This window comes from Rhinoderma darwinii, chromosome 11 (assembly GCF_050947455.1).
Source record: "Rhinoderma darwinii isolate aRhiDar2 chromosome 11, aRhiDar2.hap1, whole genome shotgun sequence".
Taxonomy (NCBI): Eukaryota; Metazoa; Chordata; class Amphibia; order Anura; family Rhinodermatidae; genus Rhinoderma; species Rhinoderma darwinii.
Window position 1 is genome coordinate 19,548,915 of NC_134697.1, and position 282,403 is coordinate 19,831,317.

General features: G+C 43.3%; 4 protein-coding genes across 15 annotated transcripts; 1 reads left to right on the top strand and 3 right to left on the bottom strand.

Moving 5' to 3' along the window:
• Positions 1-6,596: 6,596 nt before the first annotated feature.
• Positions 6,597-34,009, bottom strand: MMP21 (matrix metallopeptidase 21). The gene is made up of 7 exons (XM_075842714.1): positions 33,854-34,009; positions 31,612-32,254; positions 28,678-28,817; positions 24,262-24,403; positions 10,862-11,119; positions 8,507-8,679; positions 6,597-6,896 (listed from the first exon to the last, which is right to left on the bottom strand). The coding sequence occupies exons 1-7, from the start codon at positions 34,007-34,009 to the stop codon at positions 6,597-6,599; spliced, it is 1,812 nt and encodes a 603-aa protein (XP_075698829.1).
• An 8,980-nt stretch (positions 34,010-42,989) lies between these two features.
• UROS (uroporphyrinogen III synthase) lies at positions 42,990-83,011 on the bottom strand. 8 transcript variants are annotated; one of them, XM_075843117.1, is made up of 11 exons: positions 82,390-82,466; positions 82,045-82,124; positions 79,136-79,213; positions 77,433-77,516; positions 76,133-76,223; positions 64,195-64,269; positions 55,309-55,383; positions 49,994-50,077; positions 48,512-48,594; positions 44,397-44,498; positions 42,990-43,980 (listed from the first exon to the last, which is right to left on the bottom strand). In XM_075843117.1, the coding sequence occupies exons 3-11, from the start codon at positions 79,196-79,198 to the stop codon at positions 43,855-43,857; spliced, it is 783 nt and encodes a 260-aa protein (XP_075699232.1). In that variant the 5' UTR covers positions 79,199-79,213; positions 82,045-82,124; positions 82,390-82,466; the 3' UTR covers positions 42,990-43,854. The 8 variants fall into 8 exon arrangements, with proteins under 8 accessions (XP_075699232.1, XP_075699235.1, XP_075699231.1 ...); XM_075843120.1 differs by lacking the exons at positions 82,045-82,124; positions 82,390-82,466 and adding an exon at positions 82,758-83,011; XM_075843116.1 differs by lacking the exons at positions 82,045-82,124; positions 82,390-82,466 and adding an exon at positions 82,540-82,670.
• Positions 82,756-109,879, top strand: BCCIP (BRCA2 and CDKN1A interacting protein). Of its 2 annotated transcripts, XM_075843114.1 has the most exons (7): positions 82,756-83,001; positions 83,970-84,044; positions 97,209-97,289; positions 100,615-100,710; positions 102,483-102,670; positions 106,094-106,256; positions 109,444-109,879. In XM_075843114.1, exons 1-7 carry the CDS (start codon positions 82,771-82,773, stop codon positions 109,612-109,614), a joined length of 1,005 nt encoding a protein of 334 aa, XP_075699229.1. In that variant the 5' UTR covers positions 82,756-82,770; the 3' UTR covers positions 109,615-109,879. The 2 variants fall into 2 exon arrangements, with proteins under 2 accessions (XP_075699229.1, XP_075699228.1); XM_075843113.1 differs by lacking the exons at positions 97,209-97,289; positions 100,615-100,710; positions 102,483-102,670; positions 106,094-106,256; positions 109,444-109,879 and adding exons at positions 89,492-89,856; positions 90,225-90,981.
• DHX32 (DEAH-box helicase 32 (putative)) lies at positions 109,736-180,573 on the bottom strand. Of its 4 annotated transcripts, none has more exons than XM_075843109.1 (12): positions 180,466-180,573; positions 168,691-169,104; positions 152,378-152,571; positions 145,118-145,490; positions 140,801-141,046; positions 137,700-137,799; positions 136,819-136,977; positions 118,436-118,627; positions 115,141-115,290; positions 113,239-113,426; positions 111,319-111,500; positions 109,736-110,110 (listed from the first exon to the last, which is right to left on the bottom strand). In XM_075843109.1, exons 2-12 carry the CDS (start codon positions 168,979-168,981, stop codon positions 109,918-109,920), a joined length of 2,268 nt encoding a protein of 755 aa, XP_075699224.1. In that variant the 5' UTR covers positions 168,982-169,104; positions 180,466-180,573; the 3' UTR covers positions 109,736-109,917. The 4 variants fall into 4 exon arrangements, with proteins under 4 accessions (XP_075699224.1, XP_075699227.1, XP_075699226.1 ...); XM_075843112.1 differs by lacking the exon at positions 180,466-180,573 and adding an exon at positions 180,239-180,263; XM_075843111.1 differs by lacking the exon at positions 180,466-180,573 and adding an exon at positions 172,566-172,684.
• Between the last annotated feature and the right edge of the window lie 101,830 nt (positions 180,574-282,403).

Here is a 282,403-nt window from a genome sequence, read left to right on the forward strand (position 1 = left end):
TGTGACAATGTACGATCTATGCTAACCATGTCAGACTGTAGAGACGTACACTATTCACGAGAGGAATCATAACGCCCAGTTGTCAATACATACATTTCCAGGAGGAGTAACAGAGGAACAGCACAACCCAGCATTGTTTCATGTCAGGATAGCTGCCAGGTCTTCATTATTGCACTGGTTAACTGTTGCAGGCTGCTGGTTATTCTATTCGGTTTTATTGTAAGTAAATATCTTGTCTGATCTGGGCAGGTAGAGTACATTACTGATGAATGAAACCTTCAAATCCCCGATGCTTGAGGCCTATGGAGTAGCTGAAAGCTCCGGTCCCATAAAACCAGCTTGTGCTTTTATTAGAATCCATCCCTCCGGATCGCACGAGGGCATTGTGTGGAAAAGCTGCCATTTGTAAACCAGCGAATAAACATCTTCGGAACGGCTTGCGAGCGGCTCCAGCAACATTCAGCATTTTTCCTTCTCCATAGGGTGCAGACGTGACATTTCCCTCATTTCGGGGTGGAAGTCTCTGTGTATTAATAGGGAACAGTCACGCAGGGCTGTCTTATCATTAGGTGGCTCTTAATGTGACGCCATAAAAATGGAAATAATACTCATGGCGACCTTGTATTTTCTTGATATCAGCAGGTTTAAGAGGCGGTTGGAGGTGAGCAGCTCCAGGACCGCTATGGTGTCCGCTTTATATACATGTGAACAGTATAGTCCGAGAATAGCGCTTCATCACAGACCTATTTAAAGGGGTATTTATAAACTGGTGTATTTCTAGCTTTGGGATTGGATCATAGCAGGATCCTGCTAAAAATACAGCATTCACCCAGAGCCATTAGGTGGTAGTATGAAGAACAGGCTTATGAACTAAAATAATACACTGTGCTATGCCTTAAGCAGGGGGGCGGGGCATGACACCGGTTTTCTCTTTGGTGTTCTTTGAATCTGTCATGCCCCGCCCCCTCTGAGCCAGCACGAGGCATAACACAGCCCCAAAGGGAGAGGCTCTTACCTATTATTCTATCACCCGCAGTATTATCTCATGGAGTACCAGTGCACGACTGAGAATACAGTTCAGTTTCTTACTGGATAACATAATTGAACTGGCCTTAGATATCAGTCGTGACGGCCCCATCACCACTGACTCCTCCATTAACATGAATGTTCAGGAACAAACGACCGGACAGGCAACTTCTCTACCAGGCAGGTTCAGCGGACCTAGAGCAATGGTCAATATCCGGGATTGTCTAGGATTAGAAGTGACAGGCTGAGCTGCCATGCCAGACACAACCCCCGGACAGGTGGTGCGCTTGAAAGCAAAGACTGCCGCTATGTTTTCTATTCGCCTTTTTGATGCCTCATTCCGGTGGGTGTATTGTACCTCTTTTTAACTGCTCGTAATTCAGATGTACAGTCGTGTTCAAAAAAATTAGTCAAACATCATTAACCTGATAAATCGATGATTTTGGTAGAAGTGATATTTCTATGTAGCAAATTTACTTGTAAGTGTAGTAGAAAAAAACAAAAACCGAGCCAACGATTAGGGTATGTTCACACGGCCTATTTTCGGACGTTTTTCAGGCCGTAAACAGCCCAAAAAACGGCTGAAAAATCGGAAGCAGTACACCTCCAAACATCTGCTCATTGATTTCAATGTGAAATATGGCGTTCTTCTCCGACGGGTCGTTTTTTTTACGCAGCCCTTTTTCAAAACGGACGCAAAAAAGAAATGCATGATACTTCTTGAGCCGTTTTTTATAGACTCTATAGAAAAACGGCCATAAAAAACGCAGCAAAAAAATGCGACTTTGATTAAAAGACGGTTGAAAATCAGGAGCGGTCTTCCCTTGAAAACCGCTGCGTATTTTCAGACATTTTTGAGTTTGTGTGTGAACATAGCCTTAGGACACGAAGCTGCTCATTCTGAGGAATTGAATCATTAATTGAAAGGGGCTTGTTCCAAATGTCAGTGAGGAGTTACACTGGTGACGTCCTTCATTTTGTGGAATAACCGGGGCCAATTTTGGCCCCTATGCAACATTTGCCACCCTATGTTGGTTGTAGTGCATTTCCTTCTATAATACCGGGGAACATGTAAAGTGAAATCTCATTCTTTCAGTTTATATATCACATTTTTGGGTTTTAAATAAAAATGGCGGCACTGCTGTTTTTTTTTTGAACCGCCTAATATTCCTTTTTCTTTATTTTCTATAAAGGATTATCCCAAACTGGAGAAATGTTGTTATTGTTTTGATTTGGGATTGACGGTCGTATTTCCAGTGCATTTAGGCAAATATGTTATATTGATTTTGCGCTTTATTTGCTTTGTTTTCACACTACTGTAACTCTCGGACTTCCCCACAATTTTACTGAACCAACCGCACCATAGAGATCTTTTCGATTCGGAAATGTCAGAATCGCGGCAACCTGTTAAATATGGGTACAGTATGCCCGTCTGAATGAGGCCGAATACTGGTTCTTGGCTATTCAGATTTCTCATAATAACCCTTCAATATAAGACGACTGATGGTGAACGGCAGGAAACACTCAGAGACTTTACTTATATTCTATTTATTGTGAACCTAAATTGTTATAAATACTGTCATATATTATCATGCCACGCAACAGTGACATGGCAAAACCATGGAAGTTTTCTGTCTTTTACATAAGGAATAACGTAACAGCTGTAAGATCTGTTGTGTCGTTACAAGCAAGAGAAGGCAGGAGGCTCATCCCTATTGTCATATACGAAGAATACAAAGCACAAAATAATGGACATTACATAAATAGGATCCTAAAGTCTAGGGGCAAATATGGCTGGAAACTTTTCTGGAATATATACGTCCAATGTGCACCCCAGACGTTTTTTATATATATATATTGATCGAGATCGATCGTTCCAATATAAAACATATAAATATAATCTTTATACTGGATGTATTACTGAACACTAGGGAATAAGACGTGTCACACTGTATATACTCTTTATAATAATCCACACTTCCATATCTGCTGTAGTCTGGAGATGTGATGGAATATCTAAGTGCTTGCTCCAGAAACAACGCGCTCCTGCAGAATATTACTCTATATTATTGTTAGGAACTCTACTTAACCCATCATATTTTCCAATAAGAAGCATCCATGTCTCTATCATATGCTATTATATTCTCTCCCCAGAGCATATGATAGAGACATGGGTGCTTTTTATTGGAAAATATGATGCTTTAAGTAGAGGTTAGTTACTATCTGCTGCTTTAATATCTTATTACAGATGTATGTGATGGCTGACATGTTATGTTTGTATGTCGGTTTGTTCACTGACACTCTGTGCGTTTAAATGTCCTGTGCTTGTTATTTTGAAAAGAATAAAAAATGTACTATCAGTATATTATTGTAAGGAACGATGATGACCTGTGATCACTAGATGACCAGAACTGCGGTTGTAATGTCCGTCACTTAAATACTTATATGGAGAGTCCAGTTTTATGGAAATAAAGCGTAATCCTTGTATAATAAGTTCTACAACTTTCTTAGATACTTTGCGTTACTATTCCTCGCCACCTTAAGGATCCCTGCTTACTGTCAGTGAATTAAAACATCTTGTTTACATTTAGGCTGGGTTCACACGAGCATGTTACGTCCGTAATGGACGGAATGTATTTCGGCCGCAAGTCCCGGACCGAACACAGTGCAGGGAGCCGGGCTCCTAGCATTATAGTTATGTACGACGCTAGGAGTCCCTGCCTCGCTGCCGGACAACTGTCCCGTACTGTAATCATGTTTTCAGTACGGGACAGTAGTTCCACGGAGAGGCAGGGACTCCTAGCATCGTACATAACTATAATGCTAGGAGCCCGGCTCCCTGCACTGTGTTCGGTCCGGGACTTACGGCCGAAATACGTCCATCCATTACGGACGTAACATGCTCGTGTGAATCCAGCCTTAGGGTATGTTCACACGGCAGCGTCCGTAACGGCTGAAATTACGGGGATGTTTTCAGGAGAAAACATCCCCGTAATTTCAGCCGTAACGGCATGTGCAGGCGCTTGAACGGCTCCAATTACGCACCAAGAAGCGACAGGTCACTTCTTTGACGCGGGCGTCTATTTACGCGCCGTCATTTGACAGCGGCGCGTAAATACACGCCTCGTGTGAACAGACAAACGTCAGCCCATTTCTTTCAATGGGCAGATGTTTGTCAACGCTTTCAAGCCGCATTTTTCGGACGTAATTCGGGGCAAAAACGCCCGAATTACGTCCGTAATTAGTGTGTGTGAACATACCCTTAGAGTCTGTAAAAAAATTACGGACCTAATCCTCGCTCTTGTAGCTGACCGTCTGTCAAGAGTAGAGAATCCTCGGTGAGCTAAAGACAACAGCAGCGCTGACGTAACCAGGCTCTTAGGCTGGGGCTATATTACGACTTTAAAAGGGGGTCTATCCCCAGAAATATACCTATCAAACTAGCAACACGCTAATATAGAGTAGGCTAACCTGAATCTAATGTTTTTCACACGGGTGACTCCTTTGCAGAGAAATTAGTATTCAGTATATGCAAATGAGAATTTGAGCAACAAGGATGTCACCATTCTCCAAAATGCTATATCTTCTGTCCCCAGTCCAAACCCCGCTTCCTCCATTGATTGACAGGGGCCAGGCAGTGGACCTCTTCTGCTCCGCGATGTCGGAGGTCCATCTCTTCCAGGTGTAGTCTGACGTCAGCGGCGCATGCGCAGTAGTGCTGATTAAGAAGCCGAGCCGCGCGCGTTCAGGAGGATACGGGGTCAGCCGTGAACTCGTCTGTTACTCCCAGGCCCCTGTCAATCATGGAAGAAGGGAGAAGGGGGGGTTTGGACTGGGGAAATATATAGCATTTTGGAGAACGGTGACACCCTCGTTGCTCCAAAACGCTAATTTGCATATACTGAATAAAACCATTTTCTCTGAAAAGGAAGCACCCATGTGAAAAAGGTAATTAACGTTAGATTCAGGTGAGCCTCCTATATAGTAGCCGGTTACATTTCTGGTGACAGACTCCCTTTAAGTGCACAACACCAATTGTGTAAACTTTTCGCCTGAAAACCGCTCCGTATTTTCAGACGTTTTTGCTCACTGCGTGTGAACGTACCCTCAGGAGTCTCTGCCTCTCCACCGAACTGCTGTTCTGTATCATTTTGTTCAGTTCAGGACAGCAGTTTCGGGGGGAAGCAGAGACTACCAAGCATCATAAAATGTCTATGGTTCTAGGAGTCCCGTTTACCTGTACTACGGCTGGGCCGGGAAATCCAGCCGACACTTGGACTGTTTTTCACATCCCCGATCTCTGTCGTGTGCAAGAAGTGTTCGGGTACGTTCCCACAGTGCAGATTTTGCATGTATTTTTTAACCTAAACATAATAAATATATAAAAGGAAGGTCTTATAGGTTTGTTTTCCTAAATCCAATACTGGTTTTGGCTTATAAAATGCAGGCAAAATCTGCAGCAAATCTGCACCGTGTGAACCCAGCCTTCGGGTATGGACGAACGCAGAGTAAACACTGCAGACTTTCTGCAGCGTATTCCAGTAGCAGCAGAGTGAATACGATTTGAACAAATCTCATCCGTTTATATATTGACCTGCAGTGCGTTGTTTGTTTTTTTTAGTCCGCAGCATGTCAATTTATGTTGTGGAATTGTAGCACTTTTGTTGCGTTTTCCCCATTTAATTAAATGGGGAAATAAAACCTGCAACGAATAGCAAATGTTGCGGTTTTTTTCAGCATAAAAACGTCAAAATCGCAAATCATGAAAAAAAACTTTTTGGTTGGTTTAAAAATAATAAAAAAGGTTCATCCTGACTCCTGGGCATTGTCGTAGCGACGCGTCCCCCTGACGTCATGCAGCCCGGCCTCCTGGGATGACGTTTCATACCATGTGACTGCTGCAGCCAATCACAGTCTACAGCAGTAAGATGGACTACAGCGTCATCCCAGGAGGCCGGGCTGCACGAGAACAGAGGGATGCGTCGCTATGGTAACACCTGGGGGTAAGTATTAATTTTTGTTATTTTTTTTCCAAGCACTGTTGCTGCAGCAGAGATTTCAGCCAAAAATCTGCACCACAATTTGGTGCATTTTTTGGGTGAAATTCACTGCGGGTTCCATGACTGATGTGTATTTTTACGCTGCGTTTCGGCCCGGTGTGTCTTTACCCTTAAGTTGAATAAATAGTGCAACTCCATTCATCGCTGTAGACGTCACTGCTGCACAACTCCGTTTGTGCAACAAAGTCTTAGTGTAGCCCTAGGATTAGCTACGCTGAAACATTGTAAGAAACTGCAGCTGTGTGAGCAGAATTCGGTCAGGTTTTTAAGATTCTGAATGTTTCTACTTGTTGACAGCAAGCAGAGATTTTAAAAGTGAGCATGTGAAATATAAAGCATATTAAAAAGTGTCAGAACCTTTTTCTGGTTGTCCAGGATTAGAAAAACATGGCATCTTTCTTCCAAAAACAGTGCCACACGTGTCCACAGGTTATGTGTGGTATTGCAGCCTATGCCCATGGAAGTCAATAGTGCTGCACTGCAGATGGATGTTCCAAGGTTTTGTGAGGGTCACAATTTTAACAATGATGAGTGTACATTACATATATCAAACCACTGCTCTGAGATCGCCTGCTGGGGAAACAACCCGTTGAGGGGCAGAGAAGGATTTGTCTGTCTGTCTTGGTCACTGACTACTTTCCAGAAATGCTTTCCTTTAAATAGAAAAAGGGACCTGTAGCTGTAGGAGTAATACGCGGCGTCCACATTAGTCCTGGGGTGGTTGTTTCGACCAACTGCAGGAAAAACATCCACAATTCTCTTCGGAAAATTTGGCACCACGTGGTCTCTGTTTACATCAAATGCAAAAACCTGCGGATGAGGAGGGGTCTTTATTATTTGTCAAAAAACAACTGTAAAATTCCTTTAATCCGGCATCACTAGGACCTCAGACGCTGGACTATCACATTTTCAGGATGAAACGCACTTGTAATAGAATAACAAAAATAACACTTTCATTCCAAACCTGCAGTTATCACTTTTTCAAATCAAGGAATTCCTATTGCTTCTCTCCGCTCAGTCCCCTCCTTGTATCATATTGCACAAGTGCCGAAATATCAGACCGTGGATTATTAGATGCCGGATTACAGGATTGTCACTATATATGGTGTTTTATACAATGAAAGGTCCTGTTTGCATTTTCACCTGATCTTTATCTGACTGGCTAAATTGAACGTTAAAATCACAAATACGGATGTAAATAATTTCTTTAATATTTGCTCATTTCCCATTATTAAAAAGTCAATGGGTGCGGGAAAACCATGCATGCCGCACGGAAGCACTTCCGTGCGAACTGCGTGATTCGCGCAACAGCTGTCAAAAGGATGAATGTAAACAGAAAAGCACCATGTGCTTTTCTGTTTACAAACATCCAAATGGAGTGTCATAATGATGGCGGCTGCGCGAAAAGCACGCAGCCGCGCATCATATGCTGCTGCCACATGGAGCTGTTAAGTGTTTTTTGCGCACACAAACCGCCGCGTTTGTGCGTGCGCAGAAACGCCACGCTCGTGTGAGTGAGGCCTAAGTGTAAGGAGATGCCCCACTGATCTGCCTGGATGTCACCTATTCATCTACAGTCCACCTCTTGACTTGGCTGATAGAAGAGGAAACAAAGCTATGGAAAGTCACATCGAACAGGATGGGGTTAAAAGTTTTCACAATTTGGGATTCAAATGTTGATAAGTCAGTGCCCCATACAACATCTGTGTAACTGGTCCAAGATAGGTATGACTTAAAAGTGTATCTCTAATGACAATGCAAAGTTGTCACAGCCACACCCCTGCAATAGGAAGCAATAATAATTAAAGGGAAGGTTCACCTTTAAACATTTTGCGATGTCGAACTGGTCTCTGTGCCCTGTGACAACCAACCACCGCCACCACCCATTGATATAATGAAAAGGCCGCGGTCTCTGAGCCCCGAGTCTGTTGGACTTCAGATCTTCTAGTTTGTCATTGGCAATCTACCACTCACTGCGATGGGAATGTAATTTGCATGCAGTCCTGTTGCAGTGAATGACTAAGATCTTTGAGTCACAAGACAACGGGGCACGGCGCTCAGACCGTCATCAAAAACGTCACTAAGATATATCGGATATGTCAGATGATGTTTAAAGGTGAACCTTCCCTTTAATAGGATGAGGTTTAAAAGGGGTTGTATGAGATTAAAAAAAAACAGGGTTGCAGTTTTCCAAAAACAGCACCACCCTTGTCCATAGGCTGTGTTTGGTATTGCAGCATTCAAATAAATAAGTCTGAGCTGCAATACCACTCACCACCACTGTGTGGTGTTGTTTCTGGAATAAAGCCGTATGGAAAAACAATGTATGAATAGGGTCATTGTATTTCTATAGGTTCTAGACTCGTACATTAGATGAGGTACTTTATAGCATGAAATGAGAACTGACTATTTCCTCTCACCTGGGAGTCTTTAAAGAAGTAAATTCTCTGAGTCCTCCTGTCAAAGTACGCTGCATTGATTGGGCTGGGAATTCCAGGATAACCTTGAGAAATGAGTCTGGGGTAGGACATCCCTTGAGTGTCTTCAGAGAAGGCTTTGTCATTTTCACCATCGTACCTCCAGTACACAGTCCCTGTTAATGCAGGAGAGACAATAATTGCACAGAATTCCCCAGAGCAGCGGTGACAGATCCCATAACTCCTCTGTATGATGTGTCTGCCAATAGATCTCTTCTTATCTATGTATTGGGGATTAAAATTTTCATTCACACGCATCACTGCTGTCGCTTGACGTCCCTCGCCTGCTAATGTAGATTTTAATGTAAATCATCCTTTTCTAAGGAACATTAGTCCCAGAAGATCCTCCTGGGGACAGGTGTTATCCACATAGTCATTAAAGGCTATGGACACTTTGAGGGCATTATTATTTTATTTTTTATATATAATTAGATTAGTCAGTGTGATTAGTGTAACTTTGTAATGCTTTTATTAAAAAAATAATATTTCTTTTGGAGATACAGCTGCTCTGTATTCTCTATACAGAACAGCTGAATCGTTCGTTTTACATTGAATCCGTCAGTCCCGCGAACCTGACGGGTTCAGTGTGTTTCTGACACGCAGGGTCAGTAAACTATCACATCTATGTTCATAATTTAGATGTGATAGATTACAGGTGGATCCTGTGTGTCAGACACGCAGAACTCGACACTGAACCCGTCAGGTCCGCGGGACTGACGGATTCATTGTAAGGCGAACGATACAGCTGTTCTGTATAGAGAATACAGAGCAGCTGTATCTCCAAAAGTAAAAGTAATTTTTAATAAAAAACAATTACAAAGTTACTCTAATCACACTGACTAATCTAATTATTAAAAGTACAATATATATTATCATAGATGAGGTAGAGAATGCATGTCCCTTGAATATTTGGTACTGGTGAAGGTGTGAGAATAGAGGAGACCGTTGATAAAAATCAAGTCGAACCTTCCACCTAGAGAATATTAGACCAGACTGAAGCTTCGTCTTATTTGGGACATGTTATAAGAAACTCATTGGAAAACATAATCTGTTTCGAGGAGTTGAAGGGGATAAGGAAGAAGACGGCCAGCAACAAGGTGGATGAAGGGGAATCACAGAATTTACGAACATATCATCGAGGAAGACCTGGAACATTCTGCAGAAACAATATTTGTAGCTCCACCAGGAGTCAAAACTGTCTTGGATGGAAATGAATAATCTTCAGGATAGGCCACCGGTGGGGAATGTATGTTCTCTGTTGTAAAGAAGGTAATGGAGCAGTGAATGACGAGGTGCTTTATGATTTGTGGTTTGATTGTATGTTTTGTGGCTGGTTTTGAAAGTAGGAGAGAGCCAGATGGAGGGGAGTCCTGGGAGAATGTGGAGGGGAGTTAAAAGGATTTTCTAGGTTTTAACATTGCTGTGTGATCGGTGAGGAATCTGATCCCTGGATAGTGGTACAAAATGGGTATTGTGCTCGCTGGGGCACAGAGACCCTTTCATAGCAGTATACATGTCATAGTGCAGTCCATGTGTCTGGCACTGCAACTCAAACCCATTCAATTGAATGCAGTACTAGACACCGCCACATGGAGCGCCACTCCAGCAAGCTTCATGGCCCCTTCATTCTGCTGATCATGATCATTACCAGTGATAACCCTTTCATGTTAAAAGCTGTAAATCCCCTAAAGGAGATGGTCTCATAAAGACAATCTCTATCCATATGCACTATTAGGATTTATAGACGTCGGGGTTCGGGACTCCCTCTATGAACCAGAACCTACAGAGCGGCTTATTTTCTGACGGACCCAGTGTGTCAATGAATTACATGGACGGCCATTTATCTGCAGCCATTGCAGGGGAATAAATAGGCAGACAAAGCTTCTCCCGGAAATGACCGTTCATCACGGGGGCTTAGAGAAGCCGGACACAAGGCGACCAGATGATTGGCGTCCCAGAATATTTAAAAAAAGTGGTGAGATAACTCCTTTAATCACGTGTTCACCTTCTCACCCTCCAGGTCTTCTCTTGTGCCACTCGCCACCTTTGGAACTCCCTTGAGAAATCCTTCTACTCTCCCATCTATTCATTGCAACTTAAAACTCAACTCTCCAGACCAACATACAAACAAAAATCATCGCAAGTCCACCATTACCTTCTTTACATATCTCCCGACCTCATGTTTCCCATTGTTTTGTAAGCTCTTATGGTTGATGTTCTCTCTCCTAACGGGACGTCACTAAATAGACCAGTAATAATACAAGTACATGACGTATAACTTTCTCTTGATCTCTGTACCTTTGAAAAAGTAGTAGATATCCTTGGTCCAGGTCCATACATGAACAAAGGCGTCAATGTTCTCCACAGGAATTCCTTGCCAACCAGATGAAATAGTAATGGGATCTCCATATCGTGTCCTATTATTCCTGTTCTCGTACATCCAGTACCAGCCATTCCTGAAGAAGTAGGTGTTGTACCGCACCGCCATCTCTCCATACTGGTTTCTCTCCTTTCTCACGAAATCAAATATGGTGTCAAAAGGTCCTTCACATGACCCTGTAAGATAAGAAGCACCACGGGTTAAAGAAAATGTTCCATATGGATCATTGAGTCCCTGAATAAAGCCACGGAGATCATCTGACCTGAGTTTCGGGCAACCCCTCATTTTGGCGACCATGCCAAACAGAGCAAGGCCAGTAGTGCTCAGACACAAACTGCCACATAGTACTCAAACATAATACATTGCACCCACCATAGGGAAGTAACCCCACCATGGTGCCACCTTGCAGAGTTTCAAGAAAGACAGATTCTAAGGAATTAGTAGGATACGGTCACAGTGCCCCCATATAATGTCTCCGCTGAAGAGGCAGTCAACCTGAGTGAGAATAGGTCATCGGTACAAATCATCTTGGCACAGGGGACGCTTCCCCTTTAAATGGGATTACTTTTTATAACTAAATTGCAGTCACGTCTGTGCTGCCTCATGCCATGCTCCATGTTATTCTCCAGTGAATTACAGCCCTCCAGCCGTCTCCATATCTCCGCATTTACATCATTATTACTTACCTGCAGCCAGGGATATTACCTTGCAGGTTTTATTGGCATTTTCATGCGGCTTTTATTAGATTCTTATATTTTTATTTGTATGCATGATACTTTGATTAAGGTTACTCTCCCGGAGATTATGTTTCTTTGTTATTGTGTGTATTGAACTGATTTTAAAAGAAAATGAATCTGGATGAATTTTTATATGGGAAGAAATTAACTTTGTGCCAACCGGGCTGTTCCTTCCACATTCACTTCCCCAGACTTAGATCAGAAGTGGCACCATTGTTTTATATTCATATACTCATCGATTTGTATATAGCAGTTTTTATGTAGCTTGTATTTTTTATGCTACAATCCAAGAGTGATGTTCTTATATGTTTAAGGTAAACTAGAAATGCCGTTGACAACTCTAGGAGACTCATTTGCAGATGGCGGAGCGCCCACGCCACGTAGGAGAGTTATTTAATAACTTGCAGCAAAAAAAGGTTTCTAGGAACCATAAACGGCTGTAAAGAGTTTACCAAGACTAAGGGATCCCACAATGATGTTGCCTTAGGAAATGCAAAATTTGTAGTTGCACCAAGGCCCTGTTGGCGTCCCTAAGAGAACTGTGGCATTATAAATGGGCAGTGCAGAGATGGGTCCGTAACTCCCATAGACTTTATTGGAAAGAGCGGCACATTTTCCCCATCTATGTTCTAGTCAGTCTGTCTGGATGTAGCGGTCGCGCAGAATGGGGGATAGAGGATCCGCACTCTCCACCGATCACATTTATGGCATATCCTGTAGCCACATCATAGGATCCTTAGTGTAGCAAAAATACACTGGATTGTTTATAAGCCATCTGCCTAGTGCTTTTGTTTTTTCATATGCATTTAGTCCATATGCCACCTGCTTAGAAATGAACAGGAATAAAGACACATTGTATTTCCATCAAATGATCAAAATGTCTCTAGCAGCAGGAGAGGAGTGTTCCGACTTTGTGGTAGGCAGTGACCTGACCACTCATATCATTCTGCATGTGTCAGGAGCCATGTCAAAGTGCTGAGGGGAATAGAGGAAAGAGGTGAATGAGAACAGGAGGGCAGGTTCCTTCACTTCAGCATCTGCAGCGCTCTATGGCTATTCACGGCAGGTGACGGGGAAGCTTTGTGCCGAATAATAGCGCTTTTTAGAAAGAATACAGAAACTTCAATAGCCATATTCAAAGCTGTAAAGAATAGTCTCTAAAAACCTTCAGCCCTTGCGAACAGTTTTGATATGTGTTGCTGCTGTGTTCTTCACCATTAGGCGGCTCTGTTCGTCATGCCGGGGGTCATACAGTTGAGTGTAGCTTTTTTTTTTTTTTAAACTATGGATTATCTTCTATAGAATTAACATAGCAAGCAAGCGCAGGAGGAATAGATTGTATGAGTTTGGTTTGCAAACTCCTAAATAATTTGTATGCATGTGATTAAAGGGAAACTCCAGCAAAAAAACTGGCGACTTATTGTGACTCCTAAATAATTATATGGCCATGCTGTGTTAAACCGCAACCTCAATATATGTGGGCAGACAGCACAGCAGCGCCACCTCTAGGTAGCTCAAATAGATCTCATTACCCACAATCGTTGTAAGGGCTGGCGCACATTGATGAGCTCAGTAGCAGAGAAGCAGCACGATGGCTGCTTCTCCCAGTGCTACAATATCTTACTATACAAGTTTGGTGGGATCCTTATATCACTACTGTTGTGGTAGCCTGCTATTCTGTGTCACCCGTTTTTTTTTGCCCTCCTCTATTCCCCTTTGCACTTGACACTGCCACTAACACATTCAGTCAGCCCTGTCCTAATGAACATAATGACATGAGTGGTCAGGTCACTGCCTCCCACCCGGTAAGCATACTCTTCTCCTGCTGCTGGAAACATTCTGATGGTTTAATTGGCTAAAGGTATTCCTTATTCTTGTCTATTTACAACCATGGTGCTTCCATAAGAGCCAACATTAGAGCCAATTAAACACTCACCTCCTCCACGTTCCCACGTCACTTTGTCCTCCCCAAGCATTAAGGCAGCTCACATATAAGGCTGGATTCACACGAGCACATTACGTCCGTAATGGACAGAACGTATTTCGGCCGCAAGGAAGTGTGCCCAACAAAACAAATTTGTGGTATAATTCTTCTGATGGGCCAAAAGCAGATCATCTGGAACAGTGCCGGAGAGAGAGAAAGAGAGAGAGAGAGAAAGGGAGAGAGAGAAAGGGAGAGAGAGAAAGAGAAAGAGAGAAAGAGAGAGACACAATGCGGCTGGGAGTTGTACGGGGCCCGCAGCATGAGGGGGCCCGTGCCACCCGCCGGCACGGGCCCACCCATGGCCGGAGGCTCCGCTAGCAGCCGCTATGGCTGCTACAGCGCGACGCCACTGATGGGGTTGTTCCTACAAAAGACATGCATCCCCTATCCACAGGATAGGGGATACATGTGTGATCGCTGGGACGCCCAGCGATAAGAAGAACGGCGGACCGAAAGTCCCCAGAAGTTCTCCATGACGGACCTCGGACTTCCGGGGTCTGTCTGCAGCTCCATAGAAATTAATTGTGCACCGTTCGCGCTTGTGCGCATGCGTGACCAGCGCTCCTTTCATTTTCATTGAACTGCGCAGACTCCGGAAGTCCGAGGTTTGTCATGGAGAACTTGGCGGGACTTTCGGTCCCCCGTTCTCCTTATCGCTGCCATCAATCACACATTTTTTTGGGGGGGGGCTGTATGGCGTCATCTACAGGGGGGACTCTGTATGGCGTCATCTACAGGGGGGACTCTGTATGGCGTCATCTACAGGGGGGACTCTGTATGGCGTCATCTACAGGGGGGACTCTGTATGGCGTCATCTACAGGGGGGACTCTGTATGGCGTCATCTACAGGGGGGACTCTGTATGGCGTCATCTACAGGGGGGACTCTGTATGGCGTCATCTACAGGGGGGACTCTGTATGGCGTCATCTACAGGGGGGACTCTGTATGGCGTCATCTACAGGGGGGACTCTGTATGGCGTCATCTACAGGGGGGACTCTGTATGGCGTCATCTACAGGGGGGACTCTGTATGGCGTCATCTACAGGGGGGACTCTGTATGGCGTCATCTACAGGGGGGACTCTGTATGGCGTCATCTACAGGGGGGACTCTGTATGGCGTCATCTACAGGGGGGACTCTGTATGGCGTCATCTACAGGGGGGACTCTGTATGGCGTCATCTACAGGGGGGACTCTGTATGGCGTCATCTACAGGGGGGACTCTGTATGGCGTCATCTACAGGGGGGACTCTGTATGGCGTCATCTACAGGGGGGACTCTGTATGGCGTCATCTACAGGGGGGACTCTGTATGGCGTCATCTACAGGGGGGACTCTGTATGGCGTCATCTACAGGGGGGACTCTGTATGGCGTCATCTACAGGGGGGACTCTGTATGGCGTCATCTACAGGGGGGACTCTGTATGGCGTCATCTACAGGGGGGACTCTGTATGGCGTCATCTACAGGGGGGACTCTGTATGGCGTCATCTACAGGGGGGACTCTGTATGGCGTCATCTACAGGGGGGACTCTGTATGGCGTCATCTACAGGGGGGACTCTGTATGGCGTCATCTACAGGGGGGACTCTGTATGGCGTCATCTACAGGGGGGACTCTGTATGGCGTCATCTACAGGGGGGACTCTGTATGGCGTCATCTACAGGGGGGACTCTGTATGGCGTCATCTACAGGGGGGACTCTGTATGGCGTCATCTACAGGGGGGACTCTGTATGGCGTCATCTACAGGGGGGACTCTGTATGGCGTCATCTACAGGGGGGACTCTGTATGGCGTCATCTACAGGGGGGACTCTGTATGGCGTCATCTACAGGGGGGACTCTGTATGGCGTCATCTACAGGGGGGACTCTGTATGGCGTCATCTACAGGGGGGACTCTGTATGGCGTCATCTACAGGGGGGACTCTGTATGGCGTCATCTACAGGGGGGACTCTGTATGGCGTCATCTACAGGGGGGACTCTGTATGGCGTCATCTACAGGGGGGACTCTGTATGGCGTCATCTACAGGGGGGACTCTGTATGGCGTCATCTACAGGGGGGACTCTGTATGGCGTCATCTACAGGGGGGACTCTGTATGGCGTCATCTACAGGGGGGACTCTGTATGGCGTCATCTACAGGGGGGACTCTGTATGGCGTCATCTACAGGGGGGACTCTGTATGGCGTCATCTACAGGGGGGACTCTGTATGGCGTCATCTACAGGGGGGACTCTGTATGGCGTCATCTACAGGGGGGACTCTGTATGGCGTCATCTACAGGGGGGACTCTGTATGGCGTCATCTACAGGGGGGACTCTGTATGGCGTCATCTACAGGGGGGACTCTGTATGGCGTCATCTACAGGGGGGACTCTGTATGGCGTCATCTACAGGGGGGACTCTGTATGGCGTCATCTACAGGGGGGACTCTGTATGGCGTCATCTACAGGGGGGACTCTGTATGGCGTCATCTACAGGGGGGACTCTGTATGGCGTCATCTACAGGGGGGACTCTGTATGGCGTCATCTACAGGGGGGACTCTGTATGGCGTCATCTACAGGGGGGACTCTGTATGGCGTCATCTACAGGGGGGACTCTGTATGGCGTCATCTACAGGGGGGACTCTGTATGGCGTCATCTACAGGGGGGACTCTGTATGGCGTCATCTACAGGGGGGACTCTGTATGGCGTCATCTACAGGGGGGACTCTGTATGGCGTCATCTACAGGGGGGACTCTGTATGGCGTCATCTACAGGGGGGACTCTGTATGGCGTCATCTACAGGGGGGACTCTGTATGGCGTCATCTACAGGGGGGACTCTGTATGGCGTCATCTACAGGGGGGACTCTGTATGGCGTCATCTACAGGGGGGACTCTGTATGGCGTCATCTACAGGGGGGACTCTGTATGGCGTCATCTACAGGGGGGACTCTGTATGGCGTCATCTACAGGGGGGACTCTGTATGGCGTCATCTACAGGGGGGACTCTGTATGGCGTCATCTACAGGGGGGACTCTGTATGGCGTCATCTACAGGGGGGACTCTGTATGGCGTCATCTACAGGGGGGACTCTGTATGGCGTCATCTACAGGGGGGACTCTGTATGGCGTCATCTACAGGGGGGACTCTGTATGGCGTCATCTACAGGGGGGACTCTGTATGGCGTCATCTACAGGGGGGACTCTGTATGGCGTCATCTACAGGGGGGACTCTGTATGGCGTCATCTACAGGGGGGACTCTGTATGGCGTCATCTACAGGGGGGACTCTGTATGGCGTCATCTACAGGGGGGACTCTGTATGGCGTCATCTACAGGGGGGACTCTGTATGGCGTCATCTACAGGGGGGACTCTGTATGGCGTCATCTACAGGGGGGACTCTGTATGGCGTCATCTACAGGGGGGACTCTGTATGGCGTCATCTACAGGGGGGACTCTGTATGGCGTCATCTACAGGGGGGACTCTGTATGGCGTCATCTACAGGGGGGACTCTGTATGGCGTCATCTACAGGGGGGACTCTGTATGGCGTCATCTACAGGGGGGACTCTGTATGGCGTCATCTACAGGGGGGACTCTGTATGGCGTCATCTACAGGGGGGACTCTGTATGGCGTCATCTACAGGGGGGACTCTGTATGGCGTCATCTACAGGGGGGACTCTGTATGGCGTCATCTACAGGGGGGACTCTGTATGGCGTCATCTACAGGGGGGACTCTGTATGGCGTCATCTACAGGGGGGACTCTGTATGGCGTCATCTACAGGGGGGACTCTGTATGGCGTCATCTACAGGGGGGACTCTGTATGCCGTCATCTACAGGGGGGACTCTGTATGCCGTCATCTACAGGGGGGACTCTGTATGCCGTCATCTACAGGGGGGACTCTGTATGCCGTCATCTACAGGGGGGACTCTGTATGCCGTCATCTACAGGGGGGACTCTGTATGGCGTCATCTACAGGGGGGACTCTGTATGGCGTCATCTACAGGGGGGACTCTGTATGGCGTCATCTACAGGGGGGACTCTGTATGGCGTCATCTACAGGGGGGACTCTGTATGCCGTCATCTACAGGGGGGACTCTGTATGCCGTCATCTACAGGGGGGACTCTGTATGCCGTCATCTACAGGGGGGACTCTGTATGCCGTCATCTACAGGGGGGACTCTGTATGGCGTCATCTACAGGGGGGACTCTGTATGGCGTCATCTACAGGGGGGACTCTGTATGGCGTCATCTACAGGGGGGACTCTGTATGCCGTCATCTACAGGGGGACTCTGTATGCCGTCATCTACAGGGGGGTCTGTATGGCCTTATCTAGAGGGGGGACTCTGTATGGCCTTATCTAGAGGGGGGACTCTGTATGGCCTTATCTACAGGGGGGTCTGTATGGCGTTATCTACAGGGGGGACTCCGTATGGCATTATCTACAGGGGGGATTGGGGCTGTAAGACGTTATCTACAGGGGGCTGTGTATGGTGCTATCTATAGGGAGACACTATCTACAGGGGGGGGGGGTTGTATGATACCCAGCGGAGGGGGGGCCCCAGTCAAAAGTTTGCTATGGGGCCCAGTCTTTCCTAGTTACGCCCCTGCACTGAGATAAATAGATCGTAGAACGATAGGTACAAGAGAGATAGATAGATGGAGAGATAGATAGATGGAGAGATAGATAGATGGAGAGATAGATAGATGGAGAGATAGATAGATGGAGAGATAGATAGATAGATAGATAGATAGATAGATAGATATGAATAAAGGAAATCAGAGCAGTGCCAAATATTAATAGTCAATATTGGGTGCTGAGCCCACGACTTGTAGCCTGCAAGCCTTAGGTATACAATAGTAAGAAAATAGGAAGCGCTACAAAAAAAAAAAAAAAAAAAATTAAGTTTCAACTTTATTAGCCTACTTGCAACATTTCAGCCATTGGGTCCAGGACCCTTCTCAAGCCTTGAGAAAAGGCCCTGAACACAAGGACTGAAACGTTGCACGTAGGCTAATAAAGTTCAAACTTATTTTTTACTTATTTTTGGAGAGAACGATAGATATGATAGATACAGTGAAGGAAACAAGTATTTGATCCCTTGCTGATTTTGTAAGTTTGCCCACTGTCAAAGACATGAACAGTCTAGAATTTTTAGGCTAGGTTAATTTTACCAGTGAGAGATAGATTGTATAAAAAAAAAAAAAACTGAAAATCAGATTGTCAAAATTATATATATTTATTTGCATTGTGCACAGAGAAATAAGTATTTGATCCCTTTGGCAAACAAGACTTAATACTTGGTGGCAAAATCCTTGTTGGAAAGCACAGCAGTCAGACGTTTTTTGTAGTTGATGATGAGGTTTGCACACATGTTAGATGGAATTTTGGCCCACTCCTCTTTGCAGATCATCTGTAAATCATTAAGATTTCGAGGCTGTCGCTTGGCAACTCAGATCTTCAGCTCCCTCCATAAGTTTTCGATGGGATTAAGGTCTGGAGACTGGCTAGGCCACTCCATGACCTTAATGTGCTTCTTTTTGAGCCACTCCTTTGTTGCCTTGGCTGTATGTTTCGGGTCATTGTCGTGCTAGAAGACCCAGCCACAAGCTATTTTTAATGTCCTGGTGGAGGGAAGGAGGTTGTCACTCAGGATTTGACGGTACATGGCTCCATCCATTCTCCCATTGATGCGGTGAAGTAGTCCTGTGCCCTTAGCAGAGAAACACCCCCAAAACATAATGTTTCCACCTCCATGCTTGACAGTGGGGACGGTGTTCTTTTGGTCATAGGCAGCATTTCTCTTCCTCCAAACACGGCAAGTTGAGTTAATGTCAAAGAGCTCAATTTTAGTCTCATCTGACCACAGCACCTTCTCCCAATCACTCTCAGAATCATCCAGATGTTCATTTGCAAACTTCAGACGGGCCTGTACATGTGCCTTCTTGAGCAGGGGGGACTTGCGGGCACTGCAGGATTTTAATCCATTACGGCGTAATGTGTTACCAATGGTTTTCTTGGTGACTGTGGTCCCAGCTGCCTTGAGATCATTAACAAGTTCCCCCCGTGTAGTTTTCGGCTGAGCTCTCACCTTCCTCAGGATCAAGGAGCCCCAGATCGATGTCGATTGACAGTCATTTTGTATGTCTTCCATTTTCTTACTATTGCACCAACAGTTGTCTCCTTCTCACCCAGCGTCTTACTTATGGTTTTGTAGCCCATTCCAGCCTTGTGCAGGTCTATGATCTTGTCCCTGACATCCTTAGAAAGCTCTTTGGTCTTGCCCATGTTGTAGGGGTTAGAGTCAAACTGATTCATTGAGTCTGTGGACAGGAGTCTTTTATACAGGTGACCATGTAAGAGCTGTCTATAATGCAGGCACCAAGTTGATTTGGAGCGTGTAACTGGTCTGGAGGAGGCTGAACTCTTAATGGTTGGTAGGGGATCAAATACTTATTTCTCTGTGCACAATGCAAATAAATATATATAATTTTGACAATGTGATTTTCTGTTTTGTTTTTTTATATAATCTATCTCTCACTGGTAAAATTAACCTAGCCTAAAAATTCTAGACTGTTCATGTCATTGACAGTGGGCAAACTTACAAAATCAGCAAGGGATCAAATACTTATTTCCTTCACTGTAGATAGATAGATAGATAGATAGATAGATAGATAGATAGATAGATAGATAGATAGATAGATAGATAGATAGATAGATAGATAGATATGAGATAGATAGATATAAGATAGATAGACAGATAGATGATAGATAGAAAGATAGATAGATAGATAGATAGATAGATAGATAGATAGATAGATAGATAGATAGATAGATAGATAGATAGATAGATAGATAGATAGATAGATAGATAGCTCTATGAAAAAGCTATTACCTAGAGATAGTAGGAAGTTGAGACGAGTCCTGCAGCAGGGACATTATCAGCGCTGTTCACATGGTAGTTTGGCACGGAGACAGTGGGATTTCTCACTCTCTGGGTTAAGAGATATTTAAAAAAGATTTCATTGCTCCGGAGGCTAGAAATGAAAATGTCACACGTAGACGATAGAACATCCTAGACACAAAGTGTCCTAATTTACTGGTGCACAGTTCACGGCTCTCGTCTCAACACGCAGCCACCCGTTAGGCCGCCTGACAGAAGTGCTTAACAATCAATTTTAGTAAACAATATAGTGGAGGAAACATGCCAGCAAGAAAGAGACGTTCAAAATCCTCCGGATGAAAATTTTATAGGGGCATTCCAAAGCTAATTCAATCAGTGGCCTCCGTGGTCCCGCGCCATACATAACCAACTAAGGCCACTGATTGGCTGCAGTAATGACGTGGGTATACGGGCATGTTATCACTCCAGTCATGTGGCGGAACACTGGAATGCCTCTTTTGTTTTTGTTATATCCCATCCCCCCTTGGCCAAATTTTTTTACAAAGTCTGAAAACCCCTTTACGGAGTAAGCCACTCCCACTTTTCCAAACTGTATGGCGCAAATGGTTAATAAATATCACAAAGATGATGAGACGCTATTTTGTAGTAAAATGCGCCCATACATCGATAAATGTAAGCCTTTGTGTATTATTACTTCTCCATGTTTTTTAAGATCTCTGTTTGCGGTCATTGAATAGGAACCTTCAAAACCGGCCCTGGTCATGTAATAATTACACAGGTGCGCAGCTCGTTACAAGACACAGCTCTGATAACTGGACTGTAACGAGCCATACACCTGTGTGATCATCACATGACCTGGACAAAATTTTCCCTGAGTGGAGTAAAGTCCAGCGAAGACGTCTTATTGGAGCAGCATTTTGTGCTCCAGAGCTGCTGTTCCATTTTATCTCGGTCACCCCGTCACACATCTGCATATATGTATACATTACATTTCCTGTACTCTCTGCCACTCTCCATGTCGATCAATCTTGTTTGTGAAAAAAAATATGAATCACTACTTGAGAATAAATAACCGGAAATACGTGTTAATATCGCTACTGAGAGTACGTAAAGGGAAAGGTAGTAAGTAAGCAAAGCTATATAAGGAAAAAAGCAAGCTGGCCACCCTCCAGCCATCATGTTTATATCAATGGGCCAGATATTAAAGAAATAATGAGGCTATAGGAGGTCCCTAAGGGGCTGATGGCCACAAAAATGGGCGCGAATAATGGTCTTTGAATTTCTCATGCTACAAATATAAGAGATTGCTGCAGTCCACATGTAATTACAGCCATTTGTTGAGGAAAATTTGCACCCTGCGTCTGGTATTGATGCTGCACTATGTTCCCTGCCATATAATACGGAGGATGGTAACTTGCTACTCCTCTTAGTTCATTGGACTTGATATAACACAGTGGACCAACACCAGCAGATGACACGGCCCCCAAACCATCACTGACTGGAAACTTCACACTGGACCGCAAGACACTTGGAATGACGCCTCTCCACTCTACCTCCAGACTCTGGGACCGAGATTTCCAAATGAAAAGCTAAATTTACTTTCATCTGAAAACAGGACTGTGGACACTGAGCAGCAGTGTTGGTCCACTGTGTTATATCAAGTTCAGAGTCAGCGCAGCGTCTAGCAGGACATTTCCCAACACTTCATGGTTCCCTCTGCTGACAGTTTTATGGAGATGCGGATTTAATTTTCCAGCAGGACTTGGCACCTGCCCACACTGCCAAAAGTACCAATACCTGTTGTAATAACCACAGTATCACTGCGCTTGATTGGCCAGCAAACGCGACCGACCTAAACCTCATAGGGAATCTATAGGGTATTGTCAAGAGGAAAATGAGACACCAGACCCAACAATGCAGACGAGATGAAGGCCGATATCAAAGCAACCTGGGCTTCCATAACACCTCAGCAGTGCCACAGGCTGATCACCTCCATGCCACGCCATATTGATAACACCTCAGCAGTGCCACAGGCTGATCTCCATGCCACGCCGCATTGATAACACCTCAGCAGCGCCACAAGCTGATCGCCTCCATGCCACGCCGCATTGATAACACCTCAGCAGTGCCACAGGCTGATCGCCTCCATGCCAAGCCGCATTGATAACACCTCAGCAGTGTTACCGGCTGATCGCCTCCATGCCACGCTGCATTGATAACACCTCAGCAGTGCCACAGGCTGATCGCCTCCATGCCACGCCGCATTGAAAACACCTCAGCAGTGCCACAGGCTGATCGCCTCCATGCCACGCTGCATTGATAACACCTCAGCAGCGCCACAAGCTGATCACCCCCATGCCACGCCGCATTGATAACACCTCAGCAGTGCCACAGGCTGATCGCCTCCATGCCACGCCACATTGATAACACCTCAGCAGTGCCACAGGCTGATCGCCTCCATGCCACGCCACATTGATAACACCTCAGCAGTGCCACAGGCTGATCGCCTCCATGCCAAGCCGCATTGATAACACCTCAGCAGTGCCACCGGCTGATCGCCTCCATGCCACGCCGCATTGATAACATCTCAGCAGTGCCACAGGCTGATCACCTCCATGCCACGCCGCATTGATAACACCTCAGCAGTGCCACAAGCTGATCCCCTCCATGCCACGCCGCATTGATAACACCTCAGCAGTGCCACAGGCTGATCGCCTCCATGCCACGCCGCATTGATAACACCTCAGCAGTGCCACAGGCTGATCGCCTCCATGCCACGCCGCATTGATGCAGTAATTCATGCAGAGTCGGAGCCCCGACCAAGTATTGAGGGCAGATACTGGACATACTTTTCAGTAGGCCAATATTCCGGTATTAAAAATCTTTTTTGAAATTGGGCTTATATAATATTCTCATTTTCTGAGACACTAAATTTGGGTTTTCATTAACTGTTACCATAATCCTCAACATTAAGAGAAAAAAATGCTGGAAATAGATCACTCTGTGCTCGGTGTATAATGAATGTATAGAATATATGAGTTTCACTTTTTGAATTGAATTACTGAAATAAATTAAATTTTTTTGATGATATTCTAATTCATTGAGGACTAGTATATATATATATTTATTTTTTTAATTTAAATTAAATTTGTTTTATTTCTTTTTTCCCAGGTGTATTTCCTCTACAATCCCAAATTTGCCAGTATATAATTCCCTGGTTCGTTCCCCTTCTGTCAAGTTAGTAAAAAAAAAAATCTAACAAGCTGTTTCTAGGGAAACTGATCAACATCCAATATCACCGCCAACACAGCTCCAGCAAAGCACCGCCACCCAGCTTCCACAATCCTCCACTCCATACTACCAACCCCCGCCCCCCCCCCCCCGGATATGGGACGATACAGAATCAATAGATGTAGAACTAGTCACATATCCCATTCTGGAGTCTAGAAAATCTGAATGACAACCCCTATGGGAGCTGTAATGTCTAACTATAATGCTTTTCACCCAGCTTTCCCAGAAACAGATGCGCAGCCAGTTTGACTTTGTGTCACTTCCATGTTCCTGTCTAATCGGATTATCCCCACCAGCGTCCCTGCCTTTTGCTGGAGGAGAAGGCTGAGGTTTCTGGGAAAAGTTCCAAGCACAGTGGGGTCTGGACGAGCTTCAGCCACCGCAAATGTGTGAGAAATAATCAGCGTCCGCCAACTCTTACCGTACAGGTTCTGTATTGCTTTCCTGTCAGACCAGTCCAATTCAAAACCTGATTCCTGGGGGATGTAATTGGGCTGCATTATCGATCCAGTCCTGTGGATATGAGATAGTCCAAGAACATGGCCGATTTCATGAACGGCAACCTATTAATTGGAAGAAGGAAGCAATCAGCGCGGTTTCCTTGTTAAGGTGGATACGAGGGCAGGTTTAATTAGTGTATTGATACATGTGACGGACTCCGGGCAGCAGATTCTACTCCGCGCTGTCTCGTTTCTTATCGCGTCTCTGGACACGTAGAAAATTAAAATAAAAATAATCGTCCTGAGAGCGTCATCTGGTTAACGGAAATCTAAATTACATCTTTAGGCCGGGTTCACGTGTAGTGTAAATAATGCAGATTTTACGTCTTTTTAATCCGCAGCATGTTAATTTATGTTGTGTAATCGCTGCTTTTCAGTTACGGGTTTTCCCCATTGAATTTGATGGGGAGGTAAAACTTGCGACAAATAGCAGATGTTGCGATTTTTACGGCAGAAAAGTTGCGATTCCACCACAAAGATCGCAAGGCATAAAAAAAAAATCTCATACTTACCCAGATCTCTCTGCTCCTACGTCTGGCCCAGCCTCCAGGGATGACGTTTCATCCCATGTGACTGCTGCAGCCAATCACAGGCTGCAGCGGTCACATGGGATAAAACGCCATCCCAGGAGGCAGGACTGCGGGAGGTCAGAGGGATGCGTCGCCATGGCTACGGGTAAGAATAGATTAGCAGACATAGCGGACATTCCAGCCGAAAAACCACCACAATTTGCCTTACTGCGGATGTGTTTCAATGCCAAGTCAAAAACTTCATCTGGCAAAGGGGTGCAGATACATTCGGTGAGCACGATAGCATAAAAGAGAGAAGAGGATTTGGTGCAGAATGCAAAACGACACGATGATATAACTAGTTCAATCTTTCATTTTGTCTGCTGCAATGCGTTTTAAAAGGGTTGTCCAGTTTCAGCAATTTAATGTCCTTTGTTTAATAGTTATACAATTTTTAATATAGTTTCTGTATTAATTTCCCACGGTTTTCAAGATCTCTGCTTATTGTTCTTCAGTAGGAACATTCAGTGTTTACTTACAGTGGATAAAATTCTGTCCACGGTCATGTGATGGACATACAGGTGCAGGGCTCGTTACATGGTCATGTGATGGATACAGGTGCAAGGCTCGTTACATGGTCATGTGATGGACACACAGGTGCACGGATCGTTACACAGGTGCAGGGCTCATTACATGGTCATGTGATGGACACACAGGTGCTGGGATCATTACATGGTCATGTGATGGACACACAGGTGCTGGGATCGTTACATGGTCATGTGATGGACACACAGGTGCTGGGACCGTTACATGGTCATGTGATGGACACAGGTGCTGGGATCGTTACATGGTCATGTGATGGACACAGGTGCTGGGATCGTTAGGGCGGGTTCACACGTGGCGGAATTTCACTGAAATTCCGCTGCGGACACTCCGCAGCGTTAATCCGCAGCGGTGCCGTTTGTCCATTGACTTACACTTTAATTTAGCAGTGTTCGTTTAGACTAGGCGTAAAATTCCGCTGCGGAGCATAGGCTGCGGAGCGGAATTTGGTGTCCGCAGCATGCTCTGTCTGTTGCGGAGCAGTGGCGGACTCATGGCGGAATTTCTCCATTGACTTCAATGGAGAGTCAAAATTCCGCAATGAAGTCCGCAGATCTTATGTGTGCTGCGGAGCGTATTCGTTTTACTACCATGACATTTCTTCATTCTGGCTGGACCTATGTATTTCTAGGTCTACAGCCAGACTGAGGAAGTCAATGGGGCTCCCGTAATGACGGGAGCGTTGCTAGGAGACGTCTGTAAATAGTCACTGTCCAGGGTGCTGAAAGAGTTAAGCGATCGGCAGTAACTGTTTCTGCACCCGGGACAGTGACTACCGATCTCAATATACATGTATCTGTAAAAAAATAGATAAGTTCATACTTACCGAGAACTCCCTGCGTCTGTCTCCAGTCCGGCCTCCCAGGATGACGTTTCAGTCTAAGTGACGGCTGCAGCCAATCACAGGCCAAGCACAGGCTGCAGCGGTCACATGGACTGGCGCGTCATCCAGGGAGGTCGGGCTGGATGCCGAAAGAGGGACGCGTCACCAAGACAACGGCCGGTAAGTATGAAAATCGTTTACTTTCACTAGGGAAAGTGCTGTCCCTTCTCTCTATCCTGCACTGATAGGGAGAAGGGAAGCACTTTTCCCGCAGTCCGCAGCAGCTAGTCCGCATCAATGTACTGCACATTTTGTGCAGATCCGCAGCAGAATCTGCAACGCAGATTCTGTGCGGCATTGATGCGGACAGTTGCGGAGGAAATCCGCCACGTGTGGTCATGCCCTAACATGGTCATGTGATGGACACAGGTGCTGGGATCGTTACATGGTCATGTGATGGACACAGGTTCTGGGATCGTTACATGGTCATGTGATGGAAAAAGATAGAAAAAAAACAACAAAGCGCACAATAGTGCATGACACTGTGATTTGCACGTGTGAACAAGGTGCTAGTGGTGCTCACCTGGTGCGGTTATGCTGGGAGCATAACATCCAGTATAGCAGAATCCAAATAGGTAGCCTCCACGGTATATTGGTAGCAGGATCGGGTTGCAGCACAGGACCCGGTTTGAGAACTTAGGCTGAGAAGTCTCAATGTGGATATGAAGGAATAAAAGCAAAAAACGGGTGTCTTCCATGCGCTACCGATCGGGGTGATCATCCATAATACGTACAATCCAATTTCCTCAAGGATAAAGATGTAATTGGTGGTGGATGGGTGGGGTGTCGGTTAAATAACCGAATGAAAGGTCAGTTTAGGGCAAGAAAATTTAATTAATATATGCAAATATATGCAAGTCGATTATAATATATGCAAGTCAATTAAGTTTTAATGTTTTAATTAATACATATATATATATATTTTTTTATTCCATTTTAATCGTTTGTAACTATCTGTATAATTATATGTTTGATACGTAATTCTAGTTTTTTTTAACCTGTGTACCTGACCCGGTAGTTCTTGCCCTAAACTGACCTTTCATTCGGTTATTTGACCGACACCCCACCCATCCACTCAATTGTATGCTACCTGAGGAAGAAACCGGTCCGGTTTCGAAACAGTTCGCTGCTAAACAGTCTACTGTAGTGTTTTATATTCATACCATTAAATCCTTTTTACCACCAATTACATCTTTATCCTTGAGGAAATTGGATTGTACGTATTATGGATGATCACCCCGATCGGTAGCGCATGGAAGACACCCGTTTTTTGCTTTTATTCCTTCATAGTCATGTGATGGACACAGGTGCTGGGATCGTTACACAGGTGCAGGGCTCATTACATGGTCATGTGATGGACACAGGTGCTGGGATCATTACATGGTCATGTGATAGACACACAGGTGCTGGGATCATTACAAGAAAAGTTGTAATAGACAAACTGTAACGAGTCACAAACGTGACAATTTGCGTTAAAAACATTGACTTTTGTGCCATTTCTGCAGTTTTCTGAAAAGTGGGCGAAGCTTAGAGGAAGTAGGCGACAGACTGGCGTAAAGTCTGGCATAGATTCTACTTTCTGGTGCATGGACAGCCAGAGATGCACCTAATTTATTAGAAGGTGTGCGCCTCTTAATAAATCAGGCACATTTTATTCCAACTTTCTTTATATTATGACTAAAGTATAAAACGCCAATCTTAACAATTCCTTCCTAATTCTTCAGGAAGGTAACGGACAAGGTGTAATGCTTAATTTCTCCTGTGGTGGCGCTATAGAAAAATTTATCCCATACTGCCTGGTTTCCCGAAGATTACAGCTGATCGCTGGGCGTCTCAGCAGCGGAACACTATCCAGTGACACTTCCAACAAGTAGGGATTGACCAAAGCGGAGTACCCCTTTAATTAATGGGATATAAATTCGAAACACTACATTTGATTTTTTGAATTGTACCTGATGAAGACTCCAGTTCATCATTGAAACGCATTGTACCAGACAAAATAAAAAATTTAACTAGTTTTATAACCGGGTCATTTTGCATTTTGCACCTCCAGGATCAGCGCTATTTGAAGTTTCCAATCCTCTTCTCTCTCTTGATGTTCCACCACTCAGCTCAGATGTGGGGGTCGGAGAATAGCAGCAGTAGCAGTGGATCTAAGTTTGATTAAAAGCCTACTCAATATTTAATTTAGTCATACATTTCCAGGAGGAGTAACAGAGGAATGTCGAGTTCTAAGAAAAGACTCTTCATAATTATTATTTCCTGGAGAATACAAGTATTTACTAAAACAGATCTGTCAGGAGAGCTCCTCTTTAAGGTGAATTCTTGAAGACATCACTTACTTTCAGTAGACTGATCCCATTATCACTGCTCGGGGCGGTAAAATGTTCGTCATCATCAAAATGTATGTCTCCCAAAAACCAAGCATGTGCAAACTCCTGACCCGACCCGTCAAATGCTCTGGAACATCCTAAGTGCCGCCCTGTGGATGAGAAAAGTAGTTAAAAGGTGGTATCTGAGGTTTCTACACCATAAGTGAAATATATACACACACACACACACACATATTTAGATATTTATTTTCACAGTATATATATAAATACATACACACACACACACACACACACACACACACACATTTATTTTCACAGTATATATACAAATATATATATTTACACACACACACACACACACACACACACACACACACACACACACACACACACACATATACATATATTTATTTTCACAGTATATATTCTCCCACACTCCAAAATTACATACTGAAATGGGTCTTTTTGTATATCGAAGAAAGATTGCGAGCTCCAATGGGGACGGGGACTAATGTAAATGGTGACAATCTCTGTACCGCGCTGCGGGATATGTCAGCGCTAAATGAGCAACAGGATAAAAAGGTAAATAATACTCTACATGATTCCACCTTTGTTAGTAAGGTAGCAACAAATGCATTCTACAGAAGACAAAAGGAAATCGTTTGTGACTAAAAGAGCCCTTAGACATCATTTTTTTCACTGATCCGACTGTAAATCCCAATCATTAAGAAAGGTGCAGTTCGATTTTGCCAATCCCTTTTTTTTTTTTTTAAGAAGGGTGCCCCAAAAATAAGCTGATCGCATGATCTCCAGTGCCTGGGACTCTCAGCAATCCGCTGTGATCTGGGTTGCAAGTGTTCAATTTCCCTGCAGCGCCCCCGCAGGAAAGATGAAGCAGGTTTCTCATCGTTTGCATTGGGAAAAAGAGCTACCGTTTTCACTGACTAATGTTCATTATATCCATAATAAATCATAGCAAAACTATAATTACGAAACATTTGCATATTAAACAATTTGATAATTTTGCCCTGTCTCGGTAGCATCAACTCTCAGTAGTTAAGATTTGAAACAAATAAAGAATTTTACGAGACTGAAACACTAATGAAGAACATCGTCGTTATGGTTTCTTTTATGGCTAAGGTTACGTATTCTCTTCTTCTGCTGATTGCACATACAGTCATATCTGCTGTGCCGTCAAGATCTTAGGGCTCAGCTTGTGACGTAGATTCTCTAAAACTTCCAAATGATCGTATTTTGTATATAGTAACTGCAGGACCTATATGCGCTACAGTGAATTTAAAGGGCTTTGATGTGGTTTCCCCTACTTTATTCGATCTCAGTGGAGAGGACCAGGTAACAATGGGACTTGGATTTTCGAGGACTTGGATTTTCTCATTTTTGGGATCATCGGTGGACTCAGCTGCCACTTCATACCAGTCTGATTGTACTGACATGCCAATGTCAAATATGAGAAAAACCCTTTAAATTTTCACTTGCGTTTAGGCAGCCATATTGTCCACTGCCGGATCAAGGTCTGGGCAAAATATGGAAGTGGGATGGGAAGTCTCACGTTTCTTGAAAAAAGAGAGCAATACTGCCCAAATATATATGCTTTAGGCCCCATGCACACGACCGTATTTGTCATCCGTAATTACGGACCCATTCATTTCTATGGGCTATGGACACCTTTCTGTATTTTTACGGATTGGTGTCCGTTCTATAGAAACAATCTGTAAAATATAGAACATGTCCTTTTCTTGTCCGTAATTACGGCACGGACTCCCCATAGAAGACTATGGGTGCTTCAGTAGTTACGGATGGCTACGGATGTGCACCTGTAGCCGACCGTAATTACGGAAGCGTTGCTAGGTGACGCCAGGATTGCAGATGTTGCATGTCATTTGTGGTTTTCTTCTTCATTTTGCGGATCCGTATATACGGAGGCATTACGGACCGTATTTTCGGATTCAGTTCCGTATATGCGGATAAGTTGCGCATGACTATGGATGTGCATTTACGGATGGATGAAAACACGGTCGTGTGCATGGGGCCTTACTGCTCTAAATAGTTATCTAACAAAAGTACTAAATAACAATGCCATACAATGCCCACTTAAACTCTTCTTATGATAGTGGCACACATAACAGTGACATGCAATGCCAAAATAATAGTGGTTTAAGGGACTTTTACACAGCCAATGATCGGGCAAACGAGCGTTCATATGATGGCTCGTTCCTGATCATTGACCTATGTAAACAAGGCAACGATCAGCCAATGAACGGGCAAACACTTGTTCATCGGCTGATCGTATCGTTCATGCAGCAGAAAATATTTTCGTAGTCGGCAGCACATCTCCCAGTGTAAACAGGGAGACGCGCTGCCGACATGATGGAAATGCATGGGCAGCGATCGGAGTAACGAGTGCTCGTCCCCACACATTTATGATCATAGGTCCATGTGAAAGAAGCAAACGAGCGCCGAACAACAAGCTGTTTTGCCCGTTGTCACGGCCAAAATTGGCCGGTGTAAAAGGACCCTTACAGTGCCTAAATAATAACGCAGCCGGCCTTATGATGTGAATTAAAGACCACCCTTTAGGTAGGAGTTGAAAGCAGGCCTCATGTGGGGGGATAGGGTCTTGGAGGCTGGATAACCTGCAGCTATGGTCCTTTTATCCATGATATAATCCGGCCAAGTTGCACGTTGAATCTTTTTGTGCCATTTTAGGCATTTGAGTTATGAGCCCATCAGCAGCTCCTATAACGTCTAGGGTGGTAGTTATACCACTGGCTCATAAATATATATTACATTCTTGAAGTGACCTTAGAAAAAGTTAGTAGAAAGTATAGTACAATAGAAGAACACAGCAATGCTATATAAAAAAAGCAACAATTGCATTTGACGTGAAATTTTATCCAGAAGGGACCAAAAACCGGCACCTACCTCGTCCAAAGCCCAGCTTGATATCAACTTGTGATAAAGGCGATGTATGGTCTTCTTCAAAGTCCAACGGCATAACCTCGCTCCACATACGGAAGGCAAATCTAAAGATGTATCTCTGCTCACTTATAGACAGCTGATTGCTGTATCCTTCGCCGATCATTCGCCATTTCAGGAGTTTTTTGCCGAATACTTTGCCTCCAGCATTCGGAGAGGCTTCCTGCTCTTTTTGGTATTTGATAGAGAACATTAATTGGTCCAGGAACCTCTTGGAACGTTTCTTTGGAGACCCATCACCCTGGTTTGTGACGTTCTTAGCCGAGTTGGTTATGTTTGTGGTTTCGGTCACATTTGGCTTATCCTGTATCATTTTTAATACCTGCTTATCAGGTACCCCACATCTTGGCTTGTTCATGGCATTAATGGTGGCATCATCTAATCTTCCAGTAACTGGCAAGTTGTTTAACTTTTGAAATTTTTTCAGTGCTTCAATGAGGTGAGAACTTTTTGTCCACTCTGCTGACATTTTTCCTGAGTTTCCTATCGCCTCTAGCATTGGATGGTCGTCTTGCAGAGGTTCGTTATCATTAGTGATAGTGTCTTCCCACATTACAGGCTCTGTCCAACCATATTTTGACAAATATAGCTAAAAACATTTAAAAAGAAAATATAAAAACACTGGAGAATCTTGAAAACATTATTGACATCATTCAAAAAGTTTAAGGAGTCACAAAATGGACAGGACTATAAACACTTATTTCTTTAAAGGATTTCTCCACTTTAGACAATCCCAACTTGGTAGAAGGGTCCCTTGACAAGAAGCTGATCACAACGTGTCCTCCTGCTGGGACCTCCGGCGATCAGCTGTTATTTGTAGGGAAACCTGGCAGTAAGGGTTCAATTTCCCTCCAGCGCCACCACAGGGGAAATTGAGCATTACACAATATCCATTCATATCAATGGGTTGTCTGTGTAATGCAGGACAGGACAGGTCCTCCAGAGAGAGAGAGAGAGAGAGAGAGAGAGAGAGAGAGAGAGAGAGAGAGAGAGACGCTCGTTGTAACTGTCCAGGAGATTAAAATCTTAAACAGGGGTCCCCCTCTGTCAAAATTTCTGTAGTGGGACATATGAAGAGGTTTTTACTAAACTGGACAAACTCTTTCATTCTTCTTAGTCCCGGACATACAGTTCTATCGTATGTACAGTAAAACCTCTACAGAAGACCACATCTTTAAGACCTCTCCCTTATCTAGAACACCTAGAAGACCACTTTCCAATGCAATTTTTTGTTATCCTCTCAGAGGTTTTACTGTATACAAGTAGCAAATATGTACAATTTTGTGGTTCTACAGCTGCAGACTGTCAGGGCATGCTGGGAGTATTAGGCTGTGTTCACATAGAGCTTTTTGCAGGAGGAAAATCTGCAGATTTTGCTCTGACTGTACAACGATTTTCGTGGCGTTTTTCGCCCCCGTATCCATGGAGCGCTGTGGGCAAAAAACCGCCTCCGCCTCCCATTGAAATCAATTGGAGTCCTTTTCAGCCGTTTTTTGGCACGTTTTCCGACGCAGCTTCCACGTCAAAAAACTCAGTGTGAACCCAGCCTTAGTTTTGCAATAGCTGGGGAGCCAGAGGTTGGAAGCCACTGATATACATTATACGACCCTTGCCACAAACAGCTGATCGGGGTCATTTAAAGAATTAAGAACCCCTAATAAACCCCTGGATGTGGAGTCTAAGGTTATGTTCAGATCAGTGTTGCTTTCCATTGAGGGGTTCCGTTGGAGGCTTCCGTCGGGGGAACCCCTCAGCGGAAAGCTTAGCTTCCATTTGCATCACCATTGATCTCAATGGTAACAGAAACTTTGCTAATGGTTTGTCACCGTTGTGAAAGGGTTCCGTTGTTTTGACGGAATCAATAGCGTTGCCTTTCCATTGAGGGGTTCCCCCGATGGAAACCTCAGACGGGACCCTTCAACGGAAAGCAACGCTGATGTGAACAGGCTCTTAAATGGATATCATCAAAAGTTTACGCCCCAAAAAAATAAAACTGCATTAGTGTCCACATAATTAGAAACAAAATATTCCAAAGGAAAAGTATAAGAAACCCCTAAATCCTATAAATCATAACGGTAATCTGTGTGGACATTATCATTCCCTTATAATTGGTGACATTTCCTAGAATAGACCGTCTCATACTTAAAACAACATCTATTCCTGTCTTTGATACAATAGTGGAACGTACCTGTGCGGAGACGAGGTCTGTGACCAGCTCGGCTTGCTGGAGATTAGATGGCTCTACATCCGAATGATCCCTCCTATGGAAAAGTTTTTCGGAGTTGCTGAATTTGGACACCATTGAACAGTGGAAGAACAGTATTAAGAGGATGTCAGCCTTCATGTCCAGTTCATACAAAGGTTGGGCCAACACCCAAGGGCAGTCAAGTGATTTTGCTTCAGATCATCTCACTTCTGGTTCCTTTTATGCACTGCTGAATAATGTGTTTTTCCCGCCCATCAACAATACTATTTTACCAGTATTTGCGTAACAATCAGTTCTCAAAGTGTGCCTAGGATGTGTCAGGTCAGTACAAACATACATGGGTATCAGATTGATGCCAACTTGTGTCCTCAGTGCAATTATTTGACTTTTGGTCTCTTCTCTGCATGGTTCCTGCTAAATTTTGTATTTTTTTGTTTTTCTTAAACATCCAGTTGCTTCAGTCTTTGGAAGCTTTACGCCTCATTCACACGACAGGGTCCGAGTGTCGGCTGTTTTTCCCGGCCGGTTTGCATCCGTTCCGATTCCGTTCCGGGCCGCCGTTTTTTAACGGCCGACTTTGACCCGTTTTGCATCCGTTTTTTTCCCTGTCCATTTTAAAATTGGATGAATTTCATTTAAATTTGTTGCCTCACACAGCCCTTTGTAGATAATGCCACACAGCCCCCTGTAGGTAATGCCACCCTGCCCCTTGTAGGTAATGCCACCCAGCTACCTGTTGGTAATGCCACCCAGCCCCCTGTAGGTGATGCCACCCAGCCACCTGTAGGTGATGCCACCAAGTCCCCTATAGGTGATGCCACCAAGTCCCCTATAGGTGATGCCACACAGCCCCCTGTATGTTGTACCCATCCCCCCCCCACATTCCAGGAGAAGTCACTGACTTCAATGTCCATATATGGACAGTGTAGTCACTGACTTCTCCTGGAGAGGAATTCCCTGCCACAGGTCGGGAATTCCGCTTCAGAAGTGAGTGACGTCACTGTGTCCATATATGGACAGTGTAGTCACTCACTTCTCCTGTAGCGGAATCCCCGGCCATAGAGTCGGGGATTCCGCTTCAGAAGTGAGTGACGTCGCTGTGTCCATATATGGACAGTGTAGTCACTCACTTCTCCTGTAGCGGAATCCCCGGCCATAGAGTCGGGGATTCCGCTTCAGAAGTGAGTGACGTCGCTGTGTCCATATATGGACAGTGTAGTCACTCACTTCTCCTGTAGCGGAATCCCCGGACATAGAGTCGGGGATTCCGCTGCAGAAGTGAGTGACTTCGCTGTGTCCATATATGGGCAGTGTAGTCACTCACTTCTCCTGTAGCGGAATCCCCAATCCCCAGCCGGGGATTGGGGATTCCGACTCCTACAGAGAGCAAAAAAAGACCCTCCTCCTCCTCACATGCACTCTGCACTGTGAGGAGGAGGAGGAGAGAGAGCGCGTGAGCGACGGAATACATGGCCGTCACTCGGGACACATTCCGGTGATGGCCGTGTATTACCCGGCCCCATAGACTTCTATGGGAGCCGGGCGGTCGGGTAAACGGACGAAAATAGGGCATGTCCCATTTTTTGACGGCCAGGTTTCCCGGGCCGTCAAAAAAATCGGTCGTGTGAATAGCCCCATTAGGGGTCTATTGTTCCTAATGCAACCGGGTGCCGGCCGATTTATGAACGGCCGTCACCCGGCCGGGAAACCCTGTCGTGTGAATAAGGGCTTATGCTTCTCTGTTCTCTGGGATTAATTTCTTAGTTTTTCTTGTGAAATAGAAAGATTCATAGAAGAAAACGCAGCACTTGGGACACTGTGTGGCTATATTAGATTTAGGCTGGATTCACACGAGCATGTTCGGTCCGTAATGGACGGAACGTATTTCGGCCGCAAGTCCCGGACCGAACACACTGCAAGGAGCCGGGCTCCTAGCGTCATAGTTATGTATGAGGCTAGGAGTCCCTGTCTCTCCGTGGAACTACAGTCCCGTACGGAAAACATTATTACAGTACAGGACAGTTGTCCCGCAGCGAGGCAGGGACTCCTACCGTGTTTCCCCGAAAGTAAGACAGTGTCTTACTTTCTTTTTATCCCCAAAAGCCCGACTATGTCTTACTTTCGGGGTATGTCTTATATTGTAAAAAAATTGTCGAATTTTTTTTTTTTTTCACAAACTTTATTTAACTGTTTTACATTTTTTTTTTTAGTCCCACCAGGGGACTTCACTATGCGATGTGCCGATCGCATATATAATGCTTTGGTATACTTAGTATACCGAAGCATTATTGCCTGTCAGTGTAAAACTGACAGGCAACCTATTAGGTCATGCCTCCGGCATCGCCTAACAGGCAGATGCTGAAGGCAGACCTGGGGGTCTTTGTTAGACCCCCGGCTGTCATGGAAACCCGACGGCGACCCGCGATTTGTTTGCGGGGGCGCCGATCGGGTGACAGAGGGAGCTCCCCCCTCTGTCAAACACATTAAATGCCGCTGTCACTATTGACAGCGGCATTTAATGGGTTAAACTGCCGGAATCGGCGAGCGCTTCGATTCCGGCAGTTGCAGCAGGAGCAAGTGCAGGGGACGGCGCGGTGACGTATGGAGAGGGGGGCGGCGCGGAAGTGGGCAGGAGGCGGCAATACCCCCGTGTTTCCCCGAAAGTAAGACATATGTCTTACTTTCGGGGTACGGCTTATATTAGCCGACCCCCCTGAAACCCCCGATACGTCTTACAATCGGGGGTGTCTTACTATCGGGGAAACACGGTAGCGTCGTACAAAACTATGATGCTAGGAGCTCGGCTCCCTGCAGTGTGTTCTGTCCGGGACTTGCGGCCGAAATACGTTCCGTCCTTTACGGACTGAACATGCTCGTGTGAATCCAGCCTTAATATTCTCCAGTAGAACCTTCCCCATGCTCACGTTACTTATTATGATGTCATCATATGAAGTCAACATCCACATATACACTGCAATACTTATAGCAAAGATCAAAATTTGTCCCCCTTCTGGTGTTGGCTAATAACACCGCACCACCTGCGACAAAAGGACTTGGTGTTTCTTTGCCCCCTCAATCACTTGTCTATCATTGGGTTTATCATTTATTGGGACACCCTTATTTGCTGATTTTGTAGGGTCTGTGGAAAACCCACACTTGCATAGGTTGTCTTCACCCATTATAATAAGGGATGAATCCAACTTGGGTACCCTCTCTCTAGGAGTTCAATAACAGCCGCATGGACTACCAATATGGCATGTATGTCCTTTCTTTGTTAAGGCCCATAAGCGAAACTATATGCATTACCCTGTGTTCTTTGGTGTTAGACATCTAAAAATCAGTCCATGGCCTACAACTGGCCATACACTAGAGTTTTTGAATGTCCGAAAAAGCAAAGAGATCATTTTCTGCTGACGGTCGGCACCTTTTTGTGACACGAATGATCGTGTAAGATTGAAGATAAGATATCGGTGGAATAGATTGATCTGCCATATTGGATTATTTCGGCCATCGTAGGTGCAGTCTTGTAAAGTCGTTCATGCTAAACGACAGAGCTGCATCCTATCAATAGAAGCCCAGACCAGGCCACAGATCAAGGCAGCGATCGATCCTCGGTTTGTCATTTTAACTTATGGAGTGGTCGTCCAAAACTACAAAAACCACAGACCAGCCATGAAAGACAAGTCATTCGGAAAATGTCTGTCTGAAATCCCTAAAGTATGGCCAGGTTAAGGGAGAGTTTATAAATATAAGCCATCAACAGGGTTAGAAGAGGTATCAAAAATCATTTTACAGCCAGCAGTAAAGCATTCACAGATGAGCTGAACTGACGTCTTACACACTTGAACATCCAGGTATAATACTATCTATATACTCGGTCTATACTTGAAGCTTCCATCCTTCCTTTTCTCATTATTGAGCTGGTAGGGGCTATAAGCCTATAGAGATAATTTTGCAAGACGTTTCTTTTTCCCGCCAGCGTTTTTCTCCGCTCGTGGGAAATAAACGCCTCCTCCACATCCCTTAGCTGTGACATTACTGTGTGCATTATCTCCCCTACTGACATTACTGTGTGCATTATCCTTGTACTCTGACATCACTGTGTATAATGATAGTCCAAAATATTCAGAAGCCTTTGATATTGACGACCACTACTATTTTTCTAAAATTTAGAGGAAATGCTCTTTAATTCAGTGTAAAAAGTTTATCCCATCGTGAGATAAATTCAATTTGGAAAGGTGATGAAAATAAAATAAATGGATTTTTTTTCCCCATGATGTAATAGAAATAGCACATTATACAAGAGATTTCTTCAGAATTGAAAGAGCATTTATAATAATCTCAGATCGGTACAAAGGACTAATGCTACTAGTTGGAAAATAAATTACCTTTCATTATCCTCTTTTAGGTAATCACCAGCAAATCCATTTTTCTTAAAAAATGCCTGAAAATAAGTACATTAAAGAGGGGTCTGCAAAGGGGATAGAATCTGTAAATAAACTGGAGTGGTCACAAATTGTTTTCTTTGTAATTGAACTGGAAACACCTTTTCCCTTTATGTGAGGGTTTTATTAATTTTATTTTTATGGAAAAAAATGATGTCACTATAATAATGTCCTTTCTGTAGACTTTTATTATCCAAATAATAAAGACCATGAATAGATTGGTAATTCTATGGAATATGGACAATAAGATGGGGGAAAAGGGGCCTTATTGACTGCACACCCTTCAACAATATCCTTATCATCTGGTGGTGGCCACGCTATAATGAGACCTATTGGCTTGTGAAGGTTTGGTGACGCATAGAAACCATTGATGAGAATGGACAAGGGCCAGAGTTGGAAATAGACAAGATATAGGTCAAGATGGTGGGGCACTCATAGAAGATTAAAGACCGCCGGGCAGGTTAGTAGTGGTCCAGGGTTACAGATCCCAGAGGATGGGCAGAACAAGGCAAAATAGCCTTAAACGTGGCAAAAAAAACAAGGTCAAGATGTTGGGCCAGGTCCGCAGCGTAAGTCAAACAGGCCAGCTTGCAAACACGGATCAAGGTCAAATATACAGGTGGGGGGGGGGGGGGTTAGGAATGGAAAGGCAGGAGGTAACAAAATACCTAAATCTAACCACCAAGCGCTGTAAAGACAATGCACCGACTGCTCCATAGAGGGCTAGCTCCGGGTTTATGTGGGCCCTTGGGGCCCACTTCTATCCTGCCCGGCGGTCTTTAATCTTCTATGTGTGCTCCACCATCTTGACCTATATCTTGTCTATTTCCAAATCCAGCCCTTGTCCATTCTCATCAATGGTTTCTATCAGTCACCAAACCTTCACAAGCCAATAGGTATCATTATAGCGTGGCCACCACCACCCCTGGAAACCGAGCCTATCTCTAGAACAGGGCCCCCTAAACCCTGTTCTACCTCTCTGTGTTGTGGCTGAAGCGTGTGATTTCCGACCATGAATTATGTCGCTGAGCGACGCCGTTTTTGTAAATCCCATAGAACAGAATGGTAGCTACAGAAACAGTGTGTCTCGCATGCTAGGCTGCTTCCGCAACTGGCATTCACTACTATGGGAGTTACGAAAACAGCGTAGCTCAGAGAGCTACGCTGTTTCCGGAATACATGGTTGGAAATCACACACTTCAGCCACAACACAGAGAGGTAGAACAGGGTTTAGGGGGCCCCGTTCTAGAGATAGATGTGGGTCCTTGAGGTGGGATCGTCATCTATCTGATATTTACGACTTATACTGTGGATATGTCATAAATATCTCTGATGGGAAAACTGTTTTAAGGGCAAAATCGGGGTTAAGAGGGAACCAAAACACCTGGTATGTGAATCCAGCATAACTGGGATTGCTCTGTGCTTATCGATCACTTACACATTGTCTACAGAATGGATAGAAGTGCCGACAGACATGTGTAAATTACATAGAAAGGGACCTCCTGCGCGGTGTTTGCCGGGCACACTTTGAGGCAGAATTAAAAGTAGTTTCCTGCTGCTCTGTTTGCTCAGGTTTGCAGAGTTTTTGCAATGAATCAGACGACAACAAATAGAGACTGTCCTATCCACCTGTACGTAAGCGATCACATATTAGTAAACCAAAATTTAGAATTACAGCCAAAGTTTGCATACAGTGTCATATAACTGAGCCTTCTATCGGCGGTATATATCGGGAAACCCTCCCAACACGTACCTATAAAAGAAGGCTCAAACGCAGTGTGAATAGTGCCTTATTACTATATGGTAAATTTTAAGCTATGGGTGTAAATCCTTCTTATATAAAATAAAGATTTAAAATTTAAAGGAATTTTCTATTTTTGTCAATGTTATTTCACTGTATAATGAAGAGTCTACTATGTGCGAGCATTGGCGACAAAATGCTAGTTACTGATTTTGACATATAACGCCCACATGTGAGAAGCAGAGATAAGTCCGGTTCCAGCTTGGGCAAATGGTAGGGCACACGTGTGGCTGGAACGTTGAGGCTTAATTTAAAGAAACAGTAATGCGAAACATTAGCTAAAAACGCCACATAAGGGGTTGCTTTATAAATTTGCTGTGGCGCAACAAAGCTTGGACCTTTTCTACAGCAACCAAGGTAGATTTTTTTTTTTTTTCAGCAGTATAGACATAGTATCGCCAATCTACACCTGTTAGCATGGGAGATGTATCTCCTTTTTTTAATTTTGCTCAAATTAAAGAAGCCCTCCAGTGGAAACACAACTTTCCATGTCAGCACCCCCCACCTGAATATATACACCACACTCTACACTTTTTATGTATACTGTACTTACTTTTTGAACTGCTGCCTTGTCTTTGCTTTAAAAAAAAGCCTCCATCTTGATTCTTAGATTTCCCCAGCTTTCTCTTCCTCTCTGCTTTGCTATCAATCCCATGACGCTTCAGCACAGCATCACATGACCAGCTAAAGACCATACCATTTCTGCATGCTGGGGGACATTGATTATACTTCCCTCTGTATTCTCCTAAATAAGCTGAGAAACCATAAGTATCCAGACAGGGAGGCTGCACTATATTCTTCTACATTATACCTGTGTGACAGGAACCTGTCTAATTATCAGTGGGAGCTGATGATAGAAGTTTCTGCCCCCCCTGTGTAATAGTGTGGTACAGGAACTGCTGAAGCCTGTGATGGGTGACACATAGATCTCCATAGACTCAAATAGAGAAAGTAGTCACCGAGCTTGATTCACACTGCTGCTAAGCAACATCCCAGTCTGATATATAGAGATAGAAGCAGCAAGAAAAATAACAGATGAGAGACTGACACATGGAATACCAGAATGGTGCACGTGGGAAGGTTAAGTTTTGGCCGGAGTGTCCCATACTGCTATGTTTCATTCTGTATTCCATATACAAACATACATGGAACATAGCATTGCCTTTTATTATTTGTAAGCATTTATTAACCATATAGTGGCTGCCGTATCGGTGTGCAATAGTTACTGTGCGCACGCATTAGTATTTTATGGTTTGCTCGCTGTATTTGTATTTTATGACCACCTCCGCTTCCAAATGCCTCTAAGTCCCTCTGGTCAAGCAAATTTAGATGTGCGGGGTACCTGTGTATTCAGCACCATTTGATGGTTTAGGTTGGGTGGGATAAGTGTGTGAGAAATTTAGCTGCAAGCGGTGTATGCCTGTTTTGTCATAGGTATGGTTTTTGAAGAAGCATGAGTGGTCAGAAAAAGTTTCCTAAACCAGTTGTGACTGTGGTGATGACTTTCAAACTATTAACCCCTCGGCGACTTATCACATACGTGACAGCCACCAAGGTGAAGTGTGAAGCGAGCTCCGGGGCTGAGCGCACTCCATACTGAGGGGGGTGTCACTTCACTGCAACGGGCGCGATGGAAGATTACCTGGATTCCGCCCGTTTAAACACTTAGATACCGCAGTCATAGCACCTGCGGCATCCAAGTTGTTCGAAAGAGAGGGCGGCCCACTCCCACAGCCCCCACCCCCTTGGGGCCTAACGAGAAATGGTTTAAAAATTAAACAAATAGTTGCATGTACCCCAAACTGGTACCAATGAAAACAACAGCTGGCAGGGCAAAAAATAAACCCTCACGCCGCTCAAATCGAAGAAGATATAAAAACGTTGTCTCTCACAAATTTTTGTTTTTTTAACGAATACTTTTTTCTTTGTAAAGGTGGTAAAACATCAAAAAACAATACAATATATATACATTTGGTATCTCCATAATAGTATCCACCCGTAAAAAAAAAAAAAAAGATAACATGTTTTTACCTCACAATGAACGTTGCAAAAACAAAACCCAAAAAACAATGGCGGAATCGCTGTTTTTTGCCAATTTCACCCCACAAAGAATTGTTTTGCAGTTTCCCACTACATTATATGGCACGTTAAATGATGCCGTACAAAACGCCAACTTGTCCTGTAAAAGACAAGCCCTCATACGCCAATATCGACGGAAAAATAAAAAAGTTATGGCTTTTGGAAGGCAGGGAGGAAAAAACTACGCGGCACATACAAGGTCCTGACACTGCCTGGCATCAGTACTTGGTATGTGCCGCGGCCTGCAGTGAAAGCATGAGGGGATCTGGGGTGGAGAAGCGGGTCAGCGAGGTAAGTACATAGTTTTTTTTTTTAAATTACTTTATTGCACGAACAGGAGGGTGGGGGGGGGTGTAGTTTGATCGGGATGGGGAGAGGTACGGGGCCCGGCATGGGCCTCTACCTTGTTAGGCCCCACAGAGTAAAATCTATGCCAGCTAGATTTCCGCTATAATTGATACCAGTTTCTGGCATAAATTATGCCCCGAGCAGCGTTATCTCCTCAAAAGTTTATATTTTTCCCGCAAATTGCGACCTTTAGGCCATAAAACTGGCATAGAAAGGTTAATAAATTCCCCCATAGTACGTTTTACGCCGCGTGTGAACGTAGCCTTCATTTAATTATGCAGTTTTTCCAATGTTCATGTATTTATATAAATTTATTTTGGGTGCAGTTATCTAAATTTTCATCAGCAAAAATGTTAAATGTAATGGTCAGCGAATAATTAGCCAATCTCAAAGAAAGAAACAACAACAACAACAACAAAACAGAAAGGAAAAAAAAAGACAAAAGTCCTTAATAAATAGATATTTAATTATTTTTTTTTTGACATTTGATACAGAACACCAGGGTGCGATTTAATTTCTATAAACACTTCCCTGCATCACAAATAACAAAAACCTTCAGGTCAGGGGTCAGAGGGTGGGGGGGGGCCTTTGGGGGACATTTAGTGGGCACAATGTCCTATTTTGTACAAGATCTTAAAGTAACCTCAATAGAATTGGATCCTGTCCTTATGTCCATTACCACTTTTATAGGAGAAATCCTATGAATTATATTTTACTTATATTCAAGTTAAAGGGAACCTGTCAGTAAGTTTGGAGCCACTAAACCACCAGCATGCCGATATACAGCTGGGGTTTCATGCTCCGGCCTACCGCAAAACCAGAAATTTAGGGAATAGTTAGTAAAGTAGATTACAATTTACAGAGAGGAGACCAAGAACAGTATCGGGCACGTGAACATGAAGCCAAGGATAGTCCACTACGCATGCGCCCGATGCCACTGGACTCCTTTTGGTAAGGGCTCATTCACATCCATAAGGGAGGCTCAGTTAGGGACCTCCATCGGAAATCCGTCCGAGAATACCAGAAACAATAAAGCAGCATGCTGCGCTATTGTCTCCGGTAAAACAACAGACACCCCAACGAAACCCATTAAAGTCAATGTCCGGTCCTGTCCGTCATGCAGCGGGACTGGCGTGTCTGGTTCTTCCCTTGTTCTGCACCTCTGATGGACCAGAACAATGTAAAGCTGAACGCTGGTGTGAACTCAGCCGAAGTTGTCATCTGCTTTACTATTCCCTGAACATCCCTTTTTTAAGGTCTGGAACACTAAACCCTATAAAAGGTTCACTTTAATGGATATAAACCCATTTTTATTGCCTGAAAATTGTTTTTAGTCCTTCCGCCAGGTCCTGAGGGGTGGGGTGTTGTGCTGTGCAGCTGACATTTAGGCCTTTCGCCACCATTGCCTCGGATGTCGTTGGTCCAATTGCAGCAAACTAAAAAAAAAGAATAAAAATGCGGAAACATAGTTAAAGGGATCTCCCCATCACAGATCTATATGGCCTATGAACTACCTATGACAAATGTCTCATGGGTGAGGGTTCCCACCAAACCCAAGAATGACTGCTCACTGCCCTCTTTTCCGGACAGCGGGGTGGCTGGACATTTCATTATAGTAAATGGGAAATATGAAAGTGACTGCTACAGCTCCGTGGTGCTATGGATAGGATTTTGCACACAGTGACTTTACACATGGGCCAGCATTATGGGATTCCAGATTAGAGGAATTTTACTGCGCACATACAGATATATTCAGTCCTGTTTTTCTCATGTGTACTATGTATAAGTGCGCTATGACATATATCTGTGTGTGTATACTACTCTATGATTATTTATTTTTGCATCATTTTACCTTGATTTCATTTGCTCTGCCTTTTAAAAGCTCCTGGATAAATTTGAGGCAAAACTTTACTCCCGAGGGGCTGAAAAACACGATGCTTCCTGGGATACCGTCCTAAAGAAGAGGGAATTTAATGGAAGTAGGGTTACACCTGCACCTGAGAACTTGTTGAATCTTTGCCCTGAATTAGAGAGAAGTCTGTAAAAGTCTATACATAGAGTGCACGTGCCCAGGCAAAAAAGCTGATCGCAAGGCGTCCCACCCGCGCTGAGCGCCCATTTCTGGTGTCGGGTAAAGAAACACGTCACATGGCGCCACTTAAAGAGGCTCTGTCACCAGATTTTGCAGCCCCTATCTGCTATTGCCTGTGATCGGCGCTGCAATGTAGATAAGAGTAACGTTTTTATTTTTTAAAAACGAGCATTTTTGGCCAAGTTATGACCATTTTCGTATTTATGCAAATGAGGCTTGCAAAAGTACAACTGGGCGTGTTGAAAAGTAAAAGTACAACTGGGCGTGTATTATGTGCGTACATCGGGGCGTGTTTACTACTTTTACTAGCTGGGCGTTGTGCATAGAAGTGTCATCCACTTCTCTTCACAACGCCCAGCTTCTGGCAGTGCAGATCTGTGACGTCACTCACAGGTCCTGCATCGTGTCGGCACCAGAGGCTACACTTGATTCTGCAGCAGCATCAGCATTTGCAGGTAAGTAGCTACATCGACTTACCTGCAAACGCCGATGCTGCTGCAGAATCATCTGTAGCCTCTGGTGCCGACACGATGCAGGACCTGTGAGTGACGTCACAGTGCTGCACTGCCAGAAGCTGGGCGTTGTGAAGAGAAGTGGATGACACTTCTATACACAACGCCCAGCTAGTAAAAGTAGTAAACACGCCCCGATGTACGCACATAATACACGCCCAGTTGTACTTTTACTTTTCAACACGCCCAGTTGTACTTTTGCAAGCCTCATTTGCATAAATACGAAAATGGTCATAACTTGGCCAAAAATGCTCGTTTTTAAAAAATAAAAACGTTACTGTAATCTACATTGCAGCGCCGATCACAGGCAATAGCAGATAAGGGTTGCAAAATCTGGTGACAGAGCCTCTTTAATATCAATAAGTATTCATTAATTTTCATGGAGGATTGCGGTACTCTAAACTTCCACAATAGGCGAAAAATAAAAAATCGATTTGCTTGGGCAAGGGCACATTCTGCCAGTAGCTCGAGGAAAAAAAGATCGGCTATATTGGATTTTTTTTTTAGTAAGAACACTCATCACACGACATGCATTGAATTTAATGAGCACAAGTTCTTTCAGATACACTTTGTATTTAGATTTCTCGACATTTTTACAATATCTGCTTGCTGTCGGTGAATGGAAACATGCATGATTTGCATTCAGAGGTGGAAAACCGATCCTTATCTAGTCCTGCTCACACGACTGAATAGGAGCGCTCATTAGATAAAATGAATTGCATTCAATGAGAACCAATTCTGCTTCTTATATTCTTTGTTCTATGATTCCTCGCCATTTTCAAGATCTCTACTTGCGGTCAGCGAATGAAAACATGCATGATTTACATTCAGAGGTGAAAAAACAATCCTTATCTAGCCCTGCTTACGCAACTGAGGGTTTGTTTCAATATATCATTATAGGTAAGAGCTTGGATTTCAGGACAGGAGAGAAATTTGTCTTGCTGCTGCATCACTGACAGAAAGCAGAGATCTTGAAAATAGAGAGGAATTGAAACAGAATACAAAGTTGCAGACCTTTCCATTATACATTATAGGGGTTTTATGTATATAAAGCTTAATCAAAAGGGTGTTCCACCAGAGCGGAATACCACTAAGGCCTGCGGTAAGGGGTTAGAGGTTCTAGATCTAACCCACTTCTATAAAGTAACATACAGCCTTATATATGCAGTTTCCATTACATGACATCAATATATATGTGTCTTTTAGGCTAAGTTCACATCTCGTTTTTACAATACGTCTGACGTGCACGTTTTGAGATGAGAAAAGTGTCAAAACGCGTACCACGGCGGGCACATTGATTTCTATGGTCAGGACGGACGCCCTAACGGCGTAGTTTGTGCTTACGTTTTGTATGCTTACGTTGTATCCTTTTTTTTTTTTTACATGTCCTGAAAATCGTAGTCTACTACGCTTTTCAGTACTTTTCAAAAACGTATAAGTTTTTATTTGTATTGAAGTCAATGGTGACGTATGGACGACGTATGAAATGTTAAACCCTACGTTTGCATACGTAAAACGTATATGTTTTTGTAACCTTATATGGGAAATCTTGACTTTACAAAGTTTGATTGAGCTAAAGAACAAAAAAAGTATACATTTTTACAAGTAAGAACGGACACAAGCGCATACGACGTATACTACAAAAAAACGTAAGCATAGGTTACAAATGCATTTTTGTAACTTTAAAAATGTATACGTCGTATAACACAAACGTGTGCACAAAACGAGACGTGAACTTAGCCTTACCTGTATTTAAATAGGTATGGAAACTGGCGTTACTTGAAGCAATAATCATGCGCAATCCTATAAGACGTTAACTCAATAATGTCAATAATAGGTCAGGTCAGCGTTGTTCCTTTAAATGATCCTGAATCTAATTGTAAAGCCTCGTACGACAGTTTTGATGCTTCTACTTAGTAAATTGCTGACGCCTGGACAGCTCATATAGATTCAGATGTATTGCAAGGAAATGACTGATGCCTTGTGCTCTGTAGATACGGGAGGGAAAAGCAAATGTGATTACAAAGCGGACTAATAGGACAGTATAGAAATGCCCGGCATGCTCCGACTGAAGTGAGGCCTTCACAAGCCTGTCTGTCGTGCCAACCTACAAGCGCTGCGTCCCTTTCTAAGTTCTCCCTCCAGAGCGGCGCTCCCGGCTACCCGACTGAACAGGGAACTGCAGCCGACCCCATTCACTTTCACTTGTGTGCAGTTCCATAGTGGCTGGGGATCTGCTGTGCAGGGAATAACGGTGAAGGGGTATCAGCATTAAATCAACAATGTAGTCCTTTTATTCTCAGGATCGGTGGGGGACCCAGAGGTTGGACCTTCACAGATCATGAAGTAATTGGCATATCTTAGAGATACGCCATCACTTTATAAGATGGGCATACACGCTGAAGTTAACAGGAACTGCCGACATTCTAATGTGTACCGGTGCAGCCCAACTGCCCCCTAAAGTCTGCTGTTGGGGTAAAAGGGTGGGCCGTTGTATTTTAACATGCTTGGCTTTGATCCCTTGGAAGTAAGCAGACTTACTTAGGGCACGTCAGGTATTGTATCACTGAACCAAGAGAAAGAAGTTCTGACTCATATATATGTCTTGCTGCTAGGGGTGTCTGGAAAGTAAAGGTGGTGGAGGCCCCTGGACTATTGCCATATCGCTCTATAATCTGGCCGTGAGATGAAGTGATTGTCAAAAGCAGATAGCCCCTTTAAAGTGTAACAAAACTTTTCAAAAACTTTTGATCGGTGGAGGTCCGAGCACTGAGACCCCCACCGATCGCTAAAATGAAGCGGCAGAACGCTCGGGTGAGCACTATGCTGCTTAGTTTCTGATCGGCTTTCCTCAGAGCGATGTACAGACTCATAGACTTTCTATTGAGCCCGTATACCACTCGTCACAGCGAGCGTTTCTGCAGCTTCGCTTTAGTGATCGCCGGGGTCTCTGTTCTCAAACCTCCACCGATCAAAACTTCTGACATGTCACAATGACATGCTGAAAGTTTTTTAAAAATATAGTTGCTCTTTAAACCTTTTAGTGGTTTGTAAGACAAAGCAGATATTACCGTCTGCCTTAGCAGGAATTATTTTGGAAATAATAAAGCGAGTGTTTAGATTCTGCTCCCCAAAGTAATAGTTATAAACCTTCAGACAAAATCTACTAGAATTCAGAAACTATTCCCCTAGTCATTAAAAAAGAGAAACCACAAACTACCAAACAAGCGCTGACAAAATTGAACTGCAAATTCAAAAGGATTACAAAACGCGTGAGTCGTCTTTTATTTTTCTATTTTTACGGGGAAGTAAAAACGGGAACATTTATTAGGACTCGTAATGCTGCGCAGTTAACATGAATACCTTCGTGAAATAATCTGTCAGGGAGGATCGTATATCGGGATGCTGCGCCGTTTGATAAACAGTAATGCTCTCCAGAGGTACATCTGTAATTAGAAAATAAAAATTTATTTCTATAAAACAGGCTGTCTCGTAACGCCGGGACATTACCAAGACCTACACCTGCAATTTCACACAATGGAAATGAAGGTTTAAATTGTATATGACACGTTCTGTTCTCCTTATGGAAATCTCGATAATACAGTACAGAATTTGTTGCAGGCAGGAAAAGCCTCAGAAGTCTCATCAAAAAGTGAGAAACCCTTGAAGATGGCTCAACTTCCGTACACACCATATTGCAGACTGAATAAAGGGAGCGGGTTCAGACATGCTGGTAGTAGTGGTGCGGCATGAAGCTTCACCCTAACCCCACCTAGTACACTTGATTTTGTAACCGTTTAAAGCAATTGACAACTTTTTTTTTTTTTAAACAGCGCCACCCTAGTCTGTAGGATGAATTTGGTATTGCAGCTCAGTCCTATTCAAGTAAATGGCGCTGAACTGCTGTACTAGATACTGTACATGGACAAAAAACAAAAATCAGGCCCTTTTTTGTAATCTCAGATTACCCCTTTAAAGAAGTTCTCAGAATTATACCTAGAACCGCTTTACCTTTTTCATTATGCCAATTGGGTTTTGTTTTGTTTTTATTTGGTTTTCTCCAAAAGCCGCACAGTTCTTTATTGTGACGTGAATTTGTATTCCAAAAATCCCATTTAAGTCACTTTTTTCAGCATTCCTTTCCCTCCACCCCAATGAAAAATAACAGTGGAAAAACACGCTAAAACCTGCATGGGTTAACATATCCTAAACTGGGCTTTGTACAAAAGGAGCGGTCTGCTCTTCTCACATGTCTGTTTGGGTAAACATTTGGAATCCTCAAGAAATAACAATCCTGAAGAATCTTTGCATTGTGCCGTTCCTCTGTTACTCCTCCTAGAAATGTATTAATAAATTGCCAATTGGGCATTATTACTTCCCTGGTCAATAAGGTGCGCCTCTTCATGATTCAATTTTACGACGATTCTACGAAAATCGCAAAAGCACACAAATTGACCGCACCGTCTGTAGCCCCTCCCTCTCCAGAATGCTACACTTACCTTAAATCCTATTTAATTTAGATGTGAGATTAGGTTAGCCTTCAAAAAAGGTCAGAGAGGGGCTACAGACTGTGCCGACAGAGCAAGCAACTTTGCAAATAGTTTTGATTCAAAATATCCTACCGTTTTGTGTCTGCAGCTCCAGTGCTGACCTACGTTTGCAGACCTATGCAAATCATAGTTAAGGCCCTTTTACACTGGGCGATTATCGGGGCAGACAAGTGTTCATATAACGCTAGTTGACGATAATTGCTCTGTGTAAACAGGGCAGCGATCAGCAGATGATCGAGCAAATAGCCGACAGCTATCTAATGTGTGGCCGGCTTAACATCCTGTAGATACTCACTTTTCTCTTGAAGTCGTTTGGGAAGAATTTCTCTTTTTAAGGAGCCGCATGGAAACAGGATCGGTGCCGAGTAAGATATTTGCTCTGAAAAGGAAGAGGACTGTGAATATGAGCAGAGTATTAGGCTGGGAGATACAATGATTACAGAAGAGTTTGTAAAGGGAATTAAGCAAGAGATGCAAAAGAAAGACATTTCAATGTATAGTAAAGCCGCCGGTGGGACCTCCACTGATCGCTAGTACTGGAGTCTATTTGAATGGACACACAGTCGAATATGTGCGCTGTCGCTCCTTTTAAACTGTATAGGACGGACGGAAACAGCCGAGCACTGCTTTTCAGCTCAGCTCCATTAGAGAACAGCAGTGATCAGTGACTGTAGCCCAGCTGCATGGTCTACTGGAGTCTGCGGTAGTCTGAATTCAACCACCTATCTAATACGAGGCTCAGGATAATGCCCTGTCCTAGGGCTGGGCGATTATGACCTAGATCAAAATCACAATTAATTGAAAATGTAACCTCGTTTATGATTAATGAACGCTTATTTAGGCCACACCCCTTTTTCATGCTACGCCATTCAATTAATAATTATTCCCTGAGCCTGCTGCTTACTACTGTACATAATATACCCTCTAACAGTGCCCCCACACGGTATATTGCTCCATAGCTGCACCCACACAGTATAATGCCCCTATAGTGCCTCCCACACAGTATAATGCCCCTATAGTGCCTCCCACACAGTATAATGCCCACATAGCTGCCCCACACATTATAATGTCCCTATAACTGCCCTCCATACAGTATATTGCTCCATAGCTGCACCCACACAGTATAATGCCCCTATAGTGCCTCCCACACAGTATAATGCCCCTATAGTGCCTCCCACACAGTATAATGCCCACATAGCTGCCCCCACACTTTATAATGTCCCTATAACTGCCTCCACACAGTACAATGCTCCCATATCTGTCCTCCACAGTCTAATGCCCCATAACTGCCCTCCACACAGTATAATGCCCCTATAGCTGCAACCACACATTATAATGCCCCTATAGCTGCAACCACACAGTATAATGCCCCCATAGTGCCTCCCACACAGTATAATGTCCCTATAACTGCCCTCCACACAGTATAATGCCCCCATAGTGCCTCCCACACAGTATAATGCCCCTATAGCTGCCCTCCACACAGTATAATGCCCCCATAGCTTCACTCCACAATGTATAAAGTCCCCCATAGTTTCCCCCACGCTGTATAACGCCCCCATAGCTGCCCACAATAGTGCCTGATAAAAATAATATACATACTCACCTAACCCGTTCCAATGAAGTGAAAGAGTGGAAAAGATCTGGTCTGTGCAGCTCGGCGCAGACAGGCGCAATGACGTCACTGCCTCGCGTCCATAGTGAGTGGTAGAGAACTACACTAAAATAATCAGTGTAACACAAGAAATACATCAATCATTCATAAACCGTGCCGCCCAACGCAAACTTCAGCAACAAGAGGAGAAAATGTGATGGAAGACGCCAAGATAATATACACGAGATCTTCTTAAGACTTCCATTCATCCAACTCCGTTGTCAATCTCTTACATGTAACACAACTACATTTCCTTTGATCTTCAAAGCCTCAAACCTTTGATTTCATTTTGTAGAAATATGACTAAACAGTCGATTTTATACCTGTAATACATTCAGGGATGACAAAAGTCATAAGTGGATCTCGCCATTTATAGCTCTTATTCCACTGATCACAGCAATAGAAGAGAGACCCTGCTTGACACTATGAAATAGTGATAAAAAATAAACTTGTAAAAAGTGCTTTATATTTAGGAGATACTTCAAGTGAATTTCCAGATTTTAGCACAGTGTTTCATTTCTCTTAATATATGTTTAGGCCTAGTTCACACTGGCAGATTTGGACATGCCTGCACTATCTTTGCCCCGTTTTTTTGCTGCATTTTTCACCCGCTGGCCATTAAGCTCCAAGCGCAAAAACCACTACGAAAACCGCTTTCTCTGCCTCCCATTGATGTCAATGGGAGGTCAGAGACAAAAACGCCTCAAGAAAGGGCATGAAACATCTTCCACACAAGCGTTTTTCCCTGCTCGCAGGAAAAAAATGCCTTCGTCTCCCATTGAAATCAAAGGGAGGCAATTTCCTCCGTTTTTTAGTGCGGTTTCCGACACTGTTTCCGCGTCAACAACGGTGCCAAAAAAACTGAGTGTGAACATACCCTTATAGTAGTGGATGCTCCTGTTTTCTTATAGAGCTCCAAATCCTCTGAATAGACAGAGTAGAATTATGAAATTATTGCTGCCTGCAGCCACCACTAGAGGGCAATGTGTTATTATTGAATTTAATGTACTCTCCCTCTAGTGGCCACCATGGAGGCCCCGAAGAAAGTGCAAATAGCGTGAAACGGCCATCGTCTATGTACTATGTATGCTTCTACATCGCCTGTATAAGATGATGGAATAAAATAATTGATTTTAAATAGGACCGGTCATCTCTTCTGACCTGTCTGTTTTAGTCAATTAATGTATTCCCCCATAAAGTAACTATTCTGGAGCATCTTCTACATTTTCTCGTTCCTCTCTTATTCTTCTTAGAAATTTACAAATAAATGGACAGCTGGGCGTTACCAGTTGGGGGTGTGTCCCTACTCAGACTGACACTGTCCAATCAGTGGGGACGGAGTAAGACTTTATAGACACACCCCTTTGACAAGGGGGATGGTAGCACCCAGTTGTCAATTTATTCATAAATTTCTAGGAGGAATAACAGAGGTATGGCAAGAGTATATGTGGCAGAATTGTTATTTCACGAGGAATAAAAAATTTACTCAAAGAGACATGTCGGGAGAGGTGACAGGTCCTCTTTAAGGATCGGTGAGTGCCGCACATTTTTGCCTCTTGTATCACTCACTATATTGTGTTGTAGCTGAGCACCACTGTGTTTTGCATGGATTATATTGTATATGGTGGATAACTGCCGGTGACTTTTCCTTGTTGGTGATTTCAAATAGATATTTTTTCACAGTGGACAATGACGCCTTTGGTCTCCGGAACAGTTCAGGAACAGCAAGGTAATCGGGATGTGACGCCAAGAAATTAAAATTTTATTTCCCATTGAAGAACAAAAATCAACACATCAATGAAAAGTTGACTCTGTCCTTTGAAACCCAGCCATACCCAAGAGACTGGTAACACGCTTTATTCTGTGTTTACGCAGGACGAGGGGGGGGCACTTCACACCGCGGCCTCCCAAAGCTGCTGAATTTCAATCTCTGCCAGAGAACATTAAAAACACTTTTTCTTTTTGTAAAGTTGGCTTTGAAGTCTGCAGGTAGAAACGACCAGACCGGCACAAAAGGAGACACTTAGAGGTCTCCGCTACGCGTTGTGTAATATAAACATAAGGAACTGGACTAGAAAGTAAATCAGTTGTAAAGGACATAGATGCTGGGATTATGTGAGGTTGAAGGGAATCGCCTATATTATATATATATATATATATATCTTCTTTTTTTTTTCTAATTAAATTCAAATAGTGAAACAAAATCATTTTTTCTAAACTGTTTTTTTTATTTTTTTATTGTAGATTTTTTTTCTATTTTCTACACATAATTATGGGGGCGGCCATCTTGCCGGAGCTGCTGTTAACAACATTTAGAGATATGCTTCACAGCATCCACATAGGAACCTGTGAACAGGAGGGGACCCATTGACTTCTATACGTTTTCTAGGCATGCTCTGTGACCTGTGCAGAGGTCATTAGGCAGGGAGGGGGAGGAGGGGAGCGGTGTTCATCACCTATTGTCAATGGTGAATCCTGAAGACAACAGTGGTGGATGATCGCAGAATCCTTTCCATGGTGAAGAAAAACCCCTTCACAACATCTACCCAAGTGAAGAACACTCTCCTGGAAGTAGGTGGATCAGTATCTAAGTCTACCATAAAGACAAGACTTCATGACAGCAAATACAGAGGGTTCACCACAAGGTGCAAACCGTTAATCAGCCTCAAAAATAGAAAGGCCAGATTAGACTTTGCCAAACAACATGTAAAGAAGCCGCCCAGTTCTGGAACAGCATGAAACTAAGATCAACCTGGACCAGAATGATGGGAGGAAGAAAGTATGGAGAAGGCTTGGAACGGCTCATGATCAGAAGCACAGCACATCCTCTGTAACACATGGTGGAGGCAGTGTGATGGCATGGTGGGGGCAGTGTGATGGCATGGTGGGGGCAGTGTGATGGCATGGTGGAGGCAGAGTGATGGCATGGTGGAGGCAGTGTGATGGCATGGTGGAGGCAGTGTGATGGCATGGTGGGGGCAGTGTGATGGCATGGTGGGGGCAGTGTGATGGCATGGTGGAGGCAGTGTGATGGCATGGTGGAGGCAGTGTGATGGCATGGTGGAGGCAGTGTGATGGCATGGTGGAGGCAGTGTGATGGCATGGTGGGGGCAGAGTAATGGCACAGTTGAGGCAGTGTGATGGTATTTGTATTTATTTTTTACTATAGATAATGACAAAAGAAAAAAAAAATCACCAAAAACGCTTTACAACAAAAGTTTAAAAAGGGCCAGTTTGTGAACGACTTTTTGTTTATGTTCGGTCTGTACAAGTTGTTGCTCGGGAAGACAACTGGCAGATCGATTTCTGCCCAGATCTGTGGCCAGGTTTAAACTTCTATTGATGGGATGCAGATCTGTCATTTGCATAGACCACTTTCCAAAGACTGCACCCAACACGGAAGATAAACTTTTTCACATATATTGGCCTTTCGTCGTTGTCTATCCCGCTTCAAGTCATGAAAAGGTGCTGACAATCGACAGAAAATGGTCTAAATCTGACTTTTCAATCATTCAAAGTCTGTTATGTATGGTCAGCTTTAGAGGTAGACCAGGGCAGTCACACCGAATCCTATCACTCATGGCTTGTGACCACAAAAAAATCGTAACATTAATTGTATAGCAATTAAATTGTAATATTCAGAGTTATTAGATTATGTACGGAGCTGTTATATGAACACTATTAGTTGTTATTTACTGTGGAATTGTTCGGCATTGCTACTTCAGCAGTGTACAGTATATTATTTTTGCAGTGTACTGTGGAGGCGGCACTGTATAGCATTGTATGCATGGCTAAAGTACGACAATGTTATTTGGGCACCATACTGTATGACTCTGTAATTAGTTTTGTATTTTATATATTTATTTGGTATCTTAGTATGTATAATCAATACACATTATCTATTGTGAGACTGTTGTGTTTGCTTAGAACATAGAGCAGGATACAGTGTAAGCACTTACTCAAGCATATGAGGTCAGCGAGCTTCTCAGCATTACCAGATGCTTCCCCTTCCGAAGAAAGGCCAAGTTCATTAACTAGAAGACAACAACCATAACTAGTTAAATAATATGGACTGAGAAACATAAAACGTTAATTTTAAGTCAGTCAATAATTGATCTGATTTACTGTATTTTATTGAACATTAAGTCCTGACTTACAATGCGTTATTTTTCCTTTATCTTAGAAGTCCCGACATACACCTCCAATGGAAGGTAGAGACGTATCCCATTGTACAGGCATACAGTAAGATACAGTTCCCCAACTTCCCGGACAGAGCGCTACTTGAAGCGCTGTGCCTGGGGGAAGCCCCTGACATCACTGTCCATATATGGACAGTGATGTCAGGGGTTTTCAACCTTGGAGTCCCCAGCAAGACCATCACAAGCGCTCTGGCCAGGGACTTGTCTTGGGAATCCCCGGCCAGGGCATAGGCGACGTTCTGGCCGGGGATTCTGCTTCTGTATAAGTCTCTGTTCATATATTGGTGGTGATGTCAGGGGCTCCTCCAGTCCTGGGGTCCCCGGCCAGAGCACTTTCGAAGCTCTGGCCGGGGACTCCGTAATTGAAAGCCCGACATCACTGACCATATACGGACAGTGACGTCAGGAACTTCCCCAGGGCTGGAATCCCTCAGCCATTCGCTAAATTATGCTCTGCCCGGGCATTCCGACCCTGGGGATCTCCCCAACGTATACATTTGACATACACCTCTGACGGAAGCCATACATTGGCATCCGTCACACATAAGCTCTCATGTTAAAAAACATATACCGTACAGTATACGTTTCTTTGGCGTGATCCCTCAGGTTCCAAAAGCGGTATACCGACGTATACTAGCCCAACGGAGGCCAACAGGACACTCTGTTAGGTTAAGTGAGGCCTAAGGACATATTTAGCGTGTATGTCGAAAGTTTTACCAACGTACACTCTAAACAAAGGGCTAAAAACACAATGTGAATCAAGCCTTAGACCAAATTGATAACCGTTTCTGGTAACAATCACTTTGAATACTACGTTCGGAATAGTGTCCGAGCACAAACGTATACCGAGCTGTATAGGTTTTTTACAATAGGAGCCTATTGGCGACGTACGTAGGCCACTGTACGGCTATGCGGTGGTATAGGTTGCAACTTTCCTCAGGAAGGATACAGCAGGATATAATACCTCAGACAGAAAGCAAAAAACTCCTGTTCTCAAATCAAAGATCTACTACTTTGCGAATGGGACAACGCGCAGGCCTTGCCGGGGTTACAGAACCTTATCAGGAATGGTATCCGCCTCTGTTTAAATATTTAAGATATTCTAAGTACCAGACAATTAAACCATGTTTCCGAGAGGTAAAAATAACAGCAAACGGGTCTCTTGAGGAGGCCAATTCCAGTTTCATTTACTGAAATTTACCCTGGAAACTAATGATCATATTAAACATTCATTGGAGGAGCGTGTAATGACCGCATTTATCAAGGCTTTCCTGTTTAGGTAGGCAAGATAGTATTTAAAAGGTGAACTGGTCAATAAATGTTCCAATAAAAAAATAAAATTCTGGAGTTTAAACGTGAGCGGGCCGCCAAGCTACAAATCTTACAGGAAACCGGGCCAAGAAAATGTACACATGGTAATTTTGCAAGGGAGTTTATGTTTTGGATTCACATCTTGTAGGAAAGTCCAAGTAATGGACTGACAAATGTGAGGGACCATAGTAACCTCAGGTAGTGTGATAAATAGTGGTTGTGCTTTAAAAAATTATGAAGCCGGAAAGATATGCAAAGCATAGCTATAGAAGGTGTAAAGAGAGCAGTCACACCCGGGCCCTGATGCCCGTGGGGCCTGAAGTCCGTTCTGCCATATAACAAAGACAGTATAATAAATGGCACACGGTATTGGGGCCCTATTACAGATTTTGCATTAGGGGTCCAGGAGCTTCTAATTAGGCCTCTGCTAATACATATCATATAAAATACAGCTGTCAAACATGGTGACATGACGCCAGCAGGTGCAATGACAGAACATGAAGCTCCTTGGCCCTAATGAAAAATTTGTAACAGAGGCCCCAAATGTCGCATGGCATTTATGATGCTGCTGTCCCCCTATGTAGCATAGGAGCTGTTGAGCCCTGTTAGGCACCAGGGCCAGGATGCAAAGAGATGCTCTGCACCTCATATAGTTGCACTCCAGAGCAGGTTTTTCGGCGTACTTGAGCCACCAGGAATTAAAGGCGCACATGCCAATGCCAATGACTACACTCTAGTTCAACCTCCCGTTCTAATAGGCTGGTGGAGCGGTGGAAGGAAATCATTTATAGCGTATCTATTGTTTTAATTTGATAAATCTTGTTACAGGAAAGTGGCATCTTCCTCACCTCACAGCAGCCTGTAGTTCAACTTTTCTGCTGGATCCACATTAATATTCAGAACCTCCAAAATACTGGTCTAGTGTGATACAGTTAACAGAAGATGGCGAGAAGGGAGGAAGGGGGGGCGGGTGCAGCAAGAAACTAGCAGGGGGAAGGAAAAAGGCCCAAAATATGCAAGTTCCACTCCACATCTAAGGCTGGCCATACACTTTAGATGTTTAGCTTCTTAACCCTTCTTTACCCCTAACATCTGCTGCCAAGTATTGTGTGACTCAATTCTCTTCTATGGAAGCTTCAAAGTAGCCGTGCTTTGGATCTATTTTCGTTAGAAGTATCTCCTGATAATAAGCTGATCACAGGGTGTTCTGCTGCTGGAACCCACAGCGATCAGCTGCAATCTGTGGGATCACCAGGCAGCAAGTATTCAATTTACTTGCAGTGCCACCACAGGGGAAATTAAGCATTACAGTGTCCTTTGAAACAGTTGACTTCTTGGGTCCTCCAGAGTGAAAGACACCCTTTGTAGCTGCTCACCACTCGAGTTAATAGATCTGAGTCCTAAATGCGGAAACCCCTTCTAGTGACTTAGCTTAGGGTGTTCGAAAAAAAAATTTGAAGCCACAGAAGCCCTTTAAACACCTTGGTAGCTGCCTGAGTTGCTTTGCCCTTGACTTGGCTCTGCTGACTTCAGCAAGATCTTTGATGTGCATCGGCTTTCCAGACACACTTGGAAATAAAAACGCAGAAAATCAAAGTCGAAGCGTTGCTGTAGAAACATCCGACCTGTAAATTTGGCTGCTAGCCTCAATGTTCTTAGTAGCTGCACGAAAAAAATGTTTAAATGTCAGAGAAGTACAGCAGCCTTCAGCCTCCCTAAGCAGTGACTTGTGTTGTCTATTACGGTGCCGCTCTGCAAAGTCAGCACTGGCTTCCAGCCCAGGTATTGCTCTGAGAATTGGAAAAAAGAGAACGAGCATTGCTATCTTAGAGATGCCTGACACTGTAAGTCACATACACAAGTATAATATGACTGAAGTAGAACACAGAGGTGACAGCTTTATAGCACGTCTTTAAAAAGGAACATAAAACAGCCTGTGCGGAAGAGTTAGTAGGGGTTCGAAAACATTAACTCAGCTAGGCTACGGAGCCATGTACGGTTCAAGGACATAAGAGGATACTGCAGAAATATATACAAATATTCCAGCCCCCCCACCCCCCTAGTTATAGCATTGCCGTTGGAAAATAATGCATTATTTCCCACAATCTGCAAATCCTGCAACATTTACATGAGAGCACGAGAATAAAATGGATAAGAGATGATTATCCCCTCCGAGCACCTGAAATGTTATGCAGCGCACAGGTCGCATCCGTCACTTGGTTATTTATTGTTCAAAATCACAGAAAGCTGCCGAACGTCAGGATTGTTGTTTCTTTTTTTTTTTTTTTTAGAACAGGTCCATTTAATAACCAAAAGGAGTGGATGCATCAATCAATATTTCAAGACGAGAGATGAAATTATGTGTAGGAATGAGGCGTTTTTAAAATATGGTTGAGAGGCTGTGACTACAGTTGCAAGGCAGATCATTATCAGATGGTACGCGGCTCTTTTCGGCGTAAGGCAGTCTGGGTAAGAAGAGCATAGACAATATAGGGTAATAGAGGGGGGAGAGGGCATTTTAAACATGCCGTTTGTCTCAGTCATGCAACTTGGATGACTGAGAAAACGATGCTTAGTTCCCCTGGCGCACCGTTTGCAAGTGTCACTAAGGCGGGACTTGAAGTGCAAGTGCTCCTGTACTGCTCGCTGCAAGCTCCTCTGTTCTGAGTGACGACTGTAGCGGTCTCCTGATTGGCCGCTAGTGTCGTCACTCTGAGCAGAGCGTGACACTTGCGACCGCCGCACCAGGAGAATCAAACATCGATTTCTCGGTCATGCCCTCCCCCTTTCCGATATCACTATGTCAGCAGTTATGAGGCAGGCTCCATGTGAACACCCAAACATTCACATTAAAATTAAGATTGGAAAAACCGTCCTGTGTCAGGCCTCATGCACACCACCATAGTTTTTATCTACAATTACGGATTCATAAAAAATTAAATACGGATAAAATACTGACACTTTAATTTCTATCTGCCCTTATATTTACGGGTGTGTGTCCAGGCCGTGGAAATGAGCCGCAAAAAGAGGACGTCCTATTTTTCGCATTTACGGACAGTGTTCCTATACTTATTACTGTGCATGGCCCGCAAATGCAGGTGACACTCCGAGGCCCATCCGTGCAGTATTTACTGACCGTAAATATTGCATGGTCGTGTGCAGTTTAAGTGTTACTTTTAAAGTTGTAGATATTTGGTTTAGGTCTCAAATAAATACAAATAGAAACACATAATTGGGACCCCTTTAGTGTATTTCCAGGCGTAGGCAATGTGGCCGGCTGCGCCGTTTCCGGAACTCATATTCACTACTATGGGAATTACGGAAACAGAGCTATGCTGTTTCCATATGCCCAGCCACCTGTCCACACAGTCTCCACCTTGGTCGACGGCCAGTGGTCGGTTCTCCAGGAGAAACAGAGTCAGGGATCATAGAGGGATCGATCAAAAGAGATAATAGGATACAATAATGTACAGGAAAGTGACTCATGCTCTGGAGGACCCATCATGTCTGTGCATTACAAGGACAGCCCATTAATTTTAAGGGGAACTGTGTAATGCTCCATTTTCCCTGTGGTGGCCTGCAGGGGAATTGAATAGTTGTTGCCAGGTTTCCTCACAGATCACACCTGATCCCTGAGGGTCCCTATGATAATAATAATAATCTTTATTTATATAGCGCCAACATATTACGCAGCACTTTACAATTTAGAGGGAACATAAACAGACAATAGCAGACATTACATAGTGACAAAGCTGATTTACAATTCAGACAGGAGGATTGAGAACCCTGCTCGCAAGAGCTTACAATCTATGAGGAAATAAGGGAGACACAAAGTGTAAAAGTGTTTAGAAACAAATGGGAGGGTTCCTCCAGCTCACCTTGTCACGGATGTATAGTATCGCGCGCAGGTCCTCGTGTCGGCACACGTATGAACAAAGTAGAAAAGGCAAAGATTGGATCCAGCGCTGAGTCCTTTTAAGTCTGATTAAATAGGAAGCTTCTTCCAAGTTTTATTATCAAAAAGGTAAAAACAATTGCGGTAATTGCGGATATTCCCAGAGTACAATGGAGGGATTGTAGCAGTGTAAGCGGTGCCTACACGTTTCTGACGCCTCTAGTGGCCATGACTAAGGACGCAGTAGGCGTCAGAAACGCGTAGGCACCGCTCACACTGCTACAATCCCTCCATTGTACTCTGGGAATATCCGCAATTACCGCAATTGTTTTTACCTTTTTGATAATAAAACTTGGAAGAAGCTTCCTATTTAATCAGACTTAAAAGGACTCAGCGCTGGATCCAATCATTGCCTTTTCTTCTTTGTAAAAGTGTTTGTTCAGTACAATAGTCCGGCCATTTTTATACACATGCGGTGGTAACATAAAGCTGCATGAGCCGTCACCAGCCAGTATCCGTGTATGACGGACATGAAGAGAAGGAGTGTGAGGGAATCTAATTCTGATGACTAATCTAAAAGGGGAGCCATGGAAAGGAGTCAGATTAGGGAGTGTTATAGGCCTGTCTAAATAGATGTGTTTTCAGGGCACGTTTAAAACTGTGGATATTGGGAATTAATCTGATTGTCTGGGGTAGCCCATTCCAGAGGACGGGTGCAGCACGAGAGAAATCCTGGAGACGGGAGTGGGAGGTTTGGACTATGGAGAATTCTAATCTAAGGTCGTTGGCAGAACGTCGAACAGGGTGGTAGACAGAGATGAGGGAGGAGATGTAAGGAGGTGCAGCACTGGGGAGAGCTTTGTGGGTGAGAGTAATAAGTTTGACTTTTATTCTGAAGGGGATGGGCAACCAGTGCAGTGACTGGCACAGATTAGAGATGTTGGTGTAGCGGTTGGTCATAAAGATGAGCCTGGCTGCTGAATTGAGGATAGATTGGAGAGGGGAGAGTTTGGTGAGGGTAAGACCGACTAGTAATGAGTTACAGTAGTCAAGACGAGAGTGAATCAGAGCAACAGTGAGAGTTTGGGCTGTTTCCTCAGTAAGAAAAGGGTGGATTCTGGAGATATTTTTGAAGTGAAAATGACAGGAGCGTGAAAGTGATTGTATGTGAGGAGTAAAGGAAAGATCAGAGTCAAGAATAACCCCGAGACAGCAGGCGTGCTCCTAGAAGTTATGGTAGTGCCACACACTGAGATGGAGACATCAGGTTTAGGGAGGTCAGTAGATGGTCAGTTTTAGAAAGATTCAGTTTCAGATAGAGAGAGGACATGATGTTAGAGACTGCGGACAGACAATCACTGGTATTTTGTATTAGAGCGGGGGTGATGTCATCGGAAGAGGCATATAATTGGGTGTCATCAGAGATGGTACTGGAAGCCAAATCTGCTGATGGTTTGTCCAATAGGGGCTGTGTAGTGAGAAAAGAGCAGCGGACCTAGGACTGATCCCTGAGGAACCCCGACAGCAAGAGGAGAAGAAGTAGAACCAGCAAATGACACACTGAACGAGCGGTCAGAGAGATAGGAGGAAAACCAAGAAAGAGCCGCGTCCTTGAGGCCCATAGAGTGGAGCAAGTTAAGTAGGAGTTTGTGGTCTACAGTGTCAAAGGCTGCAGAGAGATCCAGAAGAATCAGGAGAGAGGATTTACCGTCCGATTTAGCTGCCAAGAGATAATTCGAGACTTTAGTAAGGGCAGTTTCTGTGGAGTGTAGAGTGCGGAAACCAGATTGTAAGGGGTCTAGAATGGAGTTGGCAGAGAGATAGCGGATAATGCGAGAATAGACCAAGCGTTCCAGGAGTTTGGAGATGAAGGGCAGATTAGAGACTGGTCGGTAGTTTGCAGCGCTGGATGGGTCAAGAGTTGGTTTTTTCAGTAACGGGTTTATAATGGCATGTTTAATAGAGGAGGGAAAGATTCCAGAGGAAAGAGAGAGGTTAAATATTTTAGTCAGTGGCTAGTGACAGCCGGGGAGAGGGACTGGGCGAGCTGTGAGGGGACAGGATCACTAGGGCAGGTAGGAAAAGAAGAAGAGAGGAGCCTAGAGACTTCTTTTTCTGTTATTGGGTCACATGCTGAAAGTGAAGAAGAGGGAGTGCGGGAGGGAAGGGGATCGATGTTACTCGGGGACTGGGAGATAATATCATGCCGGATGTTGTCAATTTTAACTTTAAAATAAGTGGCCGGGTCTTCAGCTCTGAGATCTGTGATCGGTGTCTGCACTTTAGGACTAAGGAGGGAGTGAAAAGTATCAAAGACGCGTTTTGGATTATTAGATAGTGTGGAGATGAGAGAGGTGAAATAGACTTGTTTGGCACGGTGAAGGGCAGAGTTGTAAGTTCTCACTATAAATTTTTAATGGAGGAAGTCTGCAGCCAAATGCCCTATGAGACACCTTGTGATTAGCTTATCGTCAGGGGAGACTACTAAGAAAAATGAATTGCCCAAAGAAGACAGCCCCTTTATATATTACAGTGGAAGCAAAAACTTACATACATAATAATAATATATAATTAAATATTTATCTAAAACAAAATTACATTTATTTGTCTCAATCAAGGCAATCCTCTTTGAGTCGACCACAATAGCGGCACAAATGTCAGGATTACTTAGTTGAGCGCTATTATCTAAACTATATATTGGAATAGATTTACTATTGAGGCTGCGCCAGAATTCTGGCCTAAGTTGCATTGTCTTTGGTGCAAATCATTTCAGACAAATTTATCAAAGAAATGCTCCAAAAAAAACAGATGTTTGCAGCTCGTCCCGAGGAAGGGGCGTGGCTGAGGGAAAGGGGTGTGTTTTAAGATGTCAAACTGCGTCAAAATTCTGGTGCAATAAAAGTGGAGTATAATAAGCTAACCAGGAGGTGGAATAACATTAGCCATTAGTGTCTAAAGATGCGCCAAATTTATCATCCAGCATGAGCCCCTGTGATAAATTTGGCGCATCTAGTCTAATTCGAAGTGGTCTTAATTTAAGACTGTATTAGTAAATCTGCCCCACTGCGTCAAACTCTCAGCTGTGCAAATCAAGACTTTCCTAAACAGGTTTTTACCACATAAGAAAGTTTATATTGACTGACAAGAAGCAGCAATCTTGATAATGGTTAAAAATTGAAGAATAAAGTTTGGGATTTTTTTGGAGATAAGGGGAGGACTAAGCAGTTGAGAAATTGAGAATTGTCCAAAAGTCCGACAGCTGATGGAGCCCAAAGACCCAGGTTCCTCCCAATGCAAAGATTTCTAGACAACCTTATAGGTACATAGAAATACAAATAAAAGTCCTTCAGACTGACAGAGAATTATACCCAATAGTCTACAAATGTCCTCTTTATTTGGTGGTGTAAAGTTTCAGTGAATAGACCTTCTTGACTACTTACCCAAGGCAGCGGTAGCTTTTCCTACTACGTAGACACACTTAGAAGTCCATTTGTCTTTTAGGGAATGTTCCCAAACTGGAAAAAAAAGGAAAACCATCAAAGACTACATTAGATATATGGGTAAATTATGAATCTATGGAAAACAAGAAATAGCAAAATGATGTTGCCATTAAATTCCAAGATGGATATCTTTTGGGCATAGAATAAAGGTGGCCATACACTTCATAGCGGTTAGCCGAATTCTTGTTGGGCCGACGTCTATTCCTAATGAACTCCATATGCACACTCGGTTGATGCACGTGTCTCCTATTGGAAGAGGGGAGTAAGCCGCTGCCAGACAACTCTGGCTGTGGCTAATCTTCCCGGGGTACAAAAGGATCAGGTGTTGAAATTCAACAATACCCGATACGTCTTTCCTGTGACAACATCTGTCGGGGGAGAGTCAGAAGGACCCCATACACATTAAGTTTGGCGGATTCTGCCTACATTAATCAAAAGAATATGGGGCCTTTCGTTCAGAACTTGGCCAGGATGGGTCTAATTGGAGATATTGAAGACAAGCCACAAGTGGGCCAACCAATAGCCAACATGTCTTCGATGAATGTTTAACATAGTAGTGTTCATTGATGGTGCTTGACCGGCTGCCGTCAGCATTATTTATGTGAAAATGGCAAAACATGAGACCTTTCCAGATCATCTGGCTTAGTACATCATGTATTAGAAGACTAAGTAGAGACACATTAAGTGAAAAACTTTAGTCTCAAAATCGCACAATCACCATCATAATGCATGGGTCATGTTTTTAACCAGTTGAATCACTGGGCCATTTAGGCTACTAAACCTAGGTTGCTAGATTTCTCATAGTCACTGCAACTGGATGAGAAGAGTCTACACAGTAGTCTTTGGAGAATTTGGGTTGGACCATGTACTAGCAGATTGGGAAGAGGAACATTGGTTGGCTTTATCCTCAAACATGTCCAGCGCCACCTTGACAATGTAGACTTGTAATTTCTTCAAGCCGTGGTACATGACACAGGGGTCATTGATCCAGTTAAACCTACTAAACTTAGGTTGCTATATCTAGATTTCTGGATGTTATTGCAACCCGATGAGTATGAGTGGAGTCTAGAAAGTAGTATTACTAGAAGTTGGGTTGGATGTCATGTCATGCTCCCTCCCCATCTACCATCCAATGTAGCTGATGATTTTGTGGTTGACTCATATGGTAGGTGGACATGCTCAGACTCTAATGCCCTCCTAGGTTTTCTGAAGGAGGACTTGTCCCCAGAAGAACTGGTTTCCTTAAAACCTTGTGTTTGCATTTGTATTCCTGTGCTTCGTAAATCTCTATTACCACAGGGACTAAAGTCTCCATGTTCCTTAATGAACATAACATAACTGTAACTCGCCATGTTTACAGGTTTATTTTTGTTATGTACCCAAGGTATAGTTTCCTATTTGCAAAGGTAATGCTTTCATGGCTTTTACATGCCCACGGCTAATTTTGTGCAAAAAGGTTCTAATAACCCTGTACAACATATTAGTAATGATTAAAGATTTCATGGAGAACAATTTTTCAGCTTAAAAATCAAAAGCCTAATTAAAAACTAAATGAGACTGCACAATTACATTTTCCAAGAAGGTTAATTTACAATAAATTTCTTGAGTGGGACATTATAATTGAAAACAAAACGCGGTTATCTTTATTTAATTAGGAGTTGACATCGTGGGTTTACTGGAAATGTCACTACGTATAGACTACACAGCGCGGCTATGGACAATAGAGTTTATTAACAAGGTGACATTCTTCATTACATTGAATGACTATAATAGTGAAAACCCCCACACTATATACTGAGTGAATAGCGATTGGGACGTGACATTCATTTGAGGAAAGGATTGGCGAGAGCACTTGTATTATAAACACTCTCCACAACATTGGACAGCAAGGCTCTGTTCACACTTGCGTTTGTGCGGTCCGTTGGGGGTTCCATCATGCTTTGCTGTATTTTTGACAGCAAGAATAGTGCAGTCTGTAGCACTATTTGTGCCGTCTGAGATACCGAAACCCCATCACCCTCCATTAAATCCAATGGGGTACATGAGGATTCACAGGTAAAGGTCCCAAACAGAAATGGCATATCTGTCGTGACTCACTTATAAAGTCACACTAGTGTGTGAACAGAGCCTTATACAATTAAAATTCTTTTAATTTGACATCACGGCATCTGGTGCCAGTACACAAAATTAATTTGTAAGGGTAGAGAACACCAAAAAAGAATGCACCACTGATACCTGCTAATACACTGTAGGGCCGGTAGAGGTAATCTGTAGGAGAAATCAGCAGCTAGTGTTTAAATCCCCTGCTGTGCCATCACAGGAGACAGAGAAGATCTGTCAGCTCTCCTGACATGTCTGAATTACAAACTGGCCCATTTATATGTTATTTCACCTACAAATTTATGAATAAATTGACAACTGAGTGTTGTGCTCGTGTCCCTACACAGACTGAGTTTTAGGGAGAGCCCATCCCTATATAACTGAAGAGGGAGAGCCCATCCCTATATAACTGAAGAGGGAGAGCCCATCCCTATATAACTGAAGAGGGAGAGCCCATCCCTATATAACTGAAGAGGGAGAGCCCAGCCCTATATAACTGAAGGAGAGCCCAGCCCTATATAACTGAAGAAGAGGGAGAGCCTGTAGTTTACACACAGTGAGAGGATGGGCAGGACAGGGGAGAGCACAACACTGTATGTAAACAGTGCTGTATGCAAGATCTCTTTTCATCTAAGCAAACTGCTGGCTCTCCTGTGTGTATCTTACTGTGTGAGTTTCTGTCCACACTACAAGTTGTGTTTCTGAATAAAATCTTCTTCTCTACTGATAAGCAGAGAAGGCATTTTCTATTGGCTGGTGGCAGTTGTAGAGTAAAATGGAGCATGTGCATCCTGCCTCATTCAGCTCAGTAGGAGGACATGCGAATTACTATACAGATTGAGCACCAGGGGGCGCCATTATAACGAAGTAAAGGGAATATCTTGCAACTGGAGAATTTTTGTAAAAGAAGGTAAACTATAAAACGTATTATTTTTAATGCTAATTTATATTTCTATAACATTTAATACTGATGCACCCCTTTAAGCTAAAAGAAAAACCTTTGTTTGGGAACAAACACTATTTACAGTTGAGCGGGGTGATAGACTCGAAATTATTCCTTGGAGAGCTTTGTAACTTGGCTATTACTGAGAGTCGGAATTAGATACCAGCAAAGTGCTCAATGGTACTTAAAGAACATTGAATTAACACGGTCAATTAAAAAAAAGGTCCTTAGCTAAAGTGATTGAAATACAAGAAAAAACAAAACAACACAATACACAGAGAGAGTGTTTTCTGATTGACTCAATTCACAAGACAGGGTAATTGTCTACTGGAAACATACCCTGTGTATTTAAACAGATGGCATTAATCCCTGATGAACCATGCTGATCATGTAAACAAGTGTCAACAGAGGGAGGAAGCAGAACAAGCCATGGACAGATGAGGAAGACACTTAATTGTTCTAGATCAGTAAAACAAGACAGATGCAGTTAAAGAGACATTTTTCTTCTTCGTATAATACATCAGATTCCACAAGTATCTGAATCATGTCGCCTTCTGTGCATTAACCCCTTAGTGTCTAAGCCTGTTTTGGCCTTCAGGACCAGCCCCATTTTTGCAAATCTGACATGTGTCACTTTATGTGCTAATAACTCCAGAATGCTTTTACCTATCCAAGCGATTCTGGGATTGTTTTCTCGTGACATGTTGTACTTTATGATACTGAAAAAATTTTGTCATTAAATTCAATATTTATTTGTAAGAAACGCCAAGATTTAGAGAAAATTAGCAAAAATTAGCATTTTTCTAAATTTTAATGTATTTACTTGTAAAACAGATAGTAATACCACACAAAATACATACTAGTTTATATTTCCCATATGTCTACTTTATGTTTGCATCGTTTTTTGAACATTCTTTTATTTTTCTAGGACGTTACAACGCTTAGAACTTTAGCAGCAATTTCTCATATTTTCAAGAAAATTTCAAAAGGCTATTTTTTCAGGGACCAGTTCAGTTCTGAAATGGCTTTGAGGGCCTTATATATTAGAAAGTCACCATAAATCACCCCATTTTGAAAACTGCACCCATCAAAGTATTCAAAACAGCATTCACAAAGTATTTTAGCCCTTTAGGCGTTTCACAGGAATTAAAGCAATGTAGAGGTGAAATTTACAAATTTCATTTTTTTTCTTCAAAAATTCATTTGTAATACATTTTTTCTGTACCACAGAAGGTTTTACCCAAGAAATGCAACTCAATATTTATTGCCTAGATTCTGCAGTTTTTAGAAATACCCCACATGTGGCCCTAGCGCGGTCATGGACTGAAACACAGGCCTCAGAATCAAAGGAGCACCTAGTGGATTTTGGGCCTCTATTTTATTAGAATATATTTTAGGTACCATGTCAGGTGTGAGGAGGCCTTGTGCTGCCAAAACAGTGGAAACACCCCAAAAGTGACCCCATTTTGGAAACTATACCCCTCAAGGAATTTATCTATGGGTATAGTTAGCATTTTGAACCCACAGTTTTTTTGCTAAATTTATTTGAATTAGTATGTGAAGGTGAAAATCTACTTTTTTTGTGAAAAAATTAGGAAATTTTAAATTTTTACAAGGAATAAAGTAGAAAAAACACCCCAACATATGTAAAGCAATGTCTTCCGATTATAGCAATACCCCATATGTGGTAATAAATTGCTGTTTGGACCCACAGCAGGCCTCAGAAGAGAAGGAGCACCATTTGGATTTTGGATTTCTGATTTTGCTGGAATAGTTTTCAGTGCCGTGTCGCGTTTGCAATGCACTGGAGGGAATAAAACCGTGGAAACCCCCCAATAGTGACCCCATTTTGGAAACTATACCCCTCAAGGAATTTATCTATGGGTATAGTTAGCATTTTGAACCCACAGTTTTTTTGCTAAATTTATTTGAATTAGTATGTGAAGATGAAAATCTACTTTTTTTCTGAAAAAAGGTAGCCATTTTTAATTTTTACAAGGAATAAAGGAGAAAAAGCGCCCCAACATTTGTAAAACAATTTCTCCTGATTACGTAAATACCCCATATGTGGTAATAAACTACTGTTTGGACCCACACCGGTGCTTAGAACGGAAGGAGCGCTATTTGGCTTTTGGAGCTCAAATTTAGCTGGAATGTTTTTGGGTGTCATGTCGAATTTGCAAAGCCCCTGAGAGACCGAAACAGTGGAAGCCCCCCAAAAGTAACCCCATTTGGGAAACTACACCACTTAAGGAATCTATCTAGGGGTATAGTGAGCATTTAGGCCCCACACGTCTTTTGCAGAATTTATTAGAATTAGGCCGTGAAATTAATATCAACATTATTTCCACTAAATTGTTGAATTTTTTCAATTTCACAAAGGATAAACGAGAAAATGCACCACAACGTTTGTAAAGCAATTTCTCCCGAGTACGGCAATACCCCACATGTGGTCATAAATGTTTTTTCATTAGAAAGTAATTAACCCTTTACGAACTGATTCATGTTTTGCTTTTTCGTTTTTCCTCCCCGCTTTCCAAGAGCCACTACTTTTTTATTTTTCTGTCAATAGAGCGGTGTGGGGGCTTATTTTTTGCGGGACGAGCTGTCGTTTTTATTGGTACCATTTTTTGGTACGATGCCATATCGGTGGACATAAACGGCTGTTTGGGCACGCTGTAGGGCTCAGAAGGGAGGGACGCCATTTGGATTTTGGAGCGTATATTTTGCTTGGTAGTAGCTCTGGCGTTTTGCTGGTATTTCAGTTTATAATGTTGGGGCACATGTAGGCTGGGCAGAGTACATCAGGGGCATAATAAGAGGGTATAATAATGGGGTAAATAAATAATAATCCACAGATATGTGGCCGGTGTCGCACTGATAAATGGTGCCCGATCTTATCCACTTTTGGACACTCTGCACATTTTGCATCGCCATAATCTGGGAGCCGGAACTTTTTTTATTTTTTCACCACCGGAGCCGTGTGAGGGCTTATTTGTTGCGGGACAATCTGTAATTTTCATTGGTACCATTTTGGGGTACATGCGATTTTGTTCACTTTTTATTCAATTTTTCGGCAAGCCAGGTGACCAAAAACCTTCAATTCTGACAATGATTTTTATTTATTTTTGACGGCGTTTACCCTGGGCTATAAATGACCATTATACTTTATTCTGCGGGTCGGTACGATTACGGCGATACCATTTGTATATATGTTTTTTTATGTTTTGCAGCGTTTGAGCAATAAAATAACTTATTTAGAAAATAATGTATTTTCTGTGTCACCATATTCTGAGAGCCATAACTTTTTTATTTTTCAGTCAAAAAAGCTGTGTAAGGGCTTGTTTTTTGCGGGACGGGTTGTAGTTTGTATCGGTACTATTTTGGCGTACATGCGACTTTTTGATCACTTTTTATTACATATTTTGTGAGGGGTGGTGACCAAAAAATAGTGATTTTGGCATTGTTTTTCGTTTATTTTTTTTGCGGCGTTCACCGTGCGGGAAAAATAATATTATAGTTTTATAGTTGGGGTCGTTACGAACGCGGTGATACCAAATATGTGTACTTTTTTTTTACGTGTTCATTTTTTTCCTATAATGAAAGACTTATTATAGGAAAAAAAGCAGTTCTTGTTTATGTCACTTATAACTTTTATTTTTACACTTTTTTTAAAACATTTTTATTCTTTTTTTTACTTTTTTCACTTGTCCCACTAGGGGACACTTAGACTTGCAGCTCTGATCGCTGCTGGAATACATTACACTACACACGTAGTGTAATGCATTCCAACTGTCATTGTGACGTGACAGTCACACTGACAGGAAGCCTACGACGACCACCCTCGGGGTGGTCCTCATAGGCTTCTGTACATGGCAACCCGGAAGCCATTGTCTGGCGTCCGGTTGCCATGGGTACCATCGCCAGCCCCCGTGATTTCACATGGGGGCTGCCGATCGGCGCTAAAGACCTTAATTGTGGCGTTCAAAATCGAGCGCCGCAATTAAGGGGTTAACTGCCGATATCAGCGGCGACAGGCCGCTGATCGGCAACGGGGAGAGCAGGGCTGACACCCTGCACAGTTAACCGCCGCTGCGGTGTAGCGCCGCGCGGCGGTTAACTGTCAAAGCACTGACGTAACTGTACGTCAAGGTGCGCGAACTTACTGCTCACCATGACGTACAGTTACGTCATGGTGCGTTAAGGGGTTAATACATGATTTTATATATATATATATATATATATATATATATATATATATATATATATACCGTATATATCGGCGTACAAGACGACTTTTTACACCCTTAAAAAAATTTCAAAAGTGTGGGGTCGTCTTATATGCCGGATATTGTCTACATTAGGGATGCACATTGCAGCCGCACAGCTCAGTATAATACACATGAATGTATGGGAGCGCGGCTGTGTAATTCAGCCACAGCCCCGCTCCTGAGTCATAAGTTCGCGGGGTCAGGATGATGCAATGCGGCCAGCGCTGCACTAATGAGCGGCGGCACTGGAGACAGAACATGGCGGGCGCGCTACAAAACACCCCCATGTTCTGTCTTCAGTGCCTGAACTGCCGCTCATTAGTGCTGCGCCGGCCGCATCACCTCATGCTGACCGCGCGCGCACTTCCTGTCAGGAGCGGGGCAATGGCTGTATTACACAGCCGCAGCCCCGCTCTATAACGGCGGAGATCAGAGAAACCGCTCATCTCCGCCGTTCTTCCCCTGAATGCTGCGATCACAGCTGACTGCAGCATTCAGGGGAAAGTGAGAAGGGGGGATGCCCCTGGATCGCGTCACAGGGAATTCCTGTGACGCGACCGAGGGCCATACCATATATGGGCAGACAGCCCAGGGTCTATTGACGGACCCCAGGGCTGTCTTACCATATTTCTTGTTGTTAAGACATACCCAAGTATGTCCTAACAACTGCCTGTGTATTATCCGTCCACAGGTTAATGTACTGGCACATATCTGATATATGTCAGTACATTAAAGTTTAAAAATAAAAGTAAAAACAAAGTATTGTTAAATTGTAAAAAAAAATACACCTTCACCTTTTTTACAATAAACATTAAAATAAGTCTCAATACATAAAATACACACATTCAGTAATGGCGCGGACAACAATGTTTTTGCATCATTTATGATGTGTACGCTGTAAAAAGGGCCCGCCCTTTCCTCTCATTCCCTGCCTCTCAGATCTCGCGCGATGAAGCAGCCTATCTGCGCATGCGCGAGTTCAAAGAGACAGAGAGTCCTGGGTCCTGCCGCCGATGGCCATAGTGAAGCGCTCCTGCACGAAATGGTGAGTATATCTTAAATTCTATATTTTAAGGGTAAAAGTTGGGGGTCGTCTTATACGCCCAGTCGTCTTATACGCCGACATATACGGTATATAAAAAAGAATGTGCACTTAGAAGGGCTGGAGGCGCTTGCACAGCAACAGCCCATGTGACAGCAAGATGACCACCATCTCTGCGCTTAGGATTCAGTGTAACGTGGTGGTCACCTTGCTAAGGGGAGCAGTACGTATTTTTTGCAATAAGATAAAGTAACCACACAGGCTCAGATAAAACAACATTTCTGTCTCTCCATATATATGATGTACAGGTAGCGCTGTATCCCTAGGTTTTGCAATAAATGATATAAGCACAGGTAGTACTGCCTCCCTGTTTCTCCCTATATATGAAGTAGACACAGATATCTCCATGTAAGCATGTAAGACACAGATAGTACTGCCTCCCTGAAAATGATGTAGCCCAGGGGTCTCAAGCACGCGCCCCCTGAGGCTGTCGTCTGCGACCCGCAGGACACAGAGCCGCTAGTATCGGCTCTGCTCCGAGACTCTGAAATCCCTGACATCCATGCCATATATGGACAGTTTTGTCAGGGTCTTCCCCAGAGCGGAGTCCCGGGCAGAGCGCTAGCATAGGCTCTGCTCCGGGACTCTTTGGAATCTCCCGACATCGCTGTCCATGAATGGACACAATGTCTGGGGCTTCCCCAGAGCCTGAGTCCCGGGCAGAGCGCTAGCATAGGCTCTGCTCCGGGACTCTGTGGAATCCCCTGACTTATGGACAGCGATGTCTAGGGCTTCCCCAGAGCTGGACAGTGCTGTCAGGAGCTAGTAGCGCTCTGCCCGGGACTCCAGCTCTGGGGTTATCCCTGACATCTCTGTCCATATATGAACAGTGATGTCAGGAGCAGAGCTGGAATCCCAGTCAGGGTGCTAGAAGCGGCTCTGCTCGGGGACTCCAGCTCTGGGCAAGCCCCTGACATCACTGTTCATATATGGACACTGATGTCAGTTGCTTCCCCAGAGTTCCGGAGCAGGGCCTATAATAGTGCTCCGGTTGCCCCTGACATCACATTCCGATCTCCTTACGTCATTGCGTATGAACAGTGACATTAGGGGCTCCTCTAGCAGAGGAGCTCTGGCTGGGGATTCCACTCGTAGAGGGAGCCCCAATGGAGCTATCTACTTGGGGTGTCTATCCACAAGGGTGTGTGTGGCAGCATCTACAGAGGGCACTGTGGCAATATTAGTTATTTATTTTTATTATAGTTACTTGTATAGCGCCAACATATTACGCAGCGCTGTTTGACCATTCCATCAGGTTTCCGTTTTTTTTTACGGAATCCACAGCGCAGTCAACTGCGCTATTGATTCCGTCAAAAAAATGGAAACCGGACGGAATGGTAACAAACGGAAACCATTAGCAATGTTTCCGTCACCATTGATATCAATGGTGATGCAAACGGAAGCTAAGGTTTCTGTTTGCCTTTCCGTTGAGGGGTTCTCCCGGCGGAAACCTCCTATGGAACCCCTCAACGGAAAACCAACGCTGATGTGAACAGGCCCTTATATACTTTTTTTTTAATGACTGTTTGATAGACAGGATATTTGATTATTAAGCACCTGTCAGGGGGTTGTCCAATGCATAAAAACTATTTTTGAAACAGTTCAACAATGCTGTAGAAACAAAAAAAAAAAAAACCATACTCGTCGATCCCCAGCTGTTCCCATCCTGCTGCTGCCCATTTCCCAGCCAGTCTCTACTTCCTGCTGCAACAGTGACTCGACACAGAAACATTTGACCGCTGTAGCCAATCACTGGCGGGGGACCAGGCAGCGGCGAAGCGGGAGCGGATAGGGATCAGTGACGTGAGTAGGGCTTTTTTAATGTTTGTACAGCATTAATGTGTATGCACTGGATAAAGTCCTTTAACCCGTTAGTGACCGCCAATACGCCTTTTAACGGCGGCCACTAACGGGCTTTATTCTGATGCATATGCCTTTTTACGGCACTGTATCAGGATGAGTAAACAGAGCAGGGAGCCGTCAAATCTCCCTGCTCTCAGCTGCCAGAGGTAGCTGAGGGCTGGGGGCGTCCCTGCTCTGCCGTGTGAGATCGATATAAGTATCGATCTCACATGTTTAACCCCTCAGATGCGGTGCACAATAGCGAGCACCGCATCTGAGTGGTTTTGGAGAGAGGGACGGAGCTCCCTCTCTCTCCCACCGACACCCGGCGATACGATCGCCGAGTGTCTGTGTCTTCTATGGCAGCCGGGGGCCTAATAAAGGCCCCCAGGTCTGCCTGTCATGAATGCCTGCTAGATCATGCCTCTGGCATGACCTAGCAGATGCCTGTCCGTTTTAAACGGACAGGCAGTAATACACTGCAATACAGAAGTATTGCAGTGTATTATAATAGCGATCGGAGAATCGCATATTAAAGTCCCCTAGTGGGACTAGTAAAAAAAGTTAAAAAAAAGTTTATTAAAGTTAATAAAAAAAAAAATGTGAAAAAAATGAAAAACCCAGCTTTTCCCCTCACAAACTCCTTTACTATTAAAAAACCAAAATAAATTTAAAAAGTTACGCATATTTGTTATCGCCGCGTCCGTAACGACCCCGACTATAAATCTATTACATTATTTAACCCGCACGGTGAACGCCGTAAAAAATGTAATAAAGAACTATGGAAAAATTGCTGTCTTCTGTGAATCCTGACTTAAAAAAAATGTTATAAAAAGTGATCAAAAAGTCGCATCTACTCCAAAATGGTACCAATGAAAGCGACAAGTCTTCCCGCAAAAAAAAAGCCCTCATACAACTGCATCGGCGGAACAATAAAAACGTTACGGGTCTTCAAATATGGAGACACAAAAACAAATAATTTTGAAAAAAAAGCGTTTTTACTGTGTAAAAGTAGTAAAACATACAAAATCTATACAAATTTGGTATCGTTGCAATCGTAACAACCCGCTGAATAAAGCTATTGTGTTATTTATACCACACGGTAAACGGCGTAGATTTAAGACGCGAAAAAGAGTGGCAAAATTTCAGGTTTTTTTCTATTCCCCCCCCAAAAAAAGTTAATAAAAGTTAATCAACAAATAATATGTCCCCCAAAATGGTGCTATTAAAAAATACAACTTGTCCCGCAAAAAACAAGACCTTATACAGCTAAGTCGACGCAAAAATGAGAGAGTTATAGCTCTAGGAATGAGACGATGGAAAAACGTAAAAAATGGCTTGGTCTAAAATAGGCTGGTCATTAAGGGGTTAATCCCAAAGTACTATATGTCATATATTTATATAATGCCTTCACCTTCCGTGGTTCTGTGCAATGTGGTATAAAAAAAGCGAGGGTGTGGGGATCTAAATCTCTAGACAAGGTCAGGATGGTTATCAGGAGATTTTGAGTTGTGGGGAAATTAAATGAAGTTATGGACACTTGACGCATCCTACTGAATACACCACGTTACTGGAAAGATCACGGTCTTATGTAAACAGTTGGCATTTATCAGAACTTACCTTCTTTATTACTTTCCAAACATAATTTGACAGCTCCCACTGCCCTCGGACTGGTGAAAATGAGCCCTTCATAACATTCAGGACGGGAAAGCTTACAGTCCAAGACGGGAAGTAAAAAAAAAAAAAAAAAGGAAGGAAAAAAAAAAAAGACATAACGTCAGACTGATACCCTATAGATGTGATGAATACTGATATGATCTATGGTCCCCGGGACCCTGACTATCAGCAGCGCTACAGCAAACGCCGCAGACCCTTTATTGCTTACACAGGCACTCGTCTATACGTTCGGCTGTGCCTGGTAATGAAGCTCAGACTCACTCACTTGAATAAGACTGAGCTCGAACATTTGCGGTTTAAGTCATCAATGTATTACTCCTGGAAAACCCCTTTAATTAGTATCCACCAAAGGGGTTCTGATTATTATTTTAGGCATGAAATTGGGCTGATATTTAGGCTACATTCACACGACAGGGAAAAACTGAAGATTTTAACGGCTGTGAATACTGGCCGTCAAAAAATAGGTCATGTCCTATTTTTTGCCATTTTCACGGCCAGACGGCCCCCATAGAACTCAATGGATCAGTTTTTAACGTTCATTTTTCAGGAATCAATCCTTGTGACGGCCGGTAAATACTGATCTTGGCCAAGGGGACTCTAAGGGCACAGCGCTACTTTAAGAGCTGAGCCCGGGGGAAGTCCTTTACTTCACTGCTGTAATACCCGGCCAGAGCGTTTCTGGCGCGGATTCCATACCTAGAGGGAGCCCCTCAAGTCACTGTCCCTATATGGACAGTGACGTCAGGGGATCCTCCAGGAGCGGAATCCCCGGCCAGAGCGTCGGCAATGCTCTGGCTGGGGATTCCGCTTCTAGAGGGAAACCCAATGGTGCGATCTACAGGGGAGGGGGGTATAGCACTGTCCTCAGGGGGAAAGTGTGGCACTATATGGGCACTATCTACATGGGCACTGTGTGTGTCACTATCTACAAGGGCACTGTGGCACTATGTGGGCACTATCTACAGGGGCATTGCGGCACTATCTACATGGGCACTGTGGTGTTTCAGGGAGTTTGGACAAAAAAACAAACCCTGACATTCAATCCATCAGGTTTTTTTTAACGGCCATGAAAAACAGATGGCAAATGGATGACAAACAGTGATTAAAAACGGATTGGAAATGGATGAAAATTATATCAGCTAGTAACCCTTTATGGAACAGGGATAAAATGGGAAGTATTAGGTTACAGGAATGACAAGGAGAACAGGCGTGAGCTCAGTGCTGGAATAAGGTGAGATTATACCTTGTCGTAGAGCTGCTCCAAGGACACAAATGTGAAGGATAACACAGGGATTAGCGTGGTCTGATATCCATGTGAGGACAACTCCTAGGAAGGAAGATAAATCACGGTAATTATGCATTTCAAGACCCTAATAGAACAAACAGCGCATTTTCTTTTGCATAATTCCAGGAGAGAGCGGACGGGAAACCAGAAGGAATTTGTCATGCTGCCTGTATACGCTGAACCTTCCTATATAGACAATGACGTGGAGCAGGTCATGGGATAAACTCCTCTAAAGTGAACCAGTCACAAGTCCGATCTGCGGGCAGCACGTTATACAGCAGGAGGGGCTGGGCAGATTTATATATCATTTTGTGGGAAAATATTCAGTGTAACTTGTAACTTATATAATAAAACATCTGCTCATTCTGGGCTTAGGAGTCCAATGGGCGGTCCTACTCAGTGATTGACAGCCTTCCCTGCATATCAGTCCTCCTCCTCCTCCTGTTGCGGAATCGCTGCTTTTCTGTTGTGGGTTTTCCCTATTGAATTCAAAGGGGAGGTAAAACCCGCAACAAATAGAAGATGTTCCGATTTTTGTGGGGGGGAAAAGCTACAATTCTGCCGCAAAAATCGCAACTCAGAGAAAAAAAAAAAATGATACTTACCCAGATCTCTCTGCTCCTGCGTCCCGCCCGGCCTGCAGGAATGACGTTTCATCCCATGTGACTGCTGCAGCCAATCACAAGAGGGATGCGTTGCTATGACTACGGTAAAGTATAAGCTTCTTTTTTTTTTTACCTGATGTTTTCTGCCGTCGACATTCCAGCCAAAAAACAACACCACAATTTGGTGCGTTTTTTTGGGGCCGGAATTCCCTTCGGGGACAAGGGCGGATACGCTGTGTACATTTACGCAGCGTGTCTGCCCTGTGTGAACATAGCCTAGAGGGGTTATTCAGGTTTTTAACTTTTATTTTCCATTATCAATTCAGGTTTTTAAAATTGATGGCTTATTCTTAGGATAGGCCATCAATATTAGATGGGTGGGGGACCTACTCTCGGCACCCCCGCCAATCAACTGTTTGAAGGGGCTGCGGCGCTTGTACTCGAATAGCACAGTGGTGAAATACCTTCCACAGCCGCTACAGATGTAATGGTGTATGCAAAGTACGAACGAGAAGGAAACCATGTAAACAACGAAGAGGCTGCAGCGCTCATACGAGCGCTAAGCCACTTCAAAGAGCTTATCGGCAAAGATTACAACAATCAGACCCCCACTGACTCCTAATTGATGGCCTATCCTTAGGACAGGCCATCAATTTTAAAAACCCAACTAACCCCTTTAAGAAATAAATAAATAAAAAAAATGAAAAAGAAGTGTTAAATAGTCCAAAAACAGTAATATAACTAAGTTATCAATCTCAGTATTCCCGCTGTTTCCCCACCGCACTACGTACGTCACAACACGTCCTCCGCGAAAAGACTCCTGTAATAAAAACCAGTCTTCGTCAAACCCTAAATGTCAGTGCTTATTAGGACTCCAATGCGTCCACACTACGGCCGTCTGTATGAGGTCTTATGAAGATATTTTTTGTTGCATTGCATCAAGGGCTTAATGCGCCTCGTGAATAAAGCAAAGTAAAGAGGATAAGAGATACAGTAAGCGTAGAGTAGCAAAAGCAGAAAAAAATAAAAAATATATTATTTTTCTATTGTTCTCACCTGAACGTAAGGGTCTGAGGCTACGTCACCACTTTTGGGGTCCTTCAGTAACAAAATTTTCATTATGCTGGATGAGGTCTGAAAAATACAGAGAAACAGTATCAGGGTCAGTGTGCTGAATAGAGCGAGCTGTATCTGTAATCACCAAAAACCGCGGGTACAAGCTGTGGGTACGATGAGTAAGGAAAAACCTAAAGGAGGGGCCGCCGCCCACTGATAAGACACCAAGTGCTGCGAACCAGATCATATAGACACTGAAAGGTATAGAAAAAAAATACAAAGACATAATATAAATACTGCTAATTCCATATAAGGCTTGTTCGCTTTTAGGAAACCCTTTAAAAAAAATTTGCGGTCAGGTTTTGGGACAATTTTTACGCTTTAACATACACAAATAAAACCTGAATTAGAAAACAGAAAAAAAACAAATATATTATATGCCCCTATACCTATAAAGTTTCTGAAAGTAGACACTTGGCACATTGTGAAAATGGTGCACAGCTCTTTACACTCATGAGCGCCTTCATGCAACTTTACAGCAAAGCGAACATTTTTTTTAAATGAATAAATCATGTGTGTTGCCGGGAGTCTGATGCAAGTGGAGCCTGAGGCCTCATGCACACGACCGTAGCCATGTGCACGGCTGTGATTTTCGCGTCGGCCGGCAGCGGACTGTCAGCCGCAAGCCGCCCGCAAATCGCGGGCCACGCACATGGCCGCGACCATTATTTTCAATAAGCCCGGACTCCTGAGCCATGCACGGACCGTGGAAACCACGGTCGTGTGCATGGCCCCATAGGAATGAATGGGGCCGCAATTCTTCCGTGGATTTTCGGGTGAATTACGGCCGCAAAAGCACGTTCGTGTGCATGGGGCCTTATACTACGTTCACACCTAGCAGTCAGGGTTCCGTTCTGACGTAAAGCTGCGACGGAACGCCTGAACGGAGCCCTAGCGCAGATGTGAATGAAGCCTTACCTGCCAAATCCCAAAAAGTAAAAAAAAAATAAAAAATAAAAAAAACCCGAAAACACTATCCTGAATGTTTAACCCCTTAATGACCGCCCATACGTCTTTTTCACGGCGGTCATTAATGGGCTTTATTCTAGGCGGTCGCCTTTTCACGGCGGCCTAATCGACTACCAGCACGGGTATCCCGTGTAAGCTGGAGCCGGGGCTCGACTGTCTAGTGACAGCCAAGCTCCTGCTCCAACGGTAGCGATCGAAGTTTACTTAGATGGCGACCGTTTAACCCCACGAATGGCGCGGTCATTAGCGACTGCTGCATTTGAGTTTACATCCGATGGGGTGCCATGGCAGCCGGGGGCCTAATAAAGGCCCCCAGGTCTGCCCTGGCTATATAGCTATTAGGCCGCACTAGAGGCACGTCCTAATAGATGCCTGTCAGTTTTACCAAAGCATTATATCTGCGATCTAAAGATCGCATCGTGAAGTCTCCTAGTAGGACTGAAAAAATAATTAATGTGAAATAAAAATGAATAAAAAGTACACAAAAAAAATAAATTCCCATAAAAAAAAGATTTTTATTTAGCAAACGTGTAAAAATAACATAAAAACTACACATATACCGTATCACGGCAATTGTAATGACCCAAAAAATAAAGTTATCATATTATTTAAACCGCAAGGTGAACACTGTAAAAAAAAACTGCAAAAAACGACAAAAGTGCTATATTCCCCTGTAAAGTTAATGGAGCAAACCTAAGGCTGGGTTCACGCGACCATGTTACGTCCGTAATGTACGGAACGTATTTCGGCCGGAAGACCCGGACCGAACACCGTGCAGGGAGCCGGGCTCCTAGCATCATAGTTATGTACGACGCTAGGAGTCCCTGCCTCGCTGCAGGACAACTGTCCCGTACTGTAATCATGTTTTCAGTACGGGACAGTAGTTCCACGCAGAGGCAGGGACTCCTAGCGTCGTACATAACTATGATGCTAGGAGCCCGGCTCCCTGCACGGTGTTCGGTCCGGGTCTTCCGGCCGAAATACGTTCCGTACATTACGGACGTAACATGGTCGCGTGAACCCAGCCTTAGGGAAATCCGCTGCAAAACCAGGATTAATAGGGCACGATGTGGTTTTAAGAAAAAGCAACAAGACCGGGTAATGGGAGTTTAAAACATTCTGTCCACAATAATAGAACGGCTGCGTGCGACCTTTACCTTCAGGCTGGGGCGCCATGTAATTACCTGCAACTCGTGGTTTAAACCGCGCAATTACCGCACCACGGTTTTAATGTTTGCCTATGTGAAAAAAAAAAGCCTCAAATCCGCTCCCCCAAAAACGTTCTTATTTTTTTGTAGTATAGTCATAGCGTGGTCAATGGTTTCCCCTGATATAAATAGGCCGGTCTCGCTAGTACGTGAATCATTTTCAACAATTTGAGAAATTAGATGAAAAAAAATAATAGTTTTCAACGTTTTCTTTGACCACATAAAATTATATTTTTGAGGTTTATTTTTTAACTGGGCCATGAGGACATGTGTTACGAACAGTTAGTATGGTTCTTCTAATAAAAATCTAGGTGTATAATTATAAGGGCCAGTTCACACTGAGGTTTTTTTACATGTTTTTTGACGCGGAAACGGCGTCAGAAAACGCGCAAAAAAATGCCTCCCAAAAGAAGGAACATGCCCTATCTTCAAGTCTTTACGTCTCTAACCTCCCATTGACATCAATGGGAGGCAGAGAAAGCGGATTTCGCTGCGTTTTTTGCCCGCGGCGCTCAATGGCCGCAGGCGATAACCGCTGCAAAAAAACACGGCAAACGGTGTGCAGGCAGATCAAAATCTGCCTCAAAATTCCAGACTGAATTTTGAGGCAGAATTTTCTACAGACTTCTCAATTCCTTGCGTTGCAGACAATTATATCGCAATGCAAATTACCCGGCAGGCGTGTTTAAACACCGTGGAGTCCTGACCTAAAGCAGGTGAAAATCCATGGTAAAAAGCCAGGTGACAAAAACCTAAATGACAGACAAAAAAGTAGTAAAGAAAAACCCAGGTGACAAGGAAAACAATGGATAAAAACCCGGATGACAAGGCAAAAACCCGGGTGACAGGGCAAAAACGGGTAAAAACCCGGGTGACAGGGCAAAAACGGGTAAAAACCCGGGAGACAGGGCAAAAACGCGTAAAAACCCGGGAGACAGGGCAAACCGGCAAAAACCCGGGTGACAGGGCAAAAACCAGTAAAAACCCGGGTGACAGGGCAATAGGAAACAATTATACCCTAGCATGGGTCAGCGACCTTCGGCACTCCAGCTGTTGTGAAACTACAATTCCCAGCATGCCCGTCAAGACATGCTGGGAGGTGTAGTTTCACAACAGCTGGAGTGCCGCTGAGCTGCCCCGTATACAGCACCTCTGTGCGCCACTTACCAGGCCTCCCGCTCCTGCACGCGCCTGTGCGACCATCACACATTATATTAGGGGTGTCCATCTTATACATCAGAAAAAAATCACGGTAGAATCACTGATAAACGCTGCTTTATATATATACACCCAGACAGGCATTCTCCCGACATCCATCATTATACACAATCACAACTATAAGCAACTCAACAGCGTAGCAAGAAGACAAATAACGGTGCGCTCACCCCCCCTCTTTAGATGGTACATGCCGGTGAACTTCCTGTTTACTTCCGTTTTGAGCACGCCGAGCCCGGAGGAAGAGAGTGCAGCATGGCTTCCAGTGCTAAGCGCAGAGCTGTGGCCGAGAAGCAACGGCAGCAGGACGAGGAAGAGGAGGATGACATGGAAGAGGAGATGGAAGGAGAAGACGAGGAGGAATCTGATGACATAGAAGACGATGAATCTGAGGAAGACGAGGAGGTGCATGAGGTGAGGAGACGCACGAGGTCACGTGACTTAATTGTTGTAAAAAGCATGATGCTGGCGGTGGAACTACATGTCTCAGCGTTTCTGGCAGGGCATGCTGGGACTTGTAGTAGTGTTGATGCTCGGTTTGTCCTCTATCTAGTATGTGTTGCCAGGGCAGCTGTAGGATGTATATGGGGCTGGATAACTGACTTAATGCGCCAGGAATACACCGCAACCTTAGTCTCCTACTCCCGGGACCCTTGAAGTTTGGCGACAAAGTTGCAGCACGTCCTTTCCTAATTTAAAAAAAAAAAAAGTCGCATGAACATAAGCGCTATAGATATTGTATGGGAACCCGCCTGTCACATGGTGCCGCGGTTGTAGTTCTCGGGCCCGGTCATAATTATTTTTTAAAAATGTGGCGTAAAACAACTCCCCGTTGGAACAGAACGCAGTAATTCCCATTGAAGTCAATGGGCAGATGTTTGTAGGCGTTCTGCTTCCGAATTTTAATTTTTTGGGGATGTTTACGGCCCGAAAAACTGGCTAAAAATAGCCCGTGTGAACATACCCTAATTAATTATGATCGTAACTAAAGGTAAGCAATATTTTGCATTTCTTTAGAGGATAGGTGACAAATATTTGGCGCTGGAATAGCCCTTAAAATGATAAAATCCTGCCTGCAGCCGCCATGGGGTGTATGAAGCGGGCTGAGTTGGCTCCATACGCTGCTGGTGTCGGCTGTGTATCTCCGCCGTGGCCCCCCTGCGCTGCACTAATTATTGGGATCGGAGAACTCTGCTTGTGGCTGTTTGACCACTTCGATCCTGCGGTCTAACCACACCATCAGTCTTTAGTCTCCGTGAGTCGCCCCTTTTTCTGAATTTGACAGCGGAGATGGTTGAAATTATGACTTCCCGTCTTCTCGTGGCTTTTTATTTCCCCCTGAATATCCGCTTTATATGACTGGATTATCTCTTGATTTATAGGAGGTGAATGTGGACTTTGAAGCCCATACGATGACTGACGGCGACCACGACGGTATCAAAAAGCTCCTCAAGCAGGTAAGAACCTGGAATTGCTTCTCAAAGATGTGATCAGTACAGTGACGGGGGGTGGTGCTCTGATGTGGCCTTATCGTCTCAGCTGTGTTATCACAAAGGCACAGAAGCTCAGCGGCCCCTTCATTATAGAGATGAGCAGGGGTCACAGCTCGGACCTTCCCACAAGACCTCTGACGTGTCTCAATGAGCCTCTCTCTGTAGGAGCCGTCTTCCTGGGTAGCAAAGACCTTTTAAGGCACCTCCACTCAGAATATATAATTTTTGTGTACGGGCACTACGTGGTATGACCCACACTACAATATCATGCTGCTCTGTCTGTACAGGGCCCTATATGTCTGTAATGCCTGCAGCTAGAAGTACTTGGGGTGTGAATTGTTAGTTGTCCTCCGGACGGACAGTTTAGTCTCCTGTCTCTGGTCACGTTTTGATTCTAAATGGAGGAAATAGTCGTGCGGGAGGAGACCCTGGGCTGTGGCACGGCCGATTTTTATCTCCATCCTTTTTCTCTGATGTCTATGATGTATGAAATGACGTATATAACAAAAATAGTGATGGAGGAGTCTAAAAGTGGCGCATATATATATTTGTATTTCTTTTATACAGGCTTTAACCCCTCCAAATTGTCTCTCCCCCCCCCCCCCCCCCCCCCCCGTCAGAAATTTTCGATTTTGTTTGGTCCATGATGCCTTTCATTTAAGTCCCATTCATTTTTATGGCCTGCCAGATGACATTCGCTCGGAGGTCCAAAAATGTCTAGCTGTTTGGCTCCGTTCTTCCCAGAGACGTTCTGGTGGCTACTTAGTTCTAGAGATTTGTAAAGGTCCAGTCCAAGCTCACGGCCCGAACCCTCATTATTACTACTACTACTACTACTACTACCACCACCACCCTCGGTTTGTTACTTCTTGAGGTACACATTAAGGAGTCTAGGGAAGCTGAGCGACAACTCTTTTGGGAACCCTAGTGGCAGTCATAATAGTGGTTACCCCCACTTTAGCGGAGACAGGTCTAACTAGGGGGTAACTGAACATCACTTTAACAATTTTAGTAGAGAACAACTGAAGAACTTGGCTGTATTGGAGGGTAATGGTGTATTGTGTGTTTGTTTTTTGTTATGTTTTATGCTGTGGGGGGGGGGGGGCAGGGCCTTCAAAATGTTTGTAATCATTTTTTTTTTTTTAAATATATTATTACTTATTAATGTTAGGCCGGTTTTAAAGACCCGTGGTACAGTCGCGTGTTGTGTCTGGACCCCTTATGGGTCTACTTAACCCAACTGAAATCACTATTACCCTATGGTCTAATGTTGGTCTGGTAGAACCGCTAAAATGCGGCCATATTGCGACCTTAATGTAACAAATTGCTGCCTAAATTATTTTCACAGATAAGGCTTGTAAACAATAAAAAAAATAATAAAACGGGAGTTCACAGTTTTCTGTATAGTCTGGGAAGGCTAAGTAGTACCAGCCCCGACCTTTCTCTCCACAGAGAACCATCGATAATGTCCGATGTTACCAGATATGCCTCGCTGAAAGTTCGATATTAAAGTGGACCGGTCACCTCTCCTGACATGTCTAAGTAAATAAATGTATCCCCCCATGAAATAACAATTCTGCAGCATCTTTTCTTAGAACTCTGCATTGTACCATTCCTCTGTTATTCCTCCTAGAAATGTATGAATAAATTGACAGCTGGGAGTGTAGACGTTATCAGTCTGTAGAGACAAAGGGGAACGGTAACACCCAGTTGTCAATTTTATTCATACATTTCTAGGAGGAATAACAGAGGAACCAAACAGAGTTCTGAGAAAAGATGCTCCAGAATTGTTGTTTTATGGGGAATACAAGTATTTACTAACATTGACGTCAGTAGAGGTGTCCAGTCCTCTTTAACTAGCGTTCACGTGTCCAACACCCAACAGAAATCTTCCAAAGAATGAATTGGATATTTTGGATGCATTTGCGGCCTTTGTTTTTTTAGTTTTTCGGACTTTCCGGTCAGTGACAAACCACTAGTTGTGAAATGAGCAGATGCACTTTGATGGAGAAAGTGGCCAATACTTTTTGGATGGACTAGTGTCTTTGTGAAGATGAACGGCCGACGTCTTGTACATTGTTGGCTCAGTGAAGCCGATAACGCAATTTTTTTCAGCTTGCTTTATGGTCTTGTCTACAGAAGTTTGTAGAAGAAAGTTGACCCGGAGCACAAGAAGACACCGTCTATACCGGTCTGCTCCAAACCATACACCATGTTGTACTCCTGTTTGCTATGGTAGGTTACTCTGGATTCACCCTGGCGGTAGTGGATGGAGCTGCCACTTGGTTCACCTCGCCCAGGTCAAGACAACTACCGGGAGCCAGGTCGCCAATGTCCCAACGCATTGTCTTCTTTTGAAGTCTATTGCCTGACCACTAAACTTTTTGCTCCTTGAGTGGTCTGTCTCCTAATGTCACCAGTATTTTGTCGACTCCTGTCCTTACCGTCTATCTAAGTTTTATCTCCCTAGCAAAACATTGTCTATGTGGAGTGACTGTAATATATAATACTGCAATGGCTGGAATAATAAATAAAATTTATTTTTTATTTTTAACCATGGTAGAACTGAGTACCTGAGATAAATGTCAGATGTAGAAGCACTTAGGGTATGTGCACACACACTAATTACGTCCGTAATTGACGAACGTATTTCGGCCGCAAGTACCGGACCGAACACCGTGCAGGGAGCCGGGCTCCTAGCATCATACTTATGTACGATGCTAGAAGTCCCTGCCTCGCTGCAGGACAACTGTCCCGTACTGTAAACATGATTATACTACGGGACAGTTGTCCCGCAGCGAGGCAGGGACTCCTAGCGTCGTACATAAGTATGATGCTAGGAGCCCGGCTCCCTGCACTGTGTTCGGTCCGGGACTTGCGGCCGAAATACGTCCGTCAATTACGGACGTAATTAGTGTGTGTGCACATACCCTAAGGCTTAGACCACACGCAGAAAACAATCTGTGGTGGACACAGTGGTCGTGTTAAGCGGATAAGACTAAGGATATCCAAACCAGTTGAATTTTCCACTATAGTAGGGACATATGTACATCTTTAAAGAATGGCATGCTATCGGAAGCCATCCCAATTGTCTGACAGACACAAGTTGGAACTTGGTATTGATTGTGATGTTTTTGGATTTTTTTTAAATCTAAAAAATGTATTTAAAATCCACAAAAACTCCTTCTCTCCACCACTTGGTCATGTGTTGGTCTAGCATGTCCATTCTGAGGAAACGGCCAAAGTCAGAACGTCCCTTTTTTTTTTTTTTTTTTTTTTTTGCAAATCGTTTCTCCTTTCCTCTTGTTTGACGAGTTATTTACAAAAGTTAAACACTGTCCTAATTTATACGTGTCCACACTTTGTCCGTTTCTTCTCTATATTTCACATTCTCTGCTTTTTGCTTGCGTTGCTTCTCGGTTGTGCTCGCACTTACAGCTTTACCTTTTTGGCTTGTCTGTAATTGTACAGATTGACACCACTTTCTTAATGTTCAGGTAGCCGTTTTTTCTCTAAATACAATATTCTGTCCAAGTATAAGATCTTAGTGGCTTTGCCATTACAATGTTTGGCTAAAATAAAAAAATACCGTGGTCAGTCTTCGTGACTTCAGAAAAACTGGGGTCTAGATCTTCCTGGAACCCTATCTATCTTCACCTAGAGATTCGCCTAGTTCGTCGATTTGCTAAAGGTAGGGCTTACCGTGCCTGGTCTCCTTTGCTGGTAGGGAAGTGAAGGAAGGAAGGAAGGTGTCTGCTGCAGAAAGCTGCGTCCCAGCTACAGACACAACCGCTTAAAGAGGCTCTGTCACCAGATTTTGCAGCCTCTATCTGCTATTGCAGCAGATCGGCGCTGCAATGTAGATTACAGTAACGTTTTTATTTTTAAAAAACGAGCATTTTTGGCCAAGTTATGACCATTTTCGTATTTATGCAAATGAGGCTTGCAAAAGTACAACTGGGCGTGTTGAAAAGTAAAAGTACAACTGGGCGTGTATTATGTGCGTACATCGGGGCGTGTTTACTACTATTACTAGCTGGGCGTTGTGTATAGAAGTGTCATCCACTTCTCTTCACAACGCCCAGCTTCTGGCAGTGCAGATCTGTGACGTCACTCACAGGTCCTGCATCGTGTCGGCACCAGAGGCTACAGTTGATTCTGCAGCAGCATCAGCATTTGCAGGTAAGTAGCTACATCGACTTACCTGCAAACGCCGATGCTGCTGCAGAATCATCTGGTGCCGACACGATGCAGGACCTGTGAGTGACGTCACAGTGCTGCACTGCCAGAAGCTGGGCCTTGTGAAGAGAAGTGGATGACACTTCTATACACAACGCCCAGCTAGTAAAAGTAGTAAACACGCCCCGATGTACGCACATAATACACGCCCAGTTGTACTTTTCAACACGCCCAGTTGTACTTTTGCAAGCCTCATTTGCATAAATACGAAAATGGTCATAACTTGGCCAAAAATGCTCGTTTTTTAAAAATAAAAACGTTACTGTAATCTACATTGCAGCGCCTATCTGCTGCAATAGCAGATAGGGGTTGCAAAATCTGGTGACAGAGCCTCTTTAAGCACACAACTTTTTTTACATGGCCTACTGGGAGAAGGCAGCAAAGTTCTTGAATGGTGATCTGGATCAAAGCATGAGAAATACATTTATGCCTCCAACACGAGGGTTCCAGTAGTTTCTGAAATGTGCCAACCGTTCATTCATGGTGGCTGCTCCTAGAGTCTTATTCCATGGTCCTAATTTTTATGTATGTTCCTCCCCATATGGATATTTTTTTTTTCTTCTCTTCTTGCTTCTATTAAGCACCAATTGCAGTTGGATACAAGAGTATTTCTGATACCATGTCTTGTCTGATAGCTAAAAAGGGTCTGTCACAAGTTCATCTTCTGCCCAGAACACTAAACCGCGTCCAGAAATGTGAACCTTTTCGACAGCCTTATGCAAATGACAGTCCTCTTGTCACTGTGACATTTGTCATAAAGGTCGTCAAAGCAGCCGAATATTTTGTCAGCCCATGAGGAATTACAAAATCTAGTGCATAAACTGCGCCAGTTCACCACGCGTTTCTGGGCTACTGCAGAATTATTGCAGGTTACCAAGGTGCTATATGATCCCATTGGTTTCATTGGGAAAAAAATCCAAACACTTTGGCTTCTTTACGTGTTTGCGCTCGAGTTTATCTTCGTGCAAGATACCACGGACAAGAAGAACTACGTCAGAAGTTTTTGTTTTCCACGTATGGATCCTACCGTGGGAGCATCTCTGTGCATGTGGTAAGTACCTCCGTAGCAATGAACTTTTCTGTATATAATGATTTGTATGACCATTATTTAATATAGGGTTTTATTTTTGTTGTTCTGTAGCTAATTATTATTTCTTTTTTTTTCTATGCAGGTGGAAGCCCATCCTGCACTATGGGATACATCCGAAAGTGGGTACACCGACCGCCAGTCACAGGATGAAGCCTGGAATACGATCTGCCGAAATTTGCACCCAAACTGGGATGGGTTGCCGGAGAAGGAGCAGAAGATCATCGGCAAGTGTCTCATCTGTTCTTTAGGATTAAAAGCCAAAAATATATATTTATTTTATACTGTTTTTATAGAGAGTGATGTCAAAAACAGATGGCGGACTGTGCTGAACAGGTACATACAGTCGCTGGCACGGGAGCAACGAAGCACATCCTCTCAAGCGAAGCGCAAGCCCTACATATATGTGAAGGAGATGACGTTCCTCACAACTAGCGGGCAGATCCTTCAGTAAGTATTACAGATGTTCAAAGTATTGTCCAATCAGGACATCCCCTTTCAAGTATGAAAGATAGAGAGGAGGGTCCATGCTTAGGACCTCCCACTAGGAACCCATTCAGAGATCTACAAATAAGGAGCGGCTCTCGTGGCTCGATGGTCATTGCATGGATGGCCACTCATCTGAATTACTACCTTGTAATACTACACTTTCCCTGTAGAGGAAATGCCTGACTGGCCGTGACTACCCCTGGCTAAATAGGTTGACCAGGGTCTGGAAAGGAGTCGTTAATGATGAGACAACCCTTTTTTAATTTTTACACAATTGGTGCTACGGAACACAATATCGACCTACATGTTTGTATCGTTTTTCACATTAGGGCTGCTTCTAACCTGGATGCTGATCCAGAGTTGGTCCAGGCGGAGGAACATCAGCAGAAGCGAAGTAGTTCTCGCAAAGGTTCTTCGGCACAAGCTGGCGCCGGATCAGGAAAGGGATCCAAACGTTCTGCTAAAGGAAAGAAGAATTCTGTGGTGATGCCTATTATGCCTCCGCGGCCCCCCAGACTGAGAAAGAGACGTGTGGTCCGCAGCAGGGCCTTTATTTCAGAGCAGGTGGATGCAGGGATTCTGACCCTTTTGCAGAGGAGAGCCGCTGAAGACGGTCTTGATGACTTTGGGCGCGTAGTGGCAACTCAAGTACGACGCTTGCCACTTCACAGACGTGCCGATTTCATGGCTTTTGCCCTCGGCTCTGTGGAGTTTTTTCTCCCGCCCTTTAAACCCCCTGCGATCGATACCTTGGTGTCTAGCCTTCGAGTGGTGTGCACAGAGCAATCGAGCAGCTCCCAGTCCGATACTTCCTAGACCCTGTACTCTGTACCCCATGTCCCTGTTCCATCTCTTGTTATCCCTATTACTCGTTCTGTGTCCAGCCCACTTTATTCACGTTTCATTATTCCACCTCCTGCTGTTTTGTACTACTATCCAGATACGGACGGATGTCCTCAGAATAGATGAGATATGCCGGGGGTGGATTTAGATACATTTTTGTATGTAGTCAACCTAGTAGTCTGTGGTTATTTTGTAAAGAAAAAAAATAAAAATGTTTATTTATAATTATTGTCTTAAAGTAAAGTTTGTGACCGTGTTTTTTGTGTTTCTTATTAATTGTACTGGTCTATACGTGGCACTTACCTGTTTACTCAATGATGCTGTGTATAAGAATGCATTTGGCTGGCAAACCTGTATGTAGCTATAAAGCTTCAATGTTGATGACTATATTTTTTATTCTTTTCTGACCTGTGACATAAAGACTACTTGGGGTATGGGCATACTGAGTGTAGATTTGGCAAGGCTTGCATGGGGATGCTATGCTATTGGGCAGCACACAAGCAAACACTCAATCAATGGGTTATTGCCGTCTGGTTAGTAGGTGCAATTCAAGCACGTAGGCAAGATAAGGTTGTCCGCTTTCAGGAAATATACTATTTTATTTTTTTTTGTCTCTTTCCCCCCCCCCCCCCTGTTTTGGTGATTTTTATGAAGATATTGCATGTAGACATGAGCATAAGTGGTATGTACGAACTCAACTTTTATTTTTAGGAGATGGTGTGTGTTAAATTATCTACCGTGGTCACCCTTTTTAGTCACATATATAATAAATTTTATGCATTGTTTTTTTTTTTTTTATGGAAAAATTACACTTTAGAGCAAAATTGCATGAGGGTGCCTGCATATATAAAGTTCTGAGTGGGATTTGACAACGTACCAGGTGTCTACTTTTAGAAAATGTATGGGGTTTAGTGTGTATATATATATTTTTTTTTTATTTGTACATGTCAAAAGTTTGAAAATTGTGCTGGCTACAAAAGTTGCTGAAGATTTGATTCAGTCTTTAGGGCAATTATCTTTAGGTCAATCTTTAAAGGAGATACCTCAGTGCTGGCCAGGCTGCTCATCTCTGGGGCAGGTATATTGCTAGGGCATTGCACCTTCGGGACTTATGAAGTCGTTTTTGAAAGTTTTCTCTTTGATGGCCTACACCTCTTTTTGGTGTCTACACTTCCATGTCAGGTCTTTCATAGGCTATAATGAGTTCATCATCTGTGGCTTTATCCAACTGCAGTGCACAAGTGAATATCCTTCACTAACCGTGATCCCGAAGGTCGTGTCTAGCTCAGTGTGTGAATGAAGACTCTTCTTCAGGCAGCAAATTCCCCCTGTAGGTATCGGTGCAGCAGGTTGGGCATCTGAGGTAAAGATTTTAGCCGATACCATGACTTGGGACTAGATGCGTGGTACCTGAAGAGGTCTTAGAGCCGTAAGAGTCATCTGGTCTCGCAGTACTCTGACAAAATAGCGGGAGTCCCTGGTTCTCCCATAGGCACCGTCGTCAATGGCAACATGCTTGTAATTGGCACTAGCCACTGCCATCAGAACCACAGAAAACACGTCTTGTTATTTGAAGTAGTACAACTCTGAATGCGGTGGCTGCTACACATGTGTCTGCTTAATATCAACAGCGCCTATACAGTTGAGAAAATTTGACTGGCGACCTGCAACCAAATATCAATTGGAGTGGGCTCTTTATCATGAGGTGTACAAACTATTTTTTTTCCCGACGTGGACTTGCTGGTGTCACGAGGCATTTGCGGTCGACGTTCTGGTGGCTCCCATAGGATCACTGCAGCCTAATTTTACATGTTTCCCCAGCTCCCTCCTCTTCCCAAGCACCTCGGTAGAATCAAGGCCGAGGGGATTGTCTATCCTCGTCGTTCTGAACCGGCCGCTCTGTTGTTGGTGCGCCGACGTGGTAGCTCTACTAGCGGACTTTTTTCTGCCGCTTACCTCCTCGGCATGATGTGTTCTCTCAGGGGCTTCTCTTCCACTCTACAGTGACTGCGTTTAATGGGGTGGCTGTTGCAGTCCTGCAAGCTTATTGCAGTGGGGGAATCTAAACCATGTCCAAGGCCTGGCAGCTGTCTCCAGCCCGGATTTATCACCGTACTTGGAAGATCTATCTACAGTGGTGTGTGGATCAGCATCTTTTTCCTTTTGGTTTTCTCTTTGCTTAGGTTCCTGGCATTCCTCCAGGAGGGGTTGGGTCATGTGCTTGCACTTCACTCTATTAAAAAGCTGGTAACAAAGCTGTCTATTTTTCAATAAACCTCTGGCATCCAAATCCGATGTCCAGATTTTTATTCTTGCAGTGCTTTCTTTCGACCACCAGGACTCCCCCGTCTTGGGATCTGACTTTTTTGTTTTTTCCACAATGGAGTCTGCTCCTTTTGTACCTCTCAGTGGATTTCATTGCACCTGCTCACCTGGAAGGTGGTGTTCCTTGTGGCAGTGACTTCCATCCAGAGGGTTTTCCAGCTGATGGCCCTCTTGTCGTCCTCCACATTTGACTCTCCATTAAGATGAAGCCATGCTCCGTACAGTGGCCTTCTTGCTCAAGATGGTCTCCTGCCACCTTACCAAGGATAATGTTTTTCTGTCGGCCTGCCCATCTTGGGTGCATTCTAAAGAATGCTAACTTCTTAATTAGGTAGAATTGCAAGGCGCGGACATCATTTATTCGGTTACCTCCTCCTTTGGCCACTCCTCGATCGTGGTCCGCTGTTGGCCATTCGCGAGGTCTACTGCAACAAAGGGATTAGAGCCAATTCCATTAGGGCGGTTGGTCCTTCCTGGGCTGTGCACCACTAGGCTTCGGCTCTGCAAGGCAGCAACCTGGTCGTCTTTGCACACGTTCACCGAATTTTACTGGGTGCATACTTTTTTTTTTGGTTGTTATGTGGATTGCTTTAGGACCTTCCATGGTCTGTGGCTCCCAATGGGACGAACAAGAAAATAGTGTTTTTTTTTGAGTGCTGACCATAAAATTATTTTCTCTTCCAGTCCATTTGGGGGACAACGCTCTCGCCCTTTTTTGTTATGCAGCTCATAAGGTTGTCCGTCGGACATGGTTTTCTTCTATTGGTCTAATATTATTGTTCTATTACTTTTATGATCTGCTACTGTACTAGCTCAGTGCCTGTAGGAGGGGTCAACATGTTTTTACTCCGTGTCACCCCTCCTAGACCATGGACTGGTCGAGAAAAGGATTTTACCGTGAATACTCAAAAAATCCTATTTTTCCCTCATCTTGGATAAAAAAAATCCTTCCAGACTCCAAATATAACGATCAGAATAAATCCCTGGATCACCGTCCCATCTCCAGTAATCTAGTAACACTACTTGTAATATTTTTTAAAATTACATCCAGGCCCCTTTTGAATTCTTTGACAACTTCCTCTGGCAGAGTTCCATAGTATCAAAGCTCTTACAGTAAAGAATCCCGTTCTATGTTTCTATAGAAAGCCTGTTCCCTCTAGATGAAGAGGATGCCCCCTTGTTATATTTACAGTCCTGGGTATAAATACATCATGAGAGATCTGTTTTGACCTTTTTGATATATTTTATATGTAGTTATTAGGTCACCCCTCAGCTGGCTTTTTTTTTTTTTTTTTTTTTAGCTATATAACCTAAAGGTTTCTTGGCTTTGAACCTGCTCAAGCTCTACTATATCTTTCTAGAGCAATGGCGTCCAAAACTGTGCACAATATTCCATGTGCGGTACTATTAGGGATTTATAAAGCGGTAGAACGATGTTCTCGTCATTCGCATCAATGGCACTTTTTCATTAGCCACTTATTTGCTGTAGTAGCAGCTGCCTGGCACTGGTTGCTACAATTGCGTTTACGGTCAACTAAACTTCCTAAATCCTATAATCTTCCATTTCTCAGTGGTAAATCTAATTTGCTGCTTCTCTGCCCAAACCTCCAAATAATCCAGATAGCTTTGTAACAGAATACTCTCCTCCTTTTGTGTTAACTACTTTGCACTGTTTCGTATCGCCTGCAAAAAAAACCTATATTTTACTGTGCAATCCTTTTACAAGGTTGAATTCCCATACTACCTTTTTAAGTCTACCAAACTGCAATAGATCCTTGCATTGATGGCGATGAAATTGGATTCTCATCCGCTAATGTCACCAGGACCGCTGAGCATTCAGTACTTTAAATATTTGACAAAATGGTATTCTAAAAAAAAATAAGTGTAACGAGCAGTGGCTCCTCTGGGATGGCGCGTTCTTATATGGTGTTCTGGATGTCCATCAAAGGCCTAATTATCCTAGTGTAATAGTGGAAATTATGTAGGATATTTTATATTAAAAAAAAAATTAATAGCCTACAATCTAAAACACACCTAGACCGGTAATATTATAACAGAACATGAGTAATGTGATAGCAAACTCACAATTGTGCCGCACTCCTCTGGCAGATGACACTGCCCTTCATCATGGGTCCATCAATGGAGAGAATGACAACTTTGTAGTGGCCCTGGGAAATTAAAAGGCGTCTTCATTGAGAGCAAACATTCAGTCAGCAAATGATGGGGAGAGTCATTAAATGATACGTATTGGTGTCATATGATATATTTCATTTATGGCAGCCCTCCGTTTGATGTTTGGTCATCTGATGAGGACCTAACTTGACTCTTTTTCTTCAGTAACCGCACTATTAGTAAGGGGCGTTAATGTTGTAAGAAGCCAAGCACGAAGTAGGCCTAATCTTTCTGACGAAGCAAGCTCCTTCCTTGGGAAAAAATCTTTTGTTGACCTCTGGGAGAACCCAAAACACGACTTTTTCCATGCAACTCTAGAAAAGAACTAGCCTTAGCCTTTACTAAATGGAGAGAAAAGATAGGACCACCGTTAAGCCGCTCCGGCTGCCACCAAGCACCGGATGTTATGGCTCATTATGCAATGGATAGGAGCAGAGCTGCAGTACTACAGCTCGGCCGCTATTCAGTGGCCGGAGCCGACTGCTTACAGCATGCACGTCCGGTGCTTGGAGGCAGCCGGAGCAGCTTAATGGTTCGGGTGTTGGACCCCCACCGATCATGTACTGACGAGCTATCCAGTGGATAGGTCATCAGTTGTCCAGTAGTGGACAACCCCTTTAAAAGGACGATTAATTGAACATGTAACCTCTATTTACTATTAATGAACGATGCACTTTTTTTTTTTTTACAGGCCAAGCCCCTAATTGAAATGCCACACCCCCTATTTGCATGACGCGCCATTGCATTAATGTATATCCCCTGAGAATGCTATATACTACTGTATCTATTATACCTCCTAACACTACCCTCCACACGGTATAATGCCCCTATAGTGCTTGATAGACATGCCCCAATAGTGCCTAATAAAAATAAAAGAAATTCTCACGTAGCCCTGTTCCATGACGAGTGAAAGAGATCCCTCCGGTCTGTGTGGCTTGGCGCAGACAGGCGTGATGACGTCACTGCCTCGCGCCTGTTTGTGCTGACCCGCTCACGGCTGTATATAGATGATGCAATCTAATCTATATTGGCCGAACAATTAAGGATCAGAAGACTATCCTCCTACGGCCTAGGCACTGAAATTTGTTTTTCTCTGAGGATCCTTTTAATAGTAGTGTAGCATCTCATGCCCCTGTTATGCTGCGTTCTCTGCTTCCCCAGCCCTGTGAAAACTCTACGTGGATCTGGAGGTAGAGTTTAAAATGAATGAGGACTCGGTGGCGGCCAGCAACCCTAAGGGTATGGTCACACGGACTATTTTCGGGTCGAAAAATCGGAAGCAGAACGCCTTCAAACATCTGCCCATTGATTTCAACGGGAAAACGGCGTTCTGTTCTGACAGAGCGTTTTTCGCTGCGTTTTATTACGCGTAAAAAAAACGGCCTAGAAAAAGAAGTGCAGGACACTTCTTGGGACGTTTTTGGAGCCGTTTTCCATAGACTATTGAAAAAAAGCTCTAAAAACGGCCTTAAACGCCGCGAAAATCGCGAGTGCCACAAAAAAGTCTGAAAATCAGGAGCTGTTTTCTCTTGAAAACAGCTCTGTATTTTGAGACGTTTTTGACTCTGCGTGTGAACATACCCTTATCCTACACAAAAAGTCCATGAGACCGGTTTGTTCAGTTTAAAGTGCACCTCTACCCATTGAGACACATCAGAAAATAACAGTGGGGGTCTATGAGCTGGGAGCCCAACCGACCCCTAGGACAAAAGGGCACTCAATAGAGGGCCGTGCCCTTTCCATTATGGATATATTAATTGTGGTGCAAATATTGAGTGAAGCCGGAGGGGCGGAGCACTAGCTAAAGCGCCAGAGTTCCATCAATTCCAGCTTCTCTCATGTATAACATCAGTAATAGAAGGTGCCCAAAGTGTTAATCTACTGGGTGCAAAAAAGTGAATGTAAACTGGTACGTTTTTCTGCACATCCTTTTTAAAACCTACACAATTTTCATGACCGTTTACATGTTTTAGCTGTTCCTGAAAGCCCATGTGAATATCACGGAGTTGGCCAATCTTCTGATTCAGCAGAACCACATCGGAAGCGTCATTAAGGTAACTTGTATTTTATGTGTTTTTTTTTCTTCTATACGATTTTAAAGTGCATCTCTAACCCAAAATATAATCTTGCCCTGAACCTTATGTGAAGTAAGGGTCCTTTTACACCGACCAATTTTGTCCGTAAAATAGGAGCGCTGTTCAAGGAGACAGTTCGTTGATCGGCGCTCGTTTGCTCCTTTCACAGGAAGCTATGATCCATAATGTATGGGGATGAGCGATTGCTTTTACCCATACGTTTCCATCATGTCGGCAGCACATCTCCCTGTTTACACAGGGAGATGCGCTGCCGACAACGATAATATTTTGTGCTGCATAAACCATACAATCCGCCTATGAACGAGCATTTGGTCGATCATTGGCTGATCGTTGCCCTGTTGACACAGGGCCATGATCGGGAACGAGCGTTAATTTGAACGCTCGTTTGCCCAATTATTGGCTTGTGTAAAAGGGCCTTAAAGAGAACCTTTCACCACCCCATACATGTGCAGCTGAGTTCAGCATGTAAAGGGCAGGGCTGCACAAACCCTGGGGCACTTTAAAAAATGTTTTCTTACCCTCATCCGTTATTTAGACATCGGTGCCGTTCTATTTGGCGCCCGATATTTAAATAACCCCCTGAACTGTCAATGGGGCGTGTAATGGCAAGGGGGCGTGTTACTATGGCTGTGACACTGTCCAATCAGCTACGGACAGCGCCCCAGCAAGAGCTGGAGAGTGTGTGCTTGTTCAGCTCGAATCTGTGCGAGCATGCACGCTCTCACTCACTCTTCAGCTTTCGGCAGACAAGGACAAGACTGTATGACAAGACTATGTGATCTCTCGCGAGAGATCACACAGTTTAGTTTTGTCCTTTTCTGCCAAGAACTGAAGAGTGAGCATGCGCGCACAGCTCCGAGCTGTGTGTGCGTGTGCGCGCGCACAGCTCCGAGCTGTGTGTGCGTGTGCGCGCACACGCGCTCCCCTCTCCAACTCTTGCTGTGGCACTGTCTGTAGCTGATTGGACAGTGTCCCAGCGATATTACACGCCCCATTAACAGTTCAGGGGGTTATTTAAATATCGGGCGCCAAATATAACGGTACCGGTGCCCACTTCTCTCCAGCACTCTCTGGGGCACGGTCTGTCTAAATAACGGAGGAGGGTAGGAATAAAATATAAAGTGCCCCAGGGTTTGTGCAGCCCTGACCATTACATGCTGCACATATATGAGCAGGTGAAAGGTTATTTAACTGTGTGCTGTCTTTCTCTTTTAAGCTCAACTGTTTGCCTTCAGTTTCAGGGACAGGAGGTAGCTATCTGCTACTATTGTCAGACATTTTAGCTCTAATTGGACTTCTATGTCTCCTGGTCACCCAGATGGTCCTCCCTCTTTCAGGTCCCCCTAATCAGTCTATCAGAGTTGAGTACCCTCTCCTATCTAAATCAGTCACCCTATTTTATAGCGTATAAGTTGCCTCCCTGTTAATCTAAGCCTTATGAGAGACAAGCGATACTGGGAAGTCCAGTTACATGATGTCATCAGTGAGGTGAGTTAGGAGCAAATACCAATTACTTTTTGAGTTTCAGCCTGCGATATAACTGAATGAAAACAACGGTAACACATGACATATTTCTAAATAAATGTTGCAGTTTCGTTGTATATCCTCTTACGCAGCCCTTACTCCATTACACCGCACCAGTTATTTATGTTAGAGTACCCTAAAGTATTACAACACCAGTGCGAAGTTCGTCTTCTAAGGTGACCTAAACATTTAGGCTAGGACTTCATGGTAAAACTAACGTTATTTCCGAGTCAATTGTGAGATTAATGTGGCCGCACCACAATTTTAGTATTTCCCTAAAACGAAATTTTATGAAAAACGTTTTTTTTTCCTCCTTTAGATTATCCATATAAAATCTCCACTATTAGTTTTATTTCCCTGACCGCCACATCATACACAATAATCTGACCTGTGTTGTTCAGTTTTGGGGATCTTCCCATTATGACCACAAGCCAGGGTTGTGAAGATTGAATGGGAAGTCTATGGTGCTGCTGGAGACTAGATAGGCAGGATTAGACAATTTACAATAGCAGAGAAGAGTATATACACACACTCCCAGTAGATCCAACCTGTTGTATGTCTGCAGTGTAGAATTGGTTTAGTTGTCCCTGGGCTTACCTGAGATGTAGAGGTTAAAAGTTACCACAGAATTTCTTACGGCACGTTCAGACGTGGCGGAATTGCTGTGGAATTCCGCTGCGGACAGTTCGCAGTGGAATTCTTCAGCGACCGCTTTTTACATTTGTTTCAATACATTTTTAGGCAAGTTAGTTCAGACGCTGCGGAGCGGAATTTTCCCTCCGCAGCATGCACTGTCTGCTGCGGAGAAGAAGCGTAATTTCACTGCGGATTTCAGCCTTTGCAATGCAAAAACTGAAATCTGTGGCAAGTCCGCTGTGATATCTGCAACGTCTGAATTACCTGTCAAATATGCAAATGTTGCTGCAGATTCGTTGCGTGATTGCCCCAAATCTGCACCAACATTTGCAGCAGAAAAAATCTGCCACGTCTGAACGTGCCCTAATGAAAGATCGTGTATTGGGATTAACGGGGCTGTCTCACAAAGACCACCCCTGCCATATGACTTATTAGGGTAAATGGACGTCACAGATGTGAGACGGAGTAGAGCGCTACTGACAAACTCTTACACGGGTGGACTCGCGGAAACGAAAGGGTGGAAAAGTCTGGTGCACAAACACTTGAGCTTTTAGGTGATAGATGGCATGTAGTTACTGCCCTTAAGGATTCAGTTGGGACACCCACCTATCTGGAGAAACACCCTAACCCACCTCTGCTTTGCAAGTTGAAGCGGCTGGTGGTGGACAAATCCACGCAGGGACTGAATGGGCAAGTGGCCACGGATGTACTTGGCTTTCTTCATTGTTGAGTTACACCACCTCTACATTGTCTCCACCTGCGTGCTGCAGCTTCTGGATATTCCATAGGTGTTACTGTATTTGTATAGATTTCCAGTTTTCTATATTTTTTTTCCATTTAAATACACAGCTGCTTTCTAAGTTCTGCTCGTTGCTCTCGGAAACAGACAGCAGTTTACACCCCTCCCTCTTGTGTCAGACATGTGACCTAACCGCTCCGTCATGTGTTCTCGAGAAAACCTTGTGTAAAGAAAAATCAATACCAGAAAAATAATGCGTAATAAAGTCAAAAGTTTTTACAAAATTACTCAACTTTTTATGTAGATCTGCACTTTTGATAATTCTTCTACGGGTGGAGTTTTCCTTGAAATAAATCTCGATTTTTTTGTCCTGTGATTCTTTAGCAAGCTGAAAGTACAGAAGAGATTGACGATGATGATGATGATGAGGACCACCATGTTTTCGGCTTTATTAGTCTGTTGAACTTAACGGAGAGAAAGGTGAGCTATCTATGGAATTCTATATGAATCTATTCTCTCGTATCTATGTAACAAGTCTCCTTTCCCATTTCTATCTGAAGCCAGTTGCACGTGACCGAGAGCCACTCAGGTGGTTTTTCACGGCATCCGAGTGGCACCGATACTTTTCACGGACCCATCCGCTGTAGCTGGTTAATCGGGTCTGTGGAAACGGCCCCGACACTCTGATCTGTGGAAAGATAGAACATGTCCTACCTTTCCACGGGACTCGGGCAGCGCACACGGTCGTTTGCATTAGGCGTTCCTTCTCTTTCTGATTGGCCGCTATTACAGCTCCCATTGTGAGGGTGTAAGTTTCCTCTCCACCAGTAATTTATATGAAACACTCTCATCCTTCTTCAAAGAAGGTCTGCAGCAGCTGAGGCGTGTTCTGATCTGCAGTAGCTGTGGAATATTTTATAATACACACAGCAGCTGCTGAAGAACCTCATAAGAAAGAGGGAGCACTACGAGTCAGGAATTTCCTGCAATGGCGATCCGTGACGGACTGATTCCGCATGTACAACTCGATAAGGGTATGTTCACACGGCCTATTTACGGACGTAATTCGGGCGTTTTTGCCCCGAATTACGTCTGAAAATAGCGCCTCAATAGCGCTGACAAACATCTGCCCATTGAAAGCAATGGGCAGACGTTTATCTGTTCACACGAGGCGTATATTTACGCGCCGCTGTCAAATGACGGCGCGTAAATAGACGCCCGCGTCAAAGAAGTGACCTGTCACTTCTTTGGCCGTAATTGGAGCCGTTATTCATTGACTCCAATGAATAGCAGCGCTAATTACGGCCGTAATTGACGCGGCGTTCAAGCGCCTGCACATGCCGGTACGGCTGAAATTACGGGGATGTTTTCAGGCTGAAACATCCCCGTAATTTCAGCCGTAACGGACGCCCTCGTGTGAACATACCCTAACCAATCACATGACAAAGAAGCGATACTATTTATCTCGTGACTGGCAAATAAGCTGCAAATAGTGGACTCTTCCGTGCTTGGGACTACTATATCCTTCATCGTCAACAGTAAAGGTTTGGGGTCCTCCATCTCCCCTGTAATTAGTTTATAAAATGATAACCCTTAGGCTAGGGCTACCTGCTGACTTTGATCGCCAACTCGTAGCTTTAATACAAAGCCTTGAGACGAACTTGTGCAAATTCTGATTGCACCAAAACGGCAACTGAGTTGCGTGACCATCAAATCCCATGAATTTCAATGGTATACATAGTGTGGGGGGCCGGACGGACGTATAACCAAGTTACATGAAAGTTCCGCAAAAATTTCAGGTGTGATTGTGAAGCGCGTGACCAAAGTTGTCGTTTAGCGTTGTCTAGGTAGAGGACCTGTACATCGTAGGATAAACGTGGTGAAGATTATTGAATCTCAGCTAAGCAGTAAGAGGTCTGTCAGCACAGCGCTGACTGATTCCAAGCAAAGTCCGGCAGAATTATGAGTGCAGCTCTGAATGCAGACCGGATCAGTACAAGATAAATAAAGCAGAATATTTGCAAAATTGTCTAGCTTTTCATGAAGATTATATCCATATCTGTCAGATTAGTTATGTGATTGTACAATATACAGAAGTTACAAAAGCAGCCATTAAAGTGATTGTATGAGATTAGATTAGCGCCACTCTTGTCTATGACCTGCGTCTGGTACTGCAGCTCACCCTCATTTTTTAATATCATACACATCGAATTATAGTAATAGTTTTTTTGTTGTTGTGTTTTTTTTTTTAGGATACCCCGTGTGCAGAGCAAATAAAAGAACTGATTTTGGGCCATTGTGAGAAGAGCTGCGACCAGAACGTTGTCGAACAGTTCGATAAAATACTAAGTGACAACATCAAGCCCGTAGGTCTTCTCCTGAGCGAGCGATTCATTAATGTCCCCGCACAGATTGCTCTTCCCATGCACCAGCAGCTGCAGTAAGTCTCATTTTCTGCTCTCCTTTAAAAAATGTTGTATCCGTTTTTCCCCTCAGTTGGCATCAAAGATCTTATTTAAATGTAAATCCGTGGAATGAAATTCTATCGGTGCCACAATGAAGTTGATGTGATAAGCGGTGACACGATGTGTTTTGTTTGAGTTTCAAAAGGAACAATTTTAATTTGTTTTTTTTCTTGTTTTTTTTTTTGCCTATTTATATTTGTTCTTTTCTAACTTTCAGAAACATGTGCGATACACGTAGATACGAGCAGAATTCTGAATGCAGATTTGGATGTGACTGGAGTCACGTTGTTCATTTTAAAAGGGTTGTATGAGATTAGAAAAAAAAAAAGATCTGGTCTTTCTTCTCCCTCCTGAAACGTGTCTGGAATTCACTTGAATGGGGACGAGCAATACCAGACACGGCCTATAGACGAGAGAGGCGCTGCTTTTATAGGGGGGGGGGGGGGGGGGGGGAAAGCAGACTTTTTTTTTTTTTCCCTTCCTGATCTCATACAAACCCTTTTAAGATCAGTATGAGATGAGAAAAAGTACTTGCGAAGTTGAATACAACCTAGTGTTCCCTGTTATCAACCATTTAAGAGCCTGACTGTCGTGTTCTTCAAAGGGATGATTAACAAAGTTCAGCCAAAAGTCCCTTCCCTATGGTCACGATTTTATCTCCCATATTGAGGACCTCCACAAACCTTCACATACATACATGAGCTGCTCCTGTTCTAAGATTTTCGGTTCGGCGGCCCTTTAAAGGGTGTTTTGCACTGGACGATTATCGGGCAGACGAGCGGTTAATATAACGCTTGTTGCCGATGATTTCCCTGCGTAAACAGGGGAACGATCAGCAGATGAACGAGCAAACGCTTGATCATCTGCTGGCCGTATTGTTTCAAAGTGAAAGATTATCATTGTCGGCAGCACATCTCGACATGATGATAATAAGGTATGGGGACGAGCGATCGGAGTAACGTCCGCTCGTCCCCATCCACAGCTCCATGTGACGGGAGCAATTGAGCGCTGATCAACGATGTCTCGTTGATCGGCGCTCGATTGCACCGGCCCATTATCGGCCGGTGTAAAAGGGCCTTAAGACGAAGCATTGAGTTTATACATGGAATTGAGCGCTCAGTCTGTGCTATTATTCAACCGCAACGGAAGCCGCAATCTATAGAAGGATAACCTTGTTTAAGTTGGTAATTGCAGCTTTTGCAGTAGACGGGTCACCCCAGGGGGTGTCCGGAAATTACTGGATGGTATATTGACACCACTGCAGTGAATCTTATTAAGCTCCTGTGTAGATGAACTAGAAAGGCTGGAGGTCGTAGTCCCAGCACTCTGCGACTGCAGTGTAGAGGCAGATCATGTCAGCAGGCTGGAATTTAATAAGAAGCGGTCACGGATATGCTGCGCTCTTCCCTCTCCTTTTTCTTGGCTGATATCCATACAATTTTGCAAATAGTAAAAATAAAATAAAAAGATCACTAGATAATATAAATTGTTCAAATATAACTTCACCGTATACAGGAAGTCTCCACCCTTGAACATCATTATTTATTTTTTTTTAATCTGAATCGGTCCAAAATTCGGTGCTGAATAATCTCTTATTTTACCTCTCCAGCGACTTGTGCTCTGTTTTTTCTGATACAGAGCACCAAATCCCCTGCATAGATTTTAGGGGCAATTTATTAAGACTGGCGTATCATAAATTGGAGCAAATTGTGACACTTTTATTACGAGGCAAATGCTGCATGCTTCAGCCAGGCCATGCGCCATCCGTTCGACCCCCATCAGATGTAAAATTAATAAAAACCACATACTCGCCCCGCTTCTCCCCTCCGGGTTCCTTATCACTCCATTAGAGGACAGCTGAGGTGAGTTTTTTTTTTTTAACCTATCCAATAGGGGTGTGGGGTGGGTTAGAGGTAGCGGCCCAGCTCGGGCCTCTACCCTTCTAGGCTCCTTAGGCCTAGTTCACACAGTTTTTTGCAGGCAGAAAATTCTGCCTGGAAAATCCGCTCCTTTTTCCCAAAAAACAGCGAACGTTTTTTTCCGTCTCTTCCATTGATTTCAATGGGGTTTTTGAGGCGGAAAACGCCTCAAGATAGTTTGTCGCTTTTTTTTTCTTCCCGCGAGCGTTCGCAGAAAAAACCGCCTCAGTCTCCCATTGAAATCAATGGAAGGTGTTTTTGGCCGGAGTTTCCGTGTAAAAAACCGTGCCAAAAAACTCAGTGTGAACACCCACTTAGAGTTAAAACTATTCCAGCTAAGAGTTGGTGTAGATTTCCACTGTAATTTACTCCACTTTTCTGCCATAAATTTATAATAAATTTGTTGGGCCTCAGCGGCCATGCCCCCTTTAACCGAAGCCACGCCCTCTTTTCACAAAAGCGACTCTAAGGTGGTGCAAAAAGGCCAAACATTGCAAATTGCAACTTTTGGGCCGTTTTGCAATGTTTCTACCCCAGTTTTAGACAGGTTGATAAATTACCCCCATAGAGTTAAATGATAACATTTGGACTATCTGCAGCCACCACTAGGCGGGTTTATGAGCTTACTGCCCACTGTTTATACATTGAACATCTTAATGAAACCTTATTCAGTAAGCTCCCCCTAGTGGTGGCTTAAGGAAGCTAGAATTTTAACCATTAACTATCTATGCATCAGATTTGGAGCTCTGTCTTCTATAAAGCTAAGCTTAGAATTCTGTTGGGTTCCTGTTACCAGACAGTAGTGCATTGTGGGAACATATGGCAGGTGAGCTTTACAGATTCCAAGGGGGAGAATTGGCATTTTTACTTTGGGTGGTTCAAAATAGTCAATGACGCAATTAAATGTTCTGGATTATTAGGCTGAAGAGTCAACGCTTGTCAGGCTGCTGTGTAACTACAACTACCAAGAATGCCCTGAGAAGCACAGGCTGTAGACCATTGCTGCGCAGGCTGTTAGGACATGCTGGGAGTTGTAGTGTCATCCCAGCAGAGGCACTTGTTGCACTTAGAAACAATTGTAGTGTTCCTTTAAATCAGCCCGTGTTCTTACTGCTGTGGTCTGGCCGCCAGTATTTACAGAGCAAATTGGACATTGGTGATTTCTCTGGCAGTCAATTTGCTTTCCTAGGCGCAGTCACTGTGAAAAAGTCTCCGTCCCATTCGCCTCCCTCATAATGGACTTGGCTGAGTAACAATTGGGCACCATTGATTGTCGTGGGGCGGGTGAGGTTTTTGGGGATGGTGCGAGTCTCCTCCTGGAACTTGTTAGTTCACAATGGGCATGACACAGCCAATACTTCTCTTTATGTTCTAGCGTTTCCTGATCGGAGGCGGCTTCTCCTTCAATATAATTTTCGTCTTATAAAAAAAATTTGTTCTGCCACATTCATAGATCCATCCTAATTGTTCCCACTACAGAAAAGAACTGGCTGAGGCGCAACGAACCAACAAGCCCTGCGGGAAATGTTATTACTATCTGATTATAAGTAAAACCTTTACGGAAGCGGCAAAGAAATCCGGAGGAACGCAAGAGAAGGAAGAAATGATGTTCGCAAACGCAGAAGAAGAGTTTTTCTATGAGGTAAAAAGCAACGGTTTCCCTAAGCCCCTCCCCATCTTAAAATTAAGATGCAGGAATCTGGTTGTCGATCATCCAGCTTTTCTCACTTCATTAAAGTTTCTGTGGGACTTACTCACACAGCACAGCGTGATCTCGCGAGATCACGCTGTGCCGTCATTCACAGAAACTTTACTGAAGTGTCGGAAGTGTGAATCGACATCGCGTCCTGACTGGAGGTGATGTCTCTTTACTCTCAAGACACTTTGGTAAAGTTAGTGTGGGTGTATGTGACAGCACAGCGTGATCTTGCGAGATCACACTGTGAGTACTGCTAAAAATGGAGAGAAGTGTACTTCTCTTTACAACACCCAGTTGGTAAAAAAAACATGCCCAGTTGTCTATTAGGAAACTAATTAGCATAAATCTAAAATTATGCACAACTTGCTCAAAATTGATCATTTTTCTAAATAAGCCACTTATCTACATTACAGCGCTGATCACATTATGTAGGAGATAGGGCACTTATAATCAGAGCCCCTTTAGCAAAAAGATAAGCGACTCCACAGCAGATCAGTGTTGTCATAGGTGCCTTGATGCTTACCCTACTTACTTGGTCTCTTAATTCACCTGAAACAAGAGTTACTCTTTAAAGAGGCTCTGTCACCAGATTCTCAAATCCCTATCTCCTATTGCATGTGATCGGCGCTGCAATGTAGATGACAGTAACGCGTTTTAAAAAAAAAAAAAAAGTTAATTTTTGACCAAGTTATGAGCTATTTTATATATATATATGCAAATGAGCTTTGAAATGGACAACTGGGCGTTTTTTTTTCCTTATGTCCAACTGGGCGTGTATTGTTTTTAACTGGGCGTGTTTATGTGTATGACGCTGACCAATCAGTGACCAGTCAGCATCATACACTCATCTCCATTCATTTACAAGCAGCACATAGTGTTCTTACTAGAACGATGTGCAGCCACATACACAAGTGTCCTGATAATGAATACACATGAAATCCAGCCTGGACGTCATGTGTACTCAGAATCCTGACACTTCTGACTCTTTTCTTTGAGATTGCAGCAAGCCACTCGTAATCTCGCGAGATTACGAGATTTCGTTTCTATTGCGAGTCAGAAGTGTCAGGATTCTCAATACACATGACGTCCAGGCTGGATGGTCCTGTGTATTCATTATCAGGACACTAGATTAACGTTAATCTAGTGTCCTGATAATGAATACACAGGACCATCCAGCCTGGACGTCATGTATATTGAGAATCCTGACACTTCTGACTCTTTTCTCTGAGATTTCCAGCAAGAGAAACAAAATCTCGTTTACCTCGTAATCTCGCGAGATTACAAGTGGCTTGCTGCAATCTCACAGAAAAGATTCAGAAGTGTCAGGATTCTGAGTACACATGACGTCCAGGCTGGATTTCATGTGTATTCATTATCAGGACACTTGTGTATCTGGCCGCACATCGTTCTAGTAAGAACGCTGTGCTGCTGTGTAAATGAATGTAGAGGAGTGTATGATGCTGACTGGTCACTGATTGGTCAGCGTCATACACATAAACACGCCCAGTTAAAAACAATACACGCCCAGTTGGCCATAATGGAAAAAAAACGCCCAGTTGTCCATTTCAAAGCTCATTTGCATATATATAAAATAGCTCATAACTTGGCCAAAAATGAATGTTTTAAAAAAAACAAAAAAAACGTTACTGTTCTCTACATTGCAGCGCCGATCACATGCAATAGGAGATAGGGATTTGAGAATCTGGTGACAGAGCCTCTTTAAAGAACCCGCCATTGTGTGTGTACAGAAGGAATAACACTATTTCTGGCCATTATGGGACTTGTATTCTGCATTTATCAGCAGTTTTCCCCTCTGCAGGCTCGATCTCTAATTCTCAGTTTAACCTGAACTCTGCTCCAGGGGGATGGAGACTAGGTTTACCCATACCAGAGAAGAGGAGATCCTGCTCCCCTATCTCTCTCACACACAGCAGCATGGAGGAAATTATACAGCAGTCCGGAGCAGTGGTGGGGTAAAGCAAAACACTTAGGCCTTATTTACACTAGCGTATTTCACATCCGTGAAAAAAAACGCACGTCGCACGGACCTATGCAAGTCAATGGGGCCATTCAGACATTCCGTGTTTTTCACGCAGCGTGTGTCCGCTGCGTGAAACTCACTGCATGTCCTATACTTGAGCGTTTTTGCGCATCACGCACCCATTGAAGTCAATGGGTGCGTGACAATCACTGACATCACACGGACGCACATCCGTGTGCTGTGCGTGATTCGTGCAACCGTTTCTCAAAAAATGATGAGAAAAAGAAAACCAGCTCCTTCATTTCATTTTGCATAAGTCAAAACAACTTGACATAAGGATGCCATACGCGCGAAAATAACGCAGACACGCACCAAACACTGATGACACACGGAACTGCAACGTTCACAAAACGCGCACGTTCGTATAAATAAGGCCTAAAACAACGTGTCCGCTGCGTGAAACTCACTGCATGTCCTATTCTGCGCATCGTGCACCCATTGAAGCCAATGGGTGCGTGAAAAAAAAACGGACAACCCACGGACGTCATCAGTGGGCGGTCTGTGTTTTTCACGCACCAGTTGCTAAAGAAATGAGAAAAAAATTTAATGTGCACCAACACGGACATCAAAAACTGATGGCACACTGAGTTGCCATGCAGGAAAAACTTTTATTGCACACTGCCTTATTTGACCCATAGTCCACAATGTGGTTCGATGTTTCCCCACTATTAATATTGGTGGTGTCTACCATTTTCTAGGCGGTGGAGCCCCTGTTTCTTCTCCTATGCATAGGTGCAGTGGGCAGGAGTCTTATGGAGCGATTGCTAAGCATGTGGGCAGCCCACTCCCAACATCCAAAGCAGCGCCGTCCAAAACTAGGAGGATCAGGGAACTTTGTTCTAGCAATCTGTGGGAGACCCAGTCGTTGGACCCCACCTAGGACTGGCACAGAGTCCCCCAGTGCATCTTTCTGGCTCATAGGGTAGAGTGCCATGCTGTCCTTTCTAACATGAGAGTCCAAGGGAGGGTGAATACGGATTATGAAATTGCTCATAATGCAGTTCCCTAATATTTTAAAGTGGCTGAAAAATGTGAAGCTTCCCTTTAATACGATGTCCTGTCTCTAAACTTGTAACTTTCCCTTTGCAGAAAGCAATCTTGAAATTCAACTACTCTGTGCAGAAAGAGAGTGACACCCAGTTAGTAGGACGGTGGTCCTTTGACGATGTGCCCATGAAGCCCCTTAGAACGGTCATGTTGGTCCCAGCGGACAGAATGAATTCCATCATTGAGAAGTTCAAGGAATATCTGTCTGTCTAAATACCTGGTCTCTGCTGTAACACTCCCCGGTGACCACCGTCAGGAGCAATTTGCAACTTTTTGTATTTGTACATAATGGGGTTCACCTGCTCCATATTGAAGATGAAGTAACATTTCTGCATTCGAGTAATAGGATTTATATTTTATTACTATTTTACCAAGACAAAAATAGAACAGAAATATATACAAAAAGTTTAATTCTGAAACTAACAATGATCTGCTCTCAAATCCACAGTTCATTAAAGTCTTGTGTTTTTCCAACACATATTGCACTTGTGACGCCTTCTTTATTAGGCAGGGGGGTCATTGTATATTACATCTTTGTTCCGGGGCATTCGCAGAAAGACTTTGCTCTTCATCTTCAGTCTCTCCGTCATCTTCGGGGTCCTGAGGGGCAGTGATAGTGGACGTGGAGTCTAATGCCTTCTGCAGTAGCTCTTTACTCTCACTAGGGGGCAGGTTGCTGAAGTAATATTGGGGGGCCAACTGCATGAACCTACACAAAAGAAAAAAAAAATAGCATTAATCCTGCTGAGGTAATGACGAGATGTCGTATGTGACTCACGGCTTTCATCTTTTCTGCTATAACCCCTTTGCACTTTTTCAAAAAGATTCACAGTGGATTTTTCAGATTAATATGCAGAGTGTCTACCCCCAGAGACTCGGAGAGCTGCATTTGAAATGAGATGAAAAGTTCGTTGCTACTGAATCCTTTGCACAAAGAACTGTAATAAAGAGGGGGAAAAAGTGTGGGGGCGGCCGGAGAGAACAAAATATATGCAGAGGTTTCCGATTTGCCCCCATGTTGGAGAAAGATGTCACGAGCCGTGGCAGGCGGGATAATCTGTATTTTATTGAGATCACAAAAACCGAGGAGCGTTTCCTTCCCATTTTACCTCTGCTCGTAAATCCTAGTTTAAACAACCGAGGAAGTGAAATGTTGTTACTTTTTTTGCCGTGTGGGTATATACTGATATAGGAACCACTCACCCCGCAATCTATGCGAACAAAATCCTATTACTGAGACAGGAGGTGTACTAAAGGTAGTCTAAATCCTGAAAACATACACAGAGAGATAGAGATAGATATATATCTCCAGCAGGGGGTGCACAATTGTATTAAAGGGATTGTCCAGGATTATAAAAATAAACATGGCTACTTTCTTCCAGAAACAGCGCCACACCTGTTTATGGGCTGTATCGGGTATTGCAGTTCAGCTCCATTGAAGTGAACAGGGCTGAACTGCAATACCACATATAACCTGTGGTCAGGTGTGGCGCTGTTAGGTGAAAGTAGCCTGGAGAAACCCATTTTAAGGGAGGATTCACATGTGGCAGATTTTGCAGAAATTTCTGCAACTGAAAATAATTTAATTATTTGATTGGGGTTGTTTTTGCAATAAAATCTGCAGTGTGTGATGCAAGTGTCAGGCCTGTCCTGTGCAATCACAATTTTTATTGGGATGTGGATATTTGTACTTGACTAAACAGGTCATACGGGCTCCAGTTTAGTGTGTAGATGATAGCACCAGGATGTCCTCTTCACATAGCACCATTTGGGTAGCGTTGCCTCTTATAGAACCCAAAAAGCCCCCCACCACCCTCCGAAAAAATTTTTTAGGAGAAATTTCTTGGACCCTGAAACACAAAGTGGGCACTTCACTAGTTTTAGATGAAATGATAGCAATCTGGGGAAGATACTTACAGGTCTGGGGAGATTTCGGAGGCAATCCTGATACAACTCCTATCCGCTACGCTGAATTCATGGAACAGGACCCACTCTGGGATGTTGTGGTTGAGGCAGTACCCGGAGTCTGGATGCAGCTGTCCCACTTGTTTGTGGGTCAGCATGATATAGTTTCCTAAACCATCAACATCTCGAGCAATCTAGAAAAAAAATAATAATAATGTGTGAGAAACGTAAAATTTGTTCATAAGCGTTATATACAGTTAACCGGAAAAAAAGCCTAAAATAAATGTCCACCCTTGAATTCATTTTTTTTTTTTTCCTTTTTTAAACTAAAATGGGTCCAAACTTTTGTGCTGATTTATCAATGAATTAATCTTGATTATACCTCCGTTTTCGTAATACAGACCTTTAAATCCCCCTATGTAGGCTGAGTACAAAAATAAAATTTGACCTGCAGCTGCCACAAGGGGGAGCTAACTGCATATGATTTTATAAATGTAACAAAAAATAACTATACAATTAGCTCCCCCTTGTGGTGGCTGCAGGGTGGCAGAATTTTTGCATTGAAATTTTCGTCTTTGCAGAGGATTTGGAGATCTGTACCAGAAAAATTGAACTCTAAAGAAGTTGTATAATGAAGATAAGCCCTTCTGAAAGAGAAGTCATGTCCGACATTACATACAGCAGTGCCAATCCTGTAATACATAGACTGATTGGGTCTCTATTCTGCAAGGACATGTATCTTTTAGATATTTATGGCAGAAAGTCTGCAGCGTATTGGTGGATTAGACTTGAACAAGTCTCATCCACACGCTGCGGAAAAAATCTGTTAAGGAAAAGGGGGATAGATTTACGTGTGGTGCAGTTTTTTTTTTTTATTTGCTGTGGAATCGTTGCACCATTGCGGTGTTTTTTCCCCCCCATTGAACGCATTGGAGAGTTAAGCCGCAACAGATAGCAAAGATTGCGATTTTTGCAGTGGAAAAGCTGCGAATACGCAACAAAAATTGCATCTGGAAAAAATACAACTTGCCTATTTTAAATTGAACAAAAAAGTCCATACGACCTTCCTTGGCGATGTCCGGCTGAGTTCACACTGGGCGTATACGCTGCGTAAAATCATGCAGCGTATCCGAACTGTGCGCCGCAGGGAATTCCGGGCTAAAAAAAACTCACTAAACTGTGGTGCAGTTTTTCGCTTTGAATGTCCGCTGCGAAAAACTTAGCAGGCCGGCCTCCTAGGAGGACGTCTCATCCCAGGAGACTGCTGTAGCGGTGGTCACGTGGCATGAAGCGTCATCCCAGGAGGATGAAATGGACTCCTAGGCAAGTATAATATTTTTTGTTTTCTCTGTTGCGGTTTTTTTTGTGGTGGGATTGCTGCGATTGTTGCAGGTTTTACCTCCCTATCGAATCCAATGGGGGAATCCCGAAACAAATAAGCAGCTATAGCCAATCCAGGGCTGTAGTGGTCACATGGGCTCCAGTATCACAGGAGGTTGGGATGCGTATATGACCGCCAGTCAGGTAAGTTGACTATTTTTTTTGTTTAATGCTCTTTCCGCAGCGGCGATAGCGGGCAAAACTCTGCACCGCAATTTGGTGCAGTCTTACGTCCGGAATTCCCTGCGGATCTAGGTCAGATACGCTACATACTTTTCCGCATCGTAGAAGACCTGTGTGAACGTACCCTTAAAGGGTTTGTGCATCTAGGACCTCCGCTTGGCAACCATCATAATTATGAGCTGATCGGCGGGGTGGATTTAGGTCACGAGCTGGAAACATCCATCGTCAATTGTCATCGCCTGGAGAAGCTGCCACTATTTCTTGGATCACTTCCTAATCTTCGCTTGTATGGGCACTTGAGATGGAACACAGTCCGTCCACCCTGAGTAGACACAATCACGCTGGGCGCGGCAGCCATTATTTGCTTACTTGCATGAAGTATCCAGACAGCAGAGATTTCTTTATGTTCAGGATATTTTCCTCCGAGCCAAAAGCTGGTTCAGAAACCGGAAGTTCAATCCTCTTCATGATGTCCAGGAGCTCTGACCGTATGACACACGCCATCTCCAGCGCCGTGTAGTTCAGAAGATGATCCTGGCACCACTTCTCAATATCATCTGTTCAAGAAAAAGGCAGCGGAATAAGGCCCCGTGCACGCGATCGGAAAAATAGTCCTTGCGGACGCTGGAGAAACGAATAGGACCAGGACTATACCTAGACATTTTGCAGCACTACTGTGATTTTTAACTCTAGCTACAGTCCAAATGAAAACATTGCGTTGCATACAATCTTGTGGACTGCAGCCGTCACTCAAGAGTTACAATCAGTAGCACTGCAAAAAGTCTAGGTGTAGCCCTGGTCATAGACGCCTCCAGCAGTGGCTTATCGCCTTACAAAGAAAAAGATTGGGCATGTTGAAATCCAACATGCCTGATCTTCCTCTCCACTGACCTCTGCCATACACAGATGGTTGGCCAGTCCTGTTGACATTTAGAGCCTAAGGGCTTGTTCACACAGTTTTTTGGCGCCGTTTCGCATGTGGAAACCGACCGAAAAAACAGCCTAAATCGCCTCCTATTGATTTCAATGGGAGGGGGTAGCGTTTTTTTCCCTGCGATTGTGGGAAAAAGAGACATGCTCTTTCTTCCCGCGGTTCCGTCTCTGTCCTCGAATTGAAAATCAATGGTAGGCAGAAAAATTGTATTTCGCTGCGTTGTTTTGCCATCGGCACTCAATGGCCGAAACACGCTGCAAAAAAAACCCAAACGTGGCAAAGTGGGTGCAGGCAGGTTGAAATCTGCCTCAAAATTCAGATTTCTCTGTCTGCAAAAAAACGCAGTGTGAACAGGGTCTAAAAGGCAGCCATACACATTAGATAAATGTTGGCCAAACCCACTAATTTTCAACTCGTAAAGAATGACTTGGACTTCACCCATAGTTTTCCTAATAGGGATAGCCCCCAACACTTTTCAATGAGACAGATATCCCGACTGATGGGATTTGTGGATTCTCAACTGGTACCACTGGCCATCAGCTGTTGACTATATCCCATAGATGGCTGGAGCAGGAGACACCTAGGTCTAGGCTGGAATCACACATGCAGTTTTTGATGCAGTTTTTTCAGCCAAACACAAGTGGATCTAAAAAGAAAAATTTAAAGCCTGATATGTCTCCTTTATTTTATATCCACTTCTGTGTTTGGCTAAAAAGAACAGTCAAAAACTTTGTGTGATTCCAGCCTGAATGACAGAAATCAATGGGTCATCCATGTTCTGTCAGGATCCCCCAGTTTCTTTGCTCTGGCTAATAGACCGGGCTCTCAACTGGAAGACCACTACTATTAAAGGCGTTGTCCCAAGATCGACATTTACCCTCTATTCACAGGATAGGTGATCAATGTCTGACCACTGGAACCCCCACTGAAAACTTGAATGGGGTCCCGAGTCCCCATGTTTCTCTTTACTGAATGACTGCAGTGAGGTGGAGTTTAAATAGAGTGGCAGTCGAGCACCAGCGCTACCGCTCTTCAAAGTCTACGGGACTGACCCAAGAGCTGTACTCCGCTATCTCTGTCAGTCCCATACACTGGAGTGGTAGAGGGCATGCTCGACCGCCGCAACGTTCAAACCCCTCCTCTATGCGGCAATGAAAAGCAGTGGGCTTGGGACGCCCGTTCTAGTGACCGGCGGAGCCCCAGAAATCAATCACCTACCCTGCGAATAGGTAATAAAGGTGTCGTCCCAAGATCGACGTTTAACTCCATCCCCTAACACAACTCCGGTCCGACCACAATAAAATGTCATTACAGCGGTGATCACGTGCGGCACTCACACTGACTGGCGTTGCGGATCTTCAGATGTTCATATTCTCGGTGGAGGTTTATAAGAGTGAAGTGATCTCCTGCCGAGTGCAAAAACTTTCTTCTGTTGCTTTGTTTGGTGACATCGGCTTCATGGGTTGGATCCAGGAGACAGTTTGGAGCTTGTAATTGGGAAAGAAAAAAAATCATTAATTCACGAGAATCTTTAACATTTTATGAGCTACAATCCACAAATCAACCAGAACGAAATATTCTCACTCGCAATAAAGTATTAAGAAACTAGTTCGCAAATCTCATATTTCTCGCCCTCACCCCCCTGCATCGCGCACTCTGCCATATCTATATCAAGTTATTTATCTCATGTCTATACACACAGAGAGTACATTATATATGTCCGGACCATTTATGTAGCACAGTAAATATATATATATATATATATATATATATAGGGTACATTTACATTGGGTAGTAATATTAAAAACACAAATACAATTTTAAAGAAGACGCATTTCTAGTGAATATTTCCCAGAATAGAATCTAAAGAAAGCCGGACCACCAACAATAGGGCATGCTGTGATTTGTGTGAATATGGCCTAAATAGAGTTATATACTGCATATATATATATATATTTATTTTTTGTGTTCATGTGATCCATATATGTGGGGTTAGTGGCTGCCTCCAGTTTATGATCTTGCACTCCTCCCATTCTGCCCTGGGTGATTTTAATTAGTTTAATGCTGGATCCTACCATCCCCAGGTATATATGTAGGCTTAGTCCCAGTTCTGGGTGTATGTGCAGCGTAGGTTCCCACCTTACAGAGGTCGCCTTGTCGTGGCAGGTGGGCTCACATAATTTTATCAAAATGTGCACTAAGAACCTCCCTATTTGTAGGTAGATTTAGCAGTAATGCATATTTATTTATATTTAGTGGCTTAGGTGGCATTAGTGTTCGCAGTGTGCTGTCGCCATTTTCTTGTGTGAGATTATATATATATATACAGTAGTACAAAAATTAGGCAGCACTCCAGTGGTTCAAGTGAAAAAAGATAGGTACTTTATTTCTCTGTGCGATGTTTCAGCTCGTTCCTCTAGAGCCTTTCTCAAGCAGCTTGAAGAACCGAAAAGGTCGCACAGAGAAATAAATCCACCCTGTTTCATCTACTCTGAAGTCCTGGTGCCGTTACTACTTCTATGGTCGTTTTATATTCAAGTTGGGGAACGGCTTCATCCTCTGGTAACGAGCACATGGCCCAATATATAGGCATGTTGGAGTGCTGCGTTCATCTGCATTTGGACTATATATATATATATATATATATATATAATTAGGGCTGGGCGATTTCGACAAAAAACAAAATCTCAATTTTAGATTTCACTCTTGATTTTCTTATAACTGTTGAATAAACTGAAAAAAATACGAAGAGTCATTTAATAAATTATTTTCTTTATATAAATAACTTAACATATATTACTATTAGGCTGGGTTCACACCCTATTTACGGACGTAATTCGGGCGTTTTAACCTCGAATTACGTCCAAAAATACGGCTCCAATGCGCCGGCAAACATCTGCCCATTCATTTGAATGGGCTTTACGATGTTCTGTGCCGACGGTCATTTTTTTTACGCGCCGCTGTCAAAAGACAGCGCGTAAAAAAGACGCCCGCGTCAAAGAAGTGCCTGTCACTTCTTGGGACGTAATTGGAGCAGTTTTCCATTGACACCATGGAAAAACAGCTCCAATTACGTCCGTAATGGACGCAGCGAAAAACGCCTGCACATGCCATTATGTCTGAAATTCCGGAGCGGTTTTCTCCTGAAAGCAGCTCCGTAATTTCAGCCGTATCGGAGGCTGCCGTGTGAACATACCCTGATAATTGTACGTAACTCAGTGTAAATTGCAGCAGGGCCAGGCAGATCGTGCCGAGCGGACACTCTGGGGGATTACATTCTAGTGTTTGAAGTGTGAGCAGGACCCTGTCACTACCGGCCCCACCATGGGGTGTTAAATAAATGACATTAAGGCCCGATTTACACGACCATGATTGGACCGTGAAAACGGTCCTAGTTTCAGCTGGATTTTCCGGCCCAAACACTGTACATGTGAACAGGACTCCTGGCGTCAGTCATTTAGGCTGCAGTCACACGACAGGGAAAAAAATGGCTATTAAAAACTGATCGTCCGTTTTTCATGTCCATTTTGCATCAGTGTCTCCAAATGGATTTCCTTTGTCAGTGTTTTTTTGTCCCAATCCCCTGAAAACCCCACACAGTGCCAATGTAGATAGTAACATAGGGCCCCCATATAGTGCCACACACCCTTGCAGATCGCACCCCCCTCCCTTGTAGATCACACCCCAACATGTAGATCTCACTCCCACCCTCCTTGTAGATCGCAGCACTCCCCCATCCTTCTTGTAGATAGCGGCCACTGTAGCTGCCACTAGTGGCTGAATCCCTGGCTAGAGGTTGCCCACGCTCTGACCGGGGATTCAGCTCCTAGTAGGAGCTACAGTGGCCGCTATCTACAAGAAGGATGGGGTACTGCGGTCTATAAGGGGGAGGTGTGATCTGCAGGGGGGGGGTAGTAGCTACAGGGCGGTGTGGCTATACATACTAGGAGTCTCTGCTTCACTACAGAACAGCAGTTCCACGGGGAAGCAGAGACAGAACGGGGCGCAGCTTGTCAGACGGGGCAGATCAGGCAGTGACGCGGCGCCGGGGTGGAGCTTCCTCGTGCGGCGCCACGAAAAAAAACAAAAACCGATTTAACGATTCGGTTCAAAAACAGACTCGTCAGAGGCCTCGAGGGTGAATTAATCGAATTCATTAGATTAAAATCGCCCAGCCCTAAATATATATATATATGTGCGTGTGTGAGATATATCTATCTATCAGTATATACGGTAACTACATTTAGGCCATATTTACACAAGATCCTCCTTTCTCTGACTCCCGGGTATATTTGTAGATTTTGCAGCTCCAGACACAGGAGCGTCAGGACAAGGAGATCACATTTAAATAAACGTTTCACCCGGAGAGATTTCCTGTACACAGTGTTTTCTATTTTACCAAGTGGTTAAATTGCCGTCTCAGTATCATTTGTCCTATTGAAACCACAATTGTTTTGCATTCAGCAGTAATACACGTTTCATCTGCCTGAAAATAACATTGTCAGAGAATGAGCAAACACGAGCTGTGACAGACACCGACGCAGGATCAGACACCGAGCTCTGCCATGTGAGCAGGAAGCCCCCGCTTTAGCATACACAATCGCGGTACCCATTGTTTTACATGCACAATACCTGTCACCATGGCAGCCAGCGTCAGCATTTCATCCACACAATCAAACTCGCAGGCAGCTAAAATAGATTTTGACAGCTGCGGATCCAGAGGAAATTCAGACATGATGATTCCAAATTCAGAAAGATCTCCATCGTTGTCAAGTGCTGCCAGGTAATCCAAGTCTTCTAAAGCTTGCATGAGACTCTCCGGGTCTGGAGGGAAGAAAATAGAGGCAACTATATTAGGGGATTAGGTATTGGAGCTTATTTTAGAGGGGGGGCTTCAGTCTACAGACGGTAAACTTTAACTTTTACCAACAAAGATAAATGAAGAGATTGATCAGCGCAGAATATTAGACCTATAAGGACAAAAATATATATATTCAAGTGAAGACATTCACTATAAGCCTAAAAGCAGAAACTCCAGGCCATGGAGCAGCACAAGTCAAGGACCGAACAGTAAGAAGCCACTGTTCTAAGACTCCTGGCAGGGGGACGCCATTTTTTTAAGACCCTAATTATAGGGTTACGATTGTTGTGACACTCCATAGTATAAAAGTTGCCATTGTTTCTTGAACTTATGACCCAAGATGCCATTGAGCTTACCCCCTAGCCCCCATAATAACATTGACCTTAGTCCCTGGCCCCCAGAATGTCAATTTTTCTTACCCCCTGGCGCCCAGGATACCATTGACCTTACACCCTAGCCATTGTTCTTACCCCCATGGCACTCAGGATGCCATTGTTCTTACCCCCATGGCACTCAGGATGCCATTGGTCTTACCCCCATGGCACTCAGGATGCCATTGGTCTTACCCCCATGGCACTCAGGATGCCATTGTTCTTACCCCCCCATGGCACTCAGGATGCCATTGTTCTTACCCCCCATGGCACTCAGGATGCCATTGTTCTTACCCCCCATGGCACTCAGGATGCCATTGTTCTTACCCCCCCCATGGCACTCAGGATGCCATTGGTCTTACCCCCCATGGCACTCAGGATGCCATTGGTCTTACCCCCCCATGGCACTCAGGATGCCATTGGTCTTACCCCCCATGGCACTCAGGATGCCATTGGTCTTACCCCCCCATGGCACTCAGGATGCCATTGTTCTTACCCCCCCATGGCACTCAGGATGCCATTGGTCTTACCCCCCATGGCACTCAGGATGCCATTGGTCTTACCCCCCCATGGCACTCAGGATGCCATTGGTCTTACCCCCCATGGCACTCAGGATGCCATTGGTCTTACCCCCCATGGCACTCAGGATGCCATTGGTCTTACCCCCCCATGGCACTCAGGATGCCATTGGTCTTACCCCCCCATGGCACTCAGGATGCCATAGAGCTTGCCCCTAGCCCCCAGAATGCCATTGATCTTACCAACCAGCCCGCAGAATGCCATTGTTCTTACCCCATGGGCACCCGGGATTCCATTGTTCCTAGCCCCCCAATAGATATGAATACTACGCACACACTCTCTAGAGATTTTTGGAGCAGTAAAGAGTTGTCCAAAAATTCCCTTAAAATTTGCAAACAATAAAAAAAAAAATATATATTATATATACACATACATGCACTTAACCGGTCAGACGACCAAATGAGTCCACAAACAAAAGGCGAACGTCCTGAGTGTAATCCCTCTCTTTTCCCACCTTGAGGAAAAGTAACCATACGATGTGCAGACTTGTTTGATGTTGGTTAACAAAGTGTTAGCTAACTGGGCTTTGTAGTTCTACCGCCGTCTCAATCACTTTAGGTCCGTTCAAAATGCTTGAATTGCCCCGGAAGAAGCGGACACGGCGAAAACCAGGGTCAGGCAGAGACTTGGCGTGCCACGATTTGGTTTGCTATATGCTATTTTTATACCTCCTTTTGCGAGTATCAGTAAACCTTGACTGTTTTACGGTACGCTGCCGGTGCTGCGCCATGGTCTCTTAAATCAGGTCCGTTCGATATGCTTGAAGTGATTGAGACGGCGGCAGAACTACAAAGCCCAGTTAATGAACACTTAGTTAGCCAACATCTAACAAGTCTGCACATCGTATGGTTACTTTTCCTCAAGGTGGAAAAAGAGAGGGATTACACTCTTAGGGTATGTTCACACGAGGTCATTACGTCCGTAATTGATGGACGTATTTTGGCCGTAAGTCCCTGACCGAACACAGTGCAGGGAGCCGGCCTCCTAGCATCATAGTTATGTACGACGCTAGGAGTCCCTGCCTCGCTGCCGGACAACTATCCTGTACTGTAATCATGTTTTCAGTACGGGATAGTTGTCCTGCAGCGAGGCAGGGACTCCTAGCGTCGTACATAAGTATGATGCTAGGAGCCCGGCTCCCTGCACTGTGTTCGGTCCGGGACTTACGGACGTAATGACCTCGTGTGAACATACCCTTAGGCCAAATGCACACGATGCGCATTACGTGCAGGTCCACAGCGTAATACAGGACAAAGTAAATGAGACTTCAAGAAATCAACTACATGTTGTATTTTTTTCTACATGTAAATTGACCTGTGGTGTGTATTTTAAAATCCGCAGCATGTTATTTTATCTTGTGTTTCCGCCTGTAAATTGTATCTGACTAGTTTAAAAAAAAACACAAAATCTGCAGCATAAAAACGCACTTATTTCCGCATCAAAATGGATCTGGATTTTCTGCACCAAATTCCGCAACGTGTGCATTTAGCTGTAGGCCTAGTTCACAAAGAGTATTTCGCACGGCTTTCATAGCGTTTTTCACAGCGAAAAACCCTTTTTCTGCCTCCCATTGATTTCAATGGGAGGTCAGAGGCGGAATTGCGGCAAGAAAACACAGGCTGCTTTTTTTCCAAGAAGTGGCTAAAAGCCGCCTGTGGAAAAAAAAACCGCCTCCGCCTCCCATTGAAATCAATGGGAAGCAGTTTGGGACGTTTTTTGGCGCTAATTCATACGCGGTTTCCACTTCAAAATCAGCGCCAAAAAACTCAAGCGTGAACTGGGCCTTAGGATGTTGACCTTTTGTTTGTGGACTCATTTGGCCGTCTGAGCGGCTAAGTATATATATATTTTAATTGTGTTATTATAGTTTTCAAACCAATATTTATACTTGGCTATCCTCCCTCTTTCGAGTACATGCTGTAGAGTATCCGTCTATGGAACTCAAAGACTTTCTAGTAAGTGGAAATATTTATAGGTTGTTGTGGCGGTTTAATGTAAGCGGTGCCGAGACCTTGTAAAGTTCAAGCATTGAAGCAGAAAGAATGTGCCGGATCCAAGACGCTCAGCCGCCAGCCATGAAATGAGTAACTACGGCGCGTATAGAGGACAACGCGGAAGTCAATGCTACAACGAGGACATAAAAGAAAGCACCAGGAACAAGTCTATTGTAAACATAGTATAGTCTACGCAGGAACGTTACTCTGATGCCCCCTCACTCCCAGGGCCGGGTATTTGTGCCACAGTGAGTTAGAAATCAAACAAGGAAACATTAGAAGAAAAAAAGTAAAATGCACAGGACGGGGCACGCTGTGGTGAAAAAAAAAAGAAGCATGCCCATATAGCCGGGCTGTGTAAACGGGACAACCGTAGGGAAATTCCTTTCTTTCAGCAACCAATAATCCGACACAGAACTGCAATATAACGTGTAATATAAGACTGAGCAGAGGGGGCGCTGAATAATGGAAATCGTACTACGGCCGCGTGGACGGGCGCAAATAATAATAGATTTAGTGTTAACGTTTTATTTCTGGACTCCTTCCTCAAGGTTCTGTACTGGTACCCGTGAATTTTTTATACTTTTCAAATACCAGCCAATAATCCAGAATATTTGATAATCCAGCACCTATCAGGTCTCATTAATGGTGGATTAGTAGGAATTTTACCCTATATAAACAGCGGACGATCTCAGTGACCCTAGACTTAGAGGGTTTTCCCACAAACACATGGATCCGCTATCCACAGGATAGGGGATACATGTGTGATCACTGGGGGACCGACCACTGGGATCCCCAGTGATGAGAACAGTGAACCAAACGGCCCCCTAAAGTGCTCCATGAGAATGGAGCTGTAGTGAGCATGCTCAGCCAGCGCTCTATTAATTTCTATGGAGCTGCCAGAGACCGCGGTCCTGGTAGTCCCATAGAAATAAATGGAGCGCTGGCCGAGCATGCTCACTAGAGCTCCATTCTCATGAAGCACTTCGGAGGAATTTCATTCCCCCATTCTCCACATCACTGGGGGTCCTAGCAGTCAAACAAGTATCCCCTATACTTTTTTTTTTTTTAATTCTCAGGCCGGGGCTACACGGTAACAATTGCTTTGTGCACGACAAAAAAAAAAATGTAAAACCTTAATATTTATCTATAGGAATCAAGGCCATGGGTGACTTTGTGATTGTTAAAAAAAAAAAGGTCATTTCTTTTTCCCCATAGGGAAACATTGAGTAATACTAGGAGCGGATTCTAAAAGCACTTACATATCTAGTAAATCTCTAGACGGTAATGACATTGTAAATGTCTGTCATTTATAGGAAAAGATTGGGAAGTGGCGTCTTTACGGTCATTTCGGAGCAGAAAAATTATTCAGACAATCTCAAAACGTTAAACTCTCCCTCAGGATTCGCTTTCTTAAAGCGCAATGGAAATAAAATACTCATGGAAGCGGAGACATATGAGGAAATTCTCCATGGACATGCTGTACCCCATTACCACCCCTACTTTTGGCCTCCGTCGGGCTAATGGAATCCTATGGACAGGTTTAGCTTCTAAGCCCAGAGCTTCCCAAGCGTATGTGCTAAACGTACATCATAAACGTGATGTGAACAGGGCCTTACTGGGGCTCCACCTCCAAAACCAACCTACAGACCAGCCATAGTAGTATCCATCATTCCAATCACGTAGCAGTGTCCACAATACTGGATTATAGGGCAAAAGAGGCATTTGTCAAGGGGCCGCCCCCTAGGGGCCTTCAACGCCCAGTTTTCTCCGGTCCTTCCAGTCCCTCTCACCAGGTTGTAAGATTTTGTAATGCCCTCATACACATCCATTTATCATCAGGTCTTGTTCACATCAGTGGGATCTGCCAACGATCAACTAATGTCTATATCCAGCGAACACTATCCACACATTATATGATTCGGTTACGGAGAAAGGGGCCCCACCAAGAATGCCCATATAAAACACACATCAAACCACTTCACAATGAGTGGTGCCAAGTTACAAACTCCGTTCTGCAGCATGCAACAAACCCCACACTGCTACATATATCCGCTAACGTATTCTAAACGCCATACAGGGAAAGTATAAACTCGAATTAGTCTTCAAAGACTGGAGTTTATAACCTACAGATACATCGACTGGAAGCCAACCACTCAGATTACAGAATTTCTTTAGGCCTCATCCATATGTTGATATAGGCGCTCCGTGTGCCGCAGTATGGTGCCTCTGTACAGCATTATGGCGCCCGTATTATGGCGGTATTCTTCCCTAGAAGCATTGCGGAGGTGCAGTATGGGCCCCATACACTTGCATTTTGCCATAATACGGCACCCATAGAAGTACGGAGCTGTAATATGGCTGTGTGCATGAGTCCTAAGAGGGATTTAGGAGAACATATGATAAGTTACAAATCACGGTCTTGTGGATATGGTCCCGAATTGCTCTATTGGACCTTGCAAACCTATTTATTCCCAGCAACCGTCCCTAGACCCTATGGCAAGGACAGTGTTAATGTAAGAGAACTTGTAATGAAGGTCATGTGTGAGCTCGATCATGTCCAATCCATTATCATGTGGTTCGCTGAGCCTGAACAGGGTAACACGTTTTCTGGCTTTGTTCATTTCAATTACAACTTAAAATTAACCGTTACAATTGCACTTCTAGAACATTTAGTGATTTTTCCAGCTGAAACCATCACCCCAATTAATCTTTAGAAAGCGGCACGGGATTTATTTGGAAAATGCATCAATAGAAACCAAGAATATGATTTATCTTCACGTCTAGAACTGCAGTGACATTACTGGGAGATTCTACTTTACCTAAATGTTTTCACCCGCTTCATATTGATATATAAATTCTCCTATACATTCAGCTCCATATTCTTGTCCCTAGGGGGCGGTAAGGCTGCAGTCAGTTCTAGGAAAGCTAAAGTCATTCAAAGAGTGGGAAATCAAGTCAAGTCATGAGACTGCTCCACCGGGCAGATCATACAAGGTGCTCTCAGCAGGGGGCGATAATGAGAACAGACGCCACCTGGGGGGGGTGAATTTGTGTCGATGTAAAAAAGTATGAGGGACGTGAAGTTGAAATAAAAAATGTTTAGCAAAGTTTTTATTTTACAAAAACATGATTCAACATTTAGGGGGAGGAATGTTTGTTGTACACAGAAATAAGTGCCCCATAACAAAACTCAGAATAGCCCGATTTTGCAGTAAGAGCTCCAGGAAATGTACTATTATTAATTTCATAATATATCTATATAGGGGGCGCCCTTTTTTCCGGACTTAAAGGTGTTTTCATCTACAGGATATGTCATAAATGTCAGTTAGATGCAGGTCCCACCGCTGGGACCTACACCTATCTCTAGAACGGGGCCCCCTGAACCCCGTTCTACCTTCTGCTCTCGCTGCCTCCCGGCCACTTCCTGACTTTATGGTCGGGAGTCCTGAAAACAGCGTAGCTTCCTGAGCTGCGCTGTTTACGTAAGTCCCATAGTAGTGGATGGCAGTTAAGAAAGCAGCGTAGCATGCGAGCTACACGGTTTACAGAACTACTATTCAGTTCTATAGGAGTTACGGAAACAGCGTTGCTCAGCAAACGACGCGGTTTCCTTCTTTATGGTCGGAATTCACCTGCAACACAGAGCAGCAGAGATAGGTGCATGTCCCAGAGGTGGGACCCGCACCTATCTGACATTTATGCAATATCTGGTGGATGTCATAAATGTCACCGGTGGGAAAACCACTTTAATAAATGACATCTGTCTGCATGCAGCCACCACTAGAGGGAGTTACCTGCAAACAGAGTGATGCAGCTAGTATTCAACTCCATGGAAGCTCAATACATCTGTAAGTAATAAGCTCCACCTAGTGGCAGCTATGAAAGTGTCACCTGGAGCAGTTCAGTGCCGGGCCCCTCCTAACAGTCACATTCCCGGTCTCCATGGCGGGTATACCACTGCCGTTATGTCAACTGTAGCTGAAATTGCCCATAACTACAATGGAGCTAGACGTGTGCATGAGCAGCCACCTCATCGTCTCTTCTCTGGTGTGTCAAACAGGGGAGTAGTAGTATTTTTCTGATCGACATTACGGTATATACTGTGGGTATGCCATATATGTCTCAGATGAGAATACCTACCTCTTAAAAAGGAGCAATCTGGGTACAATTGATGCACTAAGCAGGGGGCAAACGCAGGATTTTTAAAAGGGGTTTTCAAATGCATACTTTTTGAACCAAGTTATTTTCGCTGCGCTCCCGCTACTCTCTAAAAACCAGCCTAGCTCTTGATATTACAAGTTCTACTATAAAGGAATAAGCTAGTGGATATGTGCTGACCACTACTTGCTGACCACTACCAGCGTAGATAGTGCCACACTCAGTGCCCCCTGTAGATAGTGCCACAGTATCCATGTTGATAGTGCCAAACACACTGCACCCTGTAGAAAGTGCCACAGTGCCCCCTGTAGAAAGTGCTCCCCACAACAAATACTCACCTGTTCCCGTTCCCACGCCGTCCTCCAGCGATGCAGGCCTGGTCTCTTCTGACCATGCTTGTTGTCCCACAAAATACATGTATTCCCTATCCACAGGATAGGAGATACATGTGTGATCGCTGGGGGTCCGACTGCTGGGACCACCAGCGATAAGGAGAACAGGGAATCGAAAGTCCCCCGAAGTGCCCCATGAGAAGCTTGAGACTTTCGGGGGTTGTGTCGGGCTTGTGTGTCCGGCAGTTCCATAGAAATGAATGGAGCGCCAGTCACGCATGTGCACAAGCTCTCCATTAATTTCTATGGAGACGCCGGACACAGACCCCGGAAGTCCCAAACCTCTCATGGAGCACTTCGGATAGGGGATACATGTGTTTTATGGGACAACCCCTTTAAGTAGAAAGACGCAGGCGGCACGATGACGTCATCACACCGCCTGCATTACAAAAAAAAGCGCAGAATGGTGGGGAAGGGGACGTATTGCCTCACCAGAGCTGTCCATTGTATCTGCGTCCTAAGACTCAATACAATTGAGTCGGGAGGATAGAGGGGCCTGGAACTGGAGTTGCAATGAAAGTCCCGGGCAACTGGAATCCCCTCTGAGAGTTATGCCTAGTACAAGGCCTGGGGGGCAGTGAACATCACAGGGATTCAAAGAGCACCAAAAAGAATAGCAGACATTCACCCAGATATACCAAGTGCAGCCCCTCAGACCTGCACTTGGTATAACACAATAATAGATATTCCCGGATTTCCCCTTTAAGTTGCCTAAAATAGTACTCATGGAGCCCCACAGTGCCCCCATAGATATGTCAGTGGAACAAAAAAAAGAGGACAGTGGCATAAAATGATATTCGAGCAGAGCGGCGGTCCCATCCATGTAAAGTTTCTGCCATATTGCATTTTTCCAGGTATTAGACTTCTTGAGAAAACCTTTATCTGCCAAAGTTCACCCTGGGACAGATTCTAGCAGGTATTTCTATCGTTATACGTCATCCCCAGTCTTGTTCCTACCGACAAGAGGTTTTCTCAAAAAATTTGAACCCTATCCAACCAATCGTGTCTTTAAGATCTGTAAACGTTTCCGTAGAATTATCCCCTCAGCAAATCCGAAACGGTCTGTTAAACCATGTGAAAAATGGACGCACACATCACCATGGTGACCAAGACTTGTTGATTCCGATCTCCGGTGTAAAAGGGTCCTTAGTTTCACTTAATCTGGTGACATTCGCTAATTATCGGGCAAATGAGCGTTCACAGAACGCTTGTTCATCGGCTGATCGTATAGTTTAGGCAGCATAAAATATTATCCTTGTTGGCAGCACATCTTCCTGTATAAACATGGGGATATGATGCCGACATGATAGAAATGTACGGGGACGAACGATCAGAGTAACGCGCGCTCATCCTTATACATTACTGGTCATAGCTCATTGTAAAAAGGAACGCCCAACAACGAGCTGTCTCGTTGATCAGCGCTCGTTGGGCCGTGTAATAGGACCTTAACTTTAGCTTTCAGTGTAAGGTCAGGTGGTCTGCCCATAATCAATCCAGCCAGAACGTCTATGTATCTTCTATGTGACGTTTAACGTCTATCTTCAAGGAAACGTATCGTCAGAAACGGTCCTATTGGATGAAGCATAGATTTTGGTGTTTTTTTAATTTCATTTTCCACGTCACTGTTCATATAATAAAATAACCCACGGAAAAATTGCCGTTTTCACGCTTCCGGTCAGTTTTCAGCTTGTGCTGTGTACACTGGGGGCAGGATCAGTTCATTATCATCGCAGGGCAGGTAACACCTCTATTGTAAGGTTCTGTTCACACCATGTTCGGGGTGCAAGTTTAGCATACGCGCTAGAAGATACTCCAGATGCATAGGCTTTTTAAAAAAAATAAATAAATATATATATATTTTTTTTTATTGAGAACAAAGGAATTTTGCAATAAAACAAGTGAGGTAGTAAACATACTAAAAACAATGGTTACAACAGGTCATATTGAGGCTTCACCCGTTAAACCAATAAGACGTAGTTACATTAGAATGATCACAACAGGGGCCCGGCGTTGACGGACAGCCTAGTTACCGATGCAACAGCCTTATGAGAACTCCGATCCTGGCCGTTGAACCCCTTAAATGCTGCAGTCAAGAGAATTTAAATGGTTTGACAGAGGGAGGTGACAGAGGGAGGTGTGCACACATTATTTAAAGAGGCTCTGTCACCAGATTTTGCAGCCCCTATCTGCTATTGCAGCAGATAGGCGCTGCAATGTAGATTACAGTAACGTTTTTATTTTTTTAAAAACGAGCATTTTTGGCCAAGTTATGACCATTTTTGTATTTATGCAAATGAGGCTTGCAAAAGTCCAAGTGGGCGTGTATTTGGTGCGTACATCGGGGCGTTTTTACTACTTTTACTAGCTGGGCGTTCTGACGAGAAGTATCATCCACTTCTCTTCAGAACGCCCAGCTTCTGGCAGTGCAGACACACAGCGTGTTCTCGAGAGATCACGCTGTGACGTCACTCACAGGTCCTGCATCGTGTCGGACGAGCGAGGACACATCGGTACCAGAGGCTACAGTTGATTCTGCAGCAGCATCAGCGTTTGCAGGTAAGTAGCTACATCGACTTACCTGCAAACGTCGATGCTGCTGCAGAATCAACTGTAGCCTCTGGTGTCGATGTGTCCTCGCTCGTCCGACACGATGCAGGACCTGTGAGTGACGTCACAGCGTGATCTCTCGAGAACACGGCTGTGTCTGCACTGCCAGAAGCTGGGCGTTGTGAAGAGAAGTGGATGATACTTCTCATCAGAACGCCCAGCTAGTAAAAGTAGTAAAAACGCCCCGATGTACGCACACAATACACGCCCACTTGGACTTTTGCAAGCCTCATTTGCATAAATACAAAAATGGTCATAACTTGGCCAAAAATGCTCATTTTTTAAAAATAAAAACGTTACTGTAATCTACATTGCAGCGCCGATCTGCTGCAATAGCAGATAGGGGCTGCAAAATCTGGTGACAGAGCCTCTTTAAACTGCACTGTGAATGCCATACCAAAAATATAGTCGTCCCCCCCATCCTCCCACCAAAAAAAATAAGATGGTAAATCAATAAGTTCCATGTCCCCAAAAATGGTACCAATCAAAACTACATCTCGTCCTGCAAACACCACCACATACGGCTAAATCGACTGAAAACGTTTTTTAAAAAAAAGTTATGGGTCATGGAATGAAACGATGCAAAAACAAAATTATTTAAAAAACAAAAAAACAAAAAAAAAACGTTATTGTGCAAAAGAAGTAAATAAACAAAAACAAAAAAAACAAACTAGACGTATTTGGTATCCCCATAATCGTCCTGAACCATAGAACAAAGGTAACATGTTATTTACTCCGCATGGTGAAGTGAAAATTCCAAACGCAAAAAACAATGGCGGAATTGCTGTTTTTTTCCCCACCATATGTACCCCAAAATGGTGCCCCTGAAAACTACAAGTCAACCCGCAAAAAACAGAAAAATACAGAAGTTATGCCAAAATCAAAACTTAAGGAGTTAATAGACCAGATAAGCTTAGCGGGTCCACAAACCCTAAAGACACGACGAATGCCAAGAGCGTAATTTTGTCATCCATCGGGCAGGTATACGTCGGTACACGCAAAGTGAACAAAGCCTAAAGCTGGAGGCAGATATCACCGCATCACCGGGCATGGGCGATAATTGAGACATCTCAGCTCCTCCTGCTACCCCTCTATTTTTGGCCAAAAACCGCATTGTAAAACCTTGTGCGGTTTGCGGATGCTGCATGTGCGGGCTCCCACGACTGTTGGCATTGAAGGTGGCAGCTGTGGAGAGCAGGCGGTAATGTTAGTGTTTTTCCTTCATTGCTTTGCGTGTTCTTCCAGCACAACACGATCAATACTCCACTAATGAATATTTTTGGATGTGGTTTATTCACAGGGTGCTGGAGCGGCGTCGTCCAGAGTTAACCCTCTAAGTTTAGAGCTATCAGAAAATGCTACATGTCTTATAACACTAATCACACGTACAATACTGCACGCAAAGGGTCATTTAAAAAGTTAGGAACCACTTTTTACTTTTGTAATATTAGTTTGATCACATTCTTAGACCAATGGGACTACTGGGTTTGTCTATAACATATATGGGACTACCTTCTGCCACCTTGAAAGACACCAATTCAATCATCTTCAGTAACAGAAAAGGATTGGGTGATTTTTGAAATTTTCCCCTCTTATTAAGTTATACTTTGCGGTTCTGGGACTTCTGTACCTTGATATTAATTTCTATTGATCATTTTGGCAGGCCAACGATATAAACATTACAGCCAGCACCAACCACAAGGATGGGGGTTGTAGTCTGCTTTCAGTCACAGGCCTTGCCCAAAAAATTGGTAAAATAAAAACATCAAACTTGGGTTTCCAATTGTTCCAAAATTTGGAAATTGTCTGGTTTAGAAAACCTATTTAAATACTCTATTAGGGATTTCTGAAAAGGGGCTCAATAGTTCAGGACCCTCATCTATCACCAGAGCAGAGACTGACTATAAAGAACGTCTCGCATTATGGAAGACCCGGCATGTCCATAACGAACATGGACAACTCATTGATTTCAATAGAAACTGTGTAATAAGTCACTTCCCCTGTGGTGGCGCTGCAGGAAAAATTACTACTTGCCGTTGGCTTCGCTCACAGATTACAGCTGATCGCTGGGGGGGTCTCAGTAGTAAAACTCCATGTAATCAGCATATTGTCGCGTCGAATATAGAAGGACTGTCCAAAATAATTTTTTGGGCCTCCAAAAAAACAAACAAAAAAAAACTAAAAAGGGCAACGGTGCTCCAGCCCGATCCTTCACATGATCGTGATGTTACCAGTGATTGGATCTCACTGATTACACAACCAAAAATAAAACATCTGTCTAGTTATGCAGAGATCAATCACGAGCTTCCATATCACTATGTAACAAGGCAAAAAAGCTTTTCAGGACCCTAGAAAACCCAGGTGACAACCTATGTGGGAGTTGCAACGGTGGGCATATTGGTTGTCACCCACCTTTCCCAGAAATGGAAGAGAATTTGAACAATTTGACAGAAGGGACATTTATTTACTGATTGGATTTTAATTTTAGGGGAAAAAAAATTATTTTATTTTTATATTTCCCATAATAACCTGTAATTGTAGGTGACGGAAAAAAATAGGTCGCCATCCCTTTAAATTGAGGTTTCAGAGACTTGGTGACAATTAGGACTGACTTTATGCAAAAGTAAATAGATGTTTGATGGGAAAAGTCTATGTGATCAATCTGGAATAAACCAGCAGGATTCCCGACTAAAGTCACTTTCTGAAGACTCAGCGTGGCTGCTTTCAGAGGTTAGCAATCTGTGTAACATGGCACCCGAGGCATTAATGAGTGCACAAATTTCTCCCCCCCCCCCCCCTCAAATGTCTTTTTGGATCGAAGGCAACCAACGATGACCAGAGAACGGGGCCGGACACTCATAAATAATTTCTTGTAAAAACATTGAAGGTGAAAACAGAATATGATTAGACATGTACCAAAAGGTAGAAAAATTAAAAGGACAATACCAGTCATATCTGATAACATCATAAGTGCTACAGTGATGGTAAAAGGAGATCCGTTACCTCTCCTGACATGTCAGTTTTAGTAAACACTTGCATTCCCCATGAAATAACAATTCTGGAACATATTTTCTTAGAACTCTACATTGTACTGTTCCTCTGTTATTCCTCCTAGAAATTTATGAATAAATTGACAACTGGGTGTTAACAGTTGGGGGATGTGTCCCTTCACAGACTGACACTGTCCAATCAGTGCTGACAAAGTGAGACTGTAGGGACACGCCCCTCTGACAATTACACCCAGTAGTCAATTTATTGATAAATTTCTAGGAGGAATAACAGAGGAATGGCACAATGCAGAGTTCTAAGAAAATATGTTCTAGAATAGTTATTTCATGGGGAATACAAGTATTTACTAGAAATGTCTCATCAGGTCCTCTTTAACTAGAAAAAATATTTTAATATATAAATTTGGTTAAATGGATTTTAATATTCTGAACATTACTCCCATCATGCATCAGGATGGAGCACAGAGTTAACATTCGGTTTCCTCTGGGAGGAGCTTGTGCTCATTGTCGCCCCCTGCCGAAGAATGCATGCACTTTGAATTAGTTGGGGGAAGGTGAATGACAATTGCTCAGGATGCATTTCTAGATCTATCCATGTTCCATATCTTTACAACACAGGTACAAACTATCATAATTCTGCCCCCTATAGACATAACGCCATATCTTTGGGGGGGGCAGGTACACACCGCAAACACGTGTGAATACAGCAGAGTACAACATCTAGCACTAACCACAGCCGATATAAGGTTTGCTCCACCACACCTACACATTTTTACAAGCTTTACTTTGTAGAGGTTCTGTGCAAAAAAAAAAAAATGTAAACCATAAAAGTGTAGAGCGGATAATTAGGAACACAAAACCGACTGTATCTACATAATCTGATGTCGAATTTTTATATTTCGGTATAAAACTTCCCAGTCACATGCATAGGCTGCTTTCCCTCATATATAACAATAGCCCCCCAGAACCTTGAAAGGAGACCAGCGGGCAGAGCGGACATTCTAAATATCTGGGCCCAATATAGGCAAATCTTCAGGGCCCCCAGGCTCCCTCCCACATTCCCCATCCTTTATATTGTACCTCATTATGTAAATTTGGTGTGCACATCATCATGCAAGAAGGTGTTTTGGGTGGGATAACAATCAATATGGCCAACAGTTTTTGCAGCCTGTTCACACAGGGGTTGGGGTTGTTCCATCAGGACAACCCAGTCCATAACCCCTAATCTGGCATATGGACATCATAGATGGGGTCCCAAGCTGGGAACCCCCCTTTATGTGCCAGAAAGGAGAGTTGGTCCCGCTCTGGCGCATCCATGAGTTACATGAACAGCTGTTCAATTGCTGGCATGTAATTCTACATTTCCCCTGCAGTAGCAAGATAACAGCTGATCACCGGGGGGGGGGGGGGGGGAGAGTAGATCCGCGGCGATCAGCTGATCACCACACTGGCTTCTGTTTGAAAAGGGGTTATCTTCAGGTCTTAATGTAAATGAAAAAAGTGTAAAAGTACAACGCAGCGACTGGAGATCGTAGGTTTTAACTTAAAAAGCAAGTGTTCTTTTGGACTCCATAGCCTAGGCCCCTGACTGCAGTACCACCTGCACTGCTCTGATGGCAACCTTGCCAATGCGCCCTTTGGGTTTCTCCAGTGATCCATGCAGAAGTGATGGAATTCACTGCAGGTGGTAGCCCTTGGAACGGATTCCTAGGGTAGTAGCTAGAAGGAGTTAATATGCGAGATGACAGAACAGTCAGAAGAGCCAAGATCGGGAAACAGGAGTCAGAGTGCGAGGTACAAGATGGAAGACAAAAGCCGAGTGAAGAAACGGTCTGGGTCAAGGACACAGGAGAAAGACAAGAAAAGGTCATTGCAAGGAAGATGGAGTCAAATTAACCCAAGAGGAACGCTGAAGATGAACACAGAACAACCCCAAGTGCCCGTCACTACTTTGAAGGATTTTCTCATATCACCCATATCAAACCTTCCCTAAATACACGGACTGCAGCTTATACCTATCAAAACTAAACCACACCCCCTCCATTAAGCACCACCCCTTCTACTCTACCTTTTGCAGGGCTTACTACAAGCTCCTGAAACTTTTGCCCAATGGCTTGTCCACATGTAACGGAATTGCTGCAGAAAATTTCTACAGCAATTCCGCAAGAAACCAGCAGGATTTCCGCTGCGGAAAAACCGCACCATTTCCTGTGTTTTTTACTGCAGAAAATGGTGCGGATTTGCTGCGTTTTCTCAAAGTTGGGAGATGGTGACGTCTCCTCTGAAAAATGCAGCAATTCTGTCCACTTTCCGCAGCAGGAATTGACATGCAGTGGTACCAAAAAAAAAATACGCCCCGCAGGTAAATTTCTTGTCGGAGTTTTTACGCAGCGCGTGGATGAGATTTATTAGGTCTCACTCACTTCGCTGCTACTGTATTCTGCTGCATATTTTCCATCCACAATTCCAGACGGAAATACGCAGCAATTCCGCTACGTGTGGACGAGCCCTAATAGTTACAGGTCTCCAGTGGCGTAACTACCGCCGTAGCAGCAGTAGCGGCTGCTACGGGGCCCGCGGCATGGGGGGGGCCGTGTCGCCCGCCGACACGGCCCCCACCATGGCCGCAGGCTCCGCTAGCAGCCGCTATGGCTGCTACAGCGTGACGCCACTGAACACTACGGCAGAGCAGGGAGTTATCTCCCCGCTCTGCCATTAAACAAAAGACATGTATCCCCTATCCACAGGATAGGGGATACATGTGTGATCGCTGGCATTGATAGGGAGAACCGGGGACCGAAAGTCCCCTGAAGTTCTCCATCACAAACCTCGGACTTCCGGGGTCTGTGTCGGCAGCTCCGGAGAAATTAATGGAGCGCCGGTCCCGCTTGTGCGCATGCGTGACCAGCGCTCCTTTCATTTTTAGACGCCGGAAGTCAGAGGTTAGTCATGGAGAACTTCGGGGGACTTTCGGTCCCCCGTTCTCCCTATCAATGCCAGCGATCACACATGTATCCCCTATCCTGTGGATAGGGGATGCATGTCTTTTGTCGGACACGCTGTAGGTCACATTTTTTGGGGAGGGGGGACGCTGTATGGCGTTCCGTACTGGGGGGGCTGTATGGCGTTCTCTACAGGGGGGGGCTGTATGGCGTTCCCTACAGGGGGAGGCTCTGTATGGCGTTCCCTACAGGGGGGGCTCTGTATGGCGTTCCCTACAGGGGGGGGCGCTGTATGGCGTTCCCTACAGGGGGGGCTGTATGGCGTTCCCTACAGGGGGGGCTGTATGCCATACAGCCCCCCTGTAGGGAACGCCATACAGCCCCCCCTGTAGGGAACGCCATACAGCCCCCCCTGTAGAGAACGCCATACAGCCCCCTGTAGAGAACGCCATACAGCCCCCCCTGTAGAGAACGCCATACAGCCCCCCCGTAGAGAACGCCATACAGCCCCCTGTAGGGAACGCCATTCAGCCCCCCCTGTAGAGAATGCCATACAGCCCCCCCCTGTAGAGAACGCCATACAGCCCTCCCCTGTAGAGAACGCCATACAGCCCCCCCTGTAGGGAACGCCATACAGCCCCGCTCTAGGGAACGCCACACAGTCCCCCCTGTAGATAACGCCATACAGTCCCCCCTGTAGATAACACCATACAGCCCCCTCTGTAGAGAACGGCATACAGCCCACCCTGTTGATAACGCCATACAGTCCCCCCTGTAGAGAACGCCATACAGCCCCCTGTAGATAACGCCATACAGCCCCCTGTAGATAACGCCATACAGCCCCCTGTAGATAACGCCATACAGCCCCCTCTGTAGATATCTACAAAGGGGGCTGTATGGTGTTATCTACAGGGGGCTGTATGGCGTTATCTACAGGGGGGTCTGTATGGCGTTATCTACAGAGGGGGCTGCATGGCGTTATCTACAGAGGGGTCTGTATGGCGTTATCTACATGGGGGTTGTATGGCGTTATCTACAGGGGGGACTGTATGGCGCTATCTATAGAGGGGGTTGTATGGCGTTATCTACAGGGGGGGCTGTAAAAAAGGCACTATCTACAAGGGGGGGGGGGTTGTGTGACACCCAGGGGAGGGGGGCCCCAGTCAAAAGTTTGCTATGGGGCCCAGTCTTTCCTAGTTACGCCCCTGCAGGTCTCCTTTGTGTTATTATCTTTTTTTAGGTTTCTAGGTTTAGCTTTCCTTGAAGGAGATCCTTTTCCCCATGAAAAAAGACCGGTCTTTACTGGATTACACCTCTCTGATCATTATGACGCCGCAGCACTTGGATATCCTCCCATGCTAATATTACCTTTTTATAGGCGGTTCAGCCTCTGTGACAACAGGGAAATTAACCTTTGGCATGTTATCTCACGCTGACGCAGTTTGCCTGTCACAACTCCACCAATGTGTTGTTAAAAAAAAAGAAGCATAAAAACACATTCAACGTGGCAGGTCGTGAACTAGGATTAAAAAGCGAGTCATGTAATGAATGCCAAGTCTATATTATGCTGCTGATTATTACAGAAGCAGTCAGGAGGCTGAAGTGCAGAATAGGAAGTATAATGCCTTATTCAGACGAGCGTCTAAATTGGCCACGTGCCGTCACACGGCTGCACGCATTTCTATCGGGCTGTTCACACGGCCGTTGTTTTAACGGACCGTGAGAAGGGCCCGTCAAAAAAATAGGACATGTCCTATTTTTGTCCGTTTTCATGGGTCCCTCAATAGACTCAGGTCTATGAGGGATCCGTGAAAATGGGTCCCACAGAAGTGCGAATCGGACGTGAAAAACTGCAGTTTTTCATGGTCTTTTGACACACGTTCGTTTGAATAAGAGAAGTTCCGAGCTTTACAGATATTAAGGTGGGGGTGCAGCAATGGACAGTTGTGTTTATGCTGTTAACATTGTAGATGTGTTCATTGAAAACAAAAACAGAAATGATGAAAAATAAAATAAAAACAAAACAAAAAAAACACACCACAAAATTTTTTTTTTTTAAAACATTGTAGAATGTCTTAATAATGTTCTCGGACCACTTACCAGGTCTGTTGATAAATTCACAGTGGGCCAGGCCAGCTATGTCCATTCTCTTCAGAAACAGAACCATTGAAGTCAAATTTGACTCTTCAACTTTTGGAGTCAGAAAGGTTTTCATGTCATTCTGGGCAAACTCCTCGGTGTAGAGGCAGAACAGTTTTCCTGTAAGAGGAAGGTTTATTACTATTTAACGTGCAAATCTCCAACGATGGTGTTCAACCAAAGAGCAATTCAGCCAACATCCATGATGCAAATTCATTGAAGGGTTGTATCCAAGAAGTAAACTAGCTGCAACTTGCCGGTTGGCAAAAAATGTCGACAAAGTCCTTGTAATGCTGATACAAGGTGACACAGGTAGGGTTGGCTCACACCATTGTTGGAGGCTCCGCTAGGGACCTCCGTTGCAGATCCGGCCGAAAATAATAGTGCAGCATGCTGCTCTATGGTTTCCGATAAAACCACGGACACCCCCAGAGAAACCCGACAGATCCCATTAAAGTCAATAGGTTCCGTAGGCCACCGATGGTGTCCGCTGCAACGGAACTGGCACTTCCATTTATTTCCTCGTTCTGCTCCTCTTATGGAGCAGAACAACGGCGTGGCAAGTGCAGGTGTGAACCGGCACGTAACTGCTCTTCTATTGGGTTATTTGTACAGGTAGCTATCATTTAGTGATAATTTGTAAATTGTTATATTTATTCTATGTTGTGGGCATACGAAGGATCAAAATGGAAAATCTTTTGGGCTTCCATTTCTTGGATTCCAAAGCGGATTTTGGGAAAAAAAAAAAAAAAAAAAAGCAGAAACCCATGTGTACACACGGATCACAACCATGCAAACAACAAACAATTAGGATTGTCAACTGTCCCGTTGTTACATTATACCTGCAGGACATGTGCCCAGGACCTGCTTTCTCATCTCAGCTCGTATTCTACTGATTGGCTGCGTGATCAGAGACTCGGCCCGGATTCTGGTATTGTAAACCTAGAAGTGGAAATCTCAGAGTTAAAACACCAACGACAATGGAAAGCAATAATAAAAAGGTGGTTTCATCATTTCTTATATTTGCATTTAGCAAAAAAGACAAATATAAGAGCAGGACATTTCTTAGATATGTTGAATATGAGGCAGCAAAACTTCACTTAGACATCACAGTGCCTATAAGAAGTGCGCACCGCCATGGACTCGTTCATGTTTTACTGAGATCTACACTAATCCCAATTATTCAATATAATTCAATGCATAAATATTCATCCCCTTCAAGTCAATAACTTGATTTTGCTATATCAGGACATTAATAGGGTCTGATTTTTTTCCATAAACCGTGCCACTCCTGTCCACGAGCTGTCGGGTATTGTAGCCCAGCCTGATTCAGTGGAGTTTAGCTGCAATACCAGACATGGCCTTTGTACAAGAGTGGTGCTGTTTCTGGAAAAAATAAAAATCAGACCCTTATTCTAATCCTAGACACCCTCTTTAAACATTTTAGAGCTATAGCTTTATAGGACTAAATAAAAATACCGCAGGAGATGCACTAATCGTATAAATAATACCGACAACCACCAGGAATGAATATTGCAAAGATAAAAACACAACTGACCAGCCACAGGCCTTAAAATCCCAAATACAATCCGTTCAGCAAACTATACATAGAGGTCAAATTACCAAAAATACCCCGCAGGGCTGTACGTGGGTCTATATATTTTACGTCAAGTGATGAATCACAACAGGCTGGCTAGAGAGCGGGGCCGGCAATCAATACGTCCGAATGTAAATGAGCAAAGCTTCATCTTGTGCTTTTTCGCGAGGTGTTTCGATAAAGTGGGCGCTGGCGACCGGTAATCTCATCAAGCAAGAGCCAAGCTGAGCTACATAAACAGCTTCAGTCTCTGAGCCATTAGTGTCCTGTGGCTCCATGCTCTTCTGCGCTCATTAGTCTCACAGTTATGAGAGGTAGAGGCGGCGGTACGGCGTTTTATGATCCGCAAGACGCTATATGAAAACATCACAAGTGATTGTTGCTGTCAGCCTGATAAAACACATAGGCCAGAGGGAGTAGATGGACCCATCACTGTACTCTAGGACAAGTTTTCCGTCAGCTTGTAGTTTGATTGCCTGCCATATAAATCATTCTACTTAAATATGCCAGCGACCGTGGGCCTATCTTAATGGTATGTGTTGAGCTGATTGAATGTGGAGAACAGAAATGAGCCTTAGTATTCCTCTGCTTGGAATGAATGCTTCACTGTTTATTAGTTACAAAAGAAATATCCAGATAAGATCCGATATAAAAAGATAGAACGACCATCCTTTATGTACGGTTTGTCAGGTGTAAACACAATTTTATAGTATATATGTTGACTAGCTTTGCAAATACTTCCCTTTAGGCATCTTGAAATACATCTTGACAAGACATTGATATGATAACCATTGCATTCAGAGCTACATTCAAAGTTCTGCAGGTTGCTTCGGGAATCTGTCAGCATTGTGCTGACAGACACGCCCCTAACTGCTTAGCGGAGCTTTTACAATACATTACACTCTGCTACAATTAATTAGGCCTATTAGACGTACTTTTTGTCCTTAAAGCTGTGCTGTAATCTTCTGGTGCGTCTAATAGTCCGAATGCAGGCACCTGCCAGGGTATAAAGAAGCAGGGGACTGCGCTATTGATTCCGTCAAAACAATGGAACCGTCACAACGGTGACAAACGAAAACCATTAGCAAAGTTTCCCTCACCATTGAGATCAATGTTGATGCAAACGGAAGCTAAGGTTTCCGTTTGCCTTTCCGTTGAGGGGTTCCCCCGACAGAACCCCGCAACGGAAAGACAACGCTGATGTGAACACAGCCTAACACGGACATTTGAACACACAGCACAGAAAGGCCACAGTAAATACTGCACCGATGGGCCGCGGAGTGTCATCCGCATTTGCGGGCCGTGCTTACCATAATAAGTACAGGAGCACAGTCCGTAAAAAAAAAAAATAGGAAAATAGGACAAGACCTATTTTTTGAGGCTCATTTCTACCGCCCGGACACATACCCATAAATACACGGGAAGGTGTCCGTGGCCGACAGAAACGTTTGTGGCAGTATTTTATCCACAATGATGAATTCGTAATTCCGGATAAAAACTATGGGCGTGTGCATGAGGCTTAAATCTGTGCATATACTGATCTGTAAGGACCTTCTAGCCATGTCCTCTCCTATAAGTGGAGCAGCAAGAAGAGCAGATACATCACCAATAACCCCTGCCTGTCCACACCTCTGATGTCTAGTGAGTTCATGGGAGGGTAAGAGCACTATAGCTGCCAATATCTTGTATCTCTGTGGCTTAAATTGCATTGGGGCCCTGCGGCTGGCATTGTATTGGGGCACTGTTGTGCTGTACCTATACCATACTGCCTGAATATTACCCATAGGAAACGTACATTAAAAAAAACCAAACAAAAACAAAACCTTTTTCTACTCTTTTATGCTTCAAATTCTGGGTGCGTCCTATGGTCCAAAAAAATACAGTATATAGGTTAACTAAAATGACATTGAAGGGTGCACTTTCTAACCCCTCCACCATTCCAAACCTCCAGGAATATTAAGTGTTAACCCCTAAACCACCCTAGTCCTTCAGGGATAATGGATATTACCATTAACCCCATCATCACCCTAGACCACCGGAGATACTGGGTACTACCCAGTAAAACCACTCTAAGTCCACCAGGAATATTATAGATTTGTCCATCCAATTTGTACAGAACGAGTTGAATCATACTATACTGGATATACAGAAGACATCCGCTCTACCCAAGAGCTATTTTTATGGCAAACAACTCAAGCGGAGTTGGAAACAGAATAGAGTATTGCAAGGATTTGGCAGCAACGTGAGGATGTGCATGTGAATAGATGTTATTTAGCAGGACTTGGAGCTGGCTTGACAGATTTGTTTTGGGAGCAGCCATAGGAAAGAATGAACGAGGGCATTTACCTTTCTCCGCTCCACTCCAACATCAATGACAAAGCGAATGTTACTCATCCAGATGAGGGACTCGCCAAGACTGGTCGTTAACACCACTTTCCTCCTGTGGTCTTTACAGCCATAATCCAGCCCCTCATATGGCAGGTATTGTGGGAGGCTTTGATGTGGATACAGAGGAATTGGAAGCAGTTCACATAGTTTAGGATTTGTGTGCATGGCCTCCTGGTGGATCATTTCATAGGCCTGTTTTATTTCCTTCAAAAAATTAAAATAATCATTAGTAAATGAAAAAAAATGTATTAGAATTGTATCCTACAAACGATCAAGACAACTGTTAAATGCGCTCAGTGCAGTTGTTCCTTCCTGTGCTCCTCTGAGGAACGACGGGATGGCATTTTTTAACTGCCTTATTAGGCTGAAATGCACACGATGCGTATTACGTGCGGTTTTGCCGCGCAGAATTGCGTGCAGAAAAACCGCAGCATAATACAGTCCCAGCATTGACAATTAGAATCCAGGGAATCTCATGTCCACCCAGCAGTATTTTTCTGGACGTAAACTGACCCGCGGTGCGTATTTTAGAAGCCACGGCATGTCAATTTATCTCCCTAGTTCTGGGAAAATTATGCTACAAAACCTGCAGCATGAAAAGGAGTCGATTTACGCAAAACATAAAAACTGTACCGAATGCATTAAAAAAATGCACCTTCAGGTGCTTTTTTTGCGGCGCATTTCTTGCGGTTTCCTGCATATTTTCCAAAGCAAAATCCGCAACGTGCGCCTTCAGCCTTAAGATACCCACACACGTGGCAGATTTGTTGCAGATCTTTTCCGCATGAGATCTACAGCAAAATCTGAACGTGTTACGTGTGGATGTGCACAGCATAAATCTGCAACAGATTGAACAAGTTGCGAATTCAAAAATCTGCAGCAGGCAGCGCGATCCGTGCGGAAAATGTTCTGCAGCACGTGGATGAAATTTGTTCAAATTCATTGCGGATTTTCAGCACTGAATATCTGCAACATTTCCGCCCCATGAGCCTTAGGTCAGAACCTGCCCGGAATCAAAACAATGTAATTGAACACGATTTTATCAAACCTCATTCACTTACAGCGTGAAATATCCAAATCTGTAGCTAGCCCTATCTTTTGCGGAAATGGTTGGATTTTCAGTGGATTTTATTTATTGCTATGCGATGAGTTAAATCCATGGTTATATCCTCACCAAAATCCACATGCGGATCTTGGCACGAATTCGTAGGCCGGTTCAACAGCGTAATTTTTACTTGGCCTTAGGGAGTTTTAAATTAATAGATGAGGATCCTGAGCGGAGGACCCCATCTATAAACCAAAGGGTAGAACGGCTACATAAGGCTTTGACAGAACGGTGTAATGCCTTATTTTTCCCCTGTGGCGGCGCTTCAGGGAAACTGAACACTTGCTGCCGGGATCGCCCCACAGAATACTGATGACCATGGACAATCCCTTAAAGTGTCAGAATGATTCTCTGCATCAATTGAAGGTTTAGGTCAAATAAGACTGCAGTTGGGGACCAGGTAAGCTACCCTTCAAAGATTGTGAGAAAACATTAAGAGGAAGCAGGCGTCCCCACAATGTCCTTTGGGACTACTGTGTTACCACAAAAAGATCAGCAGTACTTCCCTCTGGGGTAGCATATGAAATCGAACAGATTTACCCAAATGATCACCACTGTCCATTATTCACTTGATAAAAGCCACCAGAAGAACATATACTACATGCCCAGATGACAAGGTTTCGGATGGGTCCCTGGATTGCAGTAAAGGGAAAACTTCAATTTTCACAGAAGACATTTATGGTATATTCATAGGATATGATAGGGATCCCATGTCCGTGCTCAACTGCATCCGAATCTCCCATAGACTATAAGGGTATGTTCACACAAAGCGGAAATGCTGCAGATTTGCGGAATGTTTCAGCATGCCAATGACCCAGGGCACAAAGACAGAACCGTTAAAGTGGTTTACAGAGTGTGGTGTAGAAGAACTTGATTGTAATGGAAAAACCCTGACTTCGCCCTCATCGAAGACCATTAGGATAAGATGAAGCACTGACTGTAAAGGCTCTATTACACCGGCCAATTTCAGCCGATGCAACGAGCCCCAATCAACGAGACCGCTTGTTGATCGGCGCTCGCTTGCTCCTGTCACAAGGAGCTATAGATGGGAATGAGCGGTCGTTACCCCGATCGCTCGTCCACATACATTATCATCATGTCGGCAGCGAGTCTCCTTGTTTACTCCTTGTGCTGCCGACAACGATAATATTTTACTTTTTTAACTGGTTGCCGACACAGGACGAGTATGCTCGTCCTGAGCGGCGAGCACTTCGCACATTAGGACGAGCATACTCGTCCTGTGTGACAGCCGTCCCTGCGCGCGTCTGTGCGCGTGATCGAGAGCGGGGCAACGGCTGTAATACACAGCCACGGCCCCGCTCTGACAGCGGAGAGGAGAGAAACATCTTCTCTCCGCTGTTAACCCTTTGAACGCCGCGATGACAGCTGATCGCGGCGTTCAAGGAGAGGGGACTGCACATTGCTCGCGTCACAGAAAATAACTGTGATGCGATCAAAGTCCACAACTCGTATGGCCTGACAGCCCAGGGTCTATTGAAGGACCCCAGGGCTGTCTGAACATATTTCCTGTTGTTAGGGCACACTGAGGTATGCCATAACAACTGCCTGTGTACGATCAGTAACAGGCTAATGTACTGGCATATAGATCTATGCCAGTACATTACAGTTACAAAATCAAAATGATAAATCCCTTTATGGGATTAAAAAAAAAAGTTAAATTAATGTAAAAAAAAAAAATAATGGTAAATAAATAAATAAAAAGTAAAAAAAATACACAGAAACACACATTTTTTATAATAAACTTTTTAAAATATAAGTCCCAAAACATGAAATAATATAGACACATTTGGTATCGCCACGACCGTAACAACCTGTATAACATTATTTATGATGATCAATGTATGGTGTAAAAAAAAAAAATTATTAAAACTGCTGCGCAACTGCTTTTTTTCTGCATTTTAAGCTATTTAAAAATTTATAGAAATGAAACGATAATGTATTTGTACCAAAAAATGGTACCTACATAAAGTACAACTCGTCCCGCAAAAAACAAAGTCTCATACGACTACATCGTACAAAAAATAAAAGCGTTATGAGTGTCGGGATGCAAAGAGGGAAATTTACAAAAAATTGCTCTGTCCTCAAGGCTAAAATTGGCCGTGTCCTTAAGGGGTTAAAACAATACGATCAGCAGTTCTATGAACGCTTGTCTGCCCGATAATTGCCAAGTGTAAAACCCACTTAAGCCAGAACTCCTCTCCCCAAATTAGTGTCCTCCCTCATGAATTCTATTGTGGCTGAATGGATGCAAACCTATACAATCAAATTGCAAGATCTAGTGGTCACACTTTCATGGTAACTGGTCATATGAATGCCCATGGTTTAGAAATAAGACGTTGAGTAAGCACATATGGATGTCATGTGTCCACTTTCGGCAATGTAGATAGATTGGGGCATACAGCAATGGTTCCTGCTACACAGTGTCAGAAAGTGGTAACTCCATCAATCAACATTGTTGGGAAGGAAAAAAAAAAATTACACCAGTGTTTTTTTTTAAAGGGGTGGTCTCACAAAGACAACCCCTTTTTTAAAATAGACCACTGATCGGCTGATCGCCACAGATCCGGCTTCTCAAACCCCTGACATTTAGCCGTTATTGCCAAGGAAAGGCACATCTGGCCAGACATTCCCCCTGCAGTAGTGTTACATGGTGGCCATTTAAATGTGAGGAACACTCCGATCTGGCTCAAAGAGAGGGGACCCGAAAGGGGTCCCCCCCCCTTCTTGACACACATATGCTCCAATAGCCCCTTTTCATATATCCTGTCTTCATGAGACAATTCCTATAAAAACGGTGTAGAACTGGATGCTTGAAAAAGAAAGAAGACCACTGGGATTGAGATCCGATGGAAATACCATTTTACATCTCATGTAGCTCTGAAAGTCTTGGGAAACAAAATTTACAAGGCAACAAAGTTACATACGATACATAAAAAGTTGAAAGCACAAACAAATAGTACGCCCAAGCTTTTCCCTCCACCACGATGACTACTTTGAACTTCTGTTTCCAGAGTAATTCGCAACAAAAAATGGAGGGAACCTTGGAGAAAATTCCATCATTATAGAAGGTCAATTTTTTCCTTCCTGGAGACTTTACATAAAAGTAGGAGCCAAAATGATCAAATAGCCCAGAACGCACACCCACTTACTTGCTCACAAGCCAGAAAGACAACAATGTCCCCTTTCTCTTGCGTGTGGTGAATTTCAAACAGGAGTCTTAAAGCTGCATGGAAATAGTCCCTTTGAATAGCCGAGGTGTATACTACTTCTGCTGAGTAGGAGCTTTCCACCTCAACGAGAGGAACATTTCCATAGTAGGAAACTATTTTACTGGACAGTTCGGGAGGGGTGATTATCACAACCTTCAGTTCAGGTCTAGCTAAAAGGATGTCTCTAAGGAAAGCGAGGAGAACATCAGTAGACACAAAGCGCTCGTGAACATCGTCGATGATTATAACTCCATAGCTGGACAAAAGGGGATTCGACATCATCTCACGCAACAACATCTCATCCGTGCAATATCTGCAATATAAAAAAATATATAAGCCTTATAAGTAAGTGAGGACGTGGTATAGTGAACACATAGACCTCTATCTATGAAACACATGTAGTGGTAAAACACTCAAGTCAAGAAGCGCAACAAAATTCAGCAGGCAATAAGTGGCAGCTAACCTCAGGGATGGAACAAGGTCTTCTGGCATGAGAATGGTCATTTTAGTTAGATGGTTTACTTGATTTATTGCAACGCCTCATTTTATATTATTTAAAGGGGGTCTCCAGGAATATCCATTCTTGGAATAGGCCATCAAAGCGTCATCAGATGGGGTCCGAATTCGTACTTGAAGTACCCGGATGCACACACATGTATGCATGAGCCATTTCCGTCTGGAACAACGTTATATTAGGCGCGCCCATTCATTCTGCTGATGCTAAGGTATAGTCATCAATGGAAATTCCTGGAGAAGCCCTTCAAATTTTTTATCATCCATATGTATGGGAGTGAACCATGAGTGAAGGACAGGGTGGATCACATGGGGGTATTTGGTGCTAAACAGAAGTGTGCTAAATGCAATGTATTGCCAGCTCTGAGTGGTAATTACTTTAGCAAAGATTGTGCCCACCGGCCCAACCACCTTTAATTACTGCTCACTACGTCCTTGGTGCCTACTTTACCTACATCATGTCCTGGCCCTGGCTAGCATCATACAAATACAAAAGTCTTCTGATACATTTCTGGATAAACTAATAAACATCTACCTTTCTATGGGATTAGAGTTCCATGTATAGGGTTGAACTGGCCCACCCAAAAGGGGGCCCAGGTGCTAAAACAATCGTGGGCCCCAAAGGAGCAGCAGAAAACCCCATTTGGAGCAAATCACTTGCCACTAGTGTGTGTTTCTTATGAGTTGATTCACAAATAACCTATTAGACATTATTGATGATGTGTCCCGTGTGTGGTGATTTTAATTAAAGAAGCACTCTAGCAATTATAATTTTTTGCCCCCTTCCGGTTTGAAAATGTGATTAAGTGAAAGGCAGTGGAGATATAATGCCTACCGGGTACTTCATTTGACAGTTAGCCGTTTCGTTCCAAGCCGCTGTTGGATCAAGTGGTCCCCACTCTGACCACTCAAATCCTATAGGATCTGCTGTGGGGACCGGAGGTCGGTCTCTCAAGTCTAGGAGACTCACATTGAGGCTCCCATAGGCTTGAATTGAGAGACTTCCGGTCTTAACAGATGCTGTAGGATTCAGGGAGTCCGAATGGAGATCACGTGACCCAACAGCGGTCCGGAACAGAGTGGCTAACTGTTAAATAAAGTGTCCAGTAAGCCAGTACACCTCCATTGCCTTTTACTGAATGACATTAAAGGTCCTATATGGACCATGAAAATGAGTGCCGATCAATGGGACAGCTCGTTTATCGGTGCTCGTTGGCTCCTTTCACAAGGAGCAATGCTTGGTTATGTATGGGGATGAGCCATTAATACTACAATCGCTGGTCTTCATACATTTCCATCATGTCAGCAGCACATCATCCTATTTACATAGGAGATGTGCTCCCAGGAATGATAATATTTAATGCTGGATAAACCAGCCGATGAACGAGCATTTGCTCGTTCATCGGCTGATCGTTGCCCTGTTTACACGGGGTAATGATCGGGAACGAGCGTTCATATGAACGCTCATTTGCCGATAATTGGCCTGTGTAAAAGGACCTTTACTAACGGGTGCGGGGGCAGAAAAAAATATATAATTCACTGGAGTGTAACAGATTTGAATTTAGACGAATGAGGCATCGGACTTTGTACCATAACAGCCTGATGTAATAAAATTCTGCTTCAGTTGCGATTTTCCTTCCCTGGAATGTTAAAGAAGTCGTCAGCTAAACTTATTTGTCTTTAAAAAGGTTGCACAATTTTACGATGTCTTGTCACTGAAAGCAGCTGACGAAATTAAATTCAACCTCATGTCACTGCAGTCGCTGGACCCCTCGTCTTCTCTTCCACCATGACATTTACAAAAAGCCAGCCAAGAGACATATGAAAAATACTAGACGCGGCAACACAATTATGTCACTATAGGCAAAATAATAACCGGATCTTCTATGGAAATAGCAACGGATCCAAAAAAGTTCTTCATCATAATTATTTATTATGAGACCTTAAAAGGAATTTGTCACCAGCATTTCACCTATTGAACTCTACTCCAACCTCGCTGGCCGCTGCTGTCAAAAGTTCATTGCCGTTAACCCCTCTCCTAAACTCCTCCTCCGACCGTAAATAAAAAGATCTGCAAACATTTTGCGCCTTTTATGGTAATAATCGTCAGTCTCGTTCGTTCTTCTTATGCCCGCCCACCGCCAAAAACTGTCTCGTCTTGAATGCTGAAATCTCGCCTGAGATAGCGCACATGCGCCCGTCATTTACAGTCCGAAACCCATCCCTGGTTTGTCCGGGCCTCAATTCAAATTACTGTGCATGCGCCGCTATGGTGTCTCGTTGTGCGCACGCACCAGAATAGGACATCGATGCGCAAGCACGAAATATTAAGTGTGCTGGGGGTGGGGGCGGTGATAAGTCTTAAAGGCTTGAGGAATGAAGATATGAATCTTTCCAAAAGAGGACATGACTGTTTTATCCTCATTAGCACACAGCACGGGAACACAAAAAAAACATCTGATGCTCCCATAGAGAATGAATTGAGAGGCGCATGAGCAACCTGACGCTCTGTTCAAACGAGGGGTATGGAACCCCCATTCTTGTACACGGTGGGGGTCCCAGCTGTCGGACACCCACCGATCTAACCGGAATACCCCTTTAAGTCCTGTAAGTTGTGGCCTCCATGGATCAGACTTTTTCCAGCACATCCTACAGATGCTCGATCGGATTGAGATCTGGGGAATTTGGAGGCCAAGTCAACACCTTGAACTCTTTGTCATGTTCCTCAAACCATTTCTAAACATCTTTTTTTCAGTTTTGCTGGGATGCAATATCCTGCTGAAAGAGGGCACTGGTACGTGTCAAAATAGCATCAACATGAATTCCAAGACCCAAGGTTTCCCAGCAGATCATTGTCCAGAGCATCACGCTGCCTCCGCCGGCTTGTTTTCTTCCAATAGTGCATCTTGGTGCCATTTCTTCCCCAGGTAAGAGACTCACATGCAACCAGACATCCACATAATGTAAAAGAAAAGGTGATTCATCAGACCAGGCACCTTCTTCCAATGCTCCATGGTCCAGTTCTGGTGCTTCCGTGCCCATCGTAGACACTTTCGGCGGTGGAGAGAGGTTTGCATAGACATTTTTCTGAGGGATGGAACCAGACTGGCTAATCTTCGCTCCCTACCCGTATCAATGAGCCTTGGGCGCCTATGACCCTGTAGTCAGTTTACGGCTATTCCGTCCTTGGACCTCTTTTGGTAGGTACTAACCACTGAATACCGGGAACACCCCACAAGACCGACCGTTTTGGAGATGCTCTGACCCGCTCATCCATCATCACAACTTGACCCTTGTCACAGTCGATCAGATCCTTACACCTCCCCATTTTTCCTGTTTCCAACAAGTCAACTTCAAGAACTGATTGATCAGTATATCCCCCCCCCCCTAATCAGGGGCCATTGTCACCAGATCATCATTAATGTTATGGCTGAACGGTGCATATATGTATTCTCTAGCATTATATAGAGCACTGAATGCGGCCATATTTCTGTGACAATCCACCCTATAACCTTATTCACGGACTTTGATAAATTAGTATAATGTTATGTGAACGTGTGCAGTGGATGCCTGTTTAAATGTCACCATTTATCTTTGCTCAGCACATGGAGCATAATAATAATGAGCAAAGCAAGATATAAATATGACCGATAAGTCACTAAAACAGTACAGTACGGACTTGGTGCATAAAAAAGATCTGTATTACAGACAAGAAAATCACGCGCGTTAGCAGAAATCTCAAACTTTTGCAATGTGAAAAACTGAAAAGTGACATAGCAAAAGCTTTAAAAAAGGTTTGCTCAAATTATAAAAAAAAAAAAAGAAAAAAAAAAAAGAAAAAGCGGATCTACTTTTTTTCCCCGCGACAGGCTTGTGTGAAGTGTTACAGCTTCATCTGAATATGCCGGAGCTGCAATACCAGACACCTACCATGGACAAGGGTGGCGCTGCTTCTGGAAAGATGTAGAGTTTTTTTTTTAATCTGATACAACCCTGTGATTCTCCCGCCCCCCCCCCCCCCCCCGGGTTTTCTGGTATTTTTGACAGAAAGAATAGCGCACTTTGAAGGATTATTCTTGCCTTCAAAAATACTGGAGCCCAGCAGACCATATTAAAGTCAATGGGGTCCATCATCATAATGATTTAGCATATCCATCATCGATCAGTTATACAGATGTAGCAATCTTTAACTTGACAACGCGTTAAATACACGAATGGAAGCTACAGTATGATGCGAATGTGAACAGAGCCTTTGATATCTGGAAACAGCCTGTTGAACAATAGGTGATCTATAGATCAGATCAATTCTACAGATTAAGAAAATGGTTAGAACAAAAAAAACAAAAACGGAGATTTTCGCGGCGGTTTTTTTTACGGCCGTTTTTGGAACTGTTTTCAATAGAGTCTATGACCTGCACTTCTTTTTTGCGGCCGTTGTTCAAAAACGAACAAAAATGGCCCGTCGGAACAGAATGCCGTTTTTCACATTCCAATCAATGGGCAGATGTTTGGAGGCGTTCTGCTTCCGATTTTTCGGCCCGAAAAACGGCCGAAAATAGGCCGTGTGGACATACCCTAAATATCCTCTTACACTGGCCAATTTTGGCCGGTTCAACAAGCGCAGATCAATGAGCTCATTGATCGGCGCTCGTTTGCTCCTGTCACACGGAGCTATGTATGGGGACGAGCGGACGTTACTCCGATTGCTTGTCCCCATACATTATCACGTTGGCAGCGCGTCTCCTTGTTTACACAGGGAGATGTGCTGCCGACAACGATAATATTTTACTTTTTTAAAACGATACGGCCAGCAGATGATCGCACGTTTGCTCGTTCATCTGCGGATGGTTCCCCTGCTTACACAGGGCAATTATCGGCAACGAGCATTGTATTAACGCTTGTCGCCCAGTGTAACACCCCCTTTAGTCCCCACCTCAGAGGTCGCCTTGTCATGGCAGGTGGGCTCTCACAATTTAATCAGAATGTGCGCTAATAACCTCCCTATTGTAAGTAGATTTAGCAGTAATGCATATTTATTTATATTTGGCGCCTTAGGTGACATTAATGTTCGCAGTGTGCGGTCGCCATTTTCTTGCTTGCTAAATATATATATATAAAATTTATCATGACGCGCTATAATAAATGAAGGACAACAATAAATGAAAAATTAAATGGTTATCCTGTAGCGTCCACTGTGGTGATGTTACACTTTCTATAGACCGGATCATTGTACAGGTAGAGTGATTGACGGCTTTGCTCCAAAACCACAGGTCATGTCATAGTCTGATGTTGGGAGATCATTGCGCACAGACATTATTCTCACAGACACATACACATGAAAATGATGATTTTGTGTGCAGCACACGATACATACAATCACTGTGTGTATGGTGCAGCCTGCAGCTGTCCATGCCATGCTGGGAGATGAAGCTTCACGACAGCTGAAGAACCACAGGTTGGAGACCGAGGCTTTAGAATAATGTTGGCGAATGTGTGAATTGATCTCGCAACACAAAACAAAACACATAGCAACATCTACAGTCTTCTGAAAGGCAAAGGAATATTTATATTACATATTTAAAATTATACATATACATATATATATATAATTTTTTTTTTCATGAATGTGTAATAGTGGGGGTCCCAACGCTAAACCAGCACCAATCATCAGACAGAAGGGGTGTATTGCGTTCTGGTAAGGCGTGATCCCTTCACCACAGTACCCAAAACTGCGCCACTCTCATCAATGTGCTTGAGTGGGGCTTTGCTGCAGTTCCAGACACAACTACAATGGACAAGGACTGCACTGTCTGAGGTAAAGGGGTCACCGCGTTCAACTTCCTCAAAACCTCCCCAGTTAACAAATTTGCAGGAAAAACAAAACAAAAAAACAAACAAACCGCATGTTAATATTTTCGGTTTTGTTGGGATTAAAAAGGGGCTGTCCACTTTGGACAATCTCTTTATGTTAAAAGGCTCCCCTGGCAGTAAATTGTAAACAGACCGACCTGCTGCCTCGACTCCCAGCTGTAATCTGTATGGTAACCAAGCAGCAAGTGTTCAATTTCCCTGCAGTGCCACCGCAGGATAAACAAAGAATTACACTGTGGTTATTGAAATGAATGGGCTGTCCATGTAATGCACGGACATGTCGGGCCCTCCAGAGAGAGGTGCGCCTTCTTGGTGCTCTCTGCTAATTGATGAGGCTCCTAAATGGGGGAACCCCCTATATTAACCCCTTTATAGAGGATTTGAAAGTGAGCTTTCAAAACCAGACTACTGCTTTAAAAATTCTCCTATGAAAAACCGAGTCATTGTGGAAGGGTTTTCTTAACATAAAATGAAATAAAAAATTTAGCAAACATGTTATTGATATACATTTCACATTTGACAGTTGTAAGGACTTATCGGTGAGGGGTGCGGAAATAACAGTCGAACCCGGACCGGAGGGCGCCCAAAGGCTCCTGTGCCACATCACCGGTATTATAAATGGAACATGGTAGGGGAGGGCCCTGTTACAAAATTTTTAATTAGGACACATTTTTCTCAGTTCCCTTATCACCGGCATCAAGCGCTCCGTCTCAATGACCCGCTGGTCAAAGGCTGAAGGGAAAATAGCTGTGCGGCCAGAGTACGAATTGGAAGCTGTATGAGATCGAAGGGATTAACTGCAAGCTGGGCACAAACCTTAGAATGGTGTCTTTTGTACAACAGTTCTCAAAAGGCACAACATAACCGACTTCATGTCCAATGTTGACATCCAGCTCATCCGCCACCCTCATGGCGAGCCAAACTGCGGTCTGTCTCTGCACCTGAGTACACACCACTGTCCCGTGTTGATTGTGCACAGACAAGCAGTACTCTGCGCACCACTGAGGAATCTGAAAGGAGAAGAGACATGAATTAAGCGACTGAGGATGGTCCTAGTTGCATAGTGGTGTACACAGAAATCATTGGAACCCCCATAGCTAAACTTAGGATGGGTCACATTTCCCCAAAATATGTTATTCCTTAAAGTCAATGTACATTTTGTTTTTGCATCCTTAAGTTAATAAGCATATAAATATAGAGATCACACAATTAAATGCATTGTCTGGTTTAGAAAACCCATTGTCATACACCCTATAAAGAGGCGGGTCCTCTGTTCAGGATCCTCCCCTTTTGGCCAGAATGGAGAGCGGGCACAAAGAGAGTCTCTCGTTCTGGAAGATCTGTTCTGTCCTGCATTAAATGGACAACTTATTGATTTGAATGCACACGGTGTAATGCCTCATTTCCCCTGTGGTGGCACTGCAGGAAAATTGAACACTTGCTGCCAGGTTTCCCTACCGATTACAGCTGATCGCATTAGGGAGACACTATGTGATCTGCTTGTTATCAAGTGTTTCTTCTTACAAGTAGGGATTGTCTAAAGCAGAGAACCCCTGTAAAGTTGTACATAGTCCTAAAAATGTAATACCAGATACAATAAAAAATGTTTTTTATTCTGTTTGCCTCAAATCAATTGAGTTGCAACAGGGTTAAATGGAGCAGCAGCTTTTCTAGAACAGTTGTTTCAGCCTAAATGACTGGTCAGTGACAACTGAATGGGGAAATAAGGGCATATTAGCTGGCAGGTCACAACAGATGGCTTGGCCAGGAATATATTACATAGTCGGAGAACAGACAGACGTGAGCTCAGGAAAAAAACTCCCCGAGACCTGGGAGGGAGAACAAACATTTATAATGTGACAGGTCCTGAATGAAAAGATAATGGGACTTGGTGCAGGGCTCCTATTATTTCCTGCTCAAAGAGCCATAGAAAATATTTTTTCTATGTTATTCAGGTATTTGCAATATAAAAATTTGCACCCGTTTCCAAGAGAACTCAACATAAACGACATAAAAATATGTTTGCCATGACAGCTACAAAGAAAGTTGTCACCTAGTGGTTACATCCCACACTACCGTAGGATAAGGCTATATTCCCACGCTAAAGTAAAAACGGCTGTAAAATACGGAGCGGTTTTCAAGGGAAAACAGCCTCCGATTTTCAACCGTTTTTGAAACCACAAACGTTTTTTTGGGGCTGTTTTTGGAGCTGTTTTTCTATTGACACATTGAAAAACTGCTCCAAAGACGGCTTAAGAGGTGATATGCACTTCTTTTTTTAAAAACGAGATGCCGTTTTGGAACGAAACGCCGTTTTTTTCCCATTGAAATTAATGGGTAGATGTTTTGGAGGTGTTCAGCTGCTGTTTTCAGCCGTTTTTGGGGCGTTTGCGGCCTGAAAATAAGCAGTGTAAACATACCCTTACATTACAAGGCAGATTTGCTGTTCAGGACTCTGGAAAAGCTGAATGACAACACCAGTGGGAGCTGACATGGCGCGGATATTGGTGTTCATCCGGCTTTCCCAGACACAGATATAACTAAGAACTTTTGTCCCATTGATGCACAAAAATTCCAAAAGTTATATTTTACGGCTTTTCTTTCCATACATATTTTCTTATAGATTAAATATAAACATTTTTTAAAAAAAGACCCTACGTGATAACATATTTTATTTTTGTTAAATTCGTTAAATTCAGCACCAGTTTTGAACAGTAACTGTGTCTTCAGGGCACGGATACAGTTAAATAGCTTTGGCAGAACAGGGAGTTCAGGCTCAGGCGCAGCAATGACGTCACTGCAGAAGTTTCTATAGTCGGTCTGGGCCGGATAGAGGAGAAAAAAAGACCGGGAATGACTCAAAATCAGAGAAGACGTCAACTGTGAGTCAAAACAGTCCATTAAATATGTCTAAAAGCAATAGGACGTCAAATTGAAGGACTGTGAAAAGAAACAAACACACTTTTTTTCCCCGAAAATAATCCTTAATGCTACTGACTTCTTTGGGGGCAGTATGGATATGACATGCTTGAGGACTGACAACTACTCGCATAGGGTGGCCCATGCAGGTCGATTCGGCGCTAAAGGTCTGGCTGTGACTTTTGTGTCTGACGAAGAGGATGCCAAAATTCTGAATGATGTGAAAGTCGATAATCCTGCCCTTCACTCTCTAGTATTTCTCTTTGCTCTCTCCTCTGGCTGCGCTGGGAAAGAAATTACTTTGATTCCGCAACATTGTGGGATTGTTTTATGTATGACTTTAAAAGGTTCGAAACAAAGTTCTAAATAGAGATCATTGTTTCTATGAGTTTAATTGACTGTGTAGACAATGACCAAATGTTCAGGGGGATGGAGGGTATTAACCCCTTAACTACCAGGCCTGTTTGATCCTTAAAAAGGCTATGTAAATGTTTGTAGAGTAAACTTTTGTTGTTATTTCCTGCATTAAAGTGTACTTCACTTTTCAGGTGACCTTACAGAATAAGCGGATATATGGGTCTACATGAGGAATAACACTATTTCTAGCAATTATATGACTTGTATTTTACATTATTTAGCAGTTTTCCCCTCTGTAGGCTCTCTCCAATTCTCAATTGTCCCTGAGCTATGGCGGAGCCTAACTGCTATCATGTCTCCTATGCACTGCACATATAGAAGAGGAGAATCCTGCTCCCCTATCTCTATCCATCACATATATAGAAGCTGCAGCAGCATGGAAATTATACAGCAATACTGAGCAGTGTAGCGGAGACTACAGCACTGGGGTGACGTAATGCTTACCAGCAGTCTGTGTCTCTCTCTGCTCCTGTTTTCAGCTCCGCCCTCCAAAGACATCTATGGGCAGCGTCTGTCTTCTCTATGCTCCTGCTTCACCCTCCGCTCCCCATAGACTTCTATGGACAATGTGTCTGTGTCTCTTACTCTCTCTCTGCTCCCCCTTCCCTCTCCAAAGACTTGTATGGGCAGGCTGTGAAGTGACTAGGGACTGGCTAGTGACGAAGTAAATTACAAAGTTGATCTATATTAGGTATACTATTAGATTAGCATAAGTGGTTTTAAAAGTTAGGGCTCATTCACATGAGCATGAATCTCGTCTGTGTGCTGTGCGTTGAAACAATGCACAGCATACGGCCACATTGATTTCAATAGTGCTATTCACACATGCCTGAGTTGTCACGCAGCGAGTGTCCATAGCGTGAAACTCACTGCATGTCCTATATTGGTGCGTTTTCACACATGGAGTCAATGGGTGCGTGAAAACCATGGACAGCACACTGATGCACATTGTTTTGATGGAATCAATAGCACAATCGACTCTAGCACGATTACGTTTTCTTTTCTCACCATTTTTAATATCTCTGTTTGCTTTCATTAAATGGGAACATTCTTGTTTACATCCAGAGACTGAAATCTTATATTGACCCAATACTCCAGACTGATACATTGTAGCAAACTAAAAGTATTGGTCAAATAGCGGCTAATGTATTTAAGATGGTCTAGACTGGATACAATTGTAGCGAACGATCAGCTGTGAGAAGTAATCGATCTGTAGGGATTTTCAGCCCATGAACGTAAACACAAATTTCCCCATTTCTCTAATAGCAAACAGAGATCTTACAATGTTCAATAATTGAAACAGAAAGTTGCAGATCTACATTACACACCTGGAGAACCCTTTTAATGCAGGGCTTTTATATGTATTTGCTTTAGGCCTCATGCACACGACCGTAGCCATGTGCACGGCCGTGATTTTCGGGTTGGCCGGCCACGGAGTGTCACCCGCGAGCCGCCTGCAAATCGCGGGCCGTGCACATGGCCGCGTCCATTATTTCCTATGAGCCTGGACTGCAGAACACGGCCGTAATAAGACATGCCTGTTCTTTCTGCGGTCCGGGCTCCTGGGCCATGCACAGACCATGGAAACCACGGTCGTGCGCATGGGCCCATAGAAATGAATGGGGCCGCAATTCTCCCATGGATTTTCGGGGGAATTGCGGCCGCAAAAGCACGTTCGTGTGTTTGGGGCCTTAGTCTAAACTAATACTTGTGCCGCATGTTGGGACACGGCGTCTGCAAAAATAGTATGGAAGTCATATTCTTATTGTACAACTCAATGCATTACGTATGAAGCACTGGGCAAAAGTGGCCACAGAATTATCTTTTGTGCTATACCTTCTCCTCAAATTGTACAGATTTCAGCGTTATAATGCCAACCATAACATCCCAAAAAATAAAAATAATAAGTTACGATTTCCCCAGTATCCTGGAAAAGGAGTTTGGAGGGATTGGTTGAGGATCTCATGTGTATAGGAACCTCCAGACTGTCCTCCAATAACAGATGTAGGGGGAAAGAGGGATCGGCATGTTAGGTTACATAAGCCTGATACTTTGTCCCTTACACGTTGCCGTCAGAGGCGTCTGGCAGCAGCTCCTTTCCCCATTGAGTTGAACATGTATGCTCGGCCGAGTGTGCATGTTTATGATGGAGTCGGGAGAAATGGCTGTCAGCCAAACAAGTATAGCTAGCTTCAGAGTGCCCCCACAATGCTTCCATAACAGTGGCAAAGCCAAAGGGCAAGGTGTTGAAACGCACATCGGGCTCGGAGGTGGAGGTTGGAAATATTGGTGCTCGTTACGATATCTCATCTGGGTTAGTATTGTTCCCACCCGAGATTAACTTTTGCTTCATAATTTCTATTTACCAGCAATGTTAGATCTTTAAGGTTGGTTTACACGGGTGGATTGCCACTCGTTAAAAAAAGTTCCTTAAAGGGGTTATCTGGGGACCAAAAATTATCTGTGTTTTCCCTGCAGTAGGGGAGTGCACTCGCTAATATACATTCTGGTCCCCCTTCGTGCTGATTTTCATAGAGTTTGATAACACTGCCGGGGGACCGGAAGTCTAGTTGCACAGTCTTCTTTGATGACGATACGACTCTTCATTACGTGACTGACCCCACTATACTCCATGTACTACTGCTCCTGCGGTGAAAATACATGTGGGCCGGTCTAAACCCGGCTCACTCGCAGTGCTAATGGGTGCATGATTTTGCCAGGTATTACCGGCAAAGTCATGTGACCATCAGCCACCCCACTTGGGCATGGTTTTGGCCGCCGCTATGTGGGGCCATATCCTTAAAGAGGATCTGTCATTGACTGGGTCCCCCCTCCCCCCACAATCCCTAGCCTTTCGACAATGAACATTTATCAATTCTGTGTGCAATGTCAAAATAAAGCTAGGTCGCCAAGTTGTAGATCATCTACCCCCCCCCCTATTTTAGGAGATCCCATTAATAAGGATCCCACAGTTCTCCTGTAGATAGTGCCACACTGCGCCCTGTAGATCGTGCAAAACACAGCCCCCCTGTAGATCGTGTCCTCCAAGTAAATATTTTTTTTTTTATTGTATTCATCTAGCCCAGTTCCCACGGCGAACGTAGCTGCTCCACAGCTTCCTCAGCAGCCTAGGAGACCCTGAGACAGGACCCTTGCGTAAGCCGGTGTGATCCAGTGATGTAATCTTGCCGGCATGCGGAAGGATCCTGTCCCAGCGTCTTATAGACGCAGGCCTAACCTGGCATGTAGCCTAGTGAGTGGCATAGCAGGGAGCTAGCCCCCTGCTCCGCCATAGTATTCAATTGTTTCTTTGTCCTAATGGGTGGAGCTAGCTTCCTTCCCTCTGATGCTGACCAATCAGCGCGAGGCAGGTAGGGTACTTCACGCCCCGTTGGCTAAAAACAATTTTTTTATATATTTTCAGTGTATTTACAAATGTCATTTTTGTGAAAATTTACTGACAATAAACGCTGTGGTGACGCAAAATTTCAGCAAATACTTTTTGCATCACAACCCATTGAAATGTCTAAAGTCTGGTAACGGGAAGCGGTGGAGGTGAAGTCAGCAGTGATCTGTCCGCCACGGTGCACTTACTGGTCGGGTAGATGCGGTGAACTTGTGTGTGCGGCTTGTTTGGAATCCATGTTTACTTATGAAGCACAATACAAATCCAATACAAATAACTCAGTCAAGCCGATGAAACTCAAACACAGGGCAGGTAATAAACACAATAGGGGAGATAAAATATCGGACAGGTAGAAACTGTCCCAAATTCATCAAGGTGGTGCACGCTGTATGATCAATTTGGAGCATCTTGCTAGACATGTCTTTACACCAATATTTTATGCCCAAAGACAAAATGGCGCAGTTTTATAAAAAAAAAAAGTCTAGGAAGGTACAGGCCATAAATTTGGGGCATGCCACATGCGCCACTTTTTTGTCGCAATTTGTGCCAGAATTCTGGCACAAATTGCTAAGACAAACGCTGGCGATCACGCATGACGACGACGTTGCAGGCCATGTGACGCTGCAGCCTGTGATTGGCTGCAGCGGTCACGCGGGATGAAACATCATCCCAGGAGGCCAGACTGCAGGAAGGAGGAGGCATTCTGGGTAAGTATAATTTATTTATTTTTCTGGAGTTCTGTTGCGGGTTTTGCACCCCCATTGAATTAAACAGAAAAACAAACAAGAACGCAGCATAAATTGACATGCTGCGAAATTAAATTCCTCACCGCAGGTCAATTTATTTACGTTTACGCTGTGCTGTGTTTTTGTTCTGCAGCTTTTCTGAATCTCATCCACTTTGCTGCTACCGTAAATGCGGCGGAATTTCCGCACAAAATTCAGTTGCGGAAATTCAGCAGCGTTTACACTATGTGGGAACCCGGCCTAAGGCCTCATGCACACGGCCGTGCCCATAATGCGGTTAGGTCGGGTCATGAGTCCCATGGTCCAGCTGGGACTTGTGGCTGCAATACGGACGCCAAAATGATGGCCGTTTAAACGAGGCCCTAGGCTTGGTTTACACACACAGATTTTGGCACATTTCTGATCAATCAGGCCATTATCAATCTTAAATGGGGGGAGGGGGTTTGACTAACCAAAATGCAACAGAATTCCATACCACATTGCACCAGAAATAGGTACATGGTGTACACCAAATTTATTATGGGGTTCAGACATCTTTTTATACCTACCTAGTTTTCACACATGTCCAGAAAGATGGGCAAAAGTGTTTTACAGACATGCACCATTTCTTGCCGCAAAATACCAGTATACATATACATCAGCCATGAACGGTGTAAGAATCTGCATCAAATCAGCAACCAAATACGTAACATCTGAACTCAGTCTAACAGGAAAACTGGCAACCAATCAGCAAAATGAAAGCTGCGCGGTGATTGGCTGCTATGGGCATCAACGCCAGTTTCTATGTCAAGCAGTTTTGATAAATGGTATATGAAATTGATTGAGATGATCAGCCAGCATTTGTTCAGCAGCTGATGGGAGGGGGGGGGGGGGGGATAAGGGTCAATTAAAATTTTGGTCTCTGGTGCCGGCTTATCTCCCTTGAGGTGTCGGGCAATGGCTTACTCCTCTCTCCCCGTTGAGAACACATTCATACTTGGCCGAACTGAGCGTGCACGTGTACGGGGAGGACGCAATTGAATGCGCGTTGGGTCTATTGAAGGTGTATGGGCAACTTAATAACTAAAAGACGCCATCTACTAGAGTGGTGGCCAGCACAGGTCAAACTTCATCTTGCCATTGACCTTGTATAGGACTTGAAAGCATTCAGAGACTCCCACCACAAGCATCCGGGGACCCTCAAAATGGATCTGTCCTAGAATTAAATGGACTTTTGAACCCTATTTGGACCATCAGGTGCCACTAAAGGCATTATCCAGTTATTCGCGCTACGTGTTGATTTAGTCAATCTGCTCTTTAGGGCTCATTCAGACGAGCGTGATTCTCGTCCGTGCGCTATGAAACAACACCCAGCACATGGCCCCATTAATTACAATGGGGCTATTCACACATGCGTGAGTTTTCACGCAGTGAGTGTCCGTTGCGTGAAACTCACAGCATGTCCTATATTGGTGCGTTTTCACGCACCTAGTCGCCCATTTATGTCAATGGGTCCGTGAAAACCACACATCCGTGTCCTACGCATCAATTACATTGAAAAAAAATTAATCTTTGCGAGTCCGTGAAAAACACACAGGCCACACGCTAAGCACACGGATGCAAAAGGCAACGCACACGACCAGATTTACGCGCATAAAATCTGCCACGCTCGTGTGAATAAGGCCTTAAGGTGAGCAGATCTTTAATATTCATCTTCCAAACTTGGTCTCAAGATAAAAAAGGTGTGACGGCGGAGAAGAGAGGACGTCAGCGGGCGGTGTACATGCTGCCAGCTACATAAACTCAGGAAGGTGTCAATTCTGCAATGTAGTCCCAGGAAAGAGAAGATGACAATATGATTGCTGCAGACGCTGTGAAGAACGCCTCTTGTAGTGATCGGAGATGTCACCTCACGCTGGGAAGGTAAGACAGGCTGCGAGACGCTCTCTCCCATACAGAGAAACATCTCTTCTAGCCGCAAGCCGCCCTGTATCCTCCTCCTGATCCCGCGACGTAGCCAAGTGTGAACAGAAATAGACCAGGAGAGATAAAATTATTTCTGGGTACCTGAAAAGGTATTTTTTGTTTTATTATGTGTGATAAGAGAACAATAGACCACCGATGTGAACTATATACCTGTATTGTGTCTAAAAGCTTGAATACAAAGGCACAAGTCTATCTATAGTCCGCTCTCCAGAAGACCACCCTTGATCTAGGCCGGATTTGCAATCCTATCTAGAGTGGCCTCTTTCCAGTGGCCCAACTCTCTAGAAGACCATTTTATGCAATTTTGGGTGGTCGTGTCAAGGAAGTTTCATTATAGATAGATTTCTATTACAATTCTTCTATTGCAAACCCAAAAGGAGAAACATTCCTCAATCCCGAGAGCCTTACAGGGAGAGGGATCAATACGAACCCTCCTTGACTGAAGTTTAGGTAGGAATTCTGTCCCTGGCTTCTATTCAGGCTCGTGCCCAAATTCCAACCAATGCTCTGAATTAGATGGCCCCCCGGGGTTGCAGGGTTTGGGGCACCTAATACTCCAACCCTCCCAATAAGGGCACTGCATCCCATCAATAACAAAAAAAAAAAAAAACAATACGCACACACACACACAAGTAGACTAAGGTCTTATTTACACGAGAGTATTTAACGTCCGTGATACGCGCGTGATGAAAATCACGCGCGTCGCACGGACCTATGTAAGTCAATGGGGCCGTGCAGACATTCCGTGATTTTCACGCCGCGTGTGTCCGCTGCGTAAAACTCACGACATGTCCTATACTCGGACGTTTTTCGCGCATCGCGCACCCATTGATGTCAATGGGTGCTTGAAAATAGCGCACGGCACACGGAAGCACTTCCGTGTGTCGCGCGTGATTCGCGCTACAGTTGATAAATAAATGAAGGAAAAAAAAAAGCACCACATTCATTGCCATTTCTAAGCATCTAAACCGCGTGTCATAAGGATGGCATATGCGTGTAAATCACGCAGCCACCACTTATGTCACACGGAACTGCAACGCGCAAAAAACGCTGCGTTTTTTGCGCGCGCAAAAACGCACACGTTCCTGGAAATTTCGCCTAAGGACCTGTTCACATCAGCGTTGTCTTTCCGTTGAGGGGTTCCGTCGGTGAACCCCTAAACGGAAAGGCAAACGAAAACCTTAGCTTCCATTTGCATCACCGTTGATCTCAATGGCGACGTAAACTTTGCTAATGGTTTCCGTTTGTCTGCGTTGTGTCAGGGTTCCGTTGTTTTTGACGGAATCAATAGCGCAGTCGAGAACGCCGATGTGAGCGCAGCCTAAATAGCGAGTGCAGTGAGATACAGCCCAGTGATCTCACTAGAATGAGAACAATTTCTTCGCTTTCCACTTAGCCCAAAGGTGAGAGAGTTTGATAGCGAAATAAAGTATGTGCCGTACTAGCCAGTGGATCCCATTAACTGTAATTTTTGGGTAGCCACCAGGTCACAACTCCGAGGGCACTTCTGCATCTTAGGCTACATTCACACGAGCGGATCAAATTCAAGCTCGTGAAAAACGCGCGTAAATCTAGTCTGTGTGCGTTGCGTTATTGCATCCGTGTGCTTTGCGAGTGGCATGAGTTTTTAACGCACTCGCAAAGCTAATTTTTTCTTTCTCAATGGAATTGATGCGCAAATCACGCACCGCACACGGATGTGCATCTGTGTGCAGTGCGTGGTTTTCAATGGGCACGTAGGTACGTGAAAACGCACCAATATAGGAGGTGCATTGAGTTTCACGCAGCGGACTCTCGCTGCATGAAAACTCACGCATGTGTAAACGGCCCCATTGAAATCAATGGGTCAGTGGGCTGTGCGTGATTTCCATGCGCAGCAAATGGACGTTGTTCACGCTCGTGTAAATGGGCCCTTAGGCTTTCAAACTCCTAAGTCCATGGCAATAATCCGGTGGTGCCCGGTCACGTACGGAGACGCCTTCAAAGGGTTGGACTCACAAAGATAACCACTTGTTAAAAAGAAGCTGGGTGATCACCGTGTGTCTGTCTTCTCTAAGGGTATGTTCACACGACCTATTTTCAGCCGTTTTTGGGTCCGTTTTTAAAAATGGCCGCATAAAAAAACGCCTCGTAAAAAGAAGTGCAGGTCACTTCTTGAGCCGTTTTTCATTGATTCAATAGAAAAAAAACACTCCAAAAAAAGACCGTAAAAAACGGCGCAAAAAACGCAAGTTGCTTAAAAAACTTCTGAAAATCACAGGCTGTTTTCCTTTAAAACCGCTCCGTATTTTCAGCCGTTTTTTGTCAAGCGCGTGAACATACCCTAACCCCAAGCGATAAAAGTTGGTGACTGGGGATAGAGAAGCCGAGTCTGGCTATATATTTGAAAATGTACGAAAATGTAAAATTAGATGCCGGAAATTCAAATAATGGCCATTCATTTAATGCTTGGATGAGCCGGGTCCATCAGGAGGAGCAGCTCTAAGTGTAAAGATGGCCATACACATCAGATATGCCGGCCCAACCCACCGATTTGATCGAACTATGTAATGCATATGGCGGCATCCTGACTCTCACCCGACAGCAGATGTGGGGGGGGGGGGGAGGTTGGGGAGAGAGAAGGATCAGGCTGTTGGAATCTAAGGCCCTGTTCACACATATTTTTCTGCCTGCAAAAAACTCTTTTAACCTGCCAGCAATCTCTTTGCCACGTTTTTTGTCTGTGGCCAATGAGCGCCGGGGGCAAAAAATGCAGTGAAAACCGCTTTCTCTGCCTCCCATTAACGTCAATGGGAGGTCAGCGGCGGAAACTCCTGAAGAAAGGGCATGACGCTTTTTTTTCCACACGAGCGTTTATTTCCGATCGCGGGAAAAAACCGCTTCCCATTGAAATCAATGGGAGGAGATATCGGCCGTTTTTCGTGTGAACTAGGCCGAAGATGTCCGATCCTTTTGTTTGCAAGGAGATAAACCGCTGCCAGAAGCTACTCCTTCTCGCTATTAATCCAAGTGTGCATGCGTATAGGGAAAGGGGGTTCAGGAGGAATAGCTGTTGGCTGTCGATCGTTCGGCTGACAGCGATCAGAAACGTATGGCCAGCTTAAAGGTAGGCGCACACACGCAACTTAAAACACTGCGGATTTTACGCAAATGATTTAATTGCGGGAAATCCGCAACACATTACAGTAGCAAAGTAGATGAGATTTGAACAAACCTCATCCATACACAGACGGAAGAAAAAAAAAATCAGTCGAAAATGTTACGATTTTTGGCAAAGAAGAAGGAATGGCTTTTTGGATAAAATAGCGACAAGATCGTAGCGACCAGATCATAGCGACCAGATCATAGCGACCAGATCATAGCGACCAGATCATAGCGACCAGATCATAGCGACAAGATCATAGCGACCAGATCATAGCGACAAGATCATAGCGACAAGATCCTCTTTTCTCAGTACAGTCCGGCCTGGGATGACGTATCATCCCATGGACTGCATCATCATCACAGGAGCCCGCGCTCAGAACAGAGGATCGAGTCGCTATGACAACGAGGTATGTATGAACTTTTTTTTTTCTAGCAGTATTTCCGCAGAGGAGATTCCGCAAGAAAAACTGCACCACAATTTGGTGCAGTTTTTCGGGTGGAATTCCCTGCAGCTTCCAGGACGAATACACTGTGTACTATTACACCCGGTGTGCACTTACCCTAAAGGGGTTTCCCATACAATACAACCTTAGATTATACATGGTCTCAATTCCTTACCATTTTCAAAATCTCAACTTGCCGTCAGTGAATGGGAACATTGTGGTTTACATCCAAAAGCTGAAAAACTGTATAGACCCAATACTTCTCACAGCTGATATTTGGCTACAGTTGTGGCAATATTTTGAGAGCCTCCGAAAAATCATCAGTAGCACAAATCTCGATCCTGTCCTGATAAAATGTAAACAGTCCACAGTGAATGGCCAAGATTACATACAATGGTAGCAAACCCCAAGCTGTGAGAAGCATCATGTCTTTACAGGTTCTGGATATTGTCATTCACTGACAGTAAACAGAGTTCTTGACAGGGGTGAGAAATGAAGACAAAAAAAAAAAAAAGTGGTTTGAAAGTTACAGAACTTTTTTCATCTGGATTACCTTTATTTACATAAAATTGAAAGACCCTTTTAACCCCTTAACATACACTAGGGCTATACAAACCGGACCACTGTGAGTTTACCCATTCATTACCAGTGACCGGCCACAGCACAGATATTACACTTGATCTTAGGCTGAAACATTGCACCTGTTAACCGTGCTTTACCCATGTTGTGTGAACCAGGGTACGTCCGCCCCTATAATGCACTGGGTGCACCTGGCGCTACTCTCGGATACAATGAAATTACAGGACAGAGTTCACCGAAACCCAAGACAGCAAAACAAATAAGATTTTGCAGTTTATTACTAAATAACTATATGGCGCACAGTCAGACACAATGTGTGGCTTCAGATAAGGACAGACATAATTGCAGCTATTTATAGTGACCCGGGCAAAGTAACTGAACAAGCAAATGTGTCGGAGTAATTCGGGGCGGCCGGCTGTGCCCGGATTTCCACATATTGAATTATATTCCACCAGGTATGTGCACTAGCCTCAGCTCATGCAGCGGTTCTTGTGTAATGTACCGTATATGCTCATTGCTTTGGAAAAACAACCAATAAGAAGTACAATGTTATGGTAACAATCATAAAATAAAAAAGTTACTGGGTGACCGCTCTCAAAATATTTCCAGGTAAAGAGTCACCTGCACTAGAACATCACAACTTTACTTACTAGAAGTACAAGAATTGCAGTAAAAAAGGACCTCAAGCTGATCATCAGAGCCCGGGATTTACAATGAGACGAGACGGCACGGCCATAGGAATATGTACCCCTATAACCATGGCCCCCAAGATCACTGCTAGGGAAGCTATGTGCACATTTGCATCCAAAATAAAAATTGAAACTATTTTTCAAAAAGTTGTACAAATATCTGATCGTTTTAGGTATGCAGTTCCTATGCAGATCTATGTAATACAAACAAAGCCTGTGTAGTCTGATGTTGTTTTACTTTCTCTGCCTCCTCTTCTTGCTGACAGAACAGCCAGAAGTGTAACAAGTAACCATGTGGGCTTAAATGGAGCTAAAGCACAGGAATCATGCTCACAGTAAAGTCTCAGTGTGGGGATACTGCACACAGTAGTATCTCAATGCAAGCATTAGCTATTTAGTAAGGTTCCATGCACACGACCGTAAAAATTCACCGTAATTGCGGAACGTAATTCTGTCCTCAATTACAGACCCATTCGGTTCTATTGGCCGCGGACACCTTTCCGTATCGCTACAGATGGGTGTCCGTGCCGTAGAACTGTGCTGGGAATTATGGAGCATGTCCGTTCTCTCGTGTTTTACAGGCCGTGCTCCCATACTTTGTATGGAAGCACGGCCCGAAAATGCAGGCGGCCGTCAGCAGCCGGCCGTGCCCGCAATCGCGCATCAGGATTATGGGCACGGCCGTGTGCATGGGACCTAAAGTTACAACACAAAAATGATCAAAACAGACAACACCGTAATAACCTATACACTGATGTCACAGTACAGGGACAATGCACACAAAAATGCCATGCACATAATGACATCACAACATAAGAAAAAAAATACACATAATGTCACCATGCAAGTACAATGATGTCACAACGCAGGAATAATGGATACAGCGACGTCACAGTACAGGGACAATGCACACAACTATGCCATCACAGCATAAGAAAAAAGAAAGATACACATAATGACCTCACCATCAGCACAATGTACACACACGATGATGTCACAGTACAGGGATAATGCAGTGATGTCATAGCAAAGGAATAATACAAAAAAAGTGATGAACAAGGCACATACAGGGATGCAACAAGTAAAACTTGGAATACAACCTCAATTTTCCACACCCCTTTAGTTATTATCGCTAAGGGTATGTTCACACGCCCTAGTTATGGACGTAATTCGGGCGTTTTACGCCTCGAATTACGCCCGAAAATACGGCTCCAAACATCTTCCCATTGAATTCAATGGGTCTTACGATGTTCTGTGCACACAGGCTTTTATTTTACGCGCCACTGTCAAAAGACGCCCGCGTCAAAGAAGCGCATGTTACTTCTTGGGACGTAATTGGAGCCGTTTTTCATTGACTCCATTGAAAAACAGCTCCAATTACGTCCTTAATGGATGCCGCGAAAAACGCGAGTACGAGCAATTACGTCTGAAATTCAGGAGCTGTTTTCGCCTGAAAACAGCTCCGTAATTTCAGGCGTAATTGAGGTTGCCGTGCGAACATACCCTAACTGCACCCGACCTCTGTTTGCCTTAGTTGTTGGGCCCCATAACAGCTGCTATGCCTGTTACCCTGGTAGTTATGCCCATTCCACAGACAGTAGCAAAAAAAATAAAAAAGATTGGACATTTAAAACGGGTATTCCGATTTCGGTAAATAAGGATTATTCATTGTATTCCTTATGGTCTTCAAGATCTCTGCTTGTAGTCATTGAATGGAAAATCCATGTGATGATCACACAGGTTGTGGGGCTGGTTACAGCTACAGTACAGAGTTCTCTCTTGTTATGACCCGTGCGTCCAGCACGTGACCTGGACAGATTTTCATCTTCTCGAAGTAAACAATAAAGTCTGCATTCAATGACTACAAGCAGAGATCTTGAAAACCATAAACAACTGATGCAGAAATTGGATTAGAGAAATGCATAGCTTTTTATTACACAGCACCTTTTGGTCTTGTTGGATTGAGAGCTCACAGCAGATAAATCAGGAGTCCAGTGAGTACTGGAGGACTTCTATTAGGGTCATAAATCCCAGCCCGATCGCAAGTCTAATGACCTGAACTAACACCGTAAGATTAAAAGTAGCACGCGGCAGATTTTATTGCAGACATTTTTGCAAGTGAAAATCAGTTCCATTTATTTCTGTAACAAAATCTGCCGCGTGTGACTGCATCCTATAGACCGCCATGATGCTGTTATTTCAGGTGACTAGACCTCCGATCTTGCTGGGAAAACGCGTCCAATACCAGCCTTCGGATCCTACTGATGGTCAAGACGACAGAGCGGCTGCAACTGCAGAGACCACAGGGCATGCTGGGTCATCTACGGTATAGTGACAGCGCTGGGGACACGGACAATTCCCACGGACCACTGCCTTAAAAGTTACTCTGATGCAGCAGGTGCCGACCAGTCTCAAAACAGACAAGGACTTAGGCTACAGTCACACGGTTGTGACAGATGTGCGTCCGTGTGCGGACCGTGGTTCTCACGCACCCATTGACATCAACAGGCGACTAGGCGCGTGAAAACGCACCAATATAGGACATGCAGTGAGTTTCACGCAATGGACACTCACTGCGTGATAACTCCTGCATGTGTGAACGGCCCCATTGTTGTTTCATAGCACACAGATGAGAATCACGCTCCGGTGAATGAGCCCTATGTGATTGACATGGCCCCTTTAAATATCTGCAACGTCCCAATAGGTTTTTGAATGCAATAAAAACTACTCACCGCCTCCCCTACATAAATAGGTCATTATACGGTGTGGCAAAAACCATGCAGAGCAAAGATCCCAGAAGCAACAGGTGCCCATCACTTACTTGAGAACTCTTTCCACTCTTTGCCCCTCCGGACACCACCACAATCTGGTTCTGCAGCAAACTCTCCAAGAAGACATATTTCGATTTCCAAATAGATAGACCTTCCCTTTGTTTGAGGAGTTCATAAAACCGGGACGAGTACGGTAAACCATCAAAAGGATTTAACTCCAAGTCATTGAGCAGTCCATCGTCAACGTCGCTCGAGTCGGACTCATCCAGGAAACAGCTCTTCTCCGGAGACACCGTTAGCAAATCGTTGGCTTCTTCAGGAGGTCCTGGCAGAAGAGCCATTATCGGAGGAAGAGAGGTGTCCTTCCCATGAATCCAGGGACTCCTTCAAACAAGTCTAGTCCAAAAGTTTGCACCATCTGATTCCTTGAGATGGCACGGATTTTTTTTTTAGATCGGCCCAAACTGTTGGAAGGATTTTTGGAAGAGGTTAGACTTGTAGAAGAAGGTCATATCTGCAGTCAATAAGACAAGGGAGCTCCTACAACTACTTCCCTAGTGTTCTTATTGTACGAGGTGCCCAACTGCTTAATCATTCTCTACACAAGAGCAAAGACCGGCCAGGCCAACCCTCTCTTACACGTGTCTGGATCCTGATTGACTGCGAATACAAAGCAACAGCAGTGAGGAGGTTGTGATTGTGGAGATGGTCATGTGGTGACCTAATCCCAAAACAATAGAACTCAACCATGCACTATGGGAAGTAAAAAAAAAAGGAGCTGACGGAGCACTGGAGCTTTACTGGTCACCACATTGCATCTGCCACATGAAGCCCGCCATAGCTAGAAGGGGGGGGGGGATACAATAAAACAAATTTATAACAGCGGCCACAGAAACAAGTCTGACGTGATCGCTCGCTGTATACTGGAGTGTAATCTAAAGAAAAGGCTTCTGTTATTGGATACATGATGTATAGGAGTGTCTACGACAAATGAGGAATTCAAACAAAGCTAAAAAGGAATGGATAAAGTATAAAAACAAGAAACAAAAACATTGTAATACAATAAAAACAACAATAATAATAGCAACATTTATTCATAATCACATAGTGAAAGTCTCGTAACGGCTCGGTTCCATTCACACGTTCAGGATTTGACACGTATTTTGTCGCATGTGACTTATTTTCGCGGAATCTCTGCATACAGGATAGCCCTATTGAATTTCTACTTGGGATCCTCTAGTAAATACTTGTTGGATTTGCCATGGGCAAATTATACAGGTGTGAACATAACCTTAGATAGGGATTATGGTTTAACTAGTTTTGCACATCCGGTTGATGATTTATTTTTCTTCAAGAACGCCCAAAATCCAGACAATTAGATAATAATTAAGGAATACAAATAGACAACAGACACATGTGAGGAAGTAGAAGAGACGGAAAGAACGTTTCTCCCCTTAAAGGGATTGTCCCACAAAACACAGGCATCCCCTATCCTATGCTGTGGATAGATGATACATGTGTGATCGCTGTGGGTCCGACCGCTGGGACCCCCAGTGGTAAGGAGAAGGGGGAACCGAAAGTCCCCCTAAGTGCTCCATGGGAAACTTGGGACTTCCGGGGTCTGTGTCCGGCTTGTCCATAGAAATTAATGGAGCGCTTGTGCGCATGCGTGACCGGCACTCCATTCATTTCTATGGAGCTGCCAGACACACGAGCCGGACACAGCCCCCGGAAGTCCCAAGCTTCTCATGGAGCACTTTTGGGGAATTTCGGTTCCCCGTTCTCCTTACCGCTGGGGGTCCCAGTGGTTGGACCCACAGCGATTACACATGTATCCCCTATCCACAGGATAGGAGATACATGTGTTTTGTGGGACAATCCCTTTAAGGGAAGGTCTCATCAAGACAACCCAATCTGGGTGTATTTACAGGTCCTTTTTTTTTTTTTGCAGTTTTTACAAACACCCTTTAAATGCCAGCCTGGAGATCAGCTGGTGCTTCCAGGTTTGACTTTGGAAACCCTTTGGAGGATCAGCGGTGATTGTAAGGAAAGTTTTTGTAAATATGTAGTTTTGACATTCAGGACTGTACGAAAGATGGCCATTTTGGTTAGAAAGGTTTAAAAATAAATAAATAAAAGTTCCTAATACAAACAGAATCCGGAAAAAGTATCAATAGTGTCCAATTATGTAAAATATTCGCTGATCTAGACGAGTAAATCCACCAGGACAGTCACTCACCTTAACCCCTTAGGCTGGTTTCACACTGAGTTTTTTTGCAGGCGGAATTTCTTTCTCAAAATTCCGTTTGGAAGTTTGAGGCAGATTTTCCTCTCCCTGCATTTTCGCTGCGTTTTTCACAGCGTTTTTTGCCCGCGGCCATTGAGCGCCGCGGGCATAAAACGCAGCGAAATACGCTTTCTCTGCCTCTTATTGAAGTCAATGGGAGGTGAGAGGCGTAAACGCCCGAAGATAGAGCATGTCGCTTCTTCTTCCCGCGAGGTGGTTTTACCGCTCGCAGGAAAAAGACGCCTCCTGAAATCAATGGGAGGCATTTTCGGGCCGTTTTTTACAAGTTTTTTGGCGCGGTTTCCACGTCAAAAAAACTCTGTGTGAACATAGCCTTAAAGGGAACGTGTCATCAGAAAATGATCTATAGTTTAAATCAAGTTTTTATGTTAAAAGGATCGTCAAGAGATTCTTTAAAATGAAAGTAATGGGGGTTTTACACTGGGAGATTATTGGGCAGATAATTAGTTCGTAGAACGCTCGTTGCCGATAATTGCTCTGTGTAAACAAGGCAGCGATCAGCAGACGAACAAGCAAACGCTCATTCATCTGCTGATCGTAAAGTTTTAAAAAAGTTAAATATTATCATTGTCGGCAGCCCAACTCTTGACGGACCCATTCACTTTAGCGGGTGAATCGGGTCCATGAAAAACGGTCCGAGTCTCCGATCCGAGGAAAGATAGAACATGTCCTATCTTTCCTCGAATCATGGACGGCGCACACGGTCGTGTGCATGAGGCGTAAACGTGATCTCAACTTAATTCTGTGCAGAAATTCTGCAGCATTTATAGTAGCAGCAAAGCGAATGCCATTTAGAAAATCCTGTGCCCACGCTGTGGAAAAAAAAAAAACCTTCATAAATTGACCTGCGGTACAGATTTTAAATCCACAGAATTTCAATTTATGCTGCATTTTTCTTGCTTTTCTGTCGCAGGTTTTCCCCATTGAATTCAATGGCGATGCAAAACCCGCAACAGAAAGCCAAGTTTTGAGACAGAACTGCAGCGGTTCCGCTGCAAAACGCGCATCTCAGGAAAAAAAAAAAAAAAAATGTCTATACTTATAACCCGGGCGTTGCCATAACAATGCTTTCGTGTCATTCTATGTGACTGCTGCAGCCAATTAGAGGACGCAGCAGTCACATGGGCTGCCGCATTACCCCGGGAGGCCGGACTGCACGTCAACAGAGGGACGCGTCGCATAGCCTGTGATTGGCTGCTGGATCAGGAGCAGAGATCTGGGTAAGGATGAGATTTTATTTTTATTTTTTCTGAATTGTGATCTGTGCGGCAGAATTGCAGCTTTTCCACCACAAAAATCGCAACATCTGCTATTTGTTGTGGGCTTTACCTCCCTATGGAATTCAATAGGGAAAACCCTAACATAAACTCAGATGCGGAGGATTGAAAAGCTGCACAAGTCAATTTCTGAGCCGTTTTTTGACGCAGCGTGTGGATGAGATTTCTCATCCATTTTGCTGCTACTGTAATACGCTGCAGATTTTCCACTATGAAAATCCACAGTATTTACGCTACATGTGAACCCGGCCTAAATGTCACATCGTATATATATATATCACACTGTGGAGCGCTGTGCGGCCGTCTATCAGGTCGCAGCTCACACGTCGCAGTCACTAACCGCCATATCTAATCATCCATCTCAGAGGTAATTTGGCTCATGCGGAGTGAAAGGTCAATTTAAAGGGATGGGCAGAGAGCGGACAATGTACAGAGCTCCAGGCAGATGTCAAGGTCTCTGTTTTAGGGCCTGTTCACATCCGTTGAGCAGTTCCGTCGGGTTAACCCCTTAAGGGAAAGGCAAACTGAAATCTCAGCTTCCGTTTCACTCACCATTAAAGAGGCTCTGTCACCAGATTTTGCAGCCCCTATCTGCTATTGCAGCAGATCGGCGCTGCAATGTAGATTACAGTAACGTTTTTATTTTTAAAAAACGAGCATTTTTGGCCAAGTTATGACCATTTGTGTATTTATGCAAATGAGGCTTGCAAAAGTCCAACTGGGCGTGTTTAAAGTAAAAGTCCAAGTGGGCGTGTATTATGTGCGTACATCGGGGCGTGTTTAATACTTTCACTAGCTGGGCGTTCTGATGAGAAGTAACATCCTCTTCTCTTCAGAACGCCCAGCTTCTGGCAGTGCAGATCTGTGACGTCACTCACAGGTCCTGCATCGTGTCGGACGAGCGAGGACACATCGGCACCAGAGGCTACAGTTGATTCTGCAGCAGCATCAGCGTTTGCAGGTAAGTCGATGTAGCTACTTACCTGCAAACGCTGATGCTGCTGCAGAATCAACTGTAGCCTCTGGTGCCGATGTGGCCGACACGATGCAGGACCTGGGGCAGGAAGTGAGTGACGTCACAGATCTGCACTGCCAGAAGCTGGGCGTTCTGAAGAGAAGTGGATGATACTTCTCGTCAGAACGCCCAGCTAGTAAAAGTAGTAAAAACGCCCCGATGTACGCACATAAGGGCGGATTCAGACGAACGTTGCGTTTTTGCGCGCGCAAAAACCACTTGACAGCTGCGTGTCATCCGTGTATGATGCGCGGCTGCGTGATTTTCGCGCAGCCGCCATCATGGAGATGAGGCTAGTCGACGCCCGTCACTGTCCAAGGTGCTGAAAGAGCTAACTGATCGGCAGTAACTCTTTCAGCACCCTCGACAGTGAATGCCGAACACAATATTGAGAAACCTGTTAAAAAAAAAAAGAAAAAGTTCGTACTTACCGAGAACTTCCCTCCCGGCTGTTGCCTTGGTGACGCGCCTCTCTTGACATCGGGCCCCACCTCCCTGGATGACGCGGCAGTCCATGTGACCGCTGCAGCCTGTGCTTGGCCTGTGATTGGCTGGAGCTGTCACTTGGACTGAATTGTGATCCCGGGAGGTCAGACTGGAGGAAGAAGCCGGGAGTTATCGGTAAGTCAGAACTTCGTTTTTTTTTTACATGTTCATGTATATTGGGATCGGAAGTCACTGTCCAGGGTGCTGAAACAGTTTAACTCTTTCAGCACCCTGGACAGTGACTATCTCCTGACGTCGCGTACCGGAAATTTTTTTGCCGGGTTCGGCCAAAACGAGTTCGGCCGAACCCGGTGAAGTTCGGTTCGGTTGTCTGGGTTCGCTCATCTCAAAGACACTCCGTTTGGATGTTTGGAAACAGAAAAGCACGTGGTGCTTTTCTGTTTACATTCATCCTTTTGACAGCTGGTGCGCTGATTCAGTCGGTTCGCACGGAAGTGGTTCCGTGCGACCTGCGTGGTTTTCACGCACCCATTGACTTCAATGGGTGCGTGATGCGTGAAATACGCGGAGATATTGAGCATGTCGCGCTTTTTGCGCAGCTGACAAACGCTGCGCAAAAAGCACGGACTGTCTGTACTGCCCCATAGACTTGTATTGGTCTGTGCGTGGCGCGTGAAAACCACGCGGCCCGCACGGACCCAATACACGTTCGTGTGAATCCCCCCTAATACACGCCCAGTTGTACTTTTACTTTTCAACACGCCCAGTTGTACTTTTGCAAGCCTCATTTGCATAAATACAAAAATGGTCATAACTTGGCCAAAAATGCTCGTTTTTTAAAAATAAAAACGTTACTGTAATCTACATTGCAGCGCCTATCTGCTGCAATAGCAGATAGGGGCTACAAAATCTGGTGACAGAGCCTCTTTAAACTCAATGGTGACGGAAACCTAGCTAATGGTTTCCGTTTGTCACCGCTGTGACAGGGTTCCGTTGCTCTTGACGGAACAAATAGCGCAGTCGACTGTGACACACTCGTCTGAATGAGCCCTAAGGCTGTGTTCACACATCGCAATTTGTTACAGAGTTTTGAGCCAATCCAGGAGAAGTACAAGTCCTTCCTTCATATTTTTTATTCCTTTCTAAATCACATCTGGCTTTGGCTCAAAACTCTGCATCAAAATCTGCACCAAATGTGTGAACATAACCTAAGGCTTTGTTCACAAAGTGCAGATTTTGCATGCATTTTTTAAGCCAAAAGCAGAACTGGATCCAGGAGAGGAGACACTTTAAGGCCTACTTGATATATTTCTTCTGTTTATGTTCTGTTCCGGGTTTTGACTTGAAAAATACATGCAAAATCTGCATCAAATCTTAACTGTGTGAACAAGGCCAAAGAGTGGACATCTGCATCCACCTAGTTGATAAGCAACAGTCTGAGCAGGAACGTCGTTTTCTCTTTTCTTAATTGGAGTTCACCTTTAAAATGCCATTTTTCCCTACTTTTTTTTGGTTTCTAAATGTTTTACACGTTATTTCTTAACGGTGTCTCATAACGTCTGCCTCGCCATCACTTGGCTGACAGGCGGTGAGGATATGTCGCTATGATCGAGGGCATGAACTACCACTCGCCTTCTTCAGAGCTGGTGCCAGATTTTAGACTTCTGCATATTTTAAGTTGTCTCATTAAGTTTGGAATCATTGCGGAAGTCTTAAAAGCTTCTCCGCACTTCTGAATATTCCGCACACTTTTAGAAATGTAAATGGACCGGGATTTATTAGAGCCTGTCATTTCCTATTACCGTTTCACCAATTTAAATTGAATTTTAAAGAAGAAAGATGGAAGATTGAGGGTTTTTTAAATTGAGCTGTAAAACGAGTTCTGGTGAGGTGGAGGGACTGCGTGACTATGGGGGGCTCAGTAGTGGGATGGTTATAGAGGGGGTATTCACACATTGTGGTTAAATCAGGTTTGTTGCAAGACGAAGAGTGGATTTTGCAGTAAAAAAAACCCCCTCATTTAACAGTTTGTAAATACGGTAAGGCCGGGTTCCCACGTAGCGTGAATGCTGCGGAATGTCAGAAACAGAATTTGGTGTGGAAATTCCGCAGCATTTACAGTAGCAGCAAAGTCGATGAGATTTTTAAAATCCTATGCCCACACCGCAGAAAAAAAAACCCGAACTGAAATGTTAATAAATTGACCTGCGGTGCGGAAGTTGAATTCGCAGCATGTTACTTTATGCTGCGTTTTCGTTGCAGGTTTTCCCCATTGAATTCAATGGGGATTCAAAACCCGCAACAAATAGCCAAGTGCTGCTACTTTTGCGGTAGAATTGCAGAGATTCCAACGCAAAAATCACAACTCAGAAAAAAAAATAAATAAATGTACTTACCCAGAACTCCCTGCTTCTTACCACAGTCTGGCCTCCTGGGATGACGTTTCATCCCATGTGAGCGCAGCAGCCAATCACAGACTGCAGCGGTCACATGGGCTGCAGCATCATCCAGGGACGCTGGACCAGATGCCAAGGGAGGACCACGTCACCATGACAACGGCCGGGGTAAGTACAAACATTTTTATTTCTTTTTTTCCTACCGCTGCGGAACTGCAGGTTCCAGGTCGGATACGCCGAGTAGTTTTATGCAGCGTATCCAACCCGTAGGAATGCGGCCTAAAACCAGGGCTCCATGATGATAAATCTTATGGGATTATCACACTAATGTGATAGTGTAAAGTATTCTTATGGGGTTGTATGAAACCGTGAGATGCCAGGTGTGCGCAAAATGCACTTTTTCCCCCCTAATCTGTTCTAGATGCCTTAATATATTTACCTCCCTCCCAGAAATTACAGAAAAGCGCATGCAATAAGTCACCGTGGAGCCTAAAAAAAGATGCATTTGCACTGATTTCGTATTAAAAAGACTTTTTTCACTTTACACATTTATGACGCATCAGTTTAATAAGCCATAAATGTAGGATAGTCGCCGTCCCATAGGTGGAGAACGTAGGTGGCTGGTGCGGCTGCTTCCAGGGGGAAGACTAAATAGAAAAGGTGGCTGGACATTCAAGTGTATGGGAGTTAAAGGGGTTCTCTAGGCTGCGGGCTGTTTTTTATACTGATGAACTAACAGGATAGGTCGTCAGTATATGATCGTGGGGGTCCGACTCCTGGACCCCGCACCGATCAGCTGTTCTGGCTGCCTACTGATGTTATGCAGGGTCGATGCAGTATGGAGCCATCTGCTTTCGGCACCGACCCCGCATAGCTTCCAGACCTGCTGATTGGTGCAGGGTGTCGGACCCCCACGATCATATAATGATGTCCTATGGGCTCATGCACCCGTCTTTATTGTTGTGCATGGCCTGTGATTTGCGGCTCAGACGGCTGCGGAGTGTCATCCGCGGGCCGCCTGCAAATCGCGGCCGAGCACATTGCCACTTGCATTCATTTCTATGAGCCTGGACCGCAAAACACGGCCGTAATAAGACATGCCCTATCTTTTTGCGGTCCAGGCTCCCGGGCCATGCACGGACCGTGGAAACCAAGGTCGTGTGCATGGGCCCGTAGAAATGAATGGGACCGCGATTCACCCAGAGATTTGCGGGTGAATTGCGGCCGCAAAAACACGTTCGTGTGCATCGAAGCCTTACATTGAATACCTCCGTACATACGGCAACTGATGGAACCTCGTTATGATGCCTTGTATGAAATCGGAGACACAACAAGGGCCCAAATACTTGTATGGGCGCTGTATTACGTCCCTGTATAATTCAGAGGTTGTACGGGCCCGCTATCTGATGCATCCATCCCTATGTATATGGACTTTTTAATATATTTGGAATAAAGTTGGAATATTACTTCCTTATAAACCCAGCGCCGGATCAAGTTTCTCTTTTCCTGCTTTGATCTTAAATCGATCCACGAGGATCCGTGCGCTGTCCGGGCTCGGACATAGGATCGGTGAGCTGGAAGATTCCTCCCCCATTTAGTTGTACGGAGAAGTAATATGGCCGTGCGCAGACCCCCTTCAGACACAGCCAAGCAAGTAACATTATTAGAGAAAATACAGACGTCATGTAGGTGCTGCGCTGGCCCTATTTCTACAGGGTCGTAATGTAAACCAATTTATTTATTTCAGTTACTTATATAGCGCCAACATATTACGCAGCGCTGTACAGAGCTCCTTATTTTTTTTTTTTAAACTGTCCCCATTGGGGCTCACAATCTAAATTCCCCAATGTGCCGCCACACTGCGCATACATAGGGAGGATTATATACCCTCTAATGACAGAACAGCGGTGAGAGGCGTCAAAGACTTAACACGACAGGTGCAGAAAAACAGCTGAGGACATTGTACGGGACGTGAACCCCCACCCCCGCTACTATATGGGTGCAGCTACACGGACAGTAGTGTTATTGCACATTTAAAAAAAATAATGCAGCAATGCGTTTATTTATCTGTGTGGTTCTTATGGGCGATAGAAAGTTATAGTGTTTCACCTGTAGAAACCATGGGGACAAAAATAAGCGTGGCAAAACCAAGGCAAATTGCAGCAAAAATGCGTGAGGTAAAAAAAACGTGCGGCACAGTAATAAATAAACCCTGAAGCAAAAAACGACAAAATATACAATGTGATGGTGTAATTATACAGGGTGTGTACACGCAGTACACCCCGAAATCTGATGACAATGCGGATACCAGATATACATAGATTTTTTTTATGTTTTCCATTGCCGATAATTGCTGACAGTCATTTAAAACTAATCTGACCCATTAAAAACATGCGCAGGCCCAATCCTCGCGAGATGAGAACTGTCATGTTAAGCAACGTGACGCATGCGTTTTTTTAAATACACGCACATTTTTACAAAGCGATTAGTCTGACAATTTAATGGTCGTAGGCTTACAGATGAAAAGCTTTGTAAAAAACACACGGTTTAAAAAAACGCGTAAAAAAAACTCAGCGAAAAACGCTCCGTCGGAACAGAACGCCGTTTTCCCATTGAAATCAATGGGCAGATGTTTGGAGGCGTTCTGCTTCCGATTTTTCGGCCGTTTTTATGTCTGAAACCACTGCGTGTGAACAAACCCTGAGGGTATGTTCACACGCAGTGAGCAAAATACGGATGAAATTAAGGAGCTGTTTTCGGCTGAAAACAGCTCCTGATTTTCAGACGTTTAACTACTCGTGTTTTTCGCGGCGTTTTTTACGGACGTTATTGGAGCTGTTTTTCAATGGAGTCAATGAAAAACAGCTCCAAAAACGTCCCAAGAAGTGACATGCACTGCTTTGACGCGGGCGTCTTTTTACGTGCCGTCTTTTGACAGCAACGCATAAGATTACACATCGTCTGCACAGAACATCGTAAAACCCATTGAAAGCAATGGGCAGATGTTTGTAGGTGTAATGGAGCCGTTTTTTCAGGCGTAATTCGAGGCGTAAAATGCCCTAATTACGCCTGAAAACAGTGCATGTGAACATATCCTAAGGGTATGTTCAGACGGCAACGCCAAATACGTCTGAAATTACGGAGCTGTTTTCAGGCGAAAACAGCTCCTGAATTTCAGACGTTTTGACATGTGCAGGCGTTTTTCGCGGCGTCCATTACGGACGTAATTGGAGCTGTTTTTCATTGGAGTCAATGGAAAACGGCTCCAATTACGTCCCAAGAAGTGTCCTGCACTTCTTTGAGGCGGGTGCCTTTTTATGCGCCGTCTTTTGACAGCGGCGCGTAAAAAAAAACAAGCCCATCACGGTTTGGAGCCGTTTTTTCGGCCGTAATTCGAGGCGTAAATAGGGCTTGTGAACATACCCTTAATGACACGATCAGCCGATGATAGAGCGTTTGCCCGTTCATCGGCTGATCACTCCCGTTTACACAGGGCAATTATCGGCAACGAGCGTTCTGTAAAATGTCCTAACATGACCTCAGTATTTCATCCCTAAAGTGTTGCGTTAATTGGTAAATAAAGGTAAATTTACTGCCATTCATTATAAGTGAAGCAACACGCGTGACCTTTCCATTTGTGGCATTGTTGTAAGAAATGTTGTGGTCAGTAGCGTTTTTCTCATAGACTTCTCTATTAGACAAAGTTGCCAGGAAAAAAAAAAAAAAAAAAAAAAAACCATGGACAAAATGATACCAACAAAACTCCATATAAAAACACGCTATATTTTAACAACTGCGGCGTGTAAATACATCCTAATAGAGAGCACGGTCGCTTCTAGTGTGAACAGGGATCGCTCGCGCTTTTCACAGGATCGCCGCAGGTCCAAACGACCCTTACTGATCAGACATTACATAGTCTATCAATATGACATGAATATTTGACATAGGGAAAAATTTGAATTGAGCCCCTTTTAGCAATGAAATGTCAATCACCTATGTAGTGTCATAAATATACACAAACAGGATGAACACACACACACACACACACACACACACACACACACACACACACACACACACACACACACACACACACACTTCAGCTTATCCTATGACACTCCCGCTGCCTGCCACGTTTGACCCTGCCATGATTACCAATGGGCCTCTCGCAATCATCAGCTTTTCTGGACCCGCGGGCTTCCGTACTCCTCCCCAGGCGCCCCTTCGTTACTATGACAACTGAACTATGCTTTGGCCCACGCTCCCTGACAGAACCTAAATCACGATATACTAGAGGGTCCACGTCTACAGCAGCATGCAGACGGCAGGTAACAAGTATTCCCATAATATATATACATGTGACGCTATAAGCGGTGGGTTACCTGCTGTATGTGGCGCAGAGTAATGGTCTCACAGACCCGGGAGAGCCAGGAGCGTCACAGAATGTGTCTGCGCTGTTGGGCAGACAGCTGTGGGAGGAGTGTCTGCTTCCGGGAGCCTCCTCTACTTATAACAGGCAGGGACTTGTTCCTGTGTAGTAGTGATCTACAACACTGCATAACTCTGTGGATGAACTCCTCACCGTTTACAAAATCTCTGCTTGTTGTCAGTGAATGTTAGTTGTCAGTTTCCCCATCCCTTTGCTCCAATATATTGATGGGGAAACCCACAGATCCATCGAATGAAGTAGCACAGTGGCGCTGCCATCCACCACGTTCAATAAAGCGCAGAGTCCCTTTATTCACAGCAAGGGTCACGGATGACGGACCCCGGGCGATCAGATCATTATGGCATAGTCTAGTGATATGCCATAACATTCAATAATGGGAATACCCTTTTGCTGGCTGATATTACCGGGGAAGTTACTGACGGTCCTACAAATGTAGTGTCATATGCCGGCCAATCAAATGAGTGTAATCAATGGACAAGATGGGTCTGCCAAAGCGAGAGCTGGCGGGGACCGCCCTCCATGGCGTCTATATGCCCTAATAGGTCATATGGAAAGGAGTTGTCATTGCCTTGAAAGGTGTGTTTAGGCCTAAAAAGTTTATCACCTATGCACTGGATAGGTGATGAATGTTAGATTGGGGGTGGTCTGACTGCTGGGACCCCCACGGATCAATACAACGTGGTAAGGAGCAGTTTTAATGGAGCAGTGGTTGTTAACAGGTTAATCATCTATTTACTGATCATAGGTCAGGGGTCAGAAACTCTCGGCACTCCAGCTATTGAGAAACTACAATACCCAGCATGCCCTGACTGCCTTTGGCCGGAATACTAGTCCTTTGGCTGTCGGGGCATCCTAAGGACAGGCCATCAATATAAAATTCCTAGAGAACCCCTTTAAAGGTATTTTGCCATCATAGGATAAGCCGTAACATTATGATAGGTGGGGTCTGATCTCTGGGACCCCTGCCAATCCTTGCGGCGCTCTCGGCTAACACAGCTCCATTGAGTGATGCCGGAAGTGTCAGGCCCCATGCACACGACCGTAGATTTTATCTGTAATTACAGGCCCATTAGTTCCTATGGCTGACGGACACCTTCCCGTATATTTACTGGGAAGGTGTCCAAGCCGTAGAAAGTTTTCGTAAAAAAATAGGACATGTCCTATTATTTTTATTTTACGGACCGTGCTCCCATGCTTTATAATGGGAGCACAGCCCGCAAATGCGAGTGACTGTCCACGGTCGGCCATGCCCGTCATCACGGACCGTGATGACGGGCACGGTCGTGGGCATGGGGCCTTAATGTGTAGGGAAAATCAGTTAAGGAGCTGCAGATATTCCCAGAATCAAAAATTATCACCGATCCACAGGACAGGTGATAAATGTCTGATCACTGGGACACCCACCAATTGCAGGAACGGGGGTCTCAAACCCCCTGTTCCTCCTCACTGCTCGACCGCAGCTAGGAGCACATTGAATAGAGCGGCAGTCGATCATTCGCGCTGCCACTCCATTCAGTGTCTATGAGAATGACGGAAACAGCCAGGCTCTGTACTCGGCTTTTGCCGTCATTCCCATAGACATTGAATGGAGCGGCAGCGCGCATGCTTGACCGTCCATTCAATGTCCTCCTCATTGTGGTCGAGCAGTGAGAAGGGTCTGGAGGTTTGGGACCACAGTTCTCGCGATCAGTGGTGGTCCCAGCGATCAGAAAATGATCACCTATCCTGTCGATCGGTGAACATTTTTGATTCTGGTACAATCCATTTAACTAGCACTGCGGCCGCTTAACTCTGAGAATTAGTGGGGGACCCGACAGTCGGACCACCATCGAGTAGGAAGATAAGCAATATGCCAACACTTACTTTAGTTGGAACATCCAAACGAGTGGAATTGCCTGAGGCAACATTTGGGGATGACATTCAGTCTATAAAATCCTGTTATCCCGGGCCCAGCGTCCATTCAGCGACACACAACATAATACACCCATGTATCTGCTCCCATCATTCCTTACATTGTCTGTTGGGAGTCGTTCTCTCTTATGATTCACTTGTTTGTAACAACATTGTTATTTCCGGCTGCGGTAGTCTCCGGGGGCTATTAACTAAGTCACGATTTGCTCTACCGTGCGGGGACGCAGCTGCCTCAGGTCCCTATCATACTACAGAATCCACATCTGTGGAGCCGGGAAATTATCACTATATCTGAACGCTTCCTGCAGGTTATAACCGACTGGGTATGAATTGCCAATAATTCCCGGATTGGAAAACACAAGCGTTTCCAGATATCCACCCTCTACTATAGAACTGCGCTGACACTTCAGACAAAAATCTTCTTTGTTTGTTTCTTAAAGAGGATCTGTCGCCTCTCCTGACATGTCTGTTTTAGGAATTACTTGTATTCCCCATAAAAAAAATTCTTAGAACTCTACATAGTGCAGTTCCTCTGTTATTCCTCCTGAAAATGTAAGAATAAATAGACAACTAGGTGTTACCTTTCCCATTGTCAAAGGGGTGTGCCCCTACACATTCTCACTATGTCAACACTGATTGGACCTTGCCGGTCTTTGTAGGGACACCCCCCCCCCCCAACTGGTAACACAGTCAATTTATTCATCAATTTCTAAGAGGAATAGCAGTGGAACGGTACAACACAGAGTTCTTAGAACAGATGCTCAGGTGTTGTTATATTATGGGGAATAAAAGTAGTTATTAAAACAGGCATTTCAGGAGAGTGGACAGATCGTCTATAAAGAATATTTACCCCCCCCCCCCCTAAAATTTACATATTCCCCAGTACATGAAAGCCTTGTCCAGTAATTACATTTTCAGCGATTTCAGCTCCGAATACTGCAGAATTGTCAATACAGCTCTGGACTATAACAAAGGATGTAACTCAGGATCAGTACAAGATGTTATGGTAGTTTTTTTGTTGTTGTTGTTTTTCTTTTTATACTAAAGGCTGGCTTTAGCTTACTTGCATTTATTGCCGAAACAAATAACGGCACTTTACATCATGTGACCTTGAGTTTACACCCTATGAACTGGAGACTAAGCGCCTCTAATAAATTACGGCACATAAAGATTTAGACAAGAGTAAGACGGTAAAGCGGTCTACTTGTTAAACCACATGATAATTCTGTTTCATGTGCAGCCCATGTTAGGCCATGTTCACACAGGTCGGATCCGCTGCATAAAAGCCCTGGACGCCGCAGGGAACTCCGGCCGAAAAATCACACCAAATTGTGGTGCAGTTTTTCAGCCGGAATGTCCGCCGTGGAAAACAGCAGATACTAAAATCATACTTACCCGTAGCCATGGCAACGAGTCCCCCTGACGTCCTGCAGCCCGGCCTCCTGGGATGACGTTTCATCCCATGTGACCACTGCAGACTATGATTGGCTGCAGCGGTCACATGGGATGAAATGTCATCCCTGGAGGCTGGCTGGACGCAGAAGTTACGATTTTTTGCGGCTTTTCCGCCACAAATATTGCAAGATCTGCTATTTGTTACGGGTTTTACCTCCCCATTAAATTAATTGGGGAAAACTGGCAAAAAAAAGCAGTGAATCCCGCAACATAAATTGACATTCTGTGCTTTACAAAAACACAATATTTGAAAGTTGTTTCTGCGTTTTTTTTTTACGCAGCGTGTGGATGAAATTTTGCTACAGTATCCTGCGGCGGATTTTCCGCAATGAAATCCGTTGAGGATAATCCACAGTGTTTACGCTGCGTGTGCGCCCGTGTGAACTGTTTTTTGCTTTATTTTCACAATATCCTTAATGGAGGCTTTTTCTTCTATTTGCTTTACACGTCTCGGCGCTCAGAGCTCGGTAAAATGTCAGGTTCTGGCCCAGTCTTAACTGTTCATCTTATGTGATAATCCAGAGATTCCTCGCGCCGTGCACTTCAGTTCCCGATCATAATCACAGCTGCGACTTCCACCACATTTCTTCTGCGCTCCCAATTAAAATGCAATTTAATTACTGACATCTCGCATGTTCTTCATTTTAATCATATTATGGACCATTTACTGATGATCACCACCTGCTAGGAAATGTTTGAGCTTCACGTGAACATATTCTACACTCTTCCGCCTCCGGCTTGTACCTGCTATGATGTGACGTTGGGTCTCATATACATGGCCGTATTAGGGCTCCTAATGGTTTCCATTGAGGTAGATGGAGCACCTACTGTACCTCTGTATGCCTCCAATTTTTACACGGAGGGACACTGTTTTTTTCTGTGCATGTTCTGTTGAAAACATTAATTCTAGGGAAGAAAACGCCATATATAGGGTGCCCAACATAAGGTGCCCAACATAAGGTACCCAACATAGGGTGCCCGACAGAGCCAGTACTGCAGTGCACAGAACTGTACAACCTCCATGCGCTGCCATACAAGCTCCGTGCCCGATTGCATGAGCCTTATTGACATACGTTTGGCTGGTATATGTCAGCAACATACAGTTGCAATGCCTGGGGCATACATTTGTGGGCACTCTCCTGATGAGTACACCAAATGTAGTTCCCCAAATGGCATGAGAACAGAAGGGTATTATCTGTTATATAGAGCCTGGTCTTCGTTTACCTTGCTAGTCAGTCTCTCTCGTCCCTGTTGTTATATTACTATTTGGATTACCTGTTACCGACCTTTGCCTGAACTTGACCTTGCCCAGACCGCCGCCTGTCCTAACCTACTGCCGGATTACTGAGACGAACTTTGCCACTGCCCTAAACTTTGGCTCCCTATAACCTTTAGGTAAGACCTGCTGCCAGCCCTGACCGTTTGCTTGTTTTTGACCCCGTAGTGTTTTTGTTCCTCGTCTGTTCACATCAGCCGTTGCCAACGGAGACTACTCTGCGGGTAGCAACCTGAGAATATTAGTTGCCAAGTCCAGATCTCCTTACGGAGGTTAAAGTTGAAGACTTGGGTTCCGTTTCCCAGTTTAGCCCCACGCCAAATCCGTTGGCAACCCGTGGCGTTCGCACCACCTTCTTGAGGCCTCTGTGGCAGACCCTCTACGTGCCCTGTGAGAGGTCTGTTGGGGTCATTTTAGCCTCTTCAGCCCCTCATGTGGTCCTCATGTCTCTTGTTTGTTTGCTCTCTCCCGCTTGTTGACCTTCTCTCCTCTCTCATGTTGGCCTTCACTTGTATGCCCTTTTTCTCACTCCCTTCTCTCCCTTATGCCCTTTCTCTTATGTTGGCTCTTGCCATCCATACTTTGGGAGCTTGCCCAATGTCCATCTTTCTTCTCATTCACATCTATCATGAAGCTTAGGTTTATACTGTGGGACCCCTAACTGTTCATCCAGAGTCCTTCTTGGATCTAGAACCCTGGCTGTCAGTAACAAGCAGCAGACACAGACATCTCTAACGCTGCCGTGTCTTTTGTAACAACACATTTAGACCATCTGTTGCCATCTATCACCTTTAGGCTGCGTTCACATCTGCGTCGGGACTCCGTTCATGGGTTCCGTCTGAGCTTTCCATCAGGGGAACCCATGAACGGAATCCAAACTGAAGCAAACTCAAGTGTCATCGGAGTGCAATTATGGACCGTGCTCACAGAAGATGTGCATTTATTTCAATGGGACCGGACCGCAATTGCGGGCCGTAAAATGACTTGTCCGGAGTTTGGTCCACAATTGCGGGCCCCACACGGTCCGTGTAAACCACGGTCGTGTGCATGGGCCCATAGACATGAATGGGTCCGCAATCCATCCACATTTTTGCGGATAAATTGCGGACGCAAAAACATGTTTGTGTGCATGAGGCCAGATCCAGCAGCAGCAGCCTCCTATTACAGGCATCATGGCGATCATGTGACCAGTCACATGACCTCTATTCTTTACAGTGTTCATTGAGCGCTATGTACGTGAGTAAAGAGAAGATAATAGCGTAAAAAAAAAACCGCTTCTATCTTCTTTCCAAGGTCCCTGGCGGTTTCTGACTGCCAGACACCTGTCCAATAGCTCGGGCAGCAAGCTTAAACCTGTGCCGTGTATTTACAGTGGCCGTTCTCAACCGGCTACCCCAAAGTAAAGCCAGCTCTAACTCTTTCCAGTCTTAGGGTCAGTTCACACAGAGTTTTTTGGCGTGGAAAACGCGCCAAAAAACAGCAGAAAATGCCCTCCTTTGATTCCAATGCCCTATCTTCGGGCATTTTATGTCTCTAACCTCCCATTGACATCAATGGGAGGCAGAGAAAGCGTATTTCGCGGCGTTTTTGCCTGCAGCACTCAATGGCCACGGGCGAAAAAACGCAGCAAACGGCGTGCAGGCAGATTAAACTCTACCTCAAAATTCCAGGCGGAATTTTGAGGCAGAATTTTCTGCCTGCAAAAAACTGTGTGAACAGGGCCTTACAATGACAGATAATACCTCTCCGCATTAATGTACTGACTTCATTCACATGAAAAAGAAGTGTAATTGGAAATATTGTCCCTCCAGGCTCCAGACTTCTTCTTCCGATCTCTGTTCTGCCAGAGATCTGCGGTGCTCATCACTAACGTCTATTACATCAAATTCACACTGACTATTCTCTCGTATAAAAACGTCTCAATTCCTGTGTACTTGCAGCAGCGTGCATCCTAAAACGTCACCTTCCTAGAACACCTCATATTATTACATTATTCTCTAGATTGTTTATATCGATTCCCCTGAATTCTTTCATCTGTTTTGTTCTCGCTTTTGATTTTTAAAGCGGGGCATTGGGGCAGACTTTGAACTTGTAGCGTACATTATAATCCGCAGCAAAATGACTAGAACGTCTGTTCTTGACGCCTATGCAGATGTAGGCAGAGATGATGAATCCTCAAAAATGTGCACACCTGAACATCACACGTGTATATGTCCTAGTGGAAGCAGGAGCGGACCCCTGTTCAAAAACAATATATGGGTCCTTGCTGTCAAATAAGTCAGCATATAGCACCTCCATATGTCTCGGCGCTCAGAGCCAGCATTTAGCTCCCAGTGCCGTACATTTACGGGGCTGCGATCGCAGGGGACGGCTGTGATTGACTCCGACTCCGATCCCAGCCACAGTATTGATCGCTGCAGCACAAAGGAGAGGGATTCCATTTGCCCCTAAATGTCAGCCCCGGGACCGACGGTTTGAAAGGACTGCCCTGTGTCCAACAAGGGCCTCCAGGGCGGTCCTGAGCTCATCCCTGTTAGGGCAGGAAAAAATTAAATGCAAAGTAAATGTCTCATTGTGTAATCAAAAAAAAAAATGTTTAAAAGATTTAATAAAATAATTTGTTTAAATAAAAATAAAAAAAACGCACAAAATATAAAGAATTAAAGGGTTATTCCCATTTTAGACATTTAAGGTAGAGCCACACGGAGCGGCCCTGACACGGTCGCAACGCAGCTAACAACCATGCCGGCACCATGTTCGGTGCGGCTGTCAAACAGCCTGTTAGTGGCCGCATGTTAACGCGGGTAAACCGCCCCTTTATCTGCAAAATCGTGCGGACATGAATTAATACACCCTTTATGGCCGCACAATTTTGCAAATTACAACAACTTACCCCCTATTCATTCCCTATGGCAGCGCCGGAAAAAGCCGAACACTGCACTCTATCGCCGGTGCTCCCATACAGAATAAATGGAGCGGCAGTGCGCATGCGCATCTAACCGTAATAGCCTTTAATAAGGTATTTGACAGCCGCTCCTACATAGTGCCAGCGCGGTTGTTGGTCGCTTTGCGACCGTGTCAGGGCCGCTCCGTGTGGCCGTTCCCTTATGGCTTCGGCTTATTACCGTCTCCTCATTGATCTACTAACATTAAGGGTATGTTCACACTGGGCGGATACGCTGCGTAAAAGCACACATCGTATCCACCTTAGGCTCCACAGGGAATTCTGGCCGAAAAATCACAAAAACTGCCATTTGTTGTGGGTTTTATCTCCCCATTAAATTCAATGGAGAAAACCCGCAACAAATAAGCAGCAATTACACAAATACACTCCCCTATCTGAACAATATAAATGATGTTACTAATGTGATTTACAGGGGATAAATACAGAAATGCACAAATACAATATACAAAGTGCAGATAATCAAAAACAGACGTGGTAGGAGACCGCCCGCAAGCTAAAAGAGCTTACAGTCTAATGTACAGATATTTGGTATTACTATACTTAGGGGAATCAGAGGGTTTATTTGCTTCTGGGATAAAAATTTAGTGGATTTGAACAAATGCATTAGTATATAGCAGAAAACAACCGGGAGAACTAGATGTTTTTTTCCTATTTGGCCCATTATCCTCTATATGAGGCTCAGTTCCGTAACCAGAAATAGCAAAGTGGATGAGATTTGAAAAAAAAAACCCTGCAAAAAAAATTACGTCATTTCTTAAAACGCTTTACAAGCCGATTTCTCCCATCTACCATTGATACTTTAAAATACGCTTAAAAAACGCTTGTAAATATAAAAAAGCACTTAAAAAAATTGAAAAAACAAATAAATCTGAATCCAAAAACGCTTGGATTCAGATGTTGTTTTTTCTTGAAATCAGCCTCATATTTTTCGGCTTCACACATAAGCCCTGTGAACTCACCCTGAGGCCCCATGCACACGAATGTAGCTTTAGTCTGTAATTACAGACCCATTCATTTCTATGGCCGATGGACGCCTTCCTGTAAATCTACAGGAAGGTGTCCGTGCCTTAGAAACCTTCCGTAAAAAATAGGACATGTCCTATTTTTTTATTTTACGGACCGTGCTCCCATACTTTATAATGGGAGCACAGCCGGCAAATGCAGACGGCTCTCCACGGACTGTAATTTTCGGCATGGTTGTGTGCATTGGCCGAGTTTTTCGGCGAAGCATGTCGTTGCGGAAAATCCGCAGCATAGTACAGTATAGGGCTGTCACGATACCAGAATTTGGACTTCGATACCGATACTTTGTGTAGTATTGCGATTCTCAATACCAAAACGATACTTTGCCAACAATAATCATGTAAAAAAAAAAAAATCTTCCATTTTCTGACGTGTGATGAATTTTGAACCTCCATGGGCCTCACATTAAGGCCTCATGCACACGACTGTAATGGTGTGTATGGCCGTGATTTTCGGCTCGGACCGCCACGGAGTGTCACCTGCGGGGGAATTGTGGCCGCAAAAACACGTTCGTGTGCATGGGGCCTAATAGTAATTTTACCCCATCATGATTCTCACAGTCATAACGGACAACATTGGGTTAATGTGTGAGGTACATAATGGGGTTAATTATTATTAATATGAGGCACATGGAGGTTCAAAATTCATAACACCTCGTGCCTCACATTAATAAATGAAAGAAAGCATTTTTTTTTCTAGAGCATACACACCATAAATGACGCTATACATCTGTTGTTTAGGTTATTACAGTCGCAATGATACGGAATATTTGTACAGGGTGGGCCATTTATATGGATACACCTAAATAAAATGGGAATTGTTGGTGATATTAACTTCCTGTTTGTGGCACATTAGTATATGGGAGGGGGGAAACTTTTCAAGCTGGGTGTTGACCATGGCGGCCATTTTGAAGTCGGCCATTTTGTATCCAACTTTAGTTTTTTCAATGGGAAGAGGGTCATGTGACACATCAAACTTATCGAGAATTTCACAAGAAAAACAATGGTGTACTTGGTTTTAACGTTACTTTATTCTTTCATGAGTTATTTACAAGTTTCTGACCACTTATAAAATGTGTTCAAAGTGCTGCCGATTGTGTTGGATTGTCAATGCAACCCTCTTCTCCCACTCTTCACACACTGATAGCAACACCGCAGAAGAAATGCCTCCCGATCTGACCCCCTTAGACTTTTATCTTTGGGGTCATCTGAAGGCAATTGTCTTTTCTGTGAAGATACGAGATGTGCAGCAACTGAAACTACGGATACTGGAAGCCTGTGCTAGCATTTCTTCTGCGGTGTTGCTATCAGTGTGTGAAGAGTGGGAGTTGAGGGTTGCATTGACAATCCAACACAATGGGCAGCACTTTGAAGCGGTCAGAAACTTGTAAATAACTCATGAAAGAATGTTTTTCTTGTGAAATTCTCGATAAGTTTGATGTGTCACATGACTCTCTTCCCATTGAAAAAACTAAAGTTGGATACAAAATGGCCGCCATGGTCAACACGCAGCTTGAAAAGTTTCCCCCCTCCCATATACTAATGTGCCACAAACAGGAAGTTAATATCACCAACCATTCCCATTTTATTTAGGTGCATCCATATAAATGGCCCACCCTGTATATTTTATGTATTGAGACTTTTTTTTTTTTTTTAAATGTTAATGTACTAGTATATATCTATATGCCAGTACATTAGCCTATGTACTGATAGTAAACAGGCAGTCTAGAGGACATACCCAAGCATGCCCTAACAACAGGAAATATGGTAAGACAGCCCTGGGGTTCTTCCATGGGCTGTCTGCCCATATATGGTATGTTCCTCAATCGTGATGCGATCCAAAGGGCATCCCCCCTTTTCATTTTCCCCTTGAATGCTGCGGTCAGCTTTAATCACAGCATTCAAAGGAATAGCGGCGGAGATGAGAGGTTTCTCTAAACTCCACTGTTAGAGCGAGGCTGCGGCAGTATAATACAGCCATTGCCCGCTCCTGACAGCAAGTGTGTGCGCGCCGTCAGCATGAGGTGATGCGGCCGGCGCTGCACTAATGAGCAGTGGCGCTGGCACTGAAGACAGAACATGGGGGGGTTTGCAGTACGCCCGCAATGTTCTCTGTCTTCAGTGCCGGCGCTCATTAGTGCAGTGCCGACCGCATCACTTCATGCTGACCACGCGTGCATACTCATCAGGAGTAGGGTTGTCACGATACCAGTATTTGGACTTCGATTACGATACTTTGTGTAGTATTGCGATACTCGATGTCAACAGCAATAATAAAAAAAAGTTCTTACATTTTCTGATGTGTGGCACGTTGTGATGTGAGGCACGTGGTGTGATGAATTTTGAACCTCCATGTACCTCACATTAATAGTAATTAACCCCATAAAGAAATGGCCGGACACAACATTAAATGGTTGGGGGAGGCAGACATGACCAGAGTTGCAGGGGAGAAGGAGGGAGGTTAAAAGTTCAAGTGGTGAGAGGGAGGAAGGAAAAAGGGGGGGGGGTGGCTTTGAAGGGGCGAGGTTAACGAGGGCATATGGGTGGATGAGTGCCGGGTTCGCGCCATTCACACTAAAAATCGGTTAGCCCTTGTCATACGGGACTGACCTGTGGCGTGATGCAGGCCTTACTGGAGCAAGTGCGGCTGGCTGTGGCGGAGCGTGGTATGGCCTGGCTAGAGGAGGAGCTCGGGCGAACTGGTCCGGTGGTCTCAGAGCGGGAGCTGTCTGCAGGGCTGGAGGAGACGGCGGGGACGTCTGCTGCCGCGACACGAGCATCAGCGGAGGTGACGACATCCCCCCTCAGGCGGTCACGGCGGGCGCGGCCTCTGGAGCGCCTTAGCCCGGACGCTTTACCCAGGGCTTGGCGCAGGCTTGGGAGCCCCTCAAGGGAACCTTCGGGCCGGCCTTCTGCTTCCACCGCTAGGGGGCAGAGGTCCCGGTCCGTGAGGAATCCCGGTCGCCGGTCGGGCCCTACGGAGAGAGGAGGACAGCCTCCCGTCTCCAGGCGATGCACCAGTCGGACGGCCCGCCTGTCATCTGATTGAAGTCCCTGGTCGGTTACGCAGGCCACAGTCACTCTCACCTTTACATACGTTTCCAGCTATATCTAGATCCCCCGGGGCTGGTGGGGGTTTCCAGGTGGAGACCGTTAGGGATGTTGATAGTAGTGGGGTGATGTCTACAGTTAGTGGGGGGGGGGGGAGTGCAGGAATTGCTTGGCTGTGTAAAGGTGTTGCTTGCGCGTTGTGAAGGGGGGAGGTTGCCAGCTCCTTCCCCGGTCGCGGCGTGGGTCCCTGCGTCGGGTGGGGTAGTAGAAGTGGTGCACCCCCCAGAGGTGGTCCCCCTGGTTGAAGTTGGGGGGTGACGGTTGCGGTTCAGACTGATAGGGATAAAGATGTGGATAGGGTGAAATTGGATGATAAAGCAAAAGGTGAAGTGCACGTTTGTTTTGAGGGTTTGTTGGGTGCACATTTGAAACCTGAAGTGAAGGAAAAGATTTGGAAAGATGAATACGTCGAAATCTTCTCGCTTCTTCCCTTTGAGAAATTAAACTTAGATAAGGGTAAAAGGTGGGAAAGTAAAAAAGAAGAGGAAGAGAAGCGTAGATATTGTTTAATCCCTCAGACGTTCGTGAATTGGTTGCAGGCGTTTGCCATTCTGGCAAGTGTTATAGGGGAAAAGGCGCCGGAAAATTGTTCCGCCCTTTTCGGGTACATGGATGCTATAGGCGAGGCGCATAGGTCGTATGGTGGCCAGACTTGGCTGCGGTATGACGAACAGTTTCAGCAGAGAAATGCAATTCGTCCCAGCATTAGGTGGGATGATAAAGATATTGGGCTCTGGTTGAAGGTAATGGTCCCAGCCAATTTCGGGCAGTCCTTTCCAGGAGGGGGGGCTGGGGTGGCCGGCCCCTCAGGACAATCGGGACAATCAGGGGGAGGGTCAGGAGGGCGGTTGGGCTTGTGCTGGCAATTTAATGACGGCCAATGCAAGTTTGGGGCGGGATGTAAGTTCAAGCATTCCTGTTCCTCCTGCTCCTCTTCACGGGTCCGCCAAATGTTTCAAAAAAGGGAATGGAAAAGTGGGGGGTGGTGGTAGCCATGGGTCTGACACCGGTGAGGTGGGTAGAGATGGAGCCATACCTAAATAGGTTTCCGGACAGGGAAAAAGGGGATTTGTTGTTACGCGGTTGTCAGTTTACGTGGTGCCTTTTTCTGTGCGGAACTTGAGGTCGGCGATGGAATATCCGGAGGTGGTGTCGGACAAGTTGTGTAAAGAGGTTAGGTTAGGGCGTATGGCGGGTCCTTTTTTGTCTCTTCCCGTACCGGACCTGGTGGTATCGCCACTGGGGGTTGTACCTAACTGCGTTGTCAGTTAATGATGGCATTGCCCCTGAACTGTGCTCGGTGGTATACACGTCATTTGATGCAGCGGTCGAGTGGGTGCGGCGGTATGGTGCTGGGGCAATGGAATGCCGCCTTCCTAGTGATAAACTGGATGCGCTGCGGATGGAGGTGAACAGAACTGACCGGCTTCGTAAGATTCAGCTGCGGGATTTACAATCGTTGTTAGGGAAACTTCATTTCGCTTGTCGTATAATGCCCATGGGCAGAATTTTTTGTAGGAGATTGGCATCAGCGACGTCGGGAGTTAGAGCCCCACACCATTTTGTGCGGCTGACAAAGGAGCATCGGGACGATTTGGCAGTTTGGAGGGAGTTTTTACAGTTGTATAATGGGAAGTCGTTACTTATTTCTCCGGTGGTGGATAATGTTCAATGGGAATTGTTTACAGATGCTTCGGGTAGTGTGGGGTTCGGTATATATTGTAAAGGAAAATGGTGCGTGGGGCAGTGGCCGGGTGAATGGGTATCATTGGGACTGGTTCGTAATCTTGCCGTTCTGGGACTTTTCCCTATAGTGGTCGCGGTGGAGATCTGGGGTGAGCGTTTTCAGAATAGCAAGGTGCGGTTCCACTGTGATAACATGGGGGTGGTGTTGGCAATTAATAATGTATCGGCGTCTTCCCCCCCCGGTGGTCAGGTTGTTGCGTCATCTGCGATGTTTGTCACTCAATGCTTGGATTGTTGCTGTTCATGTTCCGGGGGCGCATAATGACATTGCGGATTCTCTATCTCGCCTGCAGTGGGAGCGGTTTCGTCTGTTGGCACCAGAGGCGGATCTGGAAGGGGTCACTTTCCCGGAGCGGCTTTGGGACTTGGTTTGCGAGCAGCAGGAGATTTGATCAAGTCCTCTCTAGCGCCTGGTACATGGTTGGCGTACGACGCGGCGTGGAAGGACTGGGGGTCGTGGTTAGCAGGTTTGCCCGAAGTCAGCTCAATGGAGGAACAGGTGGTAGTTTTATTGGGTTTTCTGGGTCAGGTATCGGTGGAGGGCTGGTCGGTATCTAAGGTGAATCGTTTTATTTCAGCTTTGGCCTTTGGTTTTAAACTACGGGGTTTGAAGGACTTGACGAAGGATTTCTTGATTGTCCAGGCATTGAAGGGGTTTCGGAGAGGGGGGGGGGGGGTCGGCCGGACGGCCGTCGCCTTGTTTCTTTTGCGCTCTTGGAGCATTTAGGTGAAGTTTTGGTGAGGGTGTGTTTTTCGGTTTTTGAAGTAACATTGTTTCAGTTGGCTTTTTCGTGGGCGTTTTTTGGGGCCTTACGGGTGGGTCAACCAGTAGCCCCCAGTAAAAAGAGAGCGGGGGGCTTGCAGTCGGAGGATGTATTGGGGGGTGTGGAGAGAGTGGAATTTTGGGTGAGGCGGTCAAAAATGGATCAGGGTGGCAAGGGAAAACGGGTTGTGCTAGGGGCGGTGGCAGGGGCTGGGATGTGCCCGGTGAGATTCTTTGAGAGGTACGTGGCCCTGAAAAGGAGTAGTGGGGGTCCGCTGTTATGTCATAAAGATGGTTCATTCTTGTCACGTTGTCAATTCACATCTGTTCTCCGTAGGTGTTTAGAGGTGTTGGGTTTGGATGGGACTATTTATTCACCACATTATTTTCGTATTGGTGCGGCTACGGAAGCAGCGTCGTGGGGTCTGGGGCCTGAGGTGGTGAAGAGCATAGGTTGTTGGGATTCTGTGAGGTATAAGTCTTATGTGCGTCCACAGTTTGTGCGATCGTGGCTGCGCGATATGGGTTTCTTCCTCTTTTCCGTGTCGCCCTACAAACCCCCCCTCCCCCCTTCCCTTCCCTTCCTTTCCCTCTTCCCTCCTCCCCTAATTTTATTCCCTGGTTTGTTGTCATCCTTGTTTCTTCTTCTATTCTAGGTTGCTCACCCGCACTAGTGTGGATACTTGGACACTCATACGTGCACTGGGGGGCTTTAAGGGCTGATGTTCGTCCGGATGGGCGACAATTGTGGTTCCAGAGGTCAACGGTGGTGATACGGTGGCACGCGAGGCATGGTGTGGAGTCGGGTTTTGCCGGATTTTCATCGGTATGCTCAGCTGGATCGGGCACCTGATTTGCTGGTCCTCCATGTGGGGGGTAACGATTTAGGGACTCGTCCTTTTAGAGAGCTAATCAGGGACGTTAAGTATGATCTTCTCCGGCTTTGGTCCTGTTTTCCGAAAGTGAAGGTGATTTTGTCCGAAATTGTACCTCCAGTGTATTGCGAAATGCGCGTTCAGTAGCGCGCATAAACAAGGCCCGGGTTAAGGTTAATCGGGCGGTTTCCAGTTTTGTGGTGAAATTATATATTTTTTCGTTAGGCATTATGATTTTGAGGATGGCCAAGGAAAATATTGGCTGGGCGATGGAGTACATCTGAATGCGGTGGGCATTGACCTCTGGGCTTTGCGTATTCAGGAAGGTATTGAACGAGCAATGATGGATGGTGGGGGCTCTCATACATAGTAGTTACATAGTACATAGTTACATAGTTAGTACGGCTGAAAAAAGACACATGTCCATCAAGTTCAACCAAGGGAAGGGAAAAGGGAAGGAAAAATTTCTACACATAGGAGCTAATATTTTTTTGTTCTAGGAAATTATCTAACCCTTTTTTAAAGCCATCTACTGTCCCTGCTGTGACCAGCTCCTGCGGTAGACTATTCCATAAATTCACCGTTCTTACTGTAAAGAAGCCTTGTCGCCTCTGCAGCTTGAACCTTTTTTTCTCCAGACGGAGGGAGTGCCCCCTTGTTTTTTGAGCGGGTTTTACAAGGAACAGGATATCACCATATTTTTTGTATGTGCCATTAATATATTTATATAAGTTAATCATGTCCCCCCTTAGTCGTCTTTTTTCAAGGCTAAATAGGTTTAATTCTTTCAATCTTTCCTCATAACTTAAATTCTCCATGCCCCTAATTAGCTTCGTTGCTCTTCTTTGTATTTTTTCCAACTCCAGGGCATCCTTTCTATGAACTGGAGCCCAGAACTGAACTGCATATTCTAGATGAGGCCTCACTAATGCTTTGTAAAGTGGCATTATTACATCCCTGTCCCGCGAGTCCATGCCTCTTTTAATACACGACAATATCCTGCTGGCCTTTGAAGCAGCTGATTGACACTGCATGCTGTTATTGAGTTTATGATTTACAAGTACACCCAGATCCTTCTCAACAAGTGAATCCGCCAGTGTAGCGCCCCCTAGGACATATGATGCCTGCAGGTTGTTGGTACCCAGATGCATAACTTTACATTTATCTACATTAAACTTCATTTGCCAAGTGGACGCCCAAACACTTAGTTTGTTTAAATCTGCCTGTAATTCATGAACATCTTCCATAGTCTGAACTATATTACATAGCTTGGTGTCATCTGCAAAAATAAATTTGTATTGAGGAAAGGACAAGTAGGACAAGAGTAATGGTTCCTTTGAAGAAATGTGAAAAATAAAAAAACTTTATTAGAGATTTTTTAAAAATAAATAATTTTTAATATTAAAAAATATATTCCAATGTTGGTCTATTATGTTGTGGTGTGGATGACCCCTGTCAAACACCAAGGGCAAAATAAGCCTAAGAGTTAATTATCTATCGTATATTCCTGTAATACACTATTATAATCAGACTTGCTTGTAGTATATTACTTTATAACAAGCTTAATTGTTGCTCTATTTTGAGCTAGGTCTATTATATCAGAGTTAAGTAACCATAGGGCAGTGATTTTTCAGTATGCTGTATTCACATATTCTCAATGTATCAATGCTTTGTATTTGTATACTTTGAGTGTATCAATGTTGTGCTGTATTCACATGCACTGATTGTATCAATGTTGGCTGTGAGTAAGTGTCTTGTCGTTCTCACCATGTGAAGGATGACAGGCAAAACCGCAATAGATATATTGCTGGGAAATTTGAATTCACCGTTGGTTACACTTATTGTGATGTGCCAGTTGATCAGCCTGGCAATCTAGATCGAGATGATATAGGTCAATCACCAGCGCTATATTTTTCTGCCAGTGGTGAAGTGCACTATATGAGGTACACTTATAGTTGGATGCTAATAGTAGGTTAGACACCAGTCAAGTGTCATGTGCATCGCTAACCATCGCTAGCACCTGCTTCTAGGATACACAGTTTTAGTATAGTGCCCTACGTTAATATGCCTTGAATTTACTATGTCAGCGGCTAGAGCGTAAGCACCGCTGGATTCGGAGAGCGCAGGGCAGAATTTTCTAAAGTATTAGAACTGAGCAATCTCTGTGTGCCGTTATGATGTTACAGTGGACGCTAGCAGTGATTTCATCTGTCAGCGTTCGGCGAGATTGCCGGGTGAGCTGTCTCATGTACCGCTGTGAGAGCTATGTGGACGCCGCTGTCAGTGAATTAACTCGGCAGCGTTCGCCAGAAATCCTCGATCTCCCACTGGGACAGGCAAGAGAAAATAGCTGGGCTCAAAGTTAGATTGACTATTGGATTGTATTACAGATTAAGATAGATGCTAGACCTTATACATTGGTATCGTACATTCGTATGGCTAGACACAGAACAACAGAAGCCTCAGAATCAGAATCCGAATATCCAGCACAAAGTAGTAGGAATAGACCAAAGGGTTTACCCAAAAGACAATTAGAAATAGACAGAGAGACAAACCCTAACTCGGAAGTCCCTTTTTTACGGGACAGAGGGACATGGGGATTCAGGGGATCCCAGAGAGGGAAAAGAAAAATTCTAACACAACGCAGAATGTAACTTTAAATAAAACAGATGTACCTCTGGATTCACTACAGGTGATTAATTTATCTAAACACTCTCTGACTGGGGCTCAGGCTAGGGTTCTAAAAAGAGGTTTAAATTTTTGTCTTACAACCAAACTGAATAAATTCTCCATAATCAAAGACCTGCATCTCTTTGGACGCAAACTAACTTATAAAAAGATCTTTGCTAGAGATGAACACAATATTTCATTAGTAAACCAAACTATGATCATCCCCTCAATATTAGAACAAGAAATGGAGACCATCAAGAATCTGGAGGAACTACTATCTGAAAACCTCAATCTAGATGTGACTAACAATCCAACCTTTGGAAGTAAAACACATCTCAAACCCAAATCCACTATCATGCCACCAATGGACACCTGTCCAGCAATTAAGGTATTTTTGGACCTTGTGAGTAGAGACATATTATCACTACCTATTCACACAACATGCGATAACATCTCGCCGGAAGAGCAGAGAGCACTGAGAGAACTTAAACTGTGGGACGATGTGGTCTTTAAGCGGTCTGATAAAGGTGGTAATGTTGTCATTTGGCCAAAGGATAAATATATACATGAGGCCAAACGACAACTACTTGATAAAGACTGCTACAAACCACTATGGGGAGATCCAACATCACAATTTGTACAAGAATACAGAAATATGATTGAAGATGGTCATAGTTTGGGAGCTATATCCCTTAATGAAAAGAAATATTTATCGGTAAAAGATCCTAGGGTAGCTACCCTATATTTGCTTCCAAAGATACATAAAGACAAAAAAAAAAACCCCCAGGAAGACCTATTGTCTCTGGTGTGGGAAATTTAACTGAAAAATGTAGTATCTGGTTAGATAATGAACTTAGAGAAATTGTATATCAGTTGCCTTCCTACACCAGAGACACAATGCAGGTTTTGAAGGAAATAGAAGGGATAAATTTAAACCCAGATGAAATCCTAGTGACCTGTGATGTGGAAAGCCTTTACACGAGCATAGACCACTCCAGGGGATGTAGAGCGGTAGAATTTTTCCTTTCAAAAGACTCTAACTATAACCCTATACGGAAGAACTTTGTCCTTCGCGCCCTCAAATTTATTCTAACACGGAATTACTTTCTGTTTGACGATCGTTTCTACCTGCAGGTACGTGGAACTGCAATGGGAGCGGCAGTTGCTCCAACCTTTGCGAACATCTATTTGGGTTGGTGGGAAGAAATGATTGTTTTTGATGATAAGATGAGTGAATTTACCAATCATGTCAGTCTATGGCGGCGATTTATAGACGACATTTTGATAGTTTGGAGTGATACTGAGTCTAACCTTCAGGAATTCATACGCCAACTTAATGACAATGATTTCAATCTTAGACTGACACTAGATTTTAGTTATAGCGCAATTTCATTTTTGGATATTAAAATATACAAGGATGAAGATGGAGAACTCAATACAGATCTATTTAGGAAAGAAACAGCCACCAACAGCCTACTGGATGCTGAGAGTGCACACTCTCATGGTACCATTAGGGGAATTCCAAGAGGAGAATTCCTACGTCTAAGACGAAATTGTTCAACTTTTGGAATTTTCAAACAGAGAGCTGCAGAATTAAAATCAAGATTGCAGATTAGAAACTACTCGAATAGGAGTATAAAAGAAGGCTACAATATAGCGCTGAGAACGAACAGAACTGATCTCCTAACCCCAAAAAAGAAAAAAGAAACTGTCTTTCCTCTTCAACCAAGATTCATCACGGATTACCATGAGGATTGGAATATAATGTTGGACATTTTAAATAAACACTGGCATGTTCTAAAAACAGACACTGATTTAAGAAAAATCTTAGGAGACAAAATTCCCTCAGGTTACCGTAAAGGTAAAAGCATATCCAATTTGCTTGTCTCAAGTCATTTCTCCCGCACAAACAATAAACAAAAAACTGCCACACCAGGATTTTACCCATGCAAGCTATGCAAAGCATGCAGAATTCTCAAGAGTACTAAGTCCTTTTTGGATGGTTCGGGTAAAAGCTATATTATCAGGGAACATATCAAATGTACATCAGTAGGCGTGATTTATTGTTTGGAGTGCCCATGTGGTCTCAGATATGTGGGCAAAACTAAAAGAGAACTGAGAGTTAGAATTAGAGAACATATCAGCTCCATCCTAAACTATGAAAAAAATAAGGAAGACAGTCAGACACAGAACAAGCCATTCACCCCAACCCCAATTGCAAAACACTATAAAGAATATCACAATTTGGATTGGACAAACCTAAAAGGTTGGGCAATCTGTCAACTGAAATTGGGCATCAGAGGGGGCAATCTTGATGAAGCCCTTTTGAAAAGAGAAAGTCAGTGGATTTTTCAAATGAACTCTGTCAATCCACATGGTCTAAATGAAAATTTCAACTTTGGCTGTTTTTTATAGATATCTTTATATTTTGCATCATGAAAGAAATCTGATATAGCTTATATAACTGAAGTCTACAAATTAGACCAAAAATTATTTGATCTCTTTGGATATCCTATCAAATGAAATAAATTTTCATAAAATATTTTAAGAAATTGCCCTGTACATTTAAAGAGACTCGAATTTACCACCTAGAGCATTCTCTTTATTAATAAACTGTCCTTCAATATTAAGAATTTTGTCAAAACACCCCCTTGGATATTCCATTACAGGTTCATGGATAATTTACAAACACCTTTCTGCCCTATATCTTGTCAAAGAAAAATACAAAGAATATATGTGCATTTGTTTATGTATTTTCGTGCAATTGAGAAATATATACAAGAGACTATTTTTGCAAATTCGTGAAATAAGAACTCTATAGTATATGTAATCTATACGAAAAACATAAAAATAAAAAATAGATATTGATTAGTTTAAACAATAATATAATAGGCATAATAATCATTTCTGACAAAAGATTTTTGATAAATGGTCTTTTTGAAAATACACAACACTGAGCATTTCTGACAGACATTTGGAATCAATCCACCTGTCAATTACACACTGTCACAATTCAAAATACTATTGGCCCTTTTAGCTGTCAATCAGCACTTACCGTATTTAAGGGCGCCAAAACCGGCGGGTCACACCCCAAGAGGAAGCCGGAATGCCGGCGAAACGCGCGTCATAAAGAAGGGTGTCTAGCCATACGAATGTACGATACCAATGTATAAGGTCTAGCATCTATCTTAATCTGTAATACAATCCAATAGTCAATCTAACTTTGAGCCCAGCTATTTTCTCTTGCCTGTCCCAGTGGGAGATCGAGGATTTCTGGCGAACGCTGCCGAGTTAATTCACTGACAGCGGCGTCCACATAGCTCTCACAGCGGTACATGAGACAGCTCACCCGGCAATCTCGCCGAACGCTGACAGATGAAATCACTGCTAGCGTCCACTGTAACATCATAACGGCACACAGAGATTGCTCAGTTCTAATACTTTAGAAAATTCTGCCCTGCGCTCTCCGAATCCAGCGGTGCTTACGCTCTAGCCGCTGACATAGTAAATTCAAGGCATATTAACGTAGGGCACTATACTAAAACTGTGTATCCTAGAAGCAGGTGCTAGCGATGGTTAGCGATGCACATGACACTTGACTGGTGTCTAACCTACTATTAGCATCCAACTATAAGTGTACCTCATATAGTGCACTTCACCACTGGCAGAAAAATATAGCGCTGGTGATTGACCTATATCATCTCGATCTAGATTGCCAGGCTGATCAACTGGCACATCACAATAAGTGTAACCAACGGTGAATTCAAATTTCCCAGCAATATATCTATTGCGGTTTTGCCTGTCATCCTTCACATGGTGAGAACGACAAGACACTTACTCACAGCCAACATTGATACAATCAGTGCATGTGAATACAGCACAACATTGATACACTCAAAGTATACAAATACAAAGCATTGATACATTGAGAATATGTGAATACAGCATACTGAAAAATCACTGCCCTATGGTTACTTAACTCTGATATAATAGACCTAGCTCAAAATAGAGCAACAATTAAGCTTGTTATAAAGTAATATACTACAAGCAAGTCTGATTATAATAGTGTATTACAGGAATATACGATAGATAATTAACTCTTAGGCTTATTTTGCCCTTGGTGTTTGACAGGGGTCATCCACACCACAACATAATAGACCAACATTGGAATATATTTTTTAATATTAAAAATTATTTATTTTTAAAAAATCTCTAATAAAGTTTTTTTATTTTTCACATTTCTTCAAAGGAACCATTACTCTTGTCCTACTTGTCCTTTCCTCAATACAAATTTATATAACACTGGTGGTATACACCTTTTTGGTTCCAACACTCACTGGTATAACATAAAAAATGAGAGTATTTGCAAAACCTTCTAATACATCTGCAAAAATAGAAATCGTGCTATTAATCCCTTCCTCTATATCATTAATAAATAAGTTGAATAATAGTGGTCCCAGCACTGAACCCTGGGGTACACCACTTATAACCGGTGACCATTCAGAGAAGGAATCATTGACCACAACTATCTGGATACGGTCCTTGAGCCAATTCTCAATCCAATTACAAACTATATTTTCTAAACCTATAGTCCTTAATTTACCCATTAGGCGTCTATGGGGGACAGTGTCAAATGCCTTTGCAAAGTCCAAAAACACTAAATCCACAGCGGCCCCTCTGTCTAGACTTCTGCTCACCTCTTCATAAAAACAGATTAGGTTAGTTTGACAACTTCTGTCCTTAGTAAAACCGTGCTGGCTGTCACTTATAATGCTATTTATTGTCACATAATCCTGTATACAGTCCCTCAATAGCCCCTCAAACATTTTCCCCACGATGGATGTTAAGCTTACTGGTCTATAATTACCCGGGGAAGACCTAGAGCCCTTTTTGAAAACAGGCACCACATTTGCCCTGCGCCAGTCCCTTGGCACTATACCAGTCACTAGAGATTCTCTGAATATTATGAAAAGGGGGACAGAAATAACTGAACTAAGCTCTTTAAGAACTCTAGGGTGTAACCCATCTGGTCCCGGGGCCTTGTGTACATTTATTTAATTTAGCTTGGACCATATCTATATTTAGCCAATTCAGTATATCAACTGATATATTAACAGCACTGGCACCGGCTACATCAGCTGCTCCTTCTTCAGTTGTATATACAGAGCTAAAGAACCCATTTAGTAACTCTGCCTTCTCTTGATCCCCTGTGATCAACTCCCCATTACCATTATCTAGGGGTCCTACATGTTCAGACCTTGGATTTTTTGCATTTATATGGATTTTTAAAGGTGGTTTAAGTATGCTCGTGTGGCGGATTGGGGGTCCTTGGAGTTGGTGGTAATTTGAAGTGGGGGATTCATCAGAGGTATGGTCCCTAACAAGTACATAATTGCTCATGGGTATGGGCGTATTTTGGCCTCCTGCTGGGCGGTGTCCCGGGTAGTGGTTTTACATACTTGGCAAGCCAACTGCGGATTAGAAAGGTGCCCCTGAGCCTGTAGGGAGACGGCTGGGGGTAAGTAGCTATACAGGTGGGCTGTTCGGCGCCAAAGTTTTGTAGCTCCAAGGACTTCCCTTTCCTAGTAATGTTATTTATAAAGCTCTGTTTTATGTTCATGTAAATTTGTTAATAAAATGGCTGCTGTGGCCGAAATTTTCCAACCCACTGTCTCGTTTGTTTTACTGGGAGGGGTGAGTGGTATGGAAGAAAGGGGGGCCATGAAGTTAAAAGGGGGGTGGACGGTATCGAGGGGGAGGTTAAGTGGAAAGTGTTGGGAAGTGGACGAGCTCTGTAATCCCATGGTTATGTTCCTCAGTCATAATTGACAACATTGGGTTAATGTGTGAGGTACATAATGGGGTTAATGAGTATTCATGTGAGGCACATGGAGGTTCAAAATTCATAATACCTCGTGCCTCACCTTAATAAGTGAAAGAAAGCAGTTTTATTTGATTTTTTTACATCGTTAATATCATAAATGACGCTATAAATTTGTTATCACGGTCGCGACGCTACCGAATAGGTGTATATTTTATGTATTTAGACTTTTATTTTAATGTTTATTGTAAAAAAATTTCCTTTTTTTTTTAAATTTATTTATTTTTTAAGCTTTACTGTACCGGCATATACGTATTTTTTGGACTATAAGGTGCAGTTTTTATCTTAGAATCTGAGCTGTAATCTTCTGCTGTGTCTCCTGAAGGCAAACAAATGCCAGGAGCCTGGAGACTGAGCTCTGAGCTTCAAAGGTCCTTGCAGTGCTGTGGAATTGAAGCTGCATGTCATGTGCTGTGTGTAAAAGATCTCTGTGTTATCAATAAAAAGATAACACAAACTAATACACACAGCACAGTAAATCTGTGCAGGTAGTGATCTGCAAGGACCTTCTAGCCATGGCCCCTTCTATGTACAGATCAAGAAGAGCAGATTCAACACCATTAACCCCTGCCTCACCACAGCTCTGATATCTGGTGAGTTCAGGGGAGGGTGAGAGCGCTATAGTTGCCAATATCTTGTATTTCTGTGTCTGACATTGTTATGGGGCACTGTGGCTGGCATTGTTATGGAGCACTGTGATACCCTATTGTCTCAATATTACCCCGGAAATGTAGAGTTAAAGGCAAACCCTTTTTTTTTCTCCTCTTTTATGCTACAATTTATGGGTGCGTCTAATGGTCCAGTTCGTCCTATAGTCCGAAAAATACGGTATCTATATGCCAGTACGTTAGCCTGTGTACTGATAGTACACAGGTAGTTGTTAGGACATACCTAAGTATGCCCTAACAACAGGAAATCTGGTCAGACATCCCTTGGGTCCTTCAATGGACCCTGGGCTGTCTGCCCATATATGGTATGTCCCTTGATCCAAAGGGCATCCCCATTCTCATTTTACCCTTCTCATTTTCCCTGATCTCCGCCGTTAGAGCGGGGCTTCGGCTGTGTAATAAAGCCATTGCCCCGCTCCTGTCAACAAGTGTGCGCCTGCGGTCAGCATGAGGTGATGCGACCGGCTCTGCACTAATGAGCGGCGGCGCTGGCACTGAAGACAGAGAAAATGGGGGCATTTTGCAGTGCGCCTGCCATGTTCTATCTTCAGTGCCGATGATCATTAGTGCAGCGCTGGTCGCTGTATGCTGAATGCACGCGCACACTTGTCAGGAGCGGGGCAATGGCTGTATTACACACCCGCAGCCCTGCTCTGACTACATTCATGTGTTACAATACTGAGCTGTGCAGCCGCTTTCCGTAGCAGGAATTGACATGCTGCAGTACGAAAAATATGCATCGCAGGTCAATTTCTGGTCGGAAATTTTACGCAGCAAGGGGATTCGATTTGTTAAATCTCACCCACTTTGCTGTTACTGTATTCTGCTGCTTATTTTCCGTCTGCAATTCCCGACGGACAATACGCAGCAATTCCGCAACATGGGGACAAGCCCTAATACAGTAGCAGCAAAGTGGATGAGATTCGAAAAATCTCATCCACACGCTGCGCAAATGATAAGTGGAAAAAACGCTCAGAAATGTATAATCCGCAGCATATCAATTGTATTTGCGGAATCGCTGCTTATTTGTTGTGGGTTTTCCACATTGAATTCAATGGGGAGGTAAACAAATGGCAGATGTTGTGATTTTTGCATCAGAAAAGCTGCGATTCCGCCGAAAAAAATTGCAACTCAGGATAAAAAAATAAATCTTCTACTTAACCAGAATTTTGTGCTTCTTTGTCCAGCCAGCCTCCTGGGATGACGTTTCATCCCATGTGACCGCAGCAGCCAATCACAGGTCACATGGGATGAAATGCATCCAAGAAGGCTGGGCTGCCGTTTTATTTTTGGTTTTTATCCACAAGCAGTTTTCCGGTGGCCTGAGAAGGCATTTTTGCGCATTTTCCTACAACTTTGGGCCATTTGTTTGAGCGACTCATCACAAGATGTTTTTTTGCAAATTTTCTTGGGATTTTAGATCAATTCTTCTGATTAGTTCTTTGAATTATGACAATTTGTTAATTGTTTGACCCAGTTCCTTCAGCGCGTTTGTCATCTGAAGTTATTTCGATGCCGTTTGCGTGAGAAAACAAAACATTTTTGATATCTTATTATTTCATTGAAATCTACGTGATGTACTCACTCTCAACCTTTTAGGCCTAGTTCACATTAAGTTTTTTGCAGGCAAAAAGGAATTTTGAGGCAGATTTTGAACTGCCATCGTTCTTTTACAGTTTTTTTCCCCACGTTTTTTTAGGTGTTTTTTGACCGCAGCCATTGAATCTAATGCATGGAACGCAAGCAAAAAGCGCTCAGAAACAATCACCGCAGGTTTTTTCGGCCTCAAATCGATTTCAATGGGAGATCTGAGACAAGAACCGCTCACAAAAAATAGCATGCCGCTTTTTTTTTTGCCTCTGGGGTGGCATTTTGGAGCGTTTTTGGCGCTGATTGCGATGCGGTTTCCACATCAAAATCTGTGTCAAAAAACTATGTGAACTGACCCTTTAGTGCTAGTTCGCACGGAGTACTTTGGCACTGTTTTTCACGCGGATACTGCGTCGAAACAGCGCCAAAAAACACCCGAAATTGCGTCCTATTGATTTCATGTGAACAGGCCCTAAACCTGATGTTTTATTTTTTCCTTATGTTATTTTATTTTTCTTCTATGTTTCTCCAACTATTACACCAAGTGCTTATTCCGACGAATGAGTGTAAAACTCGGACGTGAAAAACTAACGTTTTTCACGTCCGAGTTGCACCTGTGCAGGACCTATTTTCATGGATCCCTCATAGCCATGAGTCTATTGAGGGATCCGTAAAAAAGAATGAAAATAGGACATGTATAAAGAAAAAAAGAATTTAAAAAGAGAATTCTCCTGGCCAGGAAAGAGAACATACAATAAACCTTCAAAACATAGGTGATATTGCCTGATGGATATATAGCATGATGTATATGTGTTACACGATTTTACAAAGAGATTTCAAAATGAAAAACCGCTGGGCTGTGTTCACACTTGCGGTTTCCAAACATATATGTAATTTGTATCACAATATTGCCAAAGTCCCTATTTGGAGTAGCTGGTAATGATCTTAATAAGGAGATTTTCTTTATATGCATATAATATGACTTGACTCTCAAAATAGAAAAATAGCCTCAAGAATTAAAGGAATGTGGTTATAAGCGTGCTTTTTTCTCTCATCAAGTGGATCAACAATTCCAATTCCAATCTTATGGTGATAGGAAGTCTTTTCACAGACCCTTGGGTCAATGTATAGCCCTCAAGCAGTTGGGCTTTGAAGCAAGATATGAGCTTATATGGGTTTTTACCTTCGCCTCCGACATCCAGTAAGTGCCGGGAAGACCATGCGGGGAGGTAGTTAACTCCAGGGTGAGGAATGGCAGGTCTCCTCAAAAGGGAAGTTCACCTGTGTGGCCACACATTTGGTTTCAAAGCATCCACATCTCCACCATTGCTTCCCTTGGCGCTTTCCTCTATTGATCCATGCAGGCAACAACCACTGTACTCACGGAGGTAGGGGCCCAGCAATGCAGGATCGCACACTGATATTTCAGGTGAATTGAAGGCACTCCAAGAGGAACGGACCCAACTGGACAAGATCGCACGCCGGCAGCCAGGTAGGTAAAAATTCCAACGTATGTTCCTTTCCACGTGTGATCTTCAACACTGGACAGGTATTCTCTGGGCAGGGTTTGGACGTCACTACCCGCCCCGTTGATTAGAACAGCTGACGCGTTTCATCCCTGAACGGGATTTCTTCAGAGCAGTTTGACAAGTGCTGCCAAACACACTATATTTATAGTGTCCCAAATTCATTCATTGGTTCAATAAAAAACATAATGTTTCACACAAAGATATTATGGATATTATATATTTAAATCTTTCATGAGATGCCGCAATGATATATATCTCTCAATTTCAATAGCAGGCATAGATATTTTTATATTCAAACCGACAATTAGAATATCCAGAAAGTCATATTCATAAATATATTCAGTATTTATCAAGGGGAGGGCAATCAGTGGTGTGTCTCTACTTGGTCAAAATAAGACCAATAATTGAATTTTGCATAGGAATACAATTACTACCTGAATTTTATTATCAATATTAATTCTTCCGTAAATACGGATAACTACTACTATCTAGACTTTGTAGTGGATTTATGGAGGAACGAATTTTTCTTCAATAAGGGGTCCCCCATTATATCATTTTGACACAAAATGAAATCTGTTCAATTCTTTTAATATATATTATATGGGATATATCCAACCATACACATAAGCATATGAAATACAGATAATACTTCAGGGGAGGCAGGGAAAGAGAACCACTACCTGTTAGGGCATTAGGACCCGGGTCCCCACCACCCCCAAAGCAGAATCGATTTCAATACAATCAATGTTAGTTTGATAATCTTACTACTGGATTTCATCATATTAAACATATGCGTATATAAGACTATGGTAAATAATGGGAGCCATCGTGAAATTCCAAGGGGGGGCAGGAATGGGGATCTAGTGTCCATAGAACAATAGATCTCCAATTCCCACCACCCATAGAGAGCTAGATTCAACTCCCATCACTATATGTTTAATATGATGAAATCCAGTAGTAAGATTATCAAACTAACATTGATTGTATTGAAATCGATTCTGCTTTGGGGGTGGTGGGGACCCGGGTCCTAATGCCCTAACAGGTAGTGGTTCTCTTTCCCTGCCTCCCCTGAAGTATTATCTGTATTTCATATGCTTATGTGTATGGTTGGATATATCCCATATAATATATATTAAAAGAATTGAACAGATTTCATTTTGTGTCAAAATGATATAATGGGGGACCCCTTATTGAAGAAAAATTCGTTCCTCCATAAATCCACTACAAAGTCTAGATAGTAGTAGTTATCCGTATTTACGGAAGAATTAATATTGATAATAAAATTCAGGTAGTAATTGTATTCCTATGCAAAATTCAATTATTGGTCTTATTTTGACCAAGTAGAGACACACCACTGATTGCCCTCCCCTTGATAAATACTGAATATATTTATGAATATGACTTTCTGGATATTCTAATTGTCGGTTTGAATATAAAAATATCTATGCCTGCTATTGAAATTGAGAGATATATATCATTGCGGCATCTCATGAAAGATTTAAATATATAATATCCATAATATCTTTGTGTGAAACATTATGTTTTTTATTGAACCAATGAATGAATTTGGGACACTATAAATATAGTGTGTTTGGCAGCACTTGTCAAACTGCTCTGAAGAAATCCCGTTCAGGGATGAAACGCGTCAGCTGTTCTAATCAACGGGGCGGGTAGTGACGTCCAAACCCTGCCCAGAGAATACCTGTCCAGTGTTGAAGATCACACGTGGAAAGGAACATACGTTGGAATTTTTACCTACCTGGCTGCCGGCGTGCGATCTTGTCCAGTTGGGTCCGTTCCTCTTGGAGTGCCTTCAATTCACCTGAAATATCAGTGTGCGATCCTGCATTGCTGGGCCCCTACCTCCGTGAGTACAGTGGTTGTTGCCTGCATGGATCAATAGAGGAAAGCGCCAAGGGAAGCAATGGTGGAGATGTGGATGCTTTGAAACCAAATGTGTGGCCACACAGGTGAACTTCCCTTTTGAGGAGACCTGCCATTCCTCACCCTGGAGTTAACTACCTCCCCGCATGGTCTTCCCGGCACTTACTGGATGTCGGAGGCGAAGGTAAAAACCCATATAAGCTCATATCTTGCTTCAAAGCCCAACTGCTTGAGGGCTATACATTGACCCAAGGGTCTGTGAAAAGACTTCCTATCACCATTAGGCCTCATTTACACGAGCGTGTGCGTTTTGCGCGCGCAAAAAACGCTGCGTTTTGCGCGCGCAAAAGGCACTTGGCAGCTCCGTGTGTCATCCGTGTATGATGCGCGGCTGCGTGATTTTCGCGCAGCCGCCATCATATTGATGAGGCTAGTCGACGCCCGTCACTGTCCAAGGTGCTGAAAGAGTTAACTGATCGGCAGTAACTCTTTCAGCACCCTCGACAGTGAATGCCGAACACAATATACACCAACCTGTGAATAAAAAAAGACTTTCATACTTACCAAGAACTTCCTGCTTCCCCCAGTCCGGGCTCCCGGCCGTTGCCTTGGTGACGCGTCCCTCTCTTGTCATCCGGCCCCACCTCCCAGGATGACGCCGCAGTCCATGAGACCGCTGCAGCCTGTGATTGGCTGCAGCCTGTGCTTGGCCTGTGATTGGCTGCAGCTGTCACTTTGACTGAACTGTCATCCCGGGAGGTCGGACCGGAGTTATCGGTAAGTCAGAACGTCTTTTTTTTTTTACAGGTTCATGGATTTTCGGAGCGGAAGTCACTGTCCATGGTGCTGAACCAGTTTAACGCTTTCAGCACCGTGGACAGTGACTGTCTCCTGACGTCGCGTACCCGAACATTTTTTACCGGTTTCGGTCAAAACGAGTTTGGCCGAACCCGGTGAAGTTCGGGGCGCTCATCTCGAATTTGACACTCCGTTTGGATGTTTGTAAACAGAAAAGCACGTGGTGCTTTTCTGTTTACATTCAGGAGTTTGACAGCTCTTGCGCGAATCACGCAGTTCGCACGGAAGTGCTTCCGTGCGGCATGCGTGGTTTTCACGCACCCATTGACTTCAATGGGTGCGTGAGTGCGCGAAAAACGCACGATTATAGAACATGTCGTGAGTTTTTTTCTGCGCACACGCAATGAGCGCAATTCACGCATCGTCTAAACAGCCCCATTGACTAATATAGGTGCGTACGACATGCGTGCAAAGCACGCGCGTCGCACGCGCGTATAATACGTTCGTGTAAATGAGGCCTAAGATTGGAATTGGAATTGTTGATCCACTTGATGAGAGAAAAAAGCACGCTTATAACCACATTCCTTTAATTCTTGAGGCTATTTTTCTATTTTGAGAGTCAAGTCATATTATATGCATATAAAGAAAATCTCCTTATTAATATCATTACCAGCTACTCCAAATAGGGACTTTGGCAATATTGTGATACAAATTACATATATGTTTGGAAACCGCAAGTGTGAACACAGCCCAGCGGTTTTTCATTTTGAAATCTCTTTGTAAAATCGTGTAACACATATACATCATGCTATATATCCATCAGGCAATATCACCTATGTTTTGAAGGTTTATTGTATGTTCTCTTTCCTGGCCAGGAGAATTCTCTTTTTAAATTGTTATTTGTGTATTTATGTATAAATTTAACTTTGCCGGTATTATCTGGATTCAAAAAATAAAATAATTATTTATTCTTATTGAACCCAAGAGTGCCTAGCTATATTTCTGGATCTTTTTCTTTTTTTCTTTTTTCATCAATCTATATCAGGAATGGCACCGTGCTATATTATATTGCAATTTTGGGTTTGTTAGGTATGGTTTGCAATAACCACATCTTTTTTTCTTTATACAATATTTTGGAGGGTGTTTTTCCTTCCTGTTTTTGCTTATATACCTTTTAAAGGGAAAGTATTTTCTTTTTTGAATTTGTGAGGGAATCAGTGGTGTGTCTCGAGTATGGCTTATTGTCTAGACTTGGAGGTTGATGCACAGATTGCTGCACTTCTGAATTGTGAAAGGAATAGAAGTGCAGAGGATATTGGAGGAGATATATATGGTTTATTTAAAAATAATCGGAGACTTATTTTGAGCCATCTGAGACGCAAGTGGGATATTCAGAGCTTAGAGGCATATAGGCTGTCCAAAATTATCCCAAGAGGTTTACGTAGACGTACAACACCAGCATCACATTTTAAAAGTGAAGTATTTTTGGAAAAATGGGATGAGGAGTGCCTGAGACACTCAAGGAATTTGATGGACTTATTGATAGAAGAGGAGAAAAATATGCTTAGTTCGCTCAATGTGGAAATTGAGGAGAGTGTTAAAAAATTAGATATATTTTGCAAGGATCAGGAATTTGAAAAATTAAATAATAGTCTCAAAAAAGAGGTGGAAATGGAACTTCGTGAAATATCAGTACGAAAAAGGAGAAAATTCCAAAGGGATACTTTTGATTTTGAACAGAAACAAATTTTCTCCTTTACAAAAAATAGAGAAAGACAGAACAGAAATAGAGTACGGGTGAGAAGGAATACTTTTATGTCAACAGATGGGGAAACTACAAGTGACCCATCTAGTGATAATGAGATGGGGAAACACATTAGAATTGAGGAATCACAATCCAAGGTTTCTTTTTTAGGGGACCGAAACAGAGGGAAATTCGGAGAGGAAAGAATAGTAGAGAAAAAAGGAGGACCCAATACAAGACAACGCAGGGGAAGATAGATAATAATTTGAATAACATAATCAATCTAACCGATTTCCCCCTATCAATACACCATATATCCCTATTAAATCGTGGATTGGGTTTCTCACCAGTTACCCCTGGAAAGGAATTTGAAATATGTAAAGATCTTCACCTCTTTCTTAGAAAGATTCTCTTGAGACTTTGGCATGGGGAAAAAAATGAGAGGAATATTCAAAATGAGAATGTAACGTCAGAGTTACAGAGAGAAATAATGGAATTTGGAATGATCCCTAATTTGGAAATGTCTGATCTAAATACTCTAGCGGATCTAAATGAATTATGGAGGGAAGGTAACATATTGGAGAATATAGATAATCCTGGAGAGGACTTTACCGATATCATCCCAGAGTATACGGGCTTGCGTAAAAAAAGTAGTACCATGCCAAGCATACATTCTAATAGATACACACATGCATTTTTGGAGGCCATGCTTAGAGATATAAGTGTCATCGACTGGTCCTCCTTTCTGTGTGAGGACAACCTAACTGAAAGGGAACGAAAAGCCCTAAAGGAATTGCAAAATATTGAGAATATTGTAATCAAGCCCAGTGATAAGGGTGGAAATGTTGTCCTCCTCAGAGAGGAGGACTATGTCGGTGAGATTAAAAGACAATTGGAAACGGATACATATTCCCTTTTGAATGATAACCCACTTGATAATATAATGGGAACTTTAAATAGAAAATTGACTTTTGCATTGGATGAGGGCCTAATTAATAAAAATGAGTTTCAATTTTTGGAGGTAAGAGAACCCCGTATGCCCACGATATATGTGCTTCCTAAGGTGCACAAAAATAGGAACACACCTCCGGGTAGACCCATCATTTCGGGGTGTGATGGCCCAACAGATCACCTTGGTAAATACATAGACGAAAAATTGAAACCTTTTGTCCGTACACTTCCATCTTTTGTATTGGATACGGGGGATCTTCTAAATAAAATTGACAATTTGATTCTTGAGGAAGACTTCATCCTGGTGGGATTGGATGTGGAGTCATTGTATACCTCCATCCCACATGATGTTGGCCTTAAAGCGGTCGCGCATTTTCTGGAGAGGAGAGGAGGAGACTGGGCCCATCAAAATGAATTTATTATTGAAATGTTGGAATTCGTTTTGAATTATAACTGCTTCTCTTTTGATGGCAAATTCTATCGTCAGATTCGTGGAACAGCCATGGGATCCTCTTGTGCACCATCGTATGCCTGTTTGCACTTGGGCTGGTGGGAAGAATTTATAGTATACCCTCATCCTCTCTTCAGGAAATGCGCCTCCGCTTGGCTTAGATACATGGATGATGTTCTTTTATGTTGGAAGGGACCATTGGACTTACTTGAAAGTTTTATTGGGGATTTAAACTCCAATAAATTAAATATCCTTCTGACCTTTTCTTATAGTGAAGATCACATTAGCTTTTTAGATCTTAATATTCATAGGGAAGGAAATAAATTAAAAACGACTACATATCGGAAACCAACATCAGGTAATACCCTTTTGGCAGCAAGTAGCCATCACTTTCCCTCTCAAATTAAGGGGATCCCGATAAGCGAATTTCTTCAAATTCGCCGCAACTGTACTGACTTCAGGGACTTCAAAAGCGAAGCACAAGACCTATCATCTCGCTTTGAAGATAGGGGTTATCCCAAAAAAATGATCAAGAAAGGATACAATAGGGCATCTAGGCAGAATAGAGAGGAAATTCTCAAGAGAGGTAAAAAAGATAACAGTGACAATAGAGTCAGATTCATTTCAAGGTATGGGTCCCATTGGAACATACTTCGGAATTTGATGATCAAAAACTGGCCACATTTAACTTTGGACAAAAGAATTAACTCAATAGTGGGGAATGTACCGAGTATGGTTCCAAGAAAGGCCCCCACTTTGAGGAATATGTTGGTGAGTTCTGAGTTTAAGAGAAGGACCCCAAGTAATGAGAAATGGCTACAGAAACGTCCAAAAGGAATGTTCATGTGTGGCTCTTGTAAATGTTGTAAGTACGTTTTAAAATCAGACACTTTTCTGGATAGTGAACACAAAAGGGAATTCAAAGTCTATAATTTCATCAATTGCCGCTCAACCATGGTCGTTTACTCCATTATTTGCCCATGTGGGAAACAATATATTGGGAAAACGAAACGAGAATTACATGTTCGCATCAGCGAACATATTAGAGATATCACCAAGGGTGAAATGGTTAATCCTCTAGCTGCACATTTTAAAACATACCATGCCCAATCACCAACTGGCCTAAAATTCATGGGGATTTATCAACTATTCCAAGACAGAAGGGGAGGTGATCTCAACCGAATACTCCTCCAAAAGGAAACTATGTGGATTTATACACTGAGAACTTTGAATCCCAGGGGACTAAATAATGAAATTAAATTTAATATGTTCCTTTGAACAGTTGGGGGCCAACGAGTTAGCCAGTGTTGGATATAAACAATCTCTGATAAAAGAATATTAGATTAAAGAATGGGACCTTTATTATGTCATCCCTGGAGAATGATCTAGGAAAATTGGTTGTGAAACTTTTGGATTTAATATATATATTTTCTGGTTTTTATTTTTGGAAACCTGATAGTAAAATCCTAATATGTCTTTGGTCTGGATATCATATTTTCCATATAATTATAATCTGTTTTCAGTGGTATGAGTATGAGCAATTTTATTCCCAATATGGAATGATCAATCAATTGGATAAATAATACCAAATGAATGAACATAATTTTCAATTTTTGCAATCTTCTATAGTGATGGGAGTTGAATCTAGCTCTCTATGGGTGGTGGGAATTGGAGATCTATTGTTCTATGGACACTAGATCCCCATTCCTGCCCCCCCTTGGAATTTCACGATGGCTCCCATTATTTACCATAGTCTTATATACGCATATGTTTAATATGATGAAATCCAGTAGTAAGATTATCAAACTAACATTGATTGTATTGAAATCGATTCTGCTTTGGGGGTGGTGGGGACCCGGGTCCTAATGCCCTAACAGGTAGTGGTTCTCTTTCCCTGCCTCCCCTGAAGTATTATCTGTATTTCATATGCTTATGTGTATGGTTGGATATATCCCATATAATATATATTAAAAGAATTGAACAGATTTCATTTTGTGTCAAAATGATATAATGGGGGACCCCTTATTGAAGAAAAATTCGTTCCTCCATAAATCCACTACAAAGTCTAGATAGTAGTAGTTATCCGTATTTACGGAAGAATTAATATTGATAATAAAATTCAGGTAGTAATTGTATTCCTATGCAAAATTCAATTATTGGTCTTATTTTGACCAAGTAGAGACACACCACTGATTGCCCTCCCCTTGATAAATACTGAATATATTTATGAATATGACTTTCTGGATATTCTAATTGTCGGTTTGAATATAAAAATATCTATGCCTGCTATTGAAATTGAGAGATATATATCATTGCGGCATCTCATGAAAGATTTAAATATATAATATCCATAATATCTTTGTGTGAAACATTATGTTTTTTATTGAACCAATGAATGAATTTGGGACACTATAAATATAGTGTGTTTGGCAGCACTTGTCAAACTGCTCTGAAGAAATCCCGTTCAGGGATGAAACGCGTCAGCTGTTCTAATCAACGGGGCGGGTAGTGACGTCCAAACCCTGCCCAGAGAATACCTGTCCAGTGTTGAAGATCACACGTGGAAAGGAACATACGTTGGAATTTTTACCTACCTGGCTGCCGGCGTGCGATCTTGTCCAGTTGGGTCCGTTCCTCTTGGAGTGCCTTCAATTCACCTGAAATATCAGTGTGCGATCCTGCATTGCTGGGCCCCTACCTCCGTGAGTACAGTGGTTGTTGCCTGCATGGATCAATAGAGGAAAGCGCCAAGGGAAGCAATGGTGGAGATGTGGATGCTTTGAAACCAAATGTGTGGCCACACAGGTGAACTTCCCTTTTGAGGAGACCTGCCATTCCTCACCCTGGAGTTAACTACCTCCCCGCATGGTCTTCCCGGCACTTACTGGATGTCGGAGGCGAAGGTAAAAACCCATATAAGCTCATATCTTGCTTCAAAGCCCAACTGCTTGAGGGCTATACATTGACCCAAGGGTCTGTGAAAAGACTTCCTATCACCATAAGATTGGAATTGGAATTGTTGATCCACTTGATGAGAGAAAAAAGCACGCTTATAACCACATTCCTTTAATTCTTGAGGCTATTTTTCTATTTTGAGAGTCAAGTCATATTATATGCATATAAAGAAAATCTCCTTATTAATATCATTACCAGCTACTCCAAATAGGGACTTTGGCAATATTGTGATACAAATTACATATATGTTTGGAAACCGCAAGTGTGAACACAGCCCAGCGGTTTTTCATTTTGAAATCTCTTTGTAAAATCGTGTAACACATATACATCATGCTATATATCCATCAGGCAATATCACCTATGTTTTGAAGGTTTATTGTATGTTCTCTTTCCTGGCCAGGAGAATTCTCTTTTTAAATTGTTATTTGTGTATTTATGTATAAATTTAACTTTGCCGGTATTATCTGGATTAAAAAAATAAAATAATTATTTATTCTTATTGAACCCAAGAGTGCCTAGCTATATTTCTGGATCTTTTTCTTTTTTTCTTTTTTCGAAAATAGGACATGTCCTGTTTTTCACTGGCCCTTCACACGGTCCGTTAAAACAACGACCGTGTGAACAGCCCCATTGAATTGCTTGGGTCCGTGTGCTGTCCATTTTTTTTTTTTAACGGACAGCACACGGATGTATAATACGCTCGTCTGAATAAGTCTTAAGGTGGTTCAATAGTAAAGCTCTAAACTCTATTGCTATTTTTTACTTCTGTACATGTTACTTTATGAAAATGCAATAAAGATAATGAAACCGAAATCTATGTGAAACATCCATTCTTTTATTTTTTGGAATACTTATAAACCCCCATAAAAGAAAGCAGGGGTAGTAGGGATTAAAACGATGTTTGGACGTGTTCCTACATTCTGCAATGGGTATGTTGACACAACCTATTTTCAGCCATTTTTCAGGCCGTAAACGCCACGGAAAACGTCTGAAAGTACTGGGGCTGAACGCCTCCAAACATCTGGCCATTGATTTCAATGGGAAAAACGGCGTATCGTTCCCACGGGGCGTTTTTTACGCAACCGTTTGTAAAGACGGTGCGTAAAAAAACACCCCTAAAAAAAAAGTACATGTAATTTCTTGAGCAGTTTTTGAAGCAGTTTTTCATTGTCTCGATAGAAAAACAGCTCCAAAAACGGCCGTAAAAAACGCATAAAAAAAGGTTGATGCATAAAAAACGGCTGAAAATCAGAGGCTGTTTTCCCTTGATAACAGCTCCGTATTTTACAGCCGTTTTTTGTTAAGCGTGTGAACATAGCCTGACAAGTGCTATGCGGTAGTCTCCTCGCTTTCATACATAGGCCTAATGCACACGACCGTAGTGATTTTGCAGTCATCAAAGCCACGGATCCGTTGTCTGTATTTGTGGTCCATTTATCCGCAAAAAACCTTCCATAGTGCATCCGTGTGTCACCAGTATTCACGGATCCGCAAGAAATAACGGAAGGCTGGAATTGATGTCACCAGTTTGTCCCAACCCCTTGAGTAGATCTGATCGCCGAATCACATGAATGCCTTGGTGTCGCTTGGCAAAGTATACGCAATTGTGGAAGAAACACCTACGGCAACCTGTATATTATCAGGAATTTTCACAATCCCATCGATTTTTATGAGTCTGTGCCGCAAATACGGACAGTAAAATGACCTGTCCTGAGTTTTCGTAGACTGCAATCGCGGCCCCCACAGGAATACATGAACATTTGAGCATCACGGTCATGTGCATGGGGCCGGATAAATGAAATTGAGGATAGCACACAGACAAAAAACCACGGTCGTGTGCATTAGATCTTATAAGCCGCAGAGAAAAACGGTTAAAGAGACGGGAGCTTATTTGCTTTGTACTCACGATATGCATTAATATCTTCTATATACATTATTATACAAAATAGTATTTTTTACGCTAAAAAATTAGATCTATTTACATTTGGAGTCGCATCAATCTGGTATTTTCGGGGTCCGTGAACAGGAGAAATAAAAAAAATATTAACTTTTAAATAAAAAAAGCCGCAATGATGATATTCTAATACTACCTTGTTTACAGGCCTGTATTTTGCCCATATTACCACGGCTCGCCTATTCGTTTTTATGTATTGCCGGTTTTATCCCGTTTTACATTTTGTTCCTTCTAATAACACAAGCAAATATCTCACAGCCTTTGGCAAGTAGCAGTTCATTGTGTCTGAAAATGTTTTTGTTGTATCCACAAACATTTGGCTAGATTATTCTCGCAGCTTCTTTTAATAAAGCTATTTTAAGTGACTAAGCGCGGTCAAGTAAAGCGCAAATCTTTTCTTCTGCCGTATGCGGATTCCAGATTGTACAATGACTATTATAGTTGTTTAATGGCGTTTTGGAACATCTGTCCTACAGGGCGTCTGGCGTGTACGCCTTTCCGATAACCAGTTACTCTGTCGTTTATACAGTGTCAACTTTTCACCTGTAGAAAATGGAAGCCCACATCGATAATGAAATTGCAGTTTTCGAAGGAGTCCTAATAATAGCAGCAATATCTATCTTTTTTCCTGTAGTGCCTTACATACGCAAGATTACAAACATTATTATAAAAAATAAAAAAAAGTGACTAAAATATCTACCGGTCATACAAACGGAGTAAGATTTCTGCACCGCAATATTGACGTGCGATTACCATTGGCATAAGCTGCAGCGGCTGCCACCTAGGCATAGCGGCGTTTCACGTGACTTTACTGGGAAAAAAATAGTCTACTACACTATCATCCATCAAGGCTTATGTATACGTATACAAGCCCGATGAAGGCCTAAAGGACACTCTTTTGGCCTTTGTTGGGCTAATGGAGCCCTATAGACACGTTTAGCATGTATGTCGGAAGCTTTATTGACATGAATTCTAAATAAACGGTCAACACGTGGTTTGAACAAAGCCTTAGTGAGGGGTGGGTGGGGAGCAGCTGCAAGTACCTTCAGAACGAAGGAACACAATGTTAGGAAAACGCCTGTTCCCTTAAGATCACCATGACTACTGTTCTGGCTTCTGGGCGGTTCTGGTTTTACCTTGAGCCTATCCCTTTTCTCTGTCCTTCTGCCTATTAGGTGTGGGGATAGTATTTATACCTGGCCTCCTCCACCTGTTTTTTGCTTGTGATTTTCCTGTCTGCATGTGTTTCGATCAAGCTACTTACCTACACCCATTACCTCTGACTTCTGGACTTCTTGGAAATTGACCTCGGCGTGTATTTGGTTAACCCTTTGTTTACCGATTTTTTTTATTATCTGCTTCCGGCTGGTTCTGACCTCTGCTTTACCGGATATCCACTTGCTTACTGTTTTGGACGTTCTGTTTACCCTCTGGCTGTCTGGTTCCTGTTCATGTTAGGCCTCATGCACACGACCGTAGTGGTGTGCACAGGCCGTGACTTGCGGAGTGTCACCTGCAGCCGCCCGCAAATCACGGGCCGTGCACATTGCCGTGTGCATTAATTTCAACGAGCCTGGACAGTATTAAGACATGTCCGATCTTTTTGCGGTCCAGGCTCCTGGGCAATGCATGGACCGTGGAAACCATGGTCGTGTGCATGGGCCCATTGAAATGAATGGGGCTGCAATTCACCCGCAGATTTGCGGGTAAATTGCGGCTGCAAAAATACGTTTATGTGCATGGGGCCTCAGCCTGCATTGCACCTCTTATCCAACACTGAACTCTGCTAAGACAACCTGGGTTCTAAGCGGCAAAAACCATCCTGCCTGAGCGTTAAGTACTGTCGATCAGATCGTGACGGATTTGAGGTCGCAGATTTATTTGCACGCTTTCTCAGCAGTCCCCAGCAGCCTTTGTGGAATTGTTCAACTTGCAATTCCATAACACACAGCTTGACGCTGTCATCTCGCCCCCCTCTACAGCCTTCCAGTGACGGAGGGAAGGGGGGTTGATACAGGTACTTTTTTCCATGTCATCATCCCCCCCTTACCAATCACAGTGCATATGCACTCTCTGTCACATTTAGGGGTCTTTTTTAATTCTACTATGTGTACATCTAATCACCCCCTGTTCATAATCAGGCAATTTATCAACTCCATTTGAATCACTGATAATTTGGTTCTATTGAAAGCGAAGGAAAATATCATGTAGAAATATGTATAAGTGGACTCCGCACATCTTGGACTTTTATCTTTAGGAGGTATTGTGTGTCTCAGGCTTGGATTGGATCAGATTTTTAGCCACACGCATTTTTGAAGCATTTTTTACAAAACTTTATTTTGATGCAAAATTGTATGAAGGCGTCTGTGAGTGTTAAATACAGAGGGTTATTTTCACAATGTTCCAGGTGTCTACCTTCCAGAAAATATGGAGGTTTGATATACAGGGTGGGCCATTTATATGGATACACCTAAATAAAATGGGAATGGTTGGTGATATTAACTTCCTGTTTGTGGCACATTAGTATATGGGAGGGGGGAAACTTTTCAAGCTGGGTGTTGACCATGGCGGCCATTTTGAAGTCGGCCATTTTGTATCCAACTTTAGTTTTTTCAATGGGAAGAGGGTCATGTGACACATCAAACTTATCGAGAATTTCACAAGAAAAACAACGTTGTGCTTGGTTTTAACGTTACTTTATTCTTGCATGAGTTATTTGCAAGTTTCTCTTTGTTTACAGCCATTGACATGTCGCAGAGTTTAACATGTGAGGAGCGGATAGAAATTGTGTTGATGTCTGGTTAACGCAGTACCCGGGTCATTGCAGCAGATTTCAATGCAAGACAACCTAGGAGACCACCCATCTCCCATGCTACAGTCAAAGAATGCTCCATTTGCAGCAATTACAGCATTGCAGACCTTTGGCATTCTAGCTGTTAATTTGCTGAGGTAATCGGGAGAAATTTCACCCCATGCTTCCAGAAGCCCCTCCCACAAGTTGGATTGGCTTGATGGGCACTTCTTGCGTACCATACGGTCAAGCTCCTCCCACAACAGTTCTATGGGGTTGAGATCTGGTGACTGCGCTGGCCACTCCATTACAGATAGAATACCAGCTGCCTGCTTCTTCCCTAAATAGTTCTTGCATAATTTGGAGGTGTGCTTTGGGTCATTGTCCTGTTGTAGGATGAAATTGGCTCCAATCAAGTGCTGTCCACAGGGTATGGCATGGCGTTGCAAAATGGAGTGATAGCCTTCCTTATTCAAAATCCCTTTTACCTTGTACAAATCTCCCACTTTACCAGCACCAAAGCAACCCCAGACCATCACATTACCTCCACCATGCTTGACAGATGGCGTCAGGCACTCTTCCAGCATCTTTTCAGTTCTGCGTCTCACAAATGTTCTTCTGTGTGATCCAAACACCTCAAACTTCGATTCGTCTGTCCATAACACTTTTTTCCAATCTTCCTCTGTCCAATGTCTGTGTGCTTTTGCCCATATTAATATTTTCCTTTTATTAGCCAGTCTCAGATATGGCTTTTTCTTTGCCACTCTGCCCTGAAGGCCAACATCCCGGAGTCGCCTCTTCACTGTAGACGTTGACACTGGCATTTTGCGGGTACTATTTAATGAAGCTGCCAGTTGAGGACCTGTGAGGCGTCTATTTCTCAAACTAGAGACTCTAATGTACTTGTCTTGTTGCCCAGTTGTGCAGCGGAGCCTCCCACTTCTCTTTCTACTCTGGTTAGAGCCTGTGTGTGCTGTCCTCTGAAGGGAGTAGTACACACCGTTGTAGGAAATCTTCAGTTTCTTGGCAATTACTCGCATGGAATAGCCTTCATTTCTAAGAACAAGAATAGACTGTCGAGTTTCACATGAAAGCTCTCTTTTTCTAGCCATTTTGAGAGTTTAATCGAACCCACAAATGTAATGCTCCAGATTCTCAACTAGCTCAAAGGAAGGTCCGTTTTATAGCTCCTCTAAACAGCAAAACTGTTTACAGCGGTGCTAACATAATTGCACAAGGGTTTTCTAGTGTTTTCTAATCATCCATTAGCCTTCTAACACAGTTAGCAAACACAATGTACCATTAGAATACAGGAGTGATGGTTGCTGGAAATGGGCCTCTATACACCTATGTAGATATTGCATTAAAAACCAGATGTTTGCAGCTAGAATAGTCATTTAGCACATTAACAATGTATAGAGTGTATTTCTGATTAATTTAATGTTATCTTCATTGAAAAAAACTGTGCTTTTCTTGCAAAAATAAGGAAATTTCTAAGTGACCCTAAACTTTCGAACGGTAGTGTGTGTGTGTGTGTATATATATATATATATATATATATATGTGTGTGTGTGTGTGTATATATATATATATATATATATATGTTTGTGTGTGTAAAAAATAAAAATATGTGTGTGTGTGTGTGTGTGATACACACATGAATATTTAATTGCACACGGTCCATGGTGATGTTAAAGGGAATGTGTTGCCAGAAAAACATCTTTTTTTAAAAAAAATTAAACATTTAGTGTGTGGGTGATTAAATATTGTTCAAATTTTTTTTTTTTTTTTCACGAGTCAGGAAATATTATAAATTAATTCTACATTTATAATACTACCCATTTTTGGTCACTAGATGGAGCTATTCCCAAAATTGCAGCAGTGCAACATAGGGTTAAAAGCCCTCGCTCTAGTGAGCTCTCAGCATCCCCCCTCCTTTATCCTGGCTAGTGCCGGGATAAACGAGGGGTTTGAACGGTGTAACCTCCTACACTGTGTGTCGCCATTTTTTGAGCTAACACACAGTGTAGTAGGTTTACATACAGTAGTAAACACACACAAACACGAACATACATTGAAATCTCTTACCTGCTCCTGCCGCCGCGGCTCCCTCCGGCCCGTCCGCTCCGTTTGCTGCCGCTGGTCCAAGTGCACAAATCCGGAAGCCGCGACCGGAAGTAGTAATATTACTGTCCGGCCGCGACTTCCGGTCCACAGGAAAATGGCGCCGGACGGCGCCAATTTCGAATTGGACTGTGTGGGAGCGGCGCATGCGCAGTTCCCACACAGACGCCGTACACGGAAGTCAATGGGACGGGAGCCGTTCGCAGTCCCTATGGGACTGTGGCTGCCGTATTCCATGTCTGTATGTGTCGTTAATCGACACAGACAGAAATGGAAAAAAAATGGCAGCCCCCATAGGGAAGAAAAAGTGTAAAAATAAGAAAAAGTAAAACACAAACACACAAATGAATATAAACGTTTTTAATAAAGCACTAACATCTTTAACATATAAAAAAATAATTTGTGATGACACTGTTCCTTTAAGAAGCTTCCGGCTGGTGGACATAGTAAAATCTAGCATGTGGATCCACTGACTGAACGCAACAAGTTGGATAATACAGTGTTGGAATAGAAATAGTGGCCAATGGTCATTGTCGCCTGTCACTCTCCCCCTTCCCCCACTGTGTAGGCGACAGGAACAATTTAATGAACAGAAGACTCCGCTTAGAAAGGGAAATACATTCAATCCTCAGACAAGTATTCAGCATCATAATTGGTTCTGTTCCCACATCGCTGTGTTGACTCTTGTCTTTTTCATAACTTCGTTCTCGCGTGTATGAAGAAATATATACGGATATGAATATTTCAATACCCCAGAGTATCTTCTTATTACAGAGAAATGTAACATTAGCATATCATATTGTTACTTAGTTCTCACAAGATAGCAATGTAGTTGTAACTTTGCCAACCGTCTTGGTGTTTTCCTATTATCCACATATAAAAAGGTATATTAGCGCTCTCTTAATCAACTTGCGTAATTAGCATGGAAATGGGAAATTGTCTAAGCAAATGTTATTTACTGTGGAATAAATGCACAATAAAAAAGAGATAATTGATATTTTATTACACTACTTTATATTATCCTCTCCTAACTCTGTAATGCCATTCACATTCAGTCTGAAAATGTTGGGGTGTCTCAGATGCTTATATTACACCATCTAATGTAACAAGGATACCAGTAGAAATCACGGGGGGCATCCGCAGCTTGTTCAGAAATCCATACGCTTGTTTATCTGTATCTGGGAAAGCTAAATGACTACCATTATGCTGTCGTTACTGCTATCACTTGTGTGAAGGATGGTCTATTTGCTTATATTCTCTGTATTAAATTACATTATGAATTATCAAGTAGGATGCCGAATTACAAAGATATTTATTCTCCATTATTTTAATGACCCTTTCCTCTACATAGTTCTGCTCAAGTCTCAAAGAAATGTGTTATCTCTATGTGTTCTTCATGTGGTCTTCATGCATCCATGGCTAGCGGATTGGCTGAACGCCCAGACATAAAATGCAACTACTCATGGGAAAGAACAGTTAACACCACCCCAGTGTATGCTTGTCTCCAGGTGTTACCTGATGTCAGCATTTTAATGAAGAATTATAATTTTGTATTTGAAATATTCTTATGATCTGCTATTGGCTGAATAAGAATTATTGTTACATTGCCTCTGATTGGTTAACCTCAAGCCTACACCCCTTTTGAATGATATTATTATATTTGAGTTTGGCAATAAACCTCCAGAGGAGTATTTTGAGCATACCAGCAGCATCTGTGTGTTTCCTTCTCCTCTCTCGATATATATCGGTATGAAATCTCCTTATTAGGATGCTGGATAAAGTTCCTGGCGTGAGTCTGTTGAAACACTCGTCTAAATTTCAGTCTAATATATATTTTGAGCCATTGATTTCCACGACACTTGAGTTGTCAGTCAAGTTTCCGAGAACCCTAATTCTTTCACTGCCAAGGAGGTATGTATTACATCATGACTTTAAACACATGCCGCTATTAGAATATAAGGGCTAAAATCTTATCTTTAAAGTGATACCAAGATCAAAGCCCTTGGAGTAATATTTGGGGAGCAACACTCGTTAGAATTCAAGGAGCAGGAGAAAAAGTTACTTCCTGGTTCTGTGTCTGTGTAGGGGAGGGGGAAGCTGCAAGTGAGGGCAGAGAATAAGGACAGCCCGATACTGTCATCTCTCACCTGTACAGCCTTCCAATGACCACAAGGGTGTTATACGTAAACTTTTATGTTATGACCCCCTTACCATTTTGGGAGGGGATATATGCACTCGGACTGTCACATAAAGGTAGGTCTTTTCTGTGTTTTTTTTTTTCTACTAAAGGATTGATAAGATGAGAATAATTGGGTCATTACTCGACTTGGATGTTTAAGAGTTACCGGGACAAACTTTTTGTACAAAATGTTATGCTTTGAAGTTGCCTATGAGTGTAAAGTGCATCTTCACAATGTGCCAGATGTCTACTTTTAGAAAATATACGGGAATGTTTTTATATATAAAATATATATATATATATATATATATATAAATTCAGGTTTGATTTGTGTATATAGAAAGTGTCCCCCTTAGGCATCAAAAGGTTTGAAGGGGTCGTCTCTAAGCCTTGTAGAAATGCCCTAATAAACCAGAACGAAGAACCGCTAAGGAAGAGTGGGCGCGAATTTAAATGGGTACCATGTCATACTACGCTATGTGGCCAGATGAAACGACCCACAGGAATAGCAGCTGATTGTAGGGCACTCCATGTACCACCGTATTGTACCTGTGTGACATCTTTAATAATACATCAATAATTCTGCATCCAATGGAAAATAGCACACTTTTTTTTTATCTGCCAATACTATAGCCAAAAATGTTTTTTATTTTTCTCCATTTAACTCAAAAACGAATAACATATTTAAGAAGTAGCATTTGAACACTTTTTGCTTTATTTTAGGTGATAAATGTCAAACTAATCGCAATGTGTATATATATATTTATATATATATTTTTTTTTAATAATCTGCTGTTTCGAACTTGGTATTAAACTGAGATATTGTTTTATAAAGGCACAATTTACTATACATCAATTAAAGAGAAATGGAATAAAATTGTGTCTACTCCAATTTGTACCTGACAAAGAAGGGTTATGCATTGACATTTATATATGGACGTCATCAGAATACACTTGTAACTGTTGCGTTAGGGGTCATTTAAAAAAAACAATCTCTTAATGAAAATTTCATAGACCCTAAATTCAATGCCATCGCAGGTAGCTGCATTCAAAATTCTCCCATTCTGGGCGTAGTTACAAGTAACTTGTATAAGTTATTCATATCAGTTTAAAAAACTGTTCTATAATTTTATATTGATGGTCTATCCTAGAATAGGTCATCAATGGATGATTGATGGGGTCCAACCCCAGGATCCCCGCGATAAGCAGAAGGAAAGGGCAAGTGGTGGAGCGCCGCAGACACTTTACTACATGACCGGACACAGCGATGCCGATGGAGGGCCCGGACTCTTCACTACAGTATATGACACAGCGCCATCCATATGCATGTGGCTCTGCATTGTACTGCAGCTCAGCCTTGCTCAGCCCTATTCACTTGAGCGGGATGTGATGCAGTACCAGTTACAGCAACACAAGTATCAACGTCGCTGTGATGGATGCTACGTTGGAGGGGCCGCAGCACTCATTCGTCTGATCGGTGGGTGTCCGGGGGTGGGGGGGGGGGTGGGAATTCCACTGAAGGACGGATGCTGCATACATTGATGACCTATCCTAAAGATAAGAAATTAATGTAAAATTCCAGAAAACCCTTTTAATGTTGGTTCTAGGGATAACTGCTGCAAACATATATTATTCTTGCACTTTTATCCTCATTAATGCAGCATTTGCTCGCGTTCATTTGTTTATCAATATTTCTTAATAACTTTACTTAGTAACATTTAGACCATAAATGAATATTGATTGTAACTTGACAAAGCTATTACACTCTTCATATGCATTTTTTATTATTCATACTGAAGATTCCAGTATTTGTAATTATTGGCTCCTTGCCTAACAATATTATATTCTACACCTGGCCTGTACTAGCTATAAATATAATAGAGTGGTATACGACTCAGGGTGCGCTACAAAAGCCCTATTTATTTTTTTTTTTATAATGAATGGAAACCTAAGAGGAGTTTACCGTCCTGGGTGCCTGTGGTCATTTCTGTCTCCGATTAAGAGTGCCCTCGTTTGCACAGTAGTTCAAGTAGGCACAGGAGTTTACCTGTTTAACTAGCTATAGTAAGGGAATGCAATACATCTAGTTGGTAAGGGATAGAGCTGCTGAGCCCCAGCAGACCCAGAACAGCTCTATAATGAGAATAAGCAGAGAAGCTGTTTTTTTCCCCTGTAACTGAAGTTGAGAAGTCTAGTGAAACAAAGCCCCATGGATCATGGAAAAAATATGCACATTTTTATTTGTATACCATAACAAACAAAAAGTTATAGCTGTTCAAACTCGAAAAAAAAACAACAACTCAGCTCTGCCTAGTCAATAATGGGATGTTATATATTTGGATGGGTATTACCCCCGTACAATTTATATATAATATATGTCGGAGTAACTCACACTAGGTGTACACCACCGATTGTCAATGTATGATTGAAGGAACAGGGGGAGTAGGAAAAGTAGTGTGTTTCATAGATATAAAAAATAAAAAATACTTTATTATTAAATTGTTATTAAAAACAATGTTGGATGTAATTTACGTTGCGCCAAAGTCCCCTAGATTGGCACAATATGACAAATTATGTCTAAATTAAATTGCTCCAATTCTATAGTAATATATTGATTTATATAGACGACTGACCTCTCAGTGTTGGTGAGAAAACAGTCAATTGCAAGCAAAAAATTATTATTAAGGTTCCTCCAACGGGCTGTAGATAAAGCCCAGTGATGGGGAAACCCCTACATCAATCATTGCAGCAAGATTGATGTAGGGGTTTCCCCATCGCTGGGCTTTATCTACAGCCCGTTGGAGGAACCTTAATAATAATTTTTTGCTTGCAATTGACTGTTTTCTCACCAACACTGAGAGGTCAGTCGTCTATATAAATCAATATATTACTATAGAATTGGAGCAATTTAATTTAGACATAATTTGTCATATTGTGCCAATCTAGGGGACTTTGGCGCAACGTAAATTACATCCAACATTGTTTTTAATAACAATTTAATAATAAAGTATTTTTTATTTTTTATATCTATGAAACACACTACTTTTCCTACTCCCCCTGTTCCTTCAATCATTCAATAATGGGATGAAATACTCTGGTACTGAAGGTGTGTGCGTGTGAGTGTGTGTGAACACCAACATCTGAGAAGGCAACCCTTTACCAATCATCGGTGGTCCAATTCTGATACTGCCGTGCAAATTGAAGACTTTTTTTCCGATGCATCTTTGATATCATAGGAGCAGTGACCATCCGTCTGCTTCAAAGCCCCTTATGCAGTAGGGTTCGCTGAACTGTTGTCTTCATGGTAAGCTCCTCCACTGTTGTGTGTTGTTCGGCCCTCGCGCATCTTCGTAGCCGACGTTCACCTCTCACATCAATGGCACGTGGTACTCCGCAGTTTCCACGTCGGTTATTGCCAATAGTGCCATTTGTCCACTCACGATACACTTTCACCACAGCAGCACACAAACCGTTCACAAACTGCGCTGTGAGAAATACTGCCACCCTCGGCCCGAAAGCCAATAATCATCCCTTTTTGCAACTCTGATAAATTGACCCTTTTACCCATGGCAACAACGAGTGATATGTGTTCTGACAGCCTATCGCACACCACATCACTTCCTTCATGTGCTACGCGCTGCCCACGTGGAAAATAGGAGGTGGTCATAATAATATGACTCGACTGTGTGTATTCTGTATATAGATCGCTAAATAGATACATACTGTAGATAGATCATTGTTGGGCTTTTATATTGTTTACTAGACTTTTCCGGCCGGTATGCGTGGATCCTCGCTCTTGCTGCGTCTCCATACATTTCGTATTCGTCTTATGCAGTTGGGTTGATTCACTGCTCCAGTACGACTTTATGATCTCTAATATAATTAGCTGTCCGAGTCTTATGAATGCTAATTTATGCTCTCCAGCTAAACCTATATAAATCAATATACACTTTTTAATTATTTCAGACAAATGCAAGACCCGACATTATGTAAGAATATCCAAACTAATTACTGAACATTAACAATTCCCATTTCTCTTGTCTATATCGGACAATTCCATGTACGTTCTATTGCTCCATTTTAATACCGTGTAAATTCTGGAAAATCATTCTTTTTTTTTTCCCAGGGGAAGTAGTTATTCTGCGCCCCGATCCACCAGTGGTAGGAAAGGTAAATCACCACAGCATTGAGTTGTATTGGGACATGAATAACATCTATCAGCCCAATGGGCCTTCTAACAAATGGTTCAAGTTTTCCATTGAGGAAGAAGATGTTAAGACCTGTATGTATGGCACCATTTATTTGTAAGTATATATTGTAACGCTCCATATAAGATTAGGGCTTGACAAACTGTAATTATCATACTTTTTTTAAAACTTCTTTTTATTGAACATTTTTTCCAAACAATTAAATTTGTGGGGAAAACAGAAGGAAAGAATGGAGGGGGAACAATATAATACCATCAGTAGTCCAGAGGATCAGTTGGATTTCCAGTTAACACAAATTACACATCATCAAGAGATTGACTTAACTGGTCAAGCAGGATAAATAGATGGGGGGGGGGGGTGGGGGGGTGGCGGGGAAGGGAGAGAAGGGGGGGAAAGAAAAGAAAACAAAATAACTTTCAATTTTTATCTCGCTGTGCTTATGAAGGAAACAATGCAGATGAAACACTCACATTTGTTTTAAATTGTAAGCAATTCCCCACCCCATTGAATTTTAAAAAGAAAAACATAAATCAGGGATGGAGGCGTCCACGGGAACCAGCCCACCGCACACATCCACCCCAACAGAACCCATCGTATCTATGCGGGAACAGGGAGTAATAAGAAGGACATGAAGAAGAAGAAGCATGGCTCTCACCCACACCAGACAACCACCAGGATCCTGACCATATCTTACACGGGTGCATTTCCCAGGAGCACCTGTTCGTGGAACCAGACCGTTGGTTCAAAGCATTTCCGTATTTGATTGTTTTGTGGGAGTAATGCAATGAATGTTTCCCATGGTTCAAAAAATCTGTACCCGTAATTCCTTATGGAGAGAGGCCTCCATCCAGTCCATTTTCAATAAATAGGATAATTTATCCAAGAATAATTTGAAAGGTGGCGGCGGATTACCAACCAGGTTTGTAATATGGCTTTCGCCCCCGCCGCCACATAATGTAACAATTTGTGTGCCCCGGGGGTACACCCGTGAACTTCAGGGTCCATGCACCCAAACACCGCCCACAGTATCGTATCAGGGAGTAAAAATTAGTAAGGTGAGTAGTAGTGAATGTGCGTATGCGAGAACAAAATATACGAATGTGCGAGCACGACCACAAACAATGGTAGAGATTGGTTGCCGGTGCTTGACGATTCATACATACCAATCTTATACCCCACACTTGGAGTCAAATATGACCTGTGGGCAATCTTAAATCGCATTTCCAGAAAACGTGCTGAGGGAAGAATTTTATGTACCTGCTCTAGAGCCGCCAATATCGTGGTAGGAGTTAGAGTCACCATGCCATTTAGTTAAAGGAGTCTGGGATTGTGAGTAATCAAGGGGAACATGAAGGAATTGGTAGTTTCTAGTTATTTGGCCCTTCGAGGAGTTGGGACTGGAAAATTTTAGGAGCAAATAAGGATTCCATTCCACGTCTGGCAGTTGCGGTAAAACCTTCTTTATATAACTGTCAACTTGAAGAAAACTAAAGTGATCGATGGGTAACTCGGGATATTTAAAGCGGAGTTCTGAAAGTGTAGGAGCCCTACGTTCGTCCTTATGTACAAGCTGTTTTAGGGTGGTGATTCCTAACGTGTGCCATCTGTGGAAAATTGCCAGTGGATTACCATCCTGAAAATGATTATTACAGATTAGTGGCAAGTGGGGAGATAAGAGGAGAAAGCTGGTGATGTCGCCTGATTTTCTTCCAGGCTTTCAAGTGGCAAAAAGTAGCGGGTTTGCTCTAGTCGTTACAGATAATCCCTCATATGGAAGGTGCAGGAGTCCCAACAAAGCCCGTCCAGAAAATAATCTGGACTCCAGAGTGTATAAGGTATAATAAGAAGTGTTGCCAAGCCAGTCCGACACATAACGGAACAAGGCCGCCAGGTCGGGGAAATTAATGCCCACATTGGCTCTTGGTTGTTGTAAAATCTTTAGGGGTGAGCTATATTTCGAGGGTATGGAAAATATATAGGAGACGAGGGAACTCCGTCATCTTAAGAAGATTGGCCTTCCCTAGGTATGAAAGGGTGAAGTGTTTCCAATTTGAGAGAATCTTTTCTAATTCCTTTATATAACGTGTGATATTAAGTCTGTAGAGTTTAGCAGGGTGTTTGGAGATTTGGACTCCTAAATATTTGATCGCTGAGTGTTCCATCTAAATGGAAAGGAAGCCGCCCAAAGGGGTTTAGAAGGCCCTCTTAACAATAATATCTCTGTCTTGTCCCTATTAAAATAATATCCCGATAATCGGCCCACCCAGTCTAGTTCTTCAAGAAGGGGGTTTAGTGTCCGCTTGTGGTCTGTAACTACTGACAGGATGTCTGTAAAGGATCTGCCAGGCACAGCTTCTTTATCAACGCCCATAGGTAATCAGTCTGCACCTGCTTCTAGGTCTGTGAGACTGACTCCATCTTCCACCACTCAGGATGGCAGGCTTAGGAGTGGGAGAGCCTATCGCAGCCTGGCCAGACGGAGCTAGCTCCCGCCCTCTGTCTATTTATACCTGCCTTTCCTGTTCCTCCTTGCTTGTGAATCTTCTCTGTTGGTTTCCTGGCCCTGCTGCAGCTTCTTGTACTATTTGTCCCTGCTTCGTATTGTCCCTGGCTTGTTGACTACTCTCCTGCTCTGCGTTTGGCACCTGGTACTCTCCTGGTTTGACTCGGCTCGTTTACTACTCTTGTTGCTCACGGTGTTGCCGTGGGCAACTGCCCCGTTTCCCTTAGGTTCTGTGTTCCCTTGTCTGTTTGTCTGTCGTTCACTTATTGAGTGTAGGGACCGTCGCCCAGTTGTACCCCGTCGCCTAGGGCGGGTCGTTACAAGTAGGCAGGGACTGAGTGGCAGGTAGATTAGGGCTCACTTGTCTGTTTCCCTACCCCCATCATTACAATGTCATCCGCAAAAGCGTCTACTTTTAGTTCTAGGTCTTGTACAGTAAGGCCCTGAAAAGTTGAGGTCTTAGAAAGGTGACGCAGTAAGCAGGGGCGTAACTAGGAAAGACTGGGCCCCATAGCAAACTTTTTACTGGGACCCCCCTCCCCTGGGTGTCACACAACCCCCCCTGTAGATAATGCAATACAGCCCCCACTGTAGATAACGCCATACTGCCCCCCCTTGTAGAGAACGCCATACAGACCCCCTGTACATAACGCCATACAGAGTCCCCCCTTTAGATAACGCCATACAGCCCCCATTGTAGATATCTACAGAGGGGGCTGTATGGCGTTATCTACAGGGGGGACTCTGTTTGGCGTTCTCTACAGTGGGGGCTGTATGGCGTTATCTACAGGGGGTCTGTATGGCGTTATCTACAGGGGGGGTCTGTATGGCGTTATCTACAGAGGGGGCTGTATGGTGCTAATGCCATACAGCCCCCCCTGTAGGTAACGCTATACAGCCCCCCCTGTAGGTAACACTATACAGCCCCCCCTGTAGGTAACGCTATACAGCCCCCCCTTGTAGAGAACGCCATACAGACCCCCTGTACATAACGCCATACAGAGTCCCCCCTGTAGATAACACCATACAGCCCCCTTTGTAGATATCTACAGAGGGGACTGTATGGCGTTATCTACAGGGGGGACTCTGTATGGCGTTCTCTACAGTGGGGGCTGTATGGCGTTATCTACAGGGGGTCTGGATGGCGTTATCTACAGGGGGGGGGGGGGTCTGTATGGCGTTATCTACAGAGGGGGCTGTATGGTGCTAATGTCATGTAGTTAACGTTATACAGCCCCCCCCTGTAGGTAACGCTATACAGCCCCCTGTAGGGAACGCCATGCAGCCCCAACCCCCCAAAAAAATCTGACCTACAGTGTGTCCTACAAAAGACATGTATCCCCTATCCACAGGATAGGGGATACATGTGTGATCGCTGGCAGCGATAGGGAGAACGGGGGACCGAAAGTCCCCTGAAGTTCTCCATGACTAACCTCTGACTTCCGGCGTCTGCGCAGCTCAATAAAAATGAAAGGAGTGCTGGTCACGCATGCGCACAAGCGCGACCGGCGCTCCATTCATTTCTACGGAGCTGCCGACACAGACCGCGGAAGTCCGAGGTTTGTGATGGAGAACTTCAGGGGACTTTCAGTCCCCCGTTCTCCCTATCAATGCCAGCGATCACACATGTATCCCCTATCCTGTGGATAGAGGATACATGTCTTTTGTTTAATGGCAGAGCGGGGAGATACCTTCCTGCTCTGCCGTAGTGTTCAGTGGCGTCGCGCTGTAGCAGGCATAGCGGCAGCTAGCGGAGCCTGCGGCCATGGTGGGGGCCCGTGCCGGTGGGCAACACGGGCCCCCTCATGCCGCGGGCCCGGTAGCAGCCGCTACGGCTGCTATGGCGGTAGTTACGCCACTGGCAGTAAGGGATCTATGGAAAGATTAAACAGAAGGGGGGACAGGGGGTATCCCTGCTTGGTGCCTCTAAAAATATCTATAGGGGTAGAGTTATGCCCATTGACCGCCACACAGGTCGCAGCCCCCACACAAAGGGACTGGATGAATTTGGTAAAAATAGAAACCACCCCCGTGCGGACCAGCACCTCATCCAAAAACGGCCATATCAAACGATTTCTCAGCCTCGACACTCATTAACATCGTCACCGGCTGCGCGGGATCCTGTGCCGCGACCGTAGCGGCTATTGCAGATCTGATATTTTTTATACAACTCCTACCTCGTGTAAAACCCGTTTGAGCATTAGACAAAAGATCAGGAAGGAAGCATTTCAACCTATCTGCCAGTATTCTGGCCAGCAGCTTGTAGTCGTGGTTAAGTAACAAGATAGGACGGTATGATTGAGTCAGGGAAAGATCTTTATGTGGTTTGGGTAAAAGCACTGTGCGCGATTCTGTGAAACGGTCAATGGGCATGGAGTGCAAAAACGCGTCATTATATAAAGTAGTCCAAACCGGGATCAGCTGCAGCGCCAAAATTTTATAGTATTCTGATGAAAATCCGTCTGGACCCAGAGTCTTCCCATTAGAGGCTGTCGAAATAGCTTGCCTCACCTCATCCTCCTGTATCTCTGCATTCAATAAAGCTTGTTGGTCTACAGAGAGGGAGGGCAATTCAACCGTGTCCAGAAAGGATTTAATGTTTGGCGGAGAGGCCGGGGCCGCCCTATAAAGATCTTCATAGTAAGCAGTAAAAATGTTTGCTATTTCTGTTGGATCAGTGGAGACAATTCCTGTAAGGGGATTACATAGAGACAATTGCTTTTGTTTTGCGAGGGTCGCGAGTAGCTTACCGGTTTTATTCCCCATCTGTAAAACCTGTTATCCGTGGATTTCACCTGCCAATGTGATTCGGTATGGATAAAAGCATCTAACAAATGTTTTACAGTTTGGTAAGTCTGTTGGTCGAGTGGGGTAGCATCAGCTATGTAAGTTCTTTGGACCACTAGTAGATCCTTGTATAGGGCATCAAAACGGGCTCTCCGTATTCTCAGCTTACGAGACAGATATCCTATAATGTGCCCTCTCATTTCTGCCTTGGACGTCGCCCACAGGAGTGGTATATTGTCCACATGGGGGGAGTTATCATCCAGATAGTTGCCCCAGTGCATGCTGAAATATTGTTTGAATTCCTCAGATTCTGCCAAGTAAGCGGGAAATCGCCATATTCTAGTTTTTGGTGAAGAGTGCGAGATTGATAGTGTCAGAGTGATCGGGGCATGGTCCGATATGGTAATGGAGTGAATCCGGGAGGAAGAATGGGAGTCGAACAAGGACGTTGATATTAGAAAATAATTTATGCGCGAGAATGAATTATGAGCAACCGAGTGGCATGTGTATTCACGTTACAAGGTTCGAATAGCACTAGGTAATGGTGTGGGTTAATTAGTAGGGGCCCAACCCGATCCAATAGAGAAAATAAGTACTATGCACACCAATATGGAGTTATTTATCCAAACAAATAATTTATTTATTTGTAGCCAGTGACCGTGCAGTGCGACGTTTCGGTCAACACCTTGACCTTCCTCAGGCACTTAAGTCAATGCTGGTCCTGCGTGTATGGCGCTGTAAGATTGGCGGGTAACCGCTGTGTGTAGCGCCATCAGCTATCTTTACATGTAAAATGAGGTATCTACCTTGTGTGTCACTGATAGAACTTTCCAATGTGTAGCGCAAGCCCTTTCTAAAAAGGATCGCTACCCCCTCGAAGAGGAAGAATGCGAAGCTGAGTAGCAATCAGATAACCAGGGGGCCATCAATCTCTGCTCTGTGTGCCCGATCTCCAATCAGCCGTTTAAGGTGATTAAGCACCTTCTTCCTCTTCAAGGGTGTATTCAAGCCATCCACATTCCAGGAGAGGAATCAGATATGGGAGAAGTGTGATATGTGTCAGGAAGGTTTGTATGTTGGGTACTCATCCAGTTTCACGAAGTTGGATCCAGGTCAGATTACGAAACATCCGGCTGCACCCTGCGGTCCCAGCAAGCCGCATGCCCAGCCTAATCCCAGTGGTGTGTGTAGCGGCGAGTACCATGCCCCCAGTCGTCTGCAAGAGAAAAAAGTTTAGCACAAGTGAGAATGGTAAACACAAAATAAACATGTTAACGTCGATGGCGAACCCCGGTTAGAGATAGAACAGCTATAAGTAACAATTTTTTAACCAGAAAAATAGTAAGCGCACGTCCATATGCCAAGTGCGCGAGCATTCCCCTTTCAAAGACGCGAGTCACTCTGCACCATTTTCTTCCAGGCGAAGTCGTCTTCTGACCTGTACAGGATCCTCAAAGAAGAGTGTATGATCACCATCCTGCACCTTCAATTTGGCTGGGAACAGGAGTTGGAACCGGGTGTTCCTGTCATACAGTAGACGGCAGATTGGGGCAAAAGCTTTGCGTTTCTGAGCGATCACTACTGAGTAGTCCGGGAAGATTAGGATATTAGAGTCATGGATGAGTAGCTCCCTCTGTTGTCTGTAGGCCCTTAGGACTTTCTCCTTTATCGCCCAGTGGAAATATTTGGTGATCACCGGACGAGGTCTGCCATCCCCCGCATTTCGCCCAGCTCTGGGAGGGCCCAGTCTGTGTGCCCTTTCTATCATGAGTGAGTCACCGCCAAGCTCCATGTTCAGAGCAGTAGGGAGGTCCTTACAAAGATAATCCAGCAGTTGTTCACCAGTCACCTTTTCCGGGATGCCCACAAAACGCAAGTTGTTACGTCTATCTCGGTTCTCCAGGTAGTCCAGCTTGTCTCTTAGTTTTTGATTAGAGGCCTGGATTCTGCGTACATCTACCTCCATTGCAGACACTGAGGTATCCGTTGTTACAACCCTCGTTTCCAAGTCTGCAATCTTTTCAGAATGCGATGTAAGTTGCGCCAGAGCTGCATTAATAGAAGTGTGCTATACCTCCAGTCTTTTGTCAAAAAGTGGCAACAACATTTTAGAAACCTTTTGAGATACCAGGGTGGCTTGGTGGTTGTCCATCTCGTTGCTGTGCTGCGGACTGTATTGTGGAGACAACCTTGGTGGCGTAATGTCCCCTCCCAGCGACACTTCTGGCGAGAACTGTGGTCGTGAGGATGAGGCTTTGGCAGATGAAGATTTAGGAGCCTGTTTGTCCCCTTTAGTACTGCTCTTGGACTTCTGCATTTCCAGAAGATGGGAGGAGTCAGACAACTGAGAAAGTCAGGATCGGGTGTGTCTCCCTTCTGTAGATTTTGTTAAATATTTGTCCATGACACAATCCTCTAACAGTGAGGAGAAGGGCGAGCACCAGGGGGGCACTGTGGGCGTAACAGAGGGTTATGACAGGAAACTCTCCAGCGGTGTCACATAATCATTGAGGCATTAGGAACATGGCGCTGCAGTACTAAGCATGTGAGATCACGGTGAACATGGGAGAGCCGTGCAGATCCACCAATGAGTTGTGTAAGAAAAAGAAATATATTCCAGTAACAGCATAAATTCCTGCAATGTAGATCAGCACATGGGTAAGATAGCGGGCCTCCACTACCACTGATGTGGCCCAAGACATCAGGGGTACCAAGTGGGAGTTTGTCTGTGTGTCAGGATCCCCCTGTATAATCGTTTGCGATGCGTCAGAGCTAATAAATATCCTCTGATACGAGGTATAGAAAGGTTCCAGTCAGTGCAGACGCATTCACTATTCCCTCTCGGGAGTTCAAGATGGCGGTGGCGGCATGACTCTAGGCCTGTGGGCTTGCAATCCGGGTGATGGAGTGTCACCCAGAGGCCGATGCGCACCTCCAATATGTAGGCCCAGGCTATAATAGTAGCCGACAGGGATCGCCAAGATGGCGGCGGCGGGAAGCGAGGGGATCGACGTCCACCAGCCGGTTATGAGGCCGGGGATACAGGGCAGGAGTTCCCTTTCACCTGGAGGTCGAGACGTACCGCAAAGGTGCAGCCTCCGGCATCAGTGTCCTCCGTCGGGAATCACCCAAAATGGCGGAGGCTGGGGCCGTTTGCTGCGGTCCGGCGTTACACCGCCCAGGACTCCGGGAGATGAAAATGAAGAGCTCCTTCGAGATGGCCAGTCCCTATGAGTCCAGGAGAAGCACCGGTGAGTGTCTGGCGGGTATGATCGCCACGATGCGCCCTGGATATCCTAAGGTCGCAAGGAAGCTCTAACTAAAAGCGGCCATCCATGATGCCCTGCCCCCGGAAGTCGAATTATCATACTTTTATTTAATGTTACCATATTACGCAGCTTTGCATAGAGCCTGTATCTGTTCTCAAAAGAAATAATTAACATTGGTTCCCGCCTCAGGAAAACATACAATAGCATTAAAGGGGTTATGTGGGGACTAAAAATTATTAGCAGTGTAGTCCCTGCAGTATGTGAGTGCGCTCGCTAATATACATTCCGGTCTCCTGTCACGCTGACTCTGATATTTCATTGCTGGCGGGGGACCGGAAGTCCATGTACTTGCTGTACTACTGTTCCTGCTTGGACATAGAGTACAGCGGGGTCGGTCACATGACAAAGAGTCGTATCGTCATCAAAGAAGGCTGTGCAACTAGACTTCCGGTCCTCCGGTAGCGCTATGAAAATCTATGAAAATGTCAGAATCAGCACGACGGGGACCGGAATGTAAATTAGCGGTGTACTCACATACTGCAGGAACTACACTGCTAATAATTTTTGGTCCCCACATAAGCCCTTTAATGCACAAAACCAATGTAATAAGAGCAATATCACACACCTTAATGTAATAGGAATATCACATATATAACACACTCACTCCAATAAGAACAATATCACAGATAATATGACATGCTCACCAATGTAAAAAGAACTCTATCACCCGTACCCCAATATATTAAGAATACCTTCACATATAATATGACATACTCACACCCCAATGTTAGGCCCTGTTTACTCCTCGTCTGAGCCTTCTATCAGACATACAAGTCGGGGGTACACCTCTGACGGGAGGCTCTGATGTATGCCACCATATAGGCATATAGTGACATAAGTCGCCCACAGGCTCCCATGTTAAAAAAGTATACCACGGAAAGCCTCTGCATAGAAAACTATAGTTTTTCTGTACAGTAATAAAAAAATTATACCAGCCCAATGGAGGCCAAAAGGGCACTCTTTTGGCATCCATCAAGTGAGTGAAGCCCTAAAGATACTTTGGTCATATATGCCGGTAGTTTTTCCTGGTGTATACACCAAACATAATTTTAAAAAACACACCCCAATGTAATAAGAACAATAACACATAGTATTTCTCGCTCACCAATGTAATGGAAATAATATCACACATCACAATGTAATAATAAATATATTCCATATAATATCACCCACCCACCTCAATATAACAAAAAGAGTAGCGTGTATGCTTCGGGAATTTCAGCAGCCACCATAGACTGGCAAGCCCGATGGGTCAGAGTGTCCAATAATCCATCAAACTGTACTAATAGTCCGGGTGCAAGAGCGATATCAAATACAGATGTGCTTATAAAACACCTGTTTATCTTTGCACTTGGAATATCTGAATGACATCCTTTCTGTTGTGTTTATGGGGGTTTTTCTTTTACACCTTGTTTGTGGTGTTTTGTTTCTAAAAGATTTGTTTAAGAATTTCTTATAAAAAGTTGATCCTGAGTTTTTTGCTGTTTTTAACTTCAGCACTTAGCCGGCAAGCTAGCAGACCAGCCTCCTGGGATGACGTCTCATCCCAGGAGACCACTGCAGTGGTGGTCACGTGAGATGACGCCTCATCCTAAGAGGATGAAGCACAGACTCCTAGGTAAATTTAAATGAAATTTTTTTTCTGAGTTCCTTTTTTTGCGGCAGGTTCGCTGCGAATCTGCCGCAAAAAAATGGAACAACTGCTATTTGATGCCGGATTTACAGCCCCATTGAATTAAATTGGAGAAATCCCGCAACATATAAGCAGCGTTTACGTAAAGACAATTGACATGCTGCGGAATGAATTTCCGCACCACAGGTCAATTTCTGAGCGGTATTTCCGCTCAGTATTTACGCAGCGTGTGGATGAGATTTGTTCAATCTCATCCATTTTGCTGCTACTATATTTGCTGCGGATTTTCCGCAACTAATTCTGCATGGTGTGAACTGGCCCTTATGGTGTTTTTACTTCGTTGCTATAAAATTGTGGGCCATCTCATTTTAGGCCATTCAGATTCATAGACTGTCGGAAAAAGGACTTAAGGAAATTGACTATACTTTCATGCCACCCTTCAATTCCCACAGCAAGTTCTGTATAGGGCACAGTTTTGAAAACTGACATTTCTAGGTTTCCCGGTAATAAAAAAAATAAAAACATAATAATAAAAATAAATAAATAAATATATATATATATATATATTTTTTTTTTTAAAAACAGGCAGCACTCAAAAAGTTGTAGCAAAATTAGAAAAGGTGCTTTATTCCATCAGTCCAATACAGCACCTTTTCTAATTTTGCTACAACTTTTTGAGTGCTGCCTGTTTTTTGAAAAATATATATCTTGGGAGACTATGGCCGTATCCCTGGCGGGCTTGCACCCTCATTTTTATGAGACCTGGACTGTGCAGTTGACATTTTTTTGTGTACCTATATATATATATATATATATATATATATATATATATAAAGAAGCATAGAACACAGTAACGGCACCAGGACTTCATCTACGGTGAATAAATCCACCCTGCTTTCATCTACCCTGAAGTCCTGGTGCTGTTACTGTGTTCTATTCTTCTTTCTATTGTGTTTTGGGGAATTGATTCACCCCCAGGTAACGAGCACATGGCCTGATTTATATATATATATAAAATAGAGATAAGCAGCACTGTGTCAAATTCCACCACGGTAATGGGTGCAAGCAGGAAATCCAGATCCGTGGATTATGAGAGATAAGTAGAAGAAATCCCGCAGCACTCCAATGGCTCAAAAAAGTGTGTAGTTTTATTCAGTCAACAGCTGCAACGTTTTCGTCCTGCTATAGGACATAGGTGTTGTCTCCGGGGCGATCAGCTGATCCATCTTCTGGGACTCCTGAATAAATCGGCTGTTTGCCTGGGGTCTCAGGAGTCGGACCAGCTGATCACCGCACAGCTCCCGGATTGAAGTTGCGGTCCAGCCAGACATGGACAGAAATGAAGTGTAACATGTCAACCATTCAGATGAATGGCCGTCCATATAAGACATGGACGGTCCATGTCCGCTTAAAGAGACTCTGTCAGCACATTATAAGTGTCCTATCTCCTACATACGGAGATGGGCGCTATAATGTAGGTGACAGTAATGCTTTTTATTTAATAAAACAATCTGTTTTCACCACTTTAGTAGTGATTTTAGATTTATGCTAATGAGTTGCTTAATGCCCAAGTGGACGTGTTTTTACTTTAGACCAAGTGGGTGTTCCACGAGAATCTCTGCACTTCGTTACTGTTTCTGTGGTAGTTACAGCAGAGGACGTGTAATCTCGCGAGATTACGCTGTAGATGACAGGTTACAACGAGATTACGCTTTGCTCTGCTGTAACAACCACAGAAACAGTAACAAAGTGCAAAGATTGTGAATAGACATCCCGTGGAATGTCTATTCACTGTCTAAACACTTCAGTATTGTTAATGTGTTAGCATAAGACAGCACATAGGGATCTAGCAGGATCCCTATGCGCTGCCTAAATGAATGGAGAGAAGTGCATGATGCTAATTGGTCACTGATTGGTCAGTGTCATACACTCCTCTGTATAATGCCCACTTGGTCTAAAGTAAAAACACGCCCACTTGGGCATTAAGCAACTCATTAGCATAAATCTAAAATCGCTAATAAAGTGGTGAAAACAGATCGTTTTCTAAATAAAAAGCACTGCTGTCACCTACATTATAGCGCCGATCTCCTTATGTAGGAGACAGGGCACTTATAATGTGGTGACAGAGCCTCTTTAAAGGGAATGTGTCGCTAGAAAATTATTATTTTTTTTTTTAGTTAAACAGTTAGTGTATAGGTGATTAAACATTGTTCTAATTTTTTCACGAGTCAGGAAATATTAGAAATTAGATTCTAATTTATAATATTTCCCAGCGCTGGTCACTAGATGGAGCAATTCCCAAAATTGCAGCATTGCATGTGGTAAAGCAACCACATTGCTTTATGCTGCAAAATTTGAGAAAACTCACTCGCTCTAGTGAGCTCTCAGAATCCCCCCTCCTTTATCCTGGCTAGTGCCGGGAGAAACGAGGGGATTGAACGGTCAAACCTCCTACACTGTGTGTCGCCATTTTTTGAGCTAACACACAGTGTAGTAGGTTAACATACACTAGTAAACACACAGTAAAACACGTACATACACAGACCTAACTTACCTGCTCCTGCCGCCGCCGCTCCCTCTGGTCCGTCCGCTCCGTCTGCTACCTCCGCTCCAAGTGCACAAGTCCGGAAGCCGCGACCGGAAGTAGTAATCTTACTGTCCGGCCGCGACTTCCGGTCCACAAGAAAATGGCGCCGGACGTCTCACAGTTCAATTTGGACTGTGTGGGATCGGGGCATGCGCCGTTCCCACACAGACGGCGTACAGCATAGTGGATGGAACGGGCCCCGTTCGCATTCACTATGGGACTGTATGTGCCGTATTCCATGTCTGTATGTGTCGTTAATCGACACATACAGAGATGGAAAAAAAAAATGGCAGCCCCCATGGACAAGAAAAAGTGAAAAAATAAAAAAAAGTAAAACACAAACACACAAATAAATAAAAAAAATGTTTAATAAAACACTAAAAGCAAATTGATCTAAAAAATTTTTTTTTCGTGACACTGGTCTTTTAAGCAAGAACAAAGTTCTTGTTAGTCTCATAGAGAGGAGTCCTGGGGGAGGACTAATGTACTAAAAAATCCTGATGGGACAGGTCCTTCAAATTAGTTTTATACTGTTAGAAAAACATGGCTGCTGATTTCCAGGAACAGAAAGAAAACTTGTCCAAGTGTAAGAAGAGTCTGAAATATCCTGTGGCCAAAAAACATGCCAATAAAGTAACAACACTGCTACCAGAACATGTGAATGTAACCGAACACCCCATGTGCCCGGACCTGTACGTTGGCACAAAGACTGCCTACAGGTCCATATTTCAGACACGTATACTTTTATTTTTATTTTTTTTGCTATTCTGTGATGCTCCGTCATGTATTGTACCATATTCTCCCCTAACATCAATGCAATGAAACAAGACCCAATTTTTTTTAACAGATTCTATAAAAAAAGAATCTCTGAGGTACAGTGTGGACCGTAAACTTCTATAGGTTCTGTATTTGGGATCCGTTTGACAACCAGCCTGAATACGGCCATGTACTATTAAAATTGTCTAAATATAAGCTTTGATTAGCAAAAAAGAAACAACTCTACATCATATTATACATCCCTGTTATATCTTGGCACAGTGGTTGGCAACATTGAGGTCTGGTCCTGTGTACCCTCCCCATTATCACTTGGGTTTTGACCTTGCGATCCATCTTCCTTCCACATATAGCATCCCAAAATTACATGACTTTTAGGCTAGGTGCAAATGGGACTGAAATGCTGTGGATTTTCCGTCCAGTTTTGCAGGCGGACAATCTGCAGCAGAATACAGTGACGCTCATGTGAATGAGATTTGTACAAAATGTCCTCTCGGGAAGTCGGCAGCGCTGAGACCAGACTGGAAAGCATCGAGGCATCGCTATGGGAACACCATTTATTTTTTTTTCAGTTTAAAATACAAATAGGGCTTTTTTTAAATTTTCCTACTTGCGAATTTTGCTGCGGATTCGCAGCTTTTCCGCAGCAAAAATTGCAGCAATTGGTATTTGTTTTGGCTTTTTACTTCCCCATTGACCACAATGGTTAAAATTTGCAACAAACACGCAACCAGAAAATTTCTGTGCAGAAATGGACCTGCGGTGCAGATTTCTTAACTTGCAGAATGTCAATTTATGCTACGGATTAGGAAATCTGCTCCGCAGGGCAATTTTTGTACAGAAATTTTTGGCAGGGTGTGGAAGAGTTTTGTTAAATCTCTTTCTTTTTGCCGCTACAGTATTGCGCTTCGTATTTTCCAACCGCAAATCCAGAAGAAAAATTCTTTGCAATTCTGCTACATGTGGACATTGCATAAGACATAAAAGCTGCGCTGTGATTGGTTGCTAAGGGCAGCAAAGACCGTTTTGCAATTGTCGCGAATCTCCCTCATGATGTTATATAAAGAATAATACTGTAATAACTTAACTAGGGCATAGCACACAATAGGCGATGCTTTGTATACCCTGCTCTTGTGCCAATGAATTGGGTCATGTTCAATTTTACTTGCACCCAGATCTCCGATAACAGTCATGGCCAAATATTCTATGGCTTCAGTAACAAGATCTGTCTTCTCTTTCATAGCTCCATATTGCTGACCTTACACAATGATGGCTACATAGAAAACGGAATAAACCGTTCTGCGCTGTCATCATATTTCCAATATATTCCACTATCTATGTGAACTTGAAATGACCCCCTGGCAGCCGGGGTCTGCAATGGCGTTCCGCACCTAGGTCTACATAAAATCCTATATGCTTTCTATTATTATTATTAGAATATATATTATTGTTCTGCTTGGTTCACCACTATAGTTTTTCCATATCTAATGAGATTACAAAAAAAAATAAAAAATTCCAGCAGATTCCTGTAAATGGAGAATGCACGGTGACCACTAGGTGGCAGAATGACATTGTTTATCCTCCACTTGTATTATGTCTCTGGAGACCGCTTGATTTATACGTTACAGGTTTTAATACTCGAAGAGGGGAAAACGCATGGAGTATTGTTGGATAATAATTTTTAATTAAAGGTGATGGAGCTGCAAACAAGGCTGCTGATATGTTTGGTTTTTTTTGCAGTCGGTGACATGGGGCTCCTGGTGGTTTCTCTGTAAATATTTCATAAGACCATTTATTTTACGTGGGTTGCGAACCAGGAGGCAGTCAAGTGAATTTTATTATAGAAAATAGTGATCTGCCTGTATTTTTACCTTTTAGATGAGGTTGACCATCCTATGCATAATGCAAAGATCTCACACCCCACCAATTCCCATTTACCTCCTTTGTAGGGGATACGCCACGCGGCATGTGGTTGAAGGTTTAGAGCCCAGCACCAGCTACAGGTTCAGGCTGAAAGTCGCAGGATATAATGGAGAATACGTATACAGTCCGACGGTCGCCGTATCAACTACAAGTAAGTTTATATAGGGCTCTAACAGCACACCGAAGCAACCCCTTAAAGGGGCACTAAACCCAAATTTCTCCGATTATAAAAGTGCAATTTATAAAACAAGCTTCTTAAATAGTGATATATAACTGTCTAGACATTATTAGAACTGGATATATTCCAGATAATATAATGATCCTGGGAACAGACATTTTTCTGAAAATCCAAATTTTTCAAAGAAATTTGTGACTTTTCTATGCAAGAAAATTGGCGTAGAAAAGTTAATAAATCCCCCCTCCGGTCTTTTAGTGCTAAGCTCCTTTGGAGGGATATAAAATGAAGACAACCCCTTTTCTAGTGGAAGCCGCTGCAGCGATCATCTGATTGCCATGTGTCAGGCTTCTCAAACGGCTATATACCCCCTCTTTTCTGTCAGCTATAAGTCCCCTCTCGTTGACATAGGGCATATGGACAGAGATGGTCTTCAAGATGGCCATAGACATCCCAATAATTTTGCTTTTAGGACCAATAATGAGCATAACAAGGATTGTTTTGTGGTGTCTCAGAATTTCGAATATGGAGCAATACAGTAGTTCAATTGCACAGATTTATGCTGCGAGCAGAATATTATATCATGTATGGCGCTACAGAAGCATGTTCTGATAATGAAATAAATTGGATGTGGTATATGTAATATTACAGCGGCGATGTTAATGATGGTCAATTTGAACGCAATAGCTTTTTTTTTAACAGTCAAAAATTATAGTATAGAAACCTACCTTATAATAAAATATTTTACCTTTTGGTGGGAGAATTTTTAATTTTTAATATCTCTGTCAAGGAAGGAACATCTTACCTTTGAACATTCTATTTTTGTTACATATAGTGCCTTTTGGGAATTCCAGTTATATAGCTTCGCTCTCTTAATTGGTATTCTTCCATCCTCTGTCTTGTAAGGGGGTAACTGGCTTGCTAACATTTTTTGTTTCCCAGGAGCAAAAATCTAGTTTCTGAATATGTTATGTAGGCTTAAAAAGCTTAAAGGGGTTGTCCGAGATACCATCATATTTTCAAAAACCCCTTTAATGCATGTAATTTATAAATGTAGATACATTTGTAATATACTTACATTTTCCAAAGTGGCCCCGTTTCCAGATCCTGCCGTGGGGAACTTGACTGGTGACGTCCCTTTCTGCACTAGCTCCGGCCGCTTTGTTGATCTTGAATACTTTGCCGGGTATACGACACGTCACTTGTCACGTGGTGTATATCAGCTTGTTCTGCTTCACAGCCCGTAACACGCATGCGCTGTCACTGCTGTTCTCGCGGTCCCTACTGTTCTGAGATAACAGCAGGGGCCGTGCATGCGCGTTACAACAGAACAAGCCGATATACACCACGTCACAAGTGACGTGTCGTATACCCGGCAAAGAATTCAAGATCAACAAAGCGGCCAGAGCCAGAGCAGAGAGTGACATCACCCGTCAAGTTCCCCACGGCAGGATCTGAAAACGGGGCCACTTTGGAAAATGTAAGTATATTACAAATGTATTTACATTTATAAATTACAAGCATTAAAGGGGTTTTTGAAAATATGATGGTATCTTGGACAACCCCTTTAAGCAATCCGCATCTGCCCCATAGTTAAAATACTTTATGAGTAGTACATAATAAATGGCACATAAACAATGTTATGTATTATGTTATTAATATATATACACACACACACACACACACACACACACACATACACACACACACACACACACACACACACACACACACACACACTTATATATACAGATACACACATATATATATATATATGTGTATATATATATATATATATATATATTTATATCTATGCAATACATTAGAGACAACAAAGTTTGATCAGCACATTCCAACAAAATGAAACAAAGCGTGTATACAGGTGCAAGGAAGCCTATGACTGCAAGGCAATACATTGTACAAAAATGGCGACAGCACTCTGCGAACACTAATGGCACCTAAACGCTATGAATAAATATGCATTACTTCTGAATCTACTGTTCTCAGCGCACATTTTGATCAAATTGTGTGAGCCCATCTGCCACGACAATCCAACCTCTATGAGGTGGGTCCCTACGCTGCTCATACCCCCATATATCTGGGGATGGTAGGAACCAGTATTAAACTAATTAAAATCACCCAGGGCAGAGTTTGAGTGGTGCAAGATCAATAATGGAGGCCGTCAACCCCATATATATATGTAATACATAAGAGACAACTAAATTTGATCAGCACATTCCAACGAAATGAAACAAAATGTGTAAACAGGTTCAAGGAAGCCTAAGACTGCAAGGCAATACAATATCCAAAAATGGCGACAGCACACTGCGAACACTAATGTTGCCTAAACACAATAAATAAATATTCATTGCTGCTGAATCTACTTAGAATATTAGAATCTTAGCGCACATTTTTATCAAATTGTGTGAGCCCACCTGCCACGACAAGGCGACTTCTATAAAGTGGGTCCCTACATTATCGGGATCTGTGTGTTTGGGTGGTTGCCGTTGGCAATGAAAATGTAGAAACTGTTCAAGTTTAAAGTCTACACTTGGCTTTATTTCAGACAAAAAATTAACAAGTGCTTATCCAGTATACAAGACGTGTAGCATATAAAGAAAACACCTTGCCGTCTGAGCACTAACTAAACAGCAGGTTTCCTCACCTATTATAAACCATAAGTACAGTGTTCCTTGGATCAGGTTTTCCACACTATCCTTGTGTGGATTCCCAGGCTCTGACACTTTGCACTAACTCCTTCACCGAACAGTGCTAGGGGTAACTCCTGTACAGGGGTAGGGAAGCTAATGACAGGTCCCTCTACCAATCCTACCTGCCAATCCATAGAAATCCAGTCCCAAAACACACATTTAACAAAAGCTTTCCTGGATTCCTTATCTCACCCACCTAAACAAACTGAGTGAAACATATACACCCCTTCTAGTTAACTTTTTTTTAAATTCTAAAATTGTGGACTATCGTCCCATCGTGTAACTCAGGGGTCTCAAACTCGGCCGGGTAAGTGGGCCACATATAGAAAAAATAGGAAGTTGACGGGCCGCATTACTTTCAAATTTGATACAATACAAAATTATTGTTAATCAATTAGTTATTTGATCTACTATAACACTATATTACTATAATAATAATAATAATAATAATAATAATAATAATAATAATAATACTACATTACTTATAATAATACCGCTAGGTTTAAAATTTGAGAGAATTCTCCACGTGCTTATTTCAACAATCCAGTTTTCCCATTTAAGTGTCGCTAAATGCAGTCCGGCGGCTCAGTTGGCAGCATTTGGCAAACACACATGTCAAGATTGGGCAGCCCCTTTTTAGATAGTGCCACAGTGCCCTCTGTGGATGCTGCCGCAGTGCCCTCTGTGGATGCTGCCGCAGTGCCCTCTGTGGGTGCTGCCGCAGTGCCCTCTGTGGGTGCTGCCGCAATGCCCTCTGTGGATGCTGCCGCAGTGCCCTCTGTGGATGCTGCCGCAGTGCCCTCTGTGGATGCTGCCGCAGTGCCCTCTGTGGATGCTGCCTCAGAGTCCTCTGTGGATGCTGCCTCAGAGTCCTCTGTAGATGCTGCCACAGGCTGAACAGGGTGTAGGGGGCCCCGTTCTGGAGATAGGTGTGGGTCACATAAGTGGGACCCGCATCTATCTGACATTTATGACGTATCCTGTGGATATGTCATAAATGTCTCTCATGGGAAAACCCCTTTAAGTTGTATTGACGAATTGTGACTAAGCAATAGCGGTAGTCATAGGGATCAGTGACCCCCACAGTCATTTATAATGTTATTAAACAGGACCTATCAGCTTTACTGACAAGTCTGTTTTATTAAATACTCGCATTCCAAGTAAAATAACAATGCTGGAGCATCTTTTCTTAGAACTCTGCATTGTGCCATCCTTTATTCCTCCTGGAAATTAATGAATATATTGACAACTAGGTGTTATCATTACACTTGTCAATATGGTGTGTCTATACACACCCTGACGCTGTGCAATCAATTCTGATGGTGTTAGACAGTTAATCAATGTATTGATACATTTCCAGGAGGAACAGAAAGAAACAGCACAATGTAGAGTTCTAAGAAATAATTGCTCCAAAATTGTTAATTCATGGGGAATAGAAGTATTTAATAGGAGAACTGATGGATCCTCTTTACTGCACCACACAGGAGATCTGACAGATCCTCTATACTACACCACACAGGAGAGCTGACAGATCCTCTATACTACACCACACAGGAGATCTGACAGATCCTCTATACTACACCACACAGGAGAGCTGACAGATCCTCTATACTACACCACACAGGAGATATGACAGATCCTCTATACTACACCACACAGGAGAGCTGACAGATCCTCTATACTACACCACACAGGAGAGCTGACAGATCCTCTATACTACACCACACAGGAGAGCTGACAGATCCTCTATACTACACCACACCACACAGGAGAGCTGACAGATCCTCTATACTACACCACACAGGAGAGCTGACAGATCCTCTATACTACACCACACAGGAGAGCTGACAGCTCCACTATACTACACCACACAGGAGAACGGACAGCTGCTCTATACTACACCACACAGGGGAGCTGACAGCTCCTCTATACTACGCCACACAGGAGAGCTGACAGGTCCTCTATACTACACCACAAAGGAGAGCTGACAGATCCTCTATACTACAGCACACAGGAGAGTTGACAGCTCCTCTATACTACACCACACAGGAGAGCTGACAGATCCTCTATACTACACCACACAGGAGAGGTGACAAATCCTCTATACTAGACCACACCGGAGACCTGACAGCTCCTCTATACTACGCCACACAGGAGAGCTGACAGCTCCTCTATACTACACCACACAGGAGAGCTGACAGATCCTCTATACTACACCACACAGGAGAACTAACAGATCCTCTATACTACACCACACAGGAGAGCTGACAGCTCCTTTATACTACACCACACAGGAGAGCTGACAGCTCCTCTATACTACACCACACAGGAGAGCTGATAAATCCTCTATACTACACCACACAGGAGAACTGACAGCTCCTCTATACTACGCCACACAGGAGAGCTGACAGCTCCTCTATACTACACAACACAGGAGAGCTCACAGCTCCTCTATACTACACCACACAGGAGAGCTGATAAATCCTCTATACTACACCACACAGGAGAGCTGACAGCTCCTCTATACTACACCATACAGGGGAGCTGACAGATCCTCTATACTACACCACACAGGAGAGCTGACAGCTCCTCTATACTACACCACACAGGAGAGCTGACAGCTCCTCTATACTACACCACACAGGAGAGCTGACCGATCCTCCATACTACACCACACAGGAGAGCTGACAGATCCTCTATACTACACCACACAGGAGAACTGACCGCTCCTCTATACTACACCACACAGGAGAGCTGATAAATCCTCTATACTACACCACACAGGAGAACTGACAGCTCCTCTATACTACACCACACAGGAGAGCTGACAGCTCCTCTATACTATACCACACAGGAGAGCTGACAGATCCTCTATACTACACCACACAGGAGAGCTGACAGATCCTCTATACTACACCACACAGGAGAGCTGACAGCTCCTCTATACTATACCACACAGGAGAACTGATAGCTCCTCATAAACTACACCGCAGAAGAGAACTGACAAATCCTTTTTAAAGAGTGTACGGCACAGGTAGTGTACTCCAGAATCAAGTAGGCATTTAGGTTAATAGGAATTATTTTTAACTTCCAGCTGTTGCTGCTTCTGTCTGAATATATATATACATACACACCATATAATGTTCTTTAAGTGAGCTGATAAATTATACCCATTTTACACAAGGTTGTTAAAGGTTTTCCTCTATAAAATTGTATCATGCAGCATATATATACCTGCACTCAGACAGATTCCAGTATTACCGTGGTAAAAGTCTGTAAGAATAGAATTTAATCTCGCCGCTGCAGCATTTTAAGCAATCTGCTGCAATTCCTGAATAGGTATTGTGCTTGAGCTGCTGCATTCTAGAATTCCATCATGTGCGCTATCTAAATCCTCTTTTATTCAATTTTGAATGCTTTTTCCACTTCTAAGCTACAAATCTGTTTAAAGGCAAGATATAGGAATGGCTTTTTTAAGATAGATGATGTTTCTGAACTGGAGAAAGTATGTTTTACAGGACAATGTCTATTGTGTCAGCAAATCCAGCAGAAGTAGTTTAATATTCCCTAAGAACACAATTGACAGTCTATAGACAAAATAGAGAAGGACATTGAATAAGACTCATCCAGATTTTTTATTTGTTTTTAATTATTTCAATTTACATAAAGTCTCTTATGAAGTCCTCCAGTATTATGGCTGAGACTCGTCATGTGACACATGCGTTTTAAAAGTGGACTTCTTTCCAAAATGTAAAATGATCCCTATGTCCGTAAATCAGAGGATGAAGCAGTAGTCAACGTTTGGTATCCTGTTTTCTTTTTAATTGCAGAGTTATTAGCTTATTTTCAACTAAGTTGAGGCAGCCATGTTTTCAAAAGTGACAACCTGAAGGGCAGCTATATTGGTTGTCACTTATGAATTTGCTTTTCAGAAACCCATTTTCCATCAATAACAAAGTGATAGTTTTTAAAGGTGACATCCAATATGGCTGCACTTCCTGTTGTCACTTTTACAAAAAATGGGCTCCACAGAAAAATGTCAATATACCTGTAAGTAAAACCAACATAATTACCAATCGTTGGAAGTTACTCTAATTTCTGATCTCTTAATATATGACCAAATTTACGTCATGTCGTGGCAACTTTGTGATCCAAGTGGTGCTAAGAGTTGATGCTATTGGGCTCTCCTAACTTTACACCGCTCGGCCATCTAGTATGTGGCCACAGCATACACCTTCCTTGTATTTTTGTCGTTCTTCGTCTCTGAACAACTCAACATTTGCACACGTTAACATTGTCTTCCTAGGTGAGCAGTGTTACTGTTCACTTTTTGTAATAAGGACATCGTTCAAATTCTGCTTTCAAGACCAGCAGAGGGAGGGTACGGTGCAACTCAGTGATATATCACGGTGGGCATAGAAAATGTAATTGTAAAAACAATGGTAAAGAATGACATAGAGAATAACACTTGTGTAATCAGAGCCTTAATCAACTATAAATGGGGAATTTATGCATTACAGAAATTTTTGCATGAAGATATCTGCCCTGGCGATCGGCTAATCAGCTGTCACCGTCGGGGAAGCTCCAGCTGACTATACATTGTAAGGCTGGACCATGAAATACACAGATGGGCCGGGGCCACCAGTGCTGGAGCCATTCGTACTTATCGGCTTCCGATCATGTGGGGGTCCCAGGCGAAGGACTCCGTTTTATGACATCTATATGCCCTACTACGGCATATGGACAGGGGTTGCTTTCTGAGACGATCCCTTTAAATCGTAACTGTTGTCTTAAGATTGTGGAAGTGTTATGGGTTATGTAATATTGTAGAAGACACAGTCGAATATGTATGTCCTTTCTGGTGTCCAATATACAAATTAGGTCTTTGACTGTCAAGTGGGCGGTTACCCCTTATCAGGTGACAGGCGTTACCCGCTCACTTGACAGTCAAAGGCCTTTTTTGCATATCGGGCACCAAAATTAACGGCACTGATATCTTCGCAACGGTGAGGCCTAGAAGAAAAAAAGAAAAAGCGGCAGAATCTATGAGGCACTTGCAATTTAACTGAGAAGTCAGTATAAGTTTTTTGGGCAGGTGACCGATTCTCTAAATCAATGGACTGTCTATGTAATGCGTGCGTGTGCTGGGTTCTCCGGAACGAGAAATGCTCCTCATAGCGGTTATCCTCTCTAGTATAAGTATCCTGACTGGGAGACCCCACCTCAGAATTTCCTAAGGATGGAGCCATTACCATTCTCAATAGAAGGACTATAAACTGTATATTCCAAGGTTTCAGCAATAGATCTGCCACACACTATTGATTACTATTTAGTTTTACATCAAAGCTCCTCTAAAAATAAAACTATCTATAAGTATTAAAATAAATTAAGATTTTCCATAACAAAAGGAAAAACATTTGGGGGAGTCTGATGAATCAATAATCATCTGCAAGTCAACGGACATCAATAGCTCAGTAGAAACTGGACAGAAGTCTAATATGAGTATTTTATTGCCCTCTGTCATCTTTTCAGATCATTTTCTACAACAACTCAAAGTTGTCAATGCTTAAAGGGTTTTCTCATCCCACAAAGTGATGGTATCCCTAGGATATAAGATCACTGATGGGTTAAAGTCAGACTTTAGGCTGCAGGTCTTGGCACAGTGTGCGGCCAGGAGCACTGCTGTGCAGGGAAAAACCGTGAAGGGCACGCAGCACTAAATAAACGGTGGGGCCCCTTCATTCTTAGGATTGTGGGGGTTCCCGGCAGTCGGACCCCCACAGATCACAAAGTGATGGCCATATCCTAGCAATATGCTGTAACTTTGCATGGTTGGAATAACCCTTGAAAGTGTTGTTCCTCTCCGTGAAACCCTGTCCACAGCTGTATTATAATGTCATAAGGTTGTGATAGAGGAGCCAGAGAAACGCTCCGTAAGAGAAGCTCCTATTCTGGCGGACCCATGCATTACATGGATGGCCGTTAAATGGAAATATGTGGCTGGCAAGCAGCTTCCGTGATCAGCAGACATCACCCGGGATTGGAGAAGCCAGACCAGACTAATTGCTGTGCCGTTTTGTCATTTTTTTTTAATCCCTTGCCGACATTTGATGTAGGTGTTTATGTCATAGGCGGCAAGGAGAAGTATGGAGAGGGCTCAGCGGGTGTCAGCTCTATGTTATTATGTATGATAACTCCGAACCCGGCCATTAAACCACTTAGATTCTGCAAATCATAGCATCCACAGCATCTAAGCCCATCGCCCGATTTTCGACGCAAACGCGGAATGACGATGGTTGTCATGGCAGTCTGGTGACCTAATGAAGGCCCCCAGGTCTGCCATCCTTCTGCTCCTATTAAGCCATGCCAGAGCTTAAAAGAAGCAGGTAAAAAAGAAAATATATTGCAATACATAAGTATTGCAGTATATTGTGAAAGCGATCCAAAAATATATCTAATAATCAAAGTAAACAAAAGGTAAAGAACGTTTTTTTTGTTCATGTATTAAAAAAAATAGTAAAAGTTAAAAAGAAAATTAAAAAAAAAGTTTTCCTATTTACACATAAGTCGTATACCCACGTCCGTAAAAGTCTTAACTGTTACTATATAATATTATTTAAACTTGGCGGTGAATGGCGCAATAAAACCCAACTAATTTTAAGTGCCTGAATTGGTGTATTTTTGGTCACCTCGTCTCCCACAAAAAAATTTAATAATATGTGATCAAAAAGTCATATGTACCCCAAAATGGAACAAATAAAATCTACAGCTCATCCTGCATAAAATAAGCCCTCACACCGCTCCATTGGCGGAAAAATAGAAAGGTATTGGGTTATGGTGACACAAAAAAAATTATTTTTTACAATTAGTTTTTCTTTGGAAAAGTAGTAAAACATATTTAAAAAAAGTAATCGTATTGACCTGCAGCATAAAGTTAATATGTTGTTTTTACCATGTTGTGAATGACGTAAATACGAAACCCAAAAAACAATAGCAGAATCACAGGTTTTTTTTTTCCCATTCCACCCCACAAAGATTTTTTTTTCCAGTTTGCCAGTACATTATATGGTACAATAAATAGTGCCGTGAAAAACTACAACTTCTCCTGTGAAAAAGAATCCCTCATACGGCAATATTTACAGAAAAATAACAGTTATGGATTCTTGGAAGGTGGAGAGGAAAAAAAATCAAATGAAAATCCGAACAATGGCTGCGGCGAGAGGTTCAAAGGACTTGTCTTCATATTTCTAAAATTTTAATGAAATGTTTTGAATTCTTATATATTAGAAGCCGAGATTTAGACAAGCAAACCTACCCTACCAAAAGTGTAGTAACATAACGGATATCGCAGATTTTTGTGGTATCTCATAGTTCATCGTATGAGCACGCGGGGGATTGTTTTTAAGATGTTGAACCCATTTTTCTGCACTTTATAGTTGTCATATAGTAGGGTTGTTGGTGATGCCTTTGATAAAGTCACGGAAATACTTAATCTTCCTTTTTCCCTGTAGAACAGCCCATGACTGGAGAACATCTTCATCGAGCTGTGAATATCAACGATGAAGCCACAGTCCTAAAAATATTTCAAAACGGGTCAGTAATTCTGTGTTCTTTATAAAGGAAATATTAGTTGTCTTGGTTATTGTAAAAATGATTTAGGAAGTGCAAATCTGAAGACTCCTGACATAGATATCACCAGAACCGAGGCTAGAAGTGTGTAAACCAGGGGTCTCAAACTCGGCCGGGTAAATGGGCCGCACATAGAAGAAATGTGAAGCTGACGGCCGCATTACATTCAAATTTGATACAATACAAAATTATTGTTAATCAATTCGTTATTTGAACTACTATAATAATACTACATCACTATAATAACACTGCATTACTATAATAACAATACTACATTACTATAATACTACATTACTATAATAACAATACTACATTACTATAATACTACATTACTATAACCAGTGGCGTAGCTATAGGGGTCGCAGCGGTCGCACTTGCGACCGGGCCCCTATGCCTGGGGGGTCCACGGGCCTCCGTTGCCATACTGTATGCTTCCAAAATAAATCTTCTGTTCCGTAAAGCTGGCACTTCCTGGTTACGGTCACATGGTACACTTAGTGTACCATGTGACCGTGTTGTCACGTGACACGACTTCCGGACAGTGGCGTGGAAGAGTCGGTGCGGAGGACTCCAGGTAAGCTGCAGTCTGTGTTGTAATGTATTGTGATGTAATGTGTTGTATTGTAATGTGTTGTGATGCCTTGTAATGCATTGTGTTGTATTGTGCGGTTTGCGGTGGAGAGGGGGGGGGGCCCGTTAAATCACAGCCCCCCCCCCCTCCTCTCTCTACCGCAAACTGCACAATCCAACACAATACAGTATAGTAACACATGACTATGAGAGCGGGGCTGCGGCTGTGTAAGACAGTCACTGCCCCGCTCCTGAGTCCTGACATGTGCGCGCCGTCAGGATGATGCGATGCGGCCGGCGCTGCACTAATGATCTGCGGCACTGAAGACAGAACATGGCGGGCGCGCTACAAAACACCCCCATGTTCTATCCTCAGTGACTGAACCACCGCTCATTAGTGCAGCGCCGGCCGCATCTCCTCATGCTGACCGCACGCACGCACTTAATGTCAGGAGCGGGGAAATGGCTGTATTACACAGCCGCAGCCCCGCTCTATAACAGCGGAGATCAGAGAAACCTCTCCTCTCCCCTGCTATTCTCCTGAATGCTGCGGTCACAACTGACTGCAGCATTCAGGGGAAAATGAGAAGGGGGGATGCCCCTGGATCGTGTCACAGGGAATTCCTGTGACGCGATCGAGCGCCATACCATATATGGGCAGACAGCCCAGGGTCTATTGAAGGACCCCAGGGCTGTCTTACCATATTTCGTGTTAGGGCATACTGAGGTATGTCCAAACAACTGCCTGTGTACTATCAGTGCACAGGCTGATGTACTGGCATATATCTGATATATGCCAGTACATTAAAGTTTAAAAATAAAGTAAAAACAAAGTAACGTTAAATAAAAAAAATACACATTCACCTTTTTTACAATAAACATTATAATAAGTCTCAATACATAAAATGTACACATAATCGGTATTGGCGCGGCCGTAATAACCTGCACAACAATTTTTTTGCATTATTTGTGATGTGTACGCTGTAAAAAAATAAAATAAACACTGCTTTCTATCACTTATTGTGGGGCACGAGGTGCGATGATGAATTTAACCTCCATGTGCCTCACATTAATAGTAATTAACCCCATCATGTACCTTACATATTAACCCATTATGACTGAGAAACATGACGGGATTAATTACTATTAATGTGAGGCATATTCAAAATTCATCATCACACCTCGCGCCTCACATTAGAAAACGAAAGAACTTTTTTTTTTATTACTGTAAACGAAGTATCGGTATCGAAGTCCAAATTTTGGTATCGTGACATCCCTACACTGTGGGTCGCGTCCCCCTGGGGGTTCGTGTGAAGACTTCCGGGGGGTCGCGAGTCACTCACCGAGGTCCCGGTTCCATTCAATCCTGGAGCAAAGAGCTGACATCTCCTTGATCCATCATTCACTGTGCCCTGAGCAGCTCGACGCAGGCAGGCGGGATGTAGCGACATCATCACGCCTGCCTGCGCTGAGTCACTTATAGCACACACCGGAGGAGGCGAAGGATCCACCACCCGACGTGGGAACGGGGATAGATAAGTAATTAGGCTATTTTTTTTATTATGCACATATGGGGCATTATACTGTATGGGCAGGCTGATATTGTGGGGGGCATTATACTGCGTGGGGGGCAGATATGGCATGGGGGCTGAAAAGATGGGGGGCATTATACTGAATGGGGGCTGATATGGGGGAATTATACTGTATGGGGGGCTGATATGGGGAGCATTATACGGTATGGGGCTGTTATGGGGGGCATTATACGTCATGGGGCATTATACTGTGTGGGGGCAGCTATGGGAGCATTATACTATGGGGGCTGTTGGGCAAGGCGTCTGGGCATAGGCGCGCACTGGGGTCTGATGATGATGATGATGGTGGTGTTGGGAAGTGGTAGGGGGGCCCAAGCTGAATTCTTGCACCCGGGCCCATGAACCTTTAGCTACGCCCCTGACTATAACAATACTACATTACTATAATACTACATTACTATAATAACAATACTACATTACTATAACAATACCGCATTGCTATAATACTACAATACTATAATACTACATTACTATAACACTACATTACTATAATATTACTACATTACTATAACTATACTACATTACTATAATATTACTACATTACTATAAAAATACTACATTACTATAATACTACATTACTATAACACTACATTACTATAATACTACATTACTATAACACTACTACATTACTATAATACTACATTACTATAATACTACATTACTATAACAATACTACATTACTATAACACTACTACATTACTATAATACTACATTACTATAACAATACTACATTACTATAATACTACATTACTATAATAATACTATACTACTATAATAACAATACTGCATTACTATAATAATACTACATTACTATAATAATACTACATTACTATAATTCTACATTACTATTATAATACTACATTACTATAATTCTACATTACTATAATACTACATTACTATAATACTAAATTACTATAATAATACTACATTACTATAATACTACATTACTATAATACTGCCACATTACTATAATACTAAATTACTATAATAATACTACATTACTATAATACTACATTACTATAATACTACATTACTATAACCATAATACATTACTATAACACTACTACATTACTATAACACTACATTACTATAATAATACTACATTACTATAATACTACATTACTATAATACTACATTACTATAATACTACTACATTACCATAACAATACTACATTACTATAATAATACTACATTAATATAACAATACTACATTACTATAACACTACATTACTATAATACTACATTACTATAACACTACATTGCTATAATAATACTACATTACCATAACAATACTGCATTACTATAATACTACATTACTATAATACTACATTACTATAATACTACATTACTATAACACTACATTACTATAACACTACATTACTATAACACTACATTACTATAATACTACATTACCATAACATACTACATTACTATAACACTACTACATTACTATAACACTACTACATTACTATAACACTACATTACTATAATACTACATTACTATAACACTACATTGCTATAATAATACTATATTACCATAACAATACTGCATTACTATAATAATACTCAATTATTATAATACTACATTATAATAATACTACATTACTATAACACTACATTACTATAATAATACTACATTACTATAACACTACATTACTATAATACTACTACATTACCATAACAATACTACATTACTATAATAATACTCAATTATTATAACACTACATTACTATAACACTACTACATTACTATAACACTACATTACTATAATACTACATTACTATAACACTGCATTACTATAACACTACATTACTATAATACTACATTACTATAACACTACATTACTATAATACTACATTACTATAACACTACATTGCTATAATAATACTACATTACCATAACAATACTGCATTACTATAATAATACTCAATTATTATAATACTACATTACTATAACAATACTACATTACTATAATACTACATTACCATAACCATACTACATTACTATAATACTACATAACTATAATACTATATTTCTACACTACTACATTACCATAACCATACTACATTACTATAACACTACTACATTACTATAACAATACTACATTACTATAATGCTACATTACTATAATACTGCATTACTATAATAACAATACTACATTACTATAAGATTACTACATTACTAATACTACATTACTATAACACTACATTACTATAACACTACATTACTATAACACTACATTACTATAATACTACATTACTATAACACTACATTACTATAATACTACATTACTATAATACTACATTACCATAACACTACTGCATTACTATAATACTACATTACTATAATACTACATTACCATAACATACTACATTACTATAACACTACTACATTACTATAACACTACTACATTACTATAACACTACATTACTATAATACTACATTACTATAACACTACATTGCTATAATAATACTATATTACCATAACAATACTGCATTACTATAATAATACTCAATTATTATAATACTACATTATAATAATACTACATTACTATAACACTACATTACTATAATAATACTACATTACTATAACACTACATTACTATAATACTACTACATTACCATAACAATACTACATTACTATAATAATACTCAATTATTATAACACTGCATTACTATAATACTACATTACTATAACACTACTACATTACTATAACACTACATTACTATAATACTACATTACTATAGCACTACATTGCTATAATAATACTACATTACCATAACAATACTGCATTACTATAATAATACTCAATTATTATAATACTACATTACTATAACAATACTACATTACTATAATACTACATTACCATAACCACACTACATTACTATAATACTACATAACTATAATACTATATTTCTACACTACTACATTACCATAACCATACTACATTACTATAACACTACTACATTACTATAACAATACTACATTACTATAATGCTACATTACTATAATACTGCAGGAGCTGGTCACAGCAGGGACAGTAGATGGCTTTAAAAAAGGGTTAGATAATTTCCTAGAACAAAAAAATATTTAGCTCCTATGTGTAGACATTTTTCCTTCCCTTTTCCCTTCCCTTGGTTGGACTTGATGGACATGTGTCTTTTTTCAGCCGTACTAACTATGTAACTATGTAACTATGTAACTATGTAACTATGTAACATTACTATAACATTACTACATTACTAATACTACATTACTATAATACTACATTACTATAATACTACATTACTATAACACTACATTACTATAACACTACATTACTATAACAACACTACATTACTATAACACTACATTGCTATAATAATACTACTGTACATTACTATAATACAACTACATTACCATAACAATTAACAACAAAGAAGGTCTCACAGGTATGGTAATTGGCTAGGTATCACCCACAAGGCGAAATGTACTACCTCCAAAAATATCACTATAAGCTAGCGAAAACTCCACATTAATATTAGAAACCAAGAGAAAAAGGAGTCATAGACTATAAGTACACAAGAATATATAATTTTATTGTAACACTCAAAAAGTACAAAAATATATAAAAACACAAGTACACAACGAGGTGTATAAAATTGATAGTCGATAGGTGGATCAGATGTCAAAAAACCTTCAACACGGGCATGCCATAAGTATTACAGTATAAAAGGTTCCGTTAGTAAATAAGTATATGGGGGAGAGAAAGCACCTCACCGTCACATACAGGCATTGCTGGTTCACTGCAACGGGAACAGTGCAATCTCACCACCAGATAGTGCATACAAGACAGCAGCAAATGAAAGTAACAACTACCGACTATTACCACAAGAGTTACGTCTAACTCTTCAATTACATGGTCCCAGAAATAGGTCAAGGGAAAAGGAGCCGGCCTGCTAGAGCCTGATGAACCAAACGTCCATTTAACAGAACCACTGATGTGGCAAAACTAAGAATGAAGGCTTACCCATGGAGGTGTTTTTAGAAGTGAAGTGACCCACCGAGTGTTGAGGCACCCCGACGCGCGTTTCGCGAGTATCGCTTCCTCAGGGGGTGTGGATTGCTGTGTGTCCTGTCCGTATATATCGCCCCTACATCTGTCTGTGAATGTAATCAGCTGTGTCCCTTTCCTAGGTCCACGGCGCATATGCGGAAGTGCTCGGGGTCACGCAAACTCCATCCCCCGTCGTCATACAAACACCGCGCCTGCGTGTCTCCAAAGACGCGTCTCCAAGGAGACAGCGCAGGCGCAGAGCCAGCGACCAGACGAAGGGAGACAGAGACGGGCACCCGGCATTCACGCTCCATGCGCAACCCCAAGGAAAGGGAATAGGGTAAGTGTTGCCGCCCGTGTCTATAGTCCTTACGTTAGCATCCTTTCCATTGTACTGTGTCTGAGACCATAGAATATGAAGGATTGGATTGTAAAGGACTCAGCACAAGTTGAAGAGCTCCTATATAGGTACTATATGTCCTACAAAGTGAAGAACAGGGGAATAGAGACAAGGAGAGAATATAAATAACAGGAGAGACTAAAGCAATGAAAAAAGTATATACATATGAAGTACATATAACTAAAACATATATACATTCAAACACAAAACAGTGTATATCTGAATGGATACAAACTAGCACATCCCTATAGAAGAATATGATATTAAATCAATCATATACAAGGTGAATACACATTCATAATAAATGAAAAATAAAGAAATATATGTAAAAAAATATAGTGTATATATAAAAATTATGAATAATAGATAAATTACATAAGTGCATAGTAATAAATAGTAATATTAATAATAATTCATAATGAAATACATAAATGGGTGAGTGCATAAAATAAAAAGTGTTGGAATACAAAATAGTGAAAAAAACACATAAATAAGTGACTAACTGTCATCTCTACAAATCAAAAAGATTATTGATAACAGAATATCAAGAGTCAATGATAAGGTGATACATGGTAAAATGTACCATAGACCACCAATTACAAATAGTGAAAGAGACAAACACATATAGTGAACAAACCACTGTTCATTCACTGGCTAAGTACAACGAATTAAAATACATGGGAAGGTCTCCACGAAAAGACCTATACACAACACAGCGATGTTACAATGATGTTGATAGAATACAATAGTCAGATGACTAGATACAGGATCTCCCTTCTCCGGTGTCTACCATAGATGATCAATTTAACATTCATCAGGATACTATTGTTCACGTCTTCCCTGAACATCCATGAAGTCAGCGTGATACGAAGATAATTCAGCAACTAAACTCAAAAGCATCAAAAAAACATAGTTAATATCAGTTACAGGACAGAAAAAACACACATTTTTTGGCCTCTATATGATAAAAAATTACTTAAAAACTTATGGTGGGTAGATAGAATATTATAAGAAGGCGGAGAAACTCAACTGTTCATTTAATCCAAACGGAGTCAGGGTGCCTAGCGTGGTAATCCACCTACACTCTTTCTGTTCCAGGATCTTCTTTGCATTACCACCTCTGACACCACAATGCACCATATCTATCCCCCAGGCCATAAAGGTTTTGGGATCACAACCATGGTGTACTTTGAAGTGTTTAGGGATAGTTTTTAGTAGTGACAGATCGTCAATATCTTTTGCAGCCCTAATGTCTCTAACATGCTCCCTGATCCGAATTCTCAGTTGTCTTGAGGTTAGACCAACAATACTGCATTACTATAACAATACTCAATTATTATAATACTACATTACTATAACAATACTGCATTACTATAACAATACATTACTATAACACTACTACATTACTATAATACTATATTACTATAACACTACATTGCTATAATAATACTATATTACCATAACAATATTGCATGACTATAATAATACTCAATTATTATAATACTACATTACTATAACAATACTACATTACTATAATACTACATTACTATAACAATACTACATTACTATAATACTACATAACTATAATACTACATTACTATAATACTACTACATTACTATAGCAACACTACATTACTATAACAATACTACATTACTATAATACTACATTACTATAACACTACATTACTATAACAATACTACATTACTATAACACTACATTACTATAATACTACATTACTATAACACTACATTACTATAACAATACCACATTACTATAATACTACATTACTATAACACTACATTACTATAACAATACTACATTACTATAATACTACATAACTATAACACTACTACATTACTATAGCAACACTACATTACTATAACAATACTACATTACTATAATACTACATTACTATAACACTACATTACTATAACAATACTACATTACTATAACACTACATTACTATAATACTACATTACTATAATACTACATTACTATAACACAGTACTATAATACTACATTACTATAACACTAATACATTACTATAGCAATACTACATTACTATAACAATACTACATTACTATAATACTACTACATTACTATACCCCTACATTACTATAACACTACTACATTGCTATAATACTACATTACTATAATACTACATTACTATAACACTACATTACTATAATACTACATTACTATAACACTACATTACTATAATACTACATTACTATAACACTACATTACTATAAGAATACTACATTACTATAATACTACTACATTACTATAATACTACATAACTATAACACTACTACATTACTATAGCACTACTTCATTACTATAACAATACTATATTACTATAATACTACTACATTACTATACCCCTACATTACTATAACACTACTACATTGCTATAATACTACATTACTATAATACTACATTACTATAACACTACATTACTATAATACTACATTACTATAATACTACATTACTATAACACTACATTACTATAACAATACTACATTACTATAATACTACTACATTACTATAATACTACATTACTATAACACTACATTACTATAACACTACATTGCTATAATAATACTACTGTACATTACTATAATACAACTACATTACCATAACAATATTGCATTACTATAACAATACTCAATTATTATAATACGACATTACTATAATATTACTATAACAATACTGCATTAATATAACAATACTGCATTATTATAACACTACATTACTATAACACTACATTACTATAATACTACATTACTATAATACTACATTACTATAATACTACATTACTATAACAATACTACATTACTATAATACTACATTACTATAATACTACATTACTATAATACTACTACATTACTATAACAATACTACATTACTATAATACTACATTACTATAACACTGCATTACTATAACACTACATTACTATAATACTACATTACTATAATACTACATTACTATAACAATACTACATTACTATAACAATACTACATTACTATAACACTGCATTACTATAACACTACATTACTATAATACTACATTACTATAATACTACTACATTACTATAATACTACATTACTATAACACTGCATTACTATAACACTACATTACTATAATACTACATTACTATAATACTACATTACTATAACAATACTACATTACTATAACAATACTACATTACTATAACACTGCATTACTATAACACTACATTACTATAATACTACATTACTATAATACTACTACATTACTATAATACTACATTACTATAACACTGCATTACTATAACACTACATTACTATAATACTACTACATTACTATAACACTACATTACTATAACACTGCATTACTATAACACTACATTACTATAATACTACATTACTATAATACTACATTACTATAACACTGCATTGCTATAACACTACATTACTATAATACTACATTACTATAATACTACATTACTATAATACTACATTACTATAACACTGCATTACTATAACACTACATTACTATAATACTACATTACTATAACAATACTACATTACTATAATACTACATTACTATAATAACACTACATTACTATAACACTACATTACTATAATACTACATTACTATAACACTGCATTACTATAACACTACATTACTATAATACTACATTACTATAATACTACATTACTATAACACTGCATTACTATAACACTACATTACTATAATACTACATTACTATAATACTACTACATTACTATAATACTACATTACTATAATAATACTACATTACTATAATACTACATTACTATAACACTGCATTACTATAACACTACATTACTATAATACTACATTACTATAATAATATTACATTACTATAATACTACATTACTATAACACTACATTACTATAACACTACATTACTATAATACTACATTACTATAACACTGCATTACTATAATACTACATTACTATAATACTACATTACTATAACAATACTACATTACTATAATACTACATTACTATAATATTACATTACTATAGCACTACATTACTATAACACTACATTGCTATAATACTACATTACTATAACACTACATTGCTATAATAATACTACTGTACATTACTAACAGAACTGCAGCTCTGCTCCTATTCACTTGAATTCCAGTACTGCAGCTTGGCCGCTATTCCGTGGTTGGAGCTAATTGCTTCCGGCTTGTACGTCCGGTGCACGGGGGCACTGGACCAGCTGATCTGTGTGGGGCCTGGGTGTCGGACACCCACAGATCATGTACTGATGACCCATCCGGTGGATAGGTCATCAGTTGTCAGAAGCTGAAATACTCCTTTAAGGTCCAGTTCTGAGGTAACCGTTGTATTGTAGAAGAAAGGTCCAATTAACCCATATTACTATAACACTACTACATTACTATAACAATACTACATTACCATAACAATACTACATTACTATAACAAGACTACATTACTATAATACTACATTACTATAATACTACATTACCATAACAATACTGCATTACTATAACACTACATTACTATAACACTACTACATTACTATAACACTACTACATTACTATAACAATACTACATTACTATAACACTACATTACTATAACACTACATTACTATAACACTACATTACTATAACACTACTACATTACTATAACAATACTACATTACTATAACAATACTACATTAATATAACACTACATTACTATAATACTACATTACTATAATACTACATTACCATAACAATACTGCATTACTATAATAATACTCAATTATTATAATACTACATTACTATAATACTACATTACTATAACAATACTACATTACTTTAATACTACATTACTATAAGAATATGACATTACTACAATAATACTACATTACTATAAGACTACTACATTACCATAACCGTACTACATTACTATAATACTACATAACTATAACACTACTACATTACTATAGCAATACTACATTACTATAATACTACTACATTACTATAACACTACATTACTATAATACTACATTACTATAACACTACATTACTATAACAATACTACATTACTATAATACTACATTACTATAACAATACTACATTACTATAATACTACTACATTACTATAACACTACATTACTATAATACTACATTACTATAACACTACATTACTATAACAACACTACATCAGTTGTCAGAAGCTGAAAAACTCCTTTAAGGTCCAGTTCTGAGGTAACCGTTGTATTGTAGAAGAAAGGTCCAATTAACCCTTTACATTAAATGGCCGCCCAAACTGTAACCCCAGGGTGATTCAACTGTTCTTCAATTGTTCTTCTGTTGAGTAATAAACCCAGTTGTGCCTATTAACAGCACTGGAAAGTTTGACGTTGGCTTCTTCGGACCAAGTTATTTATTCCAATAATGCCGTCTCCTTGTGTTTCTTCATTCAAAATTTCCTCACAAAATTGTAATTAGACTGTATGAAAAATCTCCCCCTATATACCTACTTATGCTCCCCCCTATATATTTTTGTAGCAGTTGGAGCTTCATTTTTATGATCCAGAACTCCAAATCCTTTGCATAGACCTAAAGTTAAATTATAAAATTCTTAGGATAATGATAAGGGAACCTTAGGAGCTTACTGCATACTGCTTTATTATTGAGTTCAATGGATAAACAGTATGCAGTAAGCTCTCATGCTCCCCCAGGTGGTGGCCATAGGCAGACAGAATTTTATTATTTATTATATTATTTATTATTACTTATTATATTGATATGCAGCGGTTTTGGAGCTCTGTTTTAGAAAGCAGAGCTCCGGCCAGTATAAAAATATATTAAGAAATTCACCACAGATTTTTGAAAAATCCCCAAATTGTGTTCACGTTCAAACATTTCCTTTAAGGAGCTAACTAAACTACTCCGGGAACCAGTTTTGTTTTTAAATGTATCTTTTTTAAGCAAGAAAGCTACAGGAACTTTCTGGGTCTTTTGACTACATGGATCCTGAGATTGGTCCAGCTCCGGGACTTAGTATCTATGAGTTTTACATCCCACTAAATGACCTACACTAAGGATCATAGATGAAAGGGTTGGTCCCAAATGAATAAATTCTTCCCTAAAGCAAGCCTTGGTACCGGCTGCTGAAACTGTAATATTTAATGGCACCCATTCAAATGCATGGGTGACTATGTAATGTACAACTTTTGAAAACTATTTTTTTATTTTTATCAAACAGTGTAAGGCCCCATGCACACAAAATTATTGTCTGCAATTACGGACCCATTCACTTCTATTGTCCACGAACACCTTCCCGTTTTATTTACGGGAAGACGTCCGGGCCGTAGAAAGCCTCCACAATAGACAGGACATGTGCTATCTTTTGCTTTTCACGGACCGTGTTCCCATTCTTTATATAGCAGTACAACCCGCAGATGCGGGTGACTGTTCACAGCTGTCGGCGGCCGGCCGTGCTCTCAATCGCGGGCCGTGATTACTGGCACGGCCGTGTGCATGGGGCCTAAGAGTGTGTTTGGTGCAACTTCGTAATGTATTTTATTTAAATTATTTTAACTTTTTCAGATACATCTACTTTGTATCCTGTGTGAACAGCAGCTGTATTTAGTGCTGAAACCGGAATCCGTCAGGTAAGTGGGACTGACGGGTTCAGTAACAGCGGATCCACCTGTTATCGATCACATCTAAGTTCAGAAATTTGAAGTAAAAAAAAAAAAAGAAGGGTTATATAAGGTTAGATAAAGGGTGTTTAGTTTTTTCTTTCTTTTACAGAGAAGCAGCGTCAAGTGTTGCAGTGTCCTAACAATGACTTTGATGCCCAGTAATACTCAGCAATGATCAGATTATATATGGTAATAAATTCTGTCTCTTCATAAACCTCGCTGCAATCTTTGTGCCTGGTGTGTGACTGGCAATACATTACACACAGTATAAATATATAAAAAAAACTACAAGTAGTAAGGACCCACTTGTTTTTCTTCTTATTAATGTAGCCGTTCGTGTAACGGCCCAGGGCACAATTCTTTGAACCTCATTTCCTTATTGATTTACAATAGAAGATGAATCTGTTATTGAGACTTTTCCAGCTTTGTTGTCTGGGAAGGATTTGGCAATTAATATGCGGTACCAGTTGGACTGATCTTAGTTCCCCGCGCTCCTCGTTTATGCTATTTCTATTATACTGAGGGCTTTGGGGGTTGTGGGAACAATGTTTATTTTAGTTGAGGTCTTGGTTGTAGTTAGGAGCACAATTTCGGTTTTGCTGGGATAGTTGTCTTTGTCATCATTTATGGACCTTACCGATTGTGTGTGTTTTTTTTTTTTCTTTTGACTGTGTCATACAGTGAAATTAAAAAAATGTTAAAAAGATATCTGGTTTTGACTGGGTTAAAGGGGTTTCCCCATAATGAATATCATGGGGCCCCCACGATCATAAGAACGGACTTACCTTGCCGTTCCTGGGAGCCAGGGCCGGACTGAGACAAAGAAAGCAGCCCTGGCACACAAGCCCCAGCAGCCAACACACTCTGTCTAAAACCGGCCCTGGCCCTAAGCCCCCCAGTCACAGCACACAGCGCATGTCGGTCGATTCGGTCCAAAGTGATTTCTGTTGAATGTCAGATCACCGCACTTTTTTATGAGGTGTAAATGCATTCCGATGGAGTAGCGAGCTCACAGCTTATGTGCTCAACATTCAGCTTTCCCCCTGCCCGATAGAGCAACACCTACGGGGAGACGGAAGGTGATACTTGATTGAGTAATAAATATATTGCTGAAATCTGCAATAATGTTCTGTAAAAGAGAACTGGTTCAGCAGCATAAGTAACTTTCTTATGCAGCAACCGCCTCACTACTCCGCCTCCACCCAGCGAGGTCTCCTCTCAGACAAGGCCACACTTCAGGAATTGTCCACACAGAAGACACTACTTAAGCACCAGACCACCAGCTCAGGCTGATCTCTGAGCTTTCTTATTGTCCCCATAAGACCAAATGTAAATGTCACTTCCAGCAGGAATAAGAACATGTCATCTTTGGAAGAATTTGTTACCAACAGTTGAAAGCAGAGGTAGCGCACTGGTAAAGATCTCTGCTAATAAGTTAGAGGCGTGAGGATGATGTGAGTTCTATTTCGAGGATCTCCAGCCTTAAAAGCTGTGTCCTTGTAATGTGTCCTTGTAATGTGTCCTTGTAAAGCGGCCGTGCAGCTAGCTCACAGCTTGCGTCATCTGAGTTGAGCGCAGGAATCACTTCTGTACAATGCGGGTTCTAATCCCCATGTTGTCCTCCTGGTGACCTTGGGCTGCTCCCCCTTTCCCAAAGTTCCCCCTATGGAGGGATGGGTTATGATACCTGTTTGAGTGATGAGTATATTGCTGAAATCTGTAATAATCCACTATATAAATACAGCTGTCTCAAAAGAGACAGCTGCATAAGTAACTTTCTTGACATAATTAACTTTCTTATGCAGCAACAATCTCACTGCACTGCCTCCACACCACTATAAACACCACCCAACAAAGTACCATTTTGGACAATCCACACATCAGGATTTGAACCAAGAACTGCACAGAAGACACTCTCTGTTTAGACACCACTTAATCACCACACCACCTGCTCACATTGGCATCCTAGTTTTCTTATCCTCCCCATAAGACCAAATGAAATCATTACTTCCAGCAGGAATAAGAACATTTCATCTTTGGAAGAGTTTGTGGCTGCTTCTCAGCAGCAGAGGTAGCACACTGGTAATGTTCTCTGCTGATAAACTAGAAGTATCAGGGACATGTTGGTTCTATCCCCAGGATCTCCTCCTTGTGTCTCAGTTTTGAAAGTCAATCACCAGTGCAGCTTCACAAGGCGAGGCATTCTTTTAAAGGAAAAATGAATTGCCCCGTTGAGCATCAGCCACTTGCCAAGATTGTTGGAAAACGTCACTAAGCACAAGCAACAAACTCGTATAAGTGAGGAGACCGCCATCTACCTTACATGCAGGATGCTTTGAACCTAGGGACATGGGCTAACTCCATAGCAAACAAAGCCTATGCACTTAAGCCCCATGCCACAACACTGTCATACTGGCCCCCCCCACTCCCCAATGTGATCTAAAGTTTTTCTTGTTGAAGGTCCGATTACCCTTTTTTAAAAGAGGTGAAAAATGGGTCCTTGTAAGGCTGCTGTGCAGCTAGCTCACAGCTTGTGTGATCCGAGTTGAGTGCAGGAATCACTTCTGTACAGCGTGGGTTCTAATCCCCATGTTGTCCTCCTGGTGACCTTGGGGTGCTCCCTGTTTCCCAAAGTGCCATCTATGGAGTGATGGATTATGATACCTGTTTGAGTGATGAGTATATTGCTGAAATCTGCAAAAATCTACTATATAAATGCAGCTGTCTCAAAAGAGGCAGCCTGCATAAGTAACTTTCTTCACATAAGTAATTTTCTTATGCAGCAACAATCTCACTGCACTGCCTCAACACCACCCAGCAGAGTACCATTTTAGACAAGACCACTCATCAGGATTTGAACCAGGGCCTGCACAGAACATACTTGCTGTTTAAGGTGCACCTTAAGCACCAGACCACCAGTGGTGGCTGGTGGCTGGTGGCTGGTGGCTGGTGGCTGGTGGCTGGTGGCTGGTGGCTGGTGGCTGGTGGCTGGTGGCTGGTGGCTGGTGGCTGGTGGCTGGTGGCTGGTGGCTGGTGGCTGGTGGCTGGTGGCTGGTGGCTGGTGGCTGGTGGCTGGTGGCTGGTGGCTGGTGGCTGGTGGCTGGTGGCTGGTCTTTCTTATTGTTCCCATAAGACCAAATGTAATTTTCACTTCCAGCAGGGATAAGAACATGTCATCTTTGGAAGAGTTTGTGGCTGGCTCTTGGCAGTAGAGATAGTACACTGGTAATGTTCTCTGCTGGTAAACTAGAAGTGTCAGAGACTTGTTGGTTCTATCCCCAGGATCTCCTCCTTGTGTCTCAGTTTTGAAAGTCTTTCACCAGTGCAGGTTCACAAGGAGAGGCATCCTTTTAAATAAGAAATGCATTGCCCTGTTGAACATCAGCTGCTTGCCAAAATTGTTAGAAAAAGTCACCAGGCACAAGCTTGTATAATTGAGGAGGTTGCCATCTACCACACAAGCATTATGAAGGATACAGGACGCCACCACTATAAACACCACCCCACAGAGTACCATTTTGAACTATCCACACATCAGGATTTGAACCAAGGGCTGCAGAGAAGACACTCACCATTCAGACACCACTTAACCACCAAACCACTTAAACACCACACCACCAGATCATATTGGCATCATAGCTTTCTTATTGACCCCATAAGACCAAATGTAATCATTACTTCCAGCAGGAATAAGAATATGTCATCTTTGGAACAGTTTGTGACTGGCTCACAGCAGCAGGGGTAGTACACTGGTAATGTTCTCTGCTGATAAACTAGAAGTGTCAGAGACTTGTTGGTTCTATCCCCAGGATCTCCTCCTTGTGTCTCAATTTTGAAAGTCTTTCACCAGTGCAGGTTCACAAGGCGAGGCATCCTTTTAAGGAAGAAATGCATTGCCCTGTTGAGCGTCAGCCACTTACCAAAATTGTTTGGAAAAAGTTACCAAGCACCAAACTTGTATAAGTGAGGAGACTGCCATCTACCACACAACCAGCATGGTTTGAACCTAGGGACATGGGCTTACTCCATAGCAAACCAGGCACTTAAGCCCCAACACTTTCATACTGCTACCAATGTGATTTAAAGTTTTTCTTGTTGAAGGTCCGATTATCCTTTTTTAAAAGAGGTGAAAAATGCATCCGTGTAAAGCTGCTGTGCAGCTAGCTCACAACTTGTGTGATCTGTTGAGCACAGGAATCCCTTCTGTACAATGTGGATTCTAATCCCAATGTTATACTCCTGGTGACTTTGGGATGCTCCGCCTTTCCCAAAGTGCTGTCTATGGAGTGGTGGATTATGACACCTGTTTGAGTGATGAATGTATTGCTAAAATCTGCAATAATCTACTATATAAATGCAGCGGTCTCAAAAGAGGCAGCTGCATAAGTAACTTTCTTTACAGAATTAACTTTCTTATACAGCAACAAGCACCTTGCACTGCCTCCACACCACTATAAACACCACACAGCAAAGTACAATTTTGGACAAGGACACACATCAGGATTTGAACCAGGGCCTGCACAGAAGACACTCACTGTTTAGGGTGCACCTTAAGCACCAGCTGACAGCTGGGCTTTCTTATTGATCCCATAAGACCAAATGTAATTGTGACTTCCAGCAGGAATAAGAACATGTCATCTGTGGAAGAATTTGCAGCCTGTTCTCAACACCATAAGTAGTGCACTGGTAGAGTTCTCTGCTAATAAATTAGGTGTGAGGAATGTGTGGGTTCTATTCCTGGGATCTCCTCTTTGAAGGCCTTTCGCCAGTGTAGTTTCACAAGGCTGCAGCGGTCACATGGGATGAAACATCATCCCAGGAGGCTGGCCCAGATTAAGAAACATAATTCTGGGTAAGTATAAGATTAAAACATTTTCTAAGTTGCATTTTTTTTGCAGCGGAATCGCTGCTTTTCCCCTGCAAAACAACATCATCTGCTGTTTGTTGCGGGTTTTACCTCCCCACTGAATTAAATGGGCAAACCCGAAACAAATAAGCAGCATTTACGCAAATACCATTGATATGCTGCGGAATATACTGCAGGTAAATTTATGAGCGTTTTTTCTGCTTATAATTTGCGCAGCGTGTGGATGAGATTTGTTCAAATCTCATCCACTCTGCTGCTACTGTATTAGGGCTTGTCCACACGTAACAGAATTGCTGCGTATTTTCCTTCCGGAATTGTTGACGGAAAATACGCAGCAGAATACAGTAGCAGCAAAGTGGGGGAAATTTAACAAATCTCATCCACACGTGGTGTAAAATTTCCGACCAGAAATGGACCTGCGATGCGTATATTTCGTACCACAGCATGTCAATCCCACGAGATCATCTTGGAAGTGCGTTTTGAGTGGTGTGTGTGTGTGTGTGTGTGTGTGTGTGTGTGTGTGTGTGTGTGTGTGTGTGTGTGTGTGTGTGTGTGTGTGTGTGTGTGTGTGTGTGTGTGTGTGTGTGTGTGTGTGCACTTACACTATATATACATACATTTACACACTATATATATATAATGAGAAAAAGAATAAAGCAGTACAGCGTGAGAAAGGTCCTGCTGAGAGGACTGAAACGTAGAGTGCTGCGTTTGTTTCTGCGTTGCTATATATACATATATATATATATACACACACACACACACACACACACACACACTATATATATATACATATACACACACTATATATATACATATATACACACACACTATATATATATACACATATATATATATATACATACACTATATATATATATATATATACACACACACACACACACACACACACACACACACACACACACACACACACACACACACACACACACACACACACACACACACACACACACACACACACACACACACACACACAATATTACATAGTTAGTACGGCTGAAAAAAGACACATGTCCATCAAGTTCAACCAAGGGAAAAGGAAAGGTAAAAGTTTCTACACATAGGAGCTAATATTTTTTGGTTCTAGGAAATTATTTAAGCCTTTTTTAAAGACATCTACTGTCCCTGCTGTGACGGCTCCTGAGGTGACTATTCCATAGATTCACAGTTCGCACAGTAAGGCTGGATTCACACGAGCGTGTGCCTTTTTGATTTTCGCGCAGCCGCCATCATTATGACACTCCATTTGGATGTGTGTAAACAGAAAAGCACGTGGTGCTTTTCTGTTTTCATTCATCCTTTTCACTGCTGTTGCGCGAATCACGCTTGTCCCACAGAAGTGCTTCCGTGTGACATGCGTGGTTTTCACGCACCCATTGACTTCAATGGGTGCGTGATGCGTGAAAAACGCAGAAAGAACGGACATGTCGTGACTTTTTCGCCGCGGACTAACGCGGCGTAAAAATCACGCACATGTCTGCACGGCCCCATAGACTATTATAGGTCCGTGCGACGCGCGTGAATATCACGCGAGTTGCGCGGATGTATATCCCGTTCGTCTGAATAAGCCCTAAAGAAGGCTTGTCGCCTCTGCAGGTTGAACCTTTTTTTCTCCAGATAGATGGAGTGCCCCCTTGTTTTTTGAGGGGGTTTTACATGGAACAGGATTTCACCATATTTTTTGTATGTGCCATTCATATATTTATATAAGTTAATCATGTCCCCCCTTAGTCGTCTTTTTCAAAGCTAAATAGGTTTAATTCTTTTAATCTTTCCTCATAACTGTTATGGCAGGAAGGAGGTGAAGGGAACAAGTGAGCCCTAATCTACCCACCGCCCTGTCCCTGCCTACTTGCAGCGTCCCGCCCTAGGCGACGGGGTACAACTTGGCGGCGGTCCCTACGCTGACTAAGTGCAAGGGGATACAAACAGGGAACAAGCAAGGGAAGGGGCAGTAGCCCACGGAACACCGTGAGGAAACGGAGTGGTGAACGAGCCAGTCAGGATCCGGATGTAGTGGAGTATACAAACGCAGGGCACGGAGCAGGAAGCAAGCCAGGGGCAGAGCGAAGCAGGATAAGCGGGAACTGAAGCAAGGCAGAAGCACGGCAGAAGCAGGCTGGAGCAAGGCAGCAGTGGGGCCAGGAATCCAAGAAGAATAACAAGCAATGAGGAAGAGAAAACGGCAGGTATAAATGGACAGGGGGCGGAGCTAACTCCGACTGACCAGGCCGCGATAGGCTCTCCCACTCCTGAGCCTGCCACCCTGATTGGTGGGAGCCGGTGTCAGTCTAAGAGGTCTGGCCTCAGGTGTCGACTGATTAATCCTGGGAGTATCCACAGACATAGTGCCTGGCAGATCCTTTACAGTACTCCCCCTTTTATGAGGGGCCACCGGACCCTTACTAAGAGGACCCGGTTTAGTGGGGAAGAGAAGGTGGAACCTCCTGACCAATACCCCAGCGTGAACATCTCGAGCAGGTACCCAAGTCCTCTTCTCCGGCCCGTATCCTCTCCAATGGACCAGGTACTGGAGGGAGCCCTGGATCATCCTACTGTCCACAATCTTGGCCACCTCGAATTCCACCCCCTCAGGGGTGAGAACGGGAACAGGAGGTTTCCTCGAGGGGGACCAGGACGGGGAGCAGCGTTTAAGGAGGGAGGCATGAAAGACGTCGTGTATGCGAAAGGATGGGGGCAGCTCCAGACGGAAGGATACAGGGTTGAGGACTTCAATGACCTTATAAGGCCCAATAAATCGTGGAGCAAACTTCCTGGACGGGACCTTAAGGCGCAAGTTCCTAGACGACAACCACACCAGATCCCCGACGACAAACCGGGGGTTAGCAGAACGTCTTCTATCAGCCTGAATCTTTTGTACGCTCTGGGACGCCTCTAGGTTCTTCTGAACCTGGGCCCAGACTGTGCACAGTTCCCGATGAACGTCCTCTACCTCGGGATTATTGGAACAACCAGGAGAAACGGAGGAGAACCTTGGATTAAACCCGAAATTACAGAAAAACGGGGAGACCCCTGACGAGTTACTGATTCGGTTATTCAGGGAAAATTCGGCGAGGGGAAGGAATGAGACCCAATCAAAATGACAGTCAGAGATGAAACACCTTCAATATTGTTCCAGGGATTGATTAGTCCTTTCCGTTTGGCCATTAGTTTCGGGATGGAAGGCGGAGGAGAAGGACAGATCAATCTCCAACTTTTTACAAAAAGCTCTCCAAAATAAGGAAACAAATTGTACCCCTCTGTCAGAAACGATATTGACTGGGGCCCCATGGAGACGCAGAATGTGTTTCACAAACAAAGAAGCTAACGTCTTGGCGTTAGGTAGTTTCTTAAGCGGCACAAAGTGGCACATCTTGCTGAAGCGGTCTACTACCACCCACACCACCGACTTGCCCTGAGATGGAGGCAAATCGGTGATAAAATCCATGGAGATATGGGTCCAAGGTCTCTGGGGAATGGGCAAAGAACGTAGTAAGCCCGCAGGTCGGGACCTAGGGGTCTTGGACCTAGCACAAACCTCACAAGCGGCGACGTAAGCCCTAACGTCTTTAGGCAACCCAGGCCACCAATAGTTTCTGGTAATGAGGTGTTTGGTACCCAAGATGCCAGGATGACCAGATAGTGCGGAGTCATGGTTTTCCCTGAGTACCCTTAGCCGGTATTGCAGGGGGACAAACAGCTTGTCCCCAGGGAGGTTCCCGGGAGCTGAACCTTGATCAGCCGCAATGTCAGAGGCTAAATCAGAATCAGTGGCAGAAACGATTATACCAGGGGGTAAAATACAAGCAGGATCCTTCTCAGAAGGAGGATTGGCCATGAAACTACGTGACAGTGCATCAGCCTTAATATTTTTGGACCCAGCCCTATAGGTAACCAAGAAGTTAAATCTGGTAAAGAATAGCGCCCATCGAGCTTGTCTAGGATTAAGCCTCCGGGCAGATTCTAGGAAAACCAGATTCTTGTGGTCAGTAAGGACCGTTACCTGGTGTCTGGCCCCCTCCAGGAAGTGACGCCACTCTTCAAAAGCCCATTTAATGGCTAAAAGTTCGCGGTTGCCAATATCATAGTTACTCTCAGTGGGCGAAAACTTCCTAGAGAAGTAAGCACAGGGGCGGAGATGGGTGAGGGAGCTGGTACCCTGGGACAAGACGGCCCCCACTCCCACCTCGAACGCGTCAACCTCCACAATAAATGGCTCCCTTTGGTTGGGCTGAACTAGCACGGGGGCCGAGATAAAGCACTTATTGAGGGTCTCAAAAGCCTGGACGGCCTCAGGAGGCCAGTGGAGGACATCAGCACCCTTGCGAGTGAGGTTCGTAAGAGGCTTAGCGACGACCGAGAAGTTGGCAATAAATCTCCTGTAATAGTTAGCGAACCCCAAAAAACACTATAGCGCCTTCAGGGAGGCAGGTTGGACCCATTCCGCCACAGCCTGAACCTTGGCAGGGTCCATGCGGAATTCATGAGGAGTGAGGATTTGACCCAAAAATGGTATCTCCTGTACCCCAAACACACATTTTTCGGTTTTCGCAAACAGATTATTTTCCCGGAGGACCTGGAGGACCTTCCTGACATGCTCCACGTGGGAGGACCAGTCCTTGGAAAACACCAGTATGTCATCAAGGTACACTACAAGAAAATTTCCCAGGTAATCTCTCAGAATTTCATTAATAAAATTCTGGAAGATGGCAGGGGCATTACACAACCCAAAGGGCATGACCAGGTATTCGAAATGACCTTCGGGCGTGTTGAACGCAGTCTTCCACTCATCCCCCTCTTTGATGCGGATAAGGTTATATGCCCCCCGTAGATCGAACTTAGAGAACCATTGGGCCCCCTGAACCTGATTAAAAAGATCCGGAATCAAAGGAAGGGGATACTGGTTCCTTACTGTGACCTTATTCAAGTTCCGATAGTCAATGCACGGCCTAAGACCACCATCCTTCTTCCCCACGAAGAAGAAGCCAGCACCTACAGGAGAAGTCGAGGGGCGAATGAAACCCTTGGCCAGGCATTCTTGGATATACTCCCTCATAGCTTCACGTTCAGGACATGAAAGATTAAATATCCTACCCTTAGGAAGCTTAGCTCCAGGTACCAAATCGATGGCGCAATCGTAATCTCTATGAGGGGGCAACACCTCGGAGGCCTCCTTTGAAAACACATCAGCGAAGTCCTGAACAAACTCAGGTAGCGTGTTTACCTCCTCACGGGGAGAAATAGAGTTAACCGAAAGACATGACGTCAGGCATTCACTACCCCATTTGGTGAGATCCCCAGTATTCCAATCAAACGTGGGATTATGCAGCTGCAACCAGGGAAGACCTAATACCAGATCGGACGATAATCCATGCATGACCAGTACAGAGCACTGCTCCAAATGCATGGAGCCAACAAGGAGTTCAAAAACAGGAGTATGCTGAGTAAAATAACCATTAGCAAGAGGAGTGGAGTCGATACCCACTACCGGGACAGGATAAGGCAAATCAATAAAAGGCATTTTTAGAGACATAGCAAATTCCACAGACATGATATTAGCAGATGAGCCAGAATCCACGAAGGCACTGCCAGTGGCAGACCGGCCAGCAAACGAGACCTGAAAGGGAAGCAAAATTTTATTGCGTTTCATATTAACGGGAAATACCTGTGCGCCCAAGTGACCTCCCCGATGATCACCTAGGCGCGGAAGTTTTCCGGCTGCTTATTCTTGCGCCTGGGACAGGTGTTCAGTAGATGCTTGTCATCCCCACAATAGAAGCAGAGACCATTCTTCCTGCGGAACTCTCTACGTTGTCGAGGGGACATGGAGGCCCCGAGTTGCATAGGTACCTCCGAGTTTTCCGTGGAAGAGCGAGGAGACGGGACCTCGGTGGGAATCGCAGGGAAGTCAGAGGGGAAAACATTGAAACGTTTAAGCTGACGTTCCCTGAGACGTCGGTCAAGTCGTACTGCTAGGGCCATAACCTGGTCTAGGGAGTCAGAAGAGGGGTAGCTAACAAGCAGATCCTTCAGGGCGTCAGATAATCCTAACCTAAACTGGCACCTTAGGGCCGGGTCGTTCCACCGAGAAGCTATGCACCACTTTCTAAAATCAGAACAGTATTCCTCAACAGGTCTCCTACTCTGACGTAAGGTCACCAGCTGACTCTCGGCTAAGGCAGTCCTGTCAGTCTCGTCGTAAATGAGTCCGAGGGCAGAGAAAAAACGATCGACGGAGGAAAGTTCAGGGGCGTCAGGAGCCAAGGAGAAGGCCCACTCTTGGGGCCCTTCCTGGAGTCGGGATATAATGATACCCACCCGCTGGTTCTCGGAACCTGAGGAGTGAGGTTTTAGACGGAAGTAAAGTCTGCAACTCTCCCGGAAGGAGAGAAAAGTCTTACGGTCCCCTGAGAACCGGTCAGGTAACTTGAGGTCGGGTTCTAGAGGTGAGGTGAGGGGTACTACTATGGCAGCATCAGACTGGTTGACCCTCTGAGCCAGGGCCTGGAACTGTAGGGAGAGGCCCTGCATCTGCTGGGTCAGGGTCTCAAGGGGGTCCATGATAGCGTCAGCGTAGGAGAAATGGTAGACTAGATATGGGCTTGTTATTATGTTATGGCACAAAGGAGGTGAAGGGAACAAGTGAGCCCTAATCTACCCACCGCCCTGTCCCTGGCTACTTGCAACGACCCGCCCTAGGCGACGGGGTACAACTTGGCGGCGGTCCCTACGCTGACTAAGTGCAAGGGGATACAAACAGGGAACAAGCAAGGGAAGGGGCAGTAGCCCACGGAACACCGTGAGGAAACGGAGTGGTGAACGAGCCAGTCAGGATCCGGATGTAGTGGAGTATACAAACGCAGAGCACGGAGCAGGAAGCAAGCCAGGGGCAGAGCGAAGCAGGATAAGCGGGAACTGAAGCAAGGCAGAAGCACGGCAGAAGCAGGCTGGAGCAAGGCAGCAGTGGGGCCAGGAATCCAAGAAGAATAACAAGCAATGAGGAAGAGAAAACGGCAGGTATAAATGGACAGGGGGCGGAGCTAACTCCGACTGACCAGGCCGCGATAGGCTCTCCCACTCCTGAGCTTGCCACCCTGATTGGTGGGAGCCGGTGTCAGTCTAAGAGGTCTGGCCTCAGGTGTCGACTGATTAATCCTGGGAGTATCCACAGACGTAGTGCCTGGCAGATCCTTTACAATAACTTAAATTCTCCATGCCCCTTAGTAGCTTCGTTGCTCTTCTTTGTATTTTTCATCCTTTCTATGAACTGGAGCCCAGAACTGAACTGCATATTCTAGATGAGGCCTCACTAATGCTTTGTAAAGTGGTAATATTACATCCCTGTCCCGCGAGTCCATGCCTCTTTTAATACATGACAATATCCTGCTGGCCTTTGAAGCAGCTGATTGACATTGCATGCTGTTATTTAGTTTATGATTTACAAGTACACCCAGATCCTTCTCAACAAGTGACTCCCCCAGTGTAGCTCGCCTTAGGACATATGATGCATGCAGGTTGTTGGTACCCAGATGCATAACTTTACATTTATCTACATTAAAGAGACTCTGTCACCACATTATAAGTGCCCTGTCTCCTACATAAGGAGATGGGCGCTATAATGTAGGTGACAGTAATGCTTTTTATTTAATAAAATGATCTATTTTCACCACTTTATTAGCGTTTTTAGATTTATGCTAATGAGTTGCTTAATGCCCAAGTGGGCGTATTTTTACACACACACACACACACACACACACACACACACACACACACACAATATATGCACATGTACACATCACAAACACACAAATATGCACAATACATGCATATATTATACACATATAAAGTACACATTGTAAACACACATGCACTTACTTTTTATTTAGGATATTTGTGATGGGAGTTCAGCTGGTTGCTGGGATGAGATTCTTCACTCCAGCACTTCTCCTGCTCACAGCCCGATAAAGTGCAGCCGACAGTCTCCCCTCCCACACATCCCGACTGGTAACAGCAGCAGGAGGGCAGGTTGTGTGAAGAGTAAGGAAGGGGTGCTGGAGGGTAGATTTTAAAGTAGAATAGGGAGATTTGTTAGATAGCAGCAAAGACCACGGCTGCTATTACA

Coding starts and splice junctions, on each gene's coding strand:
- DHX32 (XM_075843109.1), bottom strand. CDS start 168,981: ATGGCTCTTCTGCCAGGACCTCCTGAAGAAGCCAACGATTTGCTAACG. Junction 136,978..137,699: donor CCTGGGCACATGTCCTGCAG/GTATAATGTAAC, acceptor TTCCTCTTACAG/GAAAACTGTTCTGCCTCTAC. Junction 113,427..115,140: donor GATCCGCAACGCCAGTCAGT/GTGAGTGCCGCA, acceptor TTTCTTGAACAG/ATGATATTGAGAAGTGGTGC.
- UROS (XM_075843115.1), bottom strand. CDS start 82,449: ATGCTGGGAATTGTAGTTTCACAACAGCTGGAGTGCCGAAGGTCGCTG. Junction 77,517..79,135: donor CCTCAGACCCTTACGTTCAG/GTGAGAACAATA, acceptor CTTCCTTCCTAG/GAGTTGTCCTCACATGGATA. Junction 50,078..55,308: donor CGCTGACCTCATATGCTTGA/GTAAGTGCTTAC, acceptor CTTCCTTTTCAG/AGCAAATATCTTACTCGGCA.
- MMP21 (XM_075842714.1), bottom strand. CDS start 34,009: ATGAAGGCTGACATCCTCTTAATACTGTTCTTCCACTGTTCAATGGTG. Junction 28,818..31,611: donor CAAGCTGGGCTTTGGACGAG/GTAGGTGCCGGT, acceptor TCTCATCCACAG/GGCGGCACTTAGGATGTTCC. Junction 11,120..24,261: donor AGCAATACAGAACCTGTACG/GTAAGAGTTGGC, acceptor CTTATCTTACAG/GGTCATGTGAAGGACCTTTT.
- BCCIP (XM_075843113.1), top strand. CDS start 82,771: ATGGTACATGCCGGTGAACTTCCTGTTTACTTCCGTTTTGAGCACGCC. Junction 83,002..83,969: donor AAGACGAGGAGGTGCATGAG/GTGAGGAGACGC, acceptor CTTGATTTATAG/GAGGTGAATGTGGACTTTGA. Junction 89,857..90,224: donor ACTAGCGGGCAGATCCTTCA/GTAAGTATTACA, acceptor TTTTCACATTAG/GGCTGCTTCTAACCTGGATG.